At 38.3% G+C, this 217,143-nt stretch overlaps 4 protein-coding genes and 1 long non-coding RNA gene across 12 annotated transcripts; 1 reads left to right on the top strand and 4 right to left on the bottom strand.

The window, feature by feature from the left end:
- Positions 1-9,674: 9,674 nt before the first annotated feature.
- On the bottom strand, positions 9,675-58,870 carry RICTOR (RPTOR independent companion of MTOR complex 2). Of its 3 annotated transcripts, none has more exons than XM_087927360.1 (39): positions 58,782-58,870; positions 58,533-58,580; positions 50,339-50,436; positions 45,754-45,818; positions 44,028-44,159; positions 41,985-42,048; positions 40,161-40,287; positions 39,388-39,557; positions 38,615-38,682; positions 38,422-38,489; positions 37,182-37,264; positions 36,121-36,208; positions 35,537-35,627; positions 35,350-35,416; positions 35,142-35,222; positions 34,301-34,401; positions 32,676-32,838; positions 32,288-32,389; positions 32,138-32,184; positions 30,502-30,637; positions 29,704-29,751; positions 28,844-29,046; positions 28,057-28,183; positions 26,928-27,092; positions 26,724-26,800; positions 26,547-26,625; positions 25,214-25,323; positions 25,018-25,105; positions 24,174-24,266; positions 19,500-19,606; positions 19,081-19,310; positions 17,019-18,045; positions 15,556-15,736; positions 15,228-15,312; positions 14,390-14,623; positions 13,797-13,955; positions 12,618-12,741; positions 11,019-11,157; positions 9,675-10,916 (listed from the first exon to the last, which is right to left on the bottom strand). In XM_087927360.1, exons 1-39 carry the CDS (start codon positions 58,828-58,830, stop codon positions 10,842-10,844), a joined length of 5,199 nt encoding a protein of 1,732 aa, XP_087783486.1. In that variant the 5' UTR covers positions 58,831-58,870; the 3' UTR covers positions 9,675-10,841. The 3 variants fall into 3 exon arrangements, with proteins under 3 accessions (XP_087783486.1, XP_087783484.1, XP_087783485.1); XM_087927358.1 differs by having other exon boundaries at positions 28,844-29,043; positions 58,782-58,847; XM_087927359.1 differs by lacking the exon at positions 29,704-29,751 and having other exon boundaries at positions 28,844-29,043; positions 58,782-58,847.
- A 9,109-nt stretch (positions 58,871-67,979) lies between these two features.
- FYB1 (FYN binding protein 1) lies at positions 67,980-139,937 on the bottom strand. 5 transcript variants are annotated; one of them, XR_015742386.1, is made up of 19 exons: positions 139,523-139,937; positions 120,009-121,134; positions 102,723-102,903; positions 101,720-101,769; positions 100,823-100,842; positions 99,349-99,389; positions 97,739-97,856; positions 95,037-95,193; positions 93,096-93,240; positions 92,375-92,397; positions 90,519-90,582; positions 88,973-89,110; positions 87,636-87,667; positions 85,795-85,865; positions 85,525-85,639; positions 82,918-83,080; positions 69,806-69,839; positions 69,598-69,629; positions 67,980-69,450 (listed from the first exon to the last, which is right to left on the bottom strand). XR_015742386.1 is itself a non-coding variant. In XM_087927361.1 (19 exons), the coding sequence occupies exons 1-19, from the start codon at positions 139,523-139,525 to the stop codon at positions 69,431-69,433; spliced, it is 2,529 nt and encodes an 842-aa protein (XP_087783487.1). In that variant the 5' UTR covers positions 139,526-139,937; the 3' UTR covers positions 67,980-69,430. The 5 variants fall into 5 exon arrangements, 1 of the variants encoding a protein (XP_087783487.1); XR_015742387.1 differs by having other exon boundaries at positions 87,636-87,664; XM_087927361.1 differs by having other exon boundaries at positions 85,525-85,643; positions 85,800-85,865; positions 87,636-87,664.
- On the top strand, positions 127,516-154,084 carry LOC148127426 (uncharacterized). Its single transcript, XR_015742390.1, has 4 exons — positions 127,516-127,635; positions 132,500-132,580; positions 144,650-144,723; positions 153,681-154,084. It is a non-coding gene; the product is annotated as an uncharacterized LOC148127426 (long non-coding RNA).
- Positions 148,550-170,610, bottom strand: LOC113444877 (complement component C9-like). Its single transcript, XM_026713800.2, has 12 exons — positions 170,534-170,610; positions 169,398-169,491; positions 168,626-168,773; positions 167,009-167,156; positions 165,307-165,445; positions 163,618-163,830; positions 158,255-158,495; positions 155,944-156,069; positions 153,502-153,683; positions 152,069-152,297; positions 150,984-151,158; positions 148,550-148,686 (listed from the first exon to the last, which is right to left on the bottom strand). The coding sequence occupies exons 1-11, from the start codon at positions 170,608-170,610 to the stop codon at positions 151,004-151,006; spliced, it is 1,752 nt and encodes a 583-aa protein (XP_026569585.2). The 3' UTR covers positions 148,550-148,686; positions 150,984-151,003.
- Positions 170,611-182,634: 12,024 nt separating this feature from the next.
- Positions 182,635-211,929, bottom strand: LOC113446318 (complement component C9-like). Of its 2 annotated transcripts, XR_003375460.2 has the most exons (13): positions 211,832-211,929; positions 210,548-210,641; positions 206,553-206,700; positions 205,482-205,629; positions 202,865-203,003; positions 200,463-200,675; positions 194,124-194,364; positions 191,592-191,720; positions 188,499-188,680; positions 187,018-187,246; positions 185,264-185,438; positions 182,870-182,902; positions 182,635-182,768 (listed from the first exon to the last, which is right to left on the bottom strand). XR_003375460.2 is itself a non-coding variant. In XM_026715939.2 (12 exons), the coding sequence occupies exons 1-11, from the start codon at positions 211,906-211,908 to the stop codon at positions 185,284-185,286; spliced, it is 1,755 nt and encodes a 584-aa protein (XP_026571724.2). In that variant the 5' UTR covers positions 211,909-211,929; the 3' UTR covers positions 182,635-182,768; positions 185,264-185,283. The 2 variants fall into 2 exon arrangements, 1 of the variants encoding a protein (XP_026571724.2); XM_026715939.2 differs by lacking the exon at positions 182,870-182,902.
- Positions 211,930-217,143: the final 5,214 nt, after the last annotated feature.

Here is a 217,143-nt window from a genome sequence, read left to right as displayed (position 1 = left end):
CTCATCTATATCTATCTATCTATCTATCTATCTATCTATCTATCTATCTATCTATCTATCTATCTATCTATCTATCATCTATCTATCCATCTATCTATCTATCATCTATCTATCATCTATCATCTCTACCTGACAAGTTTTATCTGTCATCCTAGCCAATATTAGTGGGCATTCCAGTACATAAAATATTATTTTATTGCACCTGGAAGCAGACCAGCAGCCATTGCGGCTCATAGAGCATTGGTGTAATATGAACTCCAAGAATTGCCCATGCTGCCACAGTCTACATCAGTTGAAGCTTCTGAATGCTCTTCAAGGGTAGCCCATGTAGATCTCATTGCAATAGTCCGTTCACCTGTACTGCTTGCAAGAGAAACCAAAGAGCACAGATTGAGCTGCTTACCTTCTGGTTCATTCATGGGTAAACCAGAAACCTGATTTTCAGTGACATGAAAACCTTCCATTGTTGATGAGGTCGTAGCATGTTGTTGACTGCGAAGTCACTTTTGAGGTGGGTTTAAGGATAACTCGCCACAGCCCACTCTCTGCAGCCAACTTGCCATGCATGGGAAAAGGCGAATTGGTGATGAATTTTGCAACTTTTACAACACAGTATTCTGTATAAAATATGAGGGGCTTATGCCTACTGCTTCCTCACATAGATCCGTGGGGGTAAACAACAAAAAGTATGATGATGATTATGTATTGGAATAATAAATTTCAGGAAAGAATTAACCAATTTGAGTATAGGTGATCCTCAAGTTACGACAGGTCTTTGAACGATCGTTCAAAGCTACAACAGATCGTTCAAAATTACTTATGACCCTGTTTCAAAGTTACGTCTTCTGCAGAAACCACCTGGTTATTCATCCTTACAGCTAGAGAGATGCTGCAAGTATGTCCCTGTATTCCCTCTGTCCCATCCTGTCCTGCTGGGCCCCAGAGCATTGAACCTCCTTTGGCCCCCACCGGATTCTATACAATCCTCACCCCGCCCCACTCACTCACCTTGGAAGATCTCCAAAGTTCAACAGATGGGGAAGGGAAGGAGAACAGATTGCTCGGTTGTTGCACCCTGTGGCAGAATTCCACAAATGGCACCTTTTTTGGACCCAGCTACCTGTGTAGCCTAGCAAAGCAACGAAGCAATCACCATCTTGCCTTGAAAAAGACCCTTAATTCACTAGCAGAAAAAGTCATTTCCCTTTTCTGACAGCATGTCTCTGCGTTTTGAAACCTGAGCTAGCTCTGCCGGTGCAGGGAGGGGAAGTCGGTTGTAGGCACAGCTCAGTAGCACGATCAGATTGCCTTGGGGAAAAAAAAAAAAACTTTTGTGCTTTCCAAAGCTTAATTTACTAGCAAAGGGCCGTTTCCCCTGCCTGCCAGCATACAGCTATGTTTTGAAATCTGAGCTAGCTCTGCTGACGATCCATTTCACTTCCCAGTGCCAGTATTAATTGTCCATTAGGATGTTTCTCCTTAATTCCAGGTTGCTTTGGAAAATAAATTAATCCCCCTTTTCTTTGTGGCAGCCCTTCAAATGCTGGAATACTGTGATGTCCTTCTTTCCCTAGTCCTTCTTTCCTTAGACTGGCTATACCAATGCCTGCAGCCATTCCTCATGTGTTTTGTCTCCAGGTCCTTAATCAACTTTGAACTTTTTCCGAAGTCTCAACATCTTTTTTGTAATGCAGTGACCAAAACTGGATGCAGTATTCCAGATGTGGTCTTACTAAGGATTTATAAGGCGATACTAATACTTCATGTGATTTTGATTCTATGCCTATGTTTATACAACCAATGACTGTATTAGCTTTTTTGGCTGCTGCCACACATTACTTAAGTAATCATCCACTGGTTCATGTTTAAATAATCATCCAAGGTCCCTCTCAGTGTTACTGTTTTTGAGGTAGGTTTCACCTAGTCTGTACTTGTACTTTTTATTTTTCCTACCCAGGTATAAATCCTTGCTTTTCTCCACATTAAATTTCATATTGTTGTATAGGGCCCATTGTTTAAATCTGTTTGGAACCTGAGCTTGTCTTCTGGAGTGTTGGCTATTCCTTCCAGCTTAATGTCATCTGCAAATTTGAAACAAGATTTATAGGTTGCGGGCTTCTGGTTTTGAGCTTCTTCGGCGACAGACAGAAATCCATGATCGTGTGCAGTTTCGGTCTGGGCTCACCGCTGGAGCGCCCCAAGCCAGCTGGTTTCGGGGCTAAGCCGCCCCGTAGAGGTGGTGAAGAGGGGGGAGACTGCCAACAGGGTTGAGGAGAGCCGCATCTCTCCTCCTCAGCTGGCCATTACTCCCTTTCCCGAAGGCGGTTGCAGCGGTGGTCAGAAATGGCCACCTCAAAGAAGAACTCAACCGGAAAAGAATGTGCAGGAGGAAGATAAGAAGTGAAAGTTCTGGCTGACCCGGTTAAATTGCAAAAGCAACAACTAAGGTACCCTGGAATTTAAACTTAAAAAAAAGTAACATCGTTCCCAAAGAAGATTCAGAAGCAGCGAAGGAAAGTGAAAAGGGAAAGGTTTGCCTTTTTTTCTTCTTCTCTCCCTTTCCCTATATTGACAACTAAGAGACTTAAATAAGAAATCAGGAAAAAAAATCTGCTTTGACATCAACAGGCAATTAAGCTGAAAATAAAATAAAACGTCAAAGGGATAATAAAGATTTCTGGACATTAGAAAGTTTTTTATAAACAGGAAAGGAAAGAAAAAGAATAAAAGGGCAGGATCTGGAAAAAAAGGGAGGAGACTGCCTGGAATTAAAAGGAATCTACAGTAAAACTTCTACAAGACTTCTAAAAGATACATTTTAACTGAAACTTGGCAACTAAATTGCAGAACCCCAGGAAGAGAAAGCGAAAAAAAGCAAAAAGAAACAACTTGTATGTATTTAGATTACTTGGTGATCATTGGATTCTTGGTTATTGCATTTGAATGACTAAAATTAATCGGGTGGTTGTTTAAAAATTTATACAATGACACTGCTTCTGGATGAAGTGAAAATGGAACTTAAAAAGTACAAAGAAGATGCACAAGAAGGGAGGGGTTCTTTTGCCTTCATTTTTCAATTCTTAGAAATGGAGATTTGGAACTATGAGAAACAAGAAACGTCTGCGCAACAAGAAGACTGGGACAAAAAGAAGCCATCTTTAATGAACAAGCAATTTTATGTGGGGAAGAAAAAGGAAAGGGGGGAAAGAGAATGGAGAATTTAATTTAATTTTAAAAAACAACCAAAGAAAAGAAAAATGATTCGAAAAATAAGTATAACACTGGAAAGCAACAGTAAAGGGGAATACAGAAGAGAGAAAGAGAGGTAGAGAGACAAGGAGGTAAAAATGGGAGAGAGAAGAAGAGAGGGAAGAAGGAAAGGAAAAGAAGTTACAAAGGACAGAAACAAGATATAGAGAAACAGGGCCTATTTGGAAATAATGGGTGAAAATTTAACTGAAAAAGGGATTCTGTAAAGGTACATAAGATTGTATTGTTATATTATTAGAAATAATTTTAGAAAATTGGAAACAATGTATGATTAAAATGAGGGATAAAAGAGTTACTGTAATCTTGTGAAATGTTTGTTAATAAAATAAATGAAATAAAATAAATGAGAGAATTGATAAAATAAATGAATTGATAAAATAATTGATAAAATAAATGAGAGAACTAATTAGTTAATGTTTTATAAAATATAAGTGGGGGGGGATTAATTATGGAAAGCTTATAACTGTTCCCATAGAAGTATATTTAATTGAAAAGTAATGTTAAAGAAGTTAAGATTTTAATGAATATTAACATTAATGATAGAATTGAATTGGAATGGAATGTGTTGTTTTAACTACATATATTTATAATCCTTTTTTTTCTTTTTAAGAATATGGTGTGAATTTGAAGAATGTACCAAGCAGAATGCAAATGGAAGTTATTTATTATATTGAATGTTATAACTTTAAGGTATATATTGAAGCTTAAATAAGAGTTAAATGGATAAAATTAAAAGATATAAAGGTGTCATACTCCAATCAGCAACTACAGGAGAAACTTGTAGGACAGACAAAAAGTATAAATATAATGATTTGAATTGAGATGAGATAATTAAAATAAAATTAAGAAAATTAAAAGAGGGGAGAAGCTATGTAGAAAACGTAAAACAGTAATAAGATATGGAATTGAACATAAAAATGAGCATGAAATTGAATTTGTGTCTGTACGAAGAAATGTAACCCAGGATCACGCTAGTTTCAAAAAAGATGTTTTATTTGTATTTCTTTGTGAAAACTCAAAATTTACACCCCCCACCCCCCCCCCAAAAAAAGATTTATAGGTTGCATCATTTCTAGAAATGAAACTAAGGACAATTTTTATTCAACATTCAATGTGAAAGGACTTTGGGACAGCAAAAATAACAATTGACAAACAACAAGACAAGTTTGTAAGGTGTTTAAAGTTCATTTTATTAACAATGTATCCCTTTGATAGGAAGATAATGCTTTAGGAGGCTTGTAATATCCATAGACATGAACTGTACACACTATACAAAACAAAACAATTTCCAAACCAATGAAAACAACAAAAAAGAATCAAGGTGAGCCGAACCTTTTTGGGACAAAGCCTTTTGAAAATTATATACAGCTCATGAAATTGTCATACAGAAAATATATAAATACTTTTTCTTTCTTTCTATGTTACAGGTATATAATATAAATCAGATTTCAAAGTTCATTCAATGACCTACAAACAATAGAACCTCCAAGTATGTAGCAGCTTGTTAACTTATGTGGAAAATTGACCATACGGGATGGGGATAATGAGTCCTTTCATAATCTCTCCCCCCACCCACTCCAAATGACTAATTTACATAATTTCCAACCCAGGCATCATTTGGGTTATTGGCATTTATTATCTGAAGAGTATTTTCCCATTTTTCACAATAATCATATTTACAAATAGTGTCCCCCTCTCCCAGTTCTTGCATTCTGTGCTACTCTAACCTACGCAGTCGCAAAATGGCAGCAAGATACCGTTTTCTTTTTGGCATAAATTATATTTCCCCCCAAATTAAATAGTGTCTATTTTACAAGCAAGTCAGGCAAAAAAAAAGTGCACTTTCTGCATGCTGTAGCATTGCTATCCAGCTATTTTACAAAAATAGTCCTAAGGAAAACCACATTCTTTACTTTTTTCTGAAAGTAAAAAGTTAACAAAACGTGTAGCAAATCTGGAGTTTTAAGAATATACAGTAATCCTCACTAAAGTTCTAAAAAAAATCAAAATAAGGCTATCATTGCTAGATAATTTCTAACATGGATATGTATTAGAAACAGATGATTATATTATTATACCTCCAAGCTGTGTAGCTTCCAAGGTATATTAATGGGGGGGGAACCTTATCCTTTTTCAGTGTCACATTACCTCATTCAAAATGGCAAAACACACACACACACACACACACAAAATCAAAGGATAATTATGATTATTGCAAAAGAGATTATTCAAGGGAAGAAAGAATTATTAACATATTCAAGGCAAGATTCAACTTAAGCATTCCTAACCTTAGAAATGCTGTTGTTGGTTAGATTATGCCTCGTCTATCTGAAACTAATGTTCATGTTATAAACTGGTTATTAACTTTGCAAAGGCTTTGTTTTGTATCCTATATCACTTTTATGCTATGTGTAATCTTTCCATGATACAAACTGTAACCCAATGCTTCCAACTATTGCACATGAGGGTAGGGGATAAGGGATTCTGTCCACTATTATTGAGGATGATCAAGTTCAGGAAGCCTATTGAGCTGTGTGGCTAATCCTAATTACGTCATATCTGGAGAGCATTTTTTGTTGATTCACAATAGTTACTAGAACCTATTTAGTAAAGTAAGCTCCTAATGGTGCTTTTCAGGTAACAACTTAAATGCAATTGGTTCCAAAATGTATGGGTACAGATGAAATGACCCTGTGTGTGCTTGCAAATAGCTTTTATTTGACAAATATTAGAGGCCAACATATGCATTTTATGTCCCCACAGATGAATATCTAAATCTATCTTTTATTAATGTGATGTCTTTAGGTTCTTGACCTTGCTGTCGTTATAAAATGGGGCCTAGGATTATTCTGTGAGTGGAACATAAAAATGGAGCTTTTGTGACTCCTCCACAATCTGTGATCTGAAGGAATCTTGGGAATTATATGAAAAGTTGCAGTGGGAGAAGGGAATTAGTAGAAATTGGGTGCTTTGACATGAACAAAGACAAGATTCAATTCTATGCTTGTTTTGTAAGCTTATATTAAAATCAAGGTACTTCGGGATCTGTATCACAGGAGATGGAGATACTGAATGTGAAAAATCAATTTGCAAGTTTGATTAATCACACTTGCTTATCCTTCCTCCCTTGGAATGCATCATAAGGAAGATAGAAAATAACCGTTATGCTTTGCCATTCATAACTTGTTATCTCTTTCATTCTCCTCCCGCCATACATAAATACTCCAAGAAGAAATACTCCAGTTACAAATAATTGCCAGTGGCTGAGTGAAAGTGGGTGGGGAGAAACATAGCAAAACATAGCAACATGCTATGAGGGTCCAATTCCAAAGCAGTCACAAGCATTAAATGTCTTTCCAAATTATTTCATCCTTTCAGTAATGAGAAAGAGCATTTAGATAGGATTTTTTTTCTACAGCATTTTTGGATTATGCCATCAATCCAAGCCTTTCAAAATGACAAGGATATCAGGGTTGTGTATCATTTGAAAATTAATTCCAAAAAAGTGCTGTGAACCCCATACACTTCCCAGTTCTTAATTAAAACTTCTCTGAGAGTCTTAAAAAAGAGAGCTGCTGCTGCTTTAATGTTAACTTTTAAAGCAGAACTTTGAAAGAAAACATAGCTGCTACCTTGCATGATGCTTACAAATGCTTCTGCCAAAATATTTGAAAGCATATACAGCCCTGATACCATTCCCATCATATTTGTAATCTATAATGCAAGTGTAGACTTCTTCCATGTTCTTCTGTATTTACTCCAAATTTTGGGTTTGGTGATCAAGGAGAAATTGCTTCAGAAAAGTACTTAAGCTGAAAGCAACCCATCACCCAATGGCAATCAAATGGGACTCCATAAACCTTTTCGTTCTACTTGCCAATTGCAAAAGCTGTTGATCTGTATGTAGCTTTATGGGTATAAATATGTTCATTAATGTAAGAAGTCAATGACTGATCATGTGACAATAAGTAAAACGAATTCATAATACATGAATTTCTACCCAGATTCCAGGTATATTCTGTTACAGCCAATTAATTAACAAAATAAGTATAACATCATATAGATACAATATTGGTTCAGATACTACAGCTATCATCGATTTGTATTTTAATGCAAAGACCCAAATTCACTTAATTTTTGATGATGCTGTTGCCCATACAGCTCAAGGTCAATTGATCTTGGGCAGTATTCTGAACAGAAGCCCAAAATCTATTTTTTTTAAATGTCAAAAAGTTATGTATACCTATGTATTATCTAAGTGGATATATTAGTACATTTAGGTGAATTTACTTTTTAATTTTCCCTGTAACTAAATTTTCCCTGTTTTTTCAGTAACAACTATAGTTGAAAGCTGAAATATCATTGTTTTAAAGAAGACCTTTTCATCTACTTTTGCCTTGGAATCAAATATGCAAAACACAGAATAAATGAATTAATTTCATTTAAGAGTTATCGATCTATAGATCTTAATACTCCATCATTATTGAGGTAGCATTCGTAACTACTATGTACAATCAACTATTTGCTTTTTTTTACTGGAAGTATTGTATGAATCCTTTGGAATTTACACCACCATTTGGTCTACACTGTGGCTGCCATTTTGGTTCTGCACAGGAGTGTTATCACAGGAGTTTCATTTATGAGCAAAGCATCTCTGAATATTGATGGAAAATTATTAATGAACCCTAATGAACGAGCTGAAGCCCTTCCTTTAATTTTTCCTGACCCATTTCTTCCCCTCCCTCTATTTTTTCCTCAGGAGGTTCTCATAGAAATCTGGGAACTACTGTAACTTCATGGCTCTCCAGATGTTCAATAAATTATTGTAATGCAATTTTGGCAAGCTGTCATAAGAGGAGAAGATGCTGAAATCTAGACTCTCAGTGGCACCCACTTCTCTCTGGGTTATATCTGCTCCTAACATAAACTTTATTCCATGGTTCAGAAACAAAAACCACATGGACAGGAAGCAGAGAGTGCCCCATTCCCTCTTGCAGTCTCTAAACTAAAAACCTGAAAGAACAGAAACTACAAAAAATAAAATAAAAACCCCACCAACTTAAAATACTGTATTTAAAGAGATATTTCAAACCTGAGAATGAAATATTTGAAATTTCTCCAAGTGCTCCTTTTCTCAGTTGCTCAGTTTCTAAATGGTCACTAAAGTAGAGAAATAATAAGAATATTCTCAATAGACACTCAAATTTCATGTCTAGAAATGTAACAGCAAAACATTATTAACTCTCCTTAAGATTCTTCAGCTCTGGCCATGAATGGTAAAACTCCTTATGACAGTTCTCTAGGTTATCCATACTGCATTGTCTATGTACCAAAGTAACATACTCCAATACCTTAAAGAGAATTAGACTGACTCAATTATTCTGACGTATCTCCCACCTAGAATGTTCAAAGCAGTATAATGAGGTAATGTAAACTTCTGCTTGGAGGTAGAAGGCATGTATTTCCTTAAAAGGTCTTAGGAAGAGGAAGAAAATGTTTCATCCATAATAACTGTGTCCCATATTCTTAGAATGCCTTTATCTGGTTTGCGGGTTCTTAGCTATTGAATAACTTGCTGTTGAGATAAGTTAGAAGCTACAATATGAATTAGCGTAAGTCACATATCTTAGAGGTAACTTTCTTTTGGGAATTATAGATATGGATCAGAGTGAACTGACTCTCTGGTTCAGGCCAGTATCTTCATTCAGTTTTCTATTTCTCTAGAAAAATGCTATCCTGGAAAGTATCCCATACAGCAGTACTTAAATTTGTGGATCAGTTAATATAGTTCCGGCCAAAATGGCAGGAAGAGAATCTCAGGTTTATTCTAAGAATTCGGGGATTGGTGCCTAATTCTTGCAAGGAGATTTTTTTTTAAAAAAAGTGATCTAATGCCTTAATCTCCAGATGTCTTACCTGGCCATTTCAGGATGGCAGGGAAAAAAACTTGTTTTCAGCTTTATGTGTAATGAACTATCTCCCGGCTCTTCAACTTTGAGATTTTACTTCAACTATGATTACTAGTCCTGAAGATTCAATTTACATATAAACTCTTGCTTCATCTTTCTTAGCCAACAGTATGACTGTAATGACGGTGTTTGCTTTCTTTTAGAACTGGAGAACAAACTCATTTTGATATGACAATGTACTGAACCTAGACATTGCTAGATTTCGTAACAAATGTAAACTTATATATGCCTCTAAGAACAAATTCATATATATATATATATGCATGTTAATTAGGCTCAGTTAAAATATATGTGTAAAACTGAGCTAATTTCATCTAAACAAGCAAATCTTTGCACACTTGTCAGGGGAGATAAACTTTGATGGACATATTCCCAGTACAGTCTACCTGAATTATTTCCATACACAAGAAATGACCAAATAATGCTACAGGTTTTGTAAACAAAGCAATTATACATTTGTTATGTACAGGTAAAAGTCATTTGATTCTAAAAGAGACTTTTCAATTCAATTTGTTTCAATCTCATACTTGCATAAATTAGAGATTGGAGATAATTGAACTACATACCATCACTATTACACAATTTGTGCTAATTTTACCAAAGACACCTCTGAATTATAGCAATGTAGCACTTCAACACTGCATGTTTAAGGCTTTTCACTACAATTATTGGTATTATCTTGCCATTAATCTTTCGTCTGTGTGATTGAAGCATATGATTAGGAGCAAATTTAAAGCCATGGAATGTGAAATTATTATTTTGCATTTTTCTTGATAAAAAGCAGCAATAAGCAATAATTTTACTTGATTTACCTGACATAAATTATTATTTTTGAAGATCTACTTTAGATATTCAGTGAATTACTGGATGAACATTAATGTAGAACACCCCATTACAATGCATGCATTACATGGAGGGGAATTGTGGTTTTTTTTTTTTCTAAACTCAAACTGTAGTGAAATTCATTAATTGGTTCAGTTTAACATAATTACATGAAACTGCAACAAAACTGGACAGATTGCTAATATTATAACAATAAAATAAGTTAAGGTTACTCCCAAACCTACTGAAGATTCTCTGAGAGCAGAAATTGTCCAAGTAGTGTTCACAAAAATTAAGAAATATATCAAGGAAATCCCCTAATTAATTCCCGATGTCATGGTTATAGCATTCTCCATTGATGACAATGGGATACAGCTTAAGATACCATGTCTCTCAAATCCAGGGTAAACAAGCAAGGCATCAACTGTCCAAAACGGAAGTCAAAAGTCAACCATGTAAACCAGGTCCCGTGTAATTTGTCCTCTATTTTTGTGACATTGCATTTAAAAATAAGTGAAATGAAAACCTGCATAAGTGTCTGGTGCTTCATTCTTCTTGCATATCTTGTTACTTTCACTGTTTTAACAATTCCCCCTCAGGGCTCAGATGGCTTTGGAAGCAAGTTCCATCGAAGAAAAATTCTACAACTGAGCATCCAATTTTATGTACCAGAATTCCTGGAACAATTCAGAAGATGGTACTTCTCGGTTGCCCAGTCAGTTAGGTGTTATTGAACGCTACTAGTAACTTCACATTTATCACATCATGGAAAACAAGAGGTCAGGATTCAGTTGATGGGTTATCTGTTTGTTGATTTGACAGCGAGACTAAAATAGCTTCTGCTTCTTCATGCATCTAGAAGAAAATAGCAGGTACAGAGTTTTCAAGGCAACTTATATGGGGCACCAATTCGGTGCCTCCTTTCCCCAGAGGTCATTAGATTTTTATTCTACTCACCTGCAAAAACTGTACATCTTGAAAGAGTTCTTGAATGAACCGTCTAGATGGCAATCGAAAAGTGCAGTGAGCTAGCAAGTAGGATACTTCAGAGTAAAGGCATATGTCATCAAATGCTTGGGGAAACTTCTCTTTAATTCTGGACCATAAAGAACAAGGAAGCATATTTTAAAAATGTTCCATCAAACTTGAGACATGGACCTGATATTTAAGCAAATCTTGAGAAATAAGCATTTTAAATAAAATATGAAAAAGTACACAATGCAAATAATTTAGGTTCATTAACTAAAGCTTAAGGAACCTAATCTAAATACAGTTAGTCCTTGAATTAGGGCCACAATTGAGCTCCAAATTTATGTTGCTAAGTGCTAAGTTCACATGACTCTGGGACAATTGCAACTATCATAAATATGAGTCAGCTGCCAAGCGTCTGAATTTTGATCACATGATTATGGGGATGCTGCAATAGTCGTAAGAGTGAAAGGCAGTCATAAGCCACTTTTTTCAGTGCCATTGTAACTTTGAACAGTCACTAAATGAGCTGTTATAGGTCGAGGATTACCTATATAGGGTGTTCTTGACATATGACTTGACATATTGATGGTTCAAATTAACAACAGCCTCAGAAAGTATGCTTTATGATCTGTAAAATACTTCCAACTATTACTTCCAACCTTTCCCCCCTCCACAGTCATATGATCACAACCTGGTGCTTGGCAACCTTGTTTTCACTTAGCCCAGTTGCCATGACCACCCATGATTATGTGATTGCCATCTGCAATCTTCTTTGCTAGTTTCCTCAGAAAGCTGGCAGGGAAAGCTGCAATCTGCTGCCACTTACTGATACACTTCTCTCTTGTCTCTGGGGGCTGAATAAAAAGGCTGCCTGCCAAAGGATTTCAGCTCTAGGCACTGAGGGGAGCTGAAAACTTTTACTAGGCTGCAGGAGTTATAATGCCATTCCTGCAGCCTGTTGAAGGATTTTATCACCCCTCTGTGCCTAGGGCTGAAATCCTTTGGCAGGCTGCAGGAAGAGATGAAAGTTTCCAGTTTCTAGCCTGATCCCTTAACCAGTACACCAAACTGGGCCACAGACCGATAATGCTGCATCAAAATCTGAAATGAATTTCATATGCAGGTAACATGCATCTCAAGTAGATGAAAACAGAGCTGGAATTTAGCAGATATGTGTTTTTCAAGACTTATATGATGAAACTTTAACATAGATTTCAACTACTGCAATTTGACTCACAAATTAATGTATATTATTAATATCTGCTTATTCTGAAATTAGATCATCAATAAGTTTCACTGAAAATGATGTGGGGAAAATTGTGAAGAAATAATGTGCCATAATTTCATAAATTTTCCCCCAAAGAAATCTCTCCCAGTTGCCAAATAATTCAAATTTGGACAAATGAGTGAAAAGAAGTAGAAAAATGGGCATACTCCTCAGCAATTCCTTGCATGTATAAGTGTGTATATATAAAGAATGTGAACTGAATTTGTGTGCAGTAAGTGAACAATTCCATTCCCAATTCAAAGATAAAAGGAATATTACTTATAAAAGCTAAAAACAATGGGAGAAGTTTCACTTACGTCAAGAGACCTGTTTCATGACCTTTAGTTCCTACTGAGCTACTCAAGTTGATTACTAATCGCAAAACTTCCTTTCTCAATAGTATGCGGCATACGGGAGTATCATCTGGGATTGATTTCATGCCTAGAAAAAAAGAAATTTAACAGTATGATAAACGGAAACAGTTTTTGTACTGCCTGAAATATCACTGGTTAACATTGACGAAGTCTGTTATGTATTTTAAAGATGCAGAGCAATGGGCATAAAAGCAATTGTCAAGTACAAATCTTATTTCTTCTGGTTCAAGTGGGCATACTTACGCATAAGGGACTGTGGAAAAACAAGCAGAATGATCTAAATCCCAATCAAAAGCCCAAACCATATATAGCTCTTCCCAAATAGGAATGAACGATTCTGGAGGTGGCTATTGGATTAGGAAAAGACCCCACCTTTCCCGCATGCTCCATGTTTCTCTCCTCCCCCATCTTTTAACGATATTTATTATTGCTGCTATTTATTATTTTAATGTATACTAGTTTTAATATTTGTAAGCTGCCTAGGGTCACCTCTTGTTCTGACCCAGCCAGGTTCCCAGAGAGCAAACACCAGACACACTCAGTAACTCAAATCTTTATAGCTTTAATCTAGGAATAAACTTCTTTGTAGATAAAAGATGGCTTGAAGCCAATTAGTCCCACCAGAAAAGCCTTGAGAGAATTCTTCAGATAAGCCAGCATCTCTGCACACAATGCTGGGTCCTTAGAGCTTCTTAGAACGTTTTTGCCTTCTACAGAGCAAAAACCCTTTGAAACCAGGCTTATATTCTTTGGAGGGAGGGGCCATTAATTAGCATTCTTACTCCCAAGTCACCTGTGCTGCTCTTCTTTGAATCATCCTGCGCTCACTCGCACTGAGCACAGGCTCCTCAGGAACCTCCTCCTCACTGCTGCCAGCTAACCACAACACCTCTGACAAGAAGTGTGGCACATAATTTTAATAAATAAATAAATAAATATTGGGAAAAGATAAAAGCAGAAATTGTACAAAAAAAGGAAAGTTAGTAATGCCTGGATGATCAATAATAATATTGATTATTCTGGTGTTAAGAAGCAGGGTGCAAAGCTGGGATTTCTGATGAAAGCATCCAACAGCCAAGCAACAAGAAGCATCAGAAGCAACCTTTGTGAAAAATAACTCACCTATGATGAGATCAGAACTCTTGGTACTACTAGCTGATCCATGGGATACAGCATCACTACATCCTGAAATTCCAGAAAACTTCGAGGAATGTGAAACCACATCCAAATGATTATGCATAGCCTTTCCACACCAGTCTGAATAAGGAATGTCTGAAAATTCTGATAAAGTTTGATATAAGATAGATGGAATAATTTACATAGAAAAAAAATCCATCATGATATACATAATTTACATAGAAAGAAAAAAAACCCAACATGATACGGAACTGAATAACTTAGAAACAATCCAACCAAATATGAACTTACTATTTTGATAATAATGCACTAATAAAGGAAAAGTATTGTGATGATGAATTTATGAGGCAGGCCCTACGGGCCTCAAAACAACAATAACAATGGGAAAGGTTAGTTTCCACAGGATTTGCCACCCTGAGAAGTTAAACATTCAACGAAGATTTCCAGCTTTCAAGATTATGAAATAAATTTTGGAATTCTATCTGAAGCAGCATCAGAAAATGGAAACAGAATAGACAGAGCTTCAGTCTTCTTATTACTGCAGATCAGATTCAAGTTGTCTATCTGATAGCACTAACCTAGGTGACTATATGCAGAGTTCAGTTTGTTATTGTGTTGACATTCGAGGATGTGTGTACAAACACAATAGAGACAATTATCTTCAGTGTGTTCTTGGAGTCCAGTGTCTTCCATGTTTTCTAGGAACTGGGAGGCATCTGAACGACTTGTGTTCATAATCTCTGTAAGACTTATCTGCTGACGAAGCATCTGGAAGGGACTCTTTACAAGCTCAGCAGACTCACATGGCAAACCTGGAAGCATTTGGTTAAGCAACAGAAAATAGAACATAATGGAACAATACAATAGCACCTTCTGCAATTAATTGCCCAGAGTTGCTTCAAAATGAAGCAATATCCGGGCATGCAACAAAAGTACTTCCTAACGGCAAGCCTCCCCTGCCATTCCTCCCCATTTTGCATGTGTAATATGGGCCTTAATTTGGGGGGAAGGGCTTAATTTGATTTTATGCCAATAAATCATCCTGGGGCTTCCTATTGGTGGAGGCCATATTGTTGGAGAAACACGGTAACATAAACCTGACTTTATGAGATATGCAAAATTAAGATGCTGTGAAATAATGTCCTACCATAGATTACCTCCCTATATCTCATTTTTTATTTGTACGAAGATACTTTCCTTTGAATGTAAGGCACAATATAAGGCACAATGCTTTGGATATACTCTCAGAAGTGAGAGACCTGGAATCTGTGCTATGAAACATGACCTTCGTATTTCAGATCACAGGGCTTAGAAATCAGCAGTTGGGAATAAACCCTTTCTTCCTAAAGAAGGAGGTATAGAGCTTAGGAAAAGTGGCAGGCAACCATGTAAGCCAAAAGAGAATAGAAAGCATACCTGAAGCATCCTGGGCAAAGACTCGAGTGCCCCGATCATCATATGAAATCATAGTTTTCTTCTGGAAATAGGGGGTTTCTTTTACCTAAAATATTTTAAGACAAAAAGTTATGCAGATCAAGTTTTTAAAATAGTCATTATTTCTGGAAATACCAGGTAGCGCTAGTGTGAAGTATTTAATATTCAGCAATATTCCTATAAGTGAAATAAACTGCACTATGTTCTCTATATATTGCTCAGAGTGAAATTAAATGTTTCATGTAGAATAGCAACACAGTGCTTAATGTGACTAATTCCCTCACTTAAGATAAAAATATGGTCCACATACCTGAAATATCTCATTGATGTCAACCGGGAGAGCAAGTCCAATGTAATCGTCTGAGCTACCATAGGTAGCATTAGACACCATGGAACGAACAGAAGAAGAACGCTGCAGTGTATTTTGGTTTATAGGGCTTAATAAATCTTCTTTATCTAAGGATGATGCGTAGCTCAAAGCTCTCATGAACCTGTAACATGCAGAAGGAGCATATTGGAATAGCACCCATGGTTTTATTATAATGAGTACTATATTTTAAAATACCATGGCTAATTTTACTTCAAGTACCAGTTTGGTGTAGTGGTTAAGGCACCAAGCTAGAACCAGAAGGCCATGAGTTTTAATCCTGCCTTAGATATAAAACCAGCTTGGTGATCTTGTCATTCTCTCCCAGCCCTAGGAAGAAGAAAATGGCATGACGCTTCCAAAAATCTCTCCCAGCCCTAGGAAGAAGAAAATGGCATGACACTTCCAAAAATCTTGCCAAGATAATTGCAGGGACTAGTTCAGGCAGTCACCAGGATTTGAAGGATCATCCCAAAAATACAAAATCACAATATGGTGCTTAATATTTATCTGGTCTTGATTAAATAAAATAGATTTCTGATGCTTCCTGAATTTGAATGATATCATGCTATCCATTATAAGCTGGAAGCGTTAGTGGCATGAAAAGGAGGGTGGGTGTCAAATCAGAAAAGATGGGTGATATTAGCAGCACAAACCAAGACACACTCCTTTTGTGTGTGACTTTAGAGGCTACTAACACCTCTAAAAACAAGATAGCAATAGCAAAAGCACTTAGATTTATATCCTGCTTCACAGTGCTTTACAGCCCTCTCTAAGAGGTTTAGAGTCAGCATATTGCCTCCAACAATCTGGGTCCTCAGATGGTCAGAGAATAGCTAAATGTAAAATTATATGAAAACTGTTAATTCTCTTGAATATGAATGAGCAAGACCATTCAGATTAGAGCAATTTCAGGTCCCTTTTAACTATAAACCTCTAATTTTTCCAGAAATGTTCAGGAAATGGATAGCAGCCGTACCTTCAAGGACTTCATACTCCTAGATAATCAGTTTAATTGCAAGCAAGAAATGCAGCATACACATACATGAGATTTACTAACTACCAAACACAGAAATCAACCCCCTAGATGTTTAAATCTTAACACCTTTTCTTTTCATCATTTTAAACCAATGGACTTTTGGCTGTTTTCCCGCCAGGTTTAAAACTGGAATCCATCTGTCCATGATTACACAGTTATTCTATCTGGTTTAAGCAGTGCTAATTCTCCCTTCACATCTTGACCCCTTACAGCTGTTTAAACAGAGGTAAAAGATAAGTCTTCTTGGAAAACAGATGTTTGTCAAAATGCACTGAGACAATAAACACATCAGTATTTCTTTAAAAAAATAATTTATCTTCCATGATAACCTAATTTTAATGAAGAAAAGCAAGACAATATTACTTACCGATTGGGTGTTAGTCGAGAGTCTAGACTACCAGACTTCATTGTGATTGTGTCTGTGAAGAGTACATCCTTTGCTGGAGAAGCCAGGGCTTCAGAATGTGACAGAGAGGGATGCATCCTCTGCTGTTGCAGGCGTTTCAGGGTTGCATATCCAAATGCATCTCGAGAACTGGTGTAACTAAAATTATAGTCAGCCAAGCTTTTTATAGTAGCGAGGGAAGGAGCTTTTAGTGACTGCGCTCTCCGAGGAAGCGTGTGTGAAGACCCTGGTGGTACCAGGGAGACAGAATTTGATTTTGACAGAGGGAGGTGGTTAGATTGTGGGGTTGAACACTGAATTGTTTTAATGGTCTTGGTACTCACCACAGTACTTAAGCTCCCACAGTCAGTTTCTATATTGGTAGCATCCACTCCCATAGTCTCTCGGGAAGGACTGGAGCTCATTGAACTTATGCCACTTGTGGTCGTGTCTGTATTGAAACTTAAACTACGACTTTTGAAATGAGTCTGAGTAGAAACTTCTATGAGTCTCTCTCGGCTGGAGTTTTCCCTATGATTTTCATGGCCAAGACTTTTGGGAAGCTTAAGGTCATTTTCACCAATACTTGGAGTACTATCTGCATCTTCACTATGCTTGCTCCCAACAAATGAAGTTTCTAGTTTCAGAGTGTGAATCTTAGGAACCTTGAATACCGGGGTAAAGTCATCTCCTCGTGTAAAATCCATGCTGCTACAAGGTTCCGTTACTGTCCGGTTTCGCCTTAAGCCCATCTTGTTCTCCAAGGAAGACAGCTTGCCTCCTTTGGGATCACTGCTGCTCCTCAGTTTTTTATTAGGTAGGGTAAGAGAATTCAAGATGCGATTCCTGACAAGTCTGCGGGAGGAGAAAAAGGGGAAGGGATTGCGGTCCTTATCCTTCACGGGCCCGGTATTGTCATAGAGATTCTGTTCTGCATCTTCTGAGATATTTAAGAAAAATGTGCTAGTGGAGGTGCTGCCAATCCGGTCATCTTCCAGGATGAACATGCCTGGAAGGGAAACAAACTCATCATGTTTTTTGATCCACAAAGGTTTGGGTAATTAAGGCTAGTTCTGCAAAGAAGCTGAACATTATACGAAAGCACGGTGACCTCTTACATATTCTAAAAGTCAGAAGAGTATAAGAATCTACTGGGGATGAAAGCAAAACTTTACCAATATCATTTTACAGTTAGGCCTATAGCCTAGGAAAATTTCCCCTCCAATTTAGCAATAAAATACCTGGATTTCACCCCAGCATGTTAGTCATGATAAGTATTTATGAAATTGTCTTCGTCAATTTAAATTTTTACATAAGTGTTCTTATTTAAGGATGCATTTGAGATCTACATTTTCATGTACTTCGGACATTGATAATACAATTAAGAAAAAATGCTTTTTTTTTTCAAATGTAAATTATGCCTGAAATGAGTCCCAGCATAGTTTAAAAGTCCCATTGTCTGTATCATGATCCCAATCTGGATCTGCCACAGGTTTGCAATTTACTTCTTAAAAAGCAAGCAACTGCTAACTATATGAATGGTTTCTGGGCTAATGTGGAAAAACTAAATCATCCTTTCCAAAAATGAGTTCACATAGGTCTTTCTGGCTAAGAAATCACTGATTACTACTAGCAAAACAAGCGAGCTAAATTCACCAACAAAAATACATCCCACAAAAATAAAGTTTGCCCAACTCTTTGCTAATTTATGACTGGATTAGCACATTACTGACATTAACATATTAACATTAATTAAATTATTAAAATTAACATTATTCACCTTAATATAATTTGGAATGATGTTCTTTGTCCAAAACAAACCAAAATTACTAATTAGGTTTAAAGTACTTTCTTGTTGGCTTACAATATGATTCTAATCTACCTCTGTTCAACAGGAGGAAAGCAAAAAAAGATTTATGAGATAGCATGACGTAAACTATATTGTACTTTATGAAGTACATGCAAAGAAAAAAGTCAACTTCGTAATCTACTTTAAAAAAAAAAGAAGACAACTGTTAGCTCCTAGTGCTTCCAAATAGCTTACTTGATGGTGCAGATTCACTTTCACTGTTATGTCTTGAACTGGTAGATTCAGAGTTCAAACTAAGAGTGCTGGGAATAGAAGAGAGTTCATTGCAGAGTTGCTCCACATCATCGGGAACTACTGGCCAAGGTTGCCTTCGACTGTGTCTTACTGCATCCCAATTGTGATGCTTCAGTATATCACAGCCTTGCTTTGTTTTCGCTATTAGGCCAAGCACATAGACACAAGTCCTGCATTTAGAAAATAAAAGTCAAATGAAAATCTATTATGAAGTTAAATTAACTGGGAATGCAGTGCATTCAGATCTGAGCTTTCTTTCAGCTCTATGATATAAAAATCTGAATATATTCATGCTCAGACAAGGTAAACTGTTCACAGATGTTTTACAATGCCATTTCTAGTTTTCAAGTTCTACTTACCCTCTAATACATAGGACCTCACAATGCTGGGCAAGTGCCATTATATCGGGTATCACATTTTCCTCCTGAAGCAAATTTAATCCCCAGTTTGAAGATCCAATATTTCCCTTAAATATAAATAAATGTCAATAAATAGAAAATCAAGGAATGTTTGGTGAAAGACAGTGATTTATAAACTCAAAACAGATTTTGCGTAATTGGTACACTGTTTCTAGTTACATAAGTATCTACCTGAGCCATTAAAGAATATTCTTTGAGAAATATTGGCATCAATTATAGTCTAATTTTCAACTTCACAAGGAATGTTTTCTTAAATCCACATAATCCATTTTATAACTCTCACCAATAAAAATATGGTTAATGTGGTTAATATTACAGACTTGTAAAATTCCCTTCTACTAAGAGTCTTCCTTTGTAGGAGTAAGGGGAACCATTGGATTCAACCCACAGGATACCATGTATAACACCCAACATTTAACTTTTCTTTCTTGGATTAACAACCCAAAGGCAGGTTGATAAAACCATAAATTTGATAACTAAAGTGTGATATCCATGCCTTATTAATCAAGAAAAAATGATGTTTCTAATGATGATGCAAAGTAATTTTGGCAGCCAAATTGCAGCATGTTGTTTTTTTAAGGAGATGTTTGCAATATTGTCCTAATGTTTTCTTTGTGATTCAGGCAAGTTAAACAGTTTAAAAGCTAAAGAAACCTTTTATTCCTCCCACAAGCAAGACACAGGGTTATTAATGTTGAATGGCTTCTGCCAAACTTTGACAATCTTTATTTATTGGACATAAATCAATGAAATCTCTAAACTTGCATAATGAAAAAAAGGAGAAACCGTAAAGACTGCAGTTGTCAAATTAATTTTCCCAAAATATTTGCTTTTATTTTTTATAATCTGCGTGCTTTCCTTCAAAACCCCTTAAAGAAACATAAAAAGCCATTTTCTTCATGACTGTTTCAAAGTTCTAAATCCTTCCAGCTCATCTTCCAAACCAGAAATATAACATAGTTCCGCTGACAATTATATTTTCATTCAGAAAGCATTTGCCTTCGTTCTAAGTTCATCTGTTTGTCTAAATAAAAATATATTTATAAATTCCATTCATAATTTATTTTAATTATTTAACATTTTATTATTAGCTGCTTTAAGTATCACTTTTAGTTAAAAAGAAACAATACAAACAAAGTCTAATATGTTATTTCACCTCTCTATAGCAATTTACAAATATTTCAGAATAGAAGCAAACTGGTGATCACTGAAACTAAGTTGTGTGTGTGTGTGTGTGTGTGTATACACACACACACACACACACACACACATATATATATATATATATACATACACACACACACATATATTTTCCCGTGTAAGATTAAGAGTATCTTGGCGACGTTTGGCGAGGTCCCACTCGCCATCCTCAGGCTGGTGCTTTCGCTCGTGTCAGTACAAGCTTGCACTGGCACAAAGCCAAAAGCACCAGCCTGAGGATGGCGAGTGGGACTCGCCACGCGCCAAGATACTCTTAATCTTACACGGGAAAAGACTCAAACACACCTAGACCTACATACCTGTACCCATGAAAATCTACGAAAATATATATATATATGTGGATCTTTGGTTGTTCGGGTTTTCTCCCGCGTAAGATTCGAAGTATCTAGGCAACGTTTCGATGAAGTCTCATTCATCATCTTCAGGCTTCTGTCTCCGGCTCTGTGCTTCTCAGAGTAATGTGAGATTGCAGCTGCTTCCTCCTTTTAACTGCCAGTGGGGGTGGGACTTGATTGGGTGGGGGCTTGGCTGTGTTCTGATTGGGTGGGGGTGTGTTCCCATTGGTAGGGGGTTTGGCTGTGTTCTGATTGGTTGGGGGGTTAGCCGTGTTCTGATTGGTTGGAGGCGTGTTCTGTTCAGGTGGGGGCTTGGTTGTGCTCAGGTTAGTCTTAGTTGCTGGGGGATTTGAGCTGGTGAGTTGTGATCTTGCTGTTTGGCTTCGAGTTCGTGGTCCTTCTGCATCATCTTCCACTCAGAAGATGAGACACGACCATGGACCAGAAGCTGCACGGCAACTGCATCACTACCCACTTCAAACCCCTCCGAGCCATACATGAAGCAAACCGACACCCACTATGAAGATGCAGAAGGACCACGAACTCGAAGCCAAACAGCAAGATCACAACTCACCAGCTCAAATCCCCCAGCAACTAAGACTAACCTGAGCACAACCAAGCCCCCACCTGAACAGAACACGCCTCCAACCAATCAGAACACGGCTAACCCCCCAACCAATCAGAACACAGCCAAACCCCCTACCAATGAGAACACACCCCACCCAATCAGAACACAGCCAAGCCCCCACCCAATCAAGTCCCACCCCACTGGCAGTTAAAAGGAGGAAGCAGCTGCAATCTCACATTACTCTGAGAAGCACAGAGCCGGAGACAGAAGCCTGAAGATGATGAATGAGACTTCATCGAAACGTTGCCTAGATACTTCGAATCTTACGCAGGAGAAAACCCGAACAACCAAAGATCCACATATAAATACCCGCGAGAACCTCAGAAAACATATATATATATATATGGATCTTTGGTTGTTCGGGTTTTCTCCCGCGTAAGATTCGAAGTATCTAGGCAACGCTTTTGATGAAGTCTCATTCATCATCTTCAGGCTTCTGTCTCCGGCTCTGTGCTTCTCAGAGTAATGTGAGATTGCAGCTGCTTCCTCCTTTTAACTGCCAGTGGGGGTGGAACTTGATTGGGTGGGGGCTTGGCTGTGTTCTGATTGGGTGGGGTGTGTTCTCATTGGTAGGGGGTTTGGCTGTGTTCTGATTGGTTGGGGGTTAGCCGTGTTCTGATTGGTTGGAGGCGTGTTCTGTTCAGGAGGGGCTTGGTTGTGCTCAGGTTAGTTTTAGTTGCTGGGGATTTGAGCTGGAGAGTTGTGATCTTGCTGTTTGGCTTCTAGTTCGTGGTCCTGCTGCATCTTCATAGTGGGTGTTGGTTTGCTTCATGTATGGCTCAGAGGGGTTTGAAGTGGGTAGCGATGCAGCTGCAGTGCAGCTTCTGGTCCATGGTCGTTTCTCATTTTCTGAATGGGTGGGAGTCTGTTTTCTACATGGAAGTGTGGTGGTGGCATCTTGTGTGGCTCTCATGGGTGTGGGTCCAGTGTCCTTCTTCATGTTAGGTACTGTCTGTTCATGAGGGCGGGTTTCCAAATGGCTGGAAGGCGGGAGGTGTCATCTCGCTTTGTTCATGCTGTGTGGGCGTTTTCTATCTCTATGGCTTCTCTGATTATTCTGCTGTTGAAGTGTTCGGTTTTGGCGATAGTTCTGGTATTTTTAAAATCAATTTCATGTCCTGTGGCTTTGAGGTGTTGGACCAGGGAAGAGGTCGTTTCTTCTTTTTTGATTGAGTTCTTATGTTCTTCAATGCGTGCGCTTATTCTTCTGTTAGTTTGTCCAATGTATGTGTTAGGGCAGGCTGTGCAGGGATTTCGTATACTCCTTGGTTTTCTAATTCGATTTTGTCTTTGGGGTTTCTTAGGATGGTGGATATTTTTTTGTTTGTGCAGAATGCTGTTTTGATGTTGTGTTTTTGGAGGATCTTGCTAATTTTGTCTGTAGTGCCTTTTATATATGGGAGGAGGGCTTTTCCGTTTTCTTGTTCTCTGTCTTGGATTTTGGTTGGGGCTTCTTTTTGGATTAGGTGGGTAATCTTCTTTCTTTGGAATCCATTGGCTGTAAGTACGCTGGTGAGAGTGTGTAGTTCGGTTTTTGGTGTTGTTCATCGGCAAGCATTTTGTTCTGGAGATGAGTGTCTTGGCTACGGAATTGATCTGTGCTGGGTGGTGGTGTGAGAGTGCATGTAGATAGCGGTTAGTATGTGTTTTCTTCTGGTAGATGGTGTGTCCTAGGGAGCCATCGGATCTTTTGTATACCAAGACATCTAGGAAGGGAGTTGATTGTTGGCTTCTGTTTCCATGGTGAATTGTATTTTGGGGTGTGGACTGTTGAGGTATGTGAGGAAGTTGTTCAGTTTTTCTTTCCCGTGTGGCCAGATTATGAAGGTGTCATCTACGTATCTGAGCCAGAGTTTGGGTTTGTGGTCGTATTTTTCTAGAGCTTGTGTTTCAAAGTGTTCCATGTAGAGGTTTGCGATGACAGGTGAGAGGGGTGATCCCATAGGTGCTCCTTCTATTTGTTTGTATTTTTGTCCATTGTAGGTGAAGTAGGTATATATACCCCCACCCAATCAGAACACAGCCAAGCCCCCACCCAATCAAGTTCCACCCCCACTGGCAGTTAAAAGGAGGAAGCAACTGCAATCTCCATTACTCTGAGAAGCACAGAGCTGGAGACAGAAGCCTGAAGATGATGAATGAGACTTCATCGAAACGTTGCCTAGATACTTCAAATCTTACGCGGGAGAAAACCCGAACAACCAAAGATCTACATATAAATACCCGCGAGAACCTCAGAAAACAAATATATATATATATATATATATATATTTATATTTATATTTATATTTATATTTATTTATTTCTTAAGTTTTCGTGGGTACTTACATGTATGGTATTCAGCTTTGTTCGGTTATTTTCCCACGTCATTATAGTTGTGCTTTTAATATATATATATTAAAATGTAGTAAATAAATATTTTTAACTAACCAGTGCCCAAAGAGCAGCTTTTAGTTGCTTAATCCCTTCCCATTTTTCCAACATAGGGGAGCGGATAGTGTAACTCAGGTCAGGAACAATACTCTAAACAACAACGACAAAAACAACCACAGTGCAATTTAATTTATCAAGTGTTCAATTCTGTTTTTATATGAGAGCAGTGCTAATAATAAAATACAAATATTTATGCTTTTAATCACATTTTCACATCTTTCACAACAAAAGAGTCACTGCAATGGAGGCCATCTATTTCTGTAGTCTAAAGAAATAGGGATTAAAATATCAAGGGTGAAGGAGCAAGAAGCTGAAGTCTTACTTCTTAGCCTTATATATTAATCCTCAGCAATTATTCCCATCAGTTAAAAGGAACTCTGGCAATTATGTGATTTCACAAATCTTGACTTCTTATGAAGCCAATGCTGGACAAGTCTAGTCAAACTGTCTTGTAGCGTGGATTATGGTACGTACTTCTGAATAGGCAAATAAATGCTAAAGATAGTGAAAAGAGTATGATTGTAACTTTGTTGCTTGTATCCTTATGATTTATATTGACTGTTTCCTAGTATGATTTGATTGCTTATTGTACCCTATGACTATTATTAAGAGTTGTACCTTATGTTTCTTGACTCTTGACGAATGTATCTTTTCTTTTATGTACACTGAAAGCATTTGTACCAAGACAAATTCCTTGTGTGTCCAATCACACTTGGCCAATAAAGAATTCTATTCTATTCTATTCTATTCTATTCTATTCTATTCTATTCTATTCTATTCTATTCTATTCTATTCTATTCTATTCTATTCTATTTGAATTGGTTATATTAAATTTCCTCACCTGAGCTTCCAACAAATGACAGCCTGTTTTGTGGTGTACTAGTTGGCCATAGAGGTGAACTGGCAAGTAGACATGGGGCCGCTGTAATCTGTGGGGAAGAAAAACAGTCAATTTGCACTGAATTAATTCTAACAATTTTAAAACCATCTGCATAACTATAGGCATTGCTTTAACAAATGAGTCAAAGTTGTTTTACCTTTGGTTGCTCCGACGGACATAATTATCACCATCAACAGGTTTGCGGTATGTAGTAAGTGCTTCATTTAGTTGTTCTTCTATCAAGTCAACATATTTTAAATTGTATTCCTAGGATATAATTGAATACAGAGATCTTCAGAAAAACATTTTCTCTAGCAATAAATTATATTAATAAACACATTACATAATGACCCAGGTAAAAAAAATATTTCCTAATACCACTATGATAAAATACTGACTGGAAGTTGATTTTATAATCAAAATGATTCAAAAGCATGTCTCTATGAGAGACAATAAGATGGAGCAAGATCAATAAAGTGCAATTCCCACTGATTCAGGTTCACAATTTTACAAAGTAAGCCTGATTATTCTATACAACTCTTCTATTTGGTTATAAGTTTATTTTTCTATAACCAATTGGGATAGTTGGCATCAATGATAATGCCTTTCCTTTCATTAGTTACACCAAGACATTCATCATGCAAAATAGTCAAAAGATAAGCTCTCCCATTATTAAACCCACATAGCCCCTTTCAGTAGGGCAATACTTTCACAGGTTATGAGGAAATGTTAGTTTACCTTCAGCAAGCACTTCTAATGAAAAGGGCAATTTTGGATAGGATTTAAAGACAAAGCAATTTAAAAAACTTACGTCTGATCCACATTCTCCAAATTAGTCTTATCCAAAATTGCCCTTTTCTGACTTTTCTTCTTCCATCCAAACAATATTACATGTGATTTACCTTCAAACAATTTTAATACTACAGTAGAACCTCTGGTCACGAACACTTCTGATCACGACCAAATCGGGTGACGACCAAAAACATGGAAGGATCTGAATAGGTACAGGTGGTAGTTCTTGCTACCTGGGACCAGAACTTCCATCCTTAAATCATCTGGTTTTTAGCTATGTATCAAGTTACCACACTGTTTAGTGACAGAATATTCAATAGTCCTGTTTTTGCTCATCAGACTAGAACTGCACTGTTGTTAGGTAAGGATCTTATGCTTTTCTTGCCCTGCCATGCTCATCTCTGTTTAAACTCCTCTCACCTGTCTATTTTTCTCCATGTCTACTGTTTTGGCCACCCTGCTGTTTTCTTCCTCTTACTGCCATCATAACTTCAAACAGTCTCTGAATGAATGGTTGTTAAGCGAGCACCACACGTATATAAAATTATTCTGAAATCAATGCATTAATAGTCTTCCTTATGAGCACTTGTGTCCCTAATATTTGCTGGTAACAAAGTAGGCTCAGGTAAAGCTGCAGCGTAATAGCTGACACATATAACAGAGTTCCAAGGAATGATTCCAATTTGATAATTAAATACCTTCTGCCATTTCTCCATTTGTTTTGTTACATAGCCTCGTTCATTTAGATAGGAAAACCCTTTGGGGATTGACAAAAATCTGAACAAAACAAAACAAATCATTGTTTATAAAATACATTCAGAGCAAATGCATATTAACTACCTTGTTTTCACCTGAACAATACAGTAAACATTTACCTTAGCAGCAGAAGCATACCCTTGTCTCCTAGGTGAGAAAGTGCTGGTTTCATTTGAATGAGGGCATGAAGATTAGCCTAAAAAAAGACAAGAGAGACAGAGTTAATGTGATATAATAACAATATAATCATTAATATAATATATAAGCAGGATTAATATAAAAATAAGGCTTACTTCTTCTTCAATTAAATAACAAGGTCTCACCTTGTCTTCACATGCTTCATCAAGGATATCAAGTGCTTCAGAAGAAATAGCTTTATTTTTGTCATGAAGCTGTGTGACAAGTAACTCAATTCCCCAATTACTGAAGAATTCTACATTGGCCCTCAGAAGTACGCGGAGGTGTTTTGTAGCATACAACCTACAATTCTATGAAAGAAAGAAACAGATCATTGGAAAACCAGAAAATGGAACAAGATTAGCAATTGGGTTTACATATACAACATGTCATTGTACAGTTAATGTTAATTTCAAATCAAAACCAAGGTTGGAGTCTACTTGATTCATAAGCTTCTGCCATCCATAATATTTTCCCCAAATACATTTAAATGAAAGAAAATAAAAAACAAGATTAGGTCCCCTGCTCCAATATTCTCCTTAAATGGGAAAGGGAAGAAATAACATCAGTTTCACTATAATTACAGTAAAAGACACATACAGGCTTTTTCTAACAACCTTGTAGTGGTTTTTTTTTGGGGGGGTGGGAGAAAGACATTTAATTCAGGATCAGATTTCTTTGGGTTATAGTGTTTAAGTGTACAATCATACTTAAAAATTTGTGAATCCCTTTAAATTTTCAATATTTCTGCATAAATGTGAACTAATTAACTTGGACAGATATGGTAAAGTAAACCACAGCAGAAATAATAATTGACGCTAAAGAATTCCCTGAGAAATGTATAAATGGCCACATATAATGCAGCTTTATAAATTCAACTTTTTCCATGGCTCTATGTAAAGGTTTACTTTTGTTTAGCATGTTTCACTGTGTTTTACTGTAACAATTTATTTAAAATTGGTTATATTTATATTATTTTATGACTATGTTGGTATTATATTTCACAGCCTAAAACAGCTGAGGAGCCATGAACATGGCAGATGACTAAAACCAAATAAATAAATAGCTTACTTTTGTTAAGTTTATATACAGTATTATGATATATTTCTTACCATCTTTCAGGACATTCCTTTATAAGGGTATGAAGGCTAAAAGAAAATGGCTGACTCAGATCACCCAGTTAGTTTCAAGCTTATGTTTGAGAAAGGATTCAAACATTTCAGCTTCTGTACCATACCATGAAAACATGAATAAAATAATCTGCCTTTCACTTACATCGGTTGATGCTGTCAGGATTTTAGAAAGGATGACTCTTGCTAAGCCATCTCTGCTGTAGTCTAAACTAGAAACTGTCAGTTTAAGTAAATGATCTTGGTTCTTCAAGGAACACAGATTAAGGAGACTGGAAAGAAATGAGAAATGAATAGAATTCTAATACAAATATATTCTTATAACTAAAACAGAATCTAAAAAGATATATTCCTAGTTAAAAAAAGCAGCGTGATCTCTACCTACATTTTTTTTAATTTTTCTGTTCTTCCATTGATGTCTCTGCTACTATTGAATTTTCAAGTTACCTGGGGCAAAGAATAACTTTGCCTAGGTTACTTTCCAATAAATGTTATGTATTTATTTATATGAGTTCTATGTCTGTCCATCTCAATAAGTGACTCTAGGTAGTATACATCATAAAACACACAATAGTATTATTATGGCATTTAAACAATGCATAATAATTTTTTCTACTATTTTTCCAGGGGAAATGACAAGTGCTTAGCTCTCATTACATTCTATAATTATGAAATGTTTACTCAAAAAGCATTAAGAATGTATTTATTTTCTTCAACAGTCTTTTAAATTGCTGGTAATTTGTGTTCAACCTTTTTACAAATAAAATCTAAAATAACATTGCTTCTCCAAAAATAAAAAAGTTAATGTCAACTAGTCACAGCTAACTATAGTTTACCACACATTCAATGATGACACACATTAAGATAATTTCTATATTTAAGTTTCTGGAACCTCAACATTTCAAAAACTATTTTTGTAACTAAATACATACCACTGAAATACATTACACTTTTCAAGCATTTTCACTCCGTGGGGATGACAGGAGAGGGTACCAAAAAATAAGAAGTAGTGCTGACTAAGTGTGTTAAGTAAACCATTGTTCTGGAGACTGCGTTCTGGTTTCAGTCCCGAAGAAATGTTAAGCCAGTGCACAATATCTCTTACTAACTCTTCGAGATAGCCATGCCCATCCTGCTTTAAAAGGAAAAAAAAAACTTTATTCAGGTTACTTTTAGCAAATTTTCCTTGCTCGAAAAACAAACAAACAAACAAACAAGCCCTACAACAATACATTTTCAACTTTTCTGGGGTATAAAACAATCAACTGCTCAGTTCCACAGAAAAGTAAAACAAAAGGAAAATATTATAAAATTTCTATAATGTATGATATTTCAAAATCTGTGCTTAAGTCAAAGGATATGTAATACAGAAAAAAATACAAAAAAAAAGTTTGCAACAATACTGGGAAGTTGTTTTTAAGAAATTTAGATTTCATGTGAAATGTGGAGACAGTCTTGATAATGCCTTAGATGATTTTAATATAAAGTGAAAGTCATTCCTACGGAGATTATGGCAGCAATAAATATAAACAATCCACAGGCAATCCACATTTTTTCCAAAGCTACCAATGGGAAGAGAAGGTGCCAAGTCAAAACCAGGTTTTGGCAAAAGAGAACTTAATCTTCTGTCGTTTTCTTCTACACGTTAATGAGTTTTGCCAAAAGAAAATCAAGAAAAAAGAAAAGGAACCGAAACAAACAATTCTGATTTACCTTTTGCACATCAAAGAAAGTTAGGAATGCAAAAGGTGAACATGTAGAAACTGTAGATAATTGTTAAGTCTGTATCTACCTTTTGTTGCACCTGCCTTCCTTCCTTCTTTCCTTCCTGTCTTCCTTCCTGAGGGGCAAAAGGGCATGTTGATTGACCCATGTATCACTTCCACTCAATATTCTGAAGCAGATCAGGCCAGTTCATACTACCGTTTTTAGTTTTAATTTCTAAATGCATCTTCTTAGAATGCATCTTGAAGCATGAAAGACATAAGTGACTTTTGCAGTATAACTAAAATTTTATTGTTTCTGAACTGATTGCAATTTATGTGTTATGTGTTTGATTAATAAACTTTGAAATTGGTTGGTGTGCATTAATTAGTTATTTTTTATAAGTAATCTGATTGTTCCAAAATGTTCTGCTGCCTCAGGTACTTAAACAAAAGATGTGGCATTACTACTTGACAAGCAGTCAGACTAAGCAGAAAATCTACTTAATCAGGCACCATTTAATTATGTTTATTTTATATTCCCATGTAGTGCAAAGTTAAGGAGAGGAATAATCATTTCAAAGGATTTTACGCATGCCGTACTTTTTTAATTTTTAATTTATTTATCGAAGCAAAACATTACCAATATCTTTTATGTTACATTTCTACTATAACTTAGAATAAGCATATATTTTATGAATTCTATTTTTGCCCCCAAATTAAGCTGCATTTCCTACTTAATTGTAAAGATTCAGAATTAAATTCTTCCATTGAAATATTTCCTGTTTTGATTATTTGGTAAAAATGGTACGATTTTGCATTTAGCATAACATCAAATAGGTATCTGCCAGTCTTTAATTATGGCTAAAAAAGTAAATAATTTTTACCTCTTCAGATTCAAGGAGAAATTCAGTAAATTGACAACCAACAACTGTGAGCTGTTTTGACTTTGCATAATCGAGATCTAGATTGGCATACAATTTACTGCTAGGCTTGTAAAAATACATCAGCCGCCGTACAAATCTAACATCAAACGAAAGAATGAGGCAATTAAAAAACATAACTAAAGGCTTCTGACAATGTATGTACCTGTTTATAGTTATTTATATTACAAGGTAATAGTTTCATCGATCTTAAATCAAAAGGAAATTTTTACAAAATCTGTGACATGAAATCTAACTTGTGCCTGAGGTCTACTCTCAAAACTATACTCAATAGCCTGTGGAGAAATGATAGAGAACTTTTTCTGTAGCAGTTTCTGTTTTGTAAGACATTTACTTCAAGTAATGATTAATATGACCTCTGTCACTGATTCTTCCTATTTAACAAATCTTCTTTCTTTATCCCAACAAGGGATTTTTTTTTAGACTGAGGAGTTTTGTGCAGTTAGCAAATTTCCTTTTCAAGCAATACTTCTGAACCCATGCAAGTACCATAGGTGATTATTATATTTTATATTACATAAATGGTAGCAGTAACTTATTAGGAAATCTTATACACTTTATTTCTCTAACAACATATAAGCTAATAAAGACTGCAGATGGGTGTTTTCAACTCTGAATTTGTTAATGTTTAAATCCAGCAAATCTTTCTCTTATCTACAAATGTGAACCTACCAACAATTTTTCATATCCCTTTGCTAACTTCAAACTCGTATAACCCTTTTCTTGAATAGACACAATTCAATATAAAATTTTGAGATGAATATATTATTTAAAAGTAGTCAGTCAGAATAAGTTTTTTTTTTAATTGGTGGGAGGGAAAAAGAAAAAAATATTTGTCTGCCATCTTGCACTTACAGAATCTGATTTTTAATTAAATGAAATATGTGAGAAATATAATGTAACAAGTGCTTCTCAAAACAAGAGACAGTTCTTACTGAAAGTTATAAAAGTAAATGGGAACTGCAATATTTCAGAGCTATCACATGATACAAGGTATCAAGCGTGGTCATCCCATTCAAATTTTTTGCAACTCAAACCTTGCCTGGCCAGCTAAATTTTAAACCATGTAGGGGTACATCACTATGCTTCCGTATGAAGTTTTACAACCAGAAAATGGCCAACAGAATACTTATATAACTAGAAGAACCTTTTTTTTATAAAGAACCTTTTTTATGATCTGCTGTGAGATGATCTCACAAACTCAGTGGCTAAGACAATAGTATAATTGTTATTTTACTTTCAAAACCTATCCATTTGTTCAACACCCTTAAGAATAATCTCTCGTGTCTTGTATCCATTTCAGAGGGCTGGTAGTTCAGCATCTGAAAATAACTGTTTACACCTTTTTTCCTTCTTATGTGGATGCCATACTTGATTTATGTTTCTTTCTGGATCTAAAATAGCTGAAAACAGTTTCATTTACAAGAAGCTAAATTCAAAATTATTGGAGGAAAAGACAATTTAATTTCTTTTTTTTCTAATGTATCAACTTCTACCTAAAATGTTACAAGAACAACAAAAAAGCAAAATTGAAATTTTTTTGTAATTATTTTTGTCCATATAATAGACAGTTTCATACCTGTGCAACTGTTCATCCTTGTTAGTCTTTAAGTTAATATTTGGCCACTAAAAACAGCAAATATAAAGCATGGTAAGAATTATTTCAATTAATGTCTTGTATTTCAATTCTTAAATGCTAATTAGAGTATCATCATACTGTACATCTGACCTTAAGTATGGTCCCTATCAAATTCCAATTCCATTCCAGATTTTCTTTGTGATGAAGAACTTGGCTATCTCTCAGATTCATTAATAGTGCTTCTTCAGTATCCTTCAGCAGCAGAAGGGAAAAGAAAAATAAGTTAATTCCGTTGTAAAGTTGCTTCTGTGTTACTAAACACATTTCAAAATAACCACACCAAAATTTAAATTTTTTAAAGAAAATAAAACCCAAACCTCAGAGTTGAACTAGTATCTAGTGAGACAGGCTCCCACTCAAATGAAAAAAAAAGTTAGGCTTAAAATTACTATCCATTATAAAAGGAAGGTTTAGTTTAAAGATTATATACTGGTAAGTATTATATTCTTTTGATGACAAAGAACCTAGATAAGTCTACCTTAAGAATAAAGATATCTTTCTGCACACGATACTGATCTCTTCGCAGATGGGTTGACATAGCTTTCTGGACAATGTGATCTAGATGAAGACTGTATGGTTTAGGTCCTCTTTTCTTCATTTCATGAAAGCGTTTCAAGCAGTTCAGTGCAGCACTGGCTCGTCTACCAGAAGAACACAATAATGCAATTACTACACTTAATAAGGATCTGAAAGAATTGGTATATTCTGTAAATCGCAGGGATTTTTATGCTGACATGGCTTGACAGCTTATTGATTTGAATCCACTACAAACCAAGTCCCATTTCAGGAGTTTAGATGAAATGGCAATTATATAACTCTGATATTCTTAAATATGCATGCTTTGGATCATTTTGTTTCATTAACAAGTAATTATCAAATACAGGTAGTCCTCGAATTAAGACCACAATTGAGCCCCAAATTTCTGCTGCTAAGTGAGAGAGTTAAGTGAATTTTGCACCATTTTACAATCTTTCTTGCCACAGTGGTTAAGTGAATCGCTTCAGTTGTTAAGTGATTGTTAATTGAATCTGATGTCCTCATTGACTCTGCTTGTCAGACTGTCACATGATCCCATGACACTGCAACCATCATAAATATGAGTTGCCAAGCACCTGAATGTTGATCACATGATCATGGCGATGCTGCAATGGTTGTGTGAAAAATGGTCATAAGTCACTTATTTTCCAGTGCTGTTGTAACTTTCAATGGTCACTAAATGAATTGCTGTAACTTGAGAACTACCTGTATTAACAAAATTTGAATATAATTTACATATAATTCTAGAATAATTGATTTTGCAAATTATTGGTTCTTACACCAAGAAATAACTCCTGAAAATGTTAATAAAATTGAAATGATGAAAACAAAATACAAGTAGCTCACTACCAATAGTGCTCTCTGGCCATAAACAGAAATAAAAAAAGTGAGTAAAAGTGAGTTTGAATAAGTGCTGCTGATGCAGAAATATGCCAAATAAACTTTATGAAGTATGTACAATTTAGACAAATATAGTGGGTTCAGAAAGTATTCAGACCTCCTTCACTTTTTAAAATTTTGTTATACTGATTCTACAGTAGAACTAGGCTGCTGCAGCATAATAAAATTGACAAAAGTAAAGGGGTCTGAATATTATTTGAATGCACCATATATGTTGTTTGCTTCACAGAATATATTATAAGGTGTATAAGGTTTTCAAATTTGCATCTAGACTCTAACTGAAATATAACATGTAAAGAAAATAACTGGCAATTTCAAAACCAGAAATCAAGATTATACTTGCTTTATTTTGAAAAGAAACACAATCTGTCTTAATACAAAGGAAGTTTTCAGGTGAAAATAATAATACAGAGAGCAAAATCTGCTGAGCAGTGTTATTTGTGCAACTGGTGTTACTCTGCTGATGGAAAGCTCTTTGATAGAGCAGGGACTACCATCAACAGAAAAAAGGAGAAAACTTTCAGTGAGAAGCATTTCTATCTTTCTGACTCATCAGTATTCTATTTTGATAACTAAAATGTATAAATATGTATTCTGATGTGAATGAAAGCTGAATGTATACTTTTATCTTAGCATATCTAAGCATGTTATTAACGGTTTGCTTACAGTCTCTTCTCCTTTACAATGTCAAAAGAAGCTGCCATATTCATTAAAGTTGGTAAGCAGTGTAAATGATGGCTGTGACAATGTGGAAGAATGGTGTTTGCCTGAAAAAGAAGAAAGAGCTTTAGAGGTTTGAAACGAAGTTCAATTTATTCCACCTACTCACCCCTATACCGTGAAACCTGTTTTACTTTAATGCTATAAGACCAGAGCTTATTTCAAATAATATACTTAATAAAAATACATTATGTTAAAAATACTGAATTGGGGGAAAACTTCCTTAATTGCTTGCCTTGCTTGCAGCAAAGGAAACAGCACAATAGATCTCATGGAAAAGCCATTCACAAAATATTACTATTAATTAAAGTAGGCGAAAAAGCAATTGGTCAATCCTAATCTAAAACGGACACCTTGCTGAAATAATGAATTATGACCTGAAAATGTTACTTTGTATTTTATTAACATCTCAAGTTAATAAAAGAAACTTAACTGTGTTGTCTTAAATGAAGAAAAGACAAAGATTTCAGGATCATCAGCAATAAATTGAAAACAAGCAAGATTTTGCAGTAAACTGTCCACATTTTACAGATTAGGCAACTCTAATTTGTAGACCAAACCCAGAAAACCCTTATATTTTAAGATAATAAAAGAGGGAAGGAAAAGTTATTTTTGTTACTATCTCTCTTTTTTGCTAAAGTAAGACAACAACTTGAATGTGTCTTGGCACTGTTTTTCTAAGTTTTGAATATTATTTCCTTCTCCTTTACTACCGGAAATGAAATCCAACAGTACTTATTAAAATGAATAGCAGCTAATCAGCAAATGAAAGTTAAGTCTCTCTTACCATATGCAAAAGTTCCCCCAGTAAGATAGTTGCTCTGACAGATATATGATCATTGCTGCTTGTGATTACTTCAACTAGACCCTGGAATAATTAAAGAAATAAAATTCTGGATATGTGGTGCACATATGACATCCGTGTTACTTTACACTGAACATATTGTACTAAAGAATGGAATTTTTTTGCAATTTAATTTAAAATCTGAACTTACTTCTAAGAGTCCATTTCTAATGAAAGCAGAGAGAACCAGGGCCAAGTAATTGTCCATGAGGTCAGGCCTGGATAAAATAAAAAAATAAAAAATGACAACATTCATATTTTTTTTAAAGAAAAATCTATTTCTTTATCAAAGTGAGACAAAAAGATGTATTCTACTTGGGTGGGTAAGAGTTAAGTACCTGGATCTGGCTCGGTGAGGTAATATAACTTTAGCTTCTGCAGCTACAAAGCCATCAGAAAGTCTCCAGCTGTCCTGAAAATGGCTTGGATCTACACAAATAAAAATGTGGAAACGAATTCTAAGTTTAAAGATGGGCAGCTGAAAACCCTGTAAAATTATGGCATGGCATTTCTCATGTGATTTGGCATTATTATTTCTCACTGTTTCCTTAGCAGTTCTAACTGCTATTTTGCAGTGCTGGGAGAAAGTTCATGCTTGTCTTGCACACATCATTAAAAAAAATCTTAAGTTTAAAATCTTTCATGCATGATAGTGATAGCTGAAATAAAAATAATTTTTAAAAAGTATCTCATATATTAGCAATTTAGACAACAAATGACTTCCCTCAGAGGGGCCCCTTATATGTGTCATAAATAAATGCTTAGAGTTGTATATCACGATTCAAGTTTATGAAAGAAAGATTACTGCATAATTATTACAATTCAGCTGCAGTTAAAGTCCCCAATACAGCACCAGATAAAGAAATTCTCCTCGATCTTCCCAGCAAATACCATGGAGCATTTCCCCAGATCTAATACTAACCTACACTGAGAAGTGCTTCTATAAATTCTTCTGTCACAACAGGAAGAGGAAGACGAAATATATCATATAGAACTTCAAGCAAGCCTCGCTGTAACATAAACAGGAATAGGATTACAAAAATGAGCAGAAATATATTTATACGAAGCTAATATCAAAGAAATACAACTCAGACACTGAAAAATATGGCCACCTTCTTCAGGGTACCTGATGTCCTGTTCTAATAGCCGATAATGTAACTGTTTATTAAACATTTGCAGCAGGAATGAATGCTGAGAACATGTGATGGATGTACTGACACTTTGTCTTGGGATGGGGTTGCCCAATCACAAAATGACTACCATGGTGGGACATCTAAAGCAACAACTGTTCCAAGAATTTGACTTGGCAAATGTGGCTCCCTCTCCCAGGATACTGATTTATGTTTTTTGTTTTTCTGAAGAGTGGGGAACAGGTAGGCATTCTACAAAATAAACCATTAGATTGCATATAATGTACATCAATACTAGCATGTTTTAGGAGTTTTTTTTTCTTTTTTTAAAAAAGCCATCTTTTTATAATGGTCTTTCCCAGCCATTAAACTCACAATATCTTTACATTTAATCAACTGCTTTTATTTTGCTTTACTCTGACTTTTTTTTACAATTATAATAAATTGCTTTGTAATAGGAACTCTAGAAAACAGTTGTAATAAATAAAAAATAAACAATCCGTATTGCGCTAAATAATGTACGGCAGCTAATGTACAGTACGCCAAAATGAGTAGATTAAGTTTACTGAATATGATGGCAATTCTCATGTTTCCATTACATTTTTTAAGTTCTGTTGAACTTTAAACCAAATTGTGATTTACAACCCCTTAAAACAAAACTTAATACAAGCAATCTCCACAAATACTGATGGCAACGTCTGGCAGTGCCTCTGACATGTCCTCAAATAGAATATAGATGCCTAAGAAAATGCATGTTACAAATTTCCTAGATTAACAGTATTGTGAGAAGTGAGTGTGGCCTGTGAAGAACATGCAAACCTCATAATTCTAGCTGCAGAAGTTGAAAACTTACCCGCACTTCCATGTTAGGTATACATAACACCCCAATAAGAGATTGGATACCAGAATTCCCAGGCTTACACAAACTAATTATACCTGAAAAGAAAATGAAAGGCATAATTATATAATGGTAAGAGAAGTTCTGTTTTGTTTTTACATCTGAACACATAAGCAGACACTTTGTTACAGTTTCAGTCTGTTAAAACCCAGTCTGTTGGAGTTAGGCAGCCAATAAAACCAAGCAGGTAACCCTCAACTTACAATCAGTTGCCTAGTTCAAATAATGATGGACCTCCGCAGTATACTTTCAACCCAAAGTTATGATGGCCATCTCCCACCCCTGCAAATCAGATGATCACATTTTGGGCACTTGGCAATAGGCCTACATTATAGCCATTTACAACACTCCACACACATATAACTCTTTTATGATGTTTTTGTCCAAAAATCAGCATGTATTTCTTTTGGCAAAACTGGCCCATAGTAAACAATTAGTTTGCTTAATGACCACTGCAAAAAAAGGTCGTAAAATCAGGCCAGCTCTTTGGGCGACCCATTTTAGGACTGTCACAACTTATGAGCAAAATGGACAGGCTCCATTACTGTTGTAAGTTGAAGGCTACTTGTAAACAAACCATAGCAAGTTTTTAAAAAATCAGAAAAAAATGAGTGCATCAATACATTTAAACATCTTCTTGTCTAGTGCATGTTATTGTTTTTTTCTGCCCTGAAAGCTAAACATTTAATTCATCCTTTCTTACCTAAAGAAATTTCCAATCTACAGTTTGCCTACAACAGGAAAGTTTTATTTCCAAGTGATTCTGCTTACATCTTTAAAACATCCATATACTACTAAAACTCTGCTTCGTGTAACCTTTAACTGGGTGAACCATGATATCCCAAATGGGTTAATTTACAGAAAGCATTTATAATATGAGATCCATGATTCCCGTGGAAATGAAATTTGGTAAATTTTAGAAAACATTTTATGACATGAAGCAGTTTATGATATAATACAAAACGTCATAAAATATTTCCTGTGCTGATGTTTGTGCTATACTGTTCACCGTGGGCTAAACAGTTTATGACCTAATATGGAATGCCATAAAATACTTCCTGTGCTGATGTTTGACTATGCTAAACAGTGCCGCGTGGGCTATTTTCAAAGCGGAGAGGGCATAGGGGTGTGTGTGTGTGTGTGTGTGTGTTATTCTACTCACTAACTTCAGTTAAAATGAGAACAAATAGCCTACCTGCCCATGATCGAAATGCTGCCACAATTCCCATTTTACTAGCAGAAAGCCGTGCTTCTCTGTCCTCTCTGTTAAAAAAAGATTAATAAGTAAAGACTGTTATGTTTTATGGTTTTTTTAAATAGTATTGCTGTAAAGAGCTTATTCCACAAATTAGGAATCTGGGAATAGCAGAGAATGATTGTGTACTTACTTGAGCTGTCCTTCTGCAGTGTCTGGATTATGCCTGTAGTGAAAGTCCGTGTATGGAGCTAAAATCCGCTACAATAAAGAAGATTCCTATTACCATTTATATATTATTATCATATGTAAATCTATTTAAATGCTTTTAAAAATATGTTTTGTCAATCAGAAGTTTCTTACTTTTTAACAAAACTGCCAAGATACAGTTGATCTGGGCTTTTAACATGAAAATATGTATCTTGCCCCTGCATCCAATTTCTTATTTTTAAAGGAAATAGTGTAGAAAGGAAAGGCACTGGGAGATGCTATATACTAATTTATTAACTTTATAAATATCAATTTATTTTGAAAAAAGGAATAATTTATATACATATGCAAGTATCAAATTTCAATGTTAATAGATAATATTCTGTTATTAGAAGGCAAAGCTTCAAAACTTTATGCAATGTACAAGGAGTCTTTGGTTAATGGCTTCCATGTTTAGCAATCATTCAAAGTTACAGCAATGTTGAAAAAAATAACTTTATGATTAATCCTTGCACTTATGACTGTCACAGCATGCTATAGTTATGTGATTGTCTTTTGCCCATTTCACAGTCCGCTTCCAACAAGCATAGTCAATGGAGAAGCCAGCAGTAAAATCTTGTTACGTTATTCCTTAACATCTACCAAAGTGAGACAGTAAATCTATCATGGTCATGTGATGTCTTGATTAGTGACAGAGTAGCGGCTCCCAATTGTGGTTGCTAATAAACACATTAATGCAATTATATTTAAAATTACCTCTAATTCCACATCAGCTCGCACATATTGTCGGGTATTTGGATGATTAAGAAGATGTAGAACAGTCGTTATGAGAGCTTCATTTATACGGCTTAATTGACAATCTATCACATTTTTCAAAATGGTACTTAGACCACCACGGAACGCAACTATTTCTGGATTTTGAATCGCTGAAAGAGATTATTCCATTTTAAAGAGTATTAAATATTTTATAATTTTGATAGTATTTAATAACTAATCATATTTCTACAAACAGAAATATTTAAATGTTAACATTAAATTAAATCTTATATTCATTTTTCAGTGTTATAAAATAATTCTAAATACCTTAAATTCTTCCAAGATTATATAATTCTTCACCAACCCATACTACATTCCTTTTAGAAACTTTGAGAACTCTTATTTAAGACTCGTTTCAAATTGTTCAAAACACACATCAGAATAGGTATTTAAGATTTAGCAACAAGTTTTAATTTGTTCAATGGGACTTTCTCTGTGGTTATGTTGCACATGCCATGTATATATTGCAAAGAGTGACCCAATTTCTTTTTTAAAAAATCAGTAATTCTTTAGTACAGATAGCTGAGTTATATTTGGCACAGAATGCTTTGATACAAATCTAAGTTTATTTCAAAAGACATATGGGAAGAGGATGCGATGAAAATTAAACAGCTTTGTAATCTACTGTACAGATTGCCCATTCATTCCAAAATATCGATAATTCTCTCTACTAAATCTCATATTTAACTGAAATACTTTTTAAAAATACTTACCTAATTCACAGATAATAGCAATACATGCACGAACCATCCTGTCCCTCTCTTGCAGGCCATCATTTCCAACAGCTATCAAAGAATTGGTAACTGAACTGGGAAATAATGAAGCATTGACTGTAATCATCTGCAAAGAAATGTAGAAAGAAGGAAGTATTTGCTGCATACATGGCTCAATTAAAGAACAATGTAAAATATTCAATTATTTATATTAAAGAGAACCAGTTTTAATATTTTGTTTTGATATTCTATTCTTAATCTGTAACTTAATTTTTAATTTTATTTTTCAAAAGATAACTCTTGTACTACACCCATACAAAGAATCAGCCCTAAGAAGGGAAACATTACTGCTAAAGCATCTTCAAGATCTTTTTATTCAATTTATCCACAAAAATTGAATAGCAAAAACATAATCAAAAGCTACTTTAAGAGCTGCTGAAAAATACCCCAATAATTTCTCCATCTGAAATGTTCATACAAATAACAATGTCTATGGAAAAGGTAGGAGTATGAGAGTACCATACAGCTCCAAATGTGAACCTTGAAGTTCTGAATGCCCCCATTAAAAATAGGTGATTTAGTTGGGGCCAATTTGACTAATTTTCTAAGATGGAATTTTAAATCATGGTCATCAATAAGGTAAGAAAGTAGAATGGTATTGTTGAGGTAATTCCCCGTTAGCAGAATGAACACATACAGGGAGACGTATAGAGACCAGTCTTTGAATAATACACACACAGCACACAGATACACTGTACAGTAAGTGTAGGTTTTTACTTTCAGAAACGTTAAGCAAAGTTCAAACACAGTCTAAAGTCATTCACAGGTTAAATCAGTCAGTTTTCAATCCAGGGATAATCCAATAACAAAGTCCAGTATCATAAACAGTTCAGTATCAGACTTACATCAAATCCAAAATAGCAGTCAATTATGAGGAACGGCAATACTCTCCAACAGAAGGAAACAGAGACTCACACTCTCTTCTGAGACTAAGACTAAAACAATCCAGGTTTCTGGCTCCATCTTATGGCTGTTTGAGAAACCACACCTACTTACAAGTTTAGCATTCCCTTAAAGAGACAGTATTAAAATGTCTATCCTGGCTTATATATTTCCAACCCAAATACCTGTTAGGTGACTTATATTCCTAACAGGTATATACACATTCTAAACCAGAGTTTAGTTGCAGCTAAGTATATCCTGACTTCCAATAAGCTTTTTCAAATCCTAAAAGTCCTAAAGGGATTTAACGTTTCTTACACAGCTGATCAATGTTAAGTGGACTCTCAAAAAGTGGCCTTGATTATTACAGAATCTTTTGAGGTATTATATTTATCCACTAGAAGCCCTGCATAGCAGCTAAATGGACCTAAAAGATACTTGATGCTTCTTTTATCTGATATTTCTCCTTCCTATCTTAAGCCTTTTCTGAAAGTCCATTGACATTGATTGGCTTTGGAAAGCCACAGGGACTACATGACTGACCCATATTGCAACACTGCTTCCCGAGCTGCACTGGCTGCCAGTTTGCTTCCAGATGCAGTTCCAGTGTTTGGTTATGGCCTTCAAAGCCCTCTATGGCATATTTGATGAGCCATCTCATCCTATTAAGACAGGAGTGTCAAACTTGATTTCATTGAGGGCCGCATCAGGGTTGTGTTTGAACTCGGGGGCCCGGGTGGGCATAGTCAACTGGATGTTACTCGTGTTACCAACATTGTTTTCTACATTGAATAATCAAGCCATTTGCAATATTATTTTATAATCATATAAAACTTGAGATGGATAATTTAGTAAATAACAGTATTGTGAGTTTTCACGTACCTTTCTGACTAAACGAAGTGCTTGTGTTCGTTCTACTTCATTGCTTTGCTGTATATCTATGCATCTAAAATTAAATACATATATATTTATGTACTTATATTTATAACTACCTATAAACATGGTTTATTTTCTCAAAGTTTTGATGTATTAGTTCTTATATCTGGGATTCAGACATTAAAATTCTAGCATTATTGGTTGGTTTGGATCTAGAATTTGCCTCTCAACACACGAAGGCTTTATCCTTCCATGAAAGTTTATCTGTAGAATACTTTTGATGGAAAAATAGTACAGGTGACATTTTCTTATTCTTTTTGAAAACCTACTTTCAGAAGATTAGCAGGGAGAAGTGAAATCTTCTAATACACAGGTGAGGAATTGCACAGGAATAACATAGGGAAGAATGAACTAACAAGAATGATGTTTTTCACTTTCTCTCAAATTACAAGTGGCTAAAAATGCTCAAATCAACCCAAAATTATTTTATGGGATATAATGATGAGATTCAACTTCTAAACATTACTGAGGTAAAATAATCCAAATAGATAATCCTTGATTTATGGCAATTGGGGCTGGAATACCGGTTAAGCACAGGGGTAGTTAGGCAAGATATCTACACGACCGCTTCACTCAACAACCACAATCCCAGCTCTCTCACTTGTGGACATTAAATGACCATATGAATAATTAAAAAGACAAAATGAAAGAGTTGCCTGATGCAGGCAGGAAAGCAGTTCCCTTCCATGTGCAGAAGGAAACTCCTGCAATGGGACTCAGATCTTTAGCAATAGCACTTACATATAGCTTCATAGTGTTCTACAGCCCTCTCTAAGCGGTTTACAGAGTCAGCATATTGCCCCCAACAATTCAAGCTTTATTTTTACAACCTACCACAGAAATTCCTTCCATGTGGAAGAGAATGCCTGTGATTGGCTGGAGAAACAAAATTCGGATCTATGGAATGCAAGCTTCATTACTCCAATCCAGTGAAGGAGTGCCCCTCTTCCCATTCACAGAAGGAAACTCCTGCAGCGGGTTGCAGAAACAAAGATCAGATCTGATGATTGGAGCTTCGTTTCTCAGCCCAATGGATTTCCATCTATCCACCCCACAGTGTGTGGAGGGGATGAGGAATGCTTGGTACAGGTGAGAGCAGCTTGCAACTTTCCCTGTTGGCTTCTCTACTGACTTTCTGGGGAGGTCAGTAGAGAAAATTCTGAATGGCAATCACATGATTATAGGGCGCTTGGCAACCAGTCTTTACTGGGAACAGGTTACCAAGCACCCAGGATCACAATCATGTGACCACGGGGAAGGAGGGGCAACATTTTACAATGGCCAGAAGTGCTTTTTAGAGCATCCTTCCCATCTTAACTTCAAACAGTTGTTAAACAACCCATCGTAAGTAGAGGATGACCTACATTTGCCTCAAAACCTCCATCACAAACTGTTCCAGGCCATTCACTTATAAATGACTGTAACTTTATTGTTCCAAATCATAGTATCAACAAGATTATATCAACAGAAGGAACAACAGAAGAGTCACAAAAATATACAGCAGACTCTGTAGACGCTTTTATTAGACTAATATGTGGCTAATGTTCCCAAATGCTTCTATATGTTGGCTTATGTGATTGAAAGCAGAATTTCTGTATATACATGAATCCTGTACAAACATTGAATATACATAAAGCAGTGGTGACGAACTTTTTTGGCACCAGGAAAATCTAATCCCTGATGATCTGAGGTAGAGCTGAGGTTGTAATACTAGTGCAGGGGAGTAGTTGCAAATATAGATGAAGCTTCACTTGCTTGTTGCTCACTTCCAGCTGTGCAGCCCAATTCCTAACAGGCCACAGACAAGTGCCAGTCCGTGGCCTGCTGGGGACCCCTAACATAAAGAACATGATTCCAGTTCGAGGAAGGTCTAATTACAAATTTAATAATACAAATGGACACTGTTGATGGGTCATATACACAACCGATACTTATGAAAAATCCAAGCAGTTCCAAATCACATTATTTCAGTATTATTTTGGTAATTACCTGGCTATTAAGTAATCCACTTTCAGTTTTAATACCTTCTGTAAAATACTGGAGTCTCTGATAAGATATCGAAGAGCTCGGAGTCCTGCTGCTCGCACCTCTTTCGCTTCATTTAATAAAGCTAACCGCAAACTGTGATGATAAATAAGTCATTCAGACTATAAATGATCAAAATATATCCAATTTATATTCCTCAAACCCATTTTATGTGATTAACTTCCTTCGTCTAACTATTTTTAACACTACGGTATCCAAAATGTGTTTTTACAACATCTACATCAGCAGCAGCTAATAATGTATAAATTCCTATGTGACTGAAATATTATTGAATATTTAATGTATTATTTATTTAATCAAATTAAAAAGAATAATACAGTATGAATCTAGAGAGTGACACAAACATAAAACATTTTACACTTTGGTGTAGATATTAATTGTTGAAACTAAATCAAAACTATCACAAAGATAAAACAATCTCTGCAACATTTAAGGAATTATATAACCCCAAAGTTGCAAATGTTTTTAACAATTAACCCATCAATCCCAATTAATTGTTTTGTTTCTTTCATTAAAAGTTGTAAAGAGCTTAATTTCTCCCAAAACTCATGTCTATAGTTGTAAGAATACAAACAAAGGCAAATTATTCACTGTTTTCAATTAAGGAGATAGACCTCTTTGAAACACATGGCCTAGTGACATGCGTTTTTAGATGACCTTGGGAGCTTTTTCAAAAAAAATATATTAAGATTTACATTATTTGGCTATTCCATTTTATAGCCAGTAAAAATCCATTAACTTTACACTTAAAAAGTACTATTTTCTGTTGTCCGGATTCATTTGATACCAGAATGATCAAAAGTGAAATGGATTTTTATGGAGTAAAAATCACTACAAAGCTAAATGTTTTCAACATTACACTGGTATATCAAATTTTTCCCAGAGGTTTTCAGCTTAGCACATTTAAGATTTTGAAAGTCAGAAGAATGCCAACTGGGTAAAAAAGTACATGGAATCATGTTCGCAACTTCTAAAAAGAACTGTGCTTTTTTCTACGCTTATGAGGGCCTTTAAGAGTGCAAACAGTTGTTAAGTTTATACTATCAAAGTTCTAGAGGACTTTTCAGAAACCAGATTTAAAATACGGCATTGCTGTGATTCTTAAATTAAATCCCCAGTAAACACAATGATATAATTTAAAAAGTTTTTAAAAATAAAGTTAAATCTTTAATCAAATGTCCAATTGTAAGATACAGGTAAGGTCAATAATACCTATTTGATATCTTTAACAGGTGTTTATTATTAATATACAAAATAAAATGGGAATTCTTTACTATTCCAATGTGTAGCTAGTAAAAGTCTGGTTATTTTAAACAAAAATAATTTTAAAGGGTTTTGTTCAGGTCTTTAACAGTAAACAGGATAAATTATATAAAAAGCTTATGTTTAAGATATCAGCTGGGCATAAATCCCAACTGTTCATCAGGGACAGGAGTAACAATCAACCTAATAATCACTACTGCTCACAATTACTATTGTTGGATCTGAAGAACTAGTTGCACCTTAATCCCTTTCCACATTTATCACCCAATACAACTTAGAATTTCTAGCCTTTTGTTCTAATTCTATCACAAACCATCTTCTCTGGATAAAACCACTTTCTGATTTGTTATTACTTTAATCCAGAATTCCAATCATCAGATTACTATTTACAACAGATAACACTTACCATATGATGATATCTTCATAAGTAAAACCTAATTTTTCTTCAGTATGACCAGCATTACAAAGAAGCTGCAAGATATAAATTTCAGTACTTTCAACAACAGAATTAAAACAATTTTCAATAAGCAAGTTCAACCAACCATTTCCTCACATCTACACTGCTTCCCAGTTAACCAACCTGAGCATTTTTCCAAGATATTATTAGAAGAGAAAGAAATAGCCTGGCTGAATTATTGTCATTAACATTAAATTTTGAAAGATGATTTTAAAAAAACCAAGCTATTGATATCTGGATTGACTGAAACATTCTTTATTTTTCAGATGTATGCAAGATTCTAAAATTAACTTAATTACTCCAACTACCCTAAAAGACACAAATTTAAAAAATGTACGAATTCTTTGGTTTCTCTGCAAACATCACACAACTCTACACAATCTTGAATTTTAAAAAAATTATTATCACTCGCATCTTTATCTAATTCATTTTTTTGGCAAAGCTACTACCACTTTTAAAGCAAAAGTCACCAATATAATTTTGTTTCAATACTGCATTCTAATCACTGCGCCATCGCAGCTCCTAATTCAAAAGCAGTTCTTGAATTATATAAAACATAATTGTCAGACTGCCTCCATATAGTCTCCACAATATCAATGAAGTCACATAATTATGGCTTGCTGAAAATATTATTTTTAAGAAGATTAAAGAACTTTGGGAAGTTTAATTGTGACTTTTACTACATGAAGCATCACAGTTTTACTTATTTAATTCACAGAATTTCTAAATTACAATATAACAGAAACATTTGTTTCACATATTTCCTTTTTTCTTTTAAAAACTACCATCAAGTTAATCACAGTAATATTCCAATAAACCTAAGAATCCCTGCATAAAACTTGGAGGCAGCTCTTTTGATATTAGGAATATGATTGGGATATTAAAAATTATGTCTAAACAGAATAAAAGCAATGCAAGAAAGAAACTGGACATATGTATGATCCACCATCCTTCCGTATTTCAAACCTATTTTGACAGTAGAGGGAAATTTGGGTGGACAATTCTACAGAAGCTGTTTACTTGAATACTGGTAAAATACTATAAAAAATGAAATAGAATGCATTTGTACACTCATGTGGATATAGGCACAAAGAATTTCTGAACCATCTCTGTTAATCTTGCAAAAAATGTTATTAAATGAACCTGCCTTTTTTTGGGAATGCTAGAACATACCCACAACTTAACTGTATTCAACATGACTATGCATGTTCTCAAATTTTTCATTCACCCAGTGGCATGAGGTTTTTGGTAACTGGAACAGCTTCCCTGCTCCCCAAAGATTTAGATAGCAGACTTTTTCCTGAAAAGCTGGCTTTGGTCATCTTCAGAGTCTCTTTCTGCACCATTTTGGAGAAAAGATTAAACCTCTTTCCAGAAATCCCTGTTCCCATTCTCAAATCTTAATTTTTACTTTAACAAGCTGCAGATGAAGAGAATAACATCAACATTATTCTGAATCCTCCTTCACTGCTACTGTTTTATCCAAAGTTCCATTCTTCAATATCAAATTAGGTTATTAGCTCCTTTAAACAGTGGCAAGAAAAATGTATCCTGGGCCTTAAATACCATAAAACTGACAAAATGCATTGACACCTCTGAAGTAAAAGTGTAAGAGAGCAGCTCAAATAACAGATAATGTAGACACTTCTCTTCCACTTTATGTGCTTAGTTTTGTGAAGAAAGTTTATAAAATAAGCTAATATATAAAATAAAAGCAGGGAGAGCTTTAGTCTGAATTGACCTAGGGCATCAAAGCCTTGGGGGCAACAATACAGCCCTTCTTCTGAATGATTCTAAAAATGCAAAAAGGCAGCACATGATACCAGCAGTCAATGTATCTCAGGAGTGTCATATGCCCTTGAGCTAACGTTGTTCAATGTCTATGAACAAAATCTGTATTAGGGACTTACACTGGTTATCAAGTGCAATTCAAAGTGATGGTTGTTATCTATTATATACCATACAACTCAAAAGAGTCTGAGTACTTTAGAAATAACTTTTGCCTGACAGACAATATAGGAGACCAGGAAACAACCGCTGTGACAAGGTTCACAAAGCTGAAGGGAGCTTGATAATGAATTTTATTTAAAAGATTTATATTATGGCTGCCTATCGTAAGCAACTCTGGGCAGCTTATAAAAATCATTAAGCCAATAAATAAAATAATGAAAAACAATAAACACTCTATGCCATAACCATCCCCCTTGGGATACACAACAGTAGACTCAGCTACCCTCCTAGTGAATGTTGAACAACTTGCCTCCAGAAGTTGTGAATGCTCTAACACTGGAAGTTTTTAAGAAGAGATTGCACAACCATTTGTCTGAAATGGTACAGGGCAGCAATGGCTAACCTTTTCCATGTTGTGTGCCAAAAGTGCACTTGCATGCCTGCACCCATGATGCAATGTGCATACAACTTCCCCGCCCCCTGTGCATGCGCATGCAACCCACCATGCCTCTGTGCATGCACACACAAACCCCTGCATGACGCATGCCTCTGCGCATGCACGCACATCTCCCTCATGCGTCTCCCCCTGTGCATGCGCAGCAGATACCCGACAATCAGCTGGCTGGTGGGGGAATGCACACACACACAGTGGCGCTCCTCCGGGCGACCTCTCATGTGCCGACAGAAGTGGTTCTGCATGCCACTTGCGGCACGCTTGCCATAGGTTCGCCATCACGGGTATAGGGTTTCCTGCCTGAGCAGGTGTTGGACTAGAAGACCTCCAAGGTCTCTTCCAAGTCTTTTTTTTTAAATTAAATTTTTTATTTTAAACATAGACAAACAAAACATAAAACCATCTTCCAGCTGCATACAGTGTGTTGGTTGGTTACTCTGATTCCGTGGTTTCTTCCCCAAACCCCAAAAACTTTAACCTTAGACTGTCTACTATTGACCTCACCCTTTTCCTAAGAGGTCTGTAGGGGGCATGCATAAGCGCACCAACATGCCTACCATCCCTGTCCTATTGTTTCTTTTAATTTTTTTTAATTTTTCTTATATGTATCCATGTATTCATAACTATGTTTTTACTTATACCTATTATCTTGTAAGCAATTGACAAACCAAATAAATAATAAATAAAGTCTTTTGTGCTTCATCTCCATCCTTATAGTTTGTATAAATTCTCATATTATCCATCTAGTATATGTATACATCTGTATTATTATCATTGTTAATCATTTATTTGACTATAACTATTATTCTATCATTTTATGTGAGACATTTAATATTTTAGATTAATTTATATTATAACATTCAATATCCAATAAATCCATCCAATATTAATACATCCTTATGTGTCCCTTCCAAGTCTGTTATTCTATTCTAAAGGAAGGAGATCTTCCTCCTTTGAAATAACTTATCCCAAAGCACACATGGCTCGCCTCTCATAGTTTGTCAGAATGGTGTAAATTAACTGGCTTTTTGAAAACTGTTCAATGTAGAACCACTGGCAGAATGCTTTTTATTAATCTGTCTTATTTGGAATTACAATATATTGTTATTTTATCATTTTATTACTTACTACCTGTTATACCTTGCCTAGAATCCTAGTCAATAGCACTACATAAGTCATTAATTTCCAACATCTCAATTTCTATCTTAAAAATATATTATATGGGTGAACAGATCCTTCAACATGCCTGTATCTGCAAAAGGTAGACATGTAACAGCCGCAGGCTCAACTCACTGCTTCATAACTCTTTTAAGGTCTTCACAAGAATCTATATCTCTATCTATCTATCTATCTATCTATCTATCTATCGTTCATTATCACAGCATATTTGTGGCATATTTGTTCAGGCTCTGCAAATTGTGGATATCCAAGTAATTTAAAACAATTTAGCAATCCTCTTACTACTTGATGACATTATCATCCAGGGGTAGGATTCTACCAGATTCTACCAGGGATTCTACGAGCATCTATTTGCTAGAACCGGTTGTTAACATTCTAAGCAGTTTGGAGAACTGGTTGTTAGAAGAAATTACTGGCCTAATCCTGTAAGGAAGGCAGGAAGGAAACATTCTGGTGTTGCTTACAGAAACTGCTTCTCCGTTGACCCTTGTTACATGCTTGGAAGGACTAGACTTCCTGTCTCAGGAACATCTCTGGAGTTTTTTCCCCTCCTTTGCTGGTACTTTGCTTGTATGGAGTGACCATTCAAAGTTACAATGGCACTGAAAAAAGTGACTTATGACAATTTTTCACACTTACGACTGTTGCAGCATCCCCACAGTCATGAGAGGCCAGGCGAGGAGATGCGTGCCTCGATGTGAGTGATTGAGTGATATTGAGTTGGCCATGCCCAGCCAATAACATGACCACCAAGCCATGTCCTCAGTCACATGATCACCAAGCCACGCCCACCACCTAAGCCACGCCCACAGAACCGGTTGTTAAAAATTTTGAATACCACCCCTGTTATCATCCCATTGCTACATCATTCAACCATCATTTTTCTAAAACAAATATTCTTTGATGCACTAATAAAAAATATAATGTTGTAATAGTCACTAAATTACTTACCTTTGTAAAATTATTCAAATGGCCAAGTTTTCTCATATTTGAAACCCCTTGCAATTTGGCCACATTTTGAAGAATCTCTCTCAAGTTATCGGAGGGGTCTACAAGAAAAATAAGACACAGATACAGTTAGAGAAACTATATAGTTCTCAAAACAATAAAAAAATGTATCCCTTAGATCACAATGTAACTCTTTAAATTATCTTAATGTTTAATGTTGAGAATTCCTGCCATGTTTTGACGCAAATTTATTCTGTACTGTTATTTTGTTATTTATACATTTGTGCCTTTTTCTGATCAAAAAAATGTTCAAGCTGAATTGAAGACTGAAAAATAATCACTTTTATTTTATGGTAGTCACCCTATAATATACTGCTATGGTACAGAACAATATTATATATTTGGCTATCATCAATCCAGTACAAATAGTTATCAGATAAATGACAACTGGGGACCAGAATTTCCATTGTTAGATGGTGTGGTTGTAAGTTGAGTCAGACCCAATTTTACAAGTTTTATGGTAGTCATTAAGTAAATCACTGTAGTTGTTAAGTGAATCAGCAGCTGTTTAGCAGCTGTTTGGCAAAAAAGGTAGCAAATGACAATCCCATAACCACCAGACAATGCAACCAGTCATAAATAAGAGTTGGTTGTCAAGTGTCCAAAATGCGATGTAAGCAGAAGTGGTATTCAGCAGGTTTTGACCAATTCTGGAGAACTGGCAGCAGAAATTTTGAGTAGTTCAGAGAACTGGTAAATACCCCCTCTGACTGGAGATTTTACAGTATCCTTCCCCTGCCACGCCCAAGCCACACCCACAGAACCAGTAGTAAAAAAAATTAAATCCCACCACTGGATTAAGCACAGGAGTGGTGCGATGGATGCAAGTGTGTGAATCGGTTGTCACTTTTTCCAATGATGTTGAAACTTTAAACCACTGTTAACTAAACAGTTATTGAATCAAAGAGTACTGATAAAAAAATCTTATTATTTTGTTACTGCTATAATATGCAAAATTAAAAATTTTGGTGAAAGGAAATTTTTAAAAAATTATTTTCTAAATAGAAAATTTTGAGATTCCAAAGTTTCTTTTACAAAATGAGAAGAGTGCTTCCATAGAAAATGTAAAAAGTATGAGAAAGAGAAAAAATAGGAAGACAGAAAACATTTTATAAAATTTAAAAAGCAAAAGCTACAAACAAGAGATTATAAAGAATTTATAATAATACTGATATAAAAATACCACCATTATAATCTTTAATTTTAAGGATGCATGATAGATGGAACAAATTGCTGTCCTACAATTAAACATCAACAATATAATATGGGTGATATATATTTTGTTTTGAGCATTTATCAGAACACTAGTTGGATACTCGTGCTTCGCTACGAAACTATGTGATCAGGCTTAGTTTTGGGGGAGGAAAATAAAGGTGGGGGGAATCTGCCTCTGCCTACCAGCATCCATTGGTATTCATTTGGCTAGCATCCTGTCAGTGCGTGAGAATTGAGGGCTGTTTGGAAACTGAAACAGTATTTGCTGTGTGAGCAAGGAGATAGCAAGGAGCCTGGGTGTGGCTTAATTCAACTGTTCTGTACTAAAGTTGGCTGCTGCTATGAAACTAAAATTGAAACTGAAACTCCTGTCCTCTGCTTGTGTTTTGCATTTGGAACAGATTTCTTTTCAGGTGGGGAGGGGGAGTAGAACTCCTTAACATCAGAGTGTGTTAATAATAATATACAAAATACTAATGCTCTGATGGTCATTTCGAAAAATCCTGTCGTAGCGAGCACCTAGAAGCCAAGAGGAACATATGTGCCAAATTTCAAGTTCGTAGGATTTACAGTTCTGGAGATTTTGTGATGATGTGCAAGTGGTATTTCGCTTTTATATAGAGAGATGATTACCAAAATAATTCTAGATTCAAATAATTTTGCTATAAAATTATTTAGATTTCAATAGCAAGTTCATAGAGTTATAAGTTAGAAAATCTTATTTCACTGGCAAAATAATAAATCAAACTACAGACAGTCCTTGTTTAGCAAGCACAACTGGGACCAGCAACTCAGACAATAAGTGAAGTGATCACTAAGTAAACTGCAACCATGTTTATGATCTTAACTTCAGCTTTCATTTGCTTTATAGACCTGCAAAGGTCAAAAATGCAAGGACTGGTTTCAAAATTACATCATCACTCTCATAACTAAGAGTAATCACAGTACTACACAGTTGCTAAATGAGGAATACCTGTGCTTTCCCAATAAGGCTCTGCAAAATAGAAATATTCCAGCTTGATCAAATTAACAGCAAAAATGCAGTTTTATTTGTCTTTTCTCAAAGTAGAAATAAAATATCCTCTGGTCACAAAGCTTTAAAGGCATGTATATGATATATTACAAGGAGCAGGTGTACATCAGTTATGTAGCATGGTCCCAAACATTTTGAAAAGTAAGTGAATTGGACTGTAGCCTCTGACACCATTGTTCTTGGTATCTTGTTGGACCACCTGCAATTGGGGATAGGAGGTATTGTTTTGCAATGATTGTGCTCCTTTCTCAATGGACAATTTCAGTCTGCCATAGCAGGTCGGAGGAGAGATTGAACCAACAGCTACTACTGCATGGAATGCTACGATTCAATTCTCCCCTCATTGTGTTTTAACATCTATAGTAAACTGATAGAGGAAGTCATATGACAATTTCAGATGATAGTGGTATCCTGGTGATGCCTAATTATACACTGCTACACCACACTCTAAGAGATGTGCTTGATGTTCCTTATTTATCATATTTAGAAACTGCCCATCTTCCTCACAGAGGGACCCTGTGTACAAATAACTGCACGGAGCCTGTGAAGACTTGGATGAGAGATAACAGAAAATTTGAACCCACATAAGACGGAATTGCTGCTTGTACACAGTAATTCTTCTGGATTCATACCTTCTGCCTGAAGTCTGGTAATAGCCAGAAGAATTTAAGTTTAGCTCTGGATAGTACAGTTTCAGTCTTTCTTACTGCAAGGATACCTAGCTATAGTAACTTATTCCTCAATACCAACCAGTTAGATTACTGCAATGTACTTTACATGGGGTTGCCCTGAAACTGCACATTTGTTTAACAAATTTACCATTGTACATCACTTGCATATGAATTGCATGAAACACGAAAATGTTACATAAAAAAATTAATGAAATAAAATGAATTAATAGATAACCACATTCAGAAAGTCTTGCAATTGTCACCTGGCATCTTCATTGAGACAAATGAAAACAGAACTTTTTTTTAAAAAAAAAAAGTAATTCATGTCATTTTAAGCATTAAACACCAACTTAATGGCACCTAATCAAGCAATCCACTCATGTCTATGCTGTGAGGAGAGATCATATTAGCTATAATGGTATCTTAAAAATAACAACCAAGGCATTATACTTGTTTTGTTGCTAAAGAAAACATTTCAATGCTTGAAATGATTGCTTCATAATCCAGAAGCATTTAAGTTTGCTGTATCAGCTATTCCAGTTTTTATAAATTTCAGATAGTCACTAATACCCTATAATGCATTCTACCTACAGCTTTTCTCAGAAACTTCAGATGGTTCAAAATGTTATAGCAAGATTACTTTAGTATTTGTTATATTCATTTTCAATTCTATATTTCTTGTTGCATCATACATTTATCTAATATTTACTGTAAATAAACTAGACTCTGAGACATCATTTATACCTGAAGTTACACGTTGATTCATATCCCCAATCAGCCAATACCTTTAACTGTTACCACAAAGTTCTGTGTGGTATAGCAGTTTGAATGTTAGACTAGCAGCAGGTGTTAATCCAAGCTCTATCATCAAAGGTAACTAGCTGGGTTTGAATCAATCACTTGCTCTCACTTTATAGGGTAATTTTAGTGAAGAAAAATAGAAGGAAGGAAGATCATATCTACCAGGGCTGTCAAACGCCCAGCCCATGGGCTGGATGAGTCACGGGCTGGCCATGCCCACGCCCGGTTTAGCGAAGGGGAAAGAAGTCCCTATACATCTCATGACATCACTATAACGTGAGTTTGACATCCCTGATACATAATCAAGTTTCTAAATAAAAAAAAACAAGATATAAATCTAACAAATGCATTAAAATGTATTTTATTCACTTGGGAATAGAAATATGGGATAGAAAATATATGTGCTGGGGTTTGCTGTTTACTCCAAGCATGATTGTAAGCAGCTTTCATCCCCTTCCTATAGCAAGAGTAAAAATAAATAAATAATGAGAGAAGAAAATATCAGACTACAGTGAGAAATATCAAATTACTAAGAAAGAAAGTAAGTTTGAGACCAAAGCTTCTGAACACAACCCCAGGTTTAAACTTACAGTAAATCCCCTTCACTATTTTTTAAATGCAGTTTTTAAAAGAATCTTTAAAATAAATTTTAAGTTATCAATGCAGTTCTTTTAATAAAATTCTGGAAGACTGTTGCCAATTGAATAAGACACAACAGAATTAAATGGATATTTAATTAAATGGATTGGATATTTAAATTGACTAGTTTGATTTCCATTAAGAGAGTTACTGTAGGAAACAAAATTCTATTGGAATAGATGTTGACTCTATCTTCATTCCTAAGTCTTTGAATTCATGTAGCTCTATAGAAGCATGGGATTTATTTCCCATATCCTACCATGAGACAGCCTTCTCATCTTCTTTGTGCTTCTATAAAAATTATATTTTTATAATTATATAAATTATATAATAATTATATTATTATATTGAGTGTAATTGTTTATAAATAGTATTCATAGATGTTCTGGGTTTTTTTCTGGATTACAAAATGTCCTAATGCTACTCAATTAGGAATGCCACATATTGTCACCCATCATGTAAGTTTTAAAATTTAAAATCCATAAAGCTCTCAGTAAAATAAACCACACACACACAAACCTAAATCATTTTTGACAATACAGAATTACTATTCCAATGTGATATTCAAAAGTTTAAATTCATACACACAAATTTTGATATTGTGGATTTCCCACATTATCCATTATTTTTCAGTCATCCAACTTTATATAAATGTTCATTTCTAAGTTATTGAAGCCTATTCAAAGGAATTGTAGGTGACCTGCATATTATATGTAAAAATGAAAAGAACTATCCAAGTAGTTTGCATGGTCTTTGTCCATTTTTTTGGTCTTTTAAGTCTTCCTTCTTAGGAAAGACATAACATATCACCAAAGCAGCGTATTCCTGTTTTATTGATTGCCTTTATTTCAGTCAATTTATGTGGTCACCATCTCATAAACACAACTCAGGGCAGCTGATAAGTTAAACCATATAGCCACTGATTTTTTTTTTTAAAGGGACAAGATATTATGGCAACCAAGAAAATCAGCAACATCTGGTTTCAATTTCTATAATTATTTGACCCCACCCCCAGCCTGGAAAATACCCAGGTCTAAATAGCTTTCCCAAAGACCTGCAAGGTAAAATCTAATCTACTTTGGGGTAGTATGGTTTGATAGAGCACTGTGAAAAAACGGTAGGCTTCCTAAGTTCTACAAGACAATTTTGTCTAACTGATACAACCCAGGGACTAGGATCTCACAGAATAAAGACAAAAATGCAACACTTTGCATCACCTGTAAAGGAACTTAAAAGTACTGCTTGTATAATACTGCTAATTATGTATTACTTAACCATGACTTAAAATATGCAAATTATCTTTCTGACCACATTCTGCTAAACATAGCTAGCTTTCTTCAATCTTTCTTTCACCATTCAAAGTAAAAAAAATCAAAAGTAGGGGACTTATTTAACCACTATTATCCAAGGATCATTGAATTGCTTTCATGAACACATATAAGCAAATTTGAAGAAACAGAATATATTACACTATGTAGTAAATGTACTTGTAATGAGAATAGAATAATACACAAGAGAAACAAAACATTCCTGTGCAATACATTTTCAGTATTCTCATAAAAGTTGTCAAAAGATCTCTAGAATCTACTTGACATTTAAGATACTTCAGTATATTTTTCCTTCAATAATCTAGAAAATTGGCATATCAAAATGTGTATCTGGACACAATCTATGATAAATATTTTTTGAATTGTACCATTTAAATTAAACCAACATTTTCTCTATTGAATGTCATTTTCTAAACAATTTAACACCAATTTAGATTGTATAGCTGCAGTATGAAGACGTCCATCGTGAAGTCCAGCAATCACTGCAGTAATGTCCAAACATAGAAATCACATGCCCTGTGTGAATAAACAGTATCTTTTTGCATTATGTCCTTTAGTTTCCAGTAGAACCATTTAGATCCGTTGAACTAAAATTATGGATTTCATTGTGCATTTCTGGATTTATCTTGTACTATTCTTTGTACTACATATTTTGTCAGAAGCTTATGCACTTATTCTAATTCTTTTTTCTGATAAACAAGACTGTATCAAATATCCCATTCAGTTTACAAAGGATTTGCAAATCCTAATATGCAGTATGCTAGAATCTATTATTTTATCTACCCAAAACTGTATCTAAAACAAATGTGAGTTTGCCATTTATTAGTGACTAAATGCAACTCTGCCTCCCAGAAAAAACATGGAAAAAGAAAAAACAGCCCTGTTCCATCAATTTGGACTAATGAAGAAAAGCTACAGTTTCTTTATTCCAGAAAGAACATATTGCTATGAAAACAATCCTGAGACTAACGTATAACTTCTGAGTTTTTCTTGTACTGTAATTTGTATTATTTTAATATAATAGATACTGCCTTAAGGAGTATGTACGTAATACTGCATATAAATATGCTAAATAACAAGCAATTAAATGTTATACTGAGTAGTTTTGTTTAGATAGCATGCCAATGTTTTACTACAACTGTATATTCTAAGTTTGAAAGAAACATATATATTCCTATAAATTATCTCTGAAAATTTTGAATTTTTCAAAAATGTTACTATGATGATACTTCCAGCTGCCACCTTGCCTTAATATCCACATCTAATCATGGTAGAAGACAGTTTTTGCCTATCTATGGAGACTGTCAGTTAGGGAAGCTTTTATAGCTTATCAACAAGCTTAAGCGCAAAAGAGGCCTATTTCCAAGTAGACTGACTCACCAAATCAATTTGCAAGCTGAGTGTAGGAGGGGGGCAGAAAGCCTTCAGAAAGACCATTGAGATTTATATAGTGCTAGCATAAGCACTCAAACTTGCTTTAAGGGCTGCTAATAGCCATCAACAGCAAGCTGAGATTAAATAATGAACCTGAAATAGATTAAGTTGCACGAACAATCTAGGATGGAGAGAATAGCAATACAGTAATTGTCAATAGCTACTTGTTGTCCTCATGCTTCCCCCCTCCCACGTCAAGACTATCTCAGCAAGCAACTCACCAGAGTGAAGCATCCCTAGCATATATAGCCCTGCCATAAAACACAATGACTGTCACTATTTCCAAGGCAGATTTTTTTTTTAAAAAAAGAGAGACCTGTTTGCCTTTCATCCTTTCAACCCAACCTTCACATTCCCTCCCTTTTCAAGAGGCCCAACAAATACCAACTTATTTTAAGCAGGGTTAAAAAAAAGGAAAAAAACGCCATTGCAGAACCCGTGGTGGTGGTGGGGAGACACAAACACCCACCCACACGCAGAGTGTACGAGAAGGCTTATTTCTTCGGAGCCAACCGTCTTGCAAATTTGCTCAGACCAGTAATGGGAAGGCCGGGCTTCCCAATGAGGAACTAATTCACTCCACAAGTCCGCTTCAGACACCGCAACCAGGCTGAATGAAATATTACTCACAGGGAAGTGAACCACTCCGACCAAGCTTAGTTTTAAATAAGGGAGGGAGGGAGGGAGGAGGAGCGGGGGGGGGGAGTCTTGTCCAACCATCCTAATAAACAAGCTTAAGATTTAAGTAAGGGAGGAGGCGGTTGTGTATTGGCAACCTTTCCATCTCCGAAGGGAGACGCTTCGAGAAAGGGAGGAGCGGCTGCCCAGTGCTCTTTAGGCGACCCTCCCATTTCTCCCCACGGAGGACTCGCCCGACGAGCCTCCACACCCTCTCAGACCCAGATTCCATTCACTCCCATTCTGAAAATGGGAGCCGGCAACCCAAGAGGAGGAGGCGGGGGGGGTTGATTGTTCCCGGCCCGGCTTGGCTTAGCTGTCGGCAGGCCTTCCGTTACCTCGGGTGAGATCGAGGGGGACGTTCTCCTCGCCGCTGTCGTTCCGGCCTGGAAAAGGTGGGGGGAGAGAAAGGAGAGACAAGAGCAGGAGCTTCAGTTAGTGATGGAAGCCGCACCGGGAGCCGCCGAGCAGCGGGGCTGAGGCAAGAGAGAGGACGAAGAGCTCGGAGACAGCGCCGTCTTCGCCTCGTTTCCCCTTCCCCGCCCGCCCGCCAGCCACGGTCTGGGCCTAGCCCAGGTTCTCCTCACCTCGGATGCGGAGGTGCCTCAGCGAGCGGGCGCGGAGACTCACCGCCATGTTTACGGTCCCGCAGTCACAACACCGGAAACCTTGCCCGATCTCGCGAGAGCGGGCGGAGGAGAGACGCCGCTTGACTTCGCCCGCCGGACGCGCTCGGGCCGGCAGTCTGAGCAGGGCGGGGCGGGGCGGCGGCGGAGACGCTGCTGCTGCTGCTGCTGTTGGGGGGCTCCCGGAGGAGGGCGGAAGGGACCCGCCCGCGGTCAGCGGTGCCTCTCGAAGTGGGGGCTGCCTGGAAAGGCCAAGAGGGAGCGGGAAAGCAGCAGTGCCGCCGCCGCCACCGCCCCTCCTTTAGCCAGGTGGCGGGGCCCGCATCGCCTTCTCTACCGCTCTGGGTGGAATTGGGTGTGCGCGGCTCGGGATTTGTAGCTCGCGTGCGCGCACGTGGATAGATAGCTTCCTTAGGGTACCTATCTACTTTCTTTTTTTTTGGTTCCATGTTTTTTATTTTTTTAGCATATAAAAATTCCAATTTCAATCGAACAGTGTGTGGACTGGATACACAAACATTTTTAGGGTATAATAATCAAAGATGTTTACAACAATATTCATTACATTGATGTTAATTATAGTGGTATCAATAATAATAATAACAATATTATGTACTTAACCAATTCAACATGCCTTTCTTATATCACTGACCCTATCCATCTATTTCCCTGTATTTAGCTCCTGTTCTCTTCATCTACTTTTTCCCCCAGTGGCTTCCAGTCACTGCCAGTCCTTATATAGGGTATGGTTAGGTAAATATTTGGATGTGCATGTGTTTTATAAATATGTCTGCTTCTTTGTGTGTGTGCATGTGTGTATAAATATGTATGTGTCTGAATATGCATGTGTGTGTTTACTTTGTGTGTGGGTGGATGGATATGAATGTGTGTATGACACTTTGTATGTATGACTATGTATGTGTGTGTCTACTTTGTGTGTATATGTATATATGTATGAATATCAACCAATGGAACACCTTGCCCTCAGAAGTTGAGACTTTCAAGAAGAGATGGGACTGCCATTTGTCAGAAATGGAGTAGGGTCTCCCGCTTGGGCAGGGGGTTGGACTAGATGACCTATAAGGTCCCTTCCAACTCTGATTAACTGTTATCTGTATGTACGTATACATGTTTCTTTGGAAGCACAGATACTGAAGCTAAAGTGCAAGTACGGTACTTTGGCTACCAAATGAGGATTCATTGGAAAAGACTGATGTTGGGAAAGACTGAAAGGAAAAGAAGAAGGCAGAGGATGACAGAGTGTGTCATTGAAACAGTGAATATGGGTTTGGGCAAATTTAGGGAGACATTAGGGGAAGTGGGGACTGGCATGCTATAATCTATGCGGTCATGGAGTGTTAGCTGTGGCTTAATGATTGACCAATAATAAATACATGTGTGTGTGTGTGTATAAAATGAAAGCAACAGGTCATAGCATCGACTTCAGTGGCACCAAAACCCTAACCACTATAGAAAACCCCAGCCACAGAATTATCAGAGAAGCCATAAAGATTGAAAAAAGACCTGAAAGCATGAATAGAAGAGATGATTCCACTAGACTGTCAATTATTCGGAAGCCTGCACTCACAAACAAAAAAATCTCCACATCACAGGCCAGGCAAACACCCGGGCACAAACAGATCCCCCCTGATACCTCCAGCTCAAACACACCCCAACCAGGCACCCAGATGAAACCTAGCTTCCTAATAAATGATAGCCGTCCATTTATTCGGAGCCAAGCTGCACTAAAAGCCTCCAATATAGGAACACAATGTTGCCAGCCAATCAAGACAAAAAAAGCCACAAAACAGACAAGATATTAGAAACACCAATCAAGCAGAACACAGCAAACTCCAAGACCAATAAACACAGACCAAGACTCCCAACCAATCAGGATGAAGAAAAAACCATTCCACCACAGCAGTAGGCTAGCCCCAAATTTAAAACTGAAACGGCTGTGAAAGTCTGACTCACAGACATACACAATACAGAAGCCTGATGGTGTCAGCTGAGATATATTTATTTATTTCACGGGTACAGGTATGTAGGTCTAGGTATGTTCGGGTCTTTTCCCGTGTAAGATTAAGAGTATCTTGGCGACATTTCTGCGAGGATGGCGAGTGGGACCTCGCCGAAACATCGCCAAGATACTCTTAAATCTTAAAAGACCCGAACACACCTAGACCTACACACACACACATAACACATGCTGTGTTACACTGTATAGTACATTCAGAAAGTATACAGACCCCCTTTCACTGTTGTCAATTTTGATAGGTTGCAGCCTGATTCTACAGTTTTGGAACTTCATTTTTTTCCTCATTAATCTGCACTCGGTACCCCATAATGACAAAGTGAAAACAGAAGTTTAGAAATGCATGTAAATTTATTAAAAAAGAAAAAAAAACCTCAAATATTGCATTGGCGTAAGTATTCAAACCCTCCACTCAGTACTTTGTGGAAACACCTTTGGTGGCAATTACAGCCTTGAGTCTTTTGGAGTATGAGGTGACAGGCCTTGCACACCTGGACTGGGGGATTTTTCTGCCATTCTTCCTTGCAAATCCTCTCAAGCTGAGTCAGGTTGGATGGCAACTGTTGGTAGATAGGTATTTTCAGGTCCCTCCAGAGATGTTCAATAGGGTTCAAGTCAGGGCTCTGGCTGCACCACTGTAGGACACTCATAGACTTGTCCCTAAGCTCCTGTGTTGTCTTGGCTGTGTGTTTAGGATCGTTGTGATGTTGGTAAGTGAACCTTCATCCCAGTCTGAGGTCAGCCCAGTGTGGAACAGCCACACCCACACTCCATGGTTCCAGTAATTCCAAAATACGTCAGATTTCTCTCAAAAATGCACTTTCGCCATTCTTGTACCTGTGTTGCATTCTTTATTTACACATCATACATCCATATTCCTTTACACAAAATGTTCATGTAATCCCTCCTCATTGTATTGGTCTTTGTTATAGGAACCCTTTTGCAGATATTTGATATAATAACATCAAGTATTGTCTCCAAATGGCTCTATAGGTTTTGACTTCTTGTGTGTTAGAGGCAGAATCCCATTTCTGTGAGAAATAGATGTTCATAAATACACAACTCAACATATGTTTAAGAAACACTCATTTCAGCTGATAAAAGTCGAAAGTGTCAGAACTGGTAGGTATAATCTATTACCACACATTAGCAAATATGGTATCCTGGGGCCCTTTGAATGGTAAAGAATTGTTTGGGTCGAACTCAACTCCTGATGATTTCCTGATGACTTCGTAGATAGGCCCGTGTAGTTTTGGTGGTTGGGGGGAAGAGCAAATGGTTTGCCATAGGTTTTTTCTGGAATGTTTCTTTTATTTTTTAGTGTAACAAACTCTGGCACTGCCTAGGGCTTTCAATTTAAGTATTAATTAGGCCTGAGCCTAAAAAAAGTTGCTCATACTGGTAACATAGCCACTAGGAAGTAAATCCCAGTCTGCAATTTAAGCACAGGATTTCAGTATGTATTTATTAACAGATGAACAGAGTTGGAAGGGAGCTTGTAGGTCATCTAGTCCAACCCCCCGCCCAAGCAGGAGACCCTACACCATTTCTGACAAATGGCAGTCCATGTATACAATACCTTGCCTATAAAAATAACCATTTTAATTGATTATCCAAAGTAAGATGACCTGGATGATTGAGAATTTCCAGAGACACATAGGAATTACTGTAAACCATGAGATGACGTTGTGATGTTCCTTTTATATTTTGTACACACCCACACACCCACACCCACACCCACACCCACCCAAATTTGATAATCAGAAGTTAACAAGAAAATTACCGAACTAGCTGGATTGGTAGTCTGGATTTTTTTTAAACATCCTCAAGACATTTCATGCTGAAGGATAAACCCCTTTCTCTGATGTTAGATCCATGCTAAATGCTGGATAGGACTGGAATCCATCTATCTAGAGCTATTACAACTTAAACCTTGAAATACAGTGATTGGTTTAACAACATTTTAAAAAACATTTTATCAGCTGCATGCTAAGTGGTATTTTAAAAAATAAAAACAGTACTGATGACAACTTAAATGTAAGGTTTCTCACTTCTAAGTGTGGTTTTACTCTGAAAAATGATTGGTTTTTCTTCGGAAAATGTCAAATGCTTCCTGTTTACACTGTATAATTTTGCCTTAACTATACTAAGGAACCTTTTTGTGTGTGACATCCAGAGTACATGCAGTACATAGGTCTTTCTGTGTGCTTGTGTGGAAAGGTGGGGCAGGAAAGAAATGTGAGGGGTACATATAACATTTTTTAAAAGTTATTGTTAAACAAACCATAGTTGCTTAGTTTGTACAAAATGTACACTTTGTTAAGTAAACAGACAAGCTACAATTAATTAGCAGAATATGTTAACCCTGTTGAATGTTTGAGCTCATCAGTACAATTTGCAGCCAATTCCATTGTCTCTGATTATCACTTATTTATTTTCTTTTCCAATAGTTATAACCTGCCCCAATCCTGAAGACTTGACTGTGGTACAAATTCAGAGCAACAACAATTATGCAAAATTAAAAGAATATCATAAAAGTGCTATGTTAAGGGCTGAATGCATGCTGGATTAAAATTGCGTTGATTTGCTTACAAAATTTAATTGATAACTGTTTAGTGGCAATGATGCCTGATAGCTTGGTGCCTATTTAAGGGAAGTATGAAATGAAGAAATGAGAAATAGCAAACCACCATGTAGAAAACTTGAAATCTTTATTTTTTTCCAGAACAAGTTTAAGAACAAAATCTATGAAGAATAAAAATATAATATAATGTATAACCCCAGGCTCCTGGATGCCATAGCAACATGCTACTATAATTAAGTCAAGAGTTCCAAGGATAGAATCTAAACACAAAAGAAAATGTTAAGAAATGCATAAATTACATGGACTATCGTTGATTTTTTTTTTTTTTTAGAAAAAGTAATTGTCATAACTTTACCAAAGAAGCTCATTAATTCTCTATGGAAGTCATATTCTATCTGTCATGCTAAAGATTTTTGCATCTATATTTGTATAGCTTGGAAACAGCTGTGCAGGCTGGAACCATGTTATGTGTCAAGATCCATGAATTACGTAGGATTATCCTATGATCAATAACCTTGTGGACCTAGTATCCTCTATTTGTTTCTCCTGTAATCAGTGCTGTCTCTAAACATTGTCCCAGGCTGTGTGTGGATGGGCAACTATTTCCCTACTTTTTCTGTTAAAACGGTTTCCTCCCCATTTAAGGAGGATTCTTTGCCACTGTTAGCAGGATGATGTCAGAGAATCATTAGATGGAAACTCCTTTAATCTTTTCAAAAGGATGTCAGACAAATAACATAACTTGTTCACATATACAGGTAGTTTGTGATCACCTGGGGCGTGGCACAAAGGCAACACAGTCACATAAGTAAGCAAAGTCCCTTTAAAACCTCCAGCTTTGCCCCCAGTGTCCAGTTACCTTTGGCTGGAGAAAAAACTCTCCCAAAAACAGTCTTTAAGTGGAGGAAATTCAGTCCAAAAATGAAGTACATATAAACTGTAAATGAAAATACACACAAACCATGCTGCAGCAATTAGCTGGACAGGGCAGGATAAGGAATTGCAGACTTCAAAGGCCAACAAAACACATACAGTTGGGAAGACACCAGTAACCCAGATAAGCCTTGACAATAAAAGATAACTCATGATTTGCTTCCAACAAGTTGCTGTGCACAAACTCCCTTTTTAAACACTGTGTTCCCAGCTGCAGCTAATAAAGGGAATCAGGACCCTTTCCTCCCCCATAAGCCATGCAACTCACGTTGCTCCCTTCTCCATTCTTCCCTGCATGCCCTAGGATGAAGAGGAGGTGGGCCTGGATCTTCTAAATTCCCTCTGCCTTGCTCTACCTCTCCCCTGCTCTGCCCAGCCGGACTTTGCCCTTGCCCAGTTTCTTCCACAACCACTGGAGCCACATTCCCACTCCCTGTCAGTGCTCAGCCTCCCCCTCAGAATCAGATTCCGACAGGGGTATGACATAGTCCTTAACTTACAACCACAATAGATGCCAGAATTTCCATTGCAGGTGGTTTTTAAGTGAATCATGCCTGATTTTATGACCCTTTGGCCACAGTTAAGTGAATCACTGCAGTTGTTAAGTGAATCACATGGTTGCTAAGCAAATCCAGCTTCCCTTTGTTGGAAGCTGCTGGGAAGGTCCCAAATGGTGATCCCATGACCCTCAGGCACTGCAACCATCCTAAATATATGCTGTTTGCCAAGTGTTTGAATTTTGAGCATGTGATGGGGGATGGTGCAATGAATGTAAGAGCAATAACTGGTTGTCACTTTTTTTTCAGCACCATTGAGCTGTCATTAAATGAATGGTTATAGTCAAGGACTACCAGTAAAATACATGGTGAATTATTTTAGACTACATTCTACAACAGGGGTCTTCAAACTTGACAGCTTGAAGACTTGTGGACTTCAAGTCCCAGAATTCCTCCTCCAGTCATGTTAGCTCAGGAATTCTGGGAGTTGAAGTCCACAAATCTTAAACTTGCCAAGTTTGAAGACCCTTATTCTACAACATAGAGGCCACCCAGTCGCCAGTCCTGTATCTAATCTCATAAAGTGCTTAGTCATTTGTCTTTACCAGGAGGGTTGAATACAAAGAGAAAGAGTGGGTTGAGAATGGAAAGAGAAAGAGTGGGTTATGGAAGGTCTTTGTACAATTATTTGTATATGCTGTATTTTATACTAGAAACAATCACTATTGGGTATACTACATTGAATAGTTTTGGATGGGTCATGTTCAGAATGAAATGGGGCTGTTCTCTTCGGCGTATGGACTAACATGTTCCCGTTAGGGAAGTTTGCAGGCCAGAAGGTGGTACTGTTGTACTGTTCTGGGACATTGGCAGATAGAGTGGAGGAAATGAAGTTTGGTGCTGGAAATTTTGAGATGGATGGATGAGTGAATGTCAGTCTTCATGTCAGATGCATCAATAAATCTCAGCTCTTCAGATACTGAACACCACAGTCAGGAACTAAACTCTAGGTCTCCATTGCAAGCCTAGCAGTGATGGAATTCAAAAACTTTTCACTACCGGTTCTGTGGGTGTGGCTTTGTGGGCATGGCAGTGGAAGGATACTGCAAAATCCCCATTCCCTCCCCACCCCACTAGCCTGCTTTCCAGCTCCATTCTCCTGTGCAAGGCAACCAAAGAAGACTCAGCCAATCAGCTGGGACTCAGGAGGCAGAGAATAAATGGGGGCAGGGCCAGTCAAGAGGTGGTATTTGCTGGTTCTCTGAACTACTCAAAATTTCCACTACTGGTTCTCCAGAAATGGTCAGAACCTGCTGAATACCACCTCTGAAGCCTAGGTAATTTTAGCTATTTTCTTCACAACTCTCAGATTTGGAAGCATTTGTTCAGGGTCACATGACTCCTTTCCATGCTGGTTCTTGCCAGCTTCATTCTTTACAATTTGCTGTGAAGGGAGCTGTTGAGGGGAAAGGAATTGATACATGCCAGCCTTTCCCTCCCCACATAAAAGTATTCTGGGATTCCCTTTGTTTGAGCTTAAACCCCATAACAACAAAAACTGTTCTGGGTTATGTTTTTGCTGAAACAAGGGCCACCTCGAATGATTTGACAAGACATGTTACTTTCAATCCCTAAATCCTGCAGCCTTTCTGTTCCTAGAAAATGTGCCTCTCTTAACCCATTGGAAAAAAATGTAGAAGTCTTGTCCAATTGAAAATAAGAAGAAACCAGACAAGGTAAGAAGTATGTTGTCAGTAACACTAAGACAGTTATTAAAATAGATCAAAAGCAAGCAACTTACAAGTAAATCAGATTGTTAGATGATAAGAAAATGAAAATAGGAAGAAAATAAGGTTGAAGTGAAGCTTGGGTTATTTTTTTTACTTTGCAGAAATTGTTGGGTCTAAATGTCGATTTTTAGGAAGTGAGTGAGGAAACAAGTAAAAGTAGCGATGAGAAGCAAAATTCTCACTCTTATTTACAAATTGAAAACAAATCACAGGAATGTATCATTAAGAATTCAAAAGCAATGTTCTTAATATTCTAACAAAGTTTATTCTAGATTTGATGTTTACGTACAAGTCTAAGGAATGGTACAGACTAATGGCAGTCATAAAGAGAATTAATCTATTGGCTGTTATGCCATCTCTTTTAGAAAAATAGGCAGAAAGCATGTAAAAGTAATGTGTGCATGAGGGAGACCGAGAGAAAAAAGAAAAGAGATTTTGTAGAAGAAAATAAATTGTATGCACAAGGCACTTCTGTGCTACAACTATTTTCAATTCCAAGTCCCTCAGAAATCATTTTGAATCCAACCTTCATTTTCATTTCTGCTGACATTAGAATGTAGAAAACACATCAATACTCCACAACCCAGTTAGTGCCTTTCCCTTTAGCTTACTAAGAGTATAAGAGAGTGCAAAGGATATCATCACAACCATCCCATTGTTCGAACACCATCGTACACAGGAAATACCCAAACACACCTAAACCTACATACATACATACATACATACATACATACATACATATATGCATTTTCTGGAGATTTGCTATTGTGGGCAGCTATATGAAGGAATGTTGATTATTAGAAACATAAACAAAAGCACTGAACTTTTCCCACAGTTTCCCATGTGTTTTATTGGCACTCCTCTATCATATTTTAAAAACATATGTGGGGTGCAATGATCATAATGCTGGCAATTTTGAGGTTAGGTTTTTTTCCCCAGTAGGAGCTGGACTTGGAGAGTCAAGAAAAAAAAAGTTCTAAAATATATTTTAAACATAAAGGAAGAGACCAGCTCCAGGAACAGGATGCTGAACTTCTTCACGGATAGGGTAGAGGAATACATTATGACTGGCTTGAATTCCTGAGACAGACTGCAAAAATAGAATCACTGTTAGGTTGGTAGTGATTTAGCAATTGGAATAATACTGTGCCACTTTTTCAACAATTTCAAGAAAAACAGCAGAATCAAAAATACCTTGACTCATTTTCCCAAACTACATGATGTATGAAACCAACTAGATCCAGAGCTGGTCCCAAAATGGCACAAATCCCTAATATAAAAGTGTCCTAAAAGTATACAATTCTCTTAGTGGTAGAGGAAGAAGGAGATAACTATTTATTTATTAGAATCATATAGATACAGTACACTAATACAATATGTGGACCCTGGAGACGCAGGTGTCCTTGCAAAGTGGCGTTCAATGATCCGAAAAGCAGACCGTGCTCCTGTGGGAATATGCTACAAAGAATACAACTGACCAAGTAAGTAATACAACTGACCAAGTAACTGACCGAATATAATACAACTGACCAAGTAAGTTTGAGAAAGAGAATTTGTGGCTCTCAAGATGTAGGTGAAGTATGATTCATAGTACCCCACATTATTGCCAGATGAGTAGATAGTAGTCATCGTTATTGATCACTTTCCTGTGAATAACTGAACCCTGATTTACTTACTTAATTCAAAGTTCCAAAAGATACTGAATACTTCCAGTTTTGATACTGGTAGTCACTTTTTAAGAAAGGTTTAGAAAAACTCAGGTGAATAAAAAAAAAAAAACCACAAGCATTTTGAAAGGACTTTCACAGTTTTGAGGGACTGTGAGAAAACTGGGGGGAAATGATACTGTTCTTCTAATACAGGAAGGGATGTTGAGCTTTAAAAAAGCCAGGTTCTGCTCTCTATCATCCTAACGTAAAATGGAATACTTGTCTTAACTTTCAAATGGAGATGAACAATGTTGGAAGGCTGAATGGCCACATCTCAATTTTTGAAAGATCCACAGGAGGCAATCCAATAATGTGGCATCACCAAAGAAGGCATGGCTCATTCTTCAGCTTTTGGGGAGATTTTAAGGATGGAGATGGGAACAGAAATCCTCCTACAGATAAACCCTTTTCATTTCCATTCTTAAAACCACCCCAAATATTTAAAAAAAAACCAGGTTGAAACCTTGCCTCTGAAATTTAGCTTGTTTTCCCACTGAATTGCAGAGGCACAACTGCAAGATATTGGTTGCCCATTTCTGAGTTATAGGAAGGCAGATTCTGCCTTCCTATAACTCAGTTCAATAGCAGGTTGAATTAGCTGGCTGCTTCCAATTCCATGGTTCTGTGGTATGAGTAGGTAAAAATAATATAGAACAGATGAAGGTCAGGTATCACATCTGTGGGCACATTGGGACATTTCCAAAGCCCATTGTATGAATATGAGAAGGAGTATTGTACATGCAAATTGCTGGTTTAATCTGTAGCATGCTAAATAGAATATTTTGGGTTGTGTTGGGGAATTTATTAAGCTGTCAAGTTATCCCACACCCAACACTGATTTAATAACATTCCAATTTGAAGATTTGGCTGACGGTTGCAAATCAAGAACATATTTGTGTAATGTTATCATGCTTCTGCGATAAAACCTGCTTCACTGTCCAGAAACTGGTGGGATAGCTTAACCAAATCTTTTGTACATACACATAAATCCTAAGTCTGAATAATAACTTTCTTATATCCACCAATCAGAAAAGGTGAAGACTGCCAAGATGAGGTCTGGAGCTAATCATTGTCGTATAAATCTATGAAAGAGGAAAAAATGAAAAAAAAATCAGTTTTGGATAAAAACTTTCCATCCTTCCAATTAAAAATAAACCTATAGAAAAACATTTCAGTTACCTTCATTCTTAATCATTACAATTCAATTTTACTTATAGTATATATCTTACCATCAGCAATATCATCATATATTTCTTCATCTCTGTAAATTTAGAAAGAGAAAATATGAATTTAGTTACTTTAGGTAGATTAGAATTGAGAAGAAGCAATATATATATATTTTGCTAATCCCATCTTCTCAAATATAAACATTTTAAGACTATGTTTTGACCATTCTGAGAGACAGAGAAAGATTAACTGTGAAATTATTGCACTTACTCATGCACTAGACAGCTTCTTCGGATGTAGCCATCTGAAAAATTAAATCATATATATATATATATAATTATTTTCAACTTAAATGACATCTCAGCTAAGAAATCCAGACAGAAGAAAATTCTAATACAAAAATACTGTTTGTTATCTTTGAGTTCCATCAAGACCAAATGAGATATATTGGCATTTTGTTGCAATGAAGAGTATGCTGTATGATGACAAGTTGTCCATCCATGGGATAAAAATGAGCCAATTCCACCCATTATAAACATTACTTTTCTCTATTTTACAGTCATGCATAGAAATCAGACAAAAGGCTTTTTCTCACATGACTTGCTCTGTTTTTGAACTGAATCAAAACCAAACTCAGTGATGATCCACTAAAATCACAGAGACAAGCTGCTCTTCACCAAATAGTTCTACCGGTGCTTCCATTTCCCAATTCCACAAAAGCAGTTTGAAGATAATTCATAAACATTTATTTGTACCAATCTCAGAACTCTGAGCAACAGTCAAAATCACTGTCTCACAAGTAGATGGTCACTGATCCTTCAACAAAACACACATCTTCCTTATGCTTCTTTTGGCTAGTTGTCTGCATTATGGTTCCTATGGTTGAGAATTAAACACATGGCAAAACTTCCCCCTCCTTGGAAGACCTGCTAGGAAACCTCTTAGTCGGGAGATGAAACCCGGGGGTGGGATTCTAACGGTTCAGACCAGTTCGGGCAAACTGAGTGTTAAATTTGCATCTGGTTTGCTGAACCAGTATTTGAACTGACTGGCTGGCCCCATCCATCCCACCCATTCCTCCCAGAAATCTCAGCCCATTTTTGATGCAGGTAAGTGCACGGTCTGGGAGGGGGAAAAATGGGCCTTCCAGAAGTTTCTCGGCCTGTTTCTGGCTTCTGAAGGATCTCCAGAGCCCGGGGGAGGCCATTTTTACCCTCCCAGAGGCCCGAGGGAAGCCTATGGACTCTTCGGAAGGCGAAAAATGGCCCTCCTGGAAGTTCTGGTAGGCCACACCCATCATAGCTACACCCACCCAGCAAGTGGGCAGCGAACCGGTTGCTGGGATTTTTGAATCGCACCCCTGATGAAACCATAACTGCCAATTAAGGGTATGTTGAAATGACCTTGAGAAACGGGACAAAGAGCTGCAGCCGAGACAGCCATCATGCAAAAAGTATCTAAGCCCACAGAAGGAAAAGGGGTGTGGAAAGTGTTTTAGAAGGGGCCCTCCCTAGTTTTCTGGAGAGTAAAAGTATAGGAGGGGACAAATAGTTAGGGCTCATAATATCAAACAGAGACAACATAATGAGATCATATTTGAAATATTTCCACTAGAGCTTCGAAATATGTGATGGTCTATGGGCATGAATTTTTGCCTCATCCCATTTTCCAAAACCTGTACTTTGCCCCCCCACCAACTCCAGTTACCAAAGTCAAAGGTATCATACAGGTAATCCTTGACTTACAACTGATTGCTTAATGACCAAAGTTATGACAGATTCCACCCCTACCTCCGACAGCTACTTACAACCTATTTTTGAAGTTATGATAGCTACATGCCTGGAGTCATGTGATCACATTTACAATAGTTTGCATTATCACATGACTGTACATTTGCAACATTTTCTCCTGGTTTCCAACATTTCCTTCCTTTTTTTTCTGGCAAAAAAAAAAAAATACACGTTGGAGAAAATGGTCTCATTTAACAACTGCCACAAAATAATATAAAAAATTGGGTTCGGTTATGTGATGCCTCAACTTATGATGGCAACAACTTATGACCATAAGGGCTGAATTCTTGGAGTGAATTCCTGTCGTAAGTTGAGGATTACATATAATGCCTTTCTGCCATTCTTCTTGAAGCCGAAAAAAAGACAGCTTGACTGGACCATGTAATCATTGAGGGGTTACTTCTCGCAATGAAAGCCTTATAGCTAGGAAGGAAAGGCTGGGTACGCTGACTGTCTCCTCCCCACCTTTTCCTGACCCTTTCTTATTCTTTTGGTCCAAGACAACAACATGGGAAATACATGGTGGCAGAATTTCTGCAGAGGGAAATACACTGCTCTATCTGTTTATTGCACAATATATGTATTTATTAATACATCTGCACCTATACGTGCGTTCTGGTAATATTGCATCATGAACATAGAATTCTATCCCTTTGCCAGCATTATAGTGCAAACAACAACAGAATCTTGTTCACATGCTTTAGAAAACCTTGGAAACACCCTATTTTCTGCAAAACATTCAAAATGGCTTTAAAAAAAAAATGAATTGGGCTAATTTATTATCCAGAAAACTTCTGATTTCTAGAATCAATCACCAAAGTAAAGGACCATGCAGTCAAGAAACATATCGCAGATTAGCACTTGATAGAACAGCCAGGAAAACCTAGAAAAAGATATTCAAATGTCTCCAAAGAGAACCATGCAAGCTATGATGTTGCCTATGACACTCTATGGAAGTGAAAGGTTTGAAGAAGTTGGAGACAAATAAGTTTTGATGATTTGAACTTCAGTGTTGGAGAAGATGCCTAAAAATTCCATGGATAGCCAAGGATGCAACGAAATGGATCCTCAGACAAATCAACCTATTCAAGATACAAACGACCAGGCTCAAATTATCATACGTTGAACTGTGGTGGTGCAGTGGTTAGAATGCAGTACTGCAGGCTACTTCTGCTGACTACTGGCTGCCTGCAATTTGGCAGTTCAAATCTTACAGGCTCAAGGTTGACTCAGCCTTCCAATGTTCCGAGGTGGGTAAAATGAGGATTCAGATTGTTGGGGGCAATATGCTGACTCTGTAAAACCACAGAGAAGGCTGTAAAGCACTGTGAAGTGGTGTGTATAAGTCTAAATGCAATTCCTATTGCTATACTTCTGAACATTATCCAAAATCCTACTGTCTGAAGAAAGCTTAAGTGCTGGGAAAGCTCAGAGAAAAGAGAAGGGGAGCACCAGCAAGGCAGATGGACCTAATTAAATAGTGATGAGTGCATCACTGGAAGAACTGAAGGACCAGGTTAGAAGAGATCATCCTGGAGAAAAGCTATCTGTGTGGTCACTAGGAGTCAAAACAACTCCATGGCATATAATTAACCAATTAATTGTGCTTATTTGATATAGCCTTGGAGGGTGAGTTTCTCATATGAAAAAAAAAAACCAACCCAAACTTCCTGCCCTCACAGTTACATTTAAAAACTGCAGGGCAGACATTCCAGGTTTGATAAAACAGCTCCCTCCTTGGCCTTTGAAATTGGAGTTCCTGTCATTCATTTTAGGGCAGAACCACTTCCCCTTAACTGAAGGATTGCAAATTCACTATGACTCTCATGGGGAAATGAGCTCATATCTTGGGTATTCTCATCTTCTTTTCTCTCTCATCTAAAAATAATCCTTGCCATAAACAAAACTTTTAGAGTACATCATCAATTTTCGACCTGGAAAAAGACGTTGGAGAAGGGTGGAGAGGAGAGAGGAAGCGAGAAGGGAAAAGATAAGGGGGAAAGGTGAGGGATGGACAAAGAGAAGCTAGATATGGTACTAACATTGTTTCAATAAACATGCAACTAATTTGTGACAGTTCATAACAAGTTATGGTATGTTTGATCCATTGAGAATGATGTTGGAGTCTTCTAATGATTTTCAGCTGAACTAAACAATCTCCCTCTTCTGTTCATCCCATTTTGAACAATAAATCTACTTCCTCAAAACAAAAAGCTCAAATGGTAATTTATTTATGAAATTTTGATGTAGAAAATATACATTATGTATAGTATATTTGCTGCACTTGGCTAACCTGACAAAACCAAGAATTGTAATTGTTATCCTCTCTCTCTATAACTACTAGGCATATAGATTAACAGGGTTGGAAAGGACCTTGGAGGTCATTTAGTCCAACCCCCTGCCCAAGCAGGAGACCCTACACCATTTCTGACAAATGGCAGTCCAATCTCTTCTTGAAGGTCTCAAGTGATGGCGCTGCCACAACTTCCGAGGGGAACTTCTGTTCCATTGTTTGATTGTTCTCACTGTCAGAAAGTTTCTCCTTATTTGAAGGTTAAATCTCTCCTCGATCAGTTTCCATCCATGATTTCCTCTCTGGCCTTCAGGTGCCTTTGAAAATAGTTTGACCCACTCCTCTCTGTGACAGCCCCTCACATATTGGAACACTGCTATCATGTCTCCCCTGGTCCTTCTCTTCATTAGACTAGCCTAGTTCCTGCAACTGTTCTTCATATGTTTTAGTCTCCAGAATAATTTTATCCCTGACCATTTTCTCACTATAATGTTTTTTCTTCTTTTCCCTGTCAAAAACTATACATACAAAATGTTTCTCTGTTAAGACCATATGCCACATATCCAACAAAATTGACTGCAATGCACAGAAATCTAAGTGATGATAAAATAAATTGGATTAGACCAGGGATGTCAAACACATTGTCATCACGTGACGGATCGTGACTTTTTTCCCCTTCACTAACATGGGAGTGGGTGTGGCCAGCATGTGACACATCTGGCCCACGGGCTGCGAGTTTGACACCCTTGGATTAGACTTTGAAGTGCCAGAAGACAATCTGTGTTTGTGAAGCATTGGAAAATTTCTGATATTGCTAATAATTCCCCCCCAAAAAACTCAGCTTCAAAGATTTCAACTTCATCCTTCCACTCTGTATCAACCTCAGGACCATCTTTACAGGCTTCCAAGCATCAATTGTATTACAAACTCTAGTTCAGACAGAATGAAGCATGAATATTAAAGACACCCTTGATTTGAGTTTGGCTTGTGTTGATTATACAGATCTGCCCGTGTCTATTTCTTGGCAACCATAAAAAATTGGGACTTTTTTCAGGATGGTTGGTCTGGGGAAAATAAGAGGAGGCAGCATTAGGCAATGCCTAATAGGCATGCCACCCATAGTTGTGTAAAATAAAAATGAAATATAAATCAAATAAATCAGTAAGAATTGTCCTTATTTTTTCTAAGATTAGACAAGATTGGCTAGCTAGATGCTGCCCTCTGCTGTAGATATAATGGGAATAAAATAAGAGAAAAATATTGTAATAAATTGCTTGCTAGAGGAAATTTCAAGTACAGTAGAAGCTAACAGACGGTCTTTATTTGTAAGAGAGGATGGGGTATTACTGGTTTTTTTTTCCCTACAGAATGTTGATTCTGTTTTAGTATCAGAAGAATGTATTCAGGGATTCTGTAGAGTTTTCTATTCATATCCAGCTGATTCAATTCCAGGAAGTCAAAGAAAGGGCAATAACTTTTCCTTTCTTGGGAAGCATGTTTATAGCTACGTTTTTCAAACTTGTCTTAGTAGTGCATATGTTTGCTGCCTTGAGTTATTTATAAAAATAATAAAGGCAGGCTAAAAATAAAAACAAAAAGACAAAAGAACCACAGAAATTACAAAATATGATTTAGTGCAGGAAAAGAAAATAATATTGAAAAGAAACTTAAAGTAGCTCCACATTAATTTTTTTAATGCAAGAGAGGAGAAGGGATGACATCAGGCTTTTATGATTCTATTATTACAACTTATATCAACTACTTCTTTTGGAGCGTGTTCTCTGATATGACCCAAAGGGCCCATAGCATCCTGTCAATGATTTCCTTATACTTGAGAGACAACTGGGTTATCAACAGTCTGCCATCTTCTATGTCAGATAGCACCAGATACAACATCAGTAGATGTAGGACTTCCTTCCCTCATCATCTATTGCCTGCAGGTTCCTTTTTTCATGATATACAATACTTCCTCCCACAGTAATAATCAAATGTGGCTGGGTTTCCCTCCACCCACCACAAGAGAAATACAGAATAAAACCAGAAATAAACCACTTAATGCAACTGGTTGATGCAACAGATGCCCATGCTTTCCTAAAATTTACACAGAAGCGAACATATTAGCAGGTGAAACTTCTCCTAGCTTAGAATAATACATTAGAATATCATTAATGTGGCAACATTGCTAATGATTCTGTATCATGATGAATAGTGGCAAATTATAGCTTCAAAAGAATGTTTCCAAACAGAAGCAATAGAAGTTCAATAATAAATGCAAGAATAACATATTGAATATTTGGGGGGAAAAGAAACTTAATTTTATACATGTGCTGTTGGAATTTAAAATGGTTTGAGTAATCGGGGAAAAGATCCCGATCTATAGCCTGGTTGAAAATGTCAACCTCCTGGGTGGCTGCTGTTTAAACAATAAATCCCATACCAGTTTTTCCCAACCCTGGTGCTCTCTAGATGTACAATTTGGTGTTCAGCTCCCATAAATCCCCAGTCAGCAATGACATGTTGCCAAAATCCACACATCTCAAGAATGTTCAGGATTAGGAGGTTGTTGTAGACCATTAGGGGGGAAAGTTAATTAAGAGTAGCATAACACTTTTTTTTTTCATAAGTAGGTTTTTCAGAGGATGGGTAAAACAAATGACAATATGTACAAAATACCACACAAATAGTGCAATGGACATATTTGTGTCAGACACCAGGACACAGGTATGTAAGGGCAATATTTGCATGATGTCATCCACACACATGTCAATTTGGAATCACTGCATTAGCTATAGATGCTGCTCCTCCTTTGTGCAAATCTATGATTAATCTACCCTTGAAACCTTGAAATCAACTTTGATTCATCATCCATTCTGTCTTCATCCTATCACTTTATATTTTACCATATACATCTCTTAGATAAGCCATTTCTCCATTTTTAGTTAATCATCCACAAAGATATAAACGTTTATCTATTGGCTCATTTTTTTTTGCAAATCCTTCAAGTTTTCCCTTTAAAAATACACACACATACATTTCTGAATAATTTACTGAAGAGCAAAAAGATGGTTGGTAGAATTATTATCTGGCATGTGCTATTTATTTGCCCAACTTTTATCCTTTTAGTCAGAATTTTGCCAAACTCCTTCCTAGACACTCTTAGCAAACAAACCTCCCTGAATTCATTATTTGTCCTTTGAGTAATAATTTTTCCAATTATCAGGCATAGAAGTAGCAAACAAATCACACGAACACTTCATAAGGAAGCCACATCCATATTTTGACATTTCTCTTATGACATCAGTACTACCATTTCCCCAATTTTATACAGATCATTTAGGACTCAATTTAATCTGTTTTTACTTGGATACTTTTATAACATTTGTTTTAAATCAATTCTCTGACATATCACTGTTATTCCCATACTCCTGTCTCAAGTACTCCTCTAAATATTACCTCTTGTGCTCTTGTGTTGTTATGATTGAAGCTGAAGTATTCATTGACAGGTAAGTCATTGCAATGTATGATTTTTATATACCATACTTAGATCAGACCATCCCACCAACCCCCTTTTTCATACCTATAACTGCTACAGCACATTTGTTGTACTCTGTACAGTAATTTTTTCAGTCTTCTCCAAGCAGGAATAGGATGCATCAGAGGAGGAAATAGAAACAGGTGACAGGTGGTAGGTCACAGAACTTGGGTGAGGTGGGGGGGGGGACATAGGAGGTCATGTTTGAGCCCCTTGACATGGCTCACACAAGCTGGCAAAATTCCTGCAAGCCCTGCACCGGTAATGTGCATTCTGCACATTAATCCTGCACTCTAATGTGGTAGACCAAGTAATCATGTTATGTTGGATAAAACACAGAAGGAATGAAATGTTTAAAGGAAATCTCCTTGAGAACCAAAAGTATTGCCAAGTTATGCTTTAGGACATTGGCATGTAATCATATTTACTGAAATCATTTTATGAATCATATCCTTAAAGGGAGGAGTGATGTGCTGCATTATCTGGATTCCAGAAGGCAAATACTATAATTTCACCCTGATTTCGGAGTATCCCCTGTTGTTAAAAGAGTTTTGAACTTAAAGGAGAAAGGCAAAGGAGCAGAGCTATAATGCCAGCTTTTGGGGCTTTGTAGAGAAATAAAGTGAAAGGTCACACAAGCTGCAGTCTGCATTCCTAAAATTCCAATTGTTAATACCTCCCTGGGGAAAGAGATGTGTAACAAACGGACTTATTCATGAGATCCAGGTGCAGTCAGAAAAGCAAGTTAAAATGGCCATTCATTCAGCATGATGCTGAAAAAAAGGGCAATTGGCCATAACACCATCATTTCGTGGCTCCTTAATCAATTCTAATAATTATTCAAACAAAATTTATATTTTGCCCACATTAGATGGGGCGTGAAAAGTTTCCCTTCCATAACCTACTACCAATAGTATTACTTGGTCTGTTATGTGGATGCTTGTGTGTTTTTAGGAGATGGGGAATTTTGGTGGGTGGGGAGATGTTTGGGGATTGTCATGTGTGTGTGCATGTTGAGTCTGGTCTCTGGATGTTATGTGAATTTTGTTGTATGTCTACTGTGTATATACGTACAATGACAATAAAGAATTCAATTTAATAGGTTGGGACTACAACTCCTGCATTTTACACAATGCTAGAAAGAGATTTTAGGAACTGAAGTCCCAGTGTATCAGAAGGGTGATAAAAAAACTGTTATGAATAAGCCATGACATCACAAAAATGGCAAACTAACGAAGACTAAAATGTAACATTAGTATGAAAGATTTACCAAACCAGTCAGAGTTTTTCTCTGGTAATATTACACTAATAGCTAGAGCATACAAAACATTTGCTAGACCAATACTCGAATACAGCTCATCAGTCTGGAACCCACATTACGTATCTGATATTAGCACAGTTGAGAAAGTCCAGAAATATTTCACAAGAAGAGTTCTCCACTCCTCTACTCGTTGCAGAATACCTTATGCCACCAGACTCGAAATTCTAGACCTAGAAAACCTTGAATTATGCCGTCTTTGGTCTGATCTAAGTATGGTATATAAAATCATACATTGCAATGTCCTACCTGTCAATGAATACTTCAGCTTCAACCATAACAATACAAGAGCAAACAATAGATACAAACTCAAGGTTAATTGCACCAAACTTGATTGCAGGAAATACGACTTCAGCAACCGAGTGGTCAATGTCTGGAATACTCTACCTGACTCTGTGGTCTTTCCCCAAACCCCCAAAACTTTAATCTTAGACTGTCTACTATTGACCTCACCCCTTTCCTAAGAGGTCTGTAGGGGTGTGCATAAGCGCACCAATGTGCCTACCGTCCTTGTCCTATTGTTTCTTTTATATTTTTTTATTTTTTATTTTTCTTATATGTAACCATGTATTCATAACTATGTTTTTACTTACACCTATTATCTTGTAAGTAATTGACAAATAAAAATAAATAAATAAAATAAAATAAAGATTTTCCCTGAGTGCATTCATTAACATTGCTTAAGTATGTTTATTTTTCAAATCCTTGATATTAGCCAAGCAGCACAATACTATCATCACTGGAGGTCTTTATGAAAAGACTGGGCAGCCATTTATCCAGAATGATGTCGGGTCTCCTGTTTGAGTAGGGGGCTGGACTAGAAGACCTCTAAGGTCCCTTCCAACTCTGTTATACTGTTACTGCACTGAAAGTGTATGAGTTAGTGGCACTGACTCTTCAATTCCTTCTGACCATGTGGAGTGTTGGGGTGTAGACAGAGAGTTATGGATTCACTCAGTGTCCCCTTGTCTTTCACTTTAACCAATCTTTTGTCTTCTGAGACTGCTAATCTCAGAGTCTTCCTTCTGCCTTTGTTCCAGAGCATGAATACATGAAATCTAGATACACAGAAAGAAACAACATCTACATACTAAGCAACAAGCCAAAATGGGAACAAAAAGACCAGAACATCTTGTCATGCTGCTGGTGGAGACTGACTCTGAGGGAGAGGAGGAACAGCCAACAGGGAGTGGAAGTGTGGCTCTGGAGATTGTGGAGGAGGCTGGGGAAGGGCAGAGGCCGGCTGGGCAGTCAGAGGAAGACCCAGGCCTATCTCCTCTCCATCCTAGGGCATACAGGGAGGAGAGGATAAGGGAGAGGCGTGGTCTACTCAGGAGGAGAGGGCCTTGATCCTCTTCATGGGCTGCAGCTGTGACAACTGAATAAAAGGACAGACATGTGTACAGGAGAACGGTGGAAACAAAGTGTGGAAATATCTCTAGTTTATGGTTCCTCTCTGAGTTTGGCGTCCTTTCCAGCGTATGTTCTGTTATCTGTGGATATCCTTCAGCCCTTATATTGCCTGTTTTGTGTTATTTTTTCCCTCCTTCTTGTAACTGCTTGTGTGGGAGTTTTTTGTCTTCCATCAAGGACATTTGGAGCTTGGAAGCAAAGTGAAGGAATAAAAGGGGCTTCACTGGGTTTTTGTGACTGTATTTATTTTGTATCCCCACCCTGGGTCATCACACATCTCCCCCACAACTATTCAACACCCAGATGAGCATAAATTAACTCCAAGACTAACATCTGTCTAACAGTCAAAAAGTAAACAACAACAAAAGTAAACCCCAATCAAAATACTGCCAAACGATCTAACAGTAAACAACCCAACAAAAGAATCTCCAAGACTATGCCTACCAATACTGATAGGGCAAGCCACTAGAACAGGGCTGTCAAACTCACGTTGTCATGGCATCATCACGTGACATATTGGGACTTTTTTCCCCTTCTCTAAACCGGGCAGGGGCGGGGCCAGCACATGACGCATCCAGCCTACGGGCTGTGAGTTTGACATCCCTGCATTAGAATATAATCTCAGAACAAACCCAACTATTTACTAGCACTGATGATATTACCTACTTTGGGTAATGAAACATCTGCAACAACAACAACAATAACCAAGCTCAGAGAACAGCAAGAACCTCTCCTCTTTATCATATATTAGCTGTGGAATATGGTTTGTTTGGACAGGATGGCTGCTGGTGCTGGGAAAGAAAGAAAGAAAGAAAGAAAGAAAGAAAGAAAGAAAGAAAGAAAGAAAGAAAGAAAGAAAGAAAGAAAGAAAGAAAGAAAGAAAAAGACGGAGAGAGGTTCAGGTATGGCCTTGAGTTGTAGCTGTGCTGTCACGGAAACAGATGAGCTGCCTTGCTGCTAATCAGGACTCTTGTGAGGCAGGTGGAGGTAGTATTTTTATTGGCCAAGCTTAGTGTTGAAAGTGGGGGAGTCTAAAGGCCTGACCTTCTTAGTTGTGGAGGAACACATTGCCATGTTTGAAGCTGGCTGTTTTCTAGTATCAAGACAGAGAGAGAACCTTTGGAGAAACCCTACGGGAAGTTGGTGGCTGGAATGCAGCAGTGGGATCCTACCTGTTCCACAACTGGTTCGGTGATTACATGTGCAAGCACCTAATGTGGCGCGCAGCTTTCCAAACACCAGCTGAGGCCTGTAGTGCCAATCAGCTGAGAGAATAAGGAACAGAAAAGTGCAGGGGCAAGTGGGAAGGTTGATCCTGCACTTTTCTCTACTTTCTCCTCTCAGATGATTGCTGGAGGTTTTTTTTTTTTTTTACTACTGGTTCAGTCCAACCAGTAGCAATTTTTGCTACCAGATTGGCCGTATCAGGTCGAACCGGGCCAAACCGGTAGCATACCACCACTGCTGGAATGAGATATCACTGGGAAGGTTCTGACCAATTACCTGCCCCAGAGAGAGGGAGGGGTTTAAAAATGTTGGTTGGGAAAAGAGAAGCCAAAACCTGGACAAAGGGATGTGTTTTACCAAACCCTAAGAGATAGAGAGATAGAGAGAGCGGTGGCTGCCTGCAGAAGGTCATGTGGGGATCTGGAGGAAGCCCCAAATTGGGAGGAGCTGGGGGAGTTGGTGACTAAGCAACTAAGCCAATAGCTCTGGGAAAGAGATAGATAAAGTTAGAGCTTTTAGAGAGAGACAGGAAGGAGGAAGAAACTTTGTACTGGAAGTTTGAACACACTACTGTAAATACAGTAGTTCTATTTTTTTCCTTGTTCCTGTAAATCTTCTACTTGAACATAGTAATGGAAACAAAAAAGTCTTTGTCAAGCAAAAGTCACATGGACACCCCACTATAAAAGTACCACCAGTCACACTTTGACAATTGCCTTAAATAAATCTACTTTCTCTTATAAATGACTTTGCTATCTTTACTGTTTGGCTTAGAGGAATGCTCACACAAATATATAGGCAAATTTCTTTTTTCCCAACACAAAACAGCTACTACTGCTAGCACAGTATTAAAAATTGTATTTGGGCTGGTGCTGGCCAAGAACCTAGCAATTCCCCAAATTTGTGGCTAAGAACTACATAAATATCTAGATTCAGGAATCACGCTAAGTGAATAATGGCATCTGTTTGGCTTGGCTAGGGGTGGGATTCAACCAGTGTAACAACTGGTTCAGTGAGCGTGCGCTTCACATGCGCACGCAGCATTTACAACCCACCTTTTGCTGCAAGCCCTGTGTGTAAAACAGCTGATGTGCAGCGATCTCCTGGGCCACGCAAATCAGCTCAGCTGGAAAACCCAGAAATAAAACACAGACTAGAACCAGGGTGAGCAGCCGGGCTCAACGGCTGATTGTCAGAGTGAACCAGTTCACCTGAACCAAGCCAAACCAATAGAATCTCACCCCTGGGCTTGACCCTGGGCATTGAATCAATGTAGTTTATAAAGCTTGGCTTATAATTATAATATAACTTTCCAACTAGAGTTTAATGAACAAGACCTGGTTAAACAAGCTGTGGCTTAATGTAACATATAAACCCAGCCCTTCCCTCCAGATATAGATGAATATTCTCTGAAACCAATTTTTCTTTTTAGAAAGGAGGTGTTTATTTTAACCATCAATAGATTAGTCTCAATGGAAAAACAGCAATAGGAGCTTAGTAAGGACATATTATTTATTAAATAAAAATATTCAGCAGTGTTCAAAATAATTATGTTCTGTAATTAATCTGAAAATCTTTTGAGCTATTGCTAGTAATGCCTGTATGGCTCACAATGATCTTGAATGTACAAAGTTCCTATATACTTTTATTGCCCTTTGACTGTTATTGGATTGTGAGTCCCATCATTTCTTATGTTTGGCCATAAGCATTAAGGCTGATGAAAGTTGGAGTTCAACAATATTTGGATGGCTACAGTGACCACTTCTGGTTTTCATAACTTATTTTCTTCCATTCTGTGTTAGTACTTACATTTTCCTTCTTCATTCCTACAAAGCACTTTAGTATCATCCACCTCTTGAATAACCTCAACCAGTTCTCCTGGCTTGACTTGCAAATCTTTGGAACCTCTTTTCTTGGGGGATGGTGCTTTAGATATGGTAGTAGTGTACAGAACTCGAATATCACCTTCATACTGTGGAAATAAAATAATTATTTGTAAAGAAAAATTAAACATCAATTGAAATGATACTTTTGACTTTGTGTACAGTTGAATAAAATGTAATCTTGTTGGAAGATCAGGCTATTGCCTGATATTCTTTTGACTTCCCCTCTCAAAGCATACAGTACCAGACAATTTGATTAGATAGTAAGTGATCTTTGTTCAACTATTCTTCTTGCCTCATGATCCAGGCAAGGGACTAGATAGGATTTATATTAGAACACTATTCCAATTGAGCAGTAAGTCAGTGGCCCATCTGTTGCTTCTCCATCCCATTCCTGAGACCACAGAGTTTTCTGTACCTGTCAGCTTCACGGGCTAAAGCAGATAGGAATCACAGCTAGATGAGCTACTGTAATTCTACTTTATTGTAAAACTTCATTGATAGAATCTTACAAGTCTGAAAGTAAAATTCTCTCCCCCTACATCATTTACAGCTAAAGAAATTAGGGAGAGTCTCTTCTGAGTTTTTTGTCCCAACCACTATAAGGGTTGTGGGCTATGCTGACTCTTACTTGATCATTCCCTTGGTATCTCTTTGCCCAGTCTTCCAAGGTCTTTCCTATATACAATTACACTCCCTAAAAACACATTACAGTCCCTCCACACAAGCAAAGTACCAGCAAAGGAGGGGAAAAAAAACTCCACAGACATTTCTGAGACAGGAAGTCTAGTCCTGCCAAGAATGTAATGAGGGTTAATGGAGAGGCAGTTTCTGTAAGCAACACCAGAATGTTTCCTTCCTGCCTTCCTTACAGGATTAGGCCAGTAATTTCTTCTAACAACTGGTTCTCCGAACTGCTTAGAATGGTAACAACTGGTTCTAGCGAATAGGTGTGAACTGGTAGAATCCCACCCCTGTGTACTGGGTTTTACACATTCAGAAGAGCAGCGGCAGTGGATAGGTGAGCGAGGAAAGTCATAGTGTAGTAATACCCGACAAAATTGCATCCTTTTTTAATTTTTTGATTCACAGACAATTTCAAACCACACAACACATCATGTTCTTCAGAGACTTGCATTTCCTCTGGATCAAGGCTTGAACACTCCCCTGAGGCTACCAAATGACTTCCTCTTGCTATCAGACCTACAAAACGCTGTGCTAACAGTGTTTTCAATGGGGAAATATACTACTTTCACATTTTTCCCAGGGGAACGAAGGTAGAGTAACTATTCTCCAAGGAAGCTTTTTGAAATGCTTTTTGGTAAGCTTTTATGAATTAAGATTTTAAAGCATCTAACTAAACCTATTACTATCAGAAAATGAACTCCACTCGATTCAATGAAAATGAACTTTTTGAGTAAAACGTTACTTCTGATTTCTGATGTTGATAATTAGAATACAATAGATTATAAAAAGAAGATTATTATAACTTGAGAGAGAGAGAGAGAAAATGAGAGACCCGATATTATGGGTCATGTGAAATATTCACTGCCATGCGAGCCATAACAGCTAAGTTTGCACAACACAATGGCATTTGTGTATAGAAAGGATTTGGAAGGAATCAACCCAATTCATTTTCATTTTCAGTTGCAGAGGCAGATGAGTATAGAAGTCACTTCCTGAGATATTTTATTTGTCAAACATATTTATCTGTCAAATTTAACTCTATGTAAATCACTCCATTTGAATCCATGTAGGACCTTAAAGGTGACATACAGCATCTTAAATTATACCCAGAAGCCAACTTGCAACCAATGCAACTCCTTAAATAGTGGAATCACTATTTTGGGGGTACACCTGTCAATCCCTGAGCCCCTGCATTTTGTATCAACTATAACTTCCAAATCCTTTCTAACCACTTTCATTTGTACAGTGCATTACAATATTCCAGGCACCTGCTGATCCTGCCACTTCTTTTCAGAGACAATTCCCATCCACCCTGGAATTCATCTCAGAAATAAACACAGCTATCCTACCTTGGAGGATTCAGTTTAAACCTGTTCTTCCCAGTGGTGGGATTCAATTTTTTTTTATTACCGGTTCTGTGGGCATTGCTTGGTGGGAGTGGCTAGGGAAGGATACTGTAAAATCTCCAATCAGAAGTGGTATTTGCTAATTCTCCAAACTACTCAAAATTTCCACTACCGGTTCTCCAGAACTGATCAGAACCTGCTGAATACCAACTCTGGTTCTTTCCCTTCCAAGCCCTGACAATCTCCAAGCACTGGATCCACACTTTTATCATTTCACCAGTTTTAGGTATGGGACTAAAATGCATAGTTAGGAATCATAAGCATCTTGTTGAAACTAGGCCCCTTTTCAGTATTTATTGAGCTTGTCAATATTTATTGGGCTCTTGTGAAGCTGGGACATTATATAATGATCAGATGCCACCCTGATATGTTTAAGATTGCTTTCATGTTTATGTTCATTTAACACATTGATATTTACACTCAATCAAACAAATACTTACTTTGAATTTTTTTCGAAAATCTTTCTCTTCTTTGTCGATTTTTTTAAACTTCTGTGAATCACGGTCATCAGATCTGCCCCTCCCAAAGTTGAAAGATTTTATACTTTTTGGGAGGCTAAAACAACATATTAGGAAAAAAAACTTCAGTGCATTACATTGGTATGTTTATAGGTAGCTGCAAATTATTTTTACTAGTTTATACAACAAGTCAACCAGCCCCCACTCTGTACCAAAGAAAACAAACAAACTTTTTAGTTTATTTTAACTTGCCTAATTTCTTTTGGGGGGGGGAGGGAAGTCAGTGGATTCAACATCATCGTAAACATCACTGTCTCCAGAATCTAAGATAGATTTGAAGAAAAAAAGATAATGATCATAGGTTATGTTTTTTTTACATATAGTTTGGGGATAAATTTGAACAAAACCCATACCAAGACATTATCTTTATGTTGTCTTAAAATTTTGCTTCACACTGAAGTTTGCAGTTTAAAAATAAACCAGTTTTTGTTTCTTGGATTGTTTAGCCATTCAAATAAAGCTTAGACAAGACAAAAGTTACCATGACATTTGTCATATAAGCCTGGCCAAGTACATTGAGTAATATGTTGTAACAGTGAACAGTGTGTTATGATATGCCATGACAAATATAAACCAGACTATTACGTGATCTTTCTTATATTAACAGTGTTGAGGTGTTGAACAATCTAAAAACCTTCTGACTGAATTAAGACTTAGCTAATGCCATTTCAGGGCACTACTGGCTTACGTGTGTGAGTGTGTGTGTGTGTGTCACACACACACACACACACACACACACACACACACACACACATATATATATATATATATATATATATATATATATATATATATATATTATGGTATTCAGTTTTGTTCAGGTATTTTCCCACGTCATTATAGTTGTGCTGTTTCCCAGCCTTTGACTGGGATAAGTCTGACTCACAAATGAACACTATACAGAAGCCTGATGATGGCAGATGAAATTCTGCTGAAACGTTGCTACAACTTTAAAAGCACAACTATAATGACATGGGAAAATACCCGAACAAAGCTGAATACCATACATATAAATACCCACAAAAACTTAAGAAAACAAATATGTATGTATGTATGTATGTATGTATGTATGTATGAATATATAATTTCTGAATTGGATTGTGCCCTGTGTTTGCTGCTAAACGGTTACTAGATGCTATTAATCTCATTGAATTGGAATCTGAAACCAGGAATTGCTTGGAAGCAGCAACACATTTCAAAACAATTCACTGAATATTACGTAAGCACAAAGCTAGCTTGTCAGTATTTGTTACCTAAGGAATATTATGCTTGTCACTCAGTGGTGGGATTCAAATTTTTTTACAACCAGTTCTGTGGGTGTGGCATGGTTTGGTGGGCATGGCTTGGTGGGCATGGCAGGGGTAGGATACTGTAAAATCTCCATTCCCAACCCATTCCAGGGGGAAGGTTACTGCAAAATCCCATTCCCTCTCCACCCCACTGACCTGCTTTCCAGCTCTGTTCTCGTGTGCAGGGCAACAAAAGAACACTCAGCATATCAGCTGGGACTTGGCAGGCAGAGAATAGATGGGGGTGGGGCCGGTCAGAGGTGATATTTGCTGGTTATTTCCGAACTACTCAAAATTTCCACTACCAGTTCTCCAGAACAGCCTCTGGCCTCAAACTACATATAACATTAAAAGTGTTACAGATAGTCTCTGTTTAGCGGTTGCCTCATTTAGTGGCCTTCACACTTACAATGATGATAAAAAAAGTAAAATTGTGACTAATCCTTGCATCTATAAACTTCATAGATTTGTAAAGCAAAGGAAAGCTGAAGTAAAATCTAAAGCACAGTCACAGTTTCACGTAACAGCCACTTCCCTTAATGACCAAGTTTCCGGTCCCATTTGTGGTTACTAAATGAGCACCTGTACAGGCAGTCTCTGGGTTAAGAATGAGTTCCAGCAAAAGGCTACAATTTTTTTAGATTTCTTTGCTGCCATCTCACGGTTATCCAGATTTTTACATTCAAGATATAGTAGTTCTAATTCAACTCAACCACAGTCAAAGAATTTCATTCAACGACTTACCCTTCCCTGTTTGTTTTGCTAAAGGACTTCTTCTAGAAATAAATTTAGAAACAACCTTAATTAATATATGAAAAGGAAGAATTGGTATTATCTCAGTTTTAAATCATATGTGGCTAAATACAAAAAGTCTTCTGATTATAAAGCAAGTATCCTGAAATTTTGAAATTGAACCTGCAGACCAAGGTTGGTAGGTTCAACATCAAGAGGGCCATAAAATATCCATCCTTTCTTCAAATAATTAAACAACACGTCTATAAATATTATAATAGCAAGAACTTCTACTTATTTCACACATGAACTTTTCTTGGCTTTGTTTCTTAGCTATAATTAGATTTCTATTTTTAAAGCTATTATACCACTCTGACATAAATACCTTGGCCTGAAATAACTTGAAGGGCTTTAAACAGGCTTTATATATTATTGTTGCTGTTGCTATTAAAACAATATAATTAAAGGAGGAACATGCTGATGAATGCTTCCTATTTAGCAGTGGAATCCTGTGAAATCCACACTGTTATTGTTCCACTAGGAGTCACACTCTACCAGCATGTTTTCCTGGGCAAACACAGCTAATGTGAATTAGAGCTATGCAAGGCCAATAATTTTGATTCCAGTAGGTCAGATTTGCCTGCTCCTCATTTTGCTACCTAGATTGGTACGCTGAATCTGTTCTCAGTAGAAGCCATCCAGATGATTAGGGATCTGGAGACTAAAACATGAACAGTAGTTGCAAGAACTGGGCATGGTTAGTCTAGTGAAGGGGTGACATGATAGCAGTATTCCAATATTTAAGGGACTGTCACAGAAGTGAGGGGGACAACTTATTTTCCACAGACAAGGAAATATCAACGGGAACTGATCAAGGAGAGATTCAATCTAGAAATAAGGAGAAATTTTCTGACAGTGAGAATAATCAACCAATGGAACAGCTTGCCCTCAGACGTTGTGGGTGCTTCATCACTGGAGGCTTTCAAGAAAAGACTGGACTTGTCAGAAATAGTATAGGATCTCCTGCTTGGGTGGGGGATTGGACTAGATGACCTATAAGGTCCCTTCCAACACTGTTATTTTTTTATTCATCTCTCATTGCTTCACAGTAAAACAGCTTCTCCTAACATACAACCATGATAGTTAAAAGATATCAAGTCACAGACAGAATAGGGTCCAGCTTTTTAAAGTCAAGTAGTAGTTCCATAGCTTGAGTTATCTAATGCATGTTTGATTTGTTGCTTATTAGGCTGCTGTGAGAAGTGGTTAGTAGAGCACAATCATCAATGAATCCGTGGTATTAGCTTTAGTGAGCTTTGCGTGTGTTACTTTTCACAGCAGTCTCTTACAAAGAATTCTGATCTTCTGTCACATTGACTTTGGATGCTGCCTTTCGCATACTTTTCTTTTGGTAATCTTTTCCCTTTAAAATCTTCAAAAGCCCCTTGGACCAGGTGTCACTCTTCTCTTCATCCTGTGACACAGATCTTTGAAGTACGCACACAATTATTACATAGTAGAATAAAAAAAAATTAGCAGGTACTTTGGTCTAATGGGTTAATTGAATAATTGAAATATGTATTCAGGGAGCTACTTGCAGATTATTTAGAGCAGTGTTTTTCAGCTTTGGCAATTTTAAAATGTGTGGATTTCAACACCTGGAATTCTCTCTGGGGAATTCTGGGCATTGAAATCCATACAATCTTAAAGCTGGTGAGTTTGAAAAACATTTATTTAAAGTTAACACTTTAGGCAGCTCTGCCCAGGGGTAAATCAAAAAGTTGCTCTCTGTACACATATATTTCCTACCATAAACTAATGAAGGGTGCCTATTGTGCATGCACACAAATATATCTGAATACATGTGTTTAACAATATGGTTAGTATACCTTAATAATCTTTCCTATGGGAAGAATTAGCATTAACAGTGTTATACACCATAATTTGCTCTATGAAATATAGTTGCCTAGAACGTTTAAAGTATACATCCCAACCAATGGTGGGATTCAAATTTTTTTACTACCGGTTCTGTGGGCATGGCTTGGTGGGTGTAGCCGAGGAAGGATACTATAAAATCTCCAATCCCCACCCCATTCCTGGGGGAGGTTACTGCAAAATCCCATTCCCTCCCCACCCCGCTAACCTGATTTCCAGCTCTGTTCTCCTGTGCAGAGCAACAAAAGAAGACCCAGCCGATCAGCTGGGACTCAATGGGAGGCAGAGAGTAGATGGGGGTGGGGGCCAGTCAGAGGTGGTATTTGGTTCTCCAAAGTACTCAAAATTTCCACTAAAGGTTCTCTGAACTACTCATAATTTCTGCTACTGGTTCTAGAACTGGTCAGAACCTGCTGAATACCACCTCTGATCCCAACATAATGTATGGATCAACTAAGACAGGGTGTCAAACTCGCTGCGTCACATTGTCGTCACATGACATTTTGTGATGGTTTTCCCTTTGTGGAGCTGGGGTGGGTGTGGCCTGCACATGACACATCCGACCTGCAGGCTGCCAGTTTGACATCCCTGAACTAAGATATATTTGGAAACTTAAGTAATGTTCTTGAGTGTCCATATATAAGAACATTAGTTGCTCTATAATGCATGAAATGGACTAATATGACGACAACAGCAATAGTAACAAAGAAGAGAATCACATATGATTCATGACTTTTTAACCCAGTCTTACACCTGCATACATAGGAAGTAATGTCAGTTAATTCCACGGGACCTGGTGAGGGAAATCTTCATAGGATTGAGTTCAGAAACTAATTTATGGTTAAACAGGTCTATAATTTCATTTTCAACAACTTGCAAAATTCACCCAGTTTGTAACTTGTTAATTTCCTAACCCATTTATATCTTATATATCACACTATGTGGATAATTCATACTTACTTCTCTGGAATCTCATCATCTTCTACACCATCATAAATGTCATCTGGTGGAGGTGGCGGAAACCCTGTTTTAAGGGGTTGTGGGGAGAAATAGGGAGAAATGGAGTTTATTAATCAATTCATCTCTTAGTTTCAAATTTTGCAGCAAGAAGAGTTCATAAGTACAAAGAATAACAACAGAACAGTTAAAATATAAATACATATACCCTAACACATTTAAGTTTATTTACCATGCACCCAATACATTTCTACTCAGAAGTAGATCTCACTGATCAGATATCCTAGTTCACAGAAGAAATCTTCAATTTCAGCCTTATTTAAACTGGGGCTTTCCACACATGTTGGCCTATAGATCTCATCATTCCCACTCTGAAAAGAATGCTGTTCTTTAAAGGAATGAAATCTAAGCTGGCATCTTGTTGCCCATTAAGAATTAGCACATCCTTGGTTCTCCCCTGTGCAATGGAATATCTTGGATGGGTTTTGATACTGGATTAAGTCACATTGAATAAATATCTGGGAAGAGATTGATCAAATGAGTAATATAGCTTGTAGATTCAGTAGTTACCAGTTTTCTCCATTTGCAGCTATTGTTTAAAAAGTTAAAATTTATTTAGTTTTAAAACAAACATGATGATTATGGTTAAGGCTTTATTTTATGCTCATTGTTTAAAGAATAAAAGTGTTTACCCTGAATAATTAGCACAGGGCCATCTTTTCTGACTTTGCTTGGTATTCAGTAAGAGGAAGTCAGAAAGAGAGAAGTCTTGATTTGCTAAACATTTTAGTAAAGGGAGCATTAATGTATGCATTGATTGATTTTTTTTTCTTATATGAACAAGTTACTTTCCTATTGTTATAAACTTGAGTCATCATTTTAATCTGAAATATAAGTGCTGAAATGTTATTACAATATCATCTTATTTTGAGATTACCGTATTTCCCCATGTATAAGCACCCCCTTTGTATAAGCCACCCCCCCAATTTTTGGACTGTGAAGTTTTGAAAAACATATTTTATTAGAGAAACAAGTTATGAAGAAAGAAAATTTACAAAGAAACAAAATTCGACGTCTAGATCTACAACTTCAGTCATGACGCTGAAAGCGGTGCAGGCGACGCTAGCAATCTACGCATCGGAACGAGAGTAGGAACGAAGCATTCAGGCCGATGCCTAGCGTATGCATTTCTATCGCGTACTCGCACTCGTAATCGTATCATCACGTACAATTTTTACAAAAAAGTATAGCATACTGCTGGAAAACCAGTTTATTCCTACTTTATTATTTTATGCATTTTTCACGTATAAAAAGTGTACCTGCTTTGTATATGCCACCCCCCCTACTTTTTGGGCTTGAAAATTTTGGAAAAAAGGGGTGGCTTATACATGGGGAAATACGGTACTTTCTTAAAATGGAGCCGCTCCCATTCTAAACTACTGGTAATCCATTGTTGAGAATCTTGTGTAAATTCAGATATTGGGGTTAATTATGTCAATCATTATCACTGATTTGTCTAACATTCAAACAGATGTAGAAATCTGTTATTGGAATGGCTGACAAACAAACTAAAATGGAAGGGTTTCCAATCTTTTGAGGACAACAATAGTTGGTTGTTCAGTCACAATCGCCTCACGTACCTAAAGATAAACAAAGCTTTGCACAATGGCCACTCACCACTTTATTTTCCAAGAATGCCTCTAGGATCTATGTGGGGGCCTAGAGACATTATTGGAAATACAGATTATGCTTCACATGGATCAGGTCTAGTTTCCGTTGTTAAAAAGAGCATCACAAAAGAACAATACAATGCTGGGGATAATTATTATTTCAAGATGTTAATAAAAAGGAGAACTCACCTCCCACGGCACTCTGACTTCCACTTTGCCCATAAAAAACAAACCAAGAAAAACAAAACGTTGAATGCAAAGAAAACCAGATACGTTTCCATATACATGCAAAGTGATGCTAAGAGTTGATCACTCTCATTAATTCTTTTTATACTGAAAATATGTATAACTGTTTCTTGAGAAAATGACAATATTTTCTGGATCAATAGTGATCTTAGGAATTTCAAGACCCTGTCATACATCATCAAGGGTGATGTATTTTATACAGAACACCTTTATTTGTACAAGATGCTTACAGATGCTTAATTGATCCATGATTTTATTCCACAGTTTATTGGCACAAAGCTGGTTACATTCTAGACAGTGTTCTAGGCAAATCTAGCCAATGGCTGTTTTAGTGACTGGGTCAGATATAACATGTTTCCTTAAAGTAAACTAAGGCTGTGCAACAATCTGGATTCAAAGGGCAAAATGTGTTTTACAGCAATGTTAAAGCATGTCAGCTTTCCATTTATTACCCATTTGAAATTAAAATATGCAATTTTTTTTTGGAAAAGCAAAATTTAGTGGCACCAGTACAGTTATTATAGTCCTCAGGAAAAAACAGCTTGGGGAGTGTCGAAAAATGTGGAAAGATGAATCAGCATAAGAGGTTGGTCTACACAGAATTAATGGTAGTATTTAGGTCTAGATGTAGTGTTCATCACTTTTTCACAAATCTGTGACATACCTGCTGATACTATCCTGGTCTCCAACATCATCATACACTTCTTGATCACTGTCTGGGTGCTTTGACTGAACATGCATGGGAGGCCGTGGCTTCCTTTTTAACGTATCGTAGTCAATTGCCACCATGGTAGTTTTAATGTAGCCATCTAAAAGAAATATCATTTGGTGATATGGTTGCTTCAGTATAAAAAAATACATCTACGAACTGAAAAATGATCATGCAAAATATATTGTGGTACAGAACAAAGAGGTAGTGAAGTATCCTGCTAATTCAACAGGTGCAGACGATAACTTACCCAAATTAGAAAAATAATTGCTCTGTTTTGCAGATTACCCTCTGTGAGATTAAAAAATCTGATTTTGGATAGTACCAGGATTCTGTGGCTTATGTTTTCTCCATAGAGAAATAAATAAGACATAGTACATGGATATTAAGCTTATCAGAAGAAAAACTGAATTAGGATCTTTCTCTTTCCTATATTAATTTTCAATAAAGATTGTACATAATATTTTTCCATTATGTAACCTCTCATCTCTAGTCTGAAGCCAGACAGTCCAGGTACAACTTTATGAATACCAAATGTTAGCATACTAGCCCCTCTTAAGCCCAGCATGCGAGTTACAATCTATGCATTTTACTGGCTTGAAGTGAAAGGTGATAAAAATAAAATTAATATTAAGGTATTAACATTGCTAAGAACGCTATAAACAGAATCTCCCATTAAAAAGTTTTGAGAAGATCGCAGGCTATGATGGTTCAGCTGATCCAAGATCCCAAGAAGCATCCAACACATAATAGCTATGATTTGTATAAATATAATAAATATCAAACTAGATATAAACATGCACATCATTATAAATAAAGAATACAGTTCTTGGGTAGCATATTCTTATTTCTCTAAATTATAAAGAACTTTTGAAACTGTGTCTTTATTAATATGTGATTTGTACAAATTCTAGCTTAAATCTGAGGTGAAGTTTCACCCTGCTTTAGAAGGACAAACCATTTCTTCTTGAAGAGAAAGGGAGGGATTTGAGAGTAACTGCCTTGTCTTTGTGAGCTAGCATATGCATTTGTTCCTTCTGAATGCTTATAGTCCATGTTTAAGATGGGTGAATGAAGCTATCAATATCATTCTTTGCCAACAAAATTCAAATGTTTATAATCATATCACCAAGAGCCATGGTGGCTCAGTGGTTAGAATGCAGTTCTGCAGGCTACTTCTGCTGCCTGCCTGCAATTTGGCAGTTCAAACCTCACCAGGCTCAAAGTTGACTCAGCCTTCCGTCCTTCGGTAAAGGTTGGTAAAATGAGGACCCAGGTTGTCAGAGGCAATATGCTGACTCTGTAAACTACCCAGAGAGGGCTGTAAAGCAGGGTGAAGTGGTATATAATTCTAAGTTGCTATTGCTATTAGAATTTCTCGTAATTCTAGAAGTGGGATGAGCAAGAACAGCAATGATATGGCAGGAGAGGCATGTTTTGTGTCCTCTCAGTTAAGGGAGAGGACCCAAAAGATGAACTGTTTCTGCCATGGCAAGGCCATGAGTTAAGGTTGGCCCCAACCCTTACAGCCTTCCAGAAGGCCCTAAAAATGTGTGTGTGTTCATCTGGCAGCAGGGAGCCTGTCCTTTGGCTGCCATGTATAATGTTCTGATTTTGATAAGATCTTGTTCTTATTTATGTTTAAGTATTTATGTGTTTTAAATGGTTTTATAATAAGTTTTGTTTGTTTGTTTTATTGTACACTACCCAGAGTCACCATGTGTGAGATAGATGGCCAAGTAAGTAAGTAAGCAAGTAAATAAATAAACAAATGCAATACATAAATAAATATAATGCATACAGAAGCAAATGCAGAGATCCTTGGGACAATTCAGATTCTTTAATCATTATGTTAGCATAAATTCTCTTAATTTCCACACATTACAGTATACCTACATGAGCCCTTAAATCTTCCCAGCCATTTCCCTTCTGGATTGTCTGTGACACGAAGTATTTCAATTAGATCTCCTTGTTTGAAGGACAGATCGTACTTTCCTCCTTTAAAGTCCGTGGAAGCTCGTGCCTGGTGAATAACTTCAATGGGACCTTCTAGCTACATAAAAGATGAAGATACGTAATTAGGTTTTAGTACTTAGAAAGAGTGAGAGAAAGAGAAAATGAAATTGTAGCAAGAAAGATAATACTAAAGGTAATAGTATAATTTTAGAACGTGTGTGTTATGAGAATGAGACCTCTCCACCACGGGTGGGATTCAAATTTTTAAACAACCAGTTCTGTGGGCATGGTTTGGTGGGCGTGGCTTTTTTGCAGCACCCCACCCCCCGTTGTTGTTGTTGTTTTTGCCTCCTGGACCTCAGGCAAGCCTTCTGGGGGAGCGTTTTTGCTCCCAGAAGGCTTCCCTGGGGCCCAGGCAGAAGGCAAAAAACAGAGCACAGAGGGGACCCACCTCCCCCCCGCACATCCTGTTGTATATAGACATTCGCATACTCGTAATACCACATTCTGATTGGACGATCACTGCCGCCTAGCGTTTGGCGGTTTAACAACTGTTGCGATTAGTCCGCCAACGGCGGGAAGTTTAAAATGATGCCATTGGCTGTGATCCGCGAGCAGCCGCTATAAAAGAGGCTGCCGCAGCTCAAGTTTAGTTGAAGTTACTGACGCTAAATAAAGAGCTAAATTCAACTCCAGTCTCGAGTCCGTCTTTGTTCCACAACAGAACACATCCCTTCTTGCATCCAAGGCCTCAGGGAAGCCTCCTGGGTGAAGCAATTCATTGGAACAGCTGATCATCAGGAGTGGGGGAAAAGAAATACCTTAAGGAGTGACTGGGCAGGGGAGAATGCAGTCAGCGATGTTGGGCATGCACGCGATGTCACACATGCGCTAAGGACTGACTGGGTAGGGAGGGGAGGGGTGGGCAGAGAGGGGTGGGGCCAGCCAGGGGCACGATTTGCTGGTTCTCCAAACCTCACAGAATCATAACAACCAGTTCTGTAGAACTGGTCTGAACCGGTGAAATTCCACTCCTGCTCTCCACCCCATAGGATTTATGCACTCCCCCTTTCGTGTGGTAAATCTGCAAGAAGAAGATTAGAAGTTCTGCTTTGATAACCTCACTTGGTTATGTTCTCTGAATCAAGGTGTTTTTTTTTTAAATTAGCTGAGCAGAAAATTCAAGTGGGAACAAAATTTTGGTAGTGTTCTTCCCTCCTTCCTTAGAATGGGGTGGAAGAACACTCAGTTCTCTTCTGAATATGCATGAGATGACAAGGATATTGAGAGGGGTTTTTTTTCAAACAAAAATACCTGACATGCTTACATAACTATAAGGCTCTATTAAGATATTGATCTGGAGCACTTCCTAGAATCCTGAGTTTTTCTTCTTCTTCAATAGAATAATAAAGACAAAAGGATCCAGCATTTGATTCAGTAGACTATAACTATTGTCTACCTATTTATTGAATGAACTAGTTTTGTTATTTTTCAAGGGTGTAAATAATAAAGAAAATGTGCCAGTTAAGTTTAACATAACTCCTTAAACTACTCAATTAAACTAATTAAGTTTAATTAGTAAATTAACTTATTACTTAATATCTGGGTGTGATTTGAGGGAATCAAAAATCAAAAGAACAAATGAAATGGCAATTTCTGCTAGATAACTAGTGATAAGGCCATCAGATACCCATGGTACAAAATATTCCATGGTCTCCACCAGGTTTTTAAAATCCTTTTAATTAAAATTATAAACGAAGAAACAACATGCTAAAAAGTCACCTTCATTTCCATAAATTCCTTTGGCTGCCACATAAGTTCCAGAAATATTTTCAGAACATAAAAATTGCTGGGGTTGGAGGCAGTGCTTTTGTCAAATGTCAAAATGGGGTTAATAAAGAGCATCTTGGAAATCTAGAAGTTGTGGGAAGATCAACTTCATTGATGGACCTTAATTAGAAGTTTGTGGTAATTAGAGGTTTTGTGACCAAACCCAACTTTACCAGAAGACAGCCATTTTATGAAAACACACATGATCTCAAAATTCCAGACATTCTCTCTTAGCTGCTTGTATCTTTTGATTATTTATAGTTTATAATATTGCTCTATCAATATCTGCTGAGCCCTCGTGGCACAGTGATTAGAATGCAGTATTGGAAGCTAACTCTGCCCACAGTCTGGAGTTCAATTCTGACCAGCTCAAGGTTTACTCAGCCTTCTGTCCTTCTGAGGTTGGTAAAATGAGGACCCAAATTGTTAAGGACAATATGCTGACTTTGTAAACTGCTCAGAGAGTGCTGTAAATCAAAATTCTATTTCTATCAATCTGGTTAACCCAATTGATTAAGCAGGCATTAAAATATTAACTTTTGCTATTAAGTAAAAATATCACGTGGCTATTTTAATAACTTTAAAAATGCAGAACATAGAATTATAGACTGGAAGGGTCCTGTGGGGGTGGGGGGTGGGGTTCTTCTAATCCAACCCCCTGCCCAAGGCAGAAGACATTATACCATCTCAGTCAAATGGTTGTCCAATATATTTTTGAAAACCTCCAGTGATGGAGTGTCCATAACCCATTGATCAATAAATGTATATATTTATTCCAGTTCTTTGCATGACCTTCTTGAAAGAAATTTTACCTTGAATTTCTTTCTGAGTTCTTGCTCTTTTTTATCTTTATCCCTTTGTTCTTTCTTTTGATCAAATTTTTTCTTTTCCTCCTTCTCTTTCTTTTTCCCCTCTTCTTGTGGTTTAAATCTGCACAATAAGAAGGAGAAGACTTAATACTTAATATAATAATATAATAATATAATATATTACTATAAGGAGACTTAATACTGCTGATGAATTGCCCTCAAAGGGTTTTTTTTAATTTTATGGTTCTATTTGAGGTGCAGCTCACTGTTTTGAAGAAAGGGAGAGACTTAGCAAGATCTTTGGAATCAGGTGATATGTCCCACCTCTCTCTCCTCAAATCAACATTTCTGAGGGGCATTTTAGAAAACAAAAAATTACCATCAGTGGAAAGAGTTTTTCAAAATGTCTATTAAAATGGGAAGTGTGTTTTTGGGATGAGGGGATGTTGACTACCAATTTACTGAAGTTAATAAATCTTGCTACTGCTTACATCTGCTATTTTGATATTCTAAATAGGGGGTTTTGTACCAACGTTTCCTGTGTACAACCTCACATTTACTGGAAAGACCAGTAAATTGAGTAACAATCTGTTTTCTTAATCATCCTGATAGTCAATCAAATCCAGTAGTTTATAACCAGCCAAACTCCAAGGCCTAACTGCTTTTGGGTTATCCCAAAATATCTTCTGATTATGCTATCAAACTTCAGAGATAAATTTGCCAAGTTCTCCAGCTGGCTTTAAAGCTGTTGTTAAAACCCTCAGAAAGGAAAGCTTAACAAAAAGGAAGGAAGGAAGAATTTTGCAATATTCTGTTTAATGTAACTTTACATTAAAATAGTGTTGATGCTCCTGGTTGTGGTTTTTGTCTGGGCTATCTTGAAGGGCTAACATCTATCTTGCAACACTTAGTATTTTCCTCTTTTTTTAGTCTCCAGAAAACCAGAGAGGGTCCCTTCTGAAACACTTCTCAGGGTTTTCCCCCATTTGCAAACCAAGTTGCCTCTTATTGGACCATTGCTAAAGTTGCAAGCCTTCCTTCTACCCTGTTACACACACTCCCCCAGTACCTTCCCCTCCACTTGTAAATGGGAGATCCTGACCTGACCTAACCCCCCTACAAAACCTACATTCAGGTTATGACCAGATTGTCTGCTTGCATAGGGCAGACAATCTTCACATGATGCAATGAATCAGTTTTCAGATCTCCTGATTATTTTTTTTAAAGAAAAGGTAAACAATCATGGTGCAGCCTGAAAATGGAGACAATGAATAGTCAAATAGAGCATTTATACTTTTGCCCATTTAAAGCATTCATAATGTAATTCTTTCTAGCCTTTTGCAATTCAAGAAATATTGACATAGCTAAAAGCAAATTGACTTATTCATGGTCAGAGCACAAGCCTCTAAAATGTGCAGGAAAAGAAAAGTCATGGATAATCAGGATATATTGGACATTGGTAACCAGAATTCATGCCTAGAATGCCTCAAGTGGAGCTTTACAGGGTTTTTTTGGATCTCTTTGCGTATAACTTTTAATTGTGGTCATTATTTAATAATAGCTGAGATTATGATACTATGATCAGAGGCCCACTTTGTATATCTTTTTCATACCTCATCTCATTTATGTCTTCATACATTTCTCCATCACTGTTCTGATTTTATGAAAAGGAAAAGAAGTTTTAGTTTTGATTGAAAATTAAGAATAGTGAAAATATATACACATATGCATATATGCACATATGCACATATGCACGCACACACACACACACACACACACACACACAGAGTATTTTTGGTATGTTCTAAACTTTAATTTTATATACCATTATATACCATTATATCAACCTATATATATATGCCCTGATGTGAGAGTCTTCATGGTGGCAAGAGAAGTGGGATGGAAAGGCATTCCTGTAGTCAATCTGTGGGAGGCTTCATCAGCTGCACCCTTCCATACTCAAATTGGACTGGGGATATTTACACACCTGACGAGGGCAACAGCTCTCCAGCTGTCATGGCAGGTTCAGCTAAAGAAGTGAATTCCCCCTTTTTTCCCCTCCCAAGGTAGAAGGGTGCCTCTTCAGCATCATCCATGGCAAGGGAAGTAGAGAAAAGGCCTCATATTCTCCCTTTAGTACGTCCTCAGTTTTCACAGACTGATCATTCTATGGCGGTGTCTCTCAACCTTGGCAAGGCTGGTTGGGAAATTCTGGGAATTGAATTGAATTAAACTTGTGAAGGTGGAGAAATACTGCTCTATGGGTTGGAAGAATGATAGCCAAAGGTTTGTATGTCTTTCATCAATTTCATCACTGAAGCACAAAAGGGTTGGGAGTCTAGTTAGCACTTCTTTAAGCTGTCATACTGTCAAGAAGAGCCAGGGAAATCAGGAGATTCAGACAGTCCAAATGAATATAAAGATTTATTGCAAGCTTAAGCTCTCTACAAGAATTTGAGCTACTAATGGTCAAGGGAAATTCACAGGAGTTAAGAATAGAAAGGAATTAAAGGTGGGATGGACTTAGATCTCTTGTGGGTTTGCAGGGACTCAAGATGCATTTGATCCTTCCCTTCAGTTCAACCTGGTCATCTTCTACACATACTTGTTGTCTGTCACAATGGCTAGCAGCATCTCAGTAAGTCTACAAAAACTAGTAAATTGAATTCATAAAGTGCATCCTTGATCATCTGTATAGTCTAATCCAGCATTTCGTTTCTAAGAATAGTCATCCTTAAAGTGGCTTCCTATAAAAATGTCTATAGTTTTCAAAGAATAAAAGGCAACGTATGGATACAATAAATAATCATTTTGCAGTGAGTAGAATTCTTTATAGAATTCTTTATTAGCCAAGTGTGATTGAACACACAAGGAATTTGTCTTGGTGCAAATGCTTTCAGTGTACATAAAAGAAAAGATACATTCGTCAAGAATCATAAGGTACAACACTTAATGATAGTCAAAGGGTACAATAAGCAATCAAATCATACTAGGAAACAGTCAATATAATGAGAGCTATTAGAGAAAATGACTACAAAGAAAACCCAAGGTTATATACATTTGTAGATTATGAAGAGCAACACTTACTTCATCTGCATTTCCAGTATCTAATGGATAAAAAGCCAAAAACAATTGCATTAAATTATTTTGCAGTCTAGCAATCAAAATACCAAGTCATGGGTAGCCCTTGTTAGCTAGTGGTGTATGGGGAGATTGTGGGAAGCAGGATGGGAAGGAAGGGAATCTGGGGGGGGGAGGGGGGAAGGCTTGTATAAAAGCAATGAGGTCATGCAAATTCTGTCTGTTTTACCCTACTTTGAGATGTTCCATGCATGGCCCAGAGAGATGGACTTGTGATACAATTCTATGACACCATTTTTAATTATACTTCTTATATTCTTTATATATGCCACAATAGTTCTATGCAGGCAGCAAGCTTCATCGAAATCAAATATTAGCTCATTATATAACATGAATGGTGCAATGGAGCATGACTTGTATTAATCCTTGTACTTAATCTGAAAATCCCCTTAATTTTTAATTACACTATTGTTTATCTTACTGAGACTCTGCATGCTTCAAAAATCATTTGGAAAATGTTATTTGGATCCTATCATAGTGGATTTAGACAATTTATATGCTATCCAGTCTGTTTCTGTTTCTGTTTATTCAATCTATATGAAAACAGACTTAGCTATGAGAGACCTTGAAGTAGAAGTTGGACCCTGTAGGTCCTTCTTCATTATCTCTAAATGAACAGGTCATATACAAGGAAACCAAGGAAACAGCACACATGTCAGGGCATTCTAAGATGGGAAAGTCAGTGAATTAAGATATCACATTTTTGTAATTGCATACGCAAACATTGAAGTTGGCTTATAGAGTATGATATTTGAGCCCAGAATCACAACTTATTTCTCATTTGTTATGGATCCCATACATTCTTCTCACTTGTTCTCTGTGCATGTCAATAGGTTTTCTTACCTTCTGAACCAAATCCAATATCATCATAATTTTCTTCATTTTCTTGGCCCCTACAAAACAAAAGGTGAATTTGTTAAGAAAGAGAAGAAAATCCATTGAAATATATTTTCTTTTTAAAATGAAAGTCCATTCTGTTTTATAGGAAACCCTTATTGGAAAAGGTTTAGCTAAGGTTTAGCTGCAGTCTGTTTTTAATCACACAATGTGGTTCTTTTTCTAGGAAGGGCTCTCATGTTTTTAACACTTGCACTTGCAGAAATTGAACAAAGACTATATTCCACATTATTTCCATGCTGGAAAAAAAAACTATTCCTAGTATAATTCTGCCTGCCATAATAGCCACACTAAAACAAGATCCACCCAGTCCTGAGCCCCATATTTTATGCATAAACAGGACAATTTGAAATCAGGAGATCATGAGTTTTAGTTGTGCCTTAGCATAAAAGCCAGCAGTGTGACTTTGGACCAGTGACATTCTGTCAGCCAACCCATCTCACAGGGTTGTTGTCATCAGAAAATAGGAGGAAAGCGCATTAGATATATTTGTCACTTTGAGATATTTACAACAATAATAAGGATGGTAAATCTATCCATTCATCTATCCATCCATCTATCTATCTATCCATCCATCCATCCATCTATCTATCTCCCCTAAAAATAGCCTTTTATTGTCACAAGATAATAGTTCATATACAATGTGATTCATCTGATATTGGCTTGGCATGTTGTGGCTTTATAAACCATTACTTATGGCTCAGCATGTTGGGTGAACCTAGTGAAGTATATCTTGCTTAAGAAATCTTTATGAAACAGCTATAACTTTTTGTTGTACATAGCTTATTGTAGCTGTTTATTGTAACTTCCTGTGATAAATACCAAAACTTATGGGCTTCAGTATGAGCGCATGGAGAAGATGTTTCAATGAAGAGAAGAGAAGAGATTCTTCTCACTTTTTAAGAAGAAAGAAAATATGGAAGAAGGACCATAATTCACAACTATGTACCTTAAATCAGGTCTGGATGGGATATTATCCCGTGGGGGGAGAACAGGAGTTTGTGTTGATGGACGAAAACCTGGAGGAGGGGGAGGAGGAGGTGGGGGTGACAATAAATCTGTAGACTGTCTGGCATGAATGGGTGGCGGAAGCGGGGGAGGCAAACCCACTGAATTGGATGAACTGGAACCTGGAACAGAAACAAGAGACACTTAATGTATATTAAATCATCATCAACATTCCTTCCCATATTGCTAGCTCTGCAGTCTGCATGGCACATATTTTTATCAAATCAGATACTGATTAATCCATTGTGCTTTTGCATAACTTCGGCTTTGGATAAACTGGCCATATTCTAATAATTACAGTTTGCCATGTGTATGTTCATGCATGCTTTCATTCTTTCCTGTACTCCAGAAAACAAAGAAACTGGAATGAATATATATATATATATATATATATATATATATATATATATATATATATATATATATATATACACACACACACACACACACACACACACACACACACACACATACATACATACATACGTTTTCTTAAGTTTTCGCGGGTACTTACATGTATGGTATTCAGCTTTGTTCGGGTATTTTCCCATGTCATTATAGACCACACGTGAAAGAAAATTAGTAATTTGGCCACACGGGAAAGAAAAACTGGACAACTTCCTCACATATCTTAACAACCTAACCCCAAAATACAATTCACCATGGAAACAGAAACCAACAACCAACTTCCCTTCCTGGATGTCCTAATTTACAAAAAACCCAATGGCTCCCTAGGACACACCATCTACCAGAAAAAAACACACACCAACCGCTACCTAAATACACAATCCCATCACCACCCTGCACAGATCAACTCCATAGCCAAGACCTTCATCTCCAGAACCAAACGCCTAGCTGACAAAGACCACCTGAGGACAGAACTACACACCCTCACTAATGTATTAATTTCCAACGGATTCCAAAGAAACACTATCACCAATCTAATCTGAAAAGAGATACCCCCAAAAAACCAAGACACAGAACAAGACAATAGTATCGCACTCCTCCGCTACATCAAAGGTATCACAGACAAAATCAGCAAAATTCTCCACAAACACAATATCAGGACAGCCTTCGACACTGACCAAAAAATAGCCATCATCCTAAGAAACTCCAAAGACAAGATCCAGCTAGAAAACTAAGGAGTTTATGAAATACCATGCAACAATTGCCCAGCCACATACATTGGATAAACCAACAGGAGAATAAATGCACACATTGCAGAACACAAAAACTCAGTCAGAAGAGAAGAAAATACTTCCTCCCTCTTCCAGCACCTTAAAGCCACAGGACATGAAATTAATTTCGAAGTAACCAAATTAATATCCAACAGTGAACACTCCAGCAAGAGAATAATGAGGGAAGCCATTGAGATAGAGAAACATCCCCATAACATGAATAGACGGGATGATACCTCCTGCCTACCAGACATCTGGAAGCTAGCCCTTACCAACAAATGAGTCCCAGCCACAAAAACCAACACCAGACCCAAAACAACATGGGACACCACCGCCAATCCCCCTCATCAGACCCAGGTCCAAGCCCATCCTATAAACAAAGGACAACCACCATCCAGAAAACAGAGCACGGCTGCTTTGCCAGCTGTCGCACCCCCGACCCCAAAACCAAACAAGCTGACATATGCCAAGAATACAGACCCAGACCCCAAACTCGAAGCCAGACTAAAACCCAGAATGCTACATCACAGCCACCCGCTCAGGACATAACATCAGAAAACCCAGGAAATTACACCACAAGAACTCAAGAAGTTGCAATACAGCAAATGACCCAGGATATCACAGCACAAGACCAAGGATACCATAGCAATAAATCTCACAAGGTCATCACACAACCCATTACCCAAGCCGTTACTACACAGGAGGCTAATGGAAAAGAGATCAAAACACAAACAACCCAGGGTATTACAACGCAGGACCCAGGATACCACAACAAAAGAACTCACAAGCCATCACACAACCCATTACCCAAGCCTTTAAAACACGAGAGGCTAATGGAAAAAAGATCAACCGGTTCTCCAAGCTGCTTAGAATGTTAACAACCAGTTCTAGCGAATAGGTACGAATTGGTAGAATCCCACCCCTAACTAGGGGTGACATGATAGCAGTGTTCCAATAACTAAGGAGCTGCCACAAAGAAGAGGGGGTTCAAGCTATTCTCCCAAACACCTGAAAGCAGAACAAAAATCAATAGATGGAAACTAATCAAAGAGAGAAGCAACCTAGAACTTAGGAGAAATTTCCTGAGATTTAGAACAATTAATCAGTGACTGGCCTCCAGAAGTGGCTAGATGCTCCATGCTTTTAAGAAGAGATTGAACAACCATTTGTCTGACATGGTATAGGGTTTCCTGACTGAGTACTTATGTATATGAAATTACTTTTTACAACATCAGAAAGACTGGTTTTCCAATCATAATATTTTTTTCCCACAAATTTTTATTTTCAAGAAACTATGAGTTGATGACAACCTGCTTTTAAATTTCATTATAGAAATGTGTGGCCAGTTCGGGGATCTATAGACTTGAGTGATCATAGATTTGAAGGGGCTGGATTGAAGCCAATTACTGGAATTGAGAATTTTTAAAAAAATGTAAATCTAGATTGCTCAGCCTGGAAGAAGGAAAGAAAGAAGCAGGCAAATTACAAATACACAAATGTTTGAATGAGTATTGTGAAATAATAAAAATGATAAGCTCACAGGAAGAAAAAAATCAACAGCATGTCTGCAGTTATAACTGAATATCTGGGATGCAAAATCATCAAAAAAGAAAAAAGCCAAACAGTACATGACCAAAATGAAAGATCAGGCTAGAACAGGGGTGCCAAACTCAAGGCCCGGAGCCCGCATCCATCCCACAGGGCGCTTAGATCTGGCCCACGGGATAGCCCTGGAAACAGAAAAGGACAGGCCCACAGTGCCTCTGCTATTGAAAATAGAGCTTGGTAGGGCTGTGTGTGGCTCTCCTGAGCCCCGTTTTTGCTGGCAGAGGGTTGCAGGAGGCCATTGCAGATGAAAATGGAGCTTGGGAGCTTGTTTGACAGAGTGCTTGGGCCACTACAGACACCCCTGACATGAGTGACATTGAGCTGGCCATGCCCATTCTGGCCACATCCATCCCAGCCCCTCAAGGTCAAACACAACCTCATGTGGCCCTCTATGAAATCAAGTTTGACACTCCTGGGCTAGAACATAAGATCAATGAGCTGAGATCAAATACAAGCAAATTAAAACAGATTAAAAAAATAACAAGAACAAAAAGATCAGAGAATAGTCGAGCAAGAAATAGCATCTAGTAACAAGAAAGATTAAGGAAGCACTAGAAATAGAAATGGTAAAGAAAAAGGTGAGGAAGATCAAGAATTGGTCTGTGAACATGAACTGCATGGTTTTTAGTTGAAACGTCTGACTGGTCTATAGCCACTCATTGCCAAACAGTTTAACATTCAACATTCTGTAAGGAGGTGAAACTGAAGATTGGTTAGTACCTGCCAAAATCTACCTCATAATGAAGGATACAGCAAAAGTGTCAGTATCAGGCAACTACAGGCTAATTACTGGCTTACCAACAGATTGCTAATTGGTAATTGATACAGTTCAATAGTATCTGGTATCTAGTTGAAAACAAACTTTGCACTTGAGCAGAAATGAAACTGCCCAAATAGTATAGGAACAATATGATTTTGGAAAATTGCAAGAGAAGGAAGACCAACTTGAAGGTAACTTGGGTTGATTCCAAGAAAGCATTTGATTCTCTGGCACATTATTACTATCCCTTCAAATAATTCCACAAATAATATCTCCTTACTCATCAGAGATACCATGGAACGTGAACAGAAACGTCCAAATGCCATCTTATTTGGTCTCGAAGACACCAATGAATCAGACAACATCACCAAAGTTCGTGATATCATAAGCAACTCAAATACAACAAACATATCTCCTGAAGATATCATTGAAATAATCAGAGATGGCCCTGGGTGCAAATACATGACGGCTCTGTGGCCCCAAGATTTTGTAGAGTTGTATGCAAAAATGAGTCCAGCAAACGCATATTCATTCATACAATAAATGCTATTGCAAAAACCAATCCCAACCACAAAAAAATTCGCTCAAGACCAGACTTATCCATACTGCAAAGAATCCGCTCCCGTGAACTCTGCGCAGAACTCAAAAACCATCTAGACAATGGAGAAAAGGACCTATGCATTGACTACTGAGCTGATTGCATCAAAAGAAAGTCACACAACCCACAACTCCTCATCCAACCCCACCCCATCCAATCCAACATCACTCAAAACTAGGCACGCACGCCCCTAACTACCTCTATTCCAACCACAACTAGACTTAAATGCCAGCTACTCAATGCAAGAAGCCTTGTAAATAAAATACCTGAATTTCTCCTCTTACTAAATACAGCTAAATTCAACATTATATTTGTCTGTGAAACATGGCTCACGCATCTCTCCCTGACTCCATCACCACAGTAAGAGACTATCATGTTTACCAATCAGATCGTGAAATCCGTAGAGGAGGTGGTGTTGCTATCTTCTATAAAAAGTCCCTATATCTAAAAAACATCCAAGTTACCCAGGAGCTTGCTATTCTTGAGACCATCGTCTGTGAACTGTCCTTAAATATCACATTTCAGTTCTTACTATGTTACAGTCTCCTGATTATGACATCGAACATGCAAACAAGCTAAATACACTACTAACATGGACAGCATCCTGTCCACATTCTTTTATCTTTCTTGGTGACTTCAATCTACCTCATATTAACTGGGCCCTTAACGAATGTACAACTGAACCCACACATGCAAACTTCTACAATGCAGTAACAAATCTGGGACTAGAACAACTAGTAACCAAAAACATTAGACTTAACAACTGCCTCGATCTCATCTTCTGCAACAGTTTGAATTCAATTTACGGAATACAAATTAAAGAACTCTTTTCCAACAGTGACCACAACATAATTGACTTTTGTCTCAACATACGTCCACACAAAAATCATCACAATGATGGAATCCCCAATTATAACTTCAAAAAAAGGCAACTATGATCTTATAAACAATGATCTCTCATTCCTTGATTTCTATTCTCTGGATGCAATACTGTAGGAGACATTACAACATATTTTTACTTGAAGTCAAAAGAGTCATCAAACTATATGTACCATTAACAACTCCCCAAACCAGAAAAAAACAAATTACCTATAACAATAAGGAAGCTTCAATCCAAAAAGAAATCACTTTGGTGGAAAAACAAATCTGGTTACGTTGCCAACTTCAAAAGCCGATACAAAAATGTATGCCACCAGATAAAAACTCAATGCACCAATTATCACATTAAACAAGAAGAAAACCTTCTTCGCACCAATTCCACCAACGCTTTCTACGATTTTGTAAACAACAAACTAAAAGACTCAAGGTCCATCTCACCCCTGAAGGGACCTAATGGTAAAGACTGCAATGATGACACTATTAAAGTCAACCTCTTTAACACATTCTTTGGCTCAGTATTTGTAAACAGCAATGGATCATGCCCAGTATTTTCTAGTCAAACCACAGACAACTACAACGATCTAATACATATCAATTTTACAGAAGACAATGTTGAAGAAGCACTACACAATCTAAAACCATCTCTATCTATTGGACCAGAAGGAATATGTGCCTACTTCTTAAAAAAGCTATCCACTGCCATAGCCGAACCTCTAAGCATAATCTTTGAAAAATCTTTCAGGACCAGCTCCTTGCCAAAACTATGGTCAAAAGCCACGGTCATCCCCATCTTCAAAAAGGAAGACCACAGCCTAGTTGAAAATTACAGACCAATCTCTTTATGCTGCATCACCTGTAAAGTCATGGAATCAATTATTAACCAATCCATCATCCTCCACTTAGAAACAAACAACTTACTCTCTAATAAACAATTTGGTTTCAGGAAAAAACTATCATGTAATCTGCAACTCTTATACTGCAAAACATATGGACTACACAACTCGATCAGGGCAAAGCAATAGACACAATCTACATAGACTTCTGCAAAGCCTTTGATTCAGTGGTACATGACCAACTACTCCTAAAACTAAAATCTTATGGTATCTCTGGACACCTGCATAACTGGATAGAAGCATTCCTGTCAAACAGACAAGAAATGGTCAAAATTGGGAGCATCCTATCAAATTCTGTACCTGTCAACAGTGGTGTCCCCCAAGGCAGTGTTCTAGGACCAATGCTCTTCATACTCTATATAAATGACCTCTGTGATCACATTAAGAGCAACTGCGTTCTCTTCACTAATGATGTAAAGCTATTCAACACCATAGACAATTCTGCTACCCTTCAAAAAGACCTTGACTATGTGTCAGAATGGTCAAACAAATGGCAACTTCAAATCTCTGTCCTATATATCTGAAAAAAAAATCAGAAAATCAAATATAGGCTGAATAGTCAAGACCTTGTTGATGATCCAAACTCTGTCAAGGATCTTGGAGTACTCATCTCAAATGACCTAAGTGCTAGAACCCACTGTAACTACATAGCCAAAAAGGCATTAAGAGTTGTTAACCTAATCTTACATAGCTTTTTCTCCAGAAATATTTCACAAGAAGAGTTCTCCACTCCTCTACTCGTTGCAGAATACCTTATGCCACCAGACTCAAAATTCTAGACCTAGAAAACCTAGAACTGTGCCGCCTTCGGTCTGATCTAAGCACAGTATATAAAAACATACATTGCAATGTCCTACCTGTCAATGAATACTTCAGCTTCAACCAAAGCAACAAAAGAGCAAACAATAGATACAAACTCATGGTTAATCGCAACAAACTTGATTGCGGGTAATACGACTTCAGCAACAGAGTGGTCAATGTCTGGAATACTCTACCTGACTTTAACCTTATACTGTCTACTATTGACCTCGCTCCTTTCCTAAGAGGTCTGTAGCGGGTGTGCATAAACACACCAATGTGCCTACTGTCCCCGTCCTATTGTTTCTTTTATTTTTATTTTTTATTTTTCTTATATGTATCCATGTATTCATAACTATGTTTTTACTTATGCCTATTGTTTTGTAAGCAATTGACAAAAATAAATAAATAAAAATATATAAAATAAAATAAATCATCACATGCCTAAAAATAACAGGAGTCAGTAGAAACATCAGCAGCTTCGGGCAAAGATCAATGGCCCAATGGAAGACACAGTTGTGGGTCAATGGTGATAGACTGGGAGAGATTAACATCAAGAGAAGAATCTTTCAAGGAGACTCACTCTCATATTCCTGTTTGTAATTCTAGTGATTCCTCTGTCAACAATGCTGAACAAGTCAGACCATGGCTATCAAAGACCAGGCTATCCTAATTCCTTTACATGGACAATCTGAAGCTGTATGGTAAAACACTACCTGAAATAGAATCTCTGTTCAACACTGTTTGTACATACATCTGAGTGTCAGATGTGAACAACCAAACCCACACAGGCAGATTCCAGGCTAACTACTAACTAACCACAGACTGGGGCAGCCTTCTCTTGGGAAGAAATAAATAAGACTCCAAGGAACTTGGGGAGGAGGTTAATCCTAGTCCTTTGATGGTTGTGCAGTGATTCCCAGTTAACTGTGTGCTTGAGCCCTCTTTCTGGCCAGTTTGGATGCTTTCCAATACCAAGCTATTTCAATGAATTTTGGACTGGACAAATATGCCACCTTCACCATAAACAGGGGAAATATAGTGCACTTTTAAGGAATCAAGATGTCCTATGGAAATAACATCAAAAGTCTCGGTGAAGATGATCACTATGAAGATGGGCATCCTTCAAGCTGACAATATCAATTAACTATAGTCAAGAAGATTAGATGTGACTACATCAGGAAAGTCAAAAAAATCTTAAAGTTCAAACTCAATGGAGTAAATACCATCAAGGCAATTAGCATCTGGACAATTCCAGTCATTAGATACACAATATTAAATTCTGTATCTGGAATAATTGACAGGACTCAAGCAAAACTAAAAGCCTTTGACAAGAAGATAAGAAAAATAATGACAATGAATCATGCCCTTCATCCACACAGCATTGTTGACAAACTCTATAAAGCAGGGAAAATAGATGGGCTGGAATGTTACAAGTACATTAGACAGTTGGAAAAGAAAAAAAAGGGCATTGGAAGTATATCTAAAGAACAGTGAAGAAGATGCAATGAAGCTAGTACACTCTGATGTCTTATGGAGTACTGGAGAAACCAAACTGGCCTATAAAAAAGACCAAATGAAGAACAGAAAAGAGACATAGCAAGGCAAAGTATTACATGGCCAGTACATAAAAAAGTAGCAGGCAAAGCAGATAACAATAAGCCCTAGCAATGACTAAGAGCAGGAAAATTGAAATAAGAGACAGAGAAGCCAATTCTGGCTGCATAAGACCATTATCTTAAGAACAGATGCATACAATGCCAAAACTGAGAAGACAGTAATAGGCAGCAAATGCTGCCTCTGCAAAAAAACTAAAGAAACAGTGGCTCACCTAGTTAGCTGCTGCAAGACTGCATAGACAGACTACAAACAACGACATGATAAAATAGCAAAGTGGATTGGAATATCTGCAAGATATTCTGGTACATTAGGGCTAGATTAGAGTTGTACAATGGTGCAGCTCAACAGAAGCAAAAGTCTCTCACACAAGACAGAAACAAATGTGACACCTTTAAACTAATCTTTTAAACTTTGGTCACTCACCTGGCCAAATAAAACATTTTAAACAATACACGTCAATGTGGAATATTAGGATCAGGACAATTAGAAAAAAAATCACTGAACTTAAGTGTGGCAGTGAAAGAGTTACAGGAAGTTAGGGATAAAAATTCGGTGTTGCCTCTCTTCCACTGTTGCCTTCCACAGGGCTATTCTTAGAACCAACAGATACCATTTTCAATATAGGTAGTCCTCAGGAGTGCGATTCTACCAGTTTGCACATATTCTCTAGAACTGGTTGTTAACATTCTAAGCAGTTCGGAGAACTGGTTGTTAGAAGAAATTACTGGCCTAATCCTGTAAGGAAGGCAGGAAGAAAATATTCTGGCGTTGCTTACAGAAACTGCCTCTCCGTTAACCCTTATTACATTCTTGGCAGGACTAGACTTCCTGTCTCTGGAACTTCTCTGGAGTTTTTTTTCCCCTCCTTTGCTGGTACTTTGCTTGCATGGAGTGACCATTCAAAGTTACAATGGCACTGAAAAAAGTGACTTATGACCATTTTTCACACTTACAACTGTTGCAGCATCCCCACAGTCACGAGAGGCCAGGTGAGGACATCTGTGCCTCGATGTAGGTGATGCTGCGTTGGCCACACCCAGCCAGTAACATACCACCAAACAAGCCACACCCATGGAACCGGTTGTTAAAAAATTTGAATCCCACCCCTGGTAGTCCTCCATATACAACCATTCATTTAGGTACTGTTCAAAGTTACAATGGCACTGAAAAGTGACTGATGGCCATTTTTCTTACTTATGACTGTTGTAGCATCCCCATGGTCACGTGATCAAAATTTGGATGGTTGGTTGATGGTTGCAGTGTCTTGGGATCATCTGAATCACATTTTGCAAACTTCTGACAAGCAAACTCAATGGGGAAGCCAATTTCACTTAACCACTGTGTTACTAACAGGTTGTTGAGGTTAGCTGGCAGCAGGTGTGGACAGCTGAGGAGAGTGAGGACTCAGATGAGGGGCCAGGACCATTAGGGGCCAGGACCAATCTCTGCTGCCTTCAGAGATTATGGGGGCTGGCAGCAGCGATGAGGAGGTTCCTGAGGAGCCTGTGCCAAGTGTGCGAAGACGCAGGGCTGCTCGCAGGAAAGATGACTTGGGAGTAAGGCTGCAAGGTAATGGCCCCTCCTTCAAGAAGATAAAAGCCAGCTGTGAATCGGACGTTCTTAGCAGGAAGCAAAGATGTTTTGAAACTCGAGCCTTGTGGACATTGCAGTATCTTAGTTGGTATTTGAAGACTCTTGTGTTATAAAATATTTCTAGGTAACCTTATCTGTTATTCTTGGCAGCCTCACACAGTTTTGGTGAGGCTTGTGCTTATCAAAGTTAATTAGTTTGCAGCAGCCTTTTAACAGGGGATTCGTAAGAATCATTGAAAGGTTTCAGTTCCCTTTGGTTCGTATTTGTTTTATTGGAAAAGGGTTTGGGTCAGAACACAGGTTGTTACTCACAACTGCAGCGATTCGCTTAACAACTGTGGCAAGAAAAGTCGTGGGGCAAAGTTCACTGTCTCATTTAGCAACATAAATTTTGCTCTCAATTGTGTTTGTAGGTCAAGGACGACCCATAGTGGCAATCCATGTAGCTCAGGGTTGAAATCCTGGGATCTTGGTGTTTGCCGAACTTGGGCTGCAAACGTTTCAAAATCAGGCTAGGTAACATTGTCAGTGCTTTGATCTAGGGAAATGGAGTTTGCTGGCTTTTTATGGGCGAAAGCTTGCCCCATTTTTCTTCTTGTAGTTTCTGTGCCTGTTTCTGCTCAATCCACTTGGTTTGGCTGGCTGTATTGTTTCAGTGTAGATTATTTCCCTTTATTGTGTTGGTTAATGTTTATCTCCCTATTGATTGCTGGGCATGTGATAAGGGAGAACGTGCCTCATGCTGTTTGTTTTTAACTTGAGTCTTTACTTTTTGGAACAGTTTGCAAACTATTCTCTCCCTCTTATATATATGTCTACTAGTGACTGATCCATCTTTAATAGTTTTGAATTTTGCTTGATCTAAAATGACTACATTTTACCATTTGAATTTGTGGTTATATTTGTGTTATTGTATTGCTAAGTTAAAGGATTTTCACCATAAATCCCGAGAGCCTGCTGGTATTCATGGGCACATGCTGCTAATCCTCTGCCTGTTTATGCTATTTAATAGCTTCCATTGTCCTTGCATTGTAAATTTTAAATGAATCCTCTTTGGCCTTCTTTAGCTGTTGGATCTTTGGGCTGGCTTAAGATGCTTTGGAAAGATTTTGTTTCTGTGGGCTACTGTAATATATTGTAGTTGAAGAAACTTGCTGCGGTTTGAGATAACTTTGACATATGGTTACCCAGCAGTTAATATGTAGATAAGCAAAAACCAAATGCAATTGACAGGAACAATCTAAGATAATATTATATAGCCAAACTAAGCCGAGTAGGCCAATCAGAAATAGGCACACAAACTAGAGACAAACCTGACTGAGACATAAGTTACACAAGGTAGCACAAATTGCCACACATAAAAAGGCAGCAAGCACACTCCCTTAACTTAAAGCATTAAAGGTGTCACTTCATTTGCAAGCATAAAGCCAAATTTGTCAAATACAAATTCCTAACAGGGACGATTTCCTCCTCCCCCTCACTTAAGACAGAGTATCAAAAGTGCAAGTGAAAGTATTTCTTCTGAATTCCAATTTTCAGCTCTAGTAAGCTCTAAGCATGTATAGGTATGTAGAGTGTGAGCTAAGGTCAACTTCTGTGCATTCTTCTAATTCTACCTCTGCCTCTACTTTTCCTAATTCTAACATTAGGAAAAGGGTTACAGATATTAGTGGCAAAATTTCATCCTTCTCTGAATCAGTTTGGTAGCTCACAGTTGGCCTTGAACTGCTTGGTGCTTGTGACAAGTAAAACCTTTGATCTTCTTTCCCGTCATTTTCAACCCCATTGAGACCTTCCCGTGATGAACGAATAACAAACTGTACCAAGCCTTTTCCCGGGGTGGGATTCCAACTGGATAACAACCAGTTCAGTGATCGTGTACTCCGTGCATGCTTTCCACATTTGAAAAAGCCCATATTTACCTTCAACCGCAGCCTCTGTGAATAAAACAGCTGAGCCATGGTAAATTGCTCTGCCGCGCGAATCAGCTGTGCTCTAAACAAAGCAAATAAAGCACAGGAAACAGCAGGGGTGAGTGGGCGGGCCCACATGCTCATTGCAGTGAACCAGTTCAGAGCCAGCTGATCATGGGAACAAGGGGTTCATCTGAACCGGTCTGAAACGGTAGAACCCCACATCTGCCTTTTCCCCTTCAGCACTCTTTCTTGGACTATGCCCTCAGATGCTTTGAACCACTCATGAACACTGTCTAAAAAGGCATTTTAGCCATGTTTTCCATCTTCAACGGCCACTGGAGCCATCTAAGTCCAAGTTAGCCATTTTAACTGCCAGGCATGGCTTCACTTTTCAAGCTTTCTCCTTTCCACTGTCCTCCTTGGGCTTCAAATCCTCCTCCTTTGTTACTTGACACCTGCTCTCTTTCTATATGAGGCCTATAGAAGGAACAGATCAGACATCCAGCCTTTGCTTATCAATGGAGATCGAGTGGAGCAAGTGGCCAGTTTTAAGTTTCTGGGTGTTACCCTAAAAGAGGACCTGACCTGGGGTGCTCACATTGCAGAGCTGGTCAAAAGGGCCCAGCAGATATTATACAACCCAAGATTTCTCAGGAAACAACAATTGAATGAGAAACTGCTGGTGATTTTCTACCACTGCACCATAGAGAGTGTCACATCCCCATGGCATGCTGGAGCTGTGACACCGAGCGTTTTGCTGCATCTGAGTATTCTACCATGGTAGGAAGCACCTGCTGGCTGACCAACACCAGGTCGGAATTGCCGATGGTGATGGACAACGAGCCCCGATGACCTCAGATGCTGAACTATCACAAGTTGCAGGCAACTATCGGCAGAGTGATGAACATGCTGACCATTCAAACAATGACCTCGGGTGGTGAATATACACTGGGAGGGCACAGGGAAGTTGGTGAAATATGGAAAGTGTGCTGTGGCGAGGAGATGGTAAAGGAGGGTGGATAATTAACAGAAGAATGCATGGTATCGAGAGGTACATAGTAACTGGAAATTAAGCAGTAGCGGTCATGGTGGATAAGCCCTTTACGTTATTATCTGGTGGATAAATACAGCTCTGGCTGCGAGGTGCTCCAGAGCTGACTTTACTATCATTTTTGATGCTTGTTGTTACCCGAACCCAGAACAATATATGGACGAATAAAGACTTTTCAACTTGCCTTGGAGCTTTATTTCCTTTTCTTTCTGGACTTCGGCTGAACAGCTGAGCGAGAGTATCTTAACTTACTGCACCTGTGTATGGTTTGCCAATTGCACGGTGACAGGTAGGACAGAACTCCAGAGGGTTAACGTCATTGTCATTGCATCATTGGTTGCCCTCTCCCCTCTTTGGAAGAGCTTTATAGCTCCCACTGACTTAAGAAAGTTCAAAACATTCTCAAAGATCCATCTCATTCTTGGCACCCTTTTTTTGAACTATTACCATCTGACAGACAGTACAGGATAATAAAAACAAGGACAAATAGATTGAAAAACAGCTTCTATCCTAGGGCAGTAACTCTACTGAATTCTACTGTATAGTGTAATATAATGCAATATCAGGGGTTTTCAATTCAACGTGAAGGATGTGTGTTTGTGTTTATTTTCATAGTCATAATATACACTGAAGATGGTATTTAATTTCATTGTATGAGGTTCAATGACAATAAACTAAATTAAATTAAACTTATGAGAACAATTTCCTTTCAGAATCTGATACCTCCTTTCAGCTCCTGATGAGCAAGAATATTTAACAAACATTTGACAAGTTGAGTGCTTTACAAGGTACTTGTTTCCACATCATGCTTTTCTTTTGTTTCTTTTAATATTTCCACATAGCTTCCATAACAAGAGTCACTTCCTACTTTATCACATTTGCCAATGATTGCCTTAAGCTAAGTTTCTTTTATCTTGGCTATGACAACATACAGAGTCCCATGACTTGCTGACAGTACATCACACCACCAGAGGTTTTTCTTTTGATCTGAATTACTGAGTGAGAAACAATGTATAGTGTGCAGCTGATACTCACTATAAGTGTATTTTTGAGTGTGCAAATATTTTAAATTATCCTATTCTTAGGCTCTTAGTTAGATCTTTTGAAAGAAAAAGCAAGGTCAAATTATCTGTTACCGAGTCCATTCATAATTCTAATGTGATCAACAGTAATGGAGCTGGAAGGGGAGATGTTTGAATAGTGCTGTTTTAAATATCCTGTAAGGGTGTCCAATTATCTTCAAGAATGAAGGCTCTCAACATTAATTTCAAATTAAACCAATACAATATCCAAAATGGCTGGCATTTCATAAGATCACTAAATATTTGTTAGATTTATTTCCAACTTTTCCTCCAGGAGGCAACTGATAAGGGATCTTATTTTATCCCACAACTCCCTATGGTAAGTTGGGCTGAGAGGTTAGTCAGTAAATTTCCATGGTCGACAATGGACTTGAATCTGGTTCTTTCCAGTTCAGGTCCAAACGTTTGAAATATTTGATGGTACATGATGGTAGCCTGAGAAAGTTGTCAACCTTTATGTATATGGGATAGGTGAATTTTCCTTTAATCTGCTTAACCTTTTAAGGCCCCTAAGGCAATAGCTAACATAACACGATTGTGGCAGTGAATTTCATATCTATCCATGTATCATGTATGAGTGGATTAAAATTTTCTAAATAGTGCAAAGATGAAGAACACCCATGCACAAATATATTTAATATGCAACCTGAGCAGATTAGGACATGGCTACACCTATTCAAATGTTGATCATATAAGAATTAGCCGATTATACATTGACTTGTAATTAGTATACTGTATTATTTTAACTCTGCTTTTAAACAACCTTTTTCAAGTAATAAGTTTTCCTTCAAAGTAAACTTCTTTGACAATTTTCTTTGCTGAAAAAATAAGATCTAAATCAAATAAATTTACTAAAAGTACAGGTAGTCCTAGACTTATAACAGTTCATTTAACAGTTCAAAGTTAGAAAGACACTGCAAAAGTGACTTATGGCCATTTTCACACTTACAACTGTTGCAGTATCAGTTGCATGCAATCAATATTCAGATGCTTGGCAACTGATTCATAATTATGAGGGTTGCAGTGTCCCAGATCATGTGATTACCTTTTGCAACCTTCTGATGAAGTCATTAGGGAAGCTAGTTTCACTTAACAACTGTGTTACTAATTGCAGTGATTCACTTAACAACTGTGGCAAGAAATGTTGTAAAATGGGGCAAAACTCACTTAACAAATGTCTCACTTAGCAACAAAAATGTTGGGCTCAATTGTGTTCATAAGCCAAGGACTATCTGTATTGTCAATCAATTGCAATCCAATTGAAAAGAATTTTAGCTAGCAGAAATGTTAAAAATTCAGGAGGAACAGAATAACAGAAAAGTAAAATGCCACCCAAATGGTATAAAAAGTATAGCTTTCATAAGAGGTTTCATAGCACCAGGATTAAATTAAATGTGAGCACAAAAATATGCTGTCACATTTTTATAATTATAAGTTTATGAATAGCAATGAGGAACAAGCTTTATTGCTCATACTATTTTCTTGCAGAGTATCTTGCAGAGGGTGTTTGAAAAAACTTTGTGTGGAGGTGACGTTAAGGCTCCTTCACCTCCATACAAAGTTTGCTCAAACACCATTCCAAGATGACACTCTGCAAGAAAATAGTATGAGCAATAAAATTTGCTCCTCGTTGCTATTTGTAAGCTTATAATTATAAAAATGTGACAGCATATTCTTGTGCTCACATCTAATTTAATTTAAGGCAGGTAGTAACAGTAGCAGCTCTTGCTATTTTCATAATTCCCTAAGATTGGAATGTAATAAACACATAGTTCTCATGCTACTTGGTTTAACTCTTGGTGGACTTCCAACTTGAGAAATTTTTTATAGCAAAACATAATAATAAAAAGCATAGCATAAACTAAAAGAAATAAAAGAACCAAGAAGGAAAAGATGAAGTTTGAATAAATATTTAGGAGATAGACAATTTTTGCGTAACTGAAGATCATGCTATATTAAAAGTGTGAAATCTACACAATAATTACATATTTTACAGCGATATAGTGTATATCATTTCATAGTGCATATAGTCATGTACTTTTTAGCATATAAACAAAAAAAATTATCCACAGGGAAAGGACAAAACTAAGACGATACCATGGGTGGGACTAATATAAGCAAAAAGTAAACTCTTCTTTCAAATCCTCCCCTCAGATCCTTTTCTTCCTGGAGAGTCCTGTCCGTAACTCTAAATTGTTTTGGTATCAAGAAAACAATTGTGATGTAACAGTTAAGATGTAGACTGGGAAAAACAAAATAGCCATTTTTCACTGGGTAACCTTAGGCCTGTTGCTCTCACACAAAGTGTAAATGTGAAGATAAAAAAGGTGGATTCTTCAACATGTTTACCTTAAGCTTGCAAAGGAAAGTGGGATAAACATATAATTTCCACCTGTCAGTCAAAAGTAGGGATTCCAGAAATCATGCATTTTATAAGTCTAAAACTCCAAATTAGGAAAAAAGCAGATCCAGAAAAATGTATCTCTTTCTCTGAGATGCTAAGAAACCCCAATGGGATAATCGTATCTCTTCTTACAACTTGTTTCTATTGTTTTTTTTTACAACACCATGGACCATAGCCTATGTTTTTTCCCCACACCCCTAAAATAGATAACAGATAATCAGAGTTGGAAGGGACCTTGTAGGTCACCTAGTCCAACCCCCCGCACAGTGAGCATGATACTGCATCTTCTCTTGGTATAAAATTGATCCCTTTTCTACCTGTGTTTGATATTAGAGATTACTCGATACATATGGAATATTACTGTTGAAGCAGCAAATCAGTACAACAATGTTGTGACATCCACAAAGTGTGGGATGGGGGAAGAGAAGGAAATGCTTAGCAATTTCATGGTTGTGGTCATGTTGTTCTTACTCCAAGTTACCTTCATTAGATCACTTTGTTATGAAACAGAGCTCAACAAGCAAGAAAAGCAGAGGGATTTTCATGGGGAGGAAAGATAAACAAAGGAGGGACTTGAGAGAAGAAAATGGCTGTTGAGAAACATTAAGTACTGTAAATCTTCTTGGACCTTCTCAAAACTCTGTCATGCAACTCTGTCATGCAACTAATAGCAAATAATAATCACCCCAGCCACCTGCCTTCAAATATTTAAGGCTGCAAATCCTGAAGATGTACAATTCACATTTAAATAGAATAATCATAGAATAACCAGATCACAGATAATCTTTAAGCACAGAAAAGCTTTTGCCAATCATAAAATCAACCATAAATCCAGACAACTACTCACCTTCCCCATGACTTTTCCTGAATTTTTGCAGGTCAACTGTTGGAGGCCTGTTAGGCTTTTGTGGGGCTGGTCCCAATATCATTGTTGAAGGTAGTGTTTTTCGTCTGGGCAAATTTTTGTCTTTGTCTTTCTCTTCTTTTCCAGTATTATTGGCCCAAGGTCCCGTCGTAACTGTTCGAGATGAATTGGCCAGTATAGCACCAATGGCACCAGAAGCAGATCCAGACTCCTCTTGTTTGTTTTGTAGGAAAATATTCTTGATGGGTTTTGGTTTTGCCTCTTCATTCTGCTGCCCAACAGGTTTAGGGGGGATTTGAGGCAGGTTGTTCTGGTGGCTGACATGTTTCAAAGGTGGGAAAGGGTTGATGGGGTTAGTTTCATTTCTACTCTTGTCCTGTGGATCTTTGAGGGGTTGGATGGAACCAGCTTTCGACTTGAGGCCGCTGGAATTTGGTGACACCTGATTGAAACAAGCACTTTTGTTGGAAACATCTTCACTGTGGGTGAAACCCTGACTTGGTTTGTGCTTAACAGGTGGCTTTGGAAAAGGAGGCTTGGAGTTGTTTTCCTGTGCAGCACTGTTGAATTTTTCTTTAACTCCAGCGACCGTGGGAAACACAGGCTTTGCTTCACTTCCTTGGGGTTCAGGTTTGAACCATCTCTGATCTAAAGGCTTTATTTCACTCTTCTGAGGAGGAGAACCAGGTAGCTTCTTCTCAGGAATCTTTGGGAACACTGGCTTAGTTTCTTCTCTTAATCCTTCAGAAATCTTGGGAACCAAAGGCTTTGGATAGGTAGTTTTTTCATTAGCTTCTCGGCTAGCAGCCTCGGCTAGCATCTTCACTTTGCTGGCCACAGGGCTGCTTTGCAAAGGTGGCCCTTTAAAATCCTTTCCAGATGCATCATGAAGAGGTTTTGTGCTCGGAGGTGATTTAAGCGATGTAGGCTTGTACAAACTGTTGGGTTTGGAAGACAGACCAGCATTTTCAAGCTGGGCGAACTTCTCAAAGGCTGCTTTTTTAGCCAAAGTAGGGTGGCCCCCACTTCTGACCTGATGGCAATGAACATCCTCAGCTGCGTTGTTATTAAACTTCGCCATGATGGACTTCACATTTGCCTTGCCATCCTGCAAAGTAGAAAGAAAGCAGTCAGGAAGGTTCTTTTGCAGCCGCGTTCACCAACGCTGCAGCTAATTTGAAGGCTTTCCTGGTTTGAGGCTTCTGATCTCCGGTTAGAGATAACTCAGTGTTTAGCTTCCTGTATGGCTAACAGCGTTCAACTTTTTGCTACACACTTGTGGTGGTTAAAGGATTTCAAGACGTTGCAGACAAGTGTTGCTTTGCTGACTAGATCTTTCCTTGCCTTGCCTACTATAATGTCTCTCTCTTCCTGTTATATTTGCGGAACATGCTATTGATAGTTAAATTCTGAAACATATACACCACTGTTTAGACTAAAGCCAAGACATCTGATATATTTTCCCAAGACTTGCACCATTTAGTAAGAGAAGAATAAACTAAATCTTAGGCCTGCTTTGACAAAAATGTAAAGTCCCCCCTCCCCCCAAAAAAGCTCCAAAATTTCAGGTATAACCTTCCAAGGAGGAAGCAGAAGGAAGGCATCCTCAGTTGTTCCTTTAATTTAAAATAAATACTATACACAATAGCAAATTGGTTCTTTTTTCATGCCTGAATGGCCCTTTCAACCATGGAATTGCTAATGGTAGGAATCCAATATATTAGCATGACCTAAACATGTCAGAAAAAGCAATGAAGACATGGCTGGTGCAGTTTTCTGGTGGCTCAAAGACACATATAGTACGATGGCTGACATAAAATGTCCACATGCACATTTTGTAGCCTTTTCTCCTGAAACATTTTGCCCAACAGTATATAGAAAGTATAATATACAATAAATGGGAAGTTGGACTAAAATTAAAACCTCCCCAAAGAGAACTGCCATTGGAGTTGTCATTGCCTTTGTCATTAGAGCTAGGGGGATTGGACTGCCTTTGTCACTGGAGCTAAGGGGATTGGACTTTGAGCTACTTGATGCCTGGGATGACTTTGAAGTCTTTTATCTTTCTTCCTTTGTCTTATGACTGAGAGTATCCATGTTTCTTTACACCGGGAATTGAGAGACAGTTTAGTGTAGTAGTGGCTAAGGCAGGGGTATCAAACTCAATTTCATTGAGGGCCGCATCAGGGTTGTGTTTGACTTTGGGGGCCAGGGTGAGCGTGGCTAGGGTGGGTGTGGCCAACTTGATGTCACTCGTGTTGGGGGCACCTGTGGTGGACCGAGCACTCTGCCAGCGAAAAAGGATTCCCAAGCTCCATTTTTGGCTGGGATGGCCTCCTGCAACCCTCTGCCAGCGAAAATGGAGCTCAGTAGGGATGGCCTGGCCTGGCTTTTGCAAGCTCGGTTTTTGCTGACAGAGACACCAGAGGCCAGTCCTTTGCTGTTTCCAGCGTGGCCCATCTTGAGTTTGACCTGGACTAAGGCATCAGGCTAGAAATCAGGAGAGTATAGTCCCAAAGTCATTTGGGTGACACGAGACCAGATATTTTCTCTCAGCCCTAGGAAAGAAGCAATGGCAAACCATTTCTGAAAAAAAATTGCCAAAAGAACTGCAGGGACCTGTCCAGGTAGTCTCCAAAAATCAGATATAGTTGAACAGAAGGAAAAAAAAAAGGGGGGGGGGTTTGATAGGAAATAAAGGAGAAGTGACCACCTTTCAAAATTTACAGAATTTCTACATAAAAAGAAACATTAATGAAGATAGGACTCAGCATTCTACTGTTACATTGCACCCTTTTCTATATTTTTGGATACAGCATTTGCTTCCTGGATAACTCTTAAAATAATATAATTTACAACAACGTGCCATGTTGCAAATGGTTTGTTAAAGCAGAATTCACAAAAATCCCGTAACACAATATAAAGGAGTCTTGGGGATCTGGCTAGAACTATTGGAATATTTACAAAATGTATAATACTGCCCAACTCATAACAACTCTACAGGTTACAGATTCCTAATCTCCGCTCTAAGACCTAAACCTCATGGCTGACTGAAAAATAATATGCCATATACCTTTAAAAGTGCAGGTTGTTCTCCAGAGAGTTTCCATTTCCTTTACTACTGTCTCCTCCCCTACAATACCACATTTTTTTTTTTTGCTGATGTAGTGGAGTTAGGTTTGAAATATCTTGCACTTGCATGCTTACTCCACATTTCAGTAAGTCGTTTGTGGTATAGTAAAAACCTCTAAAGTTGAACTGCTTCAGAAAATGAGCTATAATCAAAAGTCTTCCTCAGTACTCCTCTGCAGGAACTATCTAAATGTAAATACGAGCTCTGATTGTAGGGGCATTCCAGAAAGTTGAGCAAAGAGCTGCAGTATAAGATCTGAAGAGGATAGATCTGGATTTTTCCCCCTTTGAGGAAGTGTAATCTAAAATGATAATGGAGACAAGACTTTTGATTGCAGTCCTCCCATGGAAAGCATTGCATCCAAGATTAGGCTGTTGGGGTTGTTGTTTTGTGGGGGAAGGCCAACTATTGTGGCTATTCAAGAGGCCATAGAAGCAGATTGTCTAGATTTCCCATTTGAGAATTGATTTTATGTGTTGCTATTCCTCTTGGCATAGTCTATTACAGAGGTCTCTAAACTTGGCAACTTTAAGACTTGTGGAGTTCAACTCCCAGAATTCTCCAGCCAGCATTAGTCTTAAAGTTGCTAAGTTTGGGCACTCCTGGTCTATTGCAATGATTTTCCTTTTTTGTAATTGCTTTTGTTGTTCCTATGAATTAATCTTACCCTACAAGGGCATGCGGGCCACTCAGAATTTCATATGTAAGTCCTAATAGCAAATCAACCAACCCAGCAAAGAAATAGGATTCTTCATCTCAAAGGTTCACACCTTTGAGTCCTCAGCTTATGACCATAATTGAGATCAGAATATCCATTGCTGTTAAGTGAATCATGCCCAATTTTATCATTTGCCACGATTGTAAAGCAAATCACTGCAGTTAAGTGAATCATGTGGTTGTTATGCAAAGTCAGTTTTCTCCATTGACTTTGCTTGTTGGAAACCAGCTGGGAAGGTTGCAAATGGCAATTACATGACACCAGAATGCTGCAACCATCTTAAATTCCCAGTTCTCAAGTGCCTGAATTCTGATCACAAGGCAATGGGGATACTGCAACAATTGTAAGTGAGAGGACCAGTTGTAAGTTACTTTTTTTAATGCCATTGTAACTTCAAATGGTCACTAAATGAATGGTTGTAATTCAAGGACTACCTGTATAAGATAGTTCTAGTAGTGTACTCAATGATCGGGACAAAGTCAGTGGTGCACCATCAGGCTTCTGCAGTGGCGGGATTCAATTTTTTTTACCACCGGTTCTGTGGGCGTGGCAAGGGAAGGATACTGTAAAATCTCCAGTCAGAGGTGGCATTTGCTGGTTCTCCAAACTACTCAAAAGTTTTGCTACCAGTTCTCCAGACAGATCCTGCTGAATATCATCTCTGGGCTCATGGCTTTCTCTAGTATATATAATAGCCCATAACTCTTCTATGTAATACATTTGGTTTCCTGGAGTTATTGCAAAATCCATCTGGTTTAACCTTAGAGAAAACAACTAAAGAATATTTGTAGCTCAAGGTTGAAATGAGGCGCTCTCTGAGCTTGCTTGTTTTCTTGCAGACTTTTCATTACCCTAACTAGGTAACATAATCAACGCTAGTAAGGAGTGCTGTTTGCTGTCAGTTTATCTTCTGGTGGGGATGGTTTCAGAGATTCTTTGTTTGGGCTGTTTACTGATAGTCCTTTGGCAGTTTCTTGATTGGGGTATTGCTTACTTGATTGTTGGTCTGAAGTTAACCTTGGAGTTAATCTATGTTGATCTGGGTGCTGATTACTATTGGAGAGAGTCTTTTTCTCTTTGGGGCTGGTTGATTGTCTCTTTTGCATAGTCTGTAGATGTTGTTAATGCCTAAGTGTCTATAGATGGCTGATTTGTCAGAATTCTGGAAATTCCGTGGAATTTTTGGACTTGGCCTGGTCTAGGATTGTCACATTTTCCCCAATTGAAACTATAGTTAAATCTGTCTACATGTTGTGAAATTACAAGAACGTTCATCATTGTCTTCTGACTGCTTATTGGTGTTAAGGGATGCATTCTGCTGCTAGTGTTCTGCCTGTCCTACATAATGGTTGTTGCAGTTCTTACATTTTATGTGGTAAATGACTCCTGTTTCTTTTTATTTCTGAGGTTGCTGGGTCTTTTGGTTTGCTTAGGATGTTCTGAAGGGCTTTAGTTGGCTGGTGTGCTGTGCCGATTCCATGTGGTTGCAGTAGTCTGTTGGTGGTTTCTGAGATATTCCTGATGTACGACAGTGTAATTCTTTTTAGGGTTTGTGTTCATTATGCTGCATTGGGTTGAACTGTCAGGGACTTTTTGATAACGTTGCTTGGGTATCCATTTTGTTGGAATGTGTTGTATAGACAGGGGTGGGCTTCAAAAATTTTAGCAATGGGTTCTCTTATGTTGCTCAGTGATAAATTTGTTAAGTGAGTTTTGCCTCTTTTTATGATTGTTCTTGCCACCTTTCTTAAATGAATCACTGCTGCTGTTAAATTAGTAACATGGTCATTAAGTGAATCTGGCTTCCCCATTGTCTTTATTTGTCAGAAGGTCACAAAAGTTCGTCACATGATCCCTGTACCAGAGGTGGCATTCAGCAGGTTCTAACCAGTTCTGGAGGTCCACTAGCGGAAATTTTGATTAGTTCAGTAAACTGGTAAATCCCACCTCTGACTGGAGATTTTACAGTATCCTTCCCCTGCCATGCCCACCAAGCCATCCCACCAAGCCACACCATGCCTACCAAGCCACGCCCACAGAACTGGTAATAAAAAAAATTGAATCCCGCCACTGCCCTGGACATTACAACTGTCATAAATATGATCCAGTTGTCAGGCATCCAAATGTAAATCATGTGACCGTGGGGAGGCTGCAACGGTCATAAGTTTGAAAACTAGTCAGGACTATCTGTGCATACGACTATGAAGAACAAACCTTCAGAGAAGGCATCTTGCTTATTTTAATCTTTAAGCAACCCAGAGTCATCTGTATGAGATGGGCAGCTGTATATAGTAAATCAAATAGATAAGGCACAAATACTTGATGCAAATCAAATCAATCAATCAGGCACACAAACCGCACATATAAATCAAATAAACGAGGCGCACAAAGTTGGCACATACCTTCCAACTAGCTGTTAATGACTGCTTGGTGTAGAGCTGGCTAGCTGCAATTACCAGGCATATGTATGCAGTGGAGTTATCAGAGAAAAGAGGGGAGGAGTGGCCTGAATTGATATCTGTAACTGCTGGCTTGGCAATGCTAGAAGGCTCAGGAGAGTTTGGAGATTGGATGGTTGCAAAACTTTTGAGAGGACTGATAGTCTCTGAGACCAATGAGATATTTAATTACCAACCTCAGAACTGTACAAGGTTTTACTGGCAAGAAGAGTTTAAGCACTGACACTGCAAAAGTTTTGTCTTCTTGCTCCACTAGGCTAAAAATGAAACCCAGGAGAGAAACTTCTCCATGTTTTCCACAGAAGATTTATCAACTGACATAAAAATGAAATGTATATCTTGACATCTCTATAGCCTATTGTGGAAATCCTGATTGTTAGTATCTTCAGGTCAGTTTTTGATACCTGGTTGATTGGCATTTACTTCTGGTTTTTTTGGGGAAAAAAATGCCCATAGCAAACAATGGGTTTGTTTAAAGACCGTGGCATGGTTCAACAACCATAGATTCACGTAATAACCATAATGACTCACCTAATGAGCATTGGAAAAAAGTCATAAAATCAGTTTGGTCACATGATGATTTGCTTTACAAACGTTACCACTTATCGATAGACAGGCTCCATTATGGCTATAAGTTGAGGATTAACTGCACATTCGGGGATAGGCCCATGGCCAGAACGTCAGGGTAAAAAGAAACTATGATATGTTAGAGATGAACATTTCTGATCTGGACAGATTGGTATAGCCTGGTCTTACTTCAGAATAGAATAGAATAGAATAGAATAGAATAGAATAGAATAGAATAGAATAGAATAGAATAGAATACTTTATTGGCCAAGTGTGATTGGACACACAAGGAATTTGTCTTGGTGCATATGCTCTTCAGCATCAAGGAGATAAAAGCAAATTAAGAGATAAATTGCTTTTATCCCTTAAAATAACATGGTTGGAAGACTCTGATTTAAGCAGCTGGGTTTAGCCTAAATAAAGATGTGTTTTCACAACCTGAAACAGCATAAGTGAAGTTACATCAAGGGTGGTCCAAAAATGGAAAATACTCAGCACTTTTCTGGAATTGGCCCTGATAATAAGCCATGAATTTATGGTATCTTTATGTCTTTTCTTTTTATAAGACTAGAAAATAGGACCTAATCTTGTAATATTAATGATTAATACCTGGGCTTAACTGCCTCCTTGTCCTTTCATTGAAATAGGAGACTGTGCCAAGGAATGTCTGAACTGTTTTTGCTCAAAGCTTGCTCGGAAGTGAAAACAAAGATGAATTTCAAGGCTGAAGAGGTAAGCAACTTTCTCACATCAAGATAAGTGTGCCCTGCAGTGCACATTAATAAATGTAGCTTTTGCTGCATAATTAAAGAGATGTTAACAGCTTCCTTGTGAAAATGTAGACCGTTTAATAATTCTAGCTTTAGTTGTTATACACTTGATGGCATTAAAGACCGCAGTGGAGATTACTTGTAATACTCATAATAAATGAGTTTTAACTTTGCTGTTAAAGGGGTTCCTCTACTCTGACCTGACCTGTTTTCTGGGGTTGCACATCATGCCGGAGCCAGATATAAACTTGCTTAACTATGTTGGGCTTGAGATGGCCCTCAACTGAAGACTACAACTGAGCCCAAAATTTATGTTGTTAAATGAGAATTTGTTAAATCAGTTTGGCCCCATTTTAAGACTTTTTTTGCCGCAGTTGTTAAGTGAATTACTGCAGTTGTTAAGTTAGCAACGTGGTTGTTGGTTTCCCCACTGACTATGCCTCTCAGAAGGTTGCAAAAAGTGATCACATGACCCTGGGACATAGCAATTGTCCATAAATATGAACCAGTTGCCAAGCATTTGAATTATGACCACAAGACCATGGGGATGCTACAAAGGTTGAAACTGTGAAAAACGGTCATAAGTCACAAGTCACTAGTGCCATTGTAACTTTGAACAGTCACTAAATGAACTGTTGTAAGCCAAGGACTACCTGTATATAATCCAAAGAAGAACTGATGCAATTGATGGATTAACATAACTCACAGGACTATTTGCTGTTTTCCTTCACTTTTGTTCTGTTAGTTTATTTGTGAATAAAGGAATTCAATTCTCTTAGGTACTGTCTACTTGAGAAAACAGAGCATATACAATTCACTTTTTACATTCCTTTGTGTGGATTCGCATGGTCAAAATCTACACATTATGCAAGAATTATCTTTGGCGTTAGCAGAAAATTCCCCATTTCTCTGAAGCAGAAATGTCCCTTTGCTCCAGTTAATTTTAAGGGCACAGAGATAAGGAAGAGTCTGTTACCGTATTTGCCAATTATTGGGTAAGAATGGCAAAAAAGAGAACAGAATAAGGAACTAAACTCTTTGCAGTGCTGATGAGCCTGGGAATAAACTTTGGGCCCATGTGGTTTCTCTGAAAGGAGAAGCAGCAGCTAATGTTCTTCATTTATTGATTTTGCATGCTGGGGATTATGTCCCAGGACTGAATTGTTCAGGATGTTGCCTTTATAGTAGCACAAGCTACAGAATGATAAATATAATTTCTGATAATAAAGACAAATGAGAAACTTCCTTTTAGTTCTACTTTCTATTACCAACTTGGGTAACAAAGCCCTTTGGGAAGGTGAACCAAGAAGTGAAATCTTAAGCAATTGTGTAGTTATTTTAACTCAAATATGGATTAATGTATTGCTTTTATTTTGTTACTTTAGTAAAGGGAAAATAGAAACATGTCCATGTAAAATACAGCTTCAGACCAGTTCTCTCTGTCCAAACAATTTCCAATTACAATTCAGTTCAATTTTATTCCCCCTATATGCATACATCAGGGGTGTCAAACTCAATTTCACTGAGGGCCGCATCAGGGTTGTGTTTGACTTTGGGGGATGGGTGTGGGGGATGGTGGTCAGCTCAACATCACTCATGTCAGGGGCGCCTGTGATGGCCTGAGCGCTTTTCCAGTGAAAACAGGCTCCCAAGCTCTGTTTCTGGCTGCAACGGCCTCCTGCAACCCTTTTGCCAGTGAAAATGGAACTCTGGAGGGCCCCTGAGCTCCATTTTCGCTGGTAGAGGTACCCCAGGCCAGTCCTTCACTGTTTACAGGGAGGCCCCACAGGCCAGATCTAAGCACCCCGTGGTTTGAGTTTGAGACCGCTGGCAAACATGATTTGTCCTAGATTCTGGTCTATATTTGTTATTTTTGTTTTTTATTTTTTATTTTAAAAATAATCACATGTTTATACTAGTACATCTGTTATTAAATAAAATAAAGTGCAGTGAAACTACAACTGTCATGTAAGTCAATTGACTTACAACTGACTTGTAGAGCAATATATATATATTTTTCTTAAGTTTTCACGGGTATTTATACGTATGGTATTCAGCTTTGTTCGGGTAAAGACAGGCAGCCTTTTCTGTGCCTTTTATTCTGCTTTCAGAAATTCAGAATCTTTCAGTGTCAAAATATATTGCATCTTCCTGGCTGTTGCTATTTTAATACTTTGCATAGCTCATTTTGCTTTACAGTTAAAACGGCATAACCATTATCTTGCAAACAATACGTGTTCCTTCCAGCTTTTGCATAGAATCTCATTCTGTGGCAAATGACAGGCTGAAGAGAAAAAGAAGGTCTGTCTGTGGTTAAGGTGTTTTTCATACCATTCCATCAAATGGAAATGGGCTCTAATTAACATACAGCCATAAAGGCTGGTAACCAAGCAGAGCAAAAATAGATGCCCATGTTCCTTTTCAAGGACTGGAGATTGCTACACCTGTGGACCACCCTTCACTGTGACAACATTACCTTGCAATATATCAGCATTGTTATGAATGCCAAGGCTCTAATTGTTTTTCTACCCAGCTGTCCCTGGACTTTTACTGGGAAGGAAGAAGGAATAAGAATGCACTGGGATAGACAGCCTTGAATCTGCTCCCTCTCTCAAGGCATAAGTTCTGTAATCATTGAGTCACTAATAGGCGCCAATTAGCAATGTCTCAAGAATTCCATTCTTCAGGATGACATCAGTGCAATCCAGCTTAAAGGCAAACATATAATACTGTATTTATATAAGCAAGTACATATTTATGAAATTGATTCAATCTGAATTCTTATTCCAGCTCAGCATGGAGCACTTTCATGTTTGGAGAGAGCTAATGAACAAGGAACACAACCTGCAAGGAAGGGTCGGCGGGTGGAATATACTGCACATCTGTAACTCTCAGCAGATGTGCTTGATAATGTAAAATCTGGTCTTGTCTTAAGACACTGAAAATGTACACCTGCGTTTGGATCTTTAGATCCTGAAGTATTCAGCTAAAATGTGCACCTGTGTTTGAACTGTTGCTATAGGGATGCATCCTTTACGAAGAGGGAGTAGGAGCAATGCAGATATGGGAATGCACCTGAATTCCTTCTAAGAACAAAAATCCATGAAGATTAAAAGTTGCTCCTATGTCAGTGTTTTCCAAACATGGCAACTTTGTGTTGAATGCCCCACATCTTAAAGCTGCCAAGTTTGAAAAACACTGTCCTATATTCACCAAGAAAACAGATTCAGAGGAACACTTTTCATGTACCAAACATGCTTCTTTTTACAATGTAAAACATTTGTCAGTGTTCCAAGTAACAACCTCCAAACCAATAAACTCTGAGAAAAGCGTTTTCTCAAAGTTTTCTCAAACTCTCTTCATACTCTACATAAATGACTTCTGTGATGATATTAAGAGCAACTGCGTTCTCTTCGCTGATGATGTAAAGCTATTCAACACCACAGGCAATACTGCTATCCTTCAAAAAGACCTCGACTATGTATCAGAATGGTCAAACAAATGGCAACTTCAAATCTCAACAAATAAATGCTCTGTCTTACATATTGGCAAAAAAATCAGAAAATAAAATACAGGCTGAATAGTCAAGCCCTTGTTGATGATCCAAACTCTGTCAAGGATCTTGGAGTACTCATCTCTAATGATCTAAGTGCTAGAGCCCACTGTAACTACATCACCAAAAAGGCATTAAGAATGGTTAACCTAATCCTATGTAGTTTTTCCTCTGGTAATATTATACTACTAACTAAGGATACAAAACATTTGCTAGACCAATACTCGAATACAGCTCATCAGTCTGGAACCTACATTACATATCTGATATTAACACAGTTGAGAAAGTGCAGAAATATTTCACAAGAAGAGTTCTCCACTCCTCTACTCATTGTAGAATACCTTATGCCACCAGACTTGAAATTCTAGACCTAGAAAACCTAGAACTGTGCCCCCTTCAGTCTGATCTAAGTATAGTATATAAAATCATACATTGCAATGTCCTACCTGTCAATGAACACTTCAGCTTCAACCATAACAACACAAGAGCAAACAATAGATACAAACTCAAGGTTAATCGCACCAAACTTGATTGCAGGAAATACGACTTCAGCAACAGAGTGGTCAATGTCTGGAATACTCTACCTGACTCTGGTTTCTTCCCCAAACCCCAAAAACTTTAACCTTAGACTGTCTACTATTGACTTCAGCCCTTTCCTAAGAGGTCTGTAGGGGGCGTGCATAAGCGCACCAACGTGGCTACCATCCCTGCCCTATTGTTTCTTTTTATTTTTCTTATATGTATCCATGTACTCATAACTATATTTTTACTTATACCTATTATCTTGTAAGCAATTGACAAACCAAATAAAATAATAAATAAATAAAATAAAGTTCCATTTTATTAGAATTGCAATATTGGCACATCTGGGAAAACCCGAATCTGAGAGTTCCGGGTTTTCCCTTCTCAAAAGAAAATCAAAGATCCATCCCCTGCACCCACCCTGCACCAGTCCATCACATGGTCCAATCAAACATCGTCCTAACTGGAGACATTCCTTCAGACACCCCTTTCCAGGTGCAGGATAACATGTCCTTGACTTTATAAGAGACAATGTTGTTGAGACTAATCTTCTACCTCTCTATGAATTCCCCCCTCCCAAATTCCGGGCACTAAATGCTTTTAAGTGAAATATGGCTTCCAAGGCTGACAACATTTCTTTCTGGGATAGTTAGTAGTCTGATGAATAACAATGGTGAGTTGATTTCTCCCTTCCAGTTTTCTTCAGATCTTCTTCCCTTGCCAAAGAGGTTATTGTTTTTCTGTTTCCTAGTACTGCAAGCTGCTCCTACTGCAATTTGGCAGATCGAATCCCACCAGGCTCAAAGTTGACTCAGCCTTCCATTCTTCTGAGGTGGGTAAAATGAGGACCCAGATTGTTGGGGGCAATAGGCTGATTCTGTAAATTGCTTAGGGAGGCCTGTAAAGCACTATAAACCGGTATATAAGTCTGCTTTTGCTATTCCCATAAAGTGGATTTTTTTTTTGACTTAGCAAATTGTGTAGATACTGCCTGCAAGGCAAAACACCCTGCAGCACACATTGTAACTAAGATAAATTTTACTTCATTTACTTATTTCAGTTTAAATGTCGCTTCACTCCAGCTGACTCTAGGGAACTTACAATATAAAACATTATTTTTAAAAAAATCTTAAAAAGGATAACCAGTGCCAGAAGCTCAACAGATTTTCCATTAAACTGAGTTAGAATAGTCATGATATCCTTACTGGGGAGAAGGAACTAGAGGTGGATTTATATTTCAAAGCATGATGGTCAACAGAGGTCAATATCAGTGGGTTCATCTGTTGAGAATATGGAAGATGATTTTCAGATGTTACATCTATCCTACTCTATGGAGTAGAGAGTTGGACTCTGACAGAAAGACACTTAAAGAGACTAGAAGCATTTGAAATGTGGATTTACAGGCAGCTGTTACATATAAGCTGGGTTGACAAAATCAGAAATGAGGAGGGAATAAGCCACCTGAAAAGCCAAGGGAAATAATCAAAACCATAAAAAAGCAAAAGTTATAATATTTTGGACATGTGATACAATACCTGGAAAAATACGGCATACTTCACTTAATCCTCCAGGGAAAGACTGAAGGCAAATGAGATCCAGGCAAAAGAAGAACATCATGGTTTCAAAATCTAAGGGGACTGGTTTGGACAAAACTCAGCTGTACTGTTTTTGTGACTGTTGATAAAAATAGGATCGCCAACATGATTGCCAATGACGAATATGATATCCAATGACAAATATGGCACAAGAAGAAGAAGAAGGAAGATGATGAGTTGGAATGGAAGAGGAATAAATGGGAAACCACATGAAACAGTTAATGGAGGAGAATAAAAAAGTAGATAGATGTTGAGAATCTAAAACTAAGAGAAAGGGGAAGATGAAATAAACATGAATGCATGTGGTTGATTCTGTGAAAGTGTAGGTTTTAATGTAAATGAATGGGCTGAAATGTATGGGACAAAGCATGCTAGATATTCTCACGAATGGAGGCAAGTATATGTGTCCCAGGATAATGTTGCAAAATCCAATCTGGGTTGATTAATGGGACCAGAGGTTTACTCTTCCAGTAAGGGTTAGGGTTACATTATACAATCTCTGACCCAGATTGGATCTTGCTAGATATTCAAGTCAATTTAGACTTAAGTTTCCCACTACAGGAAGTTGCTGTAGATTTTTAATGTTGTAAGCTACCCAGAGTCACCTTTGGGTAAGTTGGACAGTCATATATATTTGTTTAATAATAAAGAAAAAAAAACTCAACCGTAATTCTTCCAGACAGCTGATTGTCATTTGATTAATCCCTCCTGTTTTTTTTTCTGCTTGTTAGAATTGGGGTGTAGTAACCTCTTTTCTAAAGAGTTGCAGCTACTGCATTAGAAAAAGCACTGGATCCTAAAGTTTGATGTCAGTAATCCAGAGTTAATAAAACTGTCCAATTTAATTAATTAATATGTTGCCCATCTGACTATCCAAAATGACTCTTTGGACCCAACCAAATATTCCTGTTTGGGCTCCACTGTTGGCAAAAATGTGAGATGACAGGCCAGTAGGATTAAGATTTACAAAGGTTAAGCAAGTACACTTCCAAACTTACTTTAGCTAATCTGTATAGGTTACATAAGGCTGAACAAAAGGAGGAAGACCTCTTATGGATCTTTCTTTTTAAGGAGATGACTCCAACAGTCAACCAGAGTGGCCAGTCAGGCCAGAGCCTGAAACAAACTTCACTGAGAAATTTTTACCTATAACTTAAAAATAGTATGCTCACCATAATATTCCTACGGAGATAATAGGCACAACTCCTCATTTAACATTTACTGAAATTCCATACGTATGACTTGTTGAAATGGGATGCTGTATATATTAAATATATGTAGACCTTGAGTTATGACCACAATTTGGACCACAATTCCCATTGCTAAACCAGACACACAATCTTTTTTTTTTGTCACGGTAGTTAAGTAAATAACTGCAGTTATTATGTGGATCGCACCATTGAGTGATTCTGATTTGTGTGAATCAATTGCCAAATGAATGGTTGTAAATTTAGGACTACTACATGTTTTTATCCCTTATTATGCTGCTTCAGAGAAGAAGTGCATTTGTCTCAGAAAAATAAGGTTCTATCCATTCTTATATTTCCATATGTAAAAAAGACTTGTAACATTAACATATGATATTCATTTACCCATTAGTGTGAATGTTCAATAAGTTGTCCATTTCCTGCTCTAAGCAAATGTAAAGTAGATTTAAATATATTATTTGCAAAAAATGGGCAGATCTCTATGGGTGGGAAGCAAGATATGTTGTTTAGTGCCTTCTTAAAGGGATCAATTTCACCTGCTAATTGAGTTTTTCAACTTCTCACCAATAGAGCTGAACCTACAAGTCATTGTAGATTATGATTCATATCATCTGTAGCCATGAGACAGCCAAGATAGAGCTGATATAAACATCCATAACATTAAACTTACTGGCCTTCCTTCCTTCTATATGACCCTTCTGTCATTTTTCAAATGAACTCAAACAAACTTACTATCCAAATCCATATCGTGCTAAACACAACGTACCAAATAAAGGGGAAAAACACCTATATTCATCATAAATAATGGATTAATGGATAAGTTTACACACTATGCCAAAACCAAAGAAATGTAATTCCTATGTCAACAAATGCACATGAAGTCACAGCAAGATTTCCCAGTTGTTTACATAAATTTATACTTCCTTAAAAGAAAATCACTTGTTTAATGACATATTATTAATGTGTTATTAAACAAGTGATTTTCTTTTAAGGAAGTATAAATACATCCAAAGCCTATTGTTTCTATTGTGAAAGAGGCATGATATTTGCTGTCAGGAAAAGATGAATATATGAGGAATTGGACCCTTTTGCTGCATAAAATGTTGATCAAATCCATTAGATAAATGTGCAGATCAGGATAGAAATTATAGTCCAATGCATCTAGAGAAGTAGGGAAAGTGGTTCTTATCAGACACTATTCCACTGTAAAGACATGACCCTGGATGCAGGTTTGATCCTAAAATCAGTGGAAGATGGTTAGGTTATAACCATTTGATTATAAATGATTATAACCTCTTTCAGTTAGAGAAGTAGATGTCAGCATTCCAAGTAATGCACCCAAAAACAGAACTCCGAGGCAGGCAAATTCCTCAAAGAACAATTTATTGGATACATCATATTGGCACAACTGGTGAAAGCCGACTCTGAAAGTTCTTGCGGCTTTCACCTTATTAAAAAGTAAAAGATTCCCCTTTGCCCCAAGTCACTGGTCACGCTGTCCAATCCGGTTGCTGGCCAGTTGCTCGGTTACTTTACTCCTCCTCTGGCCAGTCACCTGTGAGAATGTCCTTGGTTCCCACAAGAAAACTTCAGGCTCACTTCAGGGTTGACAGTTGACACTTTTATACCTAAGGAAATAATTATTCCATCTCTTTGCCAAAGTGGGTATTTCTGTAATGGAGGTGAGAACAAGAGTGCTAGATCTGGACTGCAAAACCTAGATACAGAATGCTAGCTAACCTTTACTTCCCAGATTTATAGCTCAAAATGAGAAGGATATATTTAGTGAGGGAAAGCAGAAGCTCCATAGAATGCATTTTTCACCAACTGTCCCTAAGAGGTCCATCAAATTAACCTATTTTCAAAGGGTTTCTAGGTGCATTAAGCTTTATGTATTGCTAGCTCAGTCTCTATGAATAATCAGAAGTATTGCATGCAAATGTCACCTACACATACACTAAATCTGGTGCTTTGCAGATAAACTGGATTGTGTTTCCAAACTTCCTCACCAACACAACAAACTGCCCAAGATCTGCCCAAGCACAATTTCCATATGTTTAGTATTCAATATCTGGATTGAAGATGGGCCAACATTGTCTGAAGTAGGACATCTATTTCCTTCATTTTTTAATTTGATTCATATCGTCTTCCATCTCATGTCCTAAAGTCTGCACTCCTGTTGTATAGTGTTTTGTTTGAGCATTTCAGATGTCATTCATGTTCCACAGTGTTGCAGGAGTATGGTGGACAGGATAGTTTTGTCTGATCTGTCCAGCAGCGGGATTCTACCTGTTCCACTACTGGTTCGCATGTGTGTGCTAACCTAATGCACGCATGCAGTTTTCCCCACACCAGCTGAGGCCTGCAGCACCAATCAGCTGAGAGGATAAAGAAGAGAAAAGCACAGGGGTGGGTGGGAAGGCCGATCCTGTGCTTTCCTCTTCTTTCTCCATTCAGCTGATTGTGAGGCTTTGTTTCCCTCTTCTCAGCTGATCATCAGAAGCTTTTTTTTACTACCGGTTCTGCTGAACCTGTTTGAACCAGTAGTAGCCTACCACCACTGGATCTGTCCCTGAATGCTCCTGTATTCTCCATGTCATTATCACCACTAGTCATTTCCTTTCCCTTTCCTAATGAGTCCAAACTGTACGGCTGTCTAGAAGTAAACAGTATCAGGCTTTTACACTATGGCTCATACATAAATCACAAATGGCATGGAGATTTCTCCTTTTTTCCCCTTATGAATAAGTCGATAATTTGTCATGATTATGATTTAAGGAATGAACCAAGCTAGAAAACTAGTTCTATAAAAGCCAACATATAAGGTACCACTAGAAGTAGTACTGACAGCTAAGCTGATTTGCCCAATACTTTGTAGCCTAATACTTTTCCTAATGGAGAAAAGTAGAGAGTCAGCTGAGCAACTTCCCTCCATAATAGTGTAGAGAGTAACTTCTAACCCAACTTTTGCAGAAAGGAATCTCTGCCACCCACAGAAGCAGCTTTTCTGAAGAACAAGAGAGCTTTGAAATTGACAAAGGTCCAGGATTAGATCTGATCCTTAAATTCAATCCGGCCATCCCTAAGTGACTTCTCCTGCCATTTGTCACTCACATTTGAAATTTTGGTGAAAACAAAACCAGATCATTGTTTGTTTGTTTATTTCCTTATAATATATATTTTTTTGTCATGAGCAAGGCCTCCATGTACTTTTGCAATGAAGTTTAGACTATGCTGATTCTGACTTGATCTATTGTACACCACAAACTATTGGTCAATGCTGATGACAAGAACAGGAAACCTCTCCTCTCCCAGATACATATACAAATGCATGAAAATGGGTTTTTTAGTCCACACTCAATGCAAATCTAACCAACTATATTCTTCAGAATATACATTCTGTTTTGCTTCTTTATTTTGTCTAAATGTTAACAATTCTACCAGAGGTTCAAAAACATCTCTAAACTAGGCACAGAAACATAAAACCGCATTCCCAAGGTTTAAAAAACAGCTGAAAAATTCTGAGAATGCAGTTTGGAATTTTTCAAAGGAAGAAAAAAAATAGAATAAGATCCTTGATAGATATATTCAATTGTCTTAAATCAGTCCAATTGTTCCTAGTTACTACAGGAATTGAATTCATGCTCAAGAGGCAGATTGGGTTAAACATCAAGAGAAGCTCTTTCCCCATTCTGGTGCTCTTCGATGCTGGGACTATAGTTCTTAGAATTCCTAGCCAATTGAGGAGATTGGGATGGACTGAAGTGGCTTGTATAAAGTCTACCTATCTACAGGTAGTCCTTGATAAAAGTCCACTGGGACTGGCAAGTCAGTTGTTAAACAAAGATGTCACTAAGTAAAACTGTGACTATGTTTATATGATCTTACTTCAGCTTTTCTTAGCTTTACAGATCTCTCCATGCCCCTCCTCTCACACACACACATTTAATGTTTTGATAATTTACATTAAAGAGCCATACATTTACTTCATTTTTAAAAATGTTCTAAATAGGTCTATAAATTGGTTAAAGTTGTAATTTCATGACCATTTATATGGAAATTAGTTGCTCTGAAATCAATGAAGCATACTTCTTAGTAAAGTTGTATAGAATTATGCTATCACTTTGAAAGGATAATTTTTCCTACTTTTTGATTTTTTCCTTCTGTCCTTAATTCCAGTGCATGTATAAGAAAGACTATAACATACAATAACAAAGTACCAAAAATAACATTTATCTTATGTAAAAGATGAGGTCCTATTTTGCACAGACCAAAACCATGCAACCAGTAGATTAACCATTCTGTTTTTGCAACTTCCTAACATCTGACAGACATCCTGATGTGAAAGTTGCATAGAGATTGATGTGATATAATTTTAATAATTTTAATATATTTCAGTGGTCTTTGCCTCTTATAGCTGTTTCAACTACCAATTTCCCAAAGGTCATAACTGAGTTCATCAGGTCTGGCAATTTTGCTAATTTTTTTTAAAAAAATGTTGCATTTCAACTCACTTTTTCTCCAAGAACCTCAAGCAACCTGAATGATTATTTGCCATTTTATCTTGTCAGCAGTGGTCTAAAATAGATTAGCCTTAAAAATCTAATTAACTAAATGCAGCCAGGAATTTTAACTTTAACATCTCTAATATCAATCCAAACACTGATCCTTCCACCATTTTGTTCCCAGTTCTTCCTATTGCTGCCGTCATTTAAGCTGAATGCAACCTAGTTGTTGTCCTATTATTTAACATACATAGGGACAAGTTCTCCACAATTTGCTTCAAAGCTCAAAAGCCGTGAGATTTAGAAACAGCTCAAAGCATATAGCTGTTGGTTGAATTGAAGGAATTTAGGTGCCAGCTACTTGTGAACAATTTGCCAAGCAATCAAACTCCTCTTTTTTTAAAACTTTCGCTCCTTTTTAAAATCTGCTAAGGTGAAATTAATAAAGATAAGATCTTTCACTTACCATTGTTAAGAAAACTCTGTGCTTGCTTGCCTGCTCGACAATGCTCTTTTACAAGAGGAACATTTTCTCTGTCCTTTGCCTGGAACTTCCTATTTTGAGCATTCAGTGGTTTTATCCAGTATCTCAAGGAAAAACTAATCCGTACAATCCATGCTTTGCATATTGTGATCTGGCATCCACACGGTGTGTAGCAAGAACTTGAAAATACACTGTGCAGTTTAAAAGGAAAGGACTGGTGAAAAGTAAAGGTTAGTGGCTGCAACATCTCCAGAAATAAGAAGTACCTTGTTGTTTACACACAGACCATTGCCTTTTCCTCATTAAAACTGGTTCCTATTTTGAGATTTTGAAGAAATGATTTCTCATAGCAAAGCTTTATGCTCACAGTAGGTCTCCTCTCCTTATCCGGGGACTATTCATCTTAACTGACCAGCTCAGTTTAAGATCTCTGTCTGCCACATGAAAAGGTCAGCTCTTCTAGCATTAGGGCTGCTTACCTTGGTACATCCTGTGGTTTGTTTCATTATACATCATGGAAAAATTATTTGTAATTTGTGGGGCATGATCCAAGATAAGAACATAAAATGGAGTAATGTCTGGGAGGCCAAGAGTTTTGTTGAATAATTTTGCAGGATCCTAGAATAGATGAGACCACATTATATATATGGGTGGGTTTATTTTTTACTATTATTTTTTTACTTTGTCCCAGTAAATAAAGTCTTTTTCCTCTTAAATACCCATAGCCCACCACAATGCGGCAAAAAATTGATCCTATACTGGTGATATAACAGAACTGGCCATGCTGTCTGGAAGGACATCATTGAAACCCTGATGGCACAAACCTTTTTCATCTTTATTCTGTATGGAAATAATTTGCTCTGACTCTAAGTTATTGCCATTCCCAGAGGCGGAATTCAGCAGGTTCTGACCAGTTCTGGAGAACTGGTAGCAGAAATTTTGAGTAGTTCGGAGAACCGGCGAAAAAACCACCTCTGACTGGAGAATTTACATTATCCTTCCCCTGTCACACCCACCAAGCCACCCCACCAAGCCACACCATGCTTACCAAGCCCACAGAACTGGTAATAAAAAAATTTGAATCCACCACAGGCTGTTACCCATAAAAGTATTTGTCATTTTAGTATCCTGCTTTGCTTTTCATGCAACCGCTAGCCACTGTGATTAGCTCTGTCTTTTCAGATGGACCACTGGTAATGCTGTTGGTGAAAAGACATCCTTCAGCTATTAACTTTTTCCATTTTGATTATTTTTTCCAGTGGAAAGAAAATGTGATAGGAGAAGACAGTAGGAAAACAGGAGGAAAGTAAGAACTCTGCACTTAGACACCCTCAGAACCTTCTGCAAAAGAGGCAAAAGAATTGCATAACAAAAGCCTTGTGGTGAACATCCTTTGTCAGACAGGAAGGGCGTAAATGTTCAAAATAAAGTCAAATACTGATTTCAAACCTATTGATCTTAACGATATTTCAATTTTACCTCAAGCAGGCAAAAGTGCTGTCCTTACCTGTACACTACATTCATTTGAAGAATGAAGTGGCCTGAGTACAGATGCTTTAAACAATATACGAGGGCTATCTACAAAATAGATTACATTTTGCAATAAAAAAAAAACAAAGTGTAGGAAAAAATTTTTTATTATACACACTTGAAAGTGACACTTAAATACTACTTTTCAACATATTCACTGAACAAATTGAGGCATTTATCATAGCGGTGAACAAGCTTTGTAATTCCATTGTCATAAAATTCAGCCTCCTGAGATTTGAGCCAGTCAGTCACGCCTGCCCGCAGTTCCGCGTTGTCGTCAAAGCGCTGTGTTCCAAGCCAGGTCTTTATCCTCAGAAACAAGTGGTAGTCGCTTGGTGCAAGATCGGGGCTGTAGGGCGGATGAGGAAAAATCTCCCACTTGAAAGCATTCAGGACTTCTCGAGTGGGATTTGCTGTGTGTGGTCGGGCATTGTCATGCAAAAACAAAATTTCTGAGCTTAACTTTCCTCTACGCTTGTTCTGAATTGCTTTTCTTACTTTTTGCAATGTTTCACAATACCTCACAGAGTTTATTGTTGCACCATGTTCCAGAAAATCGATAAGAAGCACACCTTGCCTATCCCCAAAAACACTCGCCATAATCTTCCTTGCAGAGAATGTTTGCAAACATTTTCTTGGGTTTTTTTGGGGGGAATTTGTGTGTCCTCACTGCATAGACTGCAATTTGGTCTCGCTGTTCACATGTTTGACCCAAGTCTCGTCTCCAGTTATGATTCAATCAAGAAATAAATCTCCATCTTTGTCGTAAGAGTACAGAAATGTCAATGATATGGCCATACGCTGATTCTTGTGGTTTTCTGTCAGGATTTTTGGCACCCATCTTGCACCAAATTTGTGGTAGCCTAGCTTTTGTGTAACAATTTCATGCAACAAACTGCGTGAAATTTGTGGAAAACTAAGCGAAAGTTCTGTTACTGTGAAACGGTGGTTTTCACGAATCTTGTCATCGACTTTCGTGACCAGTTCATCAGTCACAATGCTCATCCACTCCGCTGTTCATCATGAACGTTAGTTCGGCCATTTTTAAACTTAATGCATCATTGGCGCACTCCACCTTCAGTGATGATGTTGTCCCTGTACACTTCACACAGTTGCTGAAAAATTTCAATCGGTTTATGGCTTTTTGCCAACAGAAACCTTATCACTGATTGCACCTCACAACTCGCAGGATTTTCAATTGCAGCACACATTTGAAACGTTTGCTGTGAAATAACGAGCAACCATATGAACTTCCCACTAGCACGACTAGATGCAGACTGAGTGGCAGACGCACAGACCAAAGATAGCCACGCTAGCTCCATCCCTTCTTGCTACAGACGAAAACATAATCTATTTTGTGGATAGCCCTGGTATTTACAATATACTAGTAATCTCAGAGAAAGCTGGTCATTGAACAGGAAGAAAAGATTGTGAACGTTGGTATATTCTAAGATCTTGTTCTATCTTGTAACTAATACTAGTCAGAGTTGTACACTTTGAATCCTGTTAGTTGTTTGTAAATGTTATAGATGTGGTCACAGAGTTAATTGTTGTAGCCCATTTTTAAGTCAATGGACTTGGGGAGAGGGCTTAAAAAGTTTTAAGAAGTAAAATGAATGTGTTAAATATTTTGTCACTGGATTTTGGTTGATTGGTCTAAGGCAGAGATGCAAAACTCATGTTGCAAAAGCTGTGTCACATGATGTACCAGGACTTTCCCTGCTTTGCTAACCTGGATGTGGGCATGGCCAGCGCATGATCCATCTGGCCTACAGGCCAGGAGTTTGATAGCCCTGTTCTAAGGTCTGCAAATTCAGGGGATGGGAAGTTCTACGGGGCACATGGTTTTTCTATTCTCTGTACAAGAGATCAAGGTACTAGAGTTAATAAAGCAATTATTAAAGCCACATGAAAGATGTTCTTCAAACTGCCAGTGCTAATTCACATACCTTGCCTGTTACTTGAAGACTAGGTTCTATGGACAGCTCTCCACATCCTGTTAGTCTATGACTCTGAAAATATGTGGAAATGTGTATTTTATAGACCTCAGGATAAGAACTTTGCACCTAGTGGACCAAATTTCCATGGGGATTTACATCTTTTGTACAATGACATACATTGCTCTAATTATATACTTCTGCATTTAGTGGACATTTGTGAATAATGGATATCCCCTAACTGGTTCATTACAAAAAGACTTATTTAATCTCTTAGTGGTTTCATTATAATATGTACGCAGTGGGAAAAAATATGGATCTGAAAATATTATTAATTATATTTATATAATTATATAAATTATATATGTACTACTACTAATTTAGATATTACATAAATTTTATATTGACTACCAGGTTATAATAAGGAAAAGCAGTCTATAAATACATTATACTAACCATAACCTTTATCCACAACTTGTTAATGGTGGCAGAAAGAAAATAACATCTGAAGAGTGGCCCTCCAAGCCACCTTCATGTAGGGTGAAAATATGGGTCTCCAACAGGTGCCTAAAAGATCTTATAGAATTTGAGATCAGGGAATGGGGGCATTCCAGAGCACAGGAAAGTTGACCCACCATGAATCCTAATTTTCAGTTATCAGGTTATGCAGGACAATGTGCCCTATTTTGCTTGACGGTTGATCAGAGGTTATGTAACAGCAAAGATGAATTCTCAGTTCCAAGATGTTTGCTTCTTTGACACATCAGGCTTCAAACTTGAATTTGTCTCAGTAGTTACCGTGTTTACAATATTTCAGTATTTACTGCTTAATCCAAGCCTTTATGAAACACAAAAGTGGAATCTGCTCAAAGGACAAGAGATATCAATAAAACCCCATTTACGTCACCATCATTTACTTCTTACAGATTCTACGCTTTTGTCTGACAAGGGAGCCAGCTGATGGGGCTTTTTCCCCCAAGCTTATGGCCTGGAAAAGACAAATAATGCTGTACATACAGTAATTAAACAAACAAAATGTTAAAAAGTTATGATATTTATGCAGCTACTTAACAAGCACATCTGAACTATATTTAAGTAACCAAACTACCTTTACAATCCCCAAGGCATGTGACAACTTTTGAGCACCCCTAATGTTTGGAAATTGAAAGTTGAAAAATTTGGCACACCCTAGAATTTACAGTATCATAAATTTATTCATAACAATTACTGTGAATTATATTTTATCAATGGCCAGAAAATTTAATCCAGGATTGAGAATTTCCCCCAGACTTCCTTATGGGTAAGGGAAGTAATCATTTTACAGCAACAGTAGATGGAGAATAGAGAATTCGTTTCAATTGTAAAAACCTTAAGCAATTAAACTGAAATAATCTGGAAATGAGAATAGACAGTCTTTTGGAAATTCAATGGTTAAGGTAAACTTAAGGTAAAGAATTTTAGTTCGACTCCATTCCTCATTGGACACAATAATGTTTTACTGGCAATAAGTGAGTGTTTTTTTCCCAATAGCCTACTTCTGAGGTAACTTCCTAATCTAGAATAAAGATCTGGGATTTTCTAGACATCCATCCTAGTACTAATCAACTAAATTCAGTTTCATTGTTGTTATTGTTATTTTTAGATCAGCCAAGTTTGGCTTATATGCTGCAATAAATGTTTGTTGGGACAAGAAAAACAGCCAAACAGCCTCAAATGGTAAGGATACTATATGGCAATAGAATTTGATATTTCTTTCTGTTTGTACATCTCTCATTCTCTTTCTCCTGCCTGTCTGCATTTAATAAAACATTTAGCTGATTAGCTAGCACCCTCATCAGGAGAAACATTTTATTGTAGTCTCAATAAGTATGTTATAATTTATTAAGAGGACAGCTGGTCATTTGTATCCTTGTTGAAGCACTTGGAGTTTTATCTATGACCTCAGGATCACCTGAGTAAACAGGAGCCAGGACCACTACTCAGGTGACCCTGAGGGCACAGAAAAAACCTCCAAGTGCTTCAATGACCCTCTAAAACAGTGGTCGCCAACTGGTGGGCCGCGGCCCACTGGTGGGCTATGAGAAAATTTTGGTGGGCTGCAGAGAATTGTCCCCCCCAAAGCACCCCCCAAAGCCCACCCACCTGCTGACTCCCACCCTTTGGCTGAGCGCAAACCTGCAAAAAACAGTGCAGCCCTCGCTGGGCAGGATGAGGTAATGGTACTATGGCAGCAAGAAGGGGGCAAGCGGCACAGGTGGGCTGAAGCGGCAATGGAGATTGCTGGAAGGTGCAGGAAAGCCACGCTACTTGCATTTGCGTGGCACTCCCACACCTTCCAGTTTGCCTCTCCTGGCCTGGGCTCTTCCTCAATGGCCACGGCCTGTAAGGACAGCCCAGGGCAGGAAAAGTACCAGCTGGTGGTGGTGGGAGGGGACAGAGTGGGCAAGTCTGTGCTCACCATCCAGTTCTGAGGTCCGGAATGGGGTGTCGGCATCGGTTTCCTCGTCCCTCTTGGTGCTCTGCTCTGCCACCCCCTCCAACAGCCCCAGCCATTGCTGCATGGGGAAAGCACAGGAAAAGCAAGCAGAAACATAGCTCTCACTTGGGCGAAAGAGCTGAGATCGAGGAAGGCACAGGCAAGAGAACACGGAAGCTGCTGTCTTTGAAAAGCACCACTTTCTGTTGCCTGTGTTTTCCAATCTCTGGTCTTTCACCCCAGCGAGAGCTGTTTCTGCTTGCTTTCTTTTCCTGGGGCGGCGGGGGAGGGCAGCAGAGACATCAGGGCTGCTCTCCCCCTCAGCAAGCCAGGCCTGGAGGAATGTGAAGAATTGCGAGCGAGCGCCGGAGAAAGGCATGTTGGAAAAGCCAACACATGTTTCCAGTGCGCTCCCCTCTGTCCCAAAGTAAGATTGAGTGGGGGGAAGGGTAGGAGGGAAGGAGAAGCCCGGCTGGCTTTCCTTTGGCATGGGGAGCAGGAAGACCAAGTGCCCAGACCAAAAGAGCGCTGAGGAAGACGGGCTCCTAATAACCAACCTATTTGTGCAGGCGAGAACTCCAGCTTTTCTGGGCTCGACACCCCCCCACCCTTCAGCCTCCACATAGGAAGGGATCCTTCTCTGCTTGGAAGCAACAGGAGAAACCTGGAGCTTAGCCTCGGGGAGTCCTCTTCTTATGTGGAGGCCGAAGAGGGGGGGTGTTGCCTGGCCAGCCCTCCTTCCCTCCCCCAACTCCAGGCAAAGGAGGGAGAGGTTTTGTCTGACTTGGGGGAGATATAAGATGGCTCTGCTTTTCTTCCATTTGAGGGGGAGCCGGTTCCTCCACATCCAGATCTTCCCAGCCTCCAGGCTCATCCAGATCTTCCCAGCCTCCAGGCTCCATGTGGCTTCTTAAATCCTCCCTCTTTCCCCCCAAAGGATGAGAGAGGCCCCTCCTTTCCCTTCGTTCTGCCCCACAGTTATGATTAAGCATTTACGATTTTGTTATAATTAAATGAGCATTTGTGTGTGTGTGTGTGTATAATTATTCTTTTAATATTAAATTTATATTTAATATAAAAATAAACTTTTTATATTCAATATATTATCTTTTAAAAAAAAAATCATATCAGTGGTCCTTGGGATTTAAAATTTTGAGTTTGGTGGTCCCCGAGGTCGAAAAGTTTGGCGACCCCTGCTCTAAAAGGATGCAAATGACCAGTTGTCTGCAAGGAATATAAATCCTCCCATTTCTCACCATCCAGTCAGAGTTGAAGCAGCTTCTTGGATGAGAAGTGAAATGTCTTCAAAAGAAAAAACAAGAAAGTCCTGTTGTCTCTTGAAAAAGCACCTTTGGAACAACCTTTGGTATATCTGATGATCAGGATATTAACTTCGTCACAGAAAACAGAACTCCCAAACTGTCATTCAGGAGCATGACCTTTTTTCTGTTGTGGTCAAAGGAAAGGGTACATAGTGCAGTCTAATACATATCACTGTTAGTCACTGTTTTGAGCAAACATATGTGTAACCAAAACAGGCCTTGAGCAAGTATTTGGCCTTCCCACATTAAATGTATTGACACTACAATTTTCATAATTACCAACATTTTGCATGAGTCAAAGAATATCTTAGTATTATCAACCCCAATTTTTAGATTTCAAAAAAGGTCATAGGATTGAATTAGTAATAACTGTACACTGATCAAAGCTTGGACAGAAGTTCCAACTTTTTAAAAGTTTTTTTTAATTTATATCATAATATAAAATATACAGTAAATGAAAACAAAGAAAGTAGGGAAATGGGGAAGGAAGAAATGAGGAAAGAGAAGTATGGGACCAGAGGGAAAGGGAAAATAAAGCAATGACTTCCAACTTTTTTTTTCCAGCATAGTAAAATACAAAAAAGAATTACAACCTCAACGTTTTACATATTTAGTAAAAACTAACAATTTCTATAACAGCAACCTAATGTAATCAACAAAACCCTAAATCCGAATTACATTTTTTCTCTAACGCAAAGTCTAGACGGGATCTCCAAGCAGAAGCAAAACTAAATATATTCTTTTCTATGATTAAAACTAATTAATTTTGCCATCTCTGCAACTCCATCACTTTTTTCATCCATTCTTCCATTGTGGGATTGATGTAGCTTTCCTTCTTGACTCATATAAAATTCACTTTCAATTTTATATTCATTTTAAGAATTTACTGAATTGGAGCATAAATCTGCCCCCCCCCCCATACTTCTTCACAAATCTGCCAAAGATGATAAAAAGTTCCTTATTTACAATATTTCCAAAATACATCTGATATACCTTTATACATGTTAGACAATTTGTCAAGTTTTAAGTACCAATGATACATCATACTATAAAAGTTTTCTTTAAAATTATAATTCAATGTAAATTTCAGGCCAAGCATCCACATTTTCCCATTCCTCAAGGATTGTATTATATTCACATTTTTTGCCCATTGATTTATACAATATTTTACATATTTGTTTTTCATATTCAGTTTCAACAACTTTTTGTAAACCTTGGCAATAACATGCTAATTATGTTATTAGCTCCCAGTAAAATTTCAATTTTATTTTAAAATTATGGATTTGAATCAGTAAAATTTCAATTTTACTGATTCAAACCCATAATTTCTTGTTTAAATAAAATCTTTTTTCCCCAGTTGTAAATATATGAATCAGTGACAAACATGTCCTCCTGACTTCAATTCTTCTTTTGACTTGAGTAAAAGATATTTCCCCTTGAGTAAAAGATATTATTTCACCATAAGTCCACCGTTTTAGTCTGACCGTCATTTGTTTTCTGAAAAAGGCTTCGTGATATGACTCCCAAAGAAATATCTTAGGAGAACGCCTTATTTTATATTTATTCCAAATTCTTAGGATGGTTCATCAAACAAAATTATTCAAAAAGTCAGTGTTTATTTTAATCTTGCTATGTGATAGTAGGTGTGCCATCCAGTTGTACTAATCTCTTATTTTTAATGGTAACCCAGTCTTTCAGCCAGACCAAACAAGAAGCATCAGAATACAATTCTAAATCTGGTAAACCCAAACATTTTCTATGTTTAGCAACTTGCAACAATTTATATTTAATTCTTCAGTTTTTCCCCCATTGCTATATAAACTTAGAAAAATCTGTTTGCCGTTGTTTAAATGGAACATCAGTCATCAATATTGGCAATGTCTGCAATAAAAAGAACAGCTTTGATAAAACATTCATTCTAATTACAGAGATTCTTCTCAACAAAGATAATTGCCATTTAATCCTACCTTGGTAGATCTTTTTAAAATATCATTCCAAACAGGCACAAAATTATTTTGAAAGAGCTTAGAACTTGCATTTGTCAGTGTCACTCCATATTGTGACATTATTTGATAAAATTGCTAAATAAGTACTGATAGTATAAAAAGAAAGAAACCAGGGGTATAAATGGTCGCTTCCATATCTACAACAAATATCAATAAAAACACTTTGTCACAACTACCGTGTTTCTCCAACAATACGACCTCCCCCAATAGGAAGACCCAGCATGTTTTCTAGCCATAAAATGAAATTAAGCCCCTCCCCCCAAATTTAGGCCTATTTTAAAACATGCGAAATGGGGGGAAGGGTGGGGGGACTTGCCGTTAGGAGCGCCCCGCAGGTAGCAATTCCTCGCCACCAGCTGCTCCTAATGGGCGATCATGGCAGAGCGTGAAGAGCTCCCTACTCCTGCCAAGCATCTTTGCTGCAGAGCCAAGACCTTCAGTGCCCGCCGCTGTTGATTTCCCTTCTGCCCATGCCGCCACTGCGTTTGGAGCTGCCACTTCCACGTTTGGAGCACCACAGCTGTTTGGAGCTGCTGCTTCTGCATTTGGAGCTGCCGCTGCATTTGGAGCTGCCACTTCTGTGTTTGGAAGACCACCGCTGTTTGGAGCACTGCCGCTGTTTAGAGTTGCCATGTCCGTGTTTGGAGCTGCTGCTTCCGTGTTTGGAGCACTGCCTGTATTTGGAGCACCACCACCATTTGGAGTGCTGCCGCCACTCCAAACACGGCTGCAGCTCCAAATGCGGAAGTGGCAACTCCAAACGTGACGGCGGTGCTCCAAATGGCAGCAGCACTCCAAATGGCAGCGGCACTCCAAACACGAAAGTGGCAGCTCCAAACATGGTGGTGGAATGGGCAGAAGGGAAAGCAACAGCGGCGGGTGCCAAAGGTCTTGGGTCTGCAGCAAAGGTGTTTGGTGGGAGTAGGGAGCTCTCTGCGCTTCTCCATGATCACTCATTAGGAGCAGCTGGTGGCGAGGCTGCCTGCGGGGCACTCTAGATGAAGATGCAAGGGAGGGAATTAAGTCACCCCCGAAAAGACGGCCTAGCCGTTTTTTCGGGGCTCAAAAAAAATATAAGACCCGGCCTTATTTTATGAGAAACACAGTATAACCAAAATTTTAACTCCTGAAAAGTGGAGAGGGGGGAAATGTAGAAGCACAGTGACACCTGGCTTACTTTAAAACATTGTCACTTTGAAAAGACAAAGAGCACATTGGGGAAAAAAAAGAATACAATGGCTGGGTAGAACCTGGTAAAAAGGCGAAGGAGTCCCTGCAAATTTTACTCCCTAAGAATTGCTGACTGTAAGGTATAGAACTTGCTAGAGGAACTCTTTTTGGATGGGAGAATATCCTGCGATTTTCTGTACTAGCAGTGGTGGGATTCAAAATTTCTATGGGCATGGCTTGGTCGGCATGGCATGGTTTGGTGGGCATGGCAGGGGAAGGATACTGTAAAATCTCTATTCCTACCCCACTCCTGGAGGAAGGTTACTGCAAAATCCCATTCTCTTCCCACCCCACTAACCAGCTCTGTTCTCCTATGCAAGGCAACAAAAGGAGACCCAACCAATCAGCTGGGATTTGGGTGGCAGAGAATATATGGGGCAGGGCCAGTCAGAAGTGGTATTTGCCGGTTCTCCAAAGTACTCAAAATTTCCTCTACTGGTTCTGCAGAACTGGACAGAACCTGCTGAATACCACCTCTGTGTACTAGTACCTATTATGAAAGAGCCAGTGTGGCCTAGTGCAGTATTTCTCAACCCCACAAACTTTAAAATGTGTGGGCTTCAACTCCCATGCTGGCTAGGAATTCTTGAGTTGAAAGCCATACAACTAAATGTTGTCCAGGTTGAGAAACATTCAGTTTAGGAGTTGGACTAGGAATGAGGAGTATAACTCACAGGGTTTCTCTTTGAGGAGGGACCATTATGTTTGTTGTCTTGAACTCCCTCTCCTTCCCCTTCCATCTTTCCTTCTTTCCTTCTTTGCTACCTTCCCTCCCTCCCTTCCTCCCTCCCTTCCTTCCGACTAAACCAGCAAATCCTTCATTAGTTTCATTTCTCCATAGGAAGCATATAGGCTATTTCCAAAAGCATTAAATCCAAAGTGTCCCAAAGTCTTATGTTACAATTATACCATATTCATTGTACATATCCAGAAGCTACAAACCTGTTAGTTATCTTCTGAAATTAACAATGGCCTGGTTCTAAATTTGCGCCAGGACATGACCTGCCCCTATATCCAGGGGCAGGATTATTACATTTTCTTGTTCGCTGGCGTCGTCCTTGCTGACAGGTGGACCAGTTAGACCAGCAGCTCCAGCTCCCATGAATGGCTGTATCAGCTGTATCAAGATCAGAAAACATTTGTCTAACTTCAGAACATTCAGAACTTCAGAAATAACTCCATCTACCTTCAGAATCTCACAGTTACACAGTATACCTTAATTATATATTGATTGGCTATTTGGGCTAACTTATTGCATAAATCTGTATCAACCAATAGTTTTTTCCCCTCCAAGAAACAAAGATTAAACATTACATATTTTAGTGAAGTGTGTGGATGTGGTCAAAAACAATAAGAGGATATTCTAAATCTATGGGAGAAAATTCTTATTTACTTTATATAAGGTAAAGGTTCCCCTTGCACATACGCGCTAGTCATTTCCGGCTCTAGGGGGTGGTGCTCATCTCCGTTACAAAGCTGAAGAGCCAGCGCTATCCAAAGATGTCTCTGTGGTCATGTGGCTGGCATTACTAAATGCCAAAGGCGCATGGAACATTGTTACCTTCCCAGCAAAATGGTCCCTATTTTTCTACTTGCATTTTTACATGCTTTTGAACTGCTAGGTTGGCAGAAGCTGGGACAAGTAACAGGACGTCACTCCATTACATGGTGCTAGGGATTCGAACCGCCAAACTGCCAACATTCTGATCGACAAGCCCAGCATCTTAGCCACTAAGCCACCGCATTCCTTATTCTATACAGACATTAGCTTTGTCCATCCAGACTCTTCTATAAACAAGTATTCATAGTTGCAACTCTACTAAGTTAAGAATAATTGGTAGCATTTTCTGATTTGTCATAGATGGCTTTGATTTGACTGCTGCTGATTGGGTGATGGATATTATTTAATGAAACAGTCTCTATTATTTTATTTGCTTACAATTTAAGTTTTTTAAATATTTTTAAATAACACAGTAGAGCTAAAAGAACCATTAAAATATATGGTAAGTCACTGAATGATTTCTAACCTGGTATCAAATCTGAAGTGGGTATTTCGCAGGCTTCTCCCTTGTAAAATGGAGTGCAAGCACATTCACACTTCCCTTCTATCAGGATCACCGTTCCACCATGCAGACAAGGTTTGCATTTGCATACGCTGTATTCAGCCACGTAATCCTCTACAGCTCTGTCCAGATTTACTTTCTTTATTCGGGAGTCTGGGATATTCAGTGGGATAAGTTCAGAAATCGGGGCCATCTGCAAAAATATTTAACCACATGTATGTGTGCATTTATTTTTCAGTTTAAACCATTGCTTACCATTATTACACAGTTCTGTGCAGGATACAGCACTTCATCCTGAGAACATCTGTACTCCGCTGTAGTAATATTCCCCTTTCCTAAATAAATACTCTGATTCTTAAGGATGCAGACATTATAATATTTGTTTATTACAGATTTGTTGCTACTGCTGCAGCATATAAATATAAAGGTTGCTGAGAAAAATAAAGTAAAGGTCCAGAGGTTTTAAAAGTCTTGCGTGAGCAATGAAATGAAGAAGGAAGGAAGGAAGGTTCATTAGGAACTCCCAGAACTTTTTTTAAAAAAGTAAAGTGTTGAAAGAAAACTGTAGCAAACGATTTCCAGAAGACCAAATGCAAAACATTCCCATTATCACCAGAAGTTTTTTTTTTTAGATTTACAGCTGGTCTCGACTTATGACTACAATTGAGCTCCAAAATCCCTGTTGCTAAGTGAGACATTTGTTAAGTGAATTTTGCCCTATTTTACAGCCTTTCTTTCCAAAGCTATTAAGCAGATCACTGCAGTTCTTAGGTTAGTAACCCAATTGGTAAGTGTATCTGGCTTCCCCATTGAGTGTGTCTGTCAGAAGGTCTCAGAAAGCCACATAACCCTGGGACACTGCAACCATTACAAATATGAGCTAATGACCTAGTGTCCGAATTTTGATCATGTGGCCATGGGGATGCTGCCATCATGCTAAGTGTGAAAAAGTCACAACTCGCTTTTTTCAGTGCCATTGTAGCTTTGAACAGTCAGTAAATGAACTGCTGTAACTTGAGAACTACTTATGTTTGACTAGAATCTTTGATTCTGAAAAGCTTTTAACTTTTAAATATTTCTTCAAGAAAGAAGAAACCTGTTCATTTATAGGTTCATATGACTGTATGACTGTAACTTTGTGGCTTGTATCCTTATGATGTATATTGACTGTTTCCTAGTATGATTTGATTGCTTATTGTACCCTATGACTATCATTAAGTGTCATACCTTATGATTCTCAACTCTTGATGAATTTATCTTTTCTTTTATGTATACTGAGAGTATTTACACCAAGACAAATTCCCTCTGTGTACAATCACACTTGGTCAATAAAGTATTCTATTTAAAAAAAAAAAAGAAGAAATCTCCAACTTATTGATAGAAGAAAATCCTCCCACCTCTTGTTTGATCAGAGCAGGAGCTTGAGGTAATGTAGCAGCCCATTCAACATACTGTTCAACATCAACAGAATTGACATTTGAAGAAAGCATTTCATTCAACTTTGTTAGAGTAGCTGTTGTTCCACCTTGAATCAGAGAGACTATATCTTGGATAATGCCTTTTTTTTCATTCGCAGAACCTGGAAGAGAAAAGAACAGGAGCTGAAAAAAGAGGAAGAGTGGCTTTCCAGAACAACGTCCCTGAGTAACGAAGAAGATTATCATAAAGAAGATGATATAACTGAAAATTACAATTATTTTCACTATAATTTCAAAGAAAGGAAAATGATGTTTACCATGGTTGAAAATAGAGTAACTGTGAGTTTCTACCAACTATATTACAAGTGACTTGTAGGGCCGGCACGACGTGCAATAAGTTCACTTGTTGCAATAGGATTGTAAATTTGTTAGTAGGATTCACTGGGTTAGGGATTTTCTGTCTTCACTATGAGTTGGATTGTGTTTGGAGGGGTGCACAAAGGGAGGCTCAGCCAATCTCATTGTACACATGTTGTACTCTGACAATAAAGGTTTGAAGTTGAACTGGGAGATTGCCTCATTACTTCAAGCGAAATATAACTTATTGTCCCTTCGATGCATTCTTCATTTTTTGTCTTTCATAGAAAATTTCCACTGCATTAACTGAAATCTTTCTCAGCAAAAATGTCTGCCTTCTTTGCTTGCTTTTTGCAAGTCTAATATACTTTAACATTCATGAAAGTCCATTCACACAAATATACGACATAAGCATTACCTAACAGACAGGAAGCAGCAGGTGAAGCTAGGCAGAATCACATCCAATACCTGTACAATCAGCACAGCCCCCCCCTCCCAAGGCTGTGTGCTTTCTCCACTTATCTTCTCCCTATATACCAATGACTGCATCTCAAATGATCCATCTGTTAAAATACTGAAGTTTGCTGATGACACAATAGTGATTGGTCTCATTCGAGACAATGACGAGTCTGCTTACAGACAGGAGGTTATACAACTTGCCTCGTGGTGTAACCGGAACAATCTGGAACTGAACACACTCAAAACCATAGAAATGGTGGTAGACTTTAGAAGAAACCCTCCCATACTACCACCTCTTACAGTACTAGACAACACAGTATCAACAGTAGAGACCTTCAAATTTCTAGGATCTATTATATCACATGACCTAAAATGGACACCTAACATCAAAAACATCATCAAAAATGCACAACAAAGAATGTTCTTTCTGCGTCAACTCAGAAAGCTCAAACTGCCCGAGGAGCTGCTAATACAGTTCTACAGAGGAATTATTGCGTCTATCATCTGCACCTCTATAAGTGTCTGGTTTGGTTCTGCAACCCAACAGGACAACACAGACTTCAGAGGATAATTAGGACTGCAGAAAAAACAATTACTACCAACCTGCCTTCCATCAAGGCCCTTATACTGCATGAGTCAAAAAGAGGGCTGGGAAAATATTTACAGACCCCCTCACATCCCAGACACAGACTGTTTCAACTCCTTCCCTCAAAATGACGCTATAGAGCACTGCACACCAGAACAAATAGACACAAGAACAGTTTTTTCCTGAAAGCCATCACTCTGCTAAACAAATAATTCCCTCAACACTGTTCAACTATTCCAAAGTCTGCACTACTATTACTGTTAATTTCCTCATCACTCCTTATCACCCATCCCCTCCCACTTGTGATTGTAGGACTGTAACTTTGTTGCTTGTATCCTTATGATTTATATTGGCTATTTCCTATATGATTTGATTGCTTATTGTACCCTATGACTATCATTAAGTGTTGTACCTGATGATTCTTGATGAATGTATCTTTTCTTTTATGTACACTGAGAGCATTTGCACCCAAACAAATTCCTTGTGTGTCCAATCACACTTGGCCAATAAAGTATTCTATTCTATTACTACTATATCATAGCATTGTATAGTGATTGGCACATCATTATAGTTGTGCTTTTAAAGTTGTAGTAACGTTTCGTCAGAATCATCTGCCATCATCAGGCTTCTGCATAGTGTTCGTTTGTGAGTCAGACTTTCCCAGCCTTTGACTGGGAAAAGTCTGACTCACAAACGAACACTATACAGAAGCCTGATGAGGGCAGATGAGATTCTGCTGAAACGTTGCTACAACTTTAAAAGCACAACTACAATGACATGGGAAAATACCCAGACAAAGCTGTATGCCCCATATATATATATATATATATGTGTGTGTGTGTGTGTGTGTGTGTGTGTGTGTGTGTGTGTGTTGTACATTACCTTATGTGATTGTAGAGTTCATGATGGACATATTCCAACAATACAATTTAGTTCCAGTATGAGGGATACTGTGTACCAATTAAAATGCAAACTTAGAGATCAAAACGTCAGAAAAAGGTAGGAGCTGAGATACTTACCGTTTTCTGACTGTAACCTTTTACATTTTTCATTTTTAATCTTCGTTTTGACTTCTGCGAAAAATATGTTGGCCTCAATATTTAAATTAAAGCCTAGACATTCATTTACATCTTTTGTAGTGATCCCTGAAAATACAGACAGTAAAAATGATTACAGGTGGGAAGTAAACAGCATATGTCCAATGCTTTGCAATGTTTTTATATCTTTTAATTAAAGCATTGTTAGTTAGAAACTCTTGATTTTATATCCATTGAAAGAGGTGGCAAGTGGGAAGTGATGAAGCAAGCAATGGGTGCAGCCATAGCCAATAGTAGAAATAGAAATGTTTTTACTTTGTGTCTCTTTCTTTTATTTTTTTAATTTTGTCACCTCTCTCTCTCTCTCTCTTTCTTCCCTGCCCCATGCAACAGGTAGACAAATAGCTCATACTTGAGATCTGAACCAACCTCTAATATAAGGGTTATCAAACCAGAAGTGCAGATAAACTATCTCTAGTGGTAATCTTTTCCCCCTATCTGATGTTGTCCACATATGTTAGAATACAATTTCCATACAGGATAGGAATTCTGAATTACAAACTCTGAAGTTATAAAATCTGACTCTAGGGGGCAGTGATCATCTCTGCTTCTTAGCTGAGTGCCACCCAAAGACATTCCCATGGTCATGTGGCCAACATGACTATATGTCCAGGTTACCTTCCCATCAAAGTTGTACCTATTTATTTACTCACATTTGCATGCTTTTGAATTGCCAGGTTGGCAGGAGCTGGGGCAAGTAAGAGGAGCTCACTCTGGCATAAGGTGCTTGGGTCTTGAACCCATCCAGCTGACAAGCTCAGTATCGTTAATCGCTGAGCCATCACATCTTACTGAGAGTTATAACCATCAAATTTCTAAGGCACCATTTTGAGGAAAGGCTGATATATATGTATGTATCGATGTGGCACAGATCAAGGACTCAGACATCAGGGCATCCAATTTTTTTCTTCTTCTTCAAAACAATGCACGTAGGAAAGGTGCTTAAAAAGTAATGGACCAGCTTCAAGCTGACTCACCCCTGGAATTGGGCAGATGTGAATTCATCTGTAAAGGAATTTCCGCCTGAGAAGAAGTGAACCATTCCTCATTATCTTATAGTTCAGGGGTCTTCAAATTTGACAGCTTTAAGACTTGTGGACTTCAACTCCCAGAATTCCTTCTCCAGTCATGTTAGCTCAGGAATTCTGGGAGTTGAAGTCCACAAATCTTAAACTTGCCAAGTTTGAGTTATTCAAAGGCTGGTGAGGTCTTAGCCCAGGAAATATCAAAAATTTATTGAATGCAAATAAAATTCTTTTCAAGCTTAGTATCACAATGGGTTAATAAGTCTTCTGAGGCAAAGACAATTGTAAAAGATAGGTGGTAGGTAAAACCATACCTTTACAAAATGGTTTACATGAGGAGTTACAATAAGGCTAGTACCCTTTCTAACTTCTTCCTACCTCAGACCTCCCAAAGCCTCCCCCATCCTGAGGCACCCCACACTCCAATCCCACCCCTCAGGGTTTCCACACTAGAATTTCCCACCCCACTAGATCCAATGCCCTCCTCCCCATACCCTCCACCCCACACCCTTTCACCAATCACTCATCTCCTGTAGATCTCCAGAGCTTTGGAACTTGCAGTGGGAAAGGAAAGTATGGCATTTGATCCCTTGCAACCCTGCAGACCACATGGGGCTGCCCTGGAAGCAGGTGCCATTTTAGGAGCTGCCACAATTCATTGCAGTCACTCTGAAAATGGTGTCCCCTTTCAGGATGGAGCCAAGAGTACCAAGTGGTGGAATCTCCTTTCTCAGCATGACTCTGGAGCCCTGGAACTCTGGAGTAGTAGATGCTGCAGTGTCCCTGCTATTGGTTGTAAGGGCAAATCCATTCTCCCCACCCTCACACAACCGCAAGGGCACTACAGCAGCCATAATTTCAAAGTTGTATGTCACTTTTCAGGAGTCTGTTATAACTTTGAATGGTTACTAAGCAACTGGTTGTAAGTTGAGAACTACCTGTACAGGGAATCCATTGCTTGCCTCTGAAGTCAAGAAATCATCAACAAAACTAATGGCAGGTCAATATAAACATCATAAGATGTTTAGTATCACAATGGGTTAATGAGCATTAGATACAACTGGTGTCCTGAACCTATCTAAATTAAGATTTTTGAAGAACTCAATTGGAAAGAAAACATGTTGATGGTCAGAAATCAGTTGCCCTGATTGACAGTTTTCCCATTATTTCCTCTTGGTTATAAGAGATTACTTTCAGTATATCCTTACGTTGTGATGTCATAGTTCGGTTATCCAGCACGTATATTAATTCATATTTTCCTCCAATGGTTCCTCTCTGTGAATAATGAGTTCCATATATTTCCAGAAATGTAAAATACTCTCCCTTCTCATAGGTACTGGGCAACATATTTAGATCTTCAAGGAATGTCTCACTCAAGCGCAAATTACGTTTTCGCAATTGGAAAGTTCCCAGTTGTATATTAGATTTGACATGTAAATACATATAACTCTATAAGCAGAAAACAGTAATATATAAGTTATTGTATCTAAGTAGAGAGAGAGATTGTGGTATTCTTTTACATTGTCCTCTAATTACTGCAAACTTGTTTATATGGGCAGTTCTCAGGTGATAGAAGAATCTGTAGATAATTTGTGCCCATAATGGACAACATTATGTACTCAAATATGGAAGGGAGAACTCTTCCATAAAGGCAGATTTAGATACGTTTGAATAACAGGAATTCCTAAAGATAATCCAGTTTAATTACTTTTACTTTCAGCAAATGATTTTTGGCATCCTCTCTTTTTTACACCACACAGTAGCTGGTTATTTAAGACACATATCTTGTATACAAATCATTAAGAAGTTGGGAGTGAGACTTCTGGTTTGCTAGGCTACGGCGGAGGCAGGAATCCGCGACCGTGCGCAGTTCCTGCTGCGCTCGCTGCTGGAGTGCCCCCAATCCAGCTGGATTTGGAGGCTATGGTTACCCCGTAGAGGTAACCGAAGACAGGTGAGATCCAGATAGGGGTCTGGAGGTATCTCAACCCCCTCCTTAGCCGGCACAACTCCCTTTTCCAAAGGCGGTGGAGCGGCGGTCAGCAATGAAAAGAAAACAAAGAAGCTTGCAGCCGGAGAAGATTGTGCAGGAGGAAGTTGGAGAAAGTGAAAGGTTTTGGCTGAACCGGGACAATAAGGAACTTCTAAATACCCTGGAAATTCAATTTCTTAAATGATACATTGTTTCCTAAGAAGATCATAAAAAGCGGCGGAAGAAAGTCTAAAGGGAAAGTTATTTTTTTCACTCTCCTTCCCTACGGAAATAGCAGATGGGGATATGAAAAACCTGCTTTGGCACAGAAGGTAGCTAACTTGAAATTTAAAGCCAAGGGGATATTAAAGATCTTTGAACATTGGAATTAAAAACTAAAATCTTTTTGCTATAAGTGGGAAGGGAGAGGTAAAGAACCTTTATTAAGATTTTACTGGAGGAGACTGCTTGGAGCTTATAAGACCAGAAATAAATGGCAATAAGACTTCTAAAAAAATATTTTGGAACTGAGTAACTGAATCTACCCCAGGAGGAGAAAATTTACAAAGAAGAAAGTGCTAAATGAAACAGTTTGTCCTGATTTGGATTGCTTGGTGACTTTGGGACTTTTGGAAATTATTCCTTGAAAGACTAAAAACATTTGGGTTGTTTAAAATTTTTTTATATATATATATAATGGCATTATCTGTTGAAGAATTGCAAATGGAATACCAAAAGTTTAAAAGAAGTGGAACAAGAAGGCAAGGGCTCTTCTGGATCTATCTTTCATTTTTTAGAAATGGCGATTTCTAGCTATCAGGAATTACAACAACAAGAAAGCTGGGATGAAGAAGAAGAACCCATCTTTAATGGACAAATAATTTTAGTTGAGGAAGAAAAGAGAAAAAGGGGAAAGAAAATGGAGAATTCAGAACTTAAAAAAAACAACCAAGAAAGGGAAAAATAAGGTGAAAAATGGATACAATGTCAGAAAGCAACAGAAAAGAGGAATACAACAGAGCGGGGAGACTTAGAGAGCAGAGATTGAGAGATGGGGGGGTAAAAAGTCTAGAATCGGCAAGAAAGGAAGGGAAAAGGGGAAGAGAAGTCACAGAGGCTTAAAACAAGATGTTAAAAAACAGGGTTTTTTTTTAGAGACAAAGGGTAAAATACAACTAAAAAAAAAAGATTCTGCAAAAGTACATAAGACTGTATTGTAGATATTAGTATATGAAATAGAGTTAGAAAATTGGAATATTATATAAGTTAACAATACATTAAAGGGAATGTATAAAATGGCTAAGACTTAACAATAGAGTTTAATTTCCTATGTTTTTACTATACTATAAGCATATTTTCTTTTTTTTATTATTTCAAAATGTAGTATCTAGAATGTACTAAGCAGAATCAGTATGGAAAGTATGTATTATTTTAAGTGTTAAATTTAGGGGAAAGATAAAAAGGCGTCATACTTCAACCAGTATTACAGGAGAAATATTGTACTAGAAAGAAAAGAAAAATAGATAATTGAAAAAGAACGGACAAAAGATGCAATTATAATGATTTAAACTGAGATGAAATAAATAAAATAGAATTAAGAGAGTGAATAGAGGAGAGAAAACATATAGAAAATATAGAATGTTAAATAAGATATGAAATAGTATACAAGGTGAGCATGAATTTGATTTATGTCTGTATAAAAAGATGTAACCCGGTGTTAAGCCGCTTTCCAAAAAGAAGTTTTATGTATTTATGTTTTGTGTTTTGTTTGTCTATGTTTGAACTAATAAAACTCTAGAAGAATGTTGGAAAAGAACAATGAAATTGTAAGCAAGACAGATGGAAGTAAACAAATGAATAAAAAGATATAGAAATCAAGACAAAAGAAATATAATTGAATAGAAGAAAAGGGAGAAATAGAGAGAAGTTGGAAAAAGATATGAAGTTGAATATATAAGATATGCATATTAAATTGTGTTTGTATGGAAATGTAATAATCTGGAACCATGCTGTTTGTAAAATTCAATAATCAGATCTCAGAAAAGATGCTTTATGTTCTTATATTTTATGTTCTGTTTGTTTGTGTATTGTTTTTAAAAATTAATAAAATTTGTTAAAAAAAAGAAGTTGGGAGTTATAGGCATGTGCAAATTAGAATATGAAAAATTTATGGAAATCACATTCCTGCTTGCTGATGTACTTCTAAGTTTTAGGCATTTCCAATGGCTATTCTAATGGTTGTCCCTCACTCACAGGAGTGATTGTCTAAGCATGGTGTCCAGTTCTGATGCCCATGGCCATTTTTATTGGAGATGCTTGGCCCTGAAAAGAGCAGGTGTTTTTTCAGACAAAACTCAGTTTTACCATGGAGTGGTCTAGGACAGGGGTCACCAACCTTTTGGATCTCAGGGACAACCTAACTCATACTTTTAAATCCTGATGACCACTAATATGATTTTTTTTAAAGCTAATATATATATATATATGTATGTATGTATGTATATATGTATATGTATATGTATATGTATATGTATATGTATATGTATATGTATATGTAGGTCTAGGTGTGTTCGGGTCTTTTCCTGTGTAAGATTAAGACTATCTTGGTGACGTTTCGGCGAGGTCCCACTCGACATCCTCAGGCTGGTGCTTTCGGCTTTGTGCCTTAGGATGGTGAGTGGGACCTCGCCGAAACGTTGCCAAGATACTCTTAATCTTACATGGGAAAAGACCCGAACACACCTAGACCTACATACCTGTATCCATGAAAATCTACGAATATATATATATATATATATATATATATATATATGTGTGTGTGTGTGTGTGTGTGTGTGTGTGTGTGTGTGTGTGTGTGTGTGTGTGTATACATATATATGTGTGTGTGTGTATACATATATATATGTATGTATATTCTTAAGTTTTCATGGGTACTTACATGTATGGTATTCAGCTTTGTTCGGGTATTTTCCCACGTCATTATAGTTGTGCTTTTAAAGTTGTAGCAACATTTCAGCAGAATCTCATCTGCCATCATCAGGCTTCTGTATTGTGTTCGTCCAGACAATGTTCGCCAAAACTTTGCTACACCCACCACCTGCTTCTCTGGGCAGGGTGATTCTTTGCTGGTATCTGTGGAGATGGACTTGACTTGCTCAGCCAGACTGCGTCTTGTTATGACTGAGGAGTAAATTCCTTGGTGCAGCTGTGAGGCATGATTTCCCATCCCCCAGCCTATGGTAACTCGGGAGCAGGTCAGGGGAGCTTCACGAGTTGATAGCATGTGTTTTTTAGTGGCTTTGTATGGTGGTTGTCATGCTGATGTGAGACAGATATTAGAAAAAGAAAAAGGGGTGAAGAGGCTCCAGTCTAGCCTTGAAGTTCAGTTGTTCCATCATGTGGGCTGATGAGCTGAACTAGCTGTTAAACAATACTGGTAGAGTAGACAGTATTCCCATGGATATAGGCAGGGACGGGATCTGACCAGTATAACTACCGGTTCTGTTGTTCTGCATCGCGCGCACATGCGTGAGTCACGCGTGCACACATGCGTGAGTTGCGCGAGTGCAATTTATGACCTGCTGAGCTGCCCAGACAGCTGAGCAGCGTTGTGTGCGGGTGCCCAGCAGTTGGAAAAGCCCTTTTTCCTGCTCTTTCAACTGCAGCTGTGCCACACAAAGCAGCTGAGGTTGAAAAAGCAGGAAATAAGGACAGGTAAGAGCCCGGGCGGGCAGGTGGGTGAAAACAGCAGCAGACACAGAACTGGTTCTGTGTCTGCTGCTCTTCAGAGCTACTGGTTCTGTAGAGATGGACAGAACCGGTAGAATCCCACCCCTGGATATAGGTTATGCGTTAAAGCCCTGTGATAGGAGACATACTATCAATCTAACCCAGGGGTCTTCAAACTCGGCAAGTTTAAGACTTGTGGACTTCAACTCCCAGAATTCCTGAGCTAATATGACTGGAGGAAAAATTCTGGGAGTTGCAGTCCACAAGTCTTAAAGCTGTCAAGTTTGATGACCCCTGGTCTAACCCAATGATGGAGGTTGAGAGAAGAGAAAAAGAGAGGAAGAATGAAGAGAAAAATTGCAAACAACAAAAAATGTTGTAGAAGGAAACGGCTAGAGAGATATTTGGGGAGTAAAGTTGATGTGAGAATGGAGACTGGTTGTCAGATTTTGGTCAAAGAAGGTCAAGAAAAATCAACAGGTGCTTTGCCCGGAGGAAGAAAAACAAGGTCCCTGAGAGATGGTATCTTCAGCGAAAATCCATGTCAGGAAGGACACAACTTGTTACAGACAAAGTGTCAGAAACTTTGGCAAAGCGAAAGTCCCTGGGGAAGAAGAGATGCAGGTGTGTATTGGCTGAACAGATCCAAGAAAAGGGGAAGATTTGTGCTGAGCATTACTCTAAGATACAGAAAACTTTAGCAAGGTTAACATTAAGCAAGCTTAGCTTGTGCAAATATAGACTTTTGGTATTTCAATAACCCAATTCAATATGAATGCAACCAACAGTTCAGGGCTCCTTTTGACGTTTGAATTTTGGCTTCCCCTAAAATAATGCATATTTACCTATGGTTTGTTTTTAACAGCTTACCTTTCCTTTGGTTTTCTCTAAGAAGTCACTCAGGCTGGATGATTTGGCAAAATTTATGCCTGTCTCAAAACCACCCGATACAGGGAGCAAAGGCGGTTTCAGTTGAAGAGAGAAGCTCACATCTAGGGTGTGTGATTTTGTACTGACTATTTTTTCCATTGTTTTTCCTTGGTCACTGTAGAATTCACTTGTAAATTTTTTGTCTCCTCTTGTCTTGAAAGGCAGAAAATATACAGTTAAATGCACGAGTAACAGTTAGATAATGATGGACAACAGGCTATGATGACCCCCTGTGGTAAAACCCGTGATGGGCTTAGTTCAGACGAGACGTTAGTACACCAGATTTTTGCCCCAGCACTAGTGGTGAATGGTGTGGGATGCTTCTCTCTTTTAAAATCATTCCTGTTGGTTTCCTTAGTGTAAGTGATCAACCCCAATTTCTGCAGAAATGAGGGGTTCTTCTATAAGAGACCATGGGGTGGGAAGAAGGCTGTGCCTGGTGGTGGATCAAGAGCCAATGAACTTTCATCAGAGATGGCAGCAGTGGTGGGATTCAAACTTTTTACTACTGATTCTATTGGCGTGACTTGGTGGGTGTGGCACGGGAAAGATACTGTAAAATCTCCAGTCAGAGGTGGTATTTGCCGGTTCTCTGAACTACTCAAAATTTCTGCTACTGGTTTTCCAGAACTGGTCAGAGCCTGTTGAAGACCACCTCTGGATGGACAGATCTCCATCCACATCCCTGGAATATCCTTTGGATGATCACTTTGAGATCATCCTATGCTGCCACCCCAATTCCAAAGTTAGGAGACCTTAAGATTGCTCTGCATAGCCTGAACTATATATATGTGGCCATCAAATCATCAAAACCTGTGGGGGTGAAAAGAAACATGTCTTTCCCAAGACATGTTAGGAAAGCAACTGGTCTTTCCTATACTAAACAGACTCATAATGGGGTGCTAAGCCCAATGTGAGGCTATTTCTTCTTCAGACTTCTGACTGAACAATAACAAATACAATTTGGCAATGTGGGGATCCCTTGTGTCTGAAATGTCTGAATGTAAATGTCTGAATGTCTAAAATTCCAGATGAAGAACTAAACTGCTTGCTTTTATTATTATATATAAATTAAAACACCCATGCACAGAACAGCAACTGTAGGAAGGGTTTGTTTGTTTTTAATCTCTATGGTGTTAACAGCATCTAACAAAATATTTGTAACTCATGCCCTTCAGCTGTATAATGGTTACAGCTGATGGGAAATTACAAGTTTTTCAGGCCCGATGCATATGGTCAATGCTGTGATGGGAAGTCTGAATTAGGAAATATGCATCTTGCTTTTGATCTTTCCCCCCCACCAAGACTAGGAAAAACTGCATTTTGTTTTTGCCTATTTGTTTTTTTTTTGCCTATCTGTTTTTTTGCAACAAAAGCACCCAGTTGATCTTGGTGAATCTCAAAAAGCAAAATAGGACCAGAACTGCAGACTATCTGAATGGATTCCAGGGATGTCAACTAGACAAGGCAATTTTAAAGAAAATGCTAAGGCAATGGCAAAGAATTTGTGTAAAGTTGCCAAGAAAATTATATGGACACACACTTTACATTTTAGAAGTTGAGGCTGAGGCAAAGTGGATGTTGCCTTTTGATGCAAAACAAAACTCTGCTTGACACAAAGAAGCTTACTTCATAACTGAGGAAAGCCACATTCCATGGCTTGCGGTAATAAGTGGCTGTGTTCCCATCACGGACTCTGTCACAGATGCCATTGTAGAACTCATTGTAAAGGGCTTTTTGAGCCGGTTTCATTCCCAGCACATTCATACTTCAAGAAAAGGAAGGAAGAAAAGTTATGTTATTAATTTCATAGTACTATTAAATGTCATATACTATCAGAAATAACAAGCAGGAACAGCAAATACAAATCAATAATATACACAAAATACCAAATAATTTTTTTTTCTTTCTAGAATTTTCCTTCAAGTGCAAGGTCTGCTTTTTTCAGGAAAAAAACAACAAGTGTTGTTCCATTGGTTCCAACAGGAATTGATAGACCAGCTTATTGTCTGAGCTTGGTATGGGCGCCAGCCCAAAGTTACTCAACCAGTTTTCATGCCTCTGGTGGGACTAGAAGTCAGACTTCTGGTTAACCACACATGAGACTGGCTCTCTCTCAAACAAAAAGGTGGGTTTTTTTGCACGTTAAATGTTAAACACTTATTGTCTGGAAGATTTTATTTAGCAATCATTTAACTTGGCTGTCAGGATATCGGACTCTTCAGTGTCTCTGGATGGCTTACAAGTAACAAAAAAGAAAATTTATAAAAGAAACATAGTTGGCCAATAAAGACCAGTAAAAAGCCAAAATACTGACCCTTTTCCAACCAAGTATTTAATGATTATCTCAGTATCGTTATAGTGAAACCTGCTCAAAATTTTTATTTGGGTTTCCTTTGGTTTTATCATTTATGAATACCACCTGAAGTCATTGCCATATAACTTAGGGTGCCAGACAAAGGCTCCGAGTAATTTTTTTTTAAATGTCAGGACTTATTTGGTGTTCAGGGGCATTATGGAAAATTAAGATAACACTGAAAGCTGGCACTTTGCTTTTCAAGAAGACCATTTTTCATTATTTTAATACCAGTGGATTCAAAATTTTTTACTGCCGGTTCTGTGGATGTGGCTTGGTGGGCATGGCTTGGTGGGAGTGGCAGGGGAAGGTTACTGCAAAATCCCATTCACTCCCCACCCCACTAACCTGCTTTCCAGCTCTGTTCTCCTGTGCAGGGCAACCAAAGAAGACTCAACCGATCAGCTGGGACTCAGGAGGCAGAGAATAGATGGGGGTGGGGCTAGTCAGAGGTGGTATTTGCTGGTTCTCAGAACTACTCAAAATTTCCGCTACCTGTTCTCCAGAACTGGTCAGAACCTGCTGAATACCACCTCTGTTTAATGCTACCAGTATTATAATCCAATCTTGAAAGTTTCAGTTAGCTTTTCAAAAATCAAATTAGTTTAAGTGTGTGTGTGTTTGTTTGTTTGTGTGTGTGTGTGTGTGTGTGTGTGTGTGTGTGTGTGTGTGAATAAAAAGTCAGATAGAAGTGGGAGCCTGGTGGAATCAATGCACGTCTATGGAAGCTTTGCATTCTTTGAAGCCATGTTGAATCCAGAATTCGCAGATAGCATGACATGCAATTCTGTGCTTCTGAAGTTTTTCCTGGTATCAGGTTTTTGTTTCTATGCATTTAGTTTTAATATGGTTTCAATATGGTTTAATTTCTGATTGGGAGATGCCCACAGTTTATTATAAGATGGGAGCATATATAAATGCAATATATAAATAAATTAAAAAAAAATTGTATTCTTCTCATTGTCTAAAACTCACCCTTGTCCAGCTGTTCTTCCAAGTTCTGATACGTCAATGTCACGATCCCCACAGGGTGGGCGTTTGGTTTCATCACAATTATCTTCATCAGAGAAGTCACCACAGTCATTTTCTGTGTTACACACCAGCCTACCCTTTAGACAATATCCTTAGCATAGAACGAATGAAAGAATGAAACATTATAACAATAGATAATTGGATATTTAGAATACCTTCCTAAGTCAACATTGCTTTCCCCAATTGTGCCTTTTGGATGAATTGGGCTTCAACTCCCCAAAATTTCAGCTTAAATAAAATAAACTACCATTTATATCAGAATGACCAACTGATTTACAGTTAATTTCTCGGGGGGGGGGGATAGTGCAATATTTGTTTGAATGATACAATATGCTTTTATATATCACTACACTGTTCTCAAAAACTTACTGAAGCTTTTTGGTTTGCATTTCAGTGCAAATTTAACTTAACCTGTTCCTCCTGAACCTATATGCATAGGTTACATTTAGTGAAATAAAACAATCATCATCATATAGTAGCACAATGCAAATAATACATGGTTGTGATCAAAATATTGTCAGATTTTTTTTAAACAGAAAACATCATAATACTTCGACATTTAACATTTCTCTGAACGGTGCAGTGTGGTTGTCCCATCAAAACATGGCTTATAAAAATGCATGTAGAAAGAAAATGTCCTTGCAAAAATGACATTAGAAAGCACAATATTCATCATCACACTATACTGTAGACCAGGGCTGCCAAACTCCTGGCCTGCAGGCCAGATAGCCGGTTTAGCAAAGGGGGAAAAAGTCCTCATACATCATGTGACTCTGCTGTGGTGACGTGAGTTTGACACCCTGCTATAGACGTTTGGTTAGGAAAAAAAAAAGTGTGATGGGAGAAAGCTGCTTAAAAAACAAAAACACATCAACTAGTATGTCACTTCCACCATCTTGAAGGTGATCCTGGAAGTTCTCCTTGCTGGACCAACGATGGCAGCAGAGAAATACATGTCAAAGTCTCCATACCCATACTGCTTTCCTTGCAGTTTTAGAAAGCAAACAAAAACATATCAGCCAGTGTGCAATTTTCCCCATCTGGAAAGCGATCCTGGAGCTCTCCTTGCAAAGAAGCCCACTGTCCTAGAGTTTTAAGTCAGTGGGATATGGGTGGGGGTGGGCTTCAGACATTTTAGCAATGGGTTCTCTACCTGATTGCTGGGTGGGCATGGCCTAGTTGACCTCATGCACCACAGCGGGTGGGGGTTTGCCTTCCCTTTGGAGGCTCTGGAGACTGGTAAAGGGCCCATTTCCGGCCTTCCTGAACTTCCGGGAGGCCCGTTTTTCGCATTCCCCAAGCTTCCGTGCATGCCCTGCACTTACCTGTATCCAAAAAACGGGCCACGTGAGGACTCCTGGGAGGGGCGGGGCAGGGTGGGCGTGGCCATCCAAGAGCGGAATTTTGGTGTTCTCCAAAGTGCACAGAATCTTAGTTAGGGACTCTCCCGAACCCCCAGCAGCCCACCCCTGGATCTGGCTCCAAATCTTCCTCTTGTCATCAGACCACTATAATCAGTGATGGCAGTTGAGAAATGACGTCAGATGTCTCCATACCTACCATTTTCACATTCGAACTCTTGCTTCCCACAATGACCTCTCTTGTCCGGGCATGGAATTCTTGTCTCACAGGGCTGTTTATCGCTCAGGGCTACAATGCATGGCTTTCCTCCAAACTGTCCAAACTTCAGAATGCTCCTTGAGCGGTACTTTGTGGGAGATATTAAAAACAAAATTAAAACAGGCTTCAGTATCAGCCAGCTGTGGAGGGGATGAACAGCTGGGGGAAATGAGACTGGCCCCGAAAGCCCCCGCCCTGCCTTTTAATTAATATTTAATATTAAAGTTAAAGTTTAATCGTCCTTGCCTCTTTTTAAGTCTTAAATTTGATATACTGTTTTTAGTCCCTCTATGACGCAAATGGGCAGTAAAATAAATACGCAAGTTGAAAAGAATGGAAACTTGCTGCATGCCCCAAAATGGAATAGAAAGGGTTCACAGCTATTCAGGAGAGACTATCACTCCATCACTAGATGGACGTTTGTCTACTCAACCTCAACCTCAGCAAATTTTGAGAAAGAAACACTGATGTACAGCTAGAGAGGCTATTATAGCGTGGACACTTACACTCTGAAAGGATTGAAATGAGTGATTTCTTACCATCCATTCAAATTTAACACTCTATGATTAGTGGATAAACCGTGATTCCAAACGAGAACCCCTTTTTCTTTTTCTACTTGAAACTAATGTCCACCAAGGAGCCTATACTTCACAAATAAATCTTCCTTATGAAGTTCTTTTAATGAAAGTGAAATTATGGAAATGCCACTTACTCTTTCTTTTGAGCACGGACTACATGGTCCCCAAGCACTCCAGGTAGTCAGCAAGCAGTCAATGGGTGCTGGAGCATTAGGTTCCCTTTTCAACCTTAAAATAAAATCATTTTAAAGTAATTTAAAATGTTTCTGGTTTAATACCTTGTAAGTTCCTGTTTGTACGTATATTGGTTGTATATTGCAAGGATGCAATATAGGAACAATACAACTTTGTTTCTCTGGCTATTTAGCATTAACATTTAGACTTATATACCACTTCACTGTGCTTTTACAGCCCTCTCTAAGTGGCTTACAGAGTCAGTATATGGCCCCCAACAATCTATGCCCTCATTTTACCAACCTCAGAAGAATGGAAGGCTGTGTCAACCTTGAGCCATTGGGACTTGAACTTCTGGCAATCAGCAGACATAGCCTGCAGTACTGCACTCTAACCACTGTGCTACTTGGTGTATCTTGTTGTAGCTCTCACAAGGACGTTGCGTGACAATACTTGCTCTGGAGTATGCAATTTCAAGATGCATGCTATTGGAATATGCACCTGAAAACTCCATGACCATAGGAAAGAGGGTTGAATCTTGCAACTGATTTGCAATTTCTATGTGCAAGCTTCTTTGCTTGTTTTAAAAACAGAATTCAAGCAAGAAAGATTATAACTGATATGATTTAATACAAATAAGCTTTAATATACAACTTGATGGGTTTGTATATTCACATTTTAAAGAATTCTCAGGAATTCTTTAAATGTAGGAAAAATCAATGATGACATAAGCGGTGTGTATATGTGGTTTTGTTTAGGTGGTTTTTGTATTAATTATCAGCACATCCTGGAAATTTTAGTACCATGGCACTAATAAAATAATGTACATTTGACAGTTTGATTTTATATTTTACGCATGGATATGAATCAATAGGGCTGACATGTTGTTCAAAATTAATCATAGCATCAGGATTTCTAAAATCACTTAGAGTTAATCAAAGAATTTTAAAAATGACAGGAATCAGGTATTCTCACTTGCAGGTGTTCTCTTACTTTCTATCTTCCAGAAATTAAAAAAACAGGGCACCAGGAACTTTGGAGAAGATTGGCCACAAATGCTACCAAACATAATTTCTATCCCATAAAATGAACTCACCTTGCTTTCCCTTCAGAGGCAAAACCATCTGCTCCTAAAATGCAGAGAACTCCTATAAGAAGCACAGCAGAAGACATGGTGATAGTTCTAATAAAAAATAAGATACAGATACAAGTCTTTTATACTGTTAATCTTTGTTAAATATTAATAAGCCAAATAAATAAAAGGTGATGTTAGGTGAAGGTCAAATTTCATGTTGATTTTTAAATAATGCTATGGACTTCCTTGTACATATATGCAATTTGTTAAGTCTCTTTGTGTGTATATACACGTATATACACACATATATTTATGGTATTCAGCTTTGTTCAGGTATTTTCCCACGTCGTTATAGTTGTGCTTTTAAAGTTGTAGCAACTTTCGGCAGAATCTCATCTGCCATCATCAGGTTTCTGTATAGTGTTCGTCAGAAGCCTGATGATGGTGGATGAGATTCTGCTGAAACGTTGCTACAACTTTAAAAGCACAACTATAATGATGTGGGAAAATACCCGAACAAAGCTGAATATCATACATATAAATACCCATGAAAACTTAAGAAAACACATATATTTATATATATATACAGACACACAAAGAGACTATATATTTATATTTATATGTGTGTGTGTGTGTGTGTGTGTGTGGTGTGTGTGCATGTATGTGTGTGTGTGTGTGTGTGTGTGTATACACACACACACACACACACACACACATATACATACACACATCAGTTCAAAAGCTTGGGTTTATCAGCTGCCATCAGCTTCTTCAGTTCTAAGTTCTAACTTTTTTGGATGAGAAACAAAATGTTTTCAAAGAAAAAAAACAAGAAGAAGATTAATACAGAAAAACCAAGAAAGGCCACACAGTCTTGAGCTGCATCAACAGAGGGGTAGTAACAAGATAAAGAGAATAAAGTGAAACATGTGCAGAACTATACATTGGAGAAACAAAACAATCACTTCACAAACATATTGCATAATATAGGAGAATAATGTAAGAGAACAAACCCATCAGGTCAATATTCAGGAGTCATCTGCCTTTGAAAGACTAAGGCCACACTTCTGAAGACAACAAAATCTACTTTCTGGACAGAGAGGACAGTTGGTTTGAAAAAGGGTTCAAAGAGGCCATCTATGTTAAAAATTGAACAGCCCTCTCTCACAACAGATGGGGAGAAATACAACACCACTATCTCCTGTTTACAACACTGTCCTTTCAGCAGTTCCAAAAGGGTTGCACTATCAGGTGATCGCGAGGGCACAAAAAACCCTACAATTAGCTTCAACGACTCTCAGAGAGAATGCTAATAACCAGATGACTGCAAGGAATATAAACCCATCATTCAGTCAGAACTGAAGAAGCTTCTTGGATGAAACAACTTCAAGGAAAAACAAAGTCCAGGTGCCTTTTGAAAAAGCACCTTTGGGACAACCATGACCTGGATGACTGAGAATCTCCAAAGAAGATCAAGAGAAGTGACAATAGGGCTCCCTACCACACTAGTGAAGCCACATTTGGAATATTGCATCCAATACAGGTCACCACAATACAGAAAAGAACACAAGGCCCTAGAAGAATGCAGAGAAAAGCAACAAATATGACAAGGGGCCTGAAAGATAAATTCTATGAAGAATGGCTAAAGAAATTAGGTATGTTTAAATTAACAAAGGGAAGGCGGATGGGAGATATGAAAGCAGTCAGTGGTGGTATGCTACCGGTTCGGACTGGTTTGAACTGATAGTAAAAAAAACCTCTGACAATCAGCTGAAAGGAGAAAGAAGAGAAAAGTGCAGGATCAGCCCTCCCACCCGTCCCTGAGCTTTTCTCTTCTTTATCCTCTCAGCTGATTGGCTCTGCATGCCTCAGTTGGTGCGTGGAAAGCGGTGCGTGCACGTTAGGTGCACGATCGCCGAATCAGTAGTGGATCAGATAGGATTCCACTGCTGATAGCAGTATTCCTTTTGCATCCCAACTTCATTTTTTTCAGATCCTTTCAGGACCCAGACATGGTTCCTTGGCACATGCAGTGTTAAAGGAAATACTTGCTTCTGCAAATCCCAACAGCAAGAAAACAACACACAGCAATTCATTATAGGTAAGGCTCAACTGGGCAAGGCAAATTTCAAAGTCTAGCAGTTCAAAGTCAAGGAGAAGATTTACATGCCAAATCAGGAAAGAGACAAGGTTGTTGATAGTCAACAAACCAGGGTTTCAAACAACTCGATTCCGAGAGCCAAGACAGGCAAGATGCTGGAGTTGTTTTTTAGCAGGAGAATCATTCTTCCCATGGCAAATTAAATACTTTCTCTGCTCAATAGGCCCAACTATAGTCAAGCCTTGCTGGTTGCTGGTGAATTCAGCATCTTGCTGCTTGCTCATGAGTTATACGCTTCAGTGAGATGCAGAATCCCAGAAAGAATCAACCAAGTGCCTAAAGTAGAGGTATCCAGACTTGGCAACTTAAGAGTTATGGATTTCAACTCCGAGAATTCCTCAGCTGAGGAATTCTGGGAGTTGAAGTCCACAAGTCTTAAAGTTTCCAAGTTTGGAGACCCCTGGCCTAGAGCAACTTAAGTTGCAACTGAATCAGATCCCAAGGACAAGCTGGATCTTGGTGCACCTTATGACTTGGGCAGAATCAAAAGTGAATGGAAGACTGCATTCTCAATCAGGTTTGGCCATTTTGAATACTGAATGATGCTCTTTAGACTATTCAACACAACTATTGTCTTTCAAGGATTTTTAGAGGTTATTTATTATTAACTTTTTTTTAGGGCTGAGAAAAAGTTTCACCCAGCTGGCTAGCTACCCAAAACTGGACTAGAACTCCCAGTTTCTGGCCTGTTGCCTTAACCACTAACACCAAACTGGTTCTCTACTATTCTTTCCACTTGTATAATAAAACTACAAAACAGTAGATCAAGGGGAAGAAATTACTCCAACTAGTTTAAGTATTGTTTAATTTATTTTATCATAAAATCATTAGTTTTGGGGTGGATTCATTTTTGAGTTGGGGTGATTGGTTATAGCTTCATAAATACCGTATTTCCCCATGTATAAGCACCCCCTTTGTATAAGCCACCCCCCCAATTTTTGGACTGTGAAGTTTTGAAAAAAATATTTTATTAGAGAAACAAGTTATGAAGAAAGAAAATTTACAAAGAAACAAAATTCAAGATTCATAATAATCACTCATACACTCATCATCACTATCTGCTCCATCACATTCCACGTCTCTTCAATATTATTGGCATCTAATTTAGCTAACAGTTCTTCTTCTTCCTCTGTGTCATCTTCATCGTCATCTTCATATATCAAATGATCTTCTGAACCATCAAGAGAATTAGATATTCCACATTTTTTAAAGGCTTTGACAATGATCTCGATCTTCACACTGTCCCAAGCCTTCTTTACCCACTTCAAAACTTCTCCAATTGATGGTTTCTTCAGTCGACCAGTTTTGGTAAGATTGTCTCCTGCTGTCGTCGCTCATGTAGTGGTTCCATTCTTCTCGTAGTGCCACCTTAAAAGCTTTATTAATGGAAACATCAAGGGGCTGAAGCTGACAAGTCAGGCCACCTGGAATAACCGCAAGTTGGGTTTTCATAGTCTCAGCAATCTTCTTAACATCCTCAGTCAAGTGTCCCCTGAAGGAATCAAGACAAGCAAAGCCGGTTTCTTAAGCAGAGCTCCTGGTCGGCATCCAAATATCTTCTTGAACCAAATTTGCATACCATCAGTATCCATCCAGCCTTTCTCATGCATGTGAAGAAGTATTCGTTGTGAATTTCTTCTTTAGGGAAAGTCTTCCTCTTAAAAATCAACATTGGATTTAGCTTGGTTCCATCAGCAGCACAACCCAAGACGACAGTGTATCTGTTCTTCTCATTTCCAGTTGTCTTTATGGAAACTGTCTTGGCACCTTTCAGATCGACTGTTCTGTTGCTTGGACAGTCAAATGTGACTGGAGTTTCATCCATATTATAAATTTGAGAAACATCGTAATTCCAGTGCTTTCTAAGGTTGATGATGAACTTATGAAACTCCACTATTTTTGCTTCATAATCTTCAGGCATTCTTTGAGCAAGTCTGGTGCGAGTCCTCACTGACAGCTTCTCTCTCTTCATGAAGCGATAACACCAATTTGCTGAACCAGTAAAGTTTTCAACTTCTTTTTCTCTTGCTATTCTTTTGGCTTCTTGCAAAATCATCTTGGTTGTAATAACTACACCATGTTGACGTTGCTCAACTATCCATGTCTTCAATTCCTTCTCCAAATGTGGCCACTTGGCAGACTTTCCACGACATGCCTTTTTCATCCTTGGCATTTTTCAAGTTTCTCTTCCTGCTTTCTCCATCTGATGATTGCCCTCCGATCTGGTGGAGGTCCAAATTCCCGCTCAGCTGCATGATTACCAAATTCTTTGGCAAACTTAATGACTTTTAACTTAAAGCTTGCAGTGTAGGCTTGTCTCTTCATTTTTCAGCCATTTTAGAATTTCAAAAATAACACAGCAACGAATACTGTGTACAATCTTGCAAGTTGCACGAAAAACGACGGTGCTGCAACACCGCCTCTGCCCCGCGATCACCGGCAGGTCGATTGACGGTCGCCGCTAAGCCCGGGCGGCGTCCGTACGGGCGGCGACAGACGAAAAGCTTCAGACGAAAGTCGTCCGCGACGCCTAGATCTACAACTTTGGTCATGACGCCGAGCGGTGCGGGCGACGCTAGCAATCTACGCATCGGAACGAGTAGGAACGCATTCAGGCCGATGCCTAGCGTATGCATTTCTATCGCGTACTCACACTCGTAATCGTATCATCACTTACAATTTTTACAAAAAAGTATAGCATACTGCTGGAAAACCAGTTTATTCCTACTTTATTATTTTATGCATTTTTCACGTATAAAAAGTGTACCTGCTTTGTATATGCCACCCCCCTACTTTTTGGGCTTGAAAATTTTGGAAAAAAGGGGTGGCTTATACATGGGGAAATACAGTAGTTCATTCATTTTTAAAGTTTCACTTGTTTGTGTTGGTCACTTGTAACAAAAGATTGGCACATGTTTTCAACAACTTTGTGTATTTTCCATGTAAATTTCCGTATTGCAGCTAGTCCTCAATTTATAATAGACAACACACACACACCCCGCAAAGCTACGTACAACATGTTTCCAAAATTCCAACAACTGCTGCCTTGGTCACATAACCACATTTGGGGTTCTCAGTAGCTTACTTCTGGTTTTTAACAAAAATGCACTATAGTAAACAATGGATTTGCTCAAGAACTGGGATGTCTGTGTAAACACTATGGTGACTAGAAAAAAAGTATAAAAATCAGATCAATCGTGTGATGACTTGTTTTATGTCCATCACAACCTATGACCACAAGGGTCCATTATGGCTATAAATGGAGGATTACCTGCACGTTTGGGGGATAGGCTCATGGCTAGAATGTTAGGGTAAAAAGAAACTATGGTGTTTTAGAGATGAACATTTATGATCTGGACAGATTGGTACCATCGCTTGGACTTAACTTCAGCACCAAAATTAAACCAATTGCTTTTATCCCTAAAAACAGCATGGTTGGAAGACTCTGGTTTAAGCATCTGGATTTAGCCCAAATGAAGTTGTTTTTACAATCTGAAGCACGGTCAATGAAATTACATCAATGGAAAACATTCAGCCATTTGCTGGAACTGGCCCTGATAATAAGCCATCAATTTCTTTCTTTCTTTCTTTCTTTCTTTCTTTCTTTCTTTCTTTCTTTCTTTCTTTCTTTCTTTCTTTCTTTCTTTCTTTCTTTCTTCCTTCCTTCCTTCCTTCCTTCCTTCCTTCCTTCCTTCCTTCCTTTCTCTTTCTTTCCCTCCCTCCTTCCTTCCTTCTGAACTGATTTGCTGAAAGCCTACTTGAAAGTGAAACAAGGATGAATTTCAAGGCTGAAGAGATAAGCAACTTTCTCACACCAAAATAACCCTCCTCCCCTGCAGTGTATATTAACCAGTGTAGCTTTCACTGCATTAGTAAAAGAGATGTTAACAGCTTCCTTGTGAAAATGTAAAATGTTTAATAATTCTAGTTTTAGTTGTTATACAGTTGATGGCATTAAAGACTGCAGTGGCATTAAAGACTGCACTCATATTGCTCATAATAAATGAGCTTTACTTTGGTGTTAAAGGGGTTCCGCTCCTCTAATCTGACCCGTTTTCTGGGGTTGCACATCATGCTGGAGCTAGAAATAAACTTGTTTAGCTATGTTGGGCTTATAGTATATAATCCAAAGAAGAACAGATGCAGTTTATGGATTAATCTAACTCATAGGACTCTTGACTGTTTTCCTTCACTTTTGTTCACTTAGCTTTTGTTCACTTTGTGACTAAAGGAAGTAAATTCTCATAGATATTAAGAAATAAAACACATAGCATTGGTTCCAAATCTTCTTTGTACTTGAGGAAATAGGGCGTAGGCCATTGATTTTTTAAAATTCCTATGTATGGGTTGTGCATGATCGTAATAAGGAAGAATTGTCTTTGGCCTTAGCAGAAAATTCCCCTTTCTCTGAAGCAGAAATGTTTCTTTGCTCCAGTTAATTTTAAGGGCACAAATACAAGCAACACCCTCTTACTGGGTCTTACAGTATTTGGCAGTTATTGGCAAGAAAAGGAACAGAATAAAGAACTAAATTCTTTGAAGTGCTGGGAATAAATTTGAGCTTACAAGATTTTTCAGCGGCAGCTACATTTCTTTATTTGTTCATTTTGCATGCTGAGGACTATGTCCAAAGACTGCATTGTTCAGGAAGTTGCATATTTATAGCAGTTCAACTTACAAAATGATAACACATTCTGGTAATAATGACAAATGAATTGTGAGCCACCCAGAGTCCTTGGCTGAGATGGGGTTGCTATAGAAATCAAATCAGATCAAACAATCAAAATAAAAATGAGAAACTTCCTTTTAGTTCTCCCTTCTGTCATTATATAAGAGCCTCGGTGGCGCAGTGCAGTACTGCAGTACCCCTACTCCTGTTGCAATTTGGCAGATCGAATCCCACCAGGCTCAAGGTTGACTCAGCCTTCCATCCTTCCAAGGTGGGTAAAATGAGGACTCAAATTGTTGGGGGCAATAGGCTGACTCTGAAACTGCTTAAAGAGGGCTGTAAAGTACTATAAAGTGGTATATAAGTCTAAGTGCTATTGCTATTATCCAACTAGACCACAAAGGCTCTTAGGAAGGTGAGCCAAGAAGTGAAATGTTAAGCAGCTTCTTAGTTATTTTTCCTCAAACCTAAATTGTTATTTTGCTTCTATTTTTTGCTAGAGATTTCTTGGATTTCTCCCCTTTTTTCTCTCCCCTCCAATACTTAAGCAATCTCGCCACTTTCAGAAGGGGGCGGGGGGCAGCACAAGCGATCTAAACCTGACCGATTTTTGTCCCCACTTTCAAAGAGCAGAGAGATAGGGGAGGAAGATATTACAAGAGACTAAATAGACAAAATGGGGAGTACACTGGGCTTTTTTTTGTGTGTGTAGCATACAGATACTCCTTGACTTACAATCACAGTTAAGCCCCAAATGTATGTTGCTAAGTGAGACATTTGTTAAGTGACTTTTGCCCCATTTTTACAACTTTTCTTGCTATATTTGTTAGTTGCAGTTGTTAAGTTAGTCACCCAGTTGTTAAGTGAATACAGTGTGATGACCCGGAGTGTAACACAAATGTAACAAAATCCAAAATGTAAATAAATGTCCTTTAATGCCTCCAACTTGGCCTCACTGTTCAATAATTCTAAGTTGGAGATAAAACTTTCTCAAAAATAGTCTTCAAAAGAAAGTAATATAGTCTGAACTTAAGGAGCAGATAGAGGTGAAATAAAAAACCAAAACAAACTACAATGAAGGAAATTCCACAACAGACCAGGATAAGTAATTACCAACTTCAAGGAGATAACAAGGCACAGTCTGTTGGAAGGATGCCAACCAAGATAACTTCAGCCCATAATAAAATATATATTTACTTTGTTTTAACCGTCTCTCTTATATACTGTTCTCCCCAGCTGCAACCAATGAGGGGAATCATGGCCACTTCTTCTCTCCTAAGCCAAGTTGTTTCCTTCTCCATTCCCCCCTGTGTGTCCTAGGATACAGAGCGGATGGGCCTGGTTTTTCCTCTGACTTTCCAGCCAGCCTCTGCCCTTCTCCAGCCTCCTCCACAACCTCTGGAGCCACACCTCCACTCCCTGTTCCTCCTCTCCCTCAGAGTTGACTCTAACAAGGGCATGACATACAACTTCCCCATTGATTTTGCTTGGCAAAAGGTTGTAAAAGGGGATCACATGACCCCAGGACACTGCAACTGTCATAAGTATGAGCCAGTGGTCAAGCATTTGAATTTTGATCAGGTGATCATGGAGATACCGCAATGGCTGTAAGTGTGAAAAATGGTCATAAGTCACTTTTTTTCAGTGCCTTTGAATGATCACTAAGCCATTGTAAGTGGTAAGTTGAGGTTTACCTGTACTCAGGAATACTTGCACCAATCCTTTTCTTTATGTGTATGTTTCCTATTATTTGCTTGCTGACTCTTTTGTAATCCCTTCTTCTCCACTCTCTCCATTCTACAGAAGAAGAAAAAATATATCAGGTTAAGAAGAAAAAATAGATCAGGTCAAGACAATGTATGCTGGGTGTAACAGTGATCATGTGACTCAGGGACTCTACGAAGGTCATAGAGTCACAAAGTTACTTTTCCAGCCCTGTCATAACTTTGAATGATCACTGTGTGAGGCTCGATACAGCTTTAAAACCTTCCTTAGCCACATAACGTGTTGGAGGACTTTAGGCTAATCCTTCACTCTTAAACTGGCTGAGCAAGATAAAATTGGGGAAGACAGAGAGAAAATAGGTTAGGACTATGTGAATCTTCACTGAGTGGATAAATCTGAATCACTAAAAGCAGATCTACAAAGCAAAGCAGTGGGATACATTGAGTTAACAGAGAAGCCATACTACTTTAGTTGTTTCTCTGACCCTTTGATCATCTTTGCATGTGTACATAAGTCATTTGCCTGGAAATGAATCAGACTAACCTCTCCCCATTCCCCCTCCCCACCTTTTCAAGACAGAGCAGTGTTGATTCTGATGCTTCATTTTGAGCACCAAGTTGGATTGTATCTTTTTTATATGGTTTTGAAGCACCTAGTTTATATGCCTCTTTGAATATTTTTATTGGGGACAGACAGTCAAACACCCTTTCTGTGCTCTTTATTCTGCTTTTAGAAATTCAGCATCTTTCAGTGTCGAAATATATTGCATCTTGCTAGCTGTTGCCATTTTAATACTTTGCATAGCTCATTTTGTTTTACAGTTAACTACAGCGTAACTATTATCTTGCAAACAATACATGTTCCTTCCAGTTTTTGCATAGAGTCTCATTCCTTGGCACCTGACAGCCTGAAGTGAAAGAGGAAGCCTGTCCGAAGTTCAAGCAATTAAGGTGTTTTTCATACAATGCCAGCAAATGGAAATTGGTTCTTATCAGCATGCAGCCATAAAAGCTAGTCGATAACCACAGCAAAAATAGTTGTCCGTACTCCTTTTCAAGGACTGGAGATTGCTACACCTGTGACCATCCTTCCCTGTGAAAACATTGCCATGCAATATATCAGCTTTGTTATGAATGTCAAGGCTCTAAGTGTTTTTCTACCCAGCTGACCCCAGACTTTTACTGGGAAGGAAGAAGAGATAAGAATGCACTGGGATAGATACCCTCGAATCTGCTCCCTCTCTCAAGGAATGTAATCAGTGAGTCGCTAATAGGTGCCAATTGGCAATCTCTCAAGTATTCCATTCTTCAGGATAACATCAGTGCAATCCAGCCTAAAGGCAAACATATAATACTGTATTTATATAAGCAAGCACATATTTATGTAATTGATTCAATCTGAATTCTTATTCCAGCTCAGCATACTTTCATGTTTGGAGAGAGTTGATGAACAAAGGGCAAAACCAGTGGTGGGATTCAATTTTTTTTTACTGCTGGTTCTATGGGAGTGGCTTGGTGGGCGTGGCATGACATGGTGGGCCTGGCTTGGTGGGAAGGATACTGTAAAATCTCCATTCCCACCAGTGGTGGGATTCAAAAATTTTTACTACCGGTTCTGTGGGTGTGGCTTGGCGAGCCTGGCAGGGGAAGGATACTGTAAAATGTCCAGTCAGAGGTGGTAGTTGCCGGTTCTCCGAACTACTCAAAATTTCCACTATCAGTTCTCCAGAACTGGTCAGAAACTGCTGAATACCATCTCTGATTCCCACCCCACTCCAGAGGAAGGATACTGTAAAATCTCCATTCCCTCCCCATCCCACTAACCTGCTCTCCAGCTCCGTTCTCCTGTACAGGGCAACAAAAGAAGACCCAGCTGATCAGCTGGGATTTGGGAGGCAGAGAATAGATTGGGGCAAGCCAGGGAGAGGTGGTATTTGCTGGTTCTCCAAACTATTCAAAATTTCTGGAGAACCAGTCAGAACCTGGTGAATAGCACCTCTGGGCAAAACCAGCAAGGAAGGGTCAGAAGTAGAATATATTGCACATCTGTGGGTCTCAAAAGCTGCTTGATAATGTAAAATTCGGTCCTGGCATTGCTCTTAAGAAACTGAAGTATTCACTTAAACATTTGAACATCAGCCAGCTGTTATTCGGGATGAATTATTTGTGGAGGAAGAATGTAAATATGGGAGTACATAGGAATGCTTTCTAAGAATAAAATCCCAGAAAGATCCAAAGTTGGTCCTTTGTCATTTTTTCCCAAAATCAGCAACGTTGAATTGAAGTCTACTCATCTTAAAGTTGCCAAGCTTGAAAAATGCTGTCCTATATTCACCATGAAAACAAATTCATAGGAACATCTTTCACAATACAATCACAAATAGGACCAGACTTTTCAGTGCTAAATAAGACAGTTGTTAAATGAATCATATCTGAATTTATTACTTTTGTCATAGTTATTAAGCGAATCACTATTGTTGTTATGTGAATCACACCATTGTTAAGTGACTCCGACTTCCCCCATTGAGGTTGCTTGTCAGAACTTGGTCTGGAATGTTGCAAATGACAATCAAATGACTCCAGGATTCTGCAACCATCATTAAATACATGCCAGTAACACCTATCCAAATTTTGATCATGTGACCATGGGGATGCTGCTACATTCATAGGTGGAAGTTGTAACTCACTTTTTTCAATACCACTGTAACTTTGAAAGGTTGATAAATTTATGTCTGTACATCGTAGACTTCTTGCACTGTTTTTATCCCTACAATCATTCCTTATGTGGATTCAGAGAAGAAACCCATTTATCTCAGAAAAAGAAGGTTCTAGCCACTCTTACATTTGCATATTTAAAAATACTTGTAGACATTGGCATATGTGACTTATTTACCCATTAGTGGGAATGTATAAACAAGACATCTGTTTTTACCTCTAAAAATGCAAAGTAAATTCAAATATATTATTTGCAGGAAGTGAAAACCTCCATGGGTGGGAAATAAGATATGTTGTTCAATGTCTACTTAAAGGGATCAATTTCACCTGCTAAAGCCATGGTGGTACAGTGGTCAGAGTGCAGTACTGCAGGCTACTTCTGCTGACTGCTGGCTGCCTGCAATTTGGCAGTTCGAATCTCACCAGGCTCAAGGTTGACTCAGCCTTCCATCGTTCCGAGGTCAGTAAATTGAGGACCCAGATTGTTGGGGGAAATATGCTGACTCTGTAAACTGCTTAGAGAGGACTGTAAAAGCATTGTGAAGTGGTATATAAGTCTAAGTGCTATTGCTAAATAGCCAGAGAAACAAAGTTGTATTGTTCCTATATTGCATCCTTGCAAAATACAACCAATATACATACAAACAGGAACTTACAATGTATTAAACCAGAAATCTTCAATATTTTCCAAAAAGTAAGAACAGTTGGCCATGTTTCTTATTCTACATTCTTTTTGTGGGGGAACAGTAAAGTATCCAGTACAGTAACATAAAATAAAATGAAGTGCCATTATATTGAGGACACTAGTTTTAAAGGATTAAATATGAAGTTGATAGAGCAAACAACACAGATGTGCATTTTGCAAGCCATCAAATTTATTGGGTAATACAAAGTGGTGCTCTGAAATCCAAAGATCAATAGCTTTTAATTCAATCTGGTGACAAGACTCTTGATCCGTAGATCTATCTGACAGGAACGTTCAGGTTGCTGAAAGACACAATAGAAAATGGTATGATGCAAAATTGGCATCTTCTGACTTGGACTACAACTTTTTCCAACCTGGCTCCTACTGTTTGGAATAGACTCACCCTTAATATCCATAAATGCGTTTGTTTTCTGTACTAAAAAAGAGAGAGAGGATATTAAGCTTAAAGCTTTAGTTTACTGTTACTAAACTTTAGTTAAATTTCTTAACGAAAACACTGCAGAAATGATTGCAGTTACATTTCATTACAATCAATGGAGTTTCACTTTTCCTTTCAGAAGGTGACTAGTGGGGTAGGCTTTCAACACTTCTTTCCAGGGGTGGGCTGCCACCGGTTCTCCCCAGTTTGGATGAACCCTTAGCTAACCGGTAGCTAATTTTATGGTCGGTTCAGTGAACCAACAAATCCCACCACTGGCTGCCCACCCCTCCCAGGAGTCTCCATGTGGCCTGTTCTGGATCCCAGGTAGGTGCAGGGCCCACACGGAAGCTCAGGGAGGGTGAAAAACAGGCCACCTGGTGGCTCTGGAAGCCGGAAACAGGGGGCCTCTGGAGCCGGGGAGGCCATTTTCACCCTCCTGGAGCTCAAGGAAAGCCTCCAGAGCCTGGGGAGAGTGAAAACAACCCCCCCCCACACCATGGTGCAAGAGGCCAACTAGTCCATGCCCCACTCAACAACCAGGCAGAGAACCAGTTGCTAAAATTTTTGAATCCCACCTCTCCATCTTTCCAACAAATGGTGTACAGGTGATGGGATGCTGAATTTTACTTTCATTGTATCTAATCACAAAGCATTTTGAATGCATGGCTTCAAGTTCCTATCAGTTCAGGGACTCTTTTTCTCTGCTCCTCTTTTCCCTTAATTGGAAGACTAGGATCTTCTGTAATGGGATCTGGGAATAATCTTGGGAGACAGGAGGAATCACTGGGACCTAGGCTATGGTCTGAGAAGAGACATTTGAGTCTAAGGAAGGATAAAAGTGTATGAAGGGCCGCTCTCCAGGGGTGGGATTCTACCAGTTCAGACCGGTTCAGGTCAATCCGTACTTCCAGTGATCATTTGGCCCCGCCCACTTACCCCTGCCCTAGTCTATCCTTTATTTCTGTGTTTTGCAGCTCAGCTGATTCGTGCGGATTGCCGCGCCTCAGCTGTTTTACTCACCTGGGCTGCAGTAGAACGTAAGCATTAGAGCTGAAAATGGGTGGTTTTCAAATGCTGCACGCACACACACTCACCAAACCAGTTGTTACACTGGTTGAATCCCACCCCTGCCCCTCCCTAGTCCTCTGCAAAATTAAAGCAGAAGAGAGGGCTTTCAGACTTGCAAGATTCTGTTACATAATTTAGTTGGGTTTTTTAGATTTCAAAAATTATTATACAAAGTAATAATGATTGTATACTGCTCAAAGCTTGGATAGAAGTTCTGACTTTTAAAGACAGAAGGACATGGGGCCTAACTATTTGATTTCTTTTCTTATATTGACTTCTCCTATAGAAGAGAATATACAGCATATAGCTCAGGGCTGAACTGCCCTATTTTAGTAGGACAATATCCTGCAACATTTTGTATCAAGTCCTATTATGGAAGAACCAGCATGATCTAATGCAGTCTTTCTCAACTTCAGGAGCTATAAGTAGTGTGGATGTCAACCTCTGTACTGGCTGAGGATTTCTGGGAGTTGAACATACATCTTAAAGTTGCCCAGATTGAGAAACACTGGTCTAATAGTTCAGGTGTTGGGCTAGGGCTGAATGGAATCAGGTTCTAGTTGACCCTGGGTTACCGATATTCCCTGGATGACTTTTGGGTTCTTTCAGCCCAATCTACTTCAAAGGGTTGCTCTTGGGGCAGGGGGGGGGAATAAATGGAGGGGGGAGCATTATGTTTGTTATCTTGAAGTTCTGAGGGAAAGTTTGGATGCAGCTCTGACAAATAAATAATACATGCTTGTAATAGTAAGAATAGTTGGAACTGACTAAAATACTTTTCAAATCAAGCAATCATCTGTCCCATTTGGAAATCATTCCCAACATATTTTAAATCCAATCTATGACCACCACCACCCATATGCTCACACAACTAGTGATGGAATAGCAACTGAAAGCAAGCAAGTTCTACTTTTCTCTGAGTCAGTCAGCTGAATTCGGAGAAGACATTCTCCATTCCCTCCTGTTCCAGGAAATTCTAAATTACCAAATAGTCCTTCCTTCCTTCCTTCCTTCCTTCCTTCCTTCCTTCCTTCCTTCCTTCCTTCCTTCCTCCCTCCCTCCCTCCCTCCCTCCCTCCCCTCCTTCCTTCCTCCCTCCCTCCCTCTCTCCCTCCCTTCCTTCCTTCCTCCCTCCCTCCCTCCCTCCCTTCTGACATAACCAGCAAAATCTTCACCGTTTCAGCTCTCCATGTGGATATTCTGCTTCCAGAAGTATTAAATCCAGGATATCCCATAGTCTTATATTAAAATAGTACCATATTATTATACACATTGAGAAGTTACAAACCTGTTAGTAGTCTTCTGTAATCAACAATGGTCCCGTTCTACACTTGTTCCAGGACATGATTTGCCATCAGATTCAGGTGCAGGGTTATTACACTCTCTTGTCCGCTGACGTTCTCTATGCTGACACATGGACCAGCTAGACCAGCAGTTCCAGTTCCCATCAATGACAGGTTGAACTGGATCAGGAACAAGAAATAATGTGTCTAACTTCAGAACATTCAGAATTTTAGAAATAACTTTGTCTTCCTTCAGAATCTCACAATCATCATATAGTATAAAAGAGCCATGATGGCGCAATGATTAGAATGCAGTACTGCGGGCTACTTGACTGCCGGCTGCCTGCAATTTAGCAATTCGAATCTCATCAGGCTCAAGGTTGACTCAGCCTTCCATCCTTCCAAGGTTGATAAAATGAGGACCCAGATTGTTGGGGGCAATAGGCTGACTTTGTAAAACCACTTAGAGAGGGCTGTAAAGCACTGTGAAGTGATATATAAGTCTAAGTGCTATTGTTATGGCTATATCTTTATTGTACGTTATTGGGTATTTGGGCTAACTATATTGCATAAATCCAAATCAACCAATCCTGTTTTTTAAAAGAAATATTAACAATGCACTGTCTAATTACATTCGAACTGTTCTGTAGACCTGTAGTCACAGTTGCAAATCCTATTCAGTTAAAAATAATTGGTAATATTTTCTGATTTGGAATGGATGATTTTGATTTTACTTTTACTTATTGGGTTATGGGTTTTATTTAGTGTAATAGCCTCTATTATATTTTATTTGTTAATAATATACTTTTCTAGGGGCCGTTACTTGCAGTGGAAAATTACTATTATTTTTCTGCTCTTATTGTGTCTATAGTTAGTCAACCAATAATTCTTTTCAAAATGACTTGCCCCATGCTGAGAAAGAAAGAATCTGAACAACACGTAAGAACTATTGTGAAGAATTTTCTAGGCACCGGTCAGTTGCTCCAAGTTTGACTTAAAACGGGCAGTGGCAGTTAAATTGACTGAGACATGGTCTTGCCCTAATTTCTTGGAAGAATCTGATCCTGTAATTCTTTTGAGCGTAGACAGGGTTCTCAGGTCTATAAATCCAAGCACCTGTATATTAGATTCATGTCCCTCTAGATTAGTTAAGATCTCCCAAAAAGTCACATATGCTTGGATCTGAGCTATAGTGAATTCATCCCTAATGGACAGGGTATTTCCATCAACCTTGGAGGAAGAGGTGGTATACTCCTTCTTGAAGAAACCATAAGCAAACCGCAAAAGATGCATCACATTATGGGTCAGGCCAATATGTTAAGCATCTATTTGAATCTCCCCCTTGAGTCTGGGCCTCCAGAGTGCTCATAATTTCCTATTGGACCCCTTCATCTTATTCATTAATTCTTAATTTTTATCTCTGCCTTCCAATCCTAACTTCCCTGTGATACTGTTTGCAACCTTCCCAGCCAGCACTCGATGAACAAAGTCAACGGAAGAAGGTGAATTTCTTTAACAACTGCATCATAAAATCTGGTGGGATTTAAGCAACTAGCTTGGGTTAACAATATAAATTCTTCTCCCAGTTGGGGTCATAAGTTGAGAACTGCATAACTCTTTTCATTTCAGACAACAGGGTGGGTTAACTCAACATAATTAAGCTTTGTACATGTTGTATAGGTTTGATATATTTTTAAATAACACCGTAGAACCAAGAGAGCCATTAAAACATATGGTAAATCACTGAACAACTTCTAACCTGGTATGAAAGGTGACTTGGGTATTTCACAGGCATCTCCCTTGTAAAATGGATTGCAGGTACATTCACACTTCCCTTCTATCAGCATCGCCGTCCCACCATGTAGGCAAGGTTTACATTTGCATGCGCTGTATTCAGCCACATAATCCTCTACAGCTCTGTCCAGATTTACTTTCTTTATTCGGGAGTCTGGGATTTTCAGTGGTACAAGTTCCGAAATCGGGGTTAGCTGCAGAAATATTTAACCACATGCATGTGTGCACTTTTTCAGTTTAAATAATAATTTATCATTATTATGAGGTTCTATACATAAAGAAAATACTGTCTATAGCACTTCATCCTCAGAAGATCCATGTTCTCCTGCAGTTATACTTACTTCTCCTCAGTAATTGATTCTTTCAAATACAGATTTTAGTTATTCATTTTACTACAGCTCCCTCATTAATAGGTGTAAAGTGTTAATCTTTCTATCTAATTCCCAGTTATTCTTTCATGATATTAGAGATGTCTGTGAGGGGCTTTAAAAGTAGGCCTTAGGAAAGTAGTAGCACCATTAAGATAGGGAAAGAGATCTAGCATCTTCACTTAGCACAATTTTATTTGATTATACATTACCATTTAAAATCAGAAAAATATTGTTTGAAAACTTTAAGTACTTTGAGACATAACTTGTTGGGATGAAATCTTGTCTACAGGATGCATATGGTTTGGATCATGAAATTAGGATAGCTGAGGCTATTCAACCAGGGATTCCAATGCAAATGATATGAATGCAAAACTCTTGCTGAGGCTAGTTGTAGAAATAAAGTTTGCTTGGAAAACTAAAATAAGAGTCTATAGGTTACAAAACTCTTACATGAAGTCCCCAATGAAAGATTGTCACCTAATTATAATTATAAATTATATAAATTTATATAATTATAAAAGGAATAGAATAGGACATTCTATTCATTCATTCTGTCCCATTTTATGTGATTAACTTTACCATAAATTAAAGTTAATGATATTTTTCTCTTAACTCCGCATACTTCTTTCTTCAGGTTCTGCCTAATGTTTTGGAATTATGCAACCCAAAGAAAGGCTGATCATGATCCTAAAAACCCTAAAAAGTTACATTCTTGTGAAGTAGAAGGTCTCCAGCAAAAAGAATTGCTTTGTTATCCAGGCCAAGGTAAGAAGGAAGGAAGGAAAAGAGGGAGGGAGGATTATTAGGAAATCCCAGGATTTTTGACCAGAATGTAAAGTGAAAAAACATCTTGGAAGAAAGTTATGGTGAACCATTCCTAGAAAACATCATAGAAACCACAGATATCAAACTTCACCTGAGTGCAGCTTTAGCTTTATTTGATAAGAATCTCTGACTCTGACAAGATCTGCAACTTTAAAATATTTCTTCAGGAAAGAGGAAAACTCTTTCATATTTGGGTTCACATTTATTGAAAACTTCTCCAACTTATTGATATAGAAGAAAATCCTCTCACCTCTTGACTTATCACTACAGGAGCTTGAGGTAGTGTAGCAGCCCATTCAAAATAGTGTTCTGCATCAATTAGATTGACATTTGATGAAAGCAATTCATTCAACTTTGTTAAGGTAGCTGTTGTCCCACCTTGAACCAGAGAGACTACATCTCGGATAACCCCACTCTCTCTCATTTCATCAGCTGGAAGAGAAAAAAAATGGAGGTGAAATAATAGAAAGAGTGGCTTTAAGATGGTGGTGGTAGTGCTGTAGCAACTGAACATTCATTTGATTTGATTTTTTTCACATTCACTTGGATGATGGATTATAGTTGGAAGTGGATTACCTAAGAGTTTCTGCCAACTATATTTGCCCAGATTGAGGAAATTCAATCTTTCTATATTGATTGGTATCAAGTGATTTTCTGGGTTCATCTTCCAGGTGGCATGGTCTTACCTATTCCATCTTCACACCAGAGATCCAGAGAACCAGTGTATTATTCAGGAATTTCTGCTAGAAATCCATGGTGCCTAAATGACCAGACAATCTTTTAGAATAGGGATCTTGCTTGGTCACTCTTCAATTATTTCATGATTTAGAGCAAGGGTACCCAACCAATGGGTTGGTACCGGTCCGCAGCATGCCAGAAATCAGTCTTCACAAACAACTAAAGCCCCATCCACAGGCAAAACATGAAACTATGCTGCCTTGGTCCATGGAAACTATTCTCTCCACAGAACTGGTCCCTGGTGCCCAAAATATTGGGGGCCGCTGATTTAGAGACATAGAGATACTGTGCTTTTAGAGATGCTTTCACTGTCCTTTTTTCCATTAATGCCTACAAGCCTTAAAGTCAATCTATGGGCTGACAACACATAACCCATGTGGGAATTAAGCCTCCAATCTATTGTAGAAGCCTACAAAATGCAGTCAGATTAAATTGGGGAATTTGGCAACATGCTAGCAAGTTCTAGTTACAGTTTTTCAGATGATCAATGGCATTAAGGTTTTTGAGAGGTTAAACCATGCAACATCTCATCCTGCTCCTTCCGGAGACAAACTTGAAGTATGATCAATTATATTTCAGTCCCTTATCCAGGTACGAATCCTGACTGAGAAGGGTCTAGATGATTCAACTGGTGAGTTCTCTGGAGCTACCATACAACTATCTTCTCCATCCCTTTCATTCTAAAGGAAAGGATACAGACAAAAGTGCACATATAGACTGGGTGAAACCAGGTTTAATGGCAGTTACTGTGAGAGGGATCTTAGAATCTTAGTGGACAACCAGCTAAATGAGCCAGCAGTGTGCGGTGGCAGCCAAAAAAGCCAACACAATCCTAAATTGCATTAACAGAGGGATACAGCCAAGATCAAGTGAGGTACTAATACCACTCTATAAAGCTTTAGTAAGGCCAAACCTAGAGTACTGCATCCAGTTTTGGTTACCACACTATAAAAAAGATCTTGAGACTTTAAAAAGAATGCAGAAAAGAGCAACCAGGATGATTAGGTGACTGGAGGCTGAAATATATGGTGAATGGTTGCAGCAACTGGGCATGTGAAAAGAAGGACCAGGGGAGACATGACAGCAGTCTTCCAATATTTGAGGGACTGCCCCAGAGAGGAGCGGGTCTTTTCCAAGGCACCTGAAGGCCAGACAAGGAATAGTGGATGGAAACTGAACAAGGAGAGATTCAACCTAGAAATAAGGAGAAATTTTCTGACAGTGAGAACAATCAATCCATGGAACAGAAGTTGCCTTCTGAAGTTGTGGGAACTTCATTCACTGGAGCCTTTCAAGAAGACATTGGACTGCCATCTTTCAGAAATGTTATAGGGTACTTGGGTGAGGGGGGTGGTGGACTAGATGACTTACAAGGTCTCTTCCAACTCTATTAATCTGTACGAGATCTGTATGAGATGGACAAAAATTGTCCAGAATAGTTAGTCCATTGATGGTCTCTTCAGGAAGAGATGGACTATCATCTTCTTTACAGCTGGTAGACAGACACACACACACACCCAGAATGTATTATTACCAAGACCTAACAATGCATTATTTCTGAAAAAGAGCAGACTACATACACGATGACATCCATTGTGATGTAGCCAATATTTAAAGTGTTGTCACTGATGTTACAGAGTAATGCTCATCCTATTTTTTCTTCCTCATCTGTAACCAGAAAGCCATGGACAAAAAGAGTGAACATAGAGATAAACAAATCCTGCTCTCCCTATTTCACTAGATTTGTCTTAGCTCAACATTTCTATCTGTTCTCCTCTGTTCTCTTCTATTTACCATAATATGTACTTAGCCGACCTATGAAACTATGTGATTGGGCTTAGTTTTGGGGGAGGAAAATAAAGGAAAAAAATTCTGCCTCTGCCTACCAACATCCATCGCTATTCATCTGAGTAGCATCCTGTCAGTGTGTGAGAGAGTTGAGGTCTGTTTGGAAACTGAAGCAGCATTTGCTGTGTGAGCAAGAAGGAGACAGCAAGGAGCCTGGGCGTGGCTTAGCTCAACTGTTCTGTACTAAAGCTGCTTGCTGCTTTGAAACTGAAACTCCTTTCTTCTGCTTGTGTTTTGCATTTGGAACATATTTCTTTTCAGGTGGTGAGGGGGAATAGAACTCCTTAGCATCAGAGCATGTAAATAATAATATAAAAAATGCCAATGCTCTGATGGTCATTTTGAAAAATTCTTTCTTAGTGAGCACCTAGAAGCCAAGAGGAATATATGTGCTAAATTTCAAGTTTGTAGGCTTGGAGTAGAACATTTACTGGGCAGAGGCCCTTCCTGATGCCACTGAGAGTTTGCAGCAGATATTTCCTTCTTTGTGCCACTACCTAGGATTCAACTTTGAACCTTCCTAGTGGCAGGCAAGGCAACCATCTTCACCACTAGGCCACCACGCCACTCATTATATATTATATTATATTATATTGGCATTAATGTATACATCAGTATTGTTCATTACTTAAAGTGATTATACGGCATGTGATTGATGTGTTCCGCCAACACATCTTAGGGATATAAATAATGTGCCAATCAATATGCAAACTTCGGCCTCAAAATGTCAGAAGAAGGTAGGGACTGATGTACTCACTATTTTTAAATCCACCGGTTTTACATTGTTTAGCTTTAAAATCTGCTGTAGCTTCAGCAAGATCTTTTACAGTGACGGTAACTCCTAAATTAAAGCCTAGGCATGAGTTTACATCCTCTGCAGTGAACCCTGAAAATAGAGTCAATAAAAATGATTAGAGGTGTACACAGAAAATATGGTATGAAACTCCTGATTTTATAACCACTGGAAAAAGTTGCAAGGTGGGAAGTATTGGAATTTATTTTACTTTGTGCCCCTTTCTTTTTATTCCTCCTCCCTCCCATCTCTATTTTTTTTTCAGATGTCATTGCTTTCCTAATGGTTGCTTTCAGGGAAACAATAGTAGCTCTAATACAGAGGTCTCCAAACTTGGCAACATAGCTGCCTGAGGAATTCTGGGAGTTGAAGTCCAGAAGTCTTAAAGTTGCCAGGTTCGGAACCCCCTGCTCTAATATAAGAGTTCTCAAATCCGAAATGCAGACTGACTATTTCTAGTGTGTAGCTTGCTCCATCCTTTTATTCTAATCAGAAGCTCTCCGTATAAGTTAGAATACAATTTTGAACTCTGGGAATTATAGCCATTTGGAAGGCATCAATTTGGGGAAAGGCCGATGAATGTGTGTAATTTAATGTGACACAGATTAAGGGCTGAGACATCAGGGCACCAATAAAAATAAAATGCATGTAGAGAAAGATAGCTTAAGAGGAGATCATGGACTAACTTCAGTCTGGCTCATCTCTAGAATTGGCCAGATTTGAACTCACCTGTAAAGGAACTTCCCCCATGACAAGCTGTGAAAAGGGTTTTCTGCCTAGTTGCTGGGTAGCCGTGGTGGGCATGCCCTAGTCGGCTTCCTGCACCATGGGGGTGGGGGTGGGGTGCATTTCCGGCCTTCCTGAACTTCTGGGTGGCCCATTTTTCACCTTCCCTGAGCCTCCACACAGGTCCTGCACTTGCCTGCATCCAAAACAGGCCTTGTGGGGACTCCTGGGAGGGACGGGGTGGGTGAGGCCAGCAGGAGTGGGATTTGGGGGTTGTCTGAACTGCACAGAATCTTAGCGAGGGCTCTCCTGAACCCCAGTGAACCTCTAGCAGCCCATCACTGAGTCTTCCTTATATTATAAAGCTCCTAAGTGTTATTTGAAGGATGATGAGTGCTTAATTCAGAAAATGGAAAGAAAGAAAAAGAAAGAAAGAAAGAAAGAAAGAAAGAAAGAAAGAAAGAAAGAAAGAAAGAAAGAGAAACCATAGGCTTAACAAAAGATGCTCCATGTGGGGCAGTGCTGATTGGTTCTAATCACCTTACCATTATGGTGAGGTGTGGAATTCAGAAGCAAATGCCAGGCCAGGTACCACTTCTCAGCCTATGGGTGCTCTCACAAAATGGTTGTCTCAAGCGGTTTGCCAGGTCACAAAAAGGCTGCCATGATGCACATGGAAATTAATTCAGCACCCATGTATAGAAAAAGACTTACTACAATGCCCCCTGCAACTCTTTCCAGCTTTCCATTACAGGTTCTACATTACCAATTGCCTATGCAATTATTTATTTTCCCAGGACAGATGCGGGGGAGGGGTTTTCCAACCGAAGCACTGAGCTTCATCCACTTAGAATATTTTCTAGGAAGATACATGAAACTGAGAGAAATTCAGGGTAGCATGGAACTCTAGGGAGTGGTGGATGGCCCGAGAGTGTGCTCTCAGCCCTTTAAATTTTTTTTGTAATTTTTAACATTTTAACTTTTAAACTCTGTTTTTAATGTCATTTTTAGCAATGTCTCTATTGCTTTTGTTTGTTAATACTACAGTCACTTAAGTAAGATGGGTGGTATATAAACTTGATAAAGAAATAAATTAATAAATATAATTTGGCGGAAATCATAATGATGGATGCTGGCGCTTATCATTTTAGCCAGTCTGATTCCAATACATGTATTTATTGTAACTAAAAGAATCCAAAAAGGTTAAAACAAGCACCAAGCTTTTAAGGGGGATCCAACCCTTGTCTTTGAGGTGAAGAATTCAACAATAAAATTAACGGCGACTCGATATAAACACCCTAAGGTGCAATTGGTACCCTGAACCAATCCAAGTTGAGGTTTTTGAAGAACCCAGCTTTAAAGAAAACAGGGTTAAGGTCAGAACTCAGTTGCTCTGATTTCCAGCTATTCCAGAGGTAGTATTCAGCAGGTTCTGACCAGTTCTGGAAAACCAGTAGTGGAAATTTTGAGTAGTTTGGAGAACGGGCAAATACCACCTCTGACTGGCCCCACCCCCATCTATTCTCTTCCTCCTGAGTCCCAGCTGATTGGCTGGGTCTTCTTTTGTTGCCCTGCACAGGAGAACGGAGCTGGAAAGCAGGTTAATGGGGTGAGGAGGGAATGGGATTTTGCACTAGCCTTCTCCTGTCATGCCCACCAAGCTATGCCCACAGAACCAGTAGTAAAAAGATTTGAATACCACCACTGAGCTATTCCATTATTTTAGAATTTACTCTTGTGTATAAGAGACCATTTTCATTCTGTCCTTACCTTGTGATGAAAGAGTTTGGTTGTCCAATACATATATTAGCTCATATTTTCCTCCAACGGTCCCTCTCTGTGAATAATGAGTTCCATATGTTTCAAGAAATTTAAAATACTCTCCCTTCTCATAGGTACTTGGCAAAACCTTTATTTCTTCCAGGAATGTATCACTCAAGCGCAAATCACGTTTTCGCATTTGGAAAGTTCCTAGTTGTATATTAGATTTGACATGTAAATAGATGGGACTCTATAATGAGAGAATAGATATAATATATATAAATTGATATAAAATATATAAGTTATTCTATCTACAGCTATAGGGGTAGAGAATGAGATTGTGGTACTTTTTTACATTGTCCTCTGATTATTGTAAATTTATTTATATGGGCAATTCTTAGGTTATGCTGCAATTCATAGACAATAGCACTTAGCAATAGCACTTAGACTGATATATCACTCCACAGTGTTTTTTTACAGCACTCTCTGAGCAATTTACAAAGGTCAGCATATTGCCCCAAACAGTCTGGGTGCTCATTTTCCAGCCTTGGAAGGATGGAAAACTGAGTCAACCTTGAACCCATCGAGATTGAACTCCAGAATGTGGGCAGTTAGCCTGCAATATTGCATCGTAACCGCTGCGCCACCACAGCTCATAGGCAGTTCTTGCTCCTAACAGACAACATGATATGCTTGTGCAAACATGGGAGTTGAAGTTCTTGTAAAGTCAGATTTAGGTACACGGGGGATTGCCTGTTTTTCAAATTTAATTTAGTGTATTAGACTGTGTTTTCAGCAAAGGGTTCTGGGCATGCTCTCTTTTCTACATGACTCTGTGCCTGGTGTTTAAGGCAGCTATTTTTTTTTCAGCCAAATCATACATAATGAGTCATTAAAAGCATGTACATGTGAAAATATGGAAGTTTTTAAAGAAATCACAACCCTTAATTTTTTAAACTTTCATTCATTTCAGGTGACCATTCTAATGGCTCTCCTCCATCCATGGCAGCGATTGTCTAAGTGCTGTCCAGTTCCAATACCCATAATCATTTTTATTGGATAAGTTGGGCCCTGAACAGAGCGGGATTTTTTCCAGACAAAACACCCAGTTTTACCATGGAGTGGTCCAGAGGTGGGCTTCAAAAATTTTAGCAACAGGTTCTCTGCCTGGTTGCTTGGGTGGGCGTGGCCATGGTGGGCATGGCCTAGTCAGCCTCCTGCACCAGGGTGGTGGTAAGTGGGCATTTTTGCCCTCCCTGGGTTCTGGAAGCTTTTCTCGAACTCCAGGAGGGCAAAAACGGCTTCCCTGGGCTCTGGAGGCTCTCTGGAAGCCAGAAATGGCCCCATTTCCAGCCTTTCTAAACTTCAGGGAGGCCCATTTTTCACCCTACCTGAGCCTCGGCATGCATGGGGACTCCTGGGAGGGACAGGATGGGAGGGGCAGGGCCAGCCAGGATTTGGGGGTTGTCCAAACTACACAGAATCTTAGCTAGGGGCTCTCCTGAACTCCTGCAAGCCCCCAGCAGCCCACCCCTGGAGTGATCTAGGAAAGTTTACCAAACTATGTATTATTATTTTTAATTGTCATAGTACAAATAAGAGGAACTCTTGTTCCTCTTGAAGAAGCCCATACTACTTTATAAAATAAAACTTGGAATTAACTAATGTTGATGAATGTTGTTAATGTAGAATTAATGTTCAGGTGGTTTGGTCATTAGACACAGCTGTTATTCTGAAAATGCCTAAGTGAGAAAGTACTTGGAAATCATGATTACTTCCCCCAGGAGAGAAAGCCATCACAGAGATGGCATATGGTTCTTAGTATGGTTGCTGCTGTGCTGGTATGAGTCAGCAAATGAAAAGAGAAAAGGAGCCAAGCAGCTCAATTCAAGCCTTGAAGTGCAGGTGTACTTCATGTGGGTGGATGAGCTGAACTGGCTGCTAACCAATTCTCATAGACAGGAGTTTGGGGGACTCCTGGGGGTTCGCAGGGGTTCGGGAGATCCCCTAGCTAAGATTATGCACAGTTCGGAGAACCTCCAAAGCTCACTCCTGGCTGGCCCTGCTCACTCCCTCCCCTCCCCTTCCCTCCCAGGAATCCCCATGTGGCCTGTTTTGGATGCAGGAAGTGCAGGGCAGGCACATGCAGAGGCTCAGGGAGGGCAAAAAACGGGCCTCCTGGAAGTTCAGAAAGGCTGGAAATAGGCCTGATTCTGGCTTCCAGAGAGCCTCCAGAACCCAGGGGGGCAAAAATCCAGGGGTGGGATTCAAACATTTTAACAACTGGTTATGTGGGCATGGCTTAGGTGGTGGGCGTGGCTTGGTGGTCATGTGACTGGGTGGACATGGCTTGGTGGTCATGTTACTGGCTGGGTGTGGCCAACTCAATATCACTCACATCGAGGCACACATCTCCTCGCCTGGCCTCTCAAGACTGTGGGGATGCTGGTCTTCTGGTTTGCAGGCAGGCAGGAATCCGTGATCGTGTGCAGTTTCTGCCTGGACTTGCCTCTGGAGCGCCCCGAGCCAGTTGGCTTCGGGGCTAAGCCACCCCGTAGAGGTGGTGAAGAGGGGAGAGATCCCAGCAGGGTTGAGGAAAGCCGCATCTTTCCTCCTCAGCTGGCTAAACTCCCTTTCCCGAAGGCGGTAAGAGCAGCGGTCAGAAATGGCCGCCTCAAAGAAGCACTCATCCAGAAAAGAAAGTGAAGGAGGAAGTTAAGAAGTGAAAGTTTTGGCTGACCGGGATAAGAAGCAACAACTAAGGTATTCTGGAATTTAAATTTTATAAAAGATACATTGCTCCCAAAGAAGACTCAGAAGCAGCGAATGAAAGTGAAAAGGGTAAGGTTTTTTTCACTCTGCTCCCTCACATTGACAGCGAAGAGAGATGAATGAGAAATCGGAAAAATCTGCTTTGGCACCAATAGGTAATTAAACTGGAAATATAATTAAATGCCAAAGGGACAACAAAGATTTCTGAATACTATTTTTTTTTTTTTTACTATAAGTGGGAAGGGAGAGGAAAAGAATAAGGGCAGGATTTGGAAGGAGGAGTCTGCCTGGAATTCAAAAGAATCTAAAGTTAAATCTTAATAAGACTTTTAAAAGATACATTTTAACTGGAACTTTGCAACTAAATAGTAACCCCTGGAAGAGAAAGTGAAAAAAGAAGAAAGCTTGTGTCTATTTGGATTGCTTGGTGACTTTGTGACTTTTGGAAATTATATTTGAATGACTAAAAACAATTGGGTGGTTGTTTAAAAAAAATTCTACAGTGGCATCACTTGTGGATGAAATGAAAATGGAATTTAAAAAAATATAAAGAGGAACAAGAAGGGAAGGGCTCTTTTGGCTCCATTTTTCAATTCTTAGAAATGGCGATCTGTACCTATGAGAAACTACAAGAAAAGACTGCGCAACAAGAAGATTGGAACAAAGAAGAAGCCATTTTTAATGAACAAGTAACTCTATCTGGGGAAGAAAGGGAAAAGGGGGGAAGGAGAATGGAGAATTTAAGGCCTAAAAAAACAGCCAAAAAAGGAAAAATAAGGTGAAAAGTGGATATAATGTTAGAAAGCAACAGAAAAGGGGAATACAGAAGAGGGAAATGGAGGTGGGGAGACAAGGGGGTAAAAAAGGGAGAGAGAAGAAGCAAGGGAGGAAGGGAGGGAAGAGAAGTTACAAAGGTTTGGAGCAAGATGTAAGGAAACAGGATTTATTCAGAGATAATGGGTGCAAATTTAACTGAAAGAGTGATTCTGCAAAGGTACATAAGATTGTATTGTTACATTTGTATTAGAAATAATGTTAGAAAATTCGAAACAACATTTGATTAAAAAGTGGGATAAAATAGTCAGTGTAATTCAGTGAAACTTTTGTGAACAAAATAAATGAAATGAAATAAATGAGAGAATTGAATTAGGAAGGGATGGGAACATTTTAATTACTCAATGTTTTATAAAATATAAGTGAAGTGGGGGGGAAGTAACTATGGAAAGTTTATAAGTGTTCCCATAGAAGTATGATACCTATTTGAAAAGTAATGTGTAAAATGTTTAAGATTTAAATGAATATTAATATTAATGATAGAATTGAATTGGTATGGATTGTTGTTTTAATTATATTATATATTCATAATTTTTTCTCTTTTTAAAATTACATTGTGTAGTTTTAGAATGTATCAAGCAGAATCCGAACGGAAGTTATGTATTATATTGTGTTATAATTTTAGGGGAAAGATATAAAGGCATCATACTCCAATCAGTGATTACAGGAGAAATTTTGTTTAATGAGAAAAGATAATAGACAGCTGAAACAGGACAGACAAAGAATATAAGTATAATGATCTGAATTGAGATGAAATAAATAAAATAAAATTAAGAAAGTTAAAAGAGGGGAGAAGCTATATAGAAAATGTAGAATGGTAATAAGATATGGAATGGTATATAAAAATGAGCATGAACTTGAATTTGCGTCTATACGAAGAGATGTAACCCAGGATTAAGCTGCTTTCAAAAAAGATGTTTTATGTTTTTATGTTTTATGTTTTGTTTGTTTATGTTTGTTTTTAAAAATCAAAAAAAAATTCAAACAAAAAAGACTGTGGGGATGCTGCAACAGTCGTAAGTGTGAAAAATGGTTATAAGTCACTTTTTTCAGTGCCATTGTAACTTTGATTGGTCACTCCACACAAGCAAAGTAACCAGCAAAGTAGGGAAAAAAAACTCCAGAGAAGTTCCTGAGACAGGAAGTCTAGTCCTGCCAAGAATGTAATAAGGGTTAATGGAAAGGCAGTTTCTGTATGCAACACCAGAATGTTTCCTTCCTGCCTTCCTTACAGGATTAGGCCAGTAATTTCTTCTTAACAACTTCTTAGAATGGTAATAACTGGTTCTAGAGAATAGGTGCAAACTGGTAGAATCCCACCCCTCCAAAATCCCTCCCCTCACCATGGTATAAGAGGCTGAGTATGCCACACCCACCCAGAGAACGCTTTGCTAAAATTTTTGAAGCCCAACCCTGCTCATAAACAGTATTCCCATCAGTCTAGCTTTGTATATAGATGCTGGAGATTGTAGCCCTGGGGGATATTAACCTCCTCAGTTGATGGGGGGCTTTCTGCCAGTTTAACCCAACAATGAAGATCGAGAGAAGAGAAAAAGAGAGGAAGAATGAAGAGAAATATTGAAAATGACAAAACTATTATTAGAAGGGCATGACTGTAGAGAAAACCTGGGGAGTTAAGTTGGTGTGAATATGCACACCAGGTGTCATTTCCTAGCCAAAAACACAGAAGAAAAGTCAACAGGTGGCTTCCTTGGAGAAAGACAAGTCCCAGAGAAATGGTACCTTCACCCAAGATAGGTAGGAGGCAGATAGCTGGCTATGGACAGAGGGTAAGGCCCCAGTCTGTGGAGAGAAACTGGAGGAGATGCAAATGAGCCTTGGCTGAGGAGAGGACAGGGGAGGACAGGGGATGAATGGTGTCAAGCATACTCATTAATAAATCCTGAACATTCTTTTTATTAACTCACTCCTGATAACCCTAGAACAAGGGTCTTCAAACTTGGCAAGTTTAAGACTTGTGGACTTCAACTCCCAGAATTCCTGAGCTAACATGACTAGAGGAGGAATTCTTGGAGTTGAAGTTCAAATTAACGCTGTCAAATTTGAAGACCCCTGACCTAGAAGGAGGAAGAGGGAGATAAAGTAAAGGGGAGGAAGTTAAGCATTTATGAGGAGAGTTAGAAGGAAATAGTCTTTGGGAGGGAGATTTCTTCTTAAGAAGAAGCATGACACTGGGTAGCAGCCAAGATCTTGTTGTAAATATCTATTGTAAATACTTCCACCATATATGGTAAAGAAGAAGCGCAAAAGCTTCCAATGTTACACCTCCATCCTAAAATACCCAATCCCACTGTGACACTGAAAAGACCCAGCTTCTGATCATTACATTGTTGGCTAAAAGTGGGGTTCTGGAACGTATCAGTATCTGGGTTAAGTTAGGATTTTGTTGCTCATTGGTATCATCATGTGCACCTTACTCAAAGAAAGCAGGCAGAGGACTGCAGGCTTCATGTCTCTGTATTCAAGCAGCATCTTTATTTTGGTTATCAAGATAATCCATTGTAGGATTTCGCATAGTACATTAACCCATAAACTAATAAATGGATTCTCACCTCATGCTAAGACACTGAAAACCTAAACAAGGTTAATATTTTTTGGTATTTCATTAACCCAATTCAGCATTAATGCAGCCAATGGCTCAGTATTCCTTAGGGCTCGTAAATTATCATTCCTCTGGAATAATGTCTATTTATCTATGCTATATATTTTTAAAAAACTTACCGTTCCTTTGGCTGTTTTCAAGAATTCACTCATGTTGGATGATTTGCTAAAACTGAAGCCTCCCCCAACAGTACCTGATACATCGGACTCAGTTGGGGTCAGTTTAACAGAAAGGTTCACACCAAAAGACAGTGATTTTTTATTGAATATTTCTTTCACTGCTGATGCTTGGTCACTGTAGAATTCACTTGTAAAATGTTTGTCTCCTCTTGTCTTGAAAGACAGAAAATGTACAATTAAATGGCTGACTAACAGACAGGTAATGAGAAACAACATAAGCTGTGTTGACATCCTTTGATACCCCAAGGTATGCTTAGTTCAGACAATATACTAAGCCTGTGATGGCGAACCTTTTGGAAGTGGCACATGAAGCCATCTCTCCAGATATGCCAGCCATCGCCTGTTGCTCTTTCAGCTCGGGCTCGCACATGCCAGCTGGTCTTTGCATGCATGGGAGTGCCAGAAATTGGAAACTCAACTTCCCAGCATGCACATGTGTGCCAGGGAACTACTCTTCTGGTTTCCAGTGCTCCCACACACATGCACCAGGAAGCTGCTTTTTCGGTTTTCGGCACTCCCGCACACACACTTTCGTTTCAGCACTTGGTGCCAAAAAGGTTCTCCAACACTCCACTAAGTATTAATTAGCAAACCAGATTTTGAATTAGCCCCACTGGCAACCATCCAGGGTGTAGAATGTTTCTCTCTGTTTGAATCACTCCAAGGGTGGGATTCAAATTTTTAACAACCGGTTCTGTAGGTGTGGCTTAGTTGAAGGGTGTGGTTTGGTGGTCATGTGACTGGGTGGACGTGGCCTGGTGGTCAAGTTATTGGCTGGGCATGGCCAACTCAATATCACTCACATCGAGGCATGCATCTCCTCGCCTGGCCTCTCATGACTGTGGGGATGCTACATCAGTCGTAAGTGTGAAAAATGGTCATAAGTCACTTTTTTCAGTGCCACTGTAACTTTGAATGGTCAGTCCACACAGGCAAAGTACCAGAAAAGAAGGGGAAAAAAATTCCAGAGACGTTCCTGAGACAGGAAGTCTAGTCCTGCCAAGAATGTAATAAGGGTTAATGGAGAGGCAGTTTCTGTAAGCAACACCAGTATGTTTCCTTCCTGCCTTCCTTACAGGATTAGGCCAGTAATTTCTTCTAACAACCGGTTCTCTGAACTGCTTAGAATGTTAACAACCAGTTCTACCAAATAGGTGTGAACTGGTAGAATCCCACCCCTGAATCACTCCTCTTAGTTTCCTTCTTAGTGTAAGTCAATCAGTGTGTCTCAACTTTAGCCACTTTCAGATGTATGAACTTCAACTCCCAGAATTTCCCAACTGGCAAGGGAGTTAAAATCCATACATCTAAAAGTGGCTAAGTTTGAGAAACACTGGTGTAAGTAATCAACTAAAACTATGTCTTCTGGGGAAATGAAGGCTTTTTCTATAACAGACCATGGGGAGGGAAGGAGGTTATGTCCAGTGGTGGATCTATTACCAATTAACTTTCAGCAGAAATAACAGGAGCTGTTAGGATGGACACATCTCCTTCCCTATCCCTGGACTATCTTTTGGATAATCACTTTCAGATTCATCCTATGCTCCCATCCCCATTCCCAAATTAGGGGTCCTTCAGATTGTTCTGTAAATCTGTGACCAACAAAATCATATAAGCTTGTGAGCAGTGAAAAGTATGTGGTGAACTGGTCTAACCTACACCTATTCATAAAGGGAGGTTAAGGCCAATGTGAGGCTATTTTTTCTACAGACTTCTGACTGAACAATAACAAATAAAATTTGGAAGAGAAGTGGTGATCCCTCATGTCTGCAGGTGAATGTCTGAATGTCTATATATTAAAGCAGCTATACACAGAATACCAACTATATCTTTCCAACTTAGAAAGTGGTTTATAATTGCTTTGGTTTTAACAGCATATTAATAACTCATGCCTTTCAGCCATATAGGGGTTACAGCTGATGGGAATTTCTGAATGTTGTAATCATGGTGCCTATGGCCAACACGGTGATGGGAAGTCTAAATTAGTAAACATGGATAGGGAAACCTTACTATTATTTTAATTTTCCGCCCAAAGTTAGACAGCACTGCATTTTGGTTTTGCCAGATTTGTTTTGCTGCAACAAAAGCACCTGACTGAGTTTGGATAATCTCAAAAGGCTAAGGAGAATCAGAATTTAGGACTATTTGGATGGAACATTAGAAATTCCTAAAGACAAACAAATTTAAAGAAAAGATCCTAAGGCAATGGCAAAACATTTATGTAAAGTTGCCAAGAAACAACTTTGGACACACCTTTGAAATTTTAGAACTTGAGGCTGAGGCAAAGTGGATTTTGCCTTTTGATAAAAAAACAAAACTCTGCTTTACACAATGAAGCTTACATCATAATTGAGGACAGCCAGATTCCATGGCTTGCGGTAATAAGTGGCTGAGTTCCCATCACGGACTCTGTCACAAATGCCGTTGTAGAATTCATTTTGAAATGCAGTTTGAGCTGGTGTCATTCCCAGCACATTCACACTGGAAGGAAGGAAAGAAGGAAGGAAGGAAGGAAGGAAGGAAGGAAGGAAGGAAGGAAGGAAGGAAGGAAGGAAGGAAGGAAGGAAAATTAATCAACCTTCTCATTGCACTATGTCATATACTATCAGAAATATCAAGCCAATACAACAAATCAGTAGATATATAACAGACAAATCAGCAGTATATATAAAAATAACAAAGATTTGCTTTTTTTCTCCTAGCTTTGTCCCACAAATTCATTTTTATCACATCCATGTTGATCCATTGGTTGCAAAAACAAAAAACAACAACAAAAAAACCCCCTGATGAACTGGTTTGTTACCCATGCATAATATTATGGGCTTAAAAGTGGGACTTCCGGTTTGAGCTTCTTCAGCGACAGTCCGAAACCTCGTCTCTCTGAGGCTTTGATCCGTGCTCGCCGCTGGAGCATCCCGAGCCGGCTGGTTTCAGGGCTAAGCCACCCCGTAGAGGTGGTGAAGAGGGGGGAGACTGCCTTCAGGGTTAAGGAGAGCCGCATCTCTCCTCCCCAGCTGGCCATTACTCCCTTTCCCAAAGGCTGTTGTAGTGGTGGTCAGAAATGGCCACCACAAAGAAGAACTCGACTGGAAAAGAATGTGCAGGAGGAAGATAAGAAGAGAAAGTTTTGGTTGACCGAGTCAAACAGCAAAAGCAACAAATAAGGTACCCTGGAATTTAAACTTAACAACATTATTCCCAAAGAAGATTTTGAAGCTGCAAAGGAGAGAGAGAAGGGAAAGGATTAGGGTTTTTTTTCTTCCCTTCCTTATACTGACAGCTAGGAGACTTAAGCAAGAAACTGAAAAAAAATCCACTTTGACATTAATAGGCATCTAAGCTGAAAATAAAAGTCAAAGGGATAAATAAAGATTTCTGGACATTTAAAAGTTTTTAAAAGCTGGAAAGGAGAAAAAAAAAGAATAGAAGGGCAGGATCTGGAAAAATGGAGGAGACTGCCTGGAATTAAGGAATGGAACTGTAATTAAAAGGAACAGTGAAATTTTAACAAGATTCCTCAAAGATACATTTTAATGGAAACTTGGTAACAAAATAATAGAACCCCAGGAAGAGAAAGTGGGGAAAAAAAGCAAGTAGAAATAGCCTTGGATTATTTGGATTATTTGGTGATTTTTGGTTTTTGCATCTAGATGACTAAAATTAACTGGGTGGTTGTTTAAAAGTTTTTAAAATGGTAAAATTAGAAGAACTGAAAACGGAACTTTAAAAATGGAAAGAAGACGCACAAGAAGGGAGAAGTTCTTTTGGCTTCATGTTTCAATTCTTAGAAATGGAGATCTGGAACTATGAGAAGCAACAAGAAACAGAGGTGGTATTCAGCAGGTTCTGACCAGTTCTGGAGAACTGGTAGCAGAGATTTTGAGTAGTTTGGAGAACCAGCAAATCCCACCTCTGACTGGCCCCACCCCCATCTATTCTCTTCCCCCCAAGTCCCAGCTGATTGGCTGGGTCTTCTTTTGTTGCCCTGCACAGGAGAATGGAGCTGGAAAGCAGGTTAGTGGAGTGGGGAGGGAATGGAGATTTTGCAGTATCCTTCCCCTGCCACGCCCATCAAGCCACACCTACCAAGCCACACCCACAGAGCCAGTAGCAAAAAAAAAAAATTGAATCCCACCACTGCATGTTAATCCATTAATAGGCTACATTGGATTAATCTGAAGCCCCTTTCTAAAGCAGATCAAGATAATTTGGAATAGGTTTTCATTTAGCTAGAAAAGAGTGGCTGAATCTGATCCATTTCTGTTAAGATCTAGGCTGGATTGATTTGCTCTAATCTGGCATGCTGGCAGCAGTACAAAACAGAAGAAATAAAATTGGCTTTGCATAAGATGCCAATGTTAGCAGATAGAAAATTCTAATCATTGACGGGCAAGTCTGGTCTTCCCAATGTAGAAGCAGCTGAAAATAATGAAGACCTCACATCATCATGAAGTTGAAACGTGGGATCAGAAAGCAAAAGGATAATTGATAAGAGGTCTGTGGCACTACCCACCATAAAAGGTCTGTGGCACTACCCACCATAAAAGGTCTGTGGCACTACCCACCATAAGAGGTCTGTGGCACTACACACCATAAAAGGTCTGTGGCACTACCCACCATAAAAGGTCTGTGGCACAACACACCATAAAAGGTCTGTGGCACTACACACCAGCTGATCACTATTATATGTTCAATTTTTAAAAAAACGTTCACATCATAGAAATGTCTTATGATGCTTAGCAGAAAGTACATAACAGACCAGAGCAAAATCAAGGAAATCAATTAACTCCTAAGGGTGTGTGTGTGTGTGTAAATCAGATAGGAATGTGATCTTAGTGGAACGGAAAAAAAATGTGCAGAACTTTTGCACATCTTAAAAACCATCTTGAGGATTCCAGCCTTATCAGGTAGCACAACATGCAATTTGTATTCTTCTTGTAAACATTTTCTAGAACTTACCCTTGTCCAGCTGTTCTTCCAAGTTCTGATACGTCAATGTCACGATCCCCACAGGGTGGGCGTTTGGTTTCTTCACAATTATCTTCATCAGAGAAGTCACCACAGTCATTTTCTGTGTTACATACCAGCCTATTCTTTAGACAATATCCTTAGTGTAGAACAAAGAATGAATAATCTATAATTATAGGTAATTGGGTATGTAGAATACTTTCATAAATCAACACTGCCTTTCCCGGTTGTGTATTAGACTTCAACTCCCCAAATTTGCAGTCCAAATAAAAAAAAGTGTCATTTATATCAGAATGATTGACTGATTTAGTGTTAATTTGCCTTGGGGGGAGAAATACTAGAATGCTTGTTTGAACGATATGGTGCATTTCAGTGGAAATCTAGCTACACCTATATGTAATGTAAAATATTTTTTAAACCTTTTATTTGGTGAAAAACAACAATCATCATAATGTAATCATGCAGTGAAAATAATAAATATTGTTGATTAAAGTAGACTGAAACTGAGCAAGATCTTCAGCTTTTTAAACAGGAAACATCATAACACTTTGATATTTAACATTTCTCTGAACATTGCAGTGTGGTTCTCCCATCAAAACGTGGCTTATAAAAAGCATGCATAAAGAAAATATTGTTACAAAAATAATATTAGCAAACAGAATATTCAATGTCATACTGTGCAATGCAAGCTGAGAAAAAAATGTAGAATGGGAGAAAGCTGCTTTTTTGCAGCTTAAAAGCAAGCAAGAACATATCTGTAATTTTCTGGAAGGTGATTCTGGAGTCTTTCCTTGCAAAGAAGCCCATTGTCCTAGAGCAGGAGTGTCAAACTCGTGTCATCACGGTGTCGTCACATGACATATTGGGACTTTTTTCCCCCTTCACTAAACCAGGCAGGGGTGGGGCAAGCACATGACGCATCCAGCCTGCGTGCTGAGAGTTTGACACCCCTGTCCTAGAGATTTAAACCATCATGATGCGGCTCTGAATCTTCATCTTATCATCAGACCACTACAGTCAGTGATGGCAGTAGAGCAATGATGTCAGATTCTCCATACTTACCATTTTCACATTCAAACTCTTGATCCTTACATTGACCTCTCTCATCAGGACAGGGACTTTTTGGCTCACAGTGCTGTCTATCACTCAGAGACACAATGCATGGCTTTCCTCCAAACTGTCCAAACTTCTCGATACTCCTTGAGCGGTGCTTGTGGGAGATATTAAAAACTAAATTAAAACAGGCTCAGAATCAGTCAGCTGTGGAGGGGATGAACGGCTGGGGAAAATGAGGCTGGTCTTGAAAGGCCTCGCTCTGCCTTTTATTTATTTAAATATATATTTTTGCACTTTTATTTATTTTATTTTTCAAAACAAAATTACAAATCTCTATTTATACATTAACAGCATTGTGTCATTAGTAATACATATATTTGTTTTTATACTTATACATCAATTCTTATTTCTATATTCTACTCATTTATACCACCTATCCCAAACCGCCTAATAGTACGATTCACCCTTGCCTTTTAATTCCATTGTGAATTTACCCATTTCTGCACAGTCCATTATTTTTTGTATCAGATTCTCTTTGGATGGTATCTTTTTTGTTTTTCAGCCCTGTGCAAAAGCGATCCTCGCCGCCGTTGTAATATGTATAATGATGTATTGGATAGACTTGCTAAATTTTCCCTTAATTATTCCTAATAAAAATATTTCCGGTTTAAGTTCTAATTGGTGTTTTATAATTTCTAGTAGCCATCTTTGTATCCTCATCCAATTTTTTTTTACTTCTGGGCATTGCCACCACATATGAAAAAATGTTCCCTCATTTTGCTTGCATTTCTAACAATCTGATTTTATATTTGGATATATTTTAGCCAGTCTTGCTGGGGCTAAATGCCATCTGTAAAACATTTTGTACTGATTTTCTTTAAATGCTGTTGACAATGTTAATTTACAATTATTAATCCACATTCTTTCCCAGTCTTCTAATTTTATATTATGACCTATGCTTCTTGCCCAGGCAATCATTGGTCCCTTCACAATCTCTTCTTCTAGTTCCACTTCCAATAAATAACTATACATTCTTGTTATGAATTTTTCCTCCTTGCCTGTTAACATTTGGTCTAGTTGTTGTAGATCTTTTTCAATCCCATGTTCTTCTAAATCCTTTCTGAATGTTGTCTGAATTTGTAGATATGACTACCAATCTATAATTATATCCTGTTCTTTTAATTCTTCAATTGTTTTTAGGTTTCCCTGGTTATTTAATAATTCTTCATATCTAATCATTTTCTTTGTATCCCTTGTGTTTGGATATAATATTGCTTCCATAGGTGAAACCCAACTCGGTAATTTCATATGTTTTCTTTTTACTGTTTCCCATGTTTGCATTATCAAATGTCTGTGAAAGTATAAATGAGTCTTATTTTTTTGTCCTGTAGAAAGGCATGCCATCCTGCTTGTAGATTGTGGCCCTCGACTGCTAAAATTCTTTTACTTTTTAAATTTATCTGCTCCTTTACTCACATTAGAACTGCCGCCTGATAATACAATTCCCATTTTGGGAGTCCAAGGCCACCTCTACTTCTACTATCCTGTAGCATCTTTAAGCTTATTCGTGCTTTTTACCCAGCCATATAAATTCAGTTCCTCAAAAAATGTCTTGTATAATTTTATAGGAATTGTCTGGAAGTAATACAATAGTTTTGATAAGACATTCATTTTTATCATTGTTATGCTTCTTAATAAATATAATTGTAATTTGTTAAATCTTTATCTGTTGGATTAATTTCTTATAATTGTCCTCTTTTATAGAAGAACACCTCCCCATTAGCCAGATCCCCTAATATTTGATCTTTTTTACAATTTGTAATCCCATCTTTCCTTCTAGCTCTTTTTTTTTGTTTTTCTGTCAAATTTTTGGCTAGTATTTTTGTTTTTTCTGTGTTAATTTTTAATCCTGCTACCACCCCATATCTCTCTAATTCTTGTAACAAATTATCTCCTGTCTCAATTGGTTCTTCAATAAAGAACACCAAGTCATCCGCAAATGTCTGTACGTTATATTCTTCTTCTTAACCCTCAGTCCTCCTATTTCCATATTTTATCTCATCTGGGTTAAAAGCACCTCTAGCATTAAGATAAAAAGTAGAGGTGACATTGGACATCTCTGCCACACTCCTTTCATTATTTTAAAACTCTTCAGTGCTCTCTCCATTTATGATCAATCTGGCTTTTTGGTTTGAGTATATTGCACCTATCATTTTTCTAAATTTTGTTCAAACCCATATCCTTCACCTGTTGAATTAAAAACTGCCAATTAAGATTGTCAAATGCTTTCTGAGCACCCAAGAAGATCAGTGCTGCCTGCTTTTCTGGGTGGGTCTCATAATATTCTAGTACATTTAACACTATTCTTGTATTATTTTTTATCTGTCTGGAAGGTAGAAAACCATTCTGGTCTGAGTGTATAATTTCATTCAATACTATTTTCAACCTTTCAGGCATTATCGTAGCAAAGATTTTACAATCTACCTTCAATAATGCGATTGGCCTATAATTTTTAATTTGTTTGTGATCCATATCTTCTTGGGGGATGAATGAAATATATGCTTCGTTCCATGATTAGGGTAATTTAGCATGATCCAATACATCATTATACAGATCTAACATCACCAGTCTGAAACACTCATATAAACATTTGTAAATTTCTGCAGGAAGTCCATCAGGCCCCGGAGTTTTGTTATTTTTCTGTTTTTGCACTGCCATACCCAATTCAATAGCTGTTATTTCTTTATTTAACATATCTCTCTGTTCCTCTCTTATTTCCGGTAGACCATTCTCTTTCAGGTATTGTTCTATATTATCTTTATTTACCTTTTCCTCTTTGTACAATCCTTCAAAATAATTCTGCACTTTTCTTTTCTTCTTTACCATTTCATATTGTAAATTTCCATTATCATCTTTCAACTCCTGTATCAGCTTTTTCTCCCTTTCTATTTTTAATTTATGGACTAACTAACTCCCTGGCTTGTTAGCATGTTCATTTGCTCTGCCTTTTAATTAATGATTAACATTGAAGTTTAATCATCCTTGCCGCTGTATAAATTTTAGATTTGATATACTTTTATGTTTTAATGTTTTATTTGTGCACCACCCAACATCCCTCTGTGAGAGAGATGGGCTGTTTCAAAAGATGATAAATAAATAAAAAAAATATGCAAGCTGAAAGAAGTGGAAACATATTTTATTATTCCAAAATAGAAAGGTTGGGAAATTCAAGGTTCAACATTGGTGCAGTGCTGACACTTGCTGACTGCAATTTGGCAATTCAAATCTCACCAGGCTCAAGGTTGACTCAGCCTTCCATCTTTCCGAGGTGGGTAAAATGAGGACCCAGATTGTTGGGGGCAACAGGCTGACTCTGTAAACTACTTAGAGAGGACTGCAAAATCACTGTGAAGTGGTATATAAGTCTAAGTGCTGTTGCTATTGCCATTAGGAGGACAGACTATCACTCAATCATTGGATGACCATCTACACCTATGTTTCTCAACCCTAGCAAATTTTAAGATGTATGGATTTCCAATTCTGAAGGAAGTCCATACATCTTAGAGTTGTTACTGTTGAGAAAGCCAATATACAGCTACTGAAAATGTCCCATTTTCTTTGAGATGTTTTGCTTCTCATTCAAGAAGCTTCTTTAGGTTTCGCTTCTTGGATAAGAAGTGAAACGTCCTCAAAGAAAAACCAGAAAGTCCAGTTGCTTCTTGAAAAAGCACCTTTGGGACAACCATGACCTGGATGACTGAGCATCTTCATAGCTACCAAAAATGTACACATTTACACTGTGAAAAGGATTTAAAGGGTGATCTCTTACCATCCATTCAAGTTTAACACTATAATTAGTGGACAACCAGTGATTCCAAACAAGAAAGCCTTTTTTCTTTTACTATTTGAAACTAATCTCCACCAAGGAGCCTATACTTCATAAATAAATTTTCTTTATGAGGGCCTTTTAATGCAAGATAAATTATGGAAAAACTACTTACTCTTTCTTCTGAGCATGGACTACATGGCCCCCAATCAGTCCAGGCAGTCAGAGAGCAGTCAATGGGCTCTGGAGCATTAGGTTCTCGGGTCACCCTTAGAGTAAAATAAAGTAAATTGAAATCTTTTTGGTTTAACACTCTTTATATGTACAATGTTTGTATCTGCATATTGAGAGGGAACAATATGACTTTGTTTGCCTACTCATTTAGTTGCATGCCATCTCATTGTGATCATTTGGTACATCACTTTGCATGAGAACACTTGATTTCAAGATTCTACAGAAGCTGCATTTTGGAATATTGAAAATTCTATAATTATAGGTTTTTTGATTTCTGCAAATGATTTACAGTTTTTAAGCGCAATTCTTTTTTAAAAAACAGAATCCAGACAAGAAAGATATTACCTGAAGAAATGATTTGATGGGTTTGTACATTCGTATTTCTAAAGAATTCTCAGACACTTTCTTTGTACTACGGATGTAGGAAAAATAAGTAGGACCTAAGGTAAGAGGCAAACGGTTGCCTTTGTCCTGTGTTTATTGTCAGCACACCATGGAAAGAGGCAGTATTTAGCCCATTCTTCTTCCATACTGTATATTGGCTATTTATCCTTGAAATTAACCTTAGATGAGGTTGAGGTTGGCCTCATCCATCCGAGTTTTAGAATGTCAACACTTAACAGCAAAGTCCTACCAAGTATTGTGTATCAGATATTGTGTTCCAGTTTGTACATTTGCCAACTTTAAATCCCTTTCACTCAAATTAGAGAGATGTAACTTCAAAGTCCTTCCTTCCTTCTCTTCCCTTCCCTTCCTTTTTATTTTATTTTATTATTTTATTTTATTTTAGTAAGAATAAAATTTGTGGACAAATACAAGTTACATTTGTGAGATGCAATTTGGGCAAGTTGGAAAAGAACAAATAGATTATATAAAGTAGTGTCAGAATTTGACTAAATTATACTTCTGTGAATATTTCTAATGTAAAAAATATTTGATTTTTGGTTTGAAATTCCCGTTTCACAAACCAGTTCAGAAATACATAAATTTTAACAATCTGTTATTAATAAAATAATGCTGATTTAACAGTTTGATACTTTTATGCATGGAAATAATTTCTATTGCATTCAATAGGATTGTTCAGACACATCTGGAAAATGGCAGGAAGCAGGTCATTCTCTTACCTTCTCTCTTCCAGAAACTAACAATTGAGTAACGGGAAATTTGGAGATGATCACGCACAAATGCTACCAAATGTTATCTCTATCCTGTACAATGAACTTACCTTGCTTTCCCTACTGAGGCAAAACTATTTGCTCCTAAAATGCAGAGAACTCCTATAAGAAGCAGAGAAGTAGACATGGTGGTAGGTCTACTAAAAAGAAATCAGACCCAGAATCAAGTCTTTGATTCTGTTTTTTGTTAAATATTAAAAGGACAATAAACAAAACGATGGCAAATGAAGGTCAATGATCATGCTGACTACCGAGAAGAGCCCTGGGACCTGTACTCAATTTGGCAAGTCTATTTGTACAAATAGAGGTGAAGGGCAGATGGGAAAACCAAGCTTTTGAATTCATTCAGTAAGCGGTGAGCACTGATACCTCACTATTTCCCTTTGCAGAATAAAGGATGGTAGAAATGGGGTGGGTATATGACATTTTTGTGCCAGAAGCAGTATTGTTCAATATATAGGAACTGATGGAAATAAGTTATACAATTAAAGACAGCAAAACTATCCTAGATGGTAGTGTGTAGTGCTCATGGCCCATTAAATTCTACTCTTCAGACTATCATTACTTCTCACCTGCTGTCTGAATAGACAGTCTCTCTCTCTCTCTCTCTCTCTCTCTCTCTCTCCTCCCCCAAAATAGGGCTGATCTTATTGGTTAAAAAGTGAAAAAGCAAGTTAACTCACATTTAGTGCTACCAATTCCTAAGGAAGGTAGTGGCTGAAATGAAGTCTTCAAATTTCTTCAAACAAGGAAGCAGCAACTCATTACCGAGAAGAACTTAATACACAGATTATCTGCTTGGAAGGCAATGCGCTTAAACTCTCAAAATCTCCTAAACCCTCCTCTCAAAATGGGTTTTAAGTTCACTCATTGCCAGCTCTCTACTGACATTCAAAGTCTTAAATGTTATAAAGTTCAAGGGACTCTATCTTCTAAGAGGATGGGTCCCATCACTAGGAAGATTGTTCATTGATCACCCTTTTGAGGCGACTGTCCAGATAGTAGATTTGTCTTCTGTTACTCCAGAGCAGGGGGTCTTCAAATTTGACAGCTTTAAGATTTGTGGACTTCAACTCCCAGAATTCCTCCTCCAGTCATGTTAGCTCAGGAATTCTGGGAGTTGAAGTCCACAAGTCTTAAACTTGCCAAGTTTGAAGACCCTTGCTCCAGAGGATATTTGTAAACTCAAGTAGGTAGAAACTGCAAAGAAGCGACTGTTTTAAAAGAAAGTTCCTAATGATGAAATAGTAAAGTTTCAGCCAGAAGATGGGAAGCTTCTCTTTGCAGGAATCTGCAATCTGCAACCATGGGGGAGGTAAAAGATATTCTGTGTTTCTGTGGCCAAAAAAGAACTTGTGATAGGCAGGAACTGTGATCTAGGTCAGGGGTCGCCAACCTTTTGGACCTCAGGGACCACTAAACTCATAATGTTAAATCCCACGGACCACTAATATGAATTTTGACTGACAGTGGCTTACTGACGTTGGTGGGAAAGTCGGTCCCATATTCCAGAGCTGCAGTAGTCACAGGACTGGCCCTTTGGTCATCCCAGAGGAGCTGCTCCTTCACCTGGGTGCACCAGCCTGCCATGGACTGGAGGAGCTGCTCTGGGATGACCAAAGGGCCAGTCCTGTGACTACTGCAGCTCTGGAATATGGGACCGACTTTCCCACCAACATCAGCAAGCCACCCCCAGGGCGGATTTCCCTCCCCTGCCATTAGTCTTACCTTCCAGTTCCAGCTTGCATGGCTCAACTCAAGGCAAGATTTGTGCTTGACCAAAGGATGGGGGCTAGAGGGTGGGTGGACCATGTGGGTGATGCAGCCTTGTGTTCCTGCGCAGCCTGGATTAATTGCTTTGGGGGGAGTGCTTGGGAGGGACATTTCTCTGCGGACCACCAAAATTTTTCTCGTGGACCACCAGTTGGTGACCACTGATCTAGATTATTGTCTAGGTAATGCACGAATGGGCCTTTTCCTTTCAGATCATAACTGGGAGAAATATATTTTTTTTCACTGAAAATATTTTCCACATTTCTATAGCTGCACTGTAAAAGATCATTGTTCTTTTGAGTGTTTTAGTGACATGTTTTGATTTAGCCGTCATATTAAGAACAGTCTAGAGCAATTGTCAAATTCAATTTCATTGAGGGCAGCATCAGGGTTGTGTTTGATCTTGGTGTGCGTGTGTGTGGCCTGGGTGGGTGTTGACAGCATGATATCACTTGTGCCTAGGTGACCTGAGTGCTCTGCCAGTGAAAATAGAGGTCTTTTTGTGTGGTGGTGGGGGAAACGTGCAGCCCTCAAGAGTTCTGTTTTCAGCTGGGATAGCCTCCTGAAACCTTCTGCCAGCAAAAATGGAGCTCAGTAGGGCTGCACGCATAAGCTCCTCATGAGCTCCATTTTCATTGGCAGAGGCACCCCGGGCCACTCTTTTGCTCAGGGGGTCCCCAAACGGAGCAACTTTAAGATTTGTGGACTTCAACTCCCAGAATTCTCCAGCCTTCTGGGAATTGAAGTCCACAAGTCTTAAAGTTGGCAAGTTTGGAGACCTTTGCCTTTACTGTTTCCAGGGTGGCCACATGGGCCAGATCTAAACACCCAGTGGACCAGAGTTTAACACCCCTGGTTTAGAGGTTTAGATCATATTTGGGGCTAACCTGCTTTAAAAAAGAAGTTCTTGTTTCAAGGAGCATAAAGGTGAAGTGGGCATCTTTATGTATCTAAAAGACTGTTCTTTATTGTGAAAAACCTCAAACTTCTAATTCCCATTCCAGAGCCATGTTCTACCCAATCAAGGTCAGGTCTTGCCATTTCATGACCATAGCAGGGTCATGAAGTCATGATGTGAGTTTCGATAAAAATGTTGGGGTTGTTTGTGGGCAGCTTCTGCACAGAACCTGGCATTGGGTAGTGTGGAAATTGATCACTCTTAAATTATTTCTGCTCTTAAGGAGCTCTTGGCAACTTAAAAGAGATTTGGGTAACATTTTACTTGGTATATATGCTTTTTATATTGTGCTTCAAAAACTTGTTTGCTTGAGCTAATAATAAAGGTTTAATAAAGATTTAAAGATTTACTGGTACGTATATTGTCTCTGCATCCAAAAGAGCCAATTGTCTAGGCATCTGATCATGGCTTTGACACTTAGCAAAATGGGTATGTGCGTGTGTGTGCGCGCGCACATTTTAAATAAGTTTATTTTATTTTATTTGTCAATCGCTTACAATATGATAGGTATAAGAGCAAACATGAGTATGAATACAGGAAATAGGTACGGGTAAATGGGGACAATAGGACAGGGACGGTAGGCATGATGGTGCACTTATGCAAGCCCCTTAAGCTTGTCTATCTTCAGGATCTCTTTTATTAAAGGATATTTGCAAATTTTGTTTCTCAATGTCCTATCCTAGATTCCAAACTGGGGCAATCCATAATTCAATGTTTAATTAAATTTAATGGAAACAATGTGATACAATAATCATGAAGAGGCAGCTTCTACATAATTCAAGATTTAATAAGAACATTTTTCCCCCTATAAAGTGAGCAGCTGCTCAATAAGCTTTTTGGATCATCTAATTTTATTTTCTATATTGCAGGCTGTATAAAAGCTGCAAAATAGTACTTCGTGATAAAGCTAGAGTTTTGCTTTCTTGTAAATTTTGATGAAAACAGCCCTTGCTATTTGCAATTTCCGGTAAGTCACGCTGTTTACTTAAGAGATTATCCCATGGAGAGGGACTTTTTCATTCTTTAGAAACCCATGCCTGATAAAAGAGATTAAATATTTGCCAGTAGTTTTGTTTTATATTTGCCTTTGCATTTTCAGCTGCCAAGTTTAAGAAGAATCAAACCTAAATCAACGTTCTATTTTACTTTACTTTAATGTCATTGCACCTGGTACAATGAAATTACCATCTTCAATGTACATTATGATTGAAAATAAACACAAACATACATCCTTCACATTCTATACATTGAATTGAAAACCCCTGATATTGCATTAATATTGCACTATATGGTAGAATTCAACAGAGTTACTGCCCTGGGATAGAAGCTGTTTTTCAGCCTATTTGTCCTTACCTGCCAGTTGGTAATAGTTCAAAAAAAGGGTTCCAGGATGAGATGGATCTTTGAGAATGCTTTGAACTTTCTTAAGGCAGCGGGAGCTATAAAGCTCTTCCAAAGATCTTCTTCCAATGATCTTCTAGGCAATGACATTAACCCTCTGGAATGCTATCCTATCTGCCACTGTGCAATTGGCAAACCATACACAGGTGCAATAAGTTAAGATACTCTCTATGGTGCAGCAGTAGAAAGCCACCAGCAGTTTTTCATTCAGTTGCTGTTTTCTGAGAAGTCTCAGGCAGTATAATCTCTGCTGGACCCTTTTGACCACTGCTGCAATGTGAGCACCCCAGGTCAAGTTCTCCTTTATGGTAACACTGTTGAGAAAGAAAAAAAGTCCCCAATTATAGCCTTACAGTTTGTTTTAACAATTGTAGAAGGTAATAACATTAACAGGTAAGTAGGATGTAGATTCTATAAATACTGATGAACTGCAATTCCCAACAGATCCAAACATGGCTAATCCTGAAGAATGCTGGGATTTGTAGTAATATATGGAGGAATATGAGTGAGCACTGAGAACATGCTTTGAATGCAGAAGATCCAACCTGCAGTTTGGGGCATTCTCAGTTAAAGCAGAGGTAATAGCATGTGGGAATGAACTTGGGAGACAGGGCAATGAGATGCAACTATGCACGGGCTGCTGGGGGTTTGTGGGGGTTTGTGAGAGCCCCTAGCTAAGATTCTGTGCAGTTTGGAGAACCCTCAAATCCCACCCCTGGTTGGCCCCACTGGTACTGTGTGTTCTCTATGTCAGCAGTTGAGCTGCTTTTGGACCTCAGGGACCACCAAACACATTTTAAATCCCGTGGACCAGACACCCTGGGAAAATCCCCCCAAAGTCTGCAGGAAAATTCCCCACCCTGTTTTCCTACCTATTGATCATTCTTTATTTGGAATCGCAGGATACCGTCTCCAGTTCCTGTCTTTCTCGCCAGGGGAAAGACACAGAGAGAGAGACTTTTGGCTTCATGCAAGGAAAGCAGCAGAAGCAGCAGAAGTCTTTCTTTCTCTCCCCCAAACTCTGCCAGAAATGAGTCTTTGTGAGACTTGTCCCACCAGTGCAGCCTCTTGGAGCAGGATGCCTTGCAGGGTCCCAAAGACTCCTTTCTGGCAGAGTTTGGGGGAGAGAAAGAAAGACTTTTGTTGCTTTTCTTGTATGCAGCCAAAAGCAGAAGAAAGAAAGAAGCGGAAAGAAGCAGCCCAGTGGCCAGGCCAGGCGCATGGGGCACA

Source organism: Pseudonaja textilis, chromosome 2 (assembly GCF_049901715.1).
Source record: "Pseudonaja textilis isolate UNSWEBS1 chromosome 2, rPseTex1.2, whole genome shotgun sequence".
Taxonomy (NCBI): Eukaryota; Metazoa; Chordata; class Lepidosauria; order Squamata; family Elapidae; genus Pseudonaja; species Pseudonaja textilis.
Note: the sequence above shows the minus strand (reverse complement) of the source record. Positions and strands in the feature narration are given on the sequence as shown.

Bases quoted from the DNA above. Each gene is read 5' to 3' on its own strand.
- RICTOR (XM_087927360.1), bottom strand. From the start codon at position 58,830: ATGGCGGTGAGTCTCCGCGCCCGCTCGCTGAGGCACCTCCGCATCCGA. The intron at 35,628-36,120 runs GTTAGTATTAGA...TTATTTGTGTAG, and splicing joins AGAAGCACTTCTCAGTGTAG to ATCCAAGCCATTTTCAGGAC. The intron at 32,185-32,287 runs GTCAGATGTACA...TGCTGTTTTTAG, and splicing joins TGATAGGGACCATACTTAAG to TGGCCAAATATTAACTTAAA.
- FYB1 (XM_087927361.1), bottom strand. The intron at 99,390-100,822 runs GTAAGTGTTGCT...TCATAAAATCAG, and splicing joins ATACTGGAAATGCAGATGAA to AACAGTGATGGAGAAATGTA. The intron at 92,398-93,095 runs GTATGTCACAGA...TTATGGGCAAAG, and splicing joins GACCAGGATAGTATCAGCAG to TGGAAGTCAGAGTGCCGTGG.
- LOC113444877 (XM_026713800.2), bottom strand. From the start codon at position 170,610: ATGTCTTCTGCTGTGCTTCTTATAGGAGTTCTCTGCATTTTAGGAGCA. The intron at 169,492-170,533 runs GTGAGTTCATTT...TTTTATTTTAAG, and splicing joins GCCTCTGAAGGGAAAGCAAG to GTTGAAAAGGGAACCTAATG. The intron at 168,774-169,397 runs GTAAGTGGCATT...TCTCCCACAAAG, and splicing joins GTCCGTGCTCAAAAGAAAGA to TACCGCTCAAGGAGCATTCT.
- LOC113446318 (XM_026715939.2), bottom strand. From the start codon at position 211,908: ATGTCTACTTCTCTGCTTCTTATAGGAGTTCTCTGCATTTTAGGAGCA. The intron at 203,004-205,481 runs GTAAGTTCTAGA...CCTTCCTTCCAG, and splicing joins GGAAGAACAGCTGGACAAGG to TGTGAATGTGCTGGGAATGA. The intron at 200,676-202,864 runs GTAAGCTTCATT...CTGTCTTTCAAG, and splicing joins TGGCTGTCCTCAATTATGAT to ACAAGAGGAGACAAACATTT.